At 45.4% G+C, this 288358-nt stretch overlaps 3 protein-coding genes, 3 long non-coding RNA genes and 1 pseudogene across 32 annotated transcripts; 4 read left to right on the forward strand and 3 right to left on the reverse strand.

Moving 5' to 3' along the window:
- Positions 1-7558: 7558 nt before the first annotated feature.
- On the forward strand, positions 7559-20641 carry DECR2 (2,4-dienoyl-CoA reductase 2). Of its 14 annotated transcripts, XM_088657030.1 has the most exons (11): positions 9156-9225; positions 10946-11021; positions 11425-11538; positions 12892-12960; positions 13652-13703; positions 14932-15067; positions 15900-16024; positions 16285-16378; positions 17885-17989; positions 19183-19400; positions 20031-20641. In XM_088657030.1, exons 3-10 carry the CDS (start codon positions 11441-11443, stop codon positions 19398-19400), a joined length of 897 nt encoding a protein of 298 aa, XP_088513156.1. In that variant the 5' UTR covers positions 9156-9225; positions 10946-11021; positions 11425-11440; the 3' UTR covers positions 20031-20641. The 14 variants fall into 14 exon arrangements, with proteins under 14 accessions (XP_060138983.1, XP_060138984.1, XP_034987545.1 ...); XM_060283000.2 differs by lacking the exons at positions 9156-9225; positions 10946-11021 and adding an exon at positions 7559-7691; XM_060283001.2 differs by lacking the exons at positions 9156-9225; positions 10946-11021 and adding an exon at positions 7584-7691 and having other exon boundaries at positions 19183-19449.
- LOC148683688 (uncharacterized) lies at positions 18353-39532 on the reverse strand. The gene is made up of 2 exons (XR_015946861.1): positions 39404-39532; positions 18353-18757 (listed from the first exon to the last, which is right to left on the reverse strand). It is a non-coding gene; the product is annotated as an uncharacterized LOC148683688 (long non-coding RNA).
- Positions 39533-39558: 26 nt separating this feature from the next.
- On the forward strand, positions 39559-138179 carry RAB11FIP3 (RAB11 family interacting protein 3). 13 transcript variants are annotated; one of them, XM_035131071.3, is made up of 16 exons: positions 39559-39706; positions 40478-41454; positions 72544-72637; positions 89586-89680; positions 105610-105797; positions 113782-113958; positions 119718-119852; positions 123912-123947; positions 127066-127159; positions 127862-127965; positions 128768-128908; positions 129369-129450; positions 131822-131959; positions 132252-132407; positions 133639-133779; positions 135098-138179. In XM_035131071.3, the coding sequence occupies exons 2-16, from the start codon at positions 40687-40689 to the stop codon at positions 135209-135211; spliced, it is 2463 nt and encodes an 820-aa protein (XP_034986962.2). In that variant the 5' UTR covers positions 39559-39706; positions 40478-40686; the 3' UTR covers positions 135212-138179. The 13 variants fall into 13 exon arrangements, with proteins under 13 accessions (XP_034986962.2, XP_088513149.1, XP_088513151.1 ...); XM_088657023.1 differs by having other exon boundaries at positions 89589-89680; XM_088657025.1 differs by lacking the exon at positions 119718-119852 and having other exon boundaries at positions 89589-89680.
- LOC148683689 (uncharacterized) lies at positions 133181-141065 on the reverse strand. Its single transcript, XR_015946860.1, has 3 exons — positions 140985-141065; positions 139259-139353; positions 133181-133833 (listed from the first exon to the last, which is right to left on the reverse strand). It is a non-coding gene; the product is annotated as an uncharacterized LOC148683689 (long non-coding RNA).
- A 6038-nt stretch (positions 141066-147103) lies between these two features.
- On the reverse strand, positions 147104-157781 carry LOC148683690 (uncharacterized). The gene is made up of 3 exons (XR_015946859.1): positions 157339-157781; positions 149349-149568; positions 147104-147399 (listed from the first exon to the last, which is right to left on the reverse strand). It is a non-coding gene; the product is annotated as an uncharacterized LOC148683690 (long non-coding RNA).
- On the forward strand, positions 157636-249966 carry CAPN15 (calpain 15). 2 transcript variants are annotated; one of them, XM_035130613.3, is made up of 12 exons: positions 157636-157772; positions 225852-227313; positions 232327-232535; positions 235753-235936; positions 236852-237075; positions 238664-238789; positions 240370-240522; positions 241638-241799; positions 243225-243454; positions 244262-244428; positions 246235-246413; positions 247386-249966. In XM_035130613.3, the coding sequence occupies exons 2-12, from the start codon at positions 225874-225876 to the stop codon at positions 247561-247563; spliced, it is 3252 nt and encodes a 1083-aa protein (XP_034986504.2). In that variant the 5' UTR covers positions 157636-157772; positions 225852-225873; the 3' UTR covers positions 247564-249966. The 2 variants fall into 2 exon arrangements, with proteins under 2 accessions (XP_034986504.2, XP_088513147.1); XM_088657021.1 differs by lacking the exon at positions 157636-157772 and adding an exon at positions 189481-189789.
- A 37482-nt stretch (positions 249967-287448) lies between these two features.
- Positions 287449-288170, forward strand: LOC148683691 (uncharacterized; annotated as a pseudogene).
- The last annotated feature ends 188 nt before the right edge of the window (positions 288171-288358 follow it).

The following is a 288358-nucleotide window of genomic DNA, read 5'->3' on the forward strand; positions in this document are numbered from 1 at the left end:
TGTTTACCACTTGCTATAAAAGGATCAATTGACAGAAAACAAATTAACATGTGTTTTTCATGAGACGCTCCAGAAGCAGCTGTTTCCTCCTCTGAAGGTGAATGGGTTATAGATCGAGCATCAATCAATATGAAGTACCGGGGAGGGGAGCCCCAACTGACCCCGATAGAGCTGAAACGTTTGCAAATATTTCAAAACCTGGCAGCATTCCAAACTTGTACCTGCAAATTTTGTTTTTTTACAATAATTTTTTATTAATTTTTCCAAATAAACAAAACAAATTACATTCAAACAAGTATTCATCCTTCTTAATCCCATTCACTCTGCCGAGCTTGTACCTGCAAATTTTGAATGCTAAATTTAAAAACTGACTTCGCACTTTGAATGTGAAATAATTTGCCTTAATGTTTGAAATGAAAGCAGTGTGGCCATTTCTTGACTGTTTCCAATCTAACATGTATCAGAAATGAAATGCCGTTAAATAGAATATGCCTGTTTAAGATTGTAGTATAATTATAAATAACTGGGAAAACAATGTATTTATTGACACCCCACCTCTTTCTCAAAGGAGCTCAAGGGTGTACATGGTCCGCCCCATCTTTATTTAATCCCCACAGCAGCCCTGTGAGGTAGGCTAGGTGGAGAAGTAGTGACTGACCCAAGGCTATCCAGTGAGCACCATGGCTGAGTGAGGATTTGAGAAAACAATAATCTGTCATTCTTGATCTGCAAATTGCCGAGTCAGTAACTCCTTGAAATTAAGAAGATTCTGCGCTTGTTAATGGAACAAAATCAGCTTACATAAATGCAGCTATTTTTGCTTCTCTGGTTTACAGACCTTGACACACATATAAGCTCATCATTGCAGACCATAATTAAAAGGGAAGGAGATTCATTATGTCCTAGTATGACTGTACTGCTTAAAAGCCTCTTACCTGAAGAGGCTTTGCACCTAACTTGAATGTCTTTTACTTAAGTGAAATAATTGGGAACCATTTTCAGCCATAATAAAGTCACAGGTAGAATTGAGGATTGATGTACAGATGACAAAATATCAAGTACCACTTGAAAGTTACTTAATGGGCAAAAATTGAGGCTTCTGTAGCAGCTTGGAGAAGTCCAATTTAATACATTTTGATACTAGGTGATTACAGACAGATTACTTTCTTTCTTGTTGTCCTCATCCTCCTTTCTCCAATTCACTGTCAACATTTAGGTTTTAAATTCATTGGCCAGTGGTCTTTCTGCGTGCGTCACTGTGTTTTCATGTCTGTATGCTTACGTTAGGTAAAGGTAAAGGGACCCCTGACCATTAGGTCCACTTGCGGACGACACTGGGGTTGCAGCGTTAATCTTGCTTTACTGGCCGAGGGAGCCGGCGTACAGCTTCTGGGTCATGTGGCGAGCATGACTAAGCCGCTTCTAGCGAACCAGAGCAGCACACGGAAACATCGTTTATCTTCCTGCTCGAGCGGTACCTATTTATCTACTTGCACTTTGACGTGCTTTTGAACTGCTAGGTGGACAGGAGCTGGGACCGAGCAACGGGAGGTCACCCCGTCGCAGGGATTAGAACCGCCAACCTTCCGAATGGCAAGCCCTAGACTCAGTGGTTTAGAACACAGCGCCACCCGCATCCCATGCTTATGTTACTCTCTACTTTAAAAAATTGCAACACATATAAGCATCAAAACTCTTTCTACACTGTCAAGCTGGTGTTTTTCCTTTCGTATTTGTTCCTCACAATTACCAAATGTTGCCTACCACCATTGCGTTTTTTGTTGAGTCACAGACCCCATCTGCATTCTGCATTTACAGTAGTATGATACCACTTTAAACAGTGATGCCTTTCACAGAACAAAACCTCTAATTTCTCAGGCTGTGTACGCAGAATATATACTGTATAAAGCTCACCCCACAAAGAATCCTAGGAACTCTAGTTTACCCTTCACAAAGCTACAATTCCTAGCACCTTTAACAAACTACAGTTCACATGATTCTTTAAATGCATTGTGTGTTTGCAGCCTTATTTACAGCCAACCTACTCTGTATGTAGCCAGGCATGAGTGATTTTGAATTTCAAATATGTTTTGTGTACTGTATACATCTGTGCATCCTTAGGCAGACTTGTCATTTTGATTATCTTTTAAAAAGTATGCATGAGAGAGGCACTCTTCATATACTCAGAGGCACTCTTCATATACTCATATACTCTAGCCTAGAATTCATAGAATCATAGAATTGTAGAGTTCGAAGGGATCCCAAGAGTCATCTTGTCCAACCCCCTGCAATGCAGGAATCTCACCTCAAACATCCATGATAGATTGTCATTCAACATCTGCTTAAGAACCTCCAAGGAAAGAAAGTCCACAACCTGAGTCCCGAGAGAGACCGTTCCACTGTCCAACAGCTCTTACTGTCCGAAAGTTCTCACTGATGTTGAGTCAGAATCTCCTTTCTTGTAACTTGAAGCCATTGGTTCGGGTCCTACCCTCCAGAGCAGGAGAAAACAAGCTTGCTCCCTCCCTTCATATATTTGAAGATGGCTATCATATCTCCTCTCCATCTCTTCTTATCCTGGCTAAACATACTCAGCTCCTTCAATCATTCCTCATAAGGAATCCCTTTGAAATACACTTGGAGTTGAAAATGAATTTCATGCTCTTTATTCAGCTTGTGGTAGCAAGAGAAGAATAGCTCTTTCCCCAAAATGTCTGCTATATATACATTATTTACACAATGGGCCTAGTGTGATTGGCTACTTCAGGGCTGCTCCTGTAGGTTGCAGATTCACTTCTGCCAGAAGCCTGATTGGCTGCTCCTGCAGGCCAATCAGGTTGCTGACTCACTTCATCCAGGAGCCTGATTGGCTGCTCCTGCAGGCCAATCAGGTTGCTGATTCACTTCCACCTGGAGCTGGATTGGGTGCCTCCTGCGGACCAATCTAAACGGGGTAATTGTGCCCATGAAAGACCAGGTGCGCAGCCTGGAAGTAATTTTGGACTCACAGCTGTCCATGGAGGTGCAGGTCAATTCTGTGTCCAGGGCAGCTGTCTATCAGTTCCATCTGGTTCGCAGGCTGAGACCCTACCTGCCTGCAGACTGTCTAGCAAGAGTGGTGCATTCTCTAGTTATCTCCCGCTTGGACTACTGCAATGCTCTCTACGTGGGGCTACCCTTGAAGGTGACTCGGAAACTACAACTAATCCAGAATGCAGCAGCTAGACTGGTAACTGGGAGCAGCCGCCGAGACCACATAACACCGGTCTTGAAAGACCTACATTGGCTCCCAGCATGTTTCCGAGCACAATTCAAAGTGTTGGTGCTGACCTTTAAAGCCCTAAACGGCCTCGGTCCAGTATACCTGAAGGAGCGTCTCTACCCCCATCGTTCTGCCAGGACACTGAGGTCCAGCACTGAGGGCCTTCTGGCGGTTCCCTCACTGCGAGAAGCAAAGCTACAGGAAACCAGGCAGAGGGCCTTCTCAGTAGTGGCACCCACCCTGTGGAACACCCTCCCATCAGAGGTCAGAGAGATAAACTACCTGACATTTAGAAAATACCTAAAGGCAGCCCTGTTTAGGGAAGTTTTTAATCTGTGATATTTGATGTATTTTAATGTTTGTTGGAAGCCGCACAGAGTGGCAGGGGAAGCCCAGCCAGATGGGCGGGGTATAAATAATAAATTATTATTATTATTATTATTATTATTATTATTATTATTATTAATCAGACTGCTGCATTCCGGATCCTAATATTCTAGGATTCTGCTCAGTACATAATAACACCCTTTATCAATTCCTTTATTATCTTGGCCGCCCTCCTCTGCACACGTTCCAGTTTGTCAACATCCTGCTTAAATTGTAGTGCCCAGAACTGGATGCAGGACTCCAGTCGGGGTCTGACCAAGGCGGAAAACATACTTCTAGAATTGCTAGAATTTATAAAAGTAAAGGGGCCACCCTCTATCAGCCACAAGCACCCCACTGTTTCCTTCTAAAAGGACTCCTTAATTCCAGAGCACCCAATACGTTTCTGCACATGGCTGAGCCGTTGCCAATGTAGACAACATTAAACTAGTTGGGCCTATGGGTCAAGGGCGTACCCACCATGGGGCAAGTTAGGGCAGCTGCCCTACTCTAGAAGCCAGCTGGCAGCTGCCCCTCTCTAGAAGCAAAAGGACGCAGCGAGGGAGAGGAGGGGAGAGAGCGCAACACTCTCCTGCTGGAGCTCGCCCGGGCTGCCTCCCCACAGCCTTCGCTCGTTCAGCTCATTCTGCTGCTGCTCTTACTAGAGCAAACAAGGAGGGGGGAATGGAGAACCAGAATTGGAAGAGCTGGGGTGTGGATTAAAACACTGTACGTAAAACACCACACTCACTCTGATGTTCCTCCCAGAGAGAGAGAGAGAGAGAGAGAGAGAGAGAGAGAGAGAGAGAGAGAGAGAGAGAGAGAGAGAGAGAGAGAGAGAGAACTTGAAGCTGGCTGCTGAAGGATTGAAGTCTCTCTCTCGCGCGCGCAAAGAGAGGAGGCTGGACAGGGCGAGCCTTCCAAAGCTCCTGTGCCAGTATTTAAGATACAATTTGTTTCCTTGTTTCAGGTAGCAAATGGTCGGCACCACAGCTTTTACTCTTGTCCTTGGGGATAATGAGGTGTGAAAGGAGTTCCGTTTTAACTGGGTGGTTTTGCATAAGGAGGCTTGGAAGGCATGGAAATGCAATGGTGTTATATCTTTCCCAATTGTCCTCCCTCCTTTGTGTCTTTTATCATCCAAGCTGTTTGGGCAGCCACTGTGTGATGTGATCTTAAAAGATGTGTGTTAGAAAGGGTGGGCATGGATGTCTCAGTTTTCTCTTTCAGCCTTAAAGGGCCAGCACCCCTTTATTGCTATAAAGCAGGCATGTCCAACAGGTAGATCATGATCTACTAATAGATCACTGGACGTCTGTGGTAGATCACTGGCTCCCCCCAAAGAAGCTCAGCAACTTTGGCTCCCCTAAAAAAAGCTCTACATCTTTGCCCTGAAGACCCCAAAACAGGGCTTTCCTTCCTAAATAAAGCTAAACTTTGACCTGAACCCGCTAAAACATGGATGGCTTTCCTTCCTAAAAAAAAGCTCAACAACCTCAACCTGAACCCCCAAAAGGGGGTAGATCAATCACTGCCAGTTTTTAACTCTTGGAAGTTGGCCACCCCTGCTATAAAGAGTCTGCATGTAGCTTCATTGGAAGCGATGGTATGTTGGCATTGACAACAGATATTTTTTATGTTGTTATGTATTACGGTTTTTAGTTTCTTTGCTGTCTCACCAATAGAAAAACCTGGGTGGTCACTGTTAGGGAATTTTATGGGGGGGGCACCCAAACGAGGCTTCATTTGGGAATCAAGATTGGCACAAATGCCCTCAAGGGGACCCCATTTGATCCTACAACACCACTCTAGTATCGCACCAACACGAACCCCCTCAAGATCAAGCCCTGTGTAATAAAGGCTCCCTTTCCTACCCTTTCTCTGTTGCCTGAGACTCTATGTAACCATATTTCTTTATGAATGAATACAGTGTATCTTTATTTCTAAATGAAACCCCCTTTTGCTACTCTGGCCAAGGGCTCTCAGGGATGCAGGGAACAGCCATAATCCTTTAAGCAAGAGGTCAGGTAGCCAGGGTGGTGCTCCTCTGCATATCCATAATCCATTCAGGTACCATCTCCTGCCATTCCCAACCCTCCAAAGCCAGAGGCAATACTCACACCTGGACCCATTGTCCCCCCCCCCCCCGGCCAGGTACTCAAGGATCCCCTCCCAGATACTTACTGGTACTTGCTTAACAATGTTCTGGGACATCGTGCATTGTTACCTTATGTTAATCCTGTTTACCTCCTGTTTACCTGTATGCTAATGCCCCTTGCCCCTTCCCCTTTTCTGACGTTTTACCCTGTCACAAGTGATGTATGTATGATGCTTTCGATGTACATTATGGGATGGTGGTGGGAACTTTTAAAAGTTCTTGCAGCCCTGTTCATGGTGTTCAGTCTGGCATTGAACCTGCTGCGCAGTAATAAACCTTGCTGTTTGCTCCGGATCGTGGCTGGACTCCTTCCTTTTATACTCTGCAACGACCACAGGCCCTTGCCTGATGAGCTGGGTGGCTGAGCATTCTCGCACCCAGAATTTTGCCCTAACAGTCGCTTTTTATCTTTGGGCGATGCTCAGAACAAAACAGGAAGAAAGCAGGTGGTGGACTTTTGGGGGAATTGGAGTCCTTTTACTTCTTCTTCTCTCCTTTAGGAGGGATATAACTTTATATAATCCGGACGTATGAAAGGGGTCGGTCTTGCTGTGGGCAGGATTCCTGCATTACCGGGGGGGGGGGGGTTGGACTAGATGACCCTGGGGGTCCCTTTCAGGCCAGCTCTACAGGATTTCTGTGAGGGGTTCAAGTGAAAGGAGCGGCTGTAGATAGTTTCTGTGCTTCAGGCTGCTATCCTATACAGGCTTACCTAGGCATAGATTGATTTCTTAAGATGGTTGTGTGAAAATTATTATGGACAAAGTATAATTATGTAGCGCCTGTATTGTAGGCTCAGCTTATAAATATGTGTAAATAAGCAATACATCATAAAGACACCACTATCTCCACTGTGGAAATATGAACCCTGGGTAAGTGCCTGGGCCCCTGGAATCTCACTGTTGTGGATATTGGGGTGGCATGGAACAATATTAAAACTTGCCCCCCCTCCTCCATTCCCTCAATACTTTTCATATAATCATAGAATCACAGTACTCCAGGTGAGGTCTGACCAGGGCAGAATACAGTGGTACTATTACTTCCCTTGATCTAGATGCTATACTCCTATTGATGCAGCCCAGAATGGGATAAGGCAAAAGATGGGATAAGGCAAAAGCAGGCAAACTTTAATTTATTTATTTGCTAAGCTGATTCCCCTCCGTGTGCTTTGGACTACAACTCCCATCTGCCTCTGGCAGCGCAGTTGTGGTCCAAAGCACGTGGAAGGTGCCAGGCTGTCAAAGGATGCTGTTCATTCATAATATGAGTGCCCATGTGTGTAGTATGGGATATGCCTTGTCCTTGCTCTTGCGTAACCACAGCTGGTCCTCAGCAGGCTCATTGAGAATGTCCCTTTTTATAGCTGCTTGTCCTGACCTTTCTCTGATCCTCCTTATTATTTCCCTGGATTTCCCCCCTTTTGGTGTTATTAGACTGGAGTCAGTTTCACCTGGGCTCTGTAGCCCCACCCACGTCCCCACTTTGTGGCACCTCCCCTCCTGTGCCTTGGCCCCGCCCCTTGCCCCTCCCCTCCCATGCCTTGGGCCCACCCCTTGCCCCCCCCAGTTTTGATCCTGGGTACGCCCCTGCTATGGGTCACACTACAGTATACCTTTAAAGCACCATTTGCCCCCTCAAAGAATCCTGAGCACTGCAGTTTCTTAAGAGTTGCTCAGAACTGTACCTCTGAGAAGGATAAACTACATTGGCCAGAATTCTTTTAGGGGAAGGCGGGGAATGTGATTATCCATTTACAGCGGGCTTTATGGGTTGGGTTTTTTAAAAAAAAACAAAGGGGGAAAACGTCCAAGGCCTAGAAGTCCTGCCACAGCCCCGTGGAAGGACCACGCCAAGGCAGGAAAGTTTTACCAGAATGGGGACGACGAGCGGCTTTGCTGCTGCAGGGTAAGGGAACTACGCATCCCACAATGCCCCTGGGTGGCCGAGCGCTTCCTGGCCGGGAACTACAATTCCCAGCATGCTTTGCGGGTGAGCCGTGCGCGCAGGTATACTGTTGTTCGTGCGAAGTCCGCGGCTAGACAGGTAAGTGAGAGCCGAGCCGCCTGAGGGGATTCGGCAGCGGCGGCGTTAGGAAAGCCTGAGCCCCCGAAAATAGAGAGAGAAAGAAGAAGATAAGTAAAGGAGGGCGAAGAGGCCGCCCCTGAAGCGTTTCGTTTCGAAGATTGCGGGGGGCGCATTCCCAAATTTGAGAAAGCCATTCAGCTCCCTCCCCCCACAACATGTGGGGCTCCAGCTTCAATGCTCTGTAATCCTGGAGCATTAATCCTAAAGCAGTAACACTTACAAGGCATTGTCACTGTTTGTTTTATAGACTTCTTCCCCCCCCTTAGAAAGGCTTCTCAAAATTAGCATTGTTTAATATGTACAGAACAACAGCAGCATACTAAAAGCAGCACAGTAAAGAAAACAAAAAAAGATTTCTTATAAAAGCCAAAGTCTATTAATATTTTTATTTTATGGACCTAGATACCCCAGCCTTTTAGAAAGCCTTCTCAGAAAGTGATTCACAAATTATTTACCCAGGGATCTAGATAAAATAACAATAAAATGTGCACGGTATAAAAGGGTTTATTACAGAAGCCAGCAAGCGTGCATATTTTTAACAATTTGAAAATTAAAGTAATCATAAATAGCCTTACTGAAAGGAAATGTTTTTAAAGCACTCTTAAAAGAAGAAAGGGTGTGATGTGTTTGCGTAGGCAGCGTTGCTGCACATGGGTGCCTTACGAAATTTATAAAGCGGGCGGGAATACTTAGAGCCCTGACCTCAAAGAGCATATAGACTGACATAGAAGGGAAAAGACTGATAGGGGAGTGACCCATTCTTAAAACCTGGTTAAATCTGCTGGAGTAGCATAGAAGCTGAGAGGCTGAGCAATGAATCTATGAGTTTGAATTTTTTCTGTGCTATGAATTGGCTACAAGGCAGCCCATTTGCAGTATGTGGGGGAAGAATACTGACTTGCCCTTACTGGATTGTTGTGTAAGGATTGCACAACTAGGTGAAGCCTGCGAAGTGCTTCAGATGTGATATAAAGGTTAAGCAAGATAATTCATTAACTAGCAACTATTAGTTAAGCAACACCATCCTTAAGGGTTGGACCCATGAGGATTGTCTGAGTCCTTCTAACCCAGCTGGATTGCTTAAATCAACCCTTTCAGACCCAAGATCCACTTTTAACCCAAACATGCATTTGGGAACTCCTTTCTTAATATCTTACCATATATTTGCATGATGGTAGTGCTCCTGCTGTGACCCACCTTGGATCAGGCCATGACCCAGTAGAAGACCAGTGGCTTGGATTACCTGGAGTAAAACTATGGGTTTACCCTTGTGTTACAGAGCTAACTGGCCTCTGCTAGAAGTTCGGCTGCTGGTCCCATGCTGTAGTACATTCTTCCAGTAAATATTTGGCGGGTATCCTCACTTTTCTTTTTTAATCTATAGTTTATTAGATATTTTCACATTATTGAGGTAAAACAGTACAGTCTCATATTCTCCCCCCAGCTTCCTCCTGGTTATAGCATTTTCCTTTCTAATGTTCCGTTGTTTGGCGAGTAGTACAGGGTTCAGGCTCACATGCTCAGATAATAATTAGGATAAATGAGTTCCAATGCTCTGCTTTAGTCCCAGATTAAAAATCGCTGTATTGGAGAAGTTTCCACCTCTGTTATGCCTTCAACTTCTAGATGTGATTATTGCTTGGTGGAGAATTCCAGAAATGCACTGGAAGTTAGTCTTATGTAATTTGTAGAGCAGGATTTTTTCATGGGCTGGTAGGTGTAGTTTTTACTTCCAAAAATCTTGGAAGAATTTTTTTTACACCAAGGGGCCTATGCAATTGTTTATTTTTTTGCAAATTTTCAACCATTTTCTCTGATAAGCTTGGCAGGGATTGGGAAAGCTTGTTAAAGTTGAGGGAGCTGAAATTGTTTAGCCAGGGGAAGAGATAATTAAGAGTGGATACATTAGCTGCCTTCAAATATTTGAATGGCTGTCACATATCTGATAAAGCAAATTCATCCTCTGTTTATTAATTTAAACTCTTCAGCCAAAATAGTTCCCAGAGCAGCTTATGCTTGGTGAAGGAAACCAAGACAGTCACTCCCTTTCAGACCTGCAGTCTAGAAGGCATGACACAAAAAGCACTCCTAAATTTTAAAAACGTATGTGTGGGGTTGGTGCAAGAGTTAATTGGGGGTGGGGTGGGGAGAGAATGTGTATAGCAGCAGTTGCCACAAGTGTAAATTGTGTAAATTGTGTAAACCATGGCATGAGACTAGGGGGCCACAGAGGGAAATGAAAAGTTAAGAGAACAGAGAAGTAACCGAGAAAAGAAAGCAGAAAAGAAAAAAGACATTGATATTTCTTTGCAAGAAGTGCTCATAGAGCGACATAGCAGCCAAAGTAACTTTCAGTCAAGAAAAACATCATTATTGGATAAAGAGTACAATAACTAAAAAGTTTCCACTGCTTTGGGATAAAGCAAAATTGTTTTTCATGGCATTTCCTACTTTGTATTTGGTAGAATAAGGGTTCAGTTGTGTGAATTATTTACTCAGCCTAATGCAGAATTGCCTTAACATAACGGACCAAGGTGATATTTGGTTATCCCTCCCGACAATAGGGACCCAGGTGGCGCTGTGGTTAAACCACTGAGCCTAGGGCTTGCTGATCAGAAGGTTGGCGGTTCGAATCCCTGTGACGGGGTGAGCTCCCGTTGCTTGGTCCCAGCTCCTGCCAACCTAGCAGTTTGAAAGCATGTCAAAATGCAAGTAGATAAATAGGAACTGCTACAGCGGGAAGGTAAACGGCGTTTCCATATGCTGCTCTGGTTCTCCAGAAGCAGCTTTGTCATGCTGGCCACATGACCTGGAAGCTATACGCTGGCTCCCTCGGCCAATAATGCGAGATGAGTGCGCAACCCCAGAGTCGGTCACGACTGGACCTAATGGTCAGGGGTCCCTTTACCTTTACCTTTACCCGACAATAGAACTGGATATAAAAAAGCTCTCTTTTTTGGTCATCAAGCACAAGGGTCACATTGATATAGAAAATCTTAAATTATAAATTTTTATGTGATTATATTTGTATAAATTATAAAAAAATCATAAATAAAACATGCTCTTTCTACCAGTAGGATGGGGTGTGTGTGCCAGGACGGAAACAAGGTCGGAAGGGGGGCACAGTTGGAAAAAGATTGATAAACACTGGTATATAGTATTGAGTGTTTTATCCATGCACATGGTTTTTATTACAGTTTATTCACAGCACTTTTCCTATAAGAAACTAAGTGCATAACATTAAGTTCCAATCTTTTTATTAATGAACTCACATTTTCCCCTAATTATTTGGAGGGTATGTGTACGTGTTAGACTAGAAATGATAATTTGAAGTTGCCTTCAATTCTATCAGTCAAGAATGAAGCTGCTTGGCCATGGCTAATCTTGGATATGAAGTAAGCCTCTTTGCCTCCCAGCTGTTTCTTCGTGGATCAGGTCAGCTGGCAGCATGTGCTGGGCATAGTGATCATTGCGTAATTGGGGGCTGTATGGAAATATTGCTGGTTCTTTCTCCCTCTCAGGACTTGTGATGGCTGTGTCTTGTTTTCTGCAGAACTGTCTTGGAAGTCATGTCCCAGCTAGGCTTTGCTTGCCAGCCTCCTCCTGATGTTGACACTGATGACTGTCTTCAGGAATACTCCTACCTCTTCAGTCCAGACATTCTCAAGTGAGTACTACCAAGTACTAAAACACTGATTTGAAACCTTTTTCTAGATTAATTTTCCCTGTGTGGTTTTCAGTCCTCTCCTCTGCTATGTCTACCGTACCTCCTCACCTGCTCCTCTTGATCTTTGGTGTTAGTCAATTTATACTTTGGTGTTAGTCAATTTATACTTGGTGAGGGTATATTAATAATGATGTGTTGCTTATTTTAACTTGTGTTCTTTTAAAAAAATGTGTTGGGAGTAGCCACAAAACAGTGTTTTTTGTGGGGGGGAAATATTAGAATAAAGGAAATAGGAAGATGTGATATGCATCTTCAGAGCTCAGGGAATCATCTTTACTGATCCCTCCTTTCAGATTTTGTACCAACAGTTTACATGTTGTCGAAGATAGGGAAATGTAACATTTTAAAAATACTGTGAGAGACACATTTAAACTATAAGAGAATTAGGTACATGTGGCATAAGAGATGAAGGGCTCGAATCTCTCTCCCAAAGGCAAAACTGATGCATCATAAGATGGATTTCGTGCAGTTTCAATTTATCTTTTTATACTATCCTCTTAATTCCCTGCTAGTATAAGCCTCCTTCAAGCTTGGAATGACTGTTTGCTTTGTAGAAATATGTCCATGTTTTAGGCCTGCTTGGAAGTACATTGCTCTCATCTCTTAAAGATTTCTAAAGGTGCAATTTCTAGTCACAGCCTCTTTACCAGCAACAGATCCAGTGTCCTTTTTATTTACTTCTGAGAGTTCGTATTTTTCCACTCAAACAGAATTTCTTATTAGGTATGTGTTTATGCCACTACTTGTATCAAAACAGTTACCGGTATTCTGTAGCAGCTGATAATGTTGGATGGCTTTGCCCTTTTTTTATTAAAGATTTTCTTGATTTAGAGAAATATGTGCAATGTCTCTCGTAACATTTTTACAAATCAGTTTCATTTGTTGAGACATTGGGAAGAAAAGGGGAAAAGAGGTAGATGTGGTTTTGCCTTTTGAGGGCTCGTGCAGTTGAATTGGGAAAGTGGTTATCTTTTTGCCTAATCTGCTTCACGAGACTCCTGTGAAGGCCTAAATTACTTTCAGTGCAAGGGTGACAAATAAAGATTGACTTCTAGCATATTAGTAAACTGTCTTCCTATCAGACATGCATTTCATAGTACAAGTGGCATCTGCTAAGTGGAGTATTCAGGAAACCTCTGGTCTGCCTGGGATTGATGTGATCTGACCTGACTGAATTTCCCTCATCCCTCCTTTTTGTATGTGTCTTTACTGATGCTGCTCTTTCTGAAAGTGCATTGTGAAAAGTATGTGAATCCCACTTGCCATGGTTTCAGACGTCCTTTTTCTTTCTAGGGGAAAAGTTGCATTCATCACTGGTGGCGGCTCCGGCATTGGATTCCGCACAGCTGAGATTCTGATGAGGTATGGACACTCTGGTGCAGGAGCAGCTTGGCCTTACTTAGCTTGCGATGCTTTTGGTCTCTGCTGTATTCTCCTGCAGCTGCAGCCAGCCTGTTCCTAGGAAGCAAATCCTTCCTTCCCTTTGCAGCTGTATCGTGCTTCATGCCATTTGTGTTTTCTGCAGCTTTTTTGCAGATGTGTGTCCTACAACATGGGGTGAGATGTGCTATGGAACTGCAGCCATTTGGGATTCTCCATATATCGGGATGTCTTTCTGCACTTTACATGATCACTGCCATGTAGCAGCCTGGTTGGAAGGAAAGGTGGCAGGATGTTATCAAGGAGAGTTGCCCCCTCCCCCCAAAAATAGCACACACACTTGTAAAAAATCTGAATGCCACAGCTCCACAACCTGGGAGAAGAACACAAGCCCCCCCTAAGCACAACCAAATTAAATATACAAATGACTATATCTAAAACCTATCCAAACTGCACAGTATTGGCCAGTGTTAATACCTGAGCTTTATGGTTTCTGGGTTCTCCAATCTGATGGCAGATTGCGGACATACATGGAGATCACTCGATTAGCTTAGTCAGCACACAGGCATACTGAACCCCCATGGCTGGTAGCAGAGGTGTGTCTGAGTAGACAAGCGAGTGATGAGCACAAGGTGTTCTGTGTCACCCTCACCATCTAAGGTTTTGCTTGCAGGCATGGCTGTCATACTATCATTGCCAGCAGGAACCTCCAGAGGCTAACAGAGGTGAGTGGACGGGAGATTGTCATGCCTTTCAGATGCAAAGCAAGGCCTCGGCAGAGGCAGCTCTGCTGGAGTCACCTGTCTCAAGCAACAGATTGGGGAGGTGTTAAGGGTGGTATAGACCAGTGGTTCTAATACTTTTTTCCTCTGGGCCACACTTTCAGAATAAAAATTTGCTCGCTCCACGCCAAATTTCTTATTGATGAGAAATACATTGGAAAACAACACTGGCATGTTTAAACACACCTCATGAAATGTTTAAATGTTTCTTTGATTGCCCTTGAATCTTCCTGCCACACTTGCCACCCTCTCCTGCCACTCCAGTGTGGCCTCACCCTTGACAACCACTGGCATTCGCAGAAGACAGATGGATCTGATCTGTGGGCACTCTTGTGCAAGATCTGTTCAAAGGAAGAAAAGTTTCACAACACAATGGCTTCCTTCTTCTTTAAGTTAAGAAAAAGGTGGTGGATAGGACAACTCGTGAGTGAGGCCTGAAGAAAACTTGGAAGCTGGGGATGAAGGGAAGAGCATTCTAAGCTGTGTTTCTCTCTTAGGACAAACTGCCCCACTAACCTCAGCCAGCCACCAGCCAGCCCCTACTTACCTGCCTTCTTACATTCAGTCTAGGGATGGAACAGCCAATCAGCTTCCTTCTCCTTAGTCTCAGGGTTTGCCTGGTAGAACTGAGCAAGGGGAAGAAGGACAAAACTAAAACTAGTTGGCTCTGTCACTGACTGTGACTCCACCTACTGTTGGTCTCCCCATCTTCCACCCAAATGGTTGCAGAAAAGCAGAGAACTGAGATTGGGGGAAATGAGAAATGTAGGGAACCAAAACTGAAAGATCCCTTCTTGTCTACCTACAACTGAGATGTGGTCCCTCCCATGAATATTGGTTTTCATCTTCAATTCTCCTGGTGCACAGCCCTTAACATACCACATCATAGATTCTCAGAGGTGAGCCTCTGTTTCCAAGTAAGAGGTATCTGAAATGTTTCACAGAAGCCTTTTGAAAACCTTACTAAACTATGCAATATGTTGCTGAAACCAGGAAGGGTTTCCCCATCCAACAGCACAGCAGGTGCTTAACATGGAAATGTTGCCCTGATTCTTGACACAAATCCCTTTTCCCAGTCTCTTGACACAAATCCCCTTTTCCCATGCTGCAACAGGAAGACAGAAGAAGGGGGTCATTTATTACCGAATATTCTTTTCCTTTTTTTAAATAGGCTGCCAAGAAACTATCAGTGGCCACTGGCCAGCGATGCCTGCCCCTCACGCTGGATGTCAGGCAGCCACAGATGATCATGGCAGCCGTGGATGAGGCCCTCAAGGAATTTGAGAGGATTGATATCCTTGTCAACAGTAAGTTATTTGCTTTGGCAGAGGACATTCATGGGGCGTACTGCTGGCCGGCCACCTGTCTGCAAGCTGGGGGGAAATGCTCACTGTTGCATGCTCTGGGAGGGTGATCTTTGAGGGTGCTGGCAGGGCTGTTTTAGTAATAGGCCAGGGATAGGGAACATTTTTGAGGCCAAGGGCCACATGCTCTTCTGAGAAACCTTCTGAGGGCCATATTCCAGGGGTGTTTGGCAGGGGGGCAGGGACAAAAGTGGGCAGAGCAATGAATGTAAACTAGTTGCTCTGCAAACATACTCTCTCCCCAGCTGCCCCCACCCCCTGTAAATCAAGTAAATAAATAAAAAATACTTAACTAAAAGTAGAAGAAAACCAGAACGTTAGAAATTGAAAGGCTCGCTGAGGTCACTTGTGGTGCATTCTAGGAATGCAACTGGAAACCAGAGTGAGCAATAGGCGTGGCTTCCGCAAACTGGCCAATCGCGTCACAGACAGGACAGGTCATTGTCCTTCCCCTTCACTGCCCCCCCCAAAAAACTGGCTACACCGATGCACATACCCCTCTCTTGCTTGTCCAGGCAAGCAAGAGGCATCCTCAAAGTTCAAGGAAACATCCCAGCCAGGCAAAAGCAGGGCCATGGAGGGGTGTGGCTTGGAGCCAGATAAAGAGGCCTGGAGGGAGCCTAGGCTGGATGTTCCCCACCCCTGTAGTAAGCAGTGAAATGGAGTGGTTTCTGATGCCACAGCATGCCCTTGTACCAGCCCCGCCTGCCTTGCCAGCCTGCCTTGCCATGCTGATTCAGTCTCCAACTTCTCTCTCTCACTCCCTTGTCCCCAGATGCTGCTGGAAACTTCCTGTGCCCAGCCAGCGCTCTGTCCTTTAATGCCTACAAAACCGTGATTGAGATCGACACCTTAGGAACATTCAACGTCTCCAAAGTTCTGTATGAGAAGTGTCTCCGTGTAAGTTTCTCTCCTCCATAAGAGGCTTCTCTCCCTGCGGACAGAGATGTTCCTCAGCTCCTGCACTCTGGGGTCAATTGCCCTGGGCAGGGGTAGGGAAGCTTTTTTTAAACACCTGAGGGACATGTTCCCTTCAAGAAAAGAAAGGGGGGGAGGTTTCTATTTATGCCAGCAATGTTCATTTTGGGTTGTGTCTCCTGCCCTTGCTGTTAATCCTTTCTGCCATTGTTCCCAGAGCTGACTTTATTTTGTTGATCTAGGACCATGGCGGAGTCATTGTCAATATCTCGGCAACCCTAAGCTACAAAGGTCAGGCTCTCCAGATGCATGCAGGGACAGCTAAGGCAGCCATAGGTACCGTAAGCAATTTGGCTCCCCTTCTCATCTACACCCTTAATCAAGTTTTATTCCTCTCCCCGTCCCTCCCACCCAAGTGCAAGTTATGGTGCTCTGGTGCCACCTACAGTCTAGAAGAGATGTTGCAGCTTCCATATTGAGCAACAGAGAAGCCTTCTGGCCCACAATGATACTGTCCTGGGAAGACCACTTCTAGGACCTGGGTGCCCTCCCTGTCTGAATTTTTAAAAGAAGAGTTGCTATCTGCAAATGCATATAGTATGGTATTATATTGACTGTGTTTGGATGTAATGCTAAGCCATGGTTTGCTGTGTTTTTACTATGTTGGAAGCCACTTGGGAGTGGCTGGGGCAATCCAGTCAGATGGGCGGGGTATAAATAATGAAAGTGTTGTTGTTGTTGAATGAAAGTGTTGTTGTTGTTACGGTGAGCCTACAGCAGTGATTCCCCTCCCTGGCATGGCAACAATGAAGTTATGGGAAGCTTCTGCTCTAGATTAATTGTACTTCAGCATGTTGTCTGAACTCCAAACAGTGGTTCACTTAACGTCAGTTAGTGAAAACAAGCCAGTTCATCAATTATGGTTTGACATTAGCTCATTTCAACAGTTTGTCCAGGTTCAAGCAAAATGGTTAATCAAAAACAGACGCAAATGCTTCCAAAGTAAAACTTGTAGCTGTGCTGGAGGAGGAAGGGGGAAGTGTATGAGTGCTTGGCTCATTCTCCTAGCACAGGCATATCCAACTCCCAAGAGACTGCGATCTACTCCCACTAAAAAAAAAAAACTGGCAGTGATCTACCCATTGGATTGACCAAAGTTGTTGAGCTTTTTGCGGGGAGGAAGACCAGTTGGACCTGTTAGGTTTCTATTCCTCTCACTGTCCAGGTCACATGCCTGTGTTATGCATTCCGGCAAAGATTGTTGGAATCACGGAACGGATGTTTGCTGTATTCTGTTTCCGTTTATTTTTGTTTTCTTCAGACTTCTCTCAGAGAGAGGAGACATGTTTCCTGTTGTTGTTGCTACAGCTGCCTTTTGTAGTGGTGCTGGGAATTCAGCCCCTGGTTAGGATCACCTGTCCTAGCACTAAACCATTAACATCTGAATCAGCCCAATGTCTTGTCAAGAGTTTTGCAAATTCAGCTGGCTTTCATTCATCCTATTGCTTTCTGTGTGGTGGGTTTCACTATTTCTTTTCTTTTTGTGAAGTGCTGAATGGCTTGAGAAATTCTGTTTGTTTTGCTTCTGTTTATTGTCCTAATGATATATATATACATTTAACACACATACATGCAATGTAATTCTTCCATGTGCAAAAGGAGAATTCCATTCCAGCTTGTTATGGATAGGGCCCCTTTCAATCACCAAGAGACAGTGCTTTTGCAGGGGCAGAGTTGATGCGGGTGCCTTGTGAATGGGCAAGAACCAGATTTAGATTTGCTGTAATTCTTTGCTTTTCAAGATTTGTTCTTGAACCTCTCTGTTTGTCTTCTCCCTTACAGATTCAATGACAAAACATCTGGCTGTGGAATGGGGTCCTAATGGAATCAGAGTGAATAGCCTGGCGCCAGGTCCTATTTCGGGTACAGAGGGTCACCGCCGCTTAGGTAAACCATTAAATATAATTTGAAGTGCTGTCTGTGTGATTTACCTGGAAAAGAAACAACTGGGGAGACCACCCGGCCATGAAGGTCACTGGGCAACCTTGGACCAGTCACCTCTCTCACAAGGTTGTTGTAGGAGTAAAGTGGGGAAGAATGCATGCCTTCTTTACCTCTTTGGGGGGGAGAGCACAGCATACATAAATTAAAGTAAATAGGCATGCCTATACTATCCATTAGACTTTCCAGGGTGGATGGTTCATAAGAATTAATAAAATTCAGTAGATGACTTGAATCAAGACTTGTTAGATTGAGACTCAATGAACTTGCAGTGAAACACTTCCAACAATCTTCTGTGCCAAGCAGGGAATCAGACAATATGTTATTTATACTCAAACATCACGAAGCATTCGGAGTTGCTTTTACAACAGGGGCGGCTAACAGGGGTGCAGACCACATGCATACATTCGGACTGCCCCCTCTATGCTTGTAAGCCAATCAGCTGAGGAGAATGGGGGTTCTCCCCCTTTGCAGCTAAGCAATGGGGTACAAAAGGGAGGGAGAGAAAAGAAAGGCAATTTTTTTAAAGGGGGGGTGCCTCTCCTCCCTCTGAGGCACCACCATTGGAATAAGGTCTTAGCGCTTAGGAAACGTGAAGGAGTTCTTCAGGAGATGTTGGGCTTTGTTCTTTTTTTTGTGGGCTTCCCAGAGTAATCTGCTTTGCCACTGTGAAAACAGAATCCTGGTTTTGATGGCACATCTGTGCTGAGGGACCTGCAACAACAAGGCCTTGTGGTTAACGTTTAAAGCTCTCAACAACTTGGGACCAGGTTTCAATTTGTATTCTTCTCTGCTGGTTTTCGTGTTGCATTTTTCTGTTTTAGCGATACTGTTTATGATGTACACCACTTAGAGCCAGTGTGGCGCAGTGGTTGGAGTGTTCAACTAGGACTTGGCAGTCCGGGGATCAAATCCCCACTCTGCCATGAAGCTCCCTGGGTGATCTTGGGCCATTTGCTCACTCTCAGCCTAACCTGCCTCACAGGATAAAACGGGGAGGGGGGAGGAGAACTTCATAGGCCACTTTGAGCTCCTTGGAGGAGAGGTGCACTACAAATGCAATACATAAAAATTGTGTGTGTGTGTGCGCGCGTGCCATTTTGAAGCAAAGACATTGCTTTCCTCCTTCTTGTTTTTAGTTCAGCCTCATCCAGAAGCACAAAACCTTTTTCGGAATATCCCCCTCCAGCGGGTGGGGAACAAGACGGAGATTGCTCACAGCGTCCTGTATCTGGCCAGCCCCCTTGCCTCGTATGTGAGCGGCACAACCCTGGTGGTGGACGGCGGGGCCTGGATGACCTCCGAGAACAACTTCCCCTCACTGTTGGGTATTGCCTCACACTCTGCTAAGCTATAGGTGACGTTTCTTTCCCCCTCTGCGGGACTGGAAGCAGGGGCGTTGCTAGGTACTCAAATAAAACAAATAATAATAATAAAAAGGCTGCAGGGCCGGGGTGGGGTGGGGGTGTGCATGTGCTGCAGTACACACATTTGCACTGAATTAGTATATGCTCATGTGTATGCATGGAGGCAAACACACTTTGCAGCGTGCTCAACAGCCCATTAAGAATTGGAGAGAAAAGAAAAGAAATAGTCCATTAATAAAAGGGGAGGGAGGAGCAGGGTTATCCAGAGAGCCCAGCACAGAAAACCTGGGGCCTGGCTACCCCCTAGCAACGTCCCTGATTAGATAGTTATAAAGTAGATTTGGGGAACCTTTGGCCGATGGGAGTTGTAGTTCAGCAACATCTGGAGAGCCAGAGGTCCCCCACACCTGCTGTAAAGGTCCTTGTGTCAAGAAAGCCACAGTCCTCGGGTGAGACTTTTTGTCGTGCCCCTCCAGTGCAGGGGGAAGCAGAAGATAAATTGGAGGAATGACAGTTGATCCGCAAGGTATTCTGATTCTCATGTTATTTAACATTTGCAACAATTTCAGCTGCTTGCTTTGGATTCCATCTCAGTTTTCCCCCAACCTCCTCTCTTACAGGCGTCTGGGCTACAGAATTAAAGAAAGAGAAATGAAACATGACCCTGGGAACCTGACGGATGGGACACTGCAACTTTGACGCTACTCTCCGCAGAGCCAAAGGAGTCAGCCACTCACCTCCTCTAGCAGCAAGATAACTTTTAGACAACAGTGGTAATGGTGCTGTTTGAGATGGATGCTGGGCGCAGAGGCTAGGAGGTTGCAGCCTATTATATTCTCACCTAAAAGCTTTCTCTTGAATGCCCATGATTGCCTTGTGTGGCACTAAACCGTTGTCTGGAGTGGCAGCCTGGAAGAACAGAGATTTGGCTTGATTCACATTTAAACCTTGACATCCTTTGCTTTGCCTGTGCTGTTTGCCGTCTGAGCCTTTTTGTCAAGGAAAGGGGTGAGTGTGCCCGTCTGTCTGTGTTGTGTATCTGCCCCTCCAGCCTGAATCCTCTCCCCCTCTAATCTTCATGATTCTGGACCAAACAGGGTGATTCTGCACTTTTTTGCCAATGCTCTTTATTTGTCTGTTAGGGGAAATACGTCACTCCCCGCCAAAAAAAAACCCAACACTCTTCTTTTTTATCTAATAAATTCCATATGGAATCTTTGCTTCTTGCTAAGCTTGTAGTTTCACTATTGGTCCAGTTCCTAAAGCAGCATGCTTTTCCTATGAGAGTCTCTGCTCCTTGAAGGAAGAATTCATTATTCCCCTTGATGATACTGCACTGCATTATGCTGCGCTCCCTAAAATGGCACTCATATGAGTTGCAGTCAGCACTCAAACATGAGCTGCATTTAGGTGATCACATCTTGGCTTAATAAGCTGAGACATGCACAAGCTTCATGAACCCACATGCTCCCACTCCACTGTGCCCTTCTCATGAGAGGGGAGAAGGCTTCAGCTAACCATGGTTTCCTGTTACATCCAAACCAGGTTAGTGACTCTCAAACCAGCTGGAATACAAAACCATGGTATATAGTTGCCTTCTAGATCCTGGCTTTTTGGGAAGCCATCAAGCACAGTCTCCTAGTTTGGGTGTAATAACAGGAAGTTGTGGTTACCTTCAGCTTATTGTCTTGTTCACTCATAAAAAGGAATAAAATGGGATCAAAGGGGCTGTATATGGGTGGCATGAAGTTCATTTGTATCTCATCGTATCAAGCTGAGATTTGAGCTTTGGAATGTGGCCTGTGTTGGATAAATGGAGCTTTGGAATGTGGCCTGTGTTGGATAAATGTGCTACAGGAACTTATTAGCATTTATTAATCACCTTCCACACATGTCTCAAGACATATGAACAGCGAATTAAGTCCATTTTACATACTTAGAAAGTAATACTACAGGTATTTGTGTTTTAAACTTAGCACATTTCTTATAAAAACAATACACACACACACACACACACACACACACACACACACACACACAAAGGAACTGCAGATCATAAAAAAAAATAAGCAGAGCAGGCTCTGTTCCTGGTATAGCCCATATATTGCCTCTAAAAATTCCATGACGGCAGCTTTGCTTCCTTTGGAGTCAGCCCGAAATCCCCCATCCCTGGAGTAAAAGTTATCTGAGCTCAGGGGCCACATTATCTCATGCGCAGCCTTCCAAGGAGCTGTCACATGTGAATGGTGGCTGGGAGCAGAAAGTTGCTTATCACACGGGGGGTCTCCCTTGCTTGCCACTGAATGAACTCAAAAAACCCCGATCCTTTTTCTCCTGCATGCCCTCCTACAATGGAGAGGGACAGGATGCTTGCACTGTTTGTTTCTTTGCTGTGATGCTGATTCTCACCAGCATTTCTGCTCCTGGCCACCACCCGCAGGCAAGTGAGGAAATTATGCAATTGCTATTGATTTCGGAGATTGCTGAGCAAAGTGGTAGAGAGAGGGACAAGGAGCTTAGCAGTTTCTTCAATGAGCCCCGGCGGGGACCGGGGGACCTGCTAGTTAAAAACTGATTCCTACTAACACTACACCACACACACCAAGAAAGCACTACTTAATAGCTTAAAAGGCACCAGCTACCTTGTCAGGCAGTCATATTGTTATTGCTTGTAGCCCAATAGTCATTACAATATGGGCTGTCATGTGGAAGATGGAGCAAGCACATAGTTGAACTAGGGAAAACACAGAAAGCAGTAACGGCCACCGACTTGGATGGCTTCAAAAGAGGATTGGGCAAATCCATGGAGAGGGCAATTGATGGCTACTAACCATGATGGCTATGCCCTGCCTCCACGGTCGGAGGCAGCAGCGCTTCTGAATGCAGGTGCTAGAAACCCCAGGAAGGGGGAAGGCTCTGGCTTGCTGGTTTGAGAACAGGATGCTGGACTAGATGAGCCACTGGCCTGATCCAGCAGGCTCTTCCTTTGTTCCTAAGTTGGTTTTCTGCTGCTCCAGAAGGTAGGACCCAAACCAATGGGTTCAAATTACAAGAAAGATGCCAACTAGACATTTGAAAGAACTTTCTGATGGTAAGAGATGTTTTGACAGTGGAACGGACTACGTGGGAAAGTAGTGAACTCCTTCACTGGAGGTTTTTATGCAGAGGTTGGATGGCTATCTGTAAAGGGTTCTTCAGCTGTGATTCCTGCATTGCTGGAGGTGGGCTGCATGACCCTTGGGTGTCCCTTTCAAATTCTACAGCTCTAGGATTCTATTAATATTAATAAGAATAAAAACCCAATTGAAAAGTAAGTTAAAACATATCAATTTTTGGAACTGCAAAATATTGTAGCTTAATTATTGCCATGGGGCAATGGAACTGCGATGGCTCAGCTGGCAGACCATTAATCTCAGGGTCATGGGTTCAAGCCCCATGTTGGGCAAAGCGTTCCTGCTCTACAATGCTATGAGTCACAGGCATACCATGAAAATAGTTCTAAAAACAGTACCAAAAGAGCAACTAATAAAAGGATTAAAAACAATACAAAATGAACCCGAATCGTTTAGCTTAAAAAGAGATTTCCTTGACGCTTGACTTGATTTGAATCAAAACGGCAGCAATAGCTTTTGCCACTGCTACTGTGTTCAAACCTGTTGTATAGGTCAGAGGTTTTCAACCTTCTTGAGCCCACGGCTCCCTTGGCCAACTACACTCTTTCTACGGCACCCCTGTAGGGCTCAGGAGCCCAGTTATGTCACCCCTTGCCGGCAGACTCTCACCCTTTTTTGAGCATCCTCCCTTGTGGAGTGTTCGCTCAGCCTCCTCTCCCCTCCTTGGAGTCCTCTGGGCAGCCACTGCTGTTGCCCGTTGTCTCCTGGTCTGAGCTGCCTCCCCCCCTCCCCAAAGAGAGGGGCCTGTAGCCAGGGCTGCTGCAACAAACAGCTGTGCAAGCCATTGGAAGGCAGAGACACAAGAGGGCATCAGAAGAGAGAGAGAATGAAAGAAGGATACAGTAGAGGCCAGTGTTGCCCATGGCGCCCCTGACCATCATTCAAGGGACCCCAGGGTGCCATAGCGCTCCGGTTGAAAACCACTGGTATAGGTCATAAACTTGTCTACGATGGTTCAGCAACCATCTAATTTTGAAATCATCAGATTGACCGGGAAAATTATGAAATGAGTCAAGAAATTCTATCCCTGGGTAAGTTGTGTAAAAGGCCAAACAAGATATAGTGCACAATGTATTTGATCTGGCCTGGTCTGTGTACACAAAGGCCTATTAAATAATTTACTCCTCAGGTATTGTATGGACATAGTTTGGAATCTAAGCAAAGTAAATGCATCTCTAACAGGGAAAAAAACAAGTTAAACCCCACAGATAAGCAGCCCTTTTATAGCTTTGTTAATACACCTGTTTGCTAGGCACTCGCTTCATTTCCAGGGCTGGGTTTTTAATCTCTGTTTACATTACATTTATCCCAAATGCACATTTATCCTCTACTTCATTTTTAAAATACTGGTGTTCACTGCATTGTTTCTCACACCTGGATAGCTCAGTCAGTAGAGCATGAGACTCTTAATCTCAGGGTCATGTTTCGAACCCCACATTGGGCAAAAGATTCCCACATTGCAGGGGGTTGGACTAGATGGCCCTCAGGGTCCCTTCCAACCCTACAATTCTCTGATTCTATTATTCTAAATCTGTTCCACAGCAACTGGAGTCCTTAAGCCATCCCTAATCCATACCTAGCCAAGGTACATAGGGTAAAGACACCCCCATCCCCTCTGGTATGTACACAAACAGAAACAAATCTGACACTAACGAATGTTTTGCTTGTTGGCATAATGACCAGAAGCTATGTGTGGTCCTGCAGTCCTGCCCACAACCAGTGGGAATGTTGGTTAACCTTCAGCACTTGTTGCCCACACCCTTTCACACATACTTTTACCTCCTTGAGGACCAGGAACTTAATGTGTTCCTTCCTTCTTAAATTATAGTTGAATTATTATTTTTTAATCTGAATTCTCTCTCCAGCGCTGCTCCTGAAGAATTAGGCCATGCAGATAGTTGTGTTAATGAGGCGAGAGCTCATTTACATGAAGAGCCATACTTGAGCCTGCCCCTCCGCCCCAAGCTCTCTTCGTCATCCTCATGTAACTCCTGAGAGAAGGAGAATGAGGCTTAAAAATAGTTTTTGTCCTGTAACCTCCTGTATGTTATATCTTTGTTGAATTCCTGCCTCCTCTTTTCTTGCGGCTTTCACACATCCATCAGCGAATGTTTAATCTTGCCCTCGGTAAAGGGACCTGCTCTCTTCCTTGTTCTCTGTGCTGCCGTCTATTTACTTTTAATGTTCACATTTATTCCTAGGACTAAATGACGTCAACAAACAGGACTTGCCTGGTGCCAATGTCATTGGCCTTTAATCATTCCTGTTCATCCAGGCATTTTTTGGGTCTTCATTTAACCATAATGCAGAATGATTCTGGCCTGACTTGGGGCTCATCTTTTTTAGGAAATTTCCCTTTTTGTTCTTGCTGATGGATGGAAACTTGATGACGATGGAGGCGTTTTATTCTGTGTTGTGGATTTTAAATGGTAAACCCTTGTCTTTTAATATTTTGTTCATCACCTTGAGACATTTTTTAGAAAGCGATGAACAAATGATAACACTGCGGTGCAAGAGAGCTGCTCTTGCGTGTCTCATGCTGCTGGCATGGCTTTCTGGGTTTTGCTCAGGGAGCTTTCTTCTCCCCTGACACTGCTGGAAGGATGGGGAGATATGAGCCCATCAGTTATGCCAAATGTGTCCCTCCAGGTCTCTCTCTCTCTCTGGTGTCATGGACTGGCTGGATGCAGAGGAATGGTGGGAGGAACCAGCTGGGGAACCTCCAAGGGAAGAAGGCTCAGAGCCAGGGGACCAGGGAGGTGGGACACTGACAAGTGGCCAGAGGGAGAAGAGGAGCAGAACTGGGGGCAGTAGGTGTCAGAAGGCAACAGGGTTTAGTGAGCAGGAAGAGGCTGGGGCAGAGGGCAGTCCAGAGGCAGGAGAGGAGTGGGGCCAGGAGGCAGAGATAAGCTAAGCTGCTGAAGAACCCAGGGAGTCCCCACCCCCTCCTGCTTCAACCAGCTCCCGTCCCCCTGGTCTCCAGAATATGCAAAGAAATGAAGAGGGCGGAGCAACGAACGACAAGGTGACATAGCTTAGACTATCGGGGAAGGAACCAGGGGTAGAGCCTTAGGGAGCAGTGGGAAAGTGGAGAGACCTCAGTCCTCACAACTGCCTCATTGGGGCAAGACATGCTGGAAAGAGTTGCTGGGATCACGAAGCCTGAGCTGTTTTGTTTTCTTTGAATAAAGAGTTAATTTCACTGACACCAGGTGCTTTTTTTGCTGACCTATGCCTGACTCCAGCTCCTGACAGGTGGACCTTGGAACACCCCTTCTGCAGCCCCCTTCCCCTCACCTGCTCTGCTTTGCCCCCCCTTTGAGTGTTTTTACCTGGCCAGAAAGTGCCCTTGAACTGAGATAATCCCTCTCACTTGCCCAGATGGATGAGTGGGCAAGTGGGTGCAGAAAACGGCCTACTGTACAAAGGTAAAATTCACATTGGTTGCTCTGCCCACTTTTGCCTCTAGGCCCGCCCACCACTGGCCTGCGGCCCCCCAGCAGGGAATAAGGCCCTCAGACTGAAAAATGCTTCCTCCCTCCCCACCCCTGACTTAAGCCATGCTTGTTGTAGGCAAGCAATGTAGTTGCTGCTTAGGACTGCGTAGTGAGTGGGCAGGTTTCTGCCTGTCATTCTTCCTTCCTTCACATGAAAGGTTGTCAAGTGAACCGTTGCTAGGCAACTAATCCATCCTCCCCTCTGTGGCCAATGGGATTGCTCAAGCTGGCACCCTGCAGCACTTCCTACTACTGTACAGAGGCCATTGTAGCTATAGCAACCAGCAGGTGATATGATAGCATCATCCCCATCAGTGCTTTCAGGCTGACTAGGCTTGGGTGGCAGATTTTCAAAGCATGTCTTTGGGTGGCACCTAAAGTCTCTGGCAAGGCAGGTGCAGGAGCCCGCATGGCCACAATCAATCCTCAGAACATGCAATATGAGTTCAGGTGGTTTCTGCACCATCCTGGAAACCTTTGCTTGTCAATGGGTTTCATTAAAAGTAATAATTTAAACAGCCACGACACATGTAGTAGGGCAAATGTTTTGCACACAGATTTGGCCTTCAGCATCTCCAGTGATAGCATGGCAGGAAATCTCTGCTGGAAAGATGCTCCCAGGAGAGAGTGTTTAAAAACAAGCTAATGAGGACTTAGCATGACAGATAGATCTGTCAATTTTGATTATCTCATTTTATCATTTTTCCAGTCACAAATTCAGTTCTGCAGCAATTTGCAATCCTCATGGAGATGCACCAGCATTTTAGTGTGACTTTCTCCTAATAAACACATTTCGGCCAGACAATTTCCTCCCATAGCACATTTTATGTCATTTTCACTAATATGTGCATTTTTATATAGTGAAAATGCATTTTTTAATTTTGCATACTTGGAGAACAGCATTGCAAAATCCAAAGGTGTGTGAACTTTGAAGGGGAGCTTTGTTTCTGTTTGCATATTGTTTCAGCTAGCAGGTTCTCCTTTAAATGCGAACTGAACCAAATTTGTCCTTCATCCCTACTCACAGAATACTGAGTGTCTGTTGGGGGGGGGAGTGGAATGGAGAGTTCAGGAAAAGAGGCTGGCTGGCAGACTGCCTGGGACCTTAAAGAGGCACATTCCATGTGAACCGCCCTGAGACCTCTGGTTATAGGACAGTATATTCTAATAATAATAATAATAATAATAATAATAATAATAATAATACTGCAACAACTTGCTACGGGTCCCACTTGTGCAAATCGAAGGCAAACTTTGCCTGGAGAACTCTCTTGAGGTGTCATCTGATGGAGCTGACTCAGCGCAGCAGCTGTCCCTCAACAGAACAACTCATCCGCTCCACCCCCACCCCCACATACTGTATCCCATCCCCAAGGGGAAGGTGGGCTTTCAAGGCAAAGCCAAGTGTGCTGCCATTCCTCTGCAGTTTGAGTGCTTCTTCAGGGGAGGAGAGAGGAATGACCCATGTATTTGACTTAGAAGTTCTTCTTATAAATGACAATGAACTTGTTCATCGCTGTTTGCTGTGCCACTTTGCTGGTTAAAGAGGGACCCTAGTTGAACTTTAAGCAGGATGCATTCCTGAAGAACAGCTATATTGCTATGCTCATCCCATTTCTCTGTTCAGTGAGGAGCTCAAGAGGTGAAAAACTTATCTGGGTTTCACTTCCCTTGGTGGTGTCACCGGGAGTTTGTATTATTTTTCAATGTTTTCTTTTCTTTTCAGGTGTGCTGCTTAAACACAGGTTGGGAGCACAGCTAAAACCCAACAACAGATAGCCAAATCCACTGCTGTACATCAGATTTTCAGAGAGGGCATCCCTGCATCTCCAGTGCCGTTAGCTTCCCAAAATTGAGCTTGCTGTGTAGTCTATGGTTCTTTGCAATCTCAGTTACCTAGGTTATAACATCCTCAGTCATGGGAGTGGAGAGAGAAAGAGAGAGGGGCACACCCTCTTTCAGGTACTCCCTAGCTATGCAGATACTTCGTTTCAGCAACCAACCAACTTATTTACTAACCAACTTGATAAATTGTCCATTGCATTAGTAGTCACAGGGTGGCTTCCAACTAATGTAGAAAACATAGCATAATTGTTGTAACAATTAGTGCCCATGGAAACGCAATGCCTATAGTTTCCCTAACAAAATAGGCACTTGATCATTTTCCAGGGTCATTGAGGAAGTCACCAGAAATAATATTGGGTCCATTAACTCCCTCCTGTCACAAACTCCCAGTCCTTAAAAATGGGAGAGGAGGGGAGATGGGAACGGAATTGTATATTCTGAAGCAGGGTGTGTCTGACCATTTGCAACCCTGAACCAGAATACTCCACAATGCAACGTTTTGTTCCCAGGTCTGTTGGCGGGCAGAAAGACAGGATATAGACCAGAGATGGGGAACTGGATCTGGCCCACACTTCACGGGTCACTTTTGACAGGTGGACAGGGCTGTCCACCTGTCAATCACCATACATCATACAAGGTCCAGTGTCAAACTTCAAGGGAAGAATCAGCAGCATTTGCTAGGTGTGCACCCAGCATTGCTGTCAACTTTCGGATTAGAAAATAAGGGATCAGCAGCCTCACCTATCCCTGGGACAGTCTACGGTATATCTAACAATCCAGGATAGCAGCGGGAAACGGTGCTGGAATAAGGGAATTTCCAGCAAAAAAATGGGAAGGTTGACAGCTATGGCACCCAGCCCTCCCAACATTGTTTCTGCACACTCTCATGCACCCCTCTCTGCCCTCCATCCAGGCCAGCAAGACATTATCAAAGTTCAAGGGGGTATTCAGACCAGGCAAAAACACTCGGGGTGGGGTGGGGGTGGGAATTGGAGCTTGTAAGGGGTGCAGCCCTGGAGGGTGAGCGGAACCTGGGAAGAATTCCAACCAGCAGCCAGTGAGCTCTGGAGGCCTGTGTTTGGCTCCCAGACCTCAGGCTCACCTGTCCTATGTTGGGCACTCAGGGGTGTTATGGGAGATTTGAAACTGCATTGTGCTCTACTGGAGAGCTGACACCAGGCCTGCTCTGAGATGGCAAATTTCACAAAGCAGCAGCAGCTGGGGAGAGGTGGCTCAACCCTTTCTCTTCCAGCTCTGTTTCTATTCAAAACAGCCTACCCAGCTGCTTTTTGCCTCATGGGGGCAAATCCAGAGACCTGGATCATTTCCTCTCCATGGGTTGGCAAAGCGTCTGGGGATTATTTTAAAGGGAATATGGTAACAAAAGTGTAGAGGAGCCCTTTCCACCAGCATTCCTCCACCCAAAATCAGATCAAAGCATCAGAAACTGCTGTGTTTGTTTTGTTTTGTTTTTTTAAAGAACCTTTGGAGAAAACCATGCCTGCCTATAATGCATAGTTTGACCCTCTTCTCGCTAGCTGTAAGATCTCATCAGCAACTGACACAAGCTTGCATATGCTCTCCTCCCGATCCTCAGTGTTATGTAATTAAATTCATCCCTTTCTATTTACTTCAAGTGACAGATTTCGCTTCCCATATTTGGATCTGAGTTTCTGCTGCAGGCTAAATAAAGGTATGATAAATAGCCCCATTGTGTAATAATGACACCTTCTGTGGTGGTGTATTACAGCCCAGAAATGCTGTGTGATTCAGTGACAGGAACAGCTTTCTTCATTTGGCATGGCGAGCTCATTTTAACAATGCTGAATTTCTAAAATAAACGGGGGGGGGGGAATAGCTGACTTCTCAGGAGAAAACAGTAGTATGCCCTCAGCAATTGGGGAGCCTGTCTTCTTTTGGAAAACACAAAAGCATTTTTCTCTGAAATAGTGGTGCAGATAGGTAATTTAAGAGCCCAGGGTTTTATTAATGCACATTTTCCAGCAGTACTAACTATCTGTCAGATACCCCACACTAAAAAAGAAGAAAAGTTGAATACATGCCAAGTGTCCTCTGCTGCTTGCAAACACCCTGCATCAGTCATGGTTTCTGCATAGGAGCCAACCGTTCTCATCCATGATACAGTGGGTTTATTTAAAGGAATCTGCCTCGGTTCAGTAACAAACAGTTGCAAAAACAGGAGTACTTTAAGAGTATTTACAAGGCTGCGATGAAGCGTTACCTGCCTGAACACGAAGAAGAGATGGTTCTGACCAAAAAGAAGGTATTTAATGACTCAGCTCAGTTGGTTAGAGCATGGTGCTGACACCACCAGGGTTGCGGGTTTGAGACCCATATGGGCATATTCCTGCGTTACAGGGGGTTGGACTAGATGATCCTTGCGGTCGATTCCAACTTTACAATTCTATGATACTATGATTCTAGTTCAGCATGGCCCACACTCTCCATGCGTCTAGACAGGGTCTTCCCTCAGCCCTACCTAGAAATGCCAGGGATTGAACCTGGAACCTTCTGCATGCCCGTCATGTCAGCCACTGAGCTCTGTTTGTTCTGAAGTTTTGGGCTGAGCCCACAGGACTCTTAGGCTCTGTTCTGAATAAGAGTGAGACCCTGCACTCAACATTAAGGACTAGGGAGCTGGCATGGCTGCACAAAGCGGAGGAAGGCAGTGCAGCAGGGGCGTACCCAGGATCAAAACTGGGGGGGGCAAGGGGTGGGCCCAAGGCATGGGAGGGGAGGGGCAAGGGGCGGGGCCAAGGCACAGGAGGGGAGGTGCCACAAAGTGGGGACGTGGGTGGGGCTACAGAGCCCAGGTGAAACTGACTCCAGTCTAATAACACCAAAAGGGGGGAAATCCAGGGAAATAATAAGGAGGATCAGAGAAAGGTCAGGACAAGCAGCTATAAAAAGGGACATTCTCAATGAGCCTGCTGAGGACCAGCTGTGGTTACGCAAGAGCAAGGACAAGGCATATCCCATACTACACACATGGGCACTCATACCGTATTATGAATGAACAGCATCCTTTGACAGCCTGGCACCTTCCACGTGCTTTGGACCACAACTGCGCTGCCAGAGGCAGATGGGAGTTGTAGTCCAAAGCACACGGAGGGGAATCAGCTTAGCAAATAAATAAATTAAAGTTTGCCTGCTTTTGCCTTATCCCATCTTTTGCCTTATCCCATTCTGGGCTGCATCAATAGGAGTATAGCATCTAGATCAAGGGAAGTAATAGTACCACTGTATTCTGCCCTGGTCAGACCTCACCTGGAGTACTGTGATTCTATGATTATATGAAAAGTATTGAGGGAATGGAGGAGGGGGGGCAAGTTTTAATATTGTTCCATGCCACCCCAATATCCACAACAGTGAGATTCCAGGGGCCCAGGCACTTACCCAGGGTTCATATTTCCACAGTGGAGATAGTGGTGTCTTTATGATGTATTGCTTATTTACACATATTTATAAGCTGAGCCTACAATACAGGCGCTACATAATTATACTTTGTCCATAATAATTTTCACACAACCATCTTAAGAAATCAATCTATGCCTAGGTAAGCCTGTATAGGATAGCAGCCTGAAGCACAGAAACTATCTACAGCCGCTCCTTTCACTTGAACCCCTCACAGAAATCCTGTAGAGCTGGCCTGAAAGGGACCCCCAGGGTCATCTAGTCCAACCCCCCCCCCCGGTAATGCAGGAATCCTGCCCACAGCAAGACCGACCCCTTTCATACGTCCGGATTATATAAAGTTATATCCCTCCTAAAGGAGAGAAGAAGAAGTAAAAGGACTCCAATTCCCCCAAAAGTCCACCACCTGCTTTCTTCCTGTTTTGTTCTGAGCATCGCCCAAAGATAAAAAGCGACTGTTAGGGCAAAATTCTGGGTGCGAGAATGCTCAGCCACCCAGCTCATCAGGCAAGGGCCTGTGGTCGTTGCAGAGTATAAAAGGAAGGAGTCCAGCCACGATCCGGAGCAAACAGCAAGGTTTATTACTGCGCAGCAGGTTCAATGCCAGACTGAACACCATGAACAGGGCTGCAAGAACTTTTAAAAGTTCCCACCACCATCCCATAATGTACATCGAAAGCATCATACATACATCACTTGTGACAGGGTAAAACGTCAGAAAAGGGGAAGGGGCAAGGGGCATTAGCATACAGGTAAACAGGAGGTAAACAGGATTAACATAAGGTAACAATGCACGATGTCCCAGAACATTGTTAAGCAAGTACCAGTAAGTATCTGGGAGGGGATCCTTGAGTACCTGGCCGGGGGGGGGGGGGGACAATGGGTCCAGGTGTGAGTATTGCCTCTGGCTTTGGAGGGTTGGGAATGGCAGGAGATGGTACCTGAATGGATTATGGATATGCAGAGGAGCACCACCCTGGCTACCTGACCTCTTGCTTAAAGGATTATGGCTGTTCCCTGCATCCCTGAGAGCCCTTGGCCAGAGTAGCAAAAGGGGGTTTCATTTAGAAATAAAGATACACTGTATTCATTCATAAAGAAATATGGTTACATAGAGTCTCAGGCAACAGAGAAAGGGTAGGAAAGGGAGCCTTTATTACACAGGGCTTGATCTTGAGGGGGTTCGTGTTGGTGCGATACTAGAGTGGTGTTGTAGGATCAAATGGGGTCCCCTTGAGGGCATTTGTGCCAATCTTGATTCCCAAATGAAGCCTCGTTTGGGTGCCCCCCCCATAAAATTCCCTAACAGTGACCACCCAGGTTTTTCTATTGGTGAGACAGCAAAGAAACTAAAAACCGTAATACATAACAACATAAAAAATATCTGTTGTCAATGCCAACATACCATCGCTTCCAATGAAGCTACATGCAGACTCTTTATAGCAGGGGTGGCCAACTTCCAAGAGTTAAAAACTGGCAGTGATTGATCTACCCCCTTTTGGGGGTTCAGGTTGAGGTTGTTGAGCTTTTTTTTAGGAAGGAAAGCCATCCATGTTTTAGCGGGTTCAGGTCAAAGTTTAGCTTTATTTAGGAAGGAAAGCCCTGTTTTGGGGTCTTCAGGGCAAAGATGTAGAGCTTTTTTTAGGGGAGCCAAAGTTGCTGAGCTTCTTTGGGGGGAGCCAGTGATCTACCACAGACGTCCAGTGATCTATTAGTAGATCATGATCTACCTGTTGGACATGCCTGCTTTATAGCAATAAAGGGGTGCTGGCCCTTTAAGGCTGAAAGAGAAAACTGAGACATCCATGCCCACCCTTTCTAACACACATCTTTTAAGATCACATCACACAGTGGCTGCCCAAACAGCTTGGATGATAAAAGACACAAAGGAGGGAGGACAATTGGGAAAGATATAACACCATTGCATTCCCATGCCTTCCAAGCCTCCTTATGCAAAACCACCCAGTTAAAACGGAACTCCTTTCACACCTCATTATCGCTGGAGGTTTCATTAAACTGATAAAGATCCCCCCTCCCCAAGGACAAGAGTAAAAGCTGTGGTGCCGACCATTTGCTACCTGAAACAAGGAAACAAATTGTATCTTAAATACTGGCACAGGAGCTTTGGAAGGCTCGCCCTGTCCAGCCTCCTCTCTTTGCGCGCGCGAGAGAGAGACTTCAATCCTTCAGCAGCCAGCTTCAAGTTCTCTCTCTCTCTCTCTCTCTCTCTCTCTCTCTCTCTCTCTTCCCCCCTCCCTCCCACCGCGATCCCTGGGAGGAACATCAGAGTGAGTGTGGTGTTTTACGTACAGTGTTTTAATCCACACCCCAGCTCTTCCAATTCTGGTTCTCCATTCCCCCCTCCTTGTTTGCTCTAGTAAGAGCAGCAGCAGAATGAGCTGAACGAGCGAAGGCTGTGGGGAGGCAGCCCGGGCGAGCTCCAGCAGGAGAGTGTTGCGCTCTCTCCCCTCCTCTCCCTCGCTGCGTCCTTTTGCTTCTAGAGAGGGGCAGCTGCCAGCTGGCTTCTAGAGTAGGGCAGCTGCCCTAACTTGCCCCATGGTGGGTACGCCCTTGCAGTGCAGGCTGAAAAGAGAATGGGCAAAATGGTAAGATTCTTGCTTTCTTTGCTGTGTGTTCTTTGATTTCTTTCCTTTGAAGCTGGTGAAGTGGGGGGGGGGGGACGGACGGACGTGTTGAGCTGTGCAATGAATAGTTGTGACGGTGGGAAAATAAACAAAGCAGTGACATTTACAGGCTGCGGAGCAGAACTTCCAATGGAGCGCAGCCTCCGCTATTAATGCACGAGGCAGCACAGTTCACTGGGCAAATCTCCTATGCAGACGCCTTTGCCCCCAAGGCCTGAGGTTCTCCACGCCTGCCATAAAGCATTTGAAGTAATCTTAGGGTGAAGATGCGGGTTCATCTTGCAGCCAGTTCAGCACCTGCAATTTCCACAGAAAAAAAAGGTCGCCCTTCGCATCGTCTTCAAACTCGGGTCGAAAAGGCTGAGCAATTGCTGTCTAGGATTGCAGGAGTTAACTTTTACCCTGAGCTGCGTGCAAAACCAGTTTTCCACGATGGTGACACCGGGATGCAAACTTCATGGGTTTAAAATGAGCTGCTGGCCCTTTAAATCAACCTTCTCCGTGCGCATGCGCGAGAAGCGGCATTGGCGTGGGTTGGGAAAGTGACTTAAGCCGCCTCCCCGCTTGCGGGTGTGACATCATCGTCGAAAGTGCTGCAGCAGCGGCGGCCGGAGCCAGAAAGGCAATAAATGTTGTGGTTCATAGATAGCATTTCCAGACAAATAGCGGCGCGGCGGGCACTTGTTTTAGACACCTCGCTTTAGGAGTTTTTCATTTGTGCCTGTCTGCCGAATGAATGGAATGGCATGTGATGTGAATATAGAGAAACCCGGTGCCTAATCTGAGCTTGCCGTTGACAGCAGAGGTCAGCCAACATCTACAATTTAAAATCTTAGCCTAAACAAATGGTACAAAATATTCTCTCAGGTCTACTTCAGGACCTGATGGAACCAGCTTCCCCAGGTTGTGAAATAAAGACAGAAGAGCATATCTAAGCATGTACAGAGTGCTGCCCCTCAACACTGGCTAACCACAAAGAGTTACATAGGTAGCAGTGGCAGTTGGGGCTTAATATTGCAAATGGGCTATTGGCAACAAGAGCTGTTGTTTTTAAATCAGATTTTCCTGGTAAATGGGGCAGAAATAGGGGCTGGTATTGATGCTGGTGTTTTGCGGACTCTGCAAAAAAGCCTGCATGGGTGTGAACAGGCCCCATTCGATGATAAACACCTGTCTGGAAGCAGCCTTAGCTACACTAACCATCTGATATATTTCAGGAAAAGGCTGCTATTTTTGTAAAGCATGTGGGCCAGCCACCACCCTCAATCCAACTCATTGGTAACCCTCAATGGTACCTTGTACTACAATTCCCCTCGGTCCAAGCTAGCATAGCCAGTGCTCAGGGATAACAGGAGTCGGAGCTCAATGCATCTCAAGGGCACCAAACTGGCTATCCCTGTTCTAACCTACCTCCCAGGGCTGTTGTGAACATAAAATGGGAACATTCCCCATACAGGCTTTTCTGAGCTCTTTGGAGAAATGGGAAGGACTCTCATTTAAGGATCGCTTGAGGAGTGTGCTTCAGACTGTGGTGCAATTAGGAGTCATTTTAGACTCTACATTTGTGGGGGACCCAGTGGGCCATGTCTTTATATCACCCTACCCTGTGGGCCAACTTTGACAATAATTACACCAGGTGATTGACAACTGCCCGCTGTCAAAAGTTGGCCCATGGGGTTGGGGAGAGTGACCAAGGAGGATCAAACCTGCTTTCTGTAGGAATCAGCTGCACAATTTTACCTGCCCAATGCCTGATTACACTTATGACATCAGATGTGGGGCAAATAGGTGTGGGGTTGTTGTTGTTGTTGTTGTTGTTGTTGTTGTTGTTGTTTTTGGTAAAAAGGTCTTGCAGGCCAAATGGGGAGGACTCATGGGCCAAATCTGGCCTGTGAGTCGAAGGTTCCCTATCCCAGCTCTGGACAGGGAAGAACAATGTGTATTGACACCACTTCCTTCAACATGTGTTAAGCCACTCTGGCTGCTGCATTAGAGGCCACCTCCTGAACAGTGTTGCATATTAAAGAGTGTCAATGCAGAGAAGAGGAGAGAAGCATCAGTGCCTGGCATCCTTGGGCAGTTGCCAGATCCCCAACTGGCTGCTGAAGTCCATTGCTGACACCTGCCTTTGAACCACCCTTAAAAATTCTGGTCCACCCTTTTCTCCAAGGAGCTCTAGGCGGTGTACATTGGTTTTCCCCTCCCCATTTTATCCTCATTACAACCCTATTCACAACACTATTTTTGAGTGGGATTCAATCACATGCCAGCAAATTCAGGTTGCACATTTAGCTGATTGAGAGGTTTTCTGCAACAAAGGTTTCCCAAACCTTTTTGGGACTTTTTCTGATAAAGTTAAGTGGTGAGGAAAGGCACTGGAAAATGTGGGATAAACACTTGCTTGCAGCAACATCATCTAACTTCCCCACAAACAAGTCCAAATGAACATTCAATGAACAGGTTGTCTGAAAGCTGCCTAAGTAAAATTTCCCATAATGCCCTAGAGCATCACTATGTCACAGGCATTGTGGGAAATTAAAAGGATGGCTAGATTCAGCTGTCTGCTGCTGCCTTGAGTGCTGTTGCTTCCACCATTAGGTAAACCCACCAGGACCTACGAATGGACACAATGCTTTGCACCTGGAGGAGACCCCACACATGGGCCATTTGTGGCTTACTTTGTGCAATAAAAGATAACTACATTAAATAATATTGCATAATCAAAGCAAATAAATGACAGGTTGCAGATAATGGGAAACACAAAGCATTTCTTCTGAGTAACAAAACACACTAATTAAAACTGGCAGATACAACAAAACAGATTCAAACAAGCATCTATTAAGTAACAAACAACAACAACTGCAGATTCACATACACAGATTCAGATCTAAAATGCTTATCTTCCCCCAAGGCTGAATGTATGAATGAAAATAAAATTACATACTAAAACAATTAAAAATAAGTACAGAAGGTGCAGGTCACAAATAAAATATCTCGCAGGGGGTTTGGGTTTTCATTTGGGGGCTCTTGGGGGCTATTCAAGTTTGTATAACTATCCAGCTATGATACATCAGAAAAAAAGTGATTAGAGCCAGTGTGGCTTAGGGGTTAAGGCATGGAAAAGGCAACCTTGGCTCTCCAGATGTTTTGGAACTACAACTCCCATGATCCCTGACCACTGGCTCTGTTAGCTAGGGATCATGGGAGTTGTAGTTCCAAAACATCTGGAGAGCCAAGGTTGCTTATGCCTGGGTTAGAGTGATGGACTAGGATGTGTGATAACAGGGTTTAAGTGCTCACTCAGCTAGGAAGCTTAGGGTTGTAATGAGGATAAAATGGGGAGGGGGGAAACCATGTACACCACTTAGAGCTCCTTAGAGAAAAGGGTGGGATACAAGTGCAAAAAATATAATAAAAATTGGTGCTCCACAAAAATATTTTTTGGTCTATATGTGTTGAATTCAGCTTCCACCTGTTATGGTGTCTGTGATGTGTCTGAAGAACAGCAGGAGCAGTGGTTGTTAATGGCAGGCACAGCACATCAAATATATTTGTAACTGGATTTTATTACTACTTTTTATTTCTTTTTTATTTTCTATTGTGATTTCTATTGTATTTTATGGAACTCAAATCGTAATACAATAAAATGCAACCTTACAATGAAAAACCATACAGCATCTGACACAGTGCAGTACAATGGCTACAACAGGTAGAAAAATCATTAAGTGATCTGCCAAGACCCTCAGCCATTTCCCCCAGTGGTGAGAAGAGTTTGGAAACCAGTGCCCCAAACATTCTGGTTATGCTATTTCTGTAATCCATGTATGCTCGCTGTTTGGCCATAATAAACATTCATTCATTCATTCATGAAGAAGTGTGCATGCACACGAAAGCTCATACCAAAATATAAACTTAGTTGGTCTTTAAGGTGCTACTGAAGGAATTTTTTTATTTTGCTTCGACTCAGACCAACACGGCTACCTACCTGTAACTATTCATTCAATTTCTGTGGTCCATATTGGTGTCACCTCTGACCTCTGCAGCTGGCCAAGGTGACAGGTGACAGTCTGAATCAGGCAACACTTGGATGGTGAAGACAAAGGACTTATCTGGGTATGACTTTTTTGGGGAGGCGGTCCCTGGGAAATAACTTTTTTTTGGACTTCTGCCATGAGCTAACCTAACTGCAAGGTGGGAGTAGCAGTCAAAATGTGTGCTTCAAGCAAGGCTTGTTGCCACCATTTTAAATTTCCCACAGTGCCCTGGAGCACCTCTACGGTGAGAGCAGTGTGGGAAATTAAAATGGGGGTTTGTTTGTTTTTAGAAATGTGGTGGGTTAACACCCCAACCCCACATGGCTGGAGGGCAGTGCTGTCCACACACTTGAGTAACCCCCAGATGGAGCCATTTTAGATAGATTGATCAATAGGGCACTGGGGCCATGGGCATAGCCCAGGATTTTTGCTGGGGGGTGGTGGTGGCAGAACTTCAGCTTGCTATGGATTTTTATTGATTGGGGGCAGCTGCTCCTCCCCAACCCCTCTTGGCTATGCCCTTGACTGGGGCCAAGGCAGTTGCCCCAGACTACCAAGTGATGGTGCCAGTTTTGTCTCCTCCCCGGTAATCACATGCCAACACACTCTGGCCCACTTGTTGGTAGTGAGGTGCACCATCCCCTGGGACTAGCAGACCAGCCCTCCTTTTGACACTTACCTGCTGGGAGTAAACCTAACTGACTTCAATGAGGCTTACTTATGAGCAGACGTGGCTAAGATTCCCCTAAGATTCCCCTAGGCAGAGGCAGAGGGCCTTCTCGGTGGTGGCGCCTGTCCTGTGGAATGCCCTCCCATCAGATGTCAAAGAGAAAAACAGCTACCAGATTTTTAGAAGACATCTGAAGGCAGCCCTGTTTAGGGAGGCTTTTAATGTTTAATTGTTTTATTTCGTTTTTCTGTTGTAAGCCGCCCAGAGTGGCTGGGGAAACCCAGCCAGATGGGCGGGGTATAAATAAATTATTATTATTATGAGTCCTGACAACCTTCTGCCTGGGGGAAAAAGGGGGAGGGGTCTTAAGAAGTTGGCAGAAAGTTAGGAAGGTGGGCTCCTGTGTATACCGTGCCATCTTTAGCCCGTTTCGCTTTAGAGGTTTCCTACACTTGTTCTAAGGAGGCTTACAAAACAGAATTAAACAAACAATTCAAGCAGAAGGTTAAAAGCTGTTTTAAGTGGCGAATGCGAACGCCGAAGGCTGTTAGGGAGGGTATTGTAAATGCAGTCAATAAACACAATAGTTTCATTCAGTGGGATCTCCCGCACGCACAACTGGAAGGCTAGTGCCCCCCACTCTCTTGAGTAACCCCCAGATCGGGCCATTAAAAAACAAACAAACAAAAAACACCTTGTCTCCTTGCTCTCCACACACAAGTCTCCGTTCCCTCTTCCCATCTCCCCTCCGGCCAGGCAAGCAACGGGTGGAGCCTGATCCGGAGAGAGACGCACACAAAGCCGGCCTCCCCCCCCCCCCGGCCGGGAGGAGCCTGATTCAGAGGCGCCGGGGCAGACGAAAAGACAAGCCGCCCTCCCGCCCTCCTTCGCCACCAGCCGGCTTTGCTTGCAGAGAGGAGGAGCGAGACGGTCGCCGCCTGCCATGCACCTCTTGCCGCAAGGGGAGAGCTGCGCTGCCAGGATACAGACCCGTCGGGTAGGCGACTGAGGAGGAGGCGACAGAGAAAGGGGGTAAAGAGGGGGACACCTGATTTCTCCTCCTGTACCCCCGGAGTGAGTCGCGCTTTCTCTGCGTCCTTCTGGATGCCGGCTTGAACCGGGGCCTCCTTTTGCAAAACGCTGCCTGGCTTGTTTTTCTCTCCCCTCCTTCTTGTGGGGGCGCTGCTGGTTTTCCTCCCTCTCCCTTTGCTTGCTCCTTCCATTGAATCTTTTTTTTGGGGGGGGGGGTTCTGCGAGTGCGCGCGCTGCCGTTGCCTGGATTGCAACCACCTCATCTTACTCTTCCTTGAAATCGATTTTTTTTCACGTGATCTAATAGATCAACTCTTCTTTTTTCCTCCGGAGCAGAGGTGGTGTGTGCGTGTGCTTGCGGACCGCTTTTTTCCTTCTGGAAGGGGAGAGATGCGAAGGGTGTGGAGGTGATGGACGCGAGGCGGTGGCATAGGAGCGCGGCTCCGGTTTGCAGGAGAGGAGGCGGCGGCGGCGGCAGTAGCGATTCCTCCGAGGCGTCCAAAACGACACCATAACCGGAGATCGGGTTTTTTTTTCCAGTAGGGGGGCGGCGGTTGCTAAGGAGAAGCGGAGCGGCCTTTATTGCATTTCTCTCCCCACCCCTCCTCCTCGCATTCCCTTTTTCTTATTTAAAAGGAAACGAGAAAAAACAACCCGCTCTCCTCTCCCCTCCCCCCCTTCAGTTTCTCTCTGATGAAAATGGATCCGGATTTGCTAATGACTCTTTCCGATCCAGGGACCAAACCGGATCGAGAGCCGCTGCTGACGCTGGGGCCCCTCCAGAATGGGAAATACCTCCTCCTGGAGCAAAAGAGAGGACCGGCTTTGCCCAGCCCCGAACTCGTGCTGCTTTCCCGGGAAACAACCGCGGGAAACACCGCCTTGATCTTGCCCGGAACAGGGGACATAAAAAAGCCTTTGGCCCTGGAGCGGGTCCTGAACGGGATGAAGCTCGGTGAGATGGAGCGCCGCCAAGCCTTGTTCCCCGACGGCCCCCTTGAATTTTTGTACCGCGTGGAGAAGGAGCCGGAGGAGGTGGACCGGGAGGCCCAGGGGCCAATCAGCGACGGGGAAACCGGTTCAGGTGTGGGCGATAACAGTAATCCGGATAGCCCTGGGGAGGGTTTGGATTTGAGGCTTGCCCCTGTCCGGGATGGGTTGGCCTTGGAGGAAAGCACAGCGTTGAGGGAAGAGGAGCAGTTGGTTTCCTGCTCCTTCAGCCAGGCTGAGTCTCCAGTTCCTCAGGATTTACAACCGGTTGTAGAGGAGTGGAGTGAAGGAGAACCCTTTCCACAACCCCAGGAGCCTGTGGAAGGTGAGGAACTCTTGATCTTGGCTGGTGAGCCTTCTCAAGAGGAAGAGGAGGAGGAAGGTCCCTTAGACAGAGGTCTTCCAAGCTCCCCTTGGACTAAAGATATGGATAGCTGTGACTCTCAAAAGTGTCCGCAGAGCCCTTTACTGCGGCCTTTGGATTTGGCTCTTGCTCCCCAAATTGGCACGGGAGTGGACCTCTTTCCTGCTTTCCATTCTCCCAATGATCTCAGCCCGCACCTTGAATTTGGGCACACCGAACACATAGAGGATGAGTCTCCAAGTTCTCCAGATGATGCTCCCCGGCTCCGAGCTGTCTTCGATGCCCTGGACCGTGATGGTGATGGATTTGTCCGGATAGAGGAGTTTGTCCAGTTTGCTACGGTTTATGGAGCAGAGCAGGTAATAGGGTTTCGTTTTTTAAGGCTAATTTTGCTGAGGGTTGAATTACCCTGTGCTTTTTAATATGTGTATCTGATATAAATCTTATTCTATTCTGTAGCCAAGCCAACACATAACTTTGGTTCTGTGAGGGAGGTATTCGTGGATGCGGCCAGTGTTGAACTGAGGAAAAGCAGTTCCATTCAGCAGTTCCAGCCAATGCTTATGCTCTTAATGGCACTCTCATTTCACAGCCCAGGCCTATTCATGTTTACTCAGAAGTAAGCCCCAGAGAGGCCAGTGAGGCTTACATTCAAGTCAAGTCTGGTAAGATATTCTACTGCACAGCCACCTTACGTCAAGTGGAACTTAGTACTCAAGTGTAGCCAAGTTACATTGACACCTGAGACAGAAAGTCTCACAAGTGCCTCTCCCTGGGAGTAAATATACAGTGATAATTGACTTATAACGAAAACAAATAACTAATGGCTTAGCTTTTCATGATGTACTAAATTGGTTGCCTGGGGAGGCTGTCTTATGATGCCCGTACTAAGAGTGCAGCCTTAGGCCCAGTTTATACCAGTAACAAGGCTTTATTCTGAGCTTGTCTGTTTTAGGCCACTGAGAAGGTGAGGCCTAGCCAGCTCTCTACCGCAGGCATAGGCAAACTCAGCCCTCCAGATGTTTTGGGACTACAATTCCCATCATCCCTGACCACTGGTCCTGTTAGCCAGGGATAATGGGAGTTGTAGTCCCCAAACATCTGGAGGGCCAAGTTTGCCTATGCCTGCTCTACCATATATACAATGCATTTTCCACTGTGTGTTTGGATGGGGAAAGCATTCACACATGGCTGTTTTGACCTGTAGGAAGAAATGACATAGGCCATAAAAAACCCCAACTGTGGCTTGATTTTTATTTTTTGTATATAGAAATGGGGCCAAAGGCTCTGGAAACTTTTAATTTTTTTTAATCTGCTGTGACCATCACCTGTGTGTGTGATCCCACCTACTTTTAAGTAGTATGATGGAATCTGATCGAATTTGATACCTACTTTTGTGCTTGGTGTGTGTCTGCTTCCAGAGGCGCTCTCATCTTGAACAATAGAGAGAACCACGAAAGGAGGGGATTGGGAAATTTTTGCCTTTGTAGCCTTCTTTACATAAGTCTGCAATCCTAACCCTGTTTATGTGGGAGTAAGCCCCATTGAATTCAGTAGGAGTTACTTCAGAGTAGCTGTGGTTTGGTTTGTGCTGTCAGTCTTCCAATTGGCTGTAGAGATCTGATGAAACAGTAAAAAGACTAGAGGTGATGTGAGGGGCAAATTATGTGGCATCTAGCTAGCCTGTTTCTCACCTAGTTCAGATCTGCCACAGGTGTGCCAACTTAACTTTCTTTAATTGGCTGGGAGGGTCTGCTGTTTTTACCTACTAGGCTTAACCTGGGGTGAAATGTTGGTTGTCTGAGTGCCACCTATTCTTAAGGGACATGCTACTAGATGATGCTTATTGAAGACTTCTTGAAAGCGCACACACGTCTTTTCAAACTGGGACTTTAATTTTGCCCTTTCAAAGTGCAGTTGTGGCAAATGTGAATTCTCCGTGGCTTTTGTGCATGTTTGAGCCTGGTGCTGCCTGGTAGAGATGATAAATCTGGACGACTCGCTGGCTGCAATAAGCAACTTTGCTGGCAATGCTTGGACATGTTTTGTTGCTGTGTTAAAGACTTCTCCACTCTTCCCCCATCCTGTATGTGTTAAGGGGAGGGATTACCTTCTTACGATCTTGCAGTGAAATTGATTTGCACTTCCATTGCGGTTTTGGGATGATTGTTCGTAGGAGATAGGATGGTGTTGTACCAAATGTCTTTTTGTTGCTCCCAACTGCCCATCATTTTCGAATGCTTCTGAGGACACCTGCAGAAGACCAGGTTTTTGAGCATTCCTCCTTATTGGTTTGCAGGGAGATTAGCCAACATTGGCTATTCCAGTGTTTCCCAACCTTGTGCCTCCAGATGTTTTGTGACTACAACTCCCATCATCCCTAGCTAGCAAGACCAGTGGTCAGGAATGATGGGAATTGTAGTCACAAAACATCTGGAGGCACAAGGTTGGGAAACACTGGGCTATTCAATGAGCATTCATTCCGGACTGTTTTCCAGGAGGTTAGGTAGCGTTGCATGAAAGCGAGTGTTATCTGACACTTCCCAGTGCATTTTGTTGTTGTTGTTGTTGCTTTGCTTATTGCGAAAAAGTCCAGTCCTTTGTGGAAGCAGGTTTGTTGTGCAAAACCTGCTTCCACAAAGATCAACTGTAAATTGGCTACCTGAATTTGTCAGTATGCTATTGAGTGCCCCCCAAAAACTGTGATGGTCTGGAAGTGCCTTGTTGCTGCTTGGAAAATAGTGATTGTCTGGGAGTGCCTCGAGTTTCTTTCCAAGTTCTGTTGGCTACTGAACATGCTTGATTACTGTACCCTGCTACATGCCATTGAAGTGTGGCCCGGCTCTTTCACATGAGCACCTAGTCTATATATTTGCTCTGCAATCTGTTCTCCTGTGGCCTGGCTTGCATGACACCCTAAATCAGGCTTCCTCAAACTCCAGCCCTCCAGATGTTTTTGGCCTACAACTCCCATGATCCCTAGCTAGCAGGACCAGTGGTCAAGGATGATGGGAATTGTAGTCTCAAAACATCCGGAGGGCCGAGTTTGAGGAAGCCTGCCCTAAATCATGGCTTGCAGGCTTTGGGCTTGCTCCCAGTCCATTCTGCCTGTTGCAACAAGCTGAGCTGTCACCAAAGGTTGGCTTAGTATGTCATGAGAACCAGGCCTGTGCACACCTGCAGTGCACCTGGTTTCTAACCCAAGCCTGATGTGATAAAAGCAACACTGGGCATCTCACCTAATTTTTTACCTCAACAGTATGGACATAAGGGGATCAGGCCAATGGCCCATCTAATCCAGCATCTTGTTCTCATAGCGGCCAACAGGATGCCTTCATGAAGCCTGCAAGCTGGACGTGAGTGCGAGATCACTCTGCCCTCCTGAGATTCCTGGCAACTGGTATCCAGAGGCAAAATGCCTCTAACAGTGGAGGTAGAACGAATCCCGCCATTAAGAGGGAGACACTTGTAAGGAGACTTCACAGGTTGGAAGGTGTGCTTCCTGTTTTCCCAACCTACCCAGCTGTCCCTTGCAACCCCCTCCCTCAGTTTTCCTCCCATACTCATAACACAGGGCTAGCCTACATGGTACCCTCCAACTGATGGACTACAACTGCCATCATCCCTGACCCTTGTCAGGGAGTTGAAGTCCAAAACATGGAAGATACCATCCTGGCCTTCTCTAACAAACTGGAAGGGAGCCCAGCTGCTGGAAAAGCAACATTGGGGGATGTAGTCCAGATGTTGTTGGACTACAATTCCCATCGCTGCTGAATCTTTGGCCATGCTGGCTGGAGCTGATGATAGGAGTTGTAGTCCAGCAATATCTGGAAATTTCCCCCCACTCCTGGTCTAGGGCCTCTCTCTACCTTTCATTTTAAAATGCCTGCATCGGAAATAGGACTGGTTTGTGTGTCCCAAAGCCTTTCCTTTGAATTTTCAGCTGTCTTCTGGAGGTTTCTCACCCTTGAGGAAATGTAAGGAATAAATGTGCAAGCAATTTCTCAAATCTGTGGTTTTTAAAAAATGAGGGGGGGAGGAATGAGAAAAGAAATAAGCTGCTTGCGTCTACATGAATTTGTGGCTGCTTCTAGTTCAGTTTCTGCTGCTCCACTGACCAAGGATTCCACCTCATAGCCATAGTGGGGCAGTGTTGTGCAGTGGTGAGGGTCAAGCTGAGGAGAGATCTAGTTTCAGATGCCTCCTTACCAAAGAATCTCGCTTGAGTGTCCTCAGGCTAGCCTCTTTGCCTGTCCTACCTCACAGGGTTATTTTGAAGATAAAATACATTTTTGTAGGGTGAGTCCGGAACTGCCTATGCCACCTTGACCTCTTTGTAGGAAAGGTGGGAGTAAAAAGTCATGCCGTGATAACATTTCTAACTGTATGCCTGACTTTTTGGTTCGTTCCTCAGGGACAAACCGTGCCTGCATAAATTGGGCAATGGCAACTGCTGCCCCCTGGGGCTGGTAGGGCAGGAGGCAGGGAGACCAACAGCAGGTGGCGCCAGAGCCAATGACAGGCAGGAACAACCCCCTGACTGGCTGTAAGTAAGAAGGCAGGCAGGTGGGGCTGCCTGAAATTGGTAGGGGGGCAATACCCCAATCGCCCTAGTGAACCAGCCTCCACTGCAGATGGGAGCAAAAATGTTAAGCAGAGCATCAACTTTGCGACGCCAAATTGTGCACACCTGGAGGACAGCTGGGGCGCATGAATTGCATGCCTGGTCTCTCCCACCCCACCCCCCGGCTCCCCATCTCCCCACTAGATGCCCATTAAAACAAATGTTACTAGGTTTGGGAAATTTGCTATCTTTTTGCATTGATACTGTCTTGACTTTAGCTTTCAGAATATCACTTCGCTGCAGGTGAAACCTGCTGCTATTTTCTATGTGATGCAATCAAAATTTGGGTTTTGGGGGGGGGGTTGACTAGTGAAGGGTAAACAGTGATTCCAAAAGAGCAGGAGGAGTTCTTGCACATGTTTGCATAATGCTGGCCTAAAACTGTGCTACAAATCATTGTCCTGTAGGGCAGTGTTTCTCAACCTTTTTTGGGCCACGGCACACTTGTTCCGTGAAAAAAATCACGAGGCACACCACCATTAAAAAAGTTAACTCTGTGCCGCCCTATATTATAATTATGACTGTAAGAAACACTTGCCAAATATTGCTTTCCGGCGGGTCAGCGTTGTGTATTGGTGGCCGCCAGGCTCGTTTGCACTGAGCTTTGGGAAAGAGGAGGAGAAATATTGCTTTCCGGCGGGTTAGTGTTGTATATTGGCGGCCGCCAGGCACGTGACAATGCAAATCGCCCTCCTCGTCACCGCACGTCGTGGCACACCAGCCAGCGTCTCGCGGCACACTAGTGTGCCGCGGAACAGCGGTTGAGAAACGCTGCTGTAGGGTGTGTGCCTGGGTGTAGCTCTGAGTGTAGCCTACTTTATTCTTGGTGAAGATGCTGCACAGTAATTGGTCTCTTTTTTAAAAAAATAAAAAAATAAAATCCAAATTAGACATCTTACCTATCCGTTTGTTTAGAAGATGTTGGAAATGGGAGTTCTAAGAGAGGATGTCTGAGTGGAGTAATGTGGCATACTAAAAATGAGACTAATCCAGGAGTGTCTTGAAGGCAAGATGTCAAAGGCGTTCTACATCAAGGCTTGTGTGGGTGTATATATAGCTCTATTACACACACCATATGGGAGCTATTCAGCCTAAACAGTTGGCTGAGATGGCATTCCTTCACGTGGATTTAATTCTCATTACAGGTTGTTGTGCATAACTCACAGGTTTGCATTTTTTTTTAAAAAAACCTGTTCTTCAGAGTTACCTTAATTGCAATTAATCACCCTTGGGGCTCCCATGGTGTGCATTTGAGGCTCTTCAAAGAGGTGTGCCAGCATGATCTTGGATGTCATTGCAACAATTGTGTAATTCTGATGCTTGGGCTGTGACTGCCATTGCTTTCTGTAGCCAAAACAGCCGCACCTACACACTGGAGGGAGCCATCGGCAGACTTGGAGGAATCCTGACAAGAAAGGCATTGTCTAGGTAGTGTTAACACCTGAAGCGGTTACTTTTTTTGTTTTGCTTTGGAAATGTTAGACCCCCTAGTTGAGTCTTCAAAATGATATTGGGCATGAACTACTGGGTTGACCAGTAGTATTGTAAAACTCCAGTCAATGGAAAGGTCTCCTCCATCATCTTTAGAAGGTTGCTTCTGCTGTTGGTCTGGTTTGGGATGGGACATAGCTTAGTGGCAGAGCATATACTACGCATGCAGAAGGCTGCAAGTTCAATCCTTGGCATCTCCTGGTAGGGCTAAAAACCTGGAGAGTTTCTGCCAGTTAGTGTAGAGAAGAAGAAGAAGAAGAAGAAGAAGAAGAAGAAGAAGAAGAAGAAGAAGAAGAAGAAGAAGAAGAAGAAGAAGAAGAAGAAGAGTTTGGATTTGATACCCCACTTTATCACTACCCAAAGGAGTCTCAAAGTGGCTAACATTCTCCTTTCCCTTCCTCTCCCACAACAAACACTCTGTGAGGTGAGTGAGGCTGAGAGACTTCAGAGAAGTGTGACTAGCCCAGGCATCCCCAAACTGCAGCCCTCCAGATGTTTTGGCCTACAACTCCCATGATCCCTGGCTAACAGGACCAGTGGTCAGGGAATAATAATAATTAATAATAATAATTTTTATTTATACCCCGCCCTTCCCAGTCAAGACCGGGCTCAGGGCGGCTAACAACAAGAATATCAAAACAAGCGTAAAAGAAGCAATTCAATTAAAATGCAGATTAAATACAATGTTAAAATTCAATTTAAAAATTAGGAATCTGCAAGTGAAACCTCATTTAAATATCTGTAGAATAAAGCCTTAGGGGAGGGTAGCACCAGGGTCAGACCAAAGTCAATCCAAAGGCCAAGCGGACCAGCTCCGTCTTGCAGGCTCTACGAAAAGATGACAACTCCCGCTGGGCCCTCGTCTCCCTGAGACAGAGCGTTCCACCAGGTCGGGGCTAGTACTGAGAAGGCCCTGGTCCTGGTCAAGGCCAGTCTAACCACCTTGTGACTCTGGATCTCCAGTATGTTATTATTTCTGGACCTTAACGTCCTCTGTTGGGCATACTGGGAGAGGCGGTCCCATAGGTACGAGGGTCCTAAGCCACATAAGGCTTTAAAGTTCAAAACCAGCACCTTAAACCTGACCCTGTACTCCACCGGGAGCCAGTGCAGCTGGTAAAGCACTGGATGAATGTGATCTCGCGGCGAGGACCCCGTAAGGAGTCTCGCCGCTGCATTCTGCACCCGCTGGAGTTTCTGGGTCAGTTTCAAGGGCAGCCCCGCATAGAGCGAGTTACAATAATCGAGCCTAGAGGTGACCATCGCATGGATCACTGTGGCAATATGGGAATTGTAGTCCAAAACATCTGGAGGGCCAAAGTTTGGGGATGCCTGGACTAGCCCAAGGTCACCCAGCAGCTGCATGTGGAGGAGCGGAGACGCGAACCCGGTTCACCAGATTACGAGTCTACCACTCTTAACCACTACACCACACTGGCTCTAGAGTGTCCAACTTCCAAGAGACTGCAATCTACTCCCACTATAAATAAACTGGCAGTGATCTACCCATTGGATTGACCAGAGTTGTTGAGCTTTCAGGGGGGGGGATCAGCCAAAGTTTTTGATCTACTGGTAGATCGCAATCGACCTGTTGGACACCCCTGGTCTAGAGTCTGTAGGCCCCTCCAATCTCCTTATCTGACCCTTGGAAATCTTCCCCAAGCCACGCCCCTCACCGGTGCTATTTTGAACCCTCCTTGAATGTTCCTGCCTGACTGCCGTGTGTCCTTAAACTCCCATAATGCCTCTTGCTTGCCTGGCTGGAGGACAGAAGGAGCATGCGTAGAAAGTAGTCTATTGTATTAATATATGTTGCTCTGCCCACTTTTTCTGCAGGCCCCGCCACCTTTGCCATGTAGCCTCTAAAAGGTTCCCAGAGGGAATGTGGCCCTTGATCTGAAAAAAAGGCTTTCTGCTCTTGTACAAGGGCCATAGCTCAGTGGTACAGCATCTACTTTGCACTCAGGTTCAATCCCCGTCATCTGCAGGTAGGAGTTGGAGAAATTATTGTCCTGACTCCCTGGAGAGCCGTTTCTGGTCAGTGAAGCCAATCTTGAGCTACTGTAGATCTGACTTAGTAGAAGGCAGCTCCTTCTGCTCATAACATGGGCTCCTCCTTCAGCGGCTGGCGAAAAAGGAAGGCCCAGGAGTTCCTTGTCTTGTGCTAAGTGAGCTGTTTGACCAAAGCCCTTTTGGCTTCCGAGCAACTCTGAGCTCTCTCTGCTCCAGGTAGCTTCTGCCAAGAACTCTGCCGTAGTGATAATAATGTAGGGGAAAAGAAGTTGGCAGGCATAACAAGGATGTAGATTCCACACACACCCCTCCCTTTTCTTCTGAATATTGCGGTTTTTCTTCTGTGGTGCAAGAGAGAAGAGCAGGATCCTCCCAGACTCTAGTTTGGCTGAAAGGATTTATGGGGCTGAGAGCCAGCAACAGACCTGGCCACGGAAGCTGCCATTAAAGAAGTCTGTACTCTCTGATCTGAGGCTGGCATGGTGTGGTCCAGCCACTTGGAGTGCCAATTATCTCACTCCTACTGTCGCAGGAGCTGTGGGTTAGTTACCTTTATGCCTTTCTTCTCTGGAGTGCGGGAAGTCATTTTTCCGGCAGATTTTCAGCATGCTGCTGCCATGCAGTTAAAGGCACACGCCATGGCTTGCGCTCTGGAACGAACACATGACTTTCATCCTTGGGGTTTGATCGTTTTAAATGACAATGAAAAGCCTTGCTGTGATGGGGAGATTGGTGCCTTGAGATGGGTCACTCTTCCCCATGAGGGTGAATGAATGAGCCCAGGCAATTCCCACTGCTGGCTCCAATGCTCATTGGCATGTGGCCGCTGGTCACCACCAATTGGCACATGTGGTCATGGGCAGTCAGAAAGATTGCCCTGCCTCATCCTGCAACACCTCTTTCCCTATCCCTTCTGCTTCCAAGGAGCTCCTGGTGGCTATATAGAGTTCTGCACCTTCTGCTTTTACCCACACAACAACCCTGTAATTTAGTGAGAAGCCCAAGGCACACAGTGAACTGAATGAGGTTTCGCGCCTAGGTCTCCCTGGTCCTAATCACCTAGTCCACATAGACAGCACCCCATCCTTTCATCCTTTGCCAAGGGGTAGCAGGATAAATCAAAGCAGCCCTCTGAAAATGTATACCCATTTTGCAGAAACCTGAGTTTTCTTAGCTTTTGACTATTAGGTTATTTTGGGGGGAGAGGGGAAAAGGAGTAGAGCTCACAGCTTCCTGCTTATTTGGCAGCAAACGGAAAAGGAATCAGACCTTTGCAATGCCCATCAATCTCTTCCTGACCCTTAACCATCCGAGGAAAGACGTTTCACTTGTGATACACGCCTATCTCAAGGTACAAGTGAGAACTCGGAGGAGTGTCTCATTTTGGAACAAAGTAGGTGGTGGAGGAAAGATCTCGTTGAAAACAGAGCTCGCTGCATAGTTCAAGGAAGAGGGAAAATTGATTTGAGGCTGTTCATATTTGTGGTTGTCGTTTCAGCCAGAACAGTAGTCTGTCCAGACTTTTGGTCCACAGCATGTGTATAGAAGCACGAAATGATTTCCTGCTCTTCCCCCATTGTGTCCTGCCCGTCCCCCTCTGGTAAAGTCAACAGCAGCATTGTATTATCCCAGCAATTGGTTCCAGGCAATGAAAGCCTTTGCTTGAAAGGGCAGCAAATAACTAAAAACTTGCCAGTTCAGTTTTGTGCTCTATTCTTTAACAAAGATGACCTGTCTCCATGGCCAGCTTCAACAGGGCAGCCACGGTGTTTGTTGTTGTTTTTGGAGGAACACCAATCACCAATGAGGTGCCTTGCAGAACACACATGGTGGGGCAACTTTGCAAAGGATGTTGGGTTGAGGGGAAGTTAAACTCTACAACCCATTCTTTAAGAAGAAAAATATACTAGCTCATGGTGACCCTCTCTCATCAGTGCACAATGTTATGCTGCTACGGTACTCTGTGGTCATGTTTGCACCATACATTTGAAGCACTAGGCCAGTGTTTCTCAACCTTTTTTGGGCCAAGGCACACTTGTTCCATGAAAAAAATCACGAGGCACACCACCATTAAAAAAGTTAAAAAAATTAACTCTGTGCCGCCCTATATTGACTATATAATTATGACTGTAAGAAACACTTGCCAATTGCTGTGTTGGTTGCAATCTCCTGTAATAAGGCTTCACAAGCCGCTGATTTCTCTGCCAGCACAATCCTTTGCTCAGCAAGTTTCAGGTTGAGCTCATCCAGCCAGCTTCTTTAAGTTTGTCTAAAACCACCCTCCCGTGGTGGTGGCTGTTGAGAGCTGCGCTCGCCCCGCGTCGTGACCCGGCCGGCTTCCTTTCTGGCGGGTTAGTGTTGTTCATTGGCGGCCGCCAGGCACGTGACAATGCAAATCGCCCTTCTCGTCACCGCACGTCGCGGCACACCAGCCAGCGTCTCGCGGCACACTAGTGTGCCGCGGAACAGTGGTTGAGAAACGCTGCACTAGGCTACCACTTCCAACAAAGAATTCTGGGAGCTGTAGTTTGTTAAGGGCGCTGACCTCTATTTCCCTTCCAGAGCTACAATTCCCAGAGTTCCCTTCAAAGAGGAATGACACCACTCTGGAAATTGTAGATCTGAGAGGGGAATGGGAAGTCTCCTAAAAACTATAGCTCCCAGAATTCTTTGGGGGAAGCCATGACTGTTCAAAGTGATAATATCTTGGTGCTTTGAATGTATGCTGTGAATGTGGTCATTGCCTGCCTGTGCCATCGCTGAGGTTTGCCAGTGGCACAGACCAGGCTTTCCCCAGAAGCCAAGGGTGGGGAACTCATGGTCCTCCAGCTCTTGCTGGACTCAGAGGTTTCCCATCACCCCTGACCATTGGCTGTTAGCTGTGCTGGTTGGGACTGATGGGAGTTGGAGTCCAGGAGCATCTCCAGAGCCACCAATACCTCATCCCTGCCGTAAGCATAGTGCAGCAGCTGACAATATATAGGTTCACAAGGGGTGCACGGCTTATTTATGTTTAAACAGCGTTGAGAAATGCTGTGTATTGAGGTGACGAGGATGACTTTTGAAACGGTTGCAGTGCTGAAAAATTGCAGGTTTGCCCCTCTGAAATCCAGGCTGCTTTGTTTTGTTAATGTCAAACCACATTCCGCATATGTTGACTCCGCTCTTATCTCTGATTTTTATGTTCAGGTCTGCTTGTTTGGCTTTGCTGGTGTGTGTCTGTGTGTGTTTGTGTGTCTGTGTGTTCAGCAGTTTCGGAGGGGAGGGAAAAGGTGCTCTCTGGCCCATAAGAAGCTCAGCAATCAAAGGTGGTTGGTTTTTCTGGCGAGGCCCTGAGACTTACATAACCAGACCTATTGGCTGCCTTTGCACAGTGATTCTTGCAGACTTTGCTGTGCTCCTAGCACATTTGGTGGTGGAGCCCCACATCCCCCCCCCCGGCATTCTGTTTTTGGCCTCTTCCTTGAAAATTTAAATTCTGCAACCAGTGTTTACTAAAGCTCAGCCCAATTATGTTTGGAGATGTTTCTTCCCTACCCCCCCCCCCTGAAAAAAGAGCAATTGATGTGCAAAAGGCAGGAAGCGGAGGGGCTGGGTAAATGTATCTGGGGTTGTGGGAGGGAGAATTTTGTTCCTTCTTTTCTTTATATAAAAATTGGGCTGCTTTTGAGCTCAGTGTGCTCAATTATTATCTTTGAAGAATTTCTCTTTCTGTCCCCCAATGGCAGAAATGCCTCTCCTTTTCCAGAGCCTAAGAAAGGAAGCACAAAGGTAGACTAGTATGTTTGGGTCTTTAGCTTGTGGCACCTACCCTCTGGAATTTCCTTCTGTTAAATATTAGGCAGGCACTGTCTCTGTTGTCTTTTGGGCGTCTGCTGCAAATGTTCCTCTTCCAACAAGTCTTTTAAGTGGAGATCTTTATCTCGGTCTCATCTGTATTGGAATGATTTTTTTTTAAAAAAAAATGTGTTAAAACATTTGTATTGTTTTTATAAATGGAATGTCCCCCCCCCTTTTATTATGGAGGAAGGGTCTGCTTTTGTTGTTGTTGTTATTACACTTCTATGTTTGCAACTGTTTTGTTTATTATACGATCTTATATCTTGTTGCTGTGAACACCCACACATACCCCGGGACCTTGCGATGAAGGGTGGGTAAGAAATCTGACAAATTAAAATAGAGAATCTGTTCCAGGGGCAGTCGTCTTGTAGCACCATCTTCAAACATTGTTTAAAAGTCTTGTAAGCGGAATTTCCTGGGTCAGGATCAGTCAAGTGTGTTGGCAGAAGGGGAAGGGGAAGTGTTTGGCAGTCTTGCCTTCAACGTCCTCTCCCAAAGGGATGCCTCAAAGATCAGGTGCTGCAAGAGGGTGCTGCAAATTCCATTTGTTTTGGCAGTGCATGTGAAATGCAGATAACTAATGAGGTCCTTCCACCACAGGAGAGACCAAGTCTTGACTGGGGCCAATTGGGATACACCATAGATTTAAAGCACTCAGTCGCCTTTAAACAGTCCACTTTCCCCTGAAGAATTCTGGGAGCTGTTATAAAATCATATTGGGGGGGGGGTTTGCAGGACACCATTATTAATGAACAGAGAGGGGTGACAGAATTTGACAGCTGCAATACCCAGAATCCTGTTCAATGCCATCTTCCCTGTCTCCCCACCCCTCCAGCTAGGACTCGACCCTGCCTGAAGGAAGGCTTAAGGATCTGCATATGCACAACAGTTAGCATAAACTCACACATTTCCCCTCTCCACCTCCCCTCCGCCCAGAACAAAACAATGTTTCCAGAAGAAGGGGGGGGGGAAACCGCCCAAATCCAAAGTTAAACTTTTCTACTCAAGTTAATAATACAGCCTATTATATGTTCTCTTACCATGAAATCTCTATCCGCTGCCTCTGTATTAGAATTGCTGTTTTATATCTTAGAACTGTATATGTCAGGACTGCTACCTTTTAATTAGAAATCCCTGCATTAGGTATGTTTTCCAGGTATATTTTCTGTATGAACCCTGTATGATCCCAACCCACCTGAACCTTGCCCTACTACCACCCTATACCCATTCAAGGACACACGGACAATAGAGGGATTAGCTGGAACAACTTTATTCAAATAAATTGCCATCCTCAACGTAGCCCACCCTTCCATGGCCTGGAGGAAAACACTGCCGGGCGGACTTCCACCCCATGGAAATCGCCAGGAACTGCCCCACCTCTGCACCCATCTCGACTGATTGCCCTTCCTGCCAAACAACAGGGAGCACCATCAACGACAGGAGAAGAGAGATTGACATCTCTCCATCTGAAAGGAAAAGTCATCTCCGCACCCAGCTAATCCGATCTCCCACCCGTCGCCCTTGTCTCCCCCTCCCTCCTAGTCCAGAGATTTCCATGCATGAACAGGAGGGTATATAGGGGGACTTCACCATTTCCCGGGGTTCCTTCCTTCTTTCCAGAGGCAGGGACCCTACAGCTGTAGCTTTGCATTCTGCAATAAAGGGATCAGTTTGTTTTTCCTGACAGCATCGTGTGGTCTCTGTCATTTTCCCGGCGGAGCTGAACTTAGCGCAAATTTTGGAGCTTCCGACCTGCGTCTGTCCTTCTTAAAAGGCAACGCATTTTGGGGTACATTTCTCATAACAGAGCTGTAGTTTGAGGGTGCTGAGAAGCATTAGGACAGCCCTGATCCCTCCCAGAGCTACCATTCCCAGAGCAATGTTATCAGTCCACAGGGAACCCCATAAAAGGTAGCTCTTAAAGGGGAATTCTTGGCACCCTTAACAAACTACAGCTCCCAGAATTCTTTTGGGGGGAGTACCATGACCTCTGGGGACCCAGGTGGCGCTGTGGGCTAAACCACTGAGCCTAGGGCTTGCTGATCAGAAGGTTGGCGGATCGAATCCCTGTGACGGGGTGAGCTCCCGTTGCTCGGTCCCAGCTCCTGCCAACCTAGCAGTACGAAAGCACGTCAAAATGCAAGTAGATAAATAGGAACCGCTATAGCGGGAAGGTAAACGGCGTTTCCATGTGCTGCTCTGGTTTGCCAGAAGCGGCTTTGTCATGCTGGCCACATGACCTGGAAGCTATACGCCGGCTCCCTCGGCCAATAATGCGAGATGAGCGCGCAACCCCAGAGTCGGTCACGACTGGACCTAATGGTCAGGGGTCCCTTTACCTTTACCTTTTACCATGACCTCTAAAAATGGTATCATGGTGCTTTAATTAAATGCATGGTGTGAATATGCTGACTACATAGAGAAGGTGCTGCCTTGCTGCTCCTGGTATGAGTTGCTTCTTAACCTGGCGACAGCTTACATGCTCAAGTTGGTGACTCATAAAATAATAAAAAGAATAATCTGGCAAAAGTTTCAGACAGCAGGTGAGGGCATGTCCAGCCTTGTTGGTGAATGGAACATTCCCACCCTGACTCCCATTAGGGCCATGCATGCTGAGCATTTCCCACTGTGAGGGTGAGTTTGGACAAAGATCTCAGTTGGGAATCTTTGGGGCACAAGCAGGCATTGCTGCCAGGATCTGAAATAGGAGCTGGTTTGGCCAGTTCTCTTGTGTATTTTCTGCCCCTGTAATTCCTTTCTCTTCACAGTTTTTGTGACAGGTGCAGCAGTTTGGGTAGCTGCGGTTTGGGGAGGGCAGGGGGGGGGGATATTGCCTGGGGTGAAGAAGAGAACTTGTTGACCTGGTTTCCATTGCTTTGGAGCTTTTTTTTTTTTTAAATGCCCTTTTCTTGATGATAATTTAAGTTTGGTCAACTTCTGTAATGCTGTAGTAACAAGGCAAAGATTGATCATGAGAGGAGGGCAAATGTGCTGTGACCAGCTTCTGACTAATTGGAGATCTCTTGCCAAGTGTGTTGTAATACCGCATAGTCATAATACAGGATGTAAAAGGGGTGCATACCATCCTCTCCCCCCCCCCCCCCCGGCAGCCCTTTGTGGGCCTGGAACAATTTGGTAGCTTGCTAGTGTACTGTATATGTTACACTAGAAAGACTTGTTTGCACAGCTTCAAAATACAGTCCTGGAGAATGGCGTATTTTAAAATATAAATATATACTACCGTCAACTATGCCAAAGTGTGTGTGTGTGCCTGCTGTTCTTTATTTGCAGATCAGTGCTACGCAGAACAAAATAAATAAATTTTCTTAATGGTGTTGGTGGCCTTGAAACAGTTTGCTTGAAAGAAAGCCTCAAGCCTTTCCAGTTTGTTTTCTGAATAGCTGGGTCCCCCGTGAAATGTCTTCCTTGGGGAATGGCTTTGGAGTCTCTTGAGTCTTTGAATGAGGCTGGATCCCATCATCGGTGGCCATTGACCATCCTGGCTGAGGATTAAGGGAGTTGTAGTCCGACAGCATTAAGGGAAAGGCTGTGCCATGGGGAGATCTTATGACCCACAGGAGATTTGTCTGCACAAGCCCCATGGATGTTAACTGGAACTGTGTTGAGGGAGCAGCAGTGGGAAATTTTACCCTATGTGAATCTGTCTGTGTTGATGGTATGAGCAACTTGGATTTTCTGTTGGGGCCAGACTCCATATGATGGAGCAGACATGTTTGCTAGACCGCTGCCTGTCCTAAACCAGGAAGTAGCCGATGTGTTGTCCTTCAGGTGTTGTGAATTTCAGCTCCCACCATGCCTGACCATTGGGCTATGCTGGTTGGGTGGGACTGATGGGAGTTATAGTCTATGGCATTTGGAGGGCACCATGTTGGTATCCCCTGGCTTAAACTACCTCATAGGGTGGCTGTCAGGCTCTACCCTTGGAGGACAAGGTGGGACAGAATGTAAGAAACACTGAAGTCTGTGTGTGTGTGTGTGTGTGAGAGAGAGAGAGAGAGAGAGAGAGAGAGAGAGAGAGAGAGAGAGAGAGAGAGAGAGTGAGTGAGTGCTGGTAAGGTTTACTTTTTACCACAAAAGGAGCAAATGGCTGAAGAGAATAGACCACCTGTCCCTTCCTATTTGCTGCCCACACCAGACATTTAAAGCAGTAACATAGCACTTCAAACAGCCATGACTTCCCCCAAAGAATCATGGGAACTGTAGTTTGCTAAGGGACGCTGAGGGCTATTAGGAGACCCCTGATTCCCCTCAGAGAGCTACTGTTCCCAGAGTTCTCTGGGAAGAGGGATTGATAGTTAAAACCAGGCATCCCCAAACTGCGGCCCTCCAGATGTTTTGGCCTACAACTCCCATGATCCCTAGCTAACAGGACCAGTGGTCAGGGATGATGGGAATTGTAGTCTGGAGGGCCGAAGTTTGGGGATGCCTGGTTAAAACACTCAAACTGTAGGTCTGGGAGAGGAGGAGGGGTCTGAGAAGAAATCTCAGTACCCTTCAAACAACACTTCCCATGATTCTTTGGGTGCATCCATGACAGTGAAATGTATGGTGAACTTGTGACTTCTGCCTCTTCACGCACTTTCTCCCAATGAGTCAGACTGTAACAAAAGATTCATGAAGGGCTGCCCATCAAGGGCAACTCACTCCCCTGTTGATCTTCAATTGGCAGGTCAGGAACCATAGATGATACTATATATCTCACTTTTTCATTTCAAGGGGCTTGCGGTGCCGTACATGGTTCTATCCCCCTTGCCATTTTATCCTCTCAACAACCCTGTGAGGTAGGCAAGAGATCTCTCCCATTGCTCCACAGACCACACATAGGGGTAGCCAACATGGCACTTTCCAGATGTTGCTGGACTTCAGCTCCCATTCTCCCTGACTATGGACCACTCTAGCTTGGGGCTGTTACGAGTTGAAGTCTGCAACATCTGGCAAACACTCCTGTGGCATCACATGGCGATTTCTTGGGCAGGCGAGCCCTCAGATAAAGCACAGGCAGAGCTTGTCTTCCATCTCCTCAAACACAGTTCCTTTTAAAGGCGCCAGTTCATATATTCATGCATGAGTAATAGCGGGTGGAAGACAAATTGGATTCAGTTCGCACTGAAAGGTGGATCTACCTTATCCTCACTTTCCAAAACAATATGTGAACGGAACCTCAGCCGTCCTTTGAGATTCGCATTTCCCTGAATTTTGCAATGTGGCTCTCCAGCCATGTATTCTGTACAAAACTTCACAAACTGCAGAAAAGTGTGCATTAAAATGCACAACAATTATACTGGGGGAAATTGCAGACCAAAAAAGTGTATGTTGGAGAAATTAGCACTAAAATTCTTATTTATTTTCGTGAGGCTTGCGGTGGGGGGGGGGAGAGAATCGTACAGGTGAAACTCGGAAAATTAGAATATCATTGAAAAGTGCATTTATTTCAGTAATGCAACTTAAAAGGTGAAACCAATATATGAGATAGATGCATGACCTGCAAAACAAGATATGTCAAGCCTTTATTTGTTGTAATTGTAATTATTTGTTGTTAGGCGGGTCAATTAGGAGACCCAGGTGGCACTATGGGTTAAACTACAGACTAGGGCCTGCTGATCAGAAGATCGGCGGTTCGAATCCCTGCAACGGGGTGAGCTGCCGTTGCTTGGTCCCAGCTCCTGCCCACCTAGCATTTCGAAAGCATGTCAAAGTGCAAGTAGATAAATAGGGGCCGCTCCTGCGGGAAGGTAAACGGCATTTCCGTGCTCTGCTCTGGTTCGCCAGAAGCAACTTTGTCATGCTGGCCACATGACCCGGAAGCTGTCTGCGGACAAACGCCGGCTCCCTCGGCCTATAGAGCGAGATGAGCGCCGCAACCCCAGAGTCGGACGCTACTGGACCTGATGGTCAGGGGCCCCTTTACCTTTACCTCAGGCGGGTCAATTATAAATGGAATGTAATTAATGAAATGTAATAGAGATGTTTATTTTTGTATTATTGTAACTATTTGTTTTATTATTGTGGAATTTCCAAAAGAAAGCATTTGTAAAAATTAAAAGAAAAATAAAAAATAAGTTGCATTATTGAAATAAATGCACTTTTCGACAATATTCTAATTTTCCGAGTTTCACCTGTAGACTGATATGGAAATGTGGCAAACTGATATTAAGTTCAGAAAAAATCTGCAACTTGAAGAAACTGAATTGACAGACACCCATCTCTAGTGAGTATTCAAGTGCCTAAAGAGCTAAGGGGTACATATCTTCCTGCCTGAAAGTGCTGTTGAGAACGTCCCATTGTAGGTGGTTTGTTTGTTTGTCTAATTTATCTCCTTTATATAAACTTAGTATATACATAGTATATACATAAAAAGAAAGAGAGTGCTGTGATTCAAGGTTGAACCATGTTCAACTTTCTGAACACAGGAAGATTAATGCATTTACTGTTTGGACACACCCATTCATTCGGAGCTCCTTGTTTTGGCGTTGCAGCTTTGCGGTTAAGGAGTCGGGAATATTTTCTTTTCTTTTTTTACTTCGTAGGCTTACTATTTCCTCTCTTGGTGTAATTTTTAAGACCCGAACTTCAATAAATCTTTTGATGGGCTTCCCCCGCCCTTCCTCTCCATCTGCCTGGCCAGGGTGAAATATTTTGGTGGTTTCTGTAAAGGAAGCTTGATAAAGGAATTCTCAGTGAGAATAAGATCCTTTCTGGACTGCCCCTGTAACAGGAGCCACAGTGCAGGAATTGTTCTCTGTAGATTGTATCAGACTTCAGCTCCGTTGGTTTTGCCAGGAGTAAATATTCCCGTGGAGGGCAAACACTTGGTGTGCCTGAAAGCCAATCCTTGTCAAGAAGAAAGAACTGGTTTCCTCTTCCGCGGTCCTGTTACAAATTATTCAGAGGAGATCTCCCTTGTCCTGAGTTCTTCTGCAAGCAATTATAAATAGAGTAAACATTTGAACAATAACTTGTACATCAAAGGTTGCTTATTTTGGTATGATGCACCTTTGAAGATGAAACATTTTAACCATGGTTGTCCATCCCGTCTCCCATTGAGCAAGAGCAAGTCTCCCATTTTTTGAATGCTTAAACCATGGTTAGGATGGCCAACCAGCATGTGAAATCACACTTTGTGAACAAGTCTGTTTAAACATGGGTAAGCATTACGTGAGCGCTGAACATACCATGGTTAAGACAGGATGGTAACAAAAATAATTTAAAGGTATAGGTTTTTCACTTTTGAATGTAGCATTTTGCAGATACAAGAGTAGTAGCATTAAGAGCATCGTAAATTAGTTCACATTTAATTATAAAGGCATCACATATGTTAGATAAAGAAGTAGAAATTTGCTTCAAATGGCTTTGTCTTGTCTCTCCTTATGTGCTGTAGCTTCAACCAGTACTGAATCAAAACAGTGGCCCGCTTGGCACATATAGCACTTTGTGTCTTCTCTGGTTCTGAAAAAAAGAAACATAGAAAAAGCCAATGGGTTTGGTGTTGCCAACAGGATCCTGATGATCTTTCAGAATATTGTAATTGAAAGCCAAGCTTCTACTCCTTATGATTGCAAGCACAAGCTTTAGAGAACTTTTCTCAACTGTGACAGGAGGTGTGTTCATCCCAGCAAGTGATCTCAAAAGACCTACGGTATCTGGAATACAGGAAAAGGAACCAAATCCATGCTGCTTTGGGGGTCTCGCTAAGTCTTTCACCTTTCATTGTTGAGGACCCTGACAAGAATGGGGAGATAGCTCTGTATGCTTTTTGCTGGCCTGGCCTTTCACCCCACCTTGCTTGAAGCTCTTTGAGGATGGAGGGGCTGTGGTCCAGCATGATGGCTAAAAGACGGGAGACACCAGCCTTGGCCCAATGTGCAGGCTTGGGCTGATGGGATATGGAGGGCGTCAGGTTGGCGAAGGCTTGTATACAGTAGGTCTACTGTCTTGCTGGACGGTGTCGGCACCGTTCTATACAGCCTTGTGTGTGTGTTTTGGCTCAGATTCCACCCATTCCTTCCTGTTTGAAAAGCTTGGGCTCTTGACAGAAACAGTATCCTTGCTCTCCCCCCCCCCCCACCTTGTGCCCAGCCAAATCCATATGGTGAAACCCTTGATTTAGGAGTGGCAATACGTGCTATTACATACAGGGCTCCTGTTCTCAATTGCTCCTCTTGTTTTTCTTTCTGGTTTGGGTTTCTTCTGCCAACTTCCTCTCTGCGATGCACACTTTTCTCAGTTCATTTTAACTGGCGCCTGTGCGGGGATCTGGAATCCCTTCTTCGTTGCTTCAGTACAGAACAATATCAATAATGGAAACATTTCACCTAGAGGCAAGGAATGTGCTTCCTGGCACCGTATGCATAACCTTCTGCCTAAGGAATGCTTGTGTATGTGTGTCCCAGGCTGCCTAACAAAGAGAGAGTGTCTCTGTATTAAAGGTAAAGCGACCCCTGACCATTAGGTCCAGTCATGAACGACTCTGGGGTTGCGGCGCTCATCTCACATTATTGGCCAAGGGAGCCGGCGTACAGCTTCTGGGTCATGTGGCCAGCATGACTAAGCCACTTCTGGCAAAACCAGAGCAGCGCATGGAAACGCCGTTTACCTTCCCGCCAGAGCGGTACCTATTTATCTACTTGCACTTTGACGTGCTTTCGAACTGCTAGGTTGGCAGGAGCTGGGATCGAGCAACAGGAGCTCACCCCGTCGCAGGGATTCGAACCGCCGACCTTCTGATCGGCAAGCCCTAGGCTCTGTGGTTTAACCCACAGCGCCACCCGCGTCCCGTCTCTGTATTGCACAGTCTATAAATGCTAAGCTCATGAACTCGCTCCAGATACTGCTGGACTCCATTTTCAGCAGTCATGACCAATGGTCAGGGATGATGGAGGTCATAGTCCAACCACATCTGGAGGGCCACAGGTTCTCCAACTCCATGCTAAGCTTATAGCTCTGTGTGCTTAGGCGCACTCTTGTGTGGCTTGCATCTCCCGGAGCTGACCCATGGCTTTGCAAACTGGTTCCCATCCTAGCCCTTAGGAAGCCATGCTTACACTATGAAGAGCTTAAGGCGATGTCAGCTGATGATTTTATTCCAGAAGGGATACCTTGTTGCCCCCTCCAAAGTGGGATGGCTCGGAGGTATGTGTGGCTGGGTTTAGGAGACTTAACTCCATCATAAGCATACATGGGATTGTAGCGTTAATGTTATAGCTCACTCCCAAGTTTGATAGAAGTTAAAATAACCCTTTTGAATGACACTATAAACCAGGCATCCCCAAAATCGGCCCTCCAGATGTTTTCGGACTACAACTCCCACGATCCCTATCTAACAGGACCAGTGGTCAGGGATGATGGGAATTGTAGTCCCAAAATATCTGAAGGGCCGAGTTTGGGGGTGCCTGCTATAAACTTTACCTGCACAGCCACTTCCCTGGAAGAAACTTCCTTTTTTGGTGTTATCCCACCTTTCCTCCAAGGACTTGCAGAGTGGAATCCATGCTTCTCCCCTTCCACATTTTATCCTCTTAAATAGCCTTGGGAAGGAGGTTGGCCTGAGAGACAGCCTGGACTAACCTAACGTCACCCAGTTAGCTTCCTGACTGAGTGGGGGATTGAATCCTGGCTTCCCAGGCCCTAGTCTAGCACTCAAACCACTACACCACACTGGATGAAACATCAAGACAAAGCTTCAATGTAACAAACAGATTGATTGCTATCTAAAAGATCTTTTTTTATTTTAAAAAAGAATCATTATCAGTATACTCAGTCTGACCCAACAGATAATTGGCTAAGTTTTGTTTTAACTTGGATAGAGAACCTGCCTTTGCTCCCTTTATAATTCGCCATTGCTGTGATTGGGTAGGGTCTCTGGAGGGGATTTTTAAATGATTGATTGATTGGCTATAATTGCAATAGAACGGAAACGTGCTCCTGGCGAAATGCAGGGTTGCATATTGACAGACGTTTAATCCCCCAGTTAGCCTGGTTAACAGCGATAAAGCAAATCGGGCTTCTGAGCTGGGTTAGCAAACCTGACAACTTGAGCTGTTGGTGATTTGGCACCTTACCAGTGGGCTGTGGCTCCTTCCAGGGAACACCTCCGGGAACTGTAGTGTTTCGCAATTGTGAGGGACAGGGGATATCGCGAAGTCCCTCCCCTCCTGAGTTCAAGCCCGTCCCCGAGCAAAGGGGAAAGCAGGGAGAGTTCCGATTCCAGTGGGGAAGCAGGAAGTCGTGTCCGAGGCTCAGGCAAGGTAGTGGAGCCAGGGTCCCAGGTGGGACAGGAAGGGGCAAGCAAGGGGGGAAGACCCATCCCCCCAACTCCAGAATTACGCAGGAAGAGGAGGGGCAAGAGGATGGGTCTGCCAAAGCTTTTGTGTTGGAGAAAGACGCGCCAAAAGCCATTAGGAGGTTCTGAAACCGACTGACCACATCACTCCGTGTAAATAGCAATGACTTGAGCACTGTAAATACGCAGCACCAATAAAAGAATAAAATGCAGAGCTGCGTGGCGTCGTTACTCTGAAGTAGTCCACTCCGGCCACCGTGACAGCAACCTCCTAATCATTTTTGGGCTACTTTGGAGTTGCCGGGATGAGCGTGTCAGAGGCGGAGAAGTGGCGGCAGATCGCTGAGCAAGCCCAGCTAGAACTGCAGCAGCTGTCGCTGCAGGCGCAGGGAGAATTGAAGGCAGCTAAAGAGGAGACTAAGAAGGTCCAGGACGACCGGCTACAACTTGCGGAACAGGTGAGAGAGCTTCAGGAAAAAGAGCAGCAATTAAGGGCGGTGGCGGTAGACCTCCAAAACAAGCTGGATGCAGAGAAAAACAAGGCGGGAGGGGCACCCCAAGTCCAAGTGCTGCCAGGAAGGAGAGCTGGGACCCTAGTTAGCAAGTTCAATGGAGACCCGAAGGAATTTCAGGGCTTTGAGACTGAGATTGTGTATGCTCTTGAGCTGCACCACGATGAGTTCCCTGATGATGAGCACAGAGTAGCGTTTATTGTGGAGCACCTTACCGGGGCAGCCAGGGAGTGGCTAAGACCGTTAATTGCAACAAGGAATCCTTGCATGAAGAATGTCAAACTATTTCTAGAAGGTTTGAAAACGATGTATTCGTCCGATAGTCATATGGACCAGACTAAGGAGGAACTTCATAATTTACGCCAAGGAAATATGACAGTTCGCGCGTATTGGGCGAAATTCACCATGCTGGTGCACAGATTGGGGTGGGAACTGGGGTCCCCCCCAATGCAAGCGGCGTTCTACTTGGGGTTGCATGAGGAGGTGAAGGATGAGCTCTCGAGAGGTCCAAAGCCCAGTAATATGGATCAGCTGAGCAAAGCGGCTCTGGCGGTGGGGGTGAGACAGGAATCCCGGTGGAGCGACAAGCAAGCAACGCGCGCAAAGCGGGCTTGGTTCCCACGGTCGCAGGAGAAGCCACTCCCCCAACAGCCCTTTCAAGCCACGCCTGGGGCCAGTCAGGACCAGGAACCCATGCAGATTGATAGCGCGCGCGCGCGGGCTTTTCAAACCCCAGCGGCGCCAAGACGCAAGGAGGGAAGGGGTGGGAATTGCTTTCTCTGCAACTCCCCCCAGCATCTCGTCAGAGACTGCCCACATCGCAGGGAGTGGCAAGGAAAGGCGGGAACGGTTGTGCCCTCCCCCACTGAAGCAGCACCACAGCAGGGAAACGGGAAAGCCTGGCTGCAGGAGACAAGGGGCGGCAGCCAGGCACAGTCAGCAGACAACAGCCCCAGCCCACCCACCCGCACAGAGAGGAGCAGAGCCAGCCCACCCCTCCCAGAGCAGGAGTGGTTCTAGAAGTGACGCTCACGCTTCCAAATGGCTATCCCCTGACAGTCCTCGCCCTAATTGACAGTGGGGCGTCAGCGAACTTCTTCTCGAGAAACTTTGCAGAAGAGCACCAGATCCAGCTTCTGCAGCTGGATTTTCCTCTGCACGTGGCAACCATTGACGGCAGAGAGCTGCTGGGAGGGGCCATCACTCATCAAACCCCCCCCATGAGAATGACGGTGGGGAGGCACTCAGAGACACTGGCATTCAACGTCACCACCATCTCAGACCCCCCCATCGTCTTGGGCATGAGCTGGCTGGCGCGCCACGACCCCTCCATCAGTTGGCACCAGAGATGCATCACTTTTGGATCGGACTTTTGCCTGGAACATTGCATGCAGCACCAACCAGGGGAGGGGCCTCCGATAGCCACGGTGGCCACCATGCACGTCAAAGGGGGTGAGGCGATACCCAAGCCGTACTGGGACCTGCAGGAGGTCTTCAGCGAAGCGGAGTCCGACCACCTACCCCCGCACAGGCCTTTTGACTGCCAGATCAACCTGGTGCCAGGGGCAACTATACCCCCAGCCAAGCTGTACGCCATGTCAGACCAGGAACTGGAGGATCTGCGCGCTTTCATCGACAAGAACCTCAAGCGGGGGTTCATCAGAGAAAGCAAGGCAGCAGGGGGCAGCCCAGTCTTCTGGGTGGACAAGAAAGACACGCAACAGCGCCGTCTTGTGGTGGATTTTAGACGGCTGAATTCGGTGACAGAGCCAGTGGCTTTCCCCATGCCCAGAGTGGATGATCTCCTGACAGCGGCACGCAGGGGTAAGATTTTCACCAAGCTAGACCTGAGGGGGGCGTACAACTTAATCAGGATCCGGGAAGGCGATGAATGGAAAACCACGATGTTCACGCCTCTGGGCTCTTTTGAATATCTGGTGATGCCCTTCGGTTTGCAAGGGGGCTCAGCATGCTTCCAGGCCTTCATGCACCACGTCCTGGGGTCCCTCCTCTTCAGGAAATGCTTGGTCTTTCTGGATGACATCCTTATTTATTCCAACGACCCAGTGCAGCACGTGAAGGACGTCAGGGAGGTGTTACAGCGCCTGAAGGAGAACCACCTGTATGTGAAGCTGGAGAAGTGCAAGTTTCACACCAAGGAGGTGGACTTCCTGGGCTACAAGCTGTCAGACAAGGGGCTAGCGATGGACAAGGACAAGGTGCAGGCCATCCTGGACTGGCACAGCCCCAGGACGCGCAAAGATGCCCAACGCCTACTAGGCTTCGCCAACTTCTACAGGAAGTTCATCAAGAACTTCTCTCGAGTTACGGCTCCCATCACTGACTGCCTGAGAGGCAAGCAGAAGTTCCGGTGGACACCAGAGGCGCAAGCAGCGTTCGAAAGCCTCAAGAGGGTGTTCGCCTCAGACCAGAACCTGTTCCACGTGGTTCAGGACGCGCCCCTACGCATTGAGACAGATGCCTCTGATAAAGCTGTGGGCGCCATTTTGTTGCAACTGGACGCCAACAGAGAGTGGAGACCCTGTGCCTTCTTCTCCAGGAAGCTGACCCAGCCAGAGCGGAACTACACAGTTTTTGATCGGGAACTTCTGGCGATCCACGCGGCGTTCCAGCACTGGAGACACTTCCTGGTGGGCGCCAAGCACCCCATCCAGGTGTGCACAGACCACAAGAACCTGGAGTTCTGGAGAACTGCCAGGGTGCTCAACCAGCGGCAGATACGGTGGGCAGAGTTCTTCTCGAACTTCAACTTCTCCATACACTACATCCCGGGAGAGCAGAACGTCAGGGCGGATGCCCTCTCCCGCAAGCCAGAGTACATGGAGGAGGAGGAGCCACCAGCCCCAAGGCACATTTTCCCCCCGTCGGCATGGTCCTGCGGAGCAGCAGTGGTGAGCGAGGCAGAACTCACAGCACTGACGGCAGCGGATGAATTTGCCAACCGCATCTTCAGAGAACTGAGAGGGGGGAGGGAGCAGGCAAAAGACTTTGCAGAACGCAGAGGGCTGCTTTTCTACAAGGGTGCACTGTACCTGCCCACCACCCAGCTCAGACGTACGGTCCTCAAACAGATGCACGACAACCCAACGGCGGGGCATTGTGGAAGGGACAAGACCACTCACCTAGTCATGAGACACTTCTGGTGGCCAGGGGTGAGGGAAGATGTTCGAGACTATGTACGGGGCTGTGACACCTGCCAGCGGGCAAAGGTGGTCAGAGCAGCGCCACCAGGGTTGCTGGAGCCCTTAGCCACGCCACACAGGCCGTGGGAAGTGGTGTCCATGGACTTCATCACAGATCTGCCTTCTTCCCGGGGTAAGACCGCAGTGTTGGTGGTGGTGGACCTCATGTCCAAAATGTGCCACTTTATACCGTGTGCCAGGGCAGTCTCTGCAGAAGAGACAGCCAAACTGTTTGTTGATCACGTTTTCAGACTGCATGGATTACCTTTAAGGGTTATTTCGGATCGTGGCCGCCAATTTGTTTCCAGGTTCTGGCGGCGGCTCATGAACCTCCTGCAGGTGGAGGTCAGCTTGTCGACGGCTAGACACCCGCAGACCAACGGACAAGCGGAGAGGGTCAACGCCATTCTGCAGCAGTACCTGAGATGCTACGTCAGCCAGAGGCAAACGGACTGGGTGGATCGCCTGCCACTAGCAGAATTTGCCTACAACAATGCAGTGCACGTCTCCACAGGGGTGTCGCCCTTTAAGGCCAATTACGGGCGCGACCTCAGATCTTTCCCAGAGAGGGAGGGGGAGGAGGAGGAGGAGGGCCCACAGGCTGAGGATTGGGCAGAGGAACTGGAGACGGTGCACCAGCAGCTCAGAGAACACTTGGAGAGGGCCAAGGAAGCGTACAAAAAGGGGGCAGATCGCCACAGGCGACTAGGGGAGGTCATCAGGGTGGGGGACAAGGTGTGGTTGTCCTCGGAGGGCCTTCCCACCAGAGGGAGGTGCAAAAAGCTGGCACCCAAAAGGCTGGGCCCCTTCACGGTCACGCAACAGGTCAACCCGGTGGCATACAGGCTGGCACTGCCAGAGGACATGAGGGTGCATCCAGTGTTTCATAGATCGCTGCTGTCGCCGTACAGGGAAAGCAGCAGGCTCCGAGACAGCGAACAAACCCCCGAGGGAGGGGGGGAGAGGGAAGGCAGGGAGCAACTCAATGAGGCCACGGCCATCCTGGATTCAAGGTGGGGGGTGGGGGGACTGGAGTACCTCATGGCATGGGAGGATGCTCCACCGTCCCAGAATGAATGGGTCCCAGCCACGCAGATACAGGAGGAATTCTTGGTGGAAGAATTTCACGCCCTCTTTCCCCACAGACCCAAGCCCTGGCACATGGAAAGGGAGGGGGAGGAGGAGGAGGCACGGGAGAGCAGCTCACCATGGCGCTGGGAAGCGGAGTTTGAGGAACCAGAGGATGAGGTATGGGTGTCACCGAGATCCACCCAGTCAGAGGAAGGAGCAGATTGGCAGAACGTTTTTACCCCCACCAGCTCTGACGCCACGGACTTGTTGGGATTCCCGTCCTCCCAGGCGGAAGGGGGGGGCTCGCAGGACTGGGGGGAGGTATTCACACCAACGGGCTCGGAGAGCACTGAGTTCTTAGGCTTCCAGTCGTCACCGACACATGGGGGGGGCCTGGGGAGGGGTGAAGGAGAGCTTGGGAGGGGGGTGGATGTGAGGGACAGGGGATATCGCGAAGTCCCTCCCCTCCTGAGTTCAAGCCCGTCCCCGAGCAAAGGGGAAAGCAGGGAGAGTTCCGATTCCAGTGGGGAAGCAGGAAGTCGTGTCCGAGGCTCAGGCAAGGTAGTGGAGCCAGGGTCCCAGGTGGGACAGGAAGGGGCAAGCAAGGGGGGAAGACCCATCCCCCCAACTCCAGAATTACGCAGGAAGAGGAGGGGCAAGAGGATGGGTCTGCCAAAGCTTTTGTGTTGGAGAAAGACGCGCCAAAAGCCATTAGGAGGTTCTGAAACCGACTGACCACATCACTCCGTGTAAATAGCAATGACTTGAGCACTGTAAATACGCAGCACCAATAAAAGAATAAAATGCAGAGCTGCGTGGCGTCGTTACTCTGAAGTAGTCCACTCCGGCCACCGTGACAGCAATTATTAGCATTGTAGAGATTAGTTTTGGGGAAGGGCCATAGCTTAGTGCTTAGACCATCTGCTCTGCGTGCAAAATAGTGAGAATCCACCTTGATGTCATGGAAAATGTTGAATGGGGCTACTGCAGAGCAACCGATAAAATGGGCTGATGTGTCGAGTCTCGGCAGCATGTTGCTGTATACACCTGCAATAAAACAGCAGTCTGGACAGGGCTCGGGGTTCCCTGCGTGCAATACTTCTGTGGCATGTACCTTCCCACACCCCGAAAGTCACGGGGGGGGGGGATCCCTCTGCATCACGGGAGGAACAAAATCGTGTTGCTTTGCCCCCCCCCCCCATGCCGTTGCTCCAGTTCAGAGAGAGCCAGTGTGGTCCTCTTTGGATGTACGCCTCTGAATACCAATATTGGAGTACGCCTGTTGCTGTTGCACTCAAGTCCGGCATTCAGGCTTCCCAAGGCCACCTGGTTGTCCATGGTGAGAATGAGTTGCAGGACTAGATGGGCCTCCTTTGGCCTGATCCGGCAGAGCTCTTTATAGGTTTATGAGAGAGGCGATACAGTACTGGCTTGGGGAGCCTGGCTGCCTTGCTTCCTGACTTGGGACAGCTGGCAGCTTGGGAAATTAAGGAAGAGGGGGCTTCAGCATCATATCTACCTAATGGTAGAGCTGTGCCCCACCTGCCTAATAAGAGGCTTATGGAGGTGCTCTTGCCTGCCTGTTGCTTATAGTGTGCCTTTTTGCCTCCCTGTGGCGCTTGCTGTCTTAGGCCATTGATGCCAGGGAAGAGAATTATCCTCCTAAGGGAAAACGGCTGTTTAGTATGAAGCCCGTATAAGCTTCACGATATCCGATTATGGGTTGCGCTGTGCCATATGGGTGCCATTTAGTGTACCTGCAAGATATTAAGCTTTTTAGTTGGCCTGCTCTTTGAGCGCCTAAGTGCATTATACCAATAAAATCTCGTTTAAAATCTGGCACAGAATGGCTTGAATCGGAAATTTTCCTTGCTTCTTCTGTGTGTTTCCTGTCTCTTGTCCTTGGCTTCTGATATTTGGGGAGAGTAAACCGGACACCTGACTAAGTTTGAGGGCCCAGTTCATAAGGCAACTTCAGAACTTCATGAGATGAAAGTTCACCAAGAGAAATGCTGAGATGGTGTCAGAGGTAAACAGCACTGTAAGCAACTTCTCCCTTTCCTAAAAGAACATTATCAATTGCAAATTAACGTGGCATTGTGTTGTTCTGTAGTGCCCTTTTCTCAAAACGTCTGATCGGCTTCCTGTTTGTTGTGCGCTGAAAGCAAAACTTTCCGCGGAGGAATGCAACAACAGCAGAAGTCTGCATGCATCTTTTTACTTTTCCATGCTGCTGATGGGCTCAAGGGTTGACGTTACCTGTAGATGCTGTAATTTCCACATGCCCTGAACGGTACAAAAAGGAAGTGGTGACTGATGGCTTTTGTGAGGGTTGAAATGAGTCACTGGTGGGAGACTTTCACCCCTAAACAACTAAATAACATTTGGGGGCGGAGGCGGCAGCAGCAGGGGGGTGGGAGCTGATGCTATTAATCTAGACTAGAGGTGGGGAACTTCAAATGTGGCCCTCCAGATCTCTGTCTGCTTCTCAGGACTCTTCCCAGGCCACAGCCCTTACTGGTCCTGCTTCACATCCTCCTTGAGTGTTTTTACCTGGCTGGAAATGGGGCAAATGGACAAACCCTAGTTGCTTGGATGGAAGATGCTCTGCCCAAGTTAGCTTCTGCTCCAGCACTGGCATGTACCCCTGGGGTGATGCCCAGAAAATATTATGTGGCCCTCTGTTTGGAATAGAGTCCCCATCCTTGACAAAGGCCACCTCCAAGATTTTTTTTAGTAAAAGACACATAATCCAACACAAGCCCTAGTCAGAGCAGACCAACTGAAGTTAATGAACCTGACTAATATAAGCCTCTTAATTTCAGTCGCTCTGTGAGTAGGATGCTTAACCTGACTTCTGCACTAGATTAGATTATTTCTAAACTCATTTATTCAAAGTATTTTTTTATACTGGCTGGGGGGGAAAAGATCCTCAGAGCAGCTTGCAGATGTATCAGAAATAAAGATAGCTCTTGACCTTAGATATACAGTCAAAGGGTTGCATCCAGATAAGTTCTACTTGGAGTAAACCCATTGAAACGAAAAGACCTAGGTTAGTCACACCCATTAATTTCATTGAGTCTACCCTAGGTATGGCTAATGTTGGACACAACCCAAGGACCACAATGCACAAGGAAAAGTGATTGGGAGGGGGAAAGGGTGGGGGGGAGCAAAGGCAAATGCTGGTGCTTGTTCCTGGTTGCAGAATTCCCAGAATGCAAACTATTGAAAGGCAGGAGTAGCTCAAAGTTGCTGGTCTCTCAGTGGAGAATCCCAGCTGCCTCATCTCTCCCTCTGATATTGCTTGATTCTGAATACCCCCTTTCTGCCTCCTAGTTAAGTTGCCAGAACCCCGGCGTCTGCTAACCTGATTTCCGCCACTTCCCACTAATTGCTACGTGGTTATAAAATTTTTCTATTACAGGCATTGTTTTGTCGAGCTTCTAAATGTAGAATCCTCTTAATTGGGACACCATGTCAGGCTGTGCATTGTCCCCCCAAAAACACAGCTGGTACCAAATATAAAAGGCCTTTTAAAGGGACATGATTATTGTAACAGCTTACTAAAAATAAGTCCCCTCGTTTCAAAATTTCTAGCAGGTGAATGTTCAAAACACCTCGCATGAATTATTTCGGGGATGCTTACAGCTTAAAGTGGTACGATGCTGCTTTAAATGCATAGTGCAGATGCGGCCTCAGTGTTCGACCGAAATGCACCTTAACCCTGTTAGATTCTGTTCTGCTCTCTCTTGACAGCCCTCCAGGAAAGTATTGTCTAAAGCAGGCACAGGCAAACTCCGGCCCTCCAGATGTTTGGGACTACATTTCCCATCATCCCTGACCACTGGTGCTGTTAGCTAGGGATGATGGGAATTGTAGTCCCAAACATCTGGAGGGCCGGAGTTTGCCTATGCCGTGTCTAAAGCCAGCGGCGTCGCAAGCCCCCCTGGTACCGGGGGCGGCACCCCACCCCTTGGCGCACAGCGCCCCTCCGTACTGACGTGATGCGTCACTACAGGCCACCCTGTAAAACTTGCTCCGCGCCGCAGCTTGCTCGGCTTGTGCTTTGATTCTTTCTGCTTTGGCGAGGCGAGGGGCGGGCTGCTGACGCCCTCTCTGGCCCGCCCCTCGCCTCACCCGAGCAGAAAGAATCAAAGCGTGAGCTGAGCAAGCCACCCTGTCTGCTCCAGCGAGGTGAGGATCGGGCGCATGCGGTGGCCGTCGGTGGAGGTGGCGAGGGGGCGGTGCGCTGCCCCCCCCGGCAGAGTGGAGCCCAGGGCGCCCCGCCCCCCTATTGCGACGCCCCTGTCTAAAGCCCAAGCTTAGGGTCTAGTCTAGCTGTGTAAACCTGGATCATTGATTTGCTTTTGGCTTTCCCCCGCTTCCGCCTGCAGGTGAAAGACCTGACCCAGTTCTTGGACCCCGCCGGGCTTGGAGTGATCAGCTTTGAAGACTTCTATCGAGGAATCTCAGCTATTAGGAACGGAGGTTGGTTTTTATTCTCACGCCCCGGGATTGGGAGGAAGGCACCCCAAGCGCTTCCTGAACCTTCCCTGCACTGAGGCATTTCCTGGCATTGTGTCAGTGTCCTCCATTGAAAGAAATGAGAGATAAGGGGGGGGATCGTGTAGGTAGTTTTCATTCTGATTGCTTACTAGGGAGTAACACAGGGAGTAGGGAGGGAAGGCACTGTGCATCACTAAATTATGGAATCCGCTCCCACAAGAAGCGGTGGTGGGTACCCATTTGGATGGCTAATCATCTCTGGTTAAAAGAAGGGTTTGAACAGCAGTACTGAGAAAGGACTATATCTGTCACTGAAGGGCTGCTGCCAGTCAGAGCAGACAGTAAAGGACTAGATGAACTGACTCTGGCCAGTGCTGTGTCACATGCACCAACTTCCAGTCTGTTTCTGAGTGTTGACTCCCCCCCCCAAATATTTTTTATTATTATTTTCTTTTACATCAACATAAACAAATGAAACATAAACCATATTCACAAATCCCCAAGTTACAAATACAAAATAAGCAATCCAATAAGTTGATGTTCTGCCGAACTAGACTTCCCCTTTACATTCGTTTTGGTTTTGTTTGTTAAAATCTGATTAATGCGCTTTTTCCCTTCCATACAATCTCTCCATATATAATCGTTTCCTCTATGCATACATTATTTTTACAGTAGTAGGTGTTACAACATTCCTGTAAGTGTTTTTGCCATTTTACAGTGCCTTTTGAGATAATCCAGAAATTTACTCCAATCCTTGTGAGTCTTTTGATCTTTTTGTTGCCTTATTCTACCAGTCAACATAGCGAGTTCTATATATTCAATCAATTTACCACGCCTGTTTCTGAGTGTTGACTTGACTCCTTTTTGTCGCGAGGTAATTCCAGGTTCATGGCTCTTGCATTAATATACAAAGCCCTCAAGCACTGTTAGCAGCTCCCCTGGTTCTCAGAAGCCTGACTGGCCTCAACGAGAAGTTGGACATTTCGTGTAAAAGGAGCCTGCTGGATCAGGCCAGTGAGCCATCTAGACCAGTGTTTCCCAACCTTTGGTCTCCTGCTGGTTTTGGACTACAGCTCCCATCATCCCTAGCTAGCAAGACCAGTGGTCAGGGATGATGGGAATTGTAGTCCAAAAACAGCTGGAGACCAGAGGTTGGGAAACACTGATCTAGACCAGCAGTGGCCAACCGGATGCCTGTGCAGGAAACCCGCAAGCAGTGCCTGAGAACAAGGGCGCTCTCCCTTCCAGCGGTTTCCAGCAACTGGGATTCAGAGGTATACTGCCTCTGACTGGGAAGGCGCAGGGCACAGCCTCCATTATGACTAGTAGCCATTCATAGCCTTATCCTGCACGAATCTGTCCAATCCTCTTTTAAAGCCATCCGAGTTGGTGGCTCTCACTGCCTCCCGTGGGAACAAGTGCCCAAGTTTTAACTATGAACTTATATGAAGAAGTACTTTTATCTGTCCTGAATTATCCAACGTTCAGCTTCGCTGAATTTCCACGAGTTCTACTGTTATGAGAGAGGGATAAAATCTTTTCTCTATCCACTCCCTTCATTCATGCCATGTATAATTTCATAAGCTGCTAGCATGTCGCCTCTTACCATACTTACTTTTTCTCCTCCAAGCTAGAAAGTCCCAAATGTTGCAACCTTCCCTCACAAGAGAATCTCTCCAACCCCTTGATCATTTTGGTAGGCCTGTTCTGGACCTTTTCCAACTCTACAATATCCTTTTTGAGGTGAATACTCTTCTCAGCAAGCATCTTTGCTGTTGACTTTCAGACATTACTTGAAGACCTTTTCTTCCTTTCTTTTTAATTAAATTTTTATTCAGTTTTCTTTTTCTATTATTACACACATCTCATATCAATAACATTTATATTACATCACCTCATCCCTCCCCTCCTGGGCTTCCCCCAACTTCCACTTCTGCTTTGTTTCCCTTTTATTACATACCGCTGTTTCTTAAAAATCCCCTATATCATTTATTTGTCGTTTTAAATGTTCTTTGTTAAGAAAGATGTGTGTGTTTATTTAAATCCTGCCATCAAGTCAATAGTCTTCCTTTGCTTCTGCAAGTATATTATAAATGGTTCCGACTCTTTTTCAAAGTCGCTGTTGTCTTTTTCTCGAGGTCTGTCTGTCATTTTTGCCAGTTCTGCATAGTTCATCCCAGTTATGGCTAAGTGTTCTCCTGTTGATTTTCAGTAGGGTTTGCAAAGATCCAGGGTCCTGCTTGAAGACCTTTTCATGCTGTGAGGCCTGTGCAGATGCTTAAACTTCTTTGATTAATCCACTTTAATGACTATTTTGTATTGTTCTCAGCGGCATTTTATGTTCTGTCAAACTTACGTGTCTTACATGGCCTTGATATTTGAGTTGGCAGTGGCGCTGTGGGTTAAACCACTGAGCCTAGGGCTTGCCGATCAGAAGGTTGGCGGTTCGAATCTCCACGACGGGGTGAGCTCCCATTGCTCGGTCCCAGCTCCTGCCAACCTAGCAGTTCGAAAGCACGTCAAAGTGCAAGTAGATAAATAGGTACCGCTCCGACGGGAAGGTAAACGGTGTTTCCGTGTGCTGCTCTGGTTTGCCAGAAGCGGCTTTGTCATGCTGGCCACATGACCTGAAAGCTGTACGCCGGCTCCCTCAGCCAATAACGTGAGATTGAGCGCCGCAACCCCACAGTTGGTCACGGCTGGACCTAATGGTCAGGGGCCCCTTTACCTTTACCTATAAAGTATTTTATAAAGTATCATCTGAAGAAGTGTGCATGCACATGAAAGCTCATACCAGTGACAAACCAACTGTCTCTAAGGTGCTACTGGAAGGAATTTATTATTTTGTTTCTATAAAGTAATAAAAGATAAATACTCCCTTGCACTGCATAGAGCATCCGAAGGTTGCCGCTTTGGAAAGTGTCACTCTGTCCTTTTTGTATCTGTGGCCAGGAGGACTGAAATTTCTGTTCTGTGCTACAGAACCATGGGCAGCTGGGCACGTCAGACGAAACACTAACTTTGGAATCTTCCAAAATTGTCATCGGAACAACATCTGCTCAGTTGCAAACACTTTAGGGGCAATTGTCCCAGGTTAAAGCTGTCACTACAAATGTATGTTTAAAAGATACAGCTTGGGAGGGGGCGATGGAAGTCTTAAGAGTGTTTGTGCTATGCTCTCTAGAACAGCTTTCTTAGAGACATGGCTTCAGGTTTCTTTCCATAATTCATTGCTTGCAGTATCATGGTGTTGTGCTAATTAGATAGAAGCTGTGGTCTAAACCACTGAGGTTCTTGGGCTTGCCGATCAGGTCGGCGGTTCAAATCCTGCGACGTGGTGAGCTCCCGTTGCTTGGTCCCTGCTCCTGCCAACCTAGCAGTTCGGAAGCACGTCAAAGTGCAAGTAGATAAATAGGGACCGCTCCGGCAGGAAGGTAAACGGTATTTCCGTGCGCTGCTCTGGTTCACCAGAAGCAGCTTAGTCATGCTGGCCACATGACCTGGAAGCTGTATGCCGGCTCCCTCGGCCAGTAAAGCGAGATGAGCGCTGCAACCCCAGAGTCGTCCGCAACTGGACCTAATGGTCAGGGGTCCCTTTACCTTTAACAACTAACAAAGCCTTTAATTCAGGGCTCTCTTAACTATAAGTCTATGGAGTTGAATAATTTTGGGCTTTCTTATAGTGACTGAATTTGAAGTATCCATCAAACCCTGTTCTTCCTTCCTTCCTTCCTTCCTGTCGACATCTAGAGACATTAAGAGATTCCAGAGCCTCTTGGTTTGAGAATAGTGGTAGTTTCTCCCAAGGTGTTGGTACTGGGACAGCAGGTGAAGATGGCATCTCATCTGGAGTAATGCACTGGACATAGGAATATGCCTTATACTGATTCTCAGAGTACTGGTCAATCTAGCTCAAAATTGTCCACACTGTGTGGCAGTGGCTCTCCAGGGTACCAGACAGGGTCTTCTCCCAGCCCTACCTGCAGATGCCAGTGATTGAACGTGGGTCCTTCTGCATGCAAGACAGATACATGCTCTAGGACTGAGGATTCAAGCGCAAGAGCACCACCCCCTTCTGTGGTTTTCAGCAATGGGTATTCAGAAGCATTTGCCTTCCACTGCGGCAGCTGAGCATAGCCATGAAACTGAAACTGGGGAGAGAAGCACAGTTCCAGGCAATTGGGCACCCTTGAGGCATGATGTGTTTCCTATGCCTACCCCACACAAAGCTGTTGTTGGCTTCCTCCCGACAGCAATTCTTAAAGCTTCCACTGATGAAGCAAGCAGGTTTTGCTGACTAATGTCACACCCGAAAGTACACGATGCAGTTGGCAACAAACAAAATATCTTTTTTTATACCTAGCCTTTCTTGCCTTGTCTGCTGACACAAATGCTAACTTTCTTCCCCCCCTTGTGATATATCTGCATTGCAGTTCACTTTTTCTCAGCTGAAGGGAAATTGGAAGTTGTTCAGTCACATGGATGGGTAGGGTGGGGGTGGGAAACTTCCTACCTGGAATTAGTTTGCTTTTTTTTACAATAGTATCAGATCCAGATTGTTTAAGGCTCTAAATTATGAGCAAAAGATAAAGGACCCCTGGATGTTAAGTCCAGTCAAAGGCGACTATGGGGTGCGGCGCTCATCTCGCTTTCAGGCCAAGGGAGCCGGCGTTTGTCCACAGACAGCTTTCTGGGTCATGTGGCCAACAGGACTAAACCGCTTCTGGTGCAATGGATCACCGTGACAGAAACCAGAGGGCACGGAAACACCATTTACCTTCCTGCCACAGCAGCACCTATTTATCGACTCACACTGGTGTGCTTTCAAACTGCTAGGTTGGCAGAAGCTGGGACAGAACAACGGGAGCTCACTCCGTTGCGGGGATTCGAACCACCGACCTTCAGATCAGCAAGCCCAAGGGGCTCAGTGGTTTTAGACCACAGTGCCACCTGTGTCCTCCGGCAAGAGATGGTTACAGCTCTCTCCTCTGATGTGTTACATGCAGGGAGGTCTTTATAGGAGGGAAGAAAGTGTGAGAACAATTTCTCAGGAAAGGTCCTTCATTAGAGTTTGGGGAAAGTGCTTGGCTATGTTACAGGATGACTGTAATACAGGTTGGCCCTGTTATTCAGAAACTTGCTGCATGCTAGAAAAAAATTAAGTTGTTATGACTTGGAGCCATTGATGAGCCATTGTAGATCATGAATTTGTCTTCTAAATTGGCAGCCATATTTGCATCTTCTGATAGTGATTTCCGTAGTTTAACACTGCACCGTGGGATTAAGTGCTTCCTTTTATCTGTCCTGCATCTTCCAACCAGTTTCACTAGATTGTTCCCACTGTCCGTTTCTGCATCTTTCCCAGCTCTACAGTATCACGTTGAGATGTGATAACTGAAGTTGTACACAGTATTCCAAGCCCTGTTATCATGCTGGCTATTTAATTTCCCTAATGAATCCTAGCATGCACTGTGCCTTTCTCGCAGCTGCCACACACTGGGTCAAGATCTTCATTGAGCTATCTGCTTTAACCCCAAGGTCTCGCTCCTGGTCCATCACCTTCAGTTGGAACCCCAGGAGTGTACATGTGAAATTAACACTTTTCGCCCTGGCATGCATCACTTTACACTACAGTAGTTTACATTGAATGGAATTTGCCATTTCACTGCCCATTCACTTAGCTTGGAGAGGTGCTTTTGGAGCACTTTGTAATTTTTTTTGTTTTTGTTTTAATGACCCTGAACAACTTATTACAGGTGTTCAACCTTTTTGGGTCCACAGTTACCTTGATCAACTACATTTTTTCTGCAGCACCCCTGTAGGGCTCAGGAGCCCAGTTGTGGCACCCTTTGCCTGCAGAGCTGGCAGCCCCTCACCCCTTTTCAAACACCCTCGCTTGTGGAGTGTTCCCTCAGCCTCCTATCCTCTTCCCTCTCCTTAGGACAGCCTCTCCGGGCAGCCACTGCTGCTGCCCCTGGTCTCTGAGCTGAACCCCCCACCCCACCCCAAGGAGAGGTGCCTCCTCACAGTGCCCCACAGAGGCCTTGGAAGCACCCCTGGCCAGCCCCAGAGGCACCATTCACCCCGGGGAGCTTGTAGCCAGGGCTGCTGCAACAAACAGTCGTGCAAGCCTTTGGGAGGCAAAGACTCAAGAGACCATTGGAGGCGAAGGGAAAGAAAGAGAGACAGAGGCCATGTTGCCCCTGGCACCCCTGACCACCATTCAAGGCACCCCAGGGTGCCATGGCACACTGGTTGAAAACCACTGATTTAGTTTAACCAGCAAACTTGACTACCTCACTGCTCATTCCTACTTCTAAAAGCGCAGATTCCAATACCATTTCTTTCTTTGGGGGGGGGGATGACTCCCATTTTCTGCTTCTCTCCATTCTGAGAACTGTCCATTTATTTCCACTCTTTGAGTCCTGCAACCCAACCAATTCCTGATCCACAAGAGGACCTCTCTTGTTATTTCTTGACCGCTAAACTTACTCAGGAGTCTCTGGTGAAGTCCATAAGGACAACCCTAAGACTAAGGAGGAGGAAGCTTGCAGGCTGTGCCACCCCTTGGGCTGATTGTAAGTAAGAAAGCGGGCAGGCTGAGACTGGGGTGACTGCCCTATTTGGACATTGCAATTTTCAAGCGACAAACGTGTGTGCGTATGTGTGAATTCTCCTTAAATTGGCTATGAAAGTAGACTCTCCTGTGCATATACCCAGATGGACTCCTCCCTCATTTTCACCAGGATCTGGCGGTCTTCATAGCCTCCACTTTCTCTACTAGCTTAGCAGCATTTGAGCAGATGATCCAATGCATTGACCTACTTTTTCCGAGAGGAGAAGCGGCAAGGAAGTTTGTAACAGTGACGTCGGTTTGCCTTTGCTGCCGCAAACCCAAAATGGGGATGGCAGAAAGCTACCCACATGTGCAGCATTGAGGTCGTTGCGTTGACATCACAGCCTTAAGGCTCCAACCGAATGAAGGATTTGCAGGGAAATCTCTGGCCTTCTCGAAGCCTCTGTCTGTCTTCTTTTTCACTCTGCTCTTCTGCTGTGTTCACTGGGCAGTTCTAGCAACAAGCCATCAGCACAGGAAGAATACTAGACTCAGTTATCCACTGTGACATAACTTGATAACGATTGATCAGAATATCTAACATGCAGTGTTAGAAACTCAAATATATAATGTAATTACCTAATGGCATCTTAAATCTAGGCCACACCAGTAGCAAAACGTCCCTGGCACCTGGCTAATGTCTAACACTGGCCACATACTGGTCAGCACAATAGCTGATGTATCCCCTCCCCCCTCGTACCATAGGCTAGATTCTGCTTCCACACCCTCAGCCCATTCTATCCTTCGTCCACACTAGCAAAAGGCATTATCAGTTCAAGGACACACTTTAAAAGGTAAAAGGGCCCCTGACCATTAGGTCCAGTCGTGACCGACTCTGGGGTTGTGGTGCTCATCTCGCGTTATTGGCCGAGGGAGCTGGCATACAGCTTCTAGGTCATGTGGCCAGCATGACCAAGCTGCTTCTGGTGAACCAGAGCAGCGCACGGAAATGGCGTTTACCTTCCCGCTGGAGCAGTACCTATTTATCTACTTACACTTTGACATGCTTTCGAACTGCTAGGTTGGCAGGAATTACTTTCGAACTGCTAGGTTAGTCGGGCACAAAAACTCAGGTGACCAAGCAGGGCCAGTGGGGGCTGTGTCCCCTGGGGAGAGTTCTGAGGGCCAGATAGAGAGGTGGGGGCAGTAAATAATGGCAGTATGGAGCATGTTGCTTTGGGTGCTTTTTATTTAATTTTCCTCCAAAAAACTAGAAGCAGCCGGGTAACATTTTATTTATATTTATTTATTTAGAGTACTTGTACCCCACTCCTCGGTGAAAGAAACTCCTAGAGCGGTTTACATACAATCAAAACGAGACAAGTACACAAGGGACAAGGAGGGGAAGAGGAAAATCAAAACAGTTGTTATAATGCCCAGCTGGCACAGCTGAGGGGGTGGAGGTGCCAGCAAAGCTGATGAAATGAGCCCTGCTTCCTGTCTCTCCCACAGAGGCAGTCTGGTGGAATGGCTGGCCCCGGGTGACCGTTGAGGGGAGAGGAGGAAGCCTGATGGAGCTGGCCTGTCATATGGAATCTCTCCCCCTTTCCCAACTCTGGTTGCTGGATCTTATGGAATGGCAGCAATTGATGCAGAGTTGGTGCAATGCTGTGACATCCCCAGGGCTTTGCTTCCCCCAGTCTGGTCCTGTCACCACAATCTGTTGGCACAATAGTCTATCTTCCTGCCTCGGCTCTCGAAACTATTCTGCTCCAGCCACCCTGGTCTCGGCGGCGTGTCTCCCAGGCGCCACGAGGCCATAATGCTCTCCCAGCTGACTTAATGCTCCTGAAAGCTTCTATTGTTGTAGGTTGGGCCTATGCGAAGCAGGGGAAAAGCAAACATGGCTCCGGTCCTGATCGGCACATTGCTTTTTTGCTGCCCTTGCTCATTTCACAAACGTCGTCATATCCCATGCGCAAGCACCTGTCTCACTCCAGCAGCTCTTATTGACTCCATTGTATTGCAATGAGCAAAGCCGGATGAGAGACTTGTGTCTGGTTAAAAGCTGAGCGATCTGATGACTGTGTGTCAGTGGTGGCTGTGGCGCCCATTGGGACTGGTAGGGTGGAAGGCAGGGAGCCCAACAGTAGGGGGAGCCGGAGGCCACAACAAGCAGAGCCAACTAGTTCTAGTTTTGTCCCCACACTCCTGCTCAGTTCTGAAAGGGCAAAACCGAGGCCAAAGAGGAGGAAACTGGCCATTAGGGCTGCGCTCAGCTGAGACTCAGGACTGGTTGTCAGCAAGAAGGCAAGCTTTTGGGGGACCTTCTTGGGACACGGCAGTCAGGATGGCAAATCCCAAGTGTTCCGTTGCTGTACCAATGCTCTCTCTCTCTTTAGCTATTGTATTTCTGGGCGCACCAGCGCTACAAAGTCCCCATTGACCATGCTCGACAGCACACGCGCTTGTAATGTGCAGATGGGGGGAGTCCTTTGTGGGTTTGTGTTGCTAATGAGCAGCGAGGGTTTGTGGGTTTTTTAACGCTCATTTGAACAAAGATTCAAGAGCTTTCATGTAGCCTATTGTGTTGGCGGGGACCGTTGGGTGAGGTCACCATAGCAACACCAACTGTATACAATGTGCCATATGCTGGGGGGGGGGGGGAGAAGGAGGAAGACCTGCACCAAGAGAGATGCAATAATGAGTTGAGTAGACGACTCCAAGCCATGTCGAGCTTGTCCTTTCTGTGCCGTTGATCCTGGACCTGTGAAGAGGTTGGCGGGCAGCCAGGCTCCCTGCTGTCTCTCTGTTGCAACTGCAGAACAACACTTTGATTGGGTGGGTGGGTGGGTGGGCGGGCTTGAGGGGTGGCCTGGCACCCTTTCTGAGACCCTAACCCTAGAGGTGCTAATGAATATACAAAGGAGGGATGTTGGATTTCAAAAAGACGCTAATGTGGGGAAAGCTGGGTAGCGTGCATTTAAAGTAAAGCATTTGTACTGCCCAGGCTTGCCCCAGAGGATTTTGGGAAGATAAGATATCTTTATTGTCATTGTCCCCTTGCGGGAACAACGAAATTACTCAGTTGCTACATCCACTCAGATAAAGCATTCCGCATAATCCAAAATTACAAAAACCTAATTAAAAACAGTAAATATAATACAAAATAACAAGTAAAATAAGATGACTTCAAAGTCCAGGCTTTTCATTTAAGGCCAAAATCGCTCTAGAGAAGAAACTGTTCCTGAGACGGCTCGTTCTTGCCTGCATAGTTCTATATCTCCGTCCCAATGGCAGGAGCTGAAAGAAATGGTGACCAGGGTGCGTTGGATCTCTTGATATGTCTAGTGCTTTTCTATGGCACCTGGTGGTGTAAATTTGTTCTAAGGTGGTGAGTGAGCAGCCAATAATGCTCTCTGCTGTATTAATAATTCTGCACAGCCCTGCTCTGTCCTGGGAAGTACAGCTTCCGTACCACACACATAAACCGTATGTGAGCACGCTCTGTATGACACAGTGATAGAAGGCAAGCAGCAGCTTTTGTGGAAGATGGTTTTTCCTTAAAATTCTCAAAAAATACAGTCTCTGCTGCGCCTTCTTCACAAGCCCCCTTGTATTAACACTCCAGGACAGATCCTCCTGTAACTCAATGCCTAGAAATCTAAGTGGAATTGTGGTGTTTGCTGAGAGCACACCCCTAGCTACAATCTGCTTCTCTCCCCCCCCCCACTCCCAAATCCCCAACATCACCCTAAGTTAAATAGGGAGAAGATAATACGTTGAAAACAGTTTAGATCTATATAGCAGTGGTTTTCAACCAGTGTGCCGTGGCACCCTGGGGTGCCTTCAATGATGGCCAGGGGTGCCACGGGCAATACTGGCTTCTTCTTCTTCTTTCCTTCCCTCCTTCATCTGATGCCCTCTCCCGTCTCTGCCTCCCAAAGGCTTGCACGGCTGTTTGCTGCACCAGTAGCCCTGGCTATGTGCTCCCCAGGCGAATGGTGCCTCTGGGGTTGGCCAGGGAGTGCTTCCTCTGCACCTGTGGGGCAGTGTGAGGGGGCAGTTCTCTTTGGGGTGGGGCAGCTCAGATACCAGGGGTGGCACCTGTTTCTGCTCAGAGGACTCCCAAGGAGAGGAGAGGAAGCTGAGGGAACACTCCACTAGGGAGGGTGTTTGAAAAAGGGTGAGAGGTGGCCAACTCTGAAGGCAAGGAAGCCTTGGAGTCAAAAAGGTTGAAAACCTCTGATCTATAGTATAAATGTAGGGTTGAGGAACTTCAGGCTCCAGCGGCCTCTCTGTCTGTTTCTTGGGACTCCCCCCAGGCCACACTCCCCTCTCTCCAGGCCACACCCTGCACTGGCCCTTCTTTTTATTTCTGGGTGTTTTTGCCTGGGTGGAATGTGTCCATAAATACTGACGGTGTCTCTTGCTCTCCTGGATGGAGGACTGTGTGAAGACGGCAGCCCATTGGACAAAGGTGTAATTTGCATGAATTGCTCCACCCACTTTTGCCTCTGGCCCCGCCTGTCATTGGCATGTGGCCCTCAGGAGGTCACCCAGAAGGGAATACGGCCCTCAGGGTGGAAATGTTTGCCCTTTGGTGTGGCAAAGGATTAATTCTCAGAGTGGTTTAACAATCAGTCCCTCTTCCCGAGGATGTCTGGGAACTATGGCTCTGTGAGGGGAACATGGGGGTCACCTACAAACTTTCAGGACCTTTAACAAACTGCAAGCTCCCAGAGCCATAGGTAGCCCACACCTGTGCTACCTGAATCTTTGAACAGGAGATACCTGACTTCTTCTCCATGCAAAGCACTGAACTGAACTAGGTGCCTTTTTGTAATAGGTGCAACATCAATTTGAGATGATCATAACATGTGTTTTTTGTTTGTTTTAAAACCTTTTGTGAGAGTGTTCACAACATCCTTTAAGAAGTTATTGTTGTTCTCCAATTCTGTACCTACCTTTTTGGAATGAGGGGAGATCAGGTGCTTTGCACAAACTCCAACCACTACGCCACACTGCCTCTCTTAACTCGGTGTACCATCTGATGCAATATAAATCTGCTGCAGTAAGTCTAGGGAGTTTTTTTACTGCAGCAAACTCAACACTGCATGGCATCATTATTTTATTGGATTTGCTGCAATAAATGAGAACTTGGCAGTTAATTTACCCCAGGACAAAAATAATAGTTTGCAAGCTATGTTGTGGTTGGTAGATTTGGTTCATTCAGTTCCTGAGCATGTATAGTTGTAAACTTTATTATGTGGTCAAGTGAGAGAAAGAGTTGTGGTAACAAGAGACCTGATTGTGTCAAAGAACCTTCTGATCTCAAAGTCTTTTTCTGCCTTTAAATGAGCAGACATCCTGATGTGTATCTCTTAGCTATGCCAGAGGAGAGTTACTAATTAGGGTCTCACACTAGAGTAATATTCCAAACTGTAGCACACTCTGGGAATATGCTGTTCCTAACAAACCAGACCAGAAGAACAAAATTATTATTTGATTTTAAAAATGTCCAACCCATTTCAAAAGGGGGTTGAGGAACTGCAACTCGCTCTATTTAAAATCACTTTTCCATCTGCAATATACAAAATGCTGCTCCACAACTCTGCAGACCTCCTTCACACAATTAAAAAACAATGGGAGCATGACATAGGTTATGAGATGAACCAGTCCAATGGACCAGATTATAGAATGTGGTCCAAACCTTCCTTTAAATCCATCTCAGCCAAAAGAAGGGCACTCACTTTGAAACTTATCTATAGATGGTATCTTACACTGAGGAAATTGTTGCTAACACATCCAGGAACCTTACCAAAATTCTGGAGAGGCTGCACCTCTACAGGCACGTACCTCCACATGTGGTGGGATTGTCCCTGAATCCGACCCTTTTGGACTGCGGTCCTACAAGAAATATGTAAAATAACTAAGCAGATACTGGAACCCACCCCAGAACTGCACCTATTGAATATTTTCCCAGACAGTAATGCTCACTCACAGTAGAAAGAGCTTATAACCTACCTACTCTCAGCAGCCAGAAACATCATAGCTGGACACTGGAGAGACATTTCAGGAGTAAGCATGGACCTTGGGTACCAAATTGTATAGGGAAACAGCTTTACTAGAAAAGCTAACCGATAGATTGAAACTGACACGGGGAGGAAAAAAGCAGGGAAGCTGAGAACCTGAGAACGGGGATGCCTTCACCCTGGTATGTCTCCCCTTTATTACACACACAGCTCAAAATGACAATAAAGATAGCAAGGATCTACAAGCAGCATACAGATCAATACGGCTAACTTGACCCAAGAATCCATTCTTCCCTTCCACACATGCAAATGAATCTTATGGTGGTCAATCAAAGGCAAACAATAATATAATATTTTAACCCGTCCATCTTGCTGGGTTTCCCCAGCCACTCTGGGTGGCTTCCAACAAAATATTAAAATACAATGGTCTGTTAAACATTAAAAGCTTCCCTAAACAGGGCTGCCTTCAGATGTCTTCTAAAGGTCTGGTAGATGTTTTTCTCTTAGACATCTGGTGGGAGGGTGTTCCCCAGGGTGGGTGCCACTACCGAGAAGGCCCTCTGCCTGGTTCCCTGTAACTTGGCTTCTCGCAGCGAGGGAACCGCCAGAAGTCCCTCGGCACTGGACCTCAGTGTCCGGGCAGAACGATGGGGTGGAGAAGCTCCTTCAGGTATACTGGACTGAAGCCGTTTAGGGCTTTAAAGGTCAGCACCAACATTTTGAATTGTGCTCGGAAACGATCACGCCCCGGGGCTCGCTCATCCTTCTCTCACTGCCCACATAAACCAACAAATGTATAGAAAGAGAACCTACCCAAATGACATAAAAACCTCACCCATATACCAATTTTGGAAAATGAAAAAAATAATGTGCAAATTTATCTCTTGCCCTCTCCCCTTTACTCTCTCCCCTTACCTCTGGATGCCATATTGACGTATACGTTGAATATAACCAAAAGACTTTATAATCTGAACAAAAAAAGGGAGAGACATTGAATGTTCTTTTGTAGTTGATGAAAATCTTTAATAAAAAGTATTTAAGATCGGTTTTCCTGGATGTAATGGCGTCCTCCTGGATGTGGTTTCGGAAGAGCAGAAATTTACAAAGCCTCGAAAGGGGAATTGTTGCAATCCAGACCGGCTGCAATGTGCAGAATCAGCAGCCGTAAAACCGCCGTTTGAGAAGCACGGCTTGTGTGTTGAAACGATGAGCCAGCTATACTCCTTGCTGCTCAGGCTGCGCTACTGGCTGAAGAGGGGACCCAAGCTCGTTTCTCAGCATGAATTACGGTATTGCCCTTGGCAGCCACAGACCCTGGTTTAAGAGATCTAATATATCAGGCTGCCATGTGCTGGACCTCAGCTGTAGATTGATCCTGATAGAATAGCCTTTTCCGCTTTCATATTATAGGGGACAGTGTTGCAGTAGAGGAAGAGCGGAAGGACACTAGCTCAGGGATGGGGGAACTCAGTTTCACTCCTTGACATCTTCAGGGTAGGGAACGTCCCCCTGCCTGAAACCCTGGAGAACAGCTGCCAATCAGTGTAGGCCAGGCTTCCTCAACCACGGCCCTCCAGATGTTTTTGGCCTACAACTCCCATGATCCCTAGCTAGCAGGACAGTGGTCAGGAATGATGGAAATTGTAGTCTCAAAACATCTGGAGGGCCGAGGTTGAGGAAGCCTGGTGTAGGCAAAACTGAGATTGGGTCTGACAAGGTGCAAGACAGCTTCCTATGTTTCTAACATGCCGAAGAGTAACCTTGTAATGTAAAAATGGTTTTTCCTCTAGGAACCTTTTCACTTGTGTTGCTTTTGCGGAGGAAAACTATTGCATGAACAAATTTGTAATCCCAGGGTAGGGAAGTGCCAAGTATAGGTAGAAAAATGTTTTCATGGGGTTGGGGTTGGGGGTGGGGAGAGATTCTCAAGCAAAATACTGCTGACAGCTTTCCGGGTCATGTAGCCAGCATGACTAAACCGCTTCTGGAGCAACAGAACACTGTGATGAGTGGCAGAGCGCATGGAAACGCCATTTACCTATGTTTTTATCTGCCAGTGAAAGTGTGGTAGCAGCAAACTGATACATTCTCTATGCCCACTCTAATGGTAGATTATTAATATTTTCTATCCACCGTTATAACTATTTTCTTACCTTTTCAAAGTTAATTATATTTAACAAATGCATTTTCAGTTTCCTTTGACCACACTGTGCAATTTTCTTATTTTTGACATAAAATTATATGGTTTTCTATAGTTGCAATTTGAATTTGCATCCCCGAGACATCACCACACCACACTTCCAACTGTGTTAGATTTCTGGGTATGGGCATCTTAGATTTGACCGGTGACTTGTTGCTTTTAACATATAGCCACAAGATTTTAAGACTTAAAGTTTGTTTCTTTGAACTTATCTGCAAATAATTTTTTTAAAAAAAGAAATTATAGAGATTTTCCTGAGCTCAGCTTTTGGAATCTGACCAAAATCTTAAATGGCCTTTTTGACCTCTGCTTGGAACATGCATTGTAAATTCTGTATTTGTGTGAGGAATGCTGTGTTAAAGCAACATTTGTTCAAGAATCAAAGCCCCCTTTTAGATTCATCTAAATCTTGTGCCAAGATTCTATATGTGTCTTTTTCTTTTAATATTTGAGTCAGTTTATATCTCTTGCTGGAATATTATTTTTGCATTAGCTCCAACAAATTTCTACTCCTGAGTATGCCCAGTGTTTAATACAACCCATTACGTATTTTCAATTAAATAAAATTTATTTTACTCCAAACGATATTTTCAAGCAATTATCTCATAATAGCGGGCATGCTGCCTCTCGGAGGGAGGCCATTCTGCTCCATCTCTGTATCAGCAAGGATTGAACATTGCACCTCACCTCACATAGAGATGCAGAAGCGGAGATGATGATGGTGATGATGATGATGGTGATGATGATGAGAAAAATAATAATAATAATTTTTTATTTATGCCCCGCCCTCCACAGTAGAAACCGGGCTCAGAGCGGCTGACACCAATAAAATTACAACAAGACATAAAGAAAGAAAAACAATTAGTTAAATTACGGGTTAAAATAAAATTTACATTTAAAATTTTAAATGCAGCCTCATTTTTAAAAAGGCCCAAGTCAAAAACCATAAGGGAGGGTAACACCGGGGTCAGACTGAGTCCAGGCCAAAGGCCAGGCGGAACAGCTCCGTCTTGCAGGCTCTGCGGAAAGATGTCAAATCCCGCAGGGCCCTGGTCTCCTGTGAGAGAGCGTTCCACCAAGTTGGGGCCAGTACTGAAAAGGCCCTGGCCTTAGTTGAGGCCAATCTAACCACCTTATGGCTTGGGATCTCCAGAATGTTATTTGTGGACCTTAAGGTCCTCCGTGGGGCATACCAGGAGAGGCGGTCCCATAGGTACGAGGGTCCTAAGCCGCATAGGGTTTTAAAGGTCAAAACCAGCACCTTAAATCTGATCCTGTACTCCACCGGGAGCCAGTGCAGCTGATAAAGGCAAGGAGAGAGGCACAGTGGGCACCAGAGGAGCCATGGGGCCAAGGTCCCTTCGTTTCCTCCTAAAATAATTGAGGGGGCCACCCCCCTGATGTCAGGGGATCACCAGGGGTCAGCAGAGAGCCCAGCGAGGTCTCTGATGCTGGGACTTCCGAGCAACGCCAGGGGAGTCCGGGAACGTCATGCAGGAGTGACAGGCAGGTACAGAGCCCTGTGATGGAGGGAGAGCCTGGGCAACATCTGAGCAGCTCGGGAACAGAGGGGGAGGTAGTGGCCCCGTCGCCTCAACAACGCAGGGGACTTAAACGTAGGGAAGAAAGGAGGAGACTAGCGGTTTCCAGACTACTGTGTTGGAGGCGTTCCCGCAGAATGCCACTTCCGGGATCTGAAAGTGGCTGAATGGACCTGTGAACTTTAGCTCTGTCTTGTACATATCTGTATAATAAAACGTTGTAAATACACAGACGTGGAGTCGGGAGTCGTTACTTGTGGAAAGTTCGACCAGCTCCCTCACACCTCAGTTGAAGGGAATTCCCATTCAAATGGTTTGTGTGTGCCACGTCATTTGATCAATTATGTAAGGTAGGGCTTACCTGGACCCCCCAATATTTAATTCAAGCTGGCACCCCTGGCGGGCACCCTCCTCTTTGGGTGGAAGCCTTGGGCTTACAGAATGTCCTTTGCATTCATCCCCTGGCGCTTCTCCTGCTGCTTGAGTCTTCACTGGAGGAGTGTTCCAACCCCTGGATGTTGTTTTTTTAAAATAAAAAACTGCCTTTCCCTCTTGTAATAATATTTTGGTGTGTGTGTGTGTTCTCACCCCCTTTCAGCAGTTCCTGACAGCCAGCTCTGCACTATGGGATATGCCCATGACGAACCGCCATCCGCCTGTCCCGATGAGTTTGATGACTTTGTCACATTTGAGGTGAGTGTCTGGACGCAAAGCCTTTTGCTTGCCCCTTGTGACTAAGGCCTGTACAGGGTTGGAGTCTTTACAGCAGCCGCCTCCAGCCTTTTCAGGCCCAGAAGACTGGCCCTAAAACCAAACACGTATTTGGGGACCCCCCGTTGCTTAATTCGTCGGTTTGTTACCTGGTGGGAGTGCTGCTGTGGCGACCCACCTTAAACCAGGCCCACACCGCTTGGTCACTCATGGGTCTCAGCTAGGGATGGGGCCGGGGGAGAAATGCCATTCAGTTTATTTTATTTTTTTATAATATATTTATTGAGATTTTTGCAAAAAATAAAGAAAAAGAGAGCAAGCGGAAAAAGAAAAACAATAGCAAAAAATAACAAAAAATGTGTGTGTGTGTGTGTATGTATATATATATATATATATATATATATATATATATATATATATATATATAAACGGTAACAAAACTAAACAATATCTTATTACAATCTTATCCCCGACTTCCCCGTCCTTCCCTTCCCGGGTCAATTACAAATCTTGTTTCACAGCTTTCGCTATATTAAACCTAATACAGTGGTACCTCGGTTTATGAACACAATTGGTTCCGGAAGTCTGTTCATAAACTGAAGCGTTCATAAACTGAAGCGAACTTTCCCATTGAAAGTAATGGAAAGTGGATTAATCTGTTCACGGAGTACTTAAACTGAAGTGTTCATAAACTGAAGCAAACTTTTCCATTGAAAGTAATGGAAAGTGGATTAATCCGTTCCAGACGGGTCCGCGGAGTACTTAAACTGAAGCGTTCATAAACTGAAGCATGGGTGTAATTGGTTCCAGAAGTCTGTTCATAAACTGAAGCGTTCATAAACTGAAGCGAACTTTCCCATTGAAAGTAATGGAAAATGAATTAATCCGTTCCAGATGGTTCCGCGCCGTTCATAAACTGAAAATTCATAAACCGAGGTATTCATAAACCGAGGTTCCACTGTAATTATATAATTCTCAAAATGTCTTAATTTTAACTATTTCTTTTAATTTCCCTTAGCCTTTTATTTCCCCCTAAAAAGAAAATCTTTTCCTAGTTTCAAATTCTAACAATCCCCATCCCCTTTCTTAATCCCAAATTCTGAATGCCATTCAGTTTAAAGGCAAACTTGCCTAATTCATACTTCTATCCTTCAAAATTGGCTCTTTTTCCAGATTTTGCAATGGAAGTCTGCAGCCAAGTTATCTGTGCAACAGTGCATATACTAAAGTGTGCATATGTTTCTGGAAAATAACATTCATTTATTTATTTTTAAATGCATTATATTACAGAAAATTTCTTTGGAAAAAATCTCTGTTAGGAGACAATTGCCCTAAAATGCTGATGGATTGTTTTGAGGACTTTAAAAAAGAATTCACCAACTGATGAGGAAATGTGGTATTCTTAATCTGCGAGGGCTTTCTTGGCAGCCTCGCAAGGTGGCAGTGCCATGCGCCACCGTTTACGGGATCTCTCACACCCACCGCCCCCCCCACTCCTGCCACATTTATTTTCTTAAGAACGCTTGCTTTTGCAAAGAAGCATCCATCTGTGTGCAGGACTGGATGGAGACCAGAATTATATACCCACTGCTTGAAATTAGTTAGCATGGCCCCTTTTGCTTTCCTTGATAAATGGGCAGGAAGGACTTGGTGGCTTTGATTTCTTGGTGTAGCAGTTGTTTAATTCTCCGTCCTCTAGTCTGCAGGTTCAGGGGTGAGTATTGCAAGCATGAAAGACGGGGGAAGTACAAATCTTTATGCAGGCTTGCCTCACCTTATCCAGTGTCAGGCCTTGTCTCCAATGTGGATTTCCCCCACCTCTTTCTTTGGTTATGCATTAAGGAAGCTTTGCAGGACGATTGAAATATATGGCTGTCGGCCTGTCTTGATGACATGAGTGCTCCGTTTCATGCTAGTCATTTGCCTGGGGCAGAGCAGGATGCAGCAGCTAAAAAAGCTAATACGATTCTGGGCTGCATCAATAGGAGTATAGCATCTAGATCAAGGGAAGTAATAGTACCATTTTATTCCGCTCTGGTCAGACCTCACCTGGAGTACTGTGTCCAGTTCTGGGCACCACAGTTCAAGAAGGATACAGACAAGCTGGAATGTGTCCAGAGGAGGGCAACCAAAACGATGCCTTACGAGGAACGGCTTAGGGAACTGGGTATGTTTAGCCTGGAGAAGAGAAGGTTTAGGAGTGATATGATAGCCATGTTCAAATATATAAAAGGATGTCATATAGAAGAGGGTGAAAGGTTGTTTTCTGCTGCTCCAGAGAAGCGGACATGGGGCAATGGATTGAAGATTCCACCTAAACATTAGGAAGAACTTCCTGACAGTAAGAGCTATTTGACGGTGGAATTTGCTGCCAAGGAGTGTGGTGGAGTCTCCTCCTTTGGAGGTCTTTAAGCGGAGGCTTGACAGCCATCTGTCAGGAATGCTTTGATGGTGTTTCCTGCTTGGCAGGGGGTTAGACTAGATGGCCCTTGTGGTTTCTTCCAACTCTATGATTCTATGATTTTTTGAATGTTGAAGCCTGTGGCCACTGGGTTGCTGCAAAGGTATAGTTGCTTGTGAGCTTTCCACTCCATTCAAAAGAACAGTGTAACCAGCAAATTTGGGGGGGGGCACAGCGTGACAACTACATTTTTTCAAGCCCAATTTATTTCCCTGAGGTCGTGCCCTTGGGCATTTAAAAACTGCATGCAGGTCATATGGCTCCACTCCTCCCCCCCCTTTCATCCCCACTCAGATCTTGCCGCCTCTGCAAATACATCCCAGGTCAGGCAGAGTGAGTGGCAGCTAAATCCATCTGGCTTTGTTTTCTCCTAATGACACTTGAGAAGGTTCAAACAGAGGTTCTCTCCTGTCCCTCAGACTCTCCAGTTACAAGATGAGAGCTTGGTTGGAAGCTGCTTTTGCCCAAAGACAACGCAGAAGTGGGGCCTAGCCGCAGTGATGCAACTTAAGTGTGGCTATTGCTCCTTGGGAGTCAGCGGTTGCCACAGGAGATGAGGCCCTTTCTTTTTATTCTCTTCCCCGCCCTTTAATTTTTTAAAAATACATTTTTATTAATAACTGTTTAATAGTACAGAACAATCCCCTTTTCGTTTTGATGACGGGACAAGGAGAGTGTAAAGTGAAATAATAATTTTTAAAAAATCAAAACCATCAATCTGATGGTGCAGTCTTTCCGAAAGTATCCAAATTCAGGTCCACAATATTCATAGCAGCCAGAATGCTTACAGGAGATGCTTTTGTATTTAATCTCCAATAAAACAGTGCCAATGTGCCACAAAAGAGTCTTTGTATTTTGTTCCTTTAGGCAGGCATAGATCGTTTGTTATTTCCACCACCACCACCAAAGCAAGTTGCCAAAACCAAAGGAGAGCATGCATTTCTCATATTAAAGAATAAATGAAAATAAACAAACAAACCTCTTCCTAGTCTCTCTCTCTCTCTCTCTCTCTCTCTCTCTCTCTCTCTCTCTCTCTCTCTCTCTCTCTCTCTCTCTCTCTCTCTGTTGGCAACGCTGCCCTCTGCTGACTGATCAATATAATACACTTGGGTGATCTTAAAATGCATTCAAAAACGGAATAGCAGCAGCAACAACAAAATCCCTTTATTTGTAGAACACAGTTGTAAGACAGGCATTCGAGGTGTGGTCAAAAACACAACTTGAACCAAGATTGGACAAAATGAGTGTTGGTGGAATTAGGAGAAGTGCTGTAATCGGGCTGGACTGACTTGGGAAGAGACTGAAAGAGGTTGTATTGTATTTTTGAGAGCTTGTATTAGATCAATTGAAAGTGAAGGATGTGTGTATAATGAGTGGAAAGCACCAGAGTCCTGTAAAGCTTGCTTTTGTTCTTTTAACTATGTTCTTTTAACTTTTAACTATGAACACCCTTCATGCAACCTGTCGTTTATGCTTGTGCACAAGTATCCTTTATACTTGTAAAGTACTTAGAAGCCTCGCTGGCTGTTAAGCAGTATATAAATTAATACTAATGATAGTGATGGTGCTGGTTACTAGACCTGTGGTCTAGTAAGACAATCTTGCTTCTGAATTAAAATGAAGATCCATAGCACAGGGTTCCAGGTTCAACCCCCAGCTACTACAGGGCAGGGAAATGCTTAGAAAGTCAGCCATTAAAAAAGAAGCAGTTAAAAGTATGTGGAACAGGATTAAAGTTTCTAGAAGAAAACAGCAAAGTCCAGCTATCCACTAGTGCAAACGCAGGCTTTCAGAGAGGAATTTCCCACACATTCAGACAGCCTACGAATCGAACGGTGTGTAAAGCAGTGGAGCATCTGATGCAGAGCTCTTCGCCATAAAAGCGGAACCATGGCCAGCTGTAGTGGATATACTTCAGGAATCTGCTATACTTTTGGAAAGTGGTCTGTCTGTCTGTCTGTCTGTCTGTCTGTCTGTCTGTCCACTGTGGGTTTGAACACCTCTTGAGATATTAGCACCTACACGGGTTCCCGAGGTGGCAGTCTTTGCCGATGTTGGGATGCTGGGCACCATATTGAATCAAGATGGCAGGCCGAAACGTGACTTTGCCTGATTTTCGACACGGTAGGTCCTAACTCTGCTGATGTGAAGATACTGTCTCCCCATTTGGCAGGACTTTGGCTCGGTTTCACCCAGTTTTTCATGGCAGTTACAAACAAGGTTTCCTGAAGTGCAGGAAGAGACTTTTGCCAATGTATGGTTCCCATCAGATGCTCTGAGTCCTGCATCATTGTGTGTCTGTGTCTGTGTGTCTAGCCCCAAAACTCATAAATCACATTATCAGTTTAAAAATCACATTATTATTTTTAGTTTCTTCAAATGCCTGGGCAGAACCAGACCCTTTCCGCCACCATAGTAGACACTACCATTGTCGACACTTTCCATCAACCATAGTGCTTTTGTGTCTCATGAACTAGTCCAGCCATTGCACTGGATATATGGAGTCTTGGCTCGTCTGCCTGTCGTCTTGATTTAGAGAAGCTCTGCTCATTCTGGGGCTGGAGGAGAGCCGCCTTCTAATCGCAACTTGTCTTTTGTTGCTTTTTGCAAATGATTACTTAAGGACTATGTTCCTGTGTGCTCAGTGATGTGAGGAATGTCAGGTGGCTGAAGTTGACTGAATCCCTTTATCTCCTTAAGCTTGGACATTGCTTCCTCTGGGGCACAGCGTACTTTCTGTGAAAACAGTGTTTTTTGTGGGGGGGGGAGGGAGAGAGAGCGCTAGCTCAACCATGCAATTACATTAGTCAGGTGCTTTTTTTTGAATCACGTGTGAAATCTGCAGTTGCACACAGCCCCATAAATCTTGGACCTACTGTAGCATCACCAATTACTTCTAGGTAAGCAAGGCCACGCCCTAGATATCTGGGTGGGGCTGTCCTCAATTAACCCCATCACATATGGCAGTAATGGCCAACCAGATACTTCTGGGAGCTCTTCTGTGTCCCCAGCATCTGTTACTCTGAGGTAGAGTGCCTCTAGATATGGTGGCTCAGCTTAGCAACCATGTCTAGCTTTGGGAGATAGACCTATAAGAGGAGTGGCAAAGCTTTTTTCAGCCAGAGGGCTGCATTTCCCTCAAAGTAATATTCGGGGGGGGGACATGGTGGGTGGGGCCAGAGGCAAAAGTGGGTGGGGGCATGGATGCTAATTTTACCTTTGTACAGTAGGCTGATCGCCGAAGAATTGAATTATGGTGCTTGAGGAGACTCTCGAGAGTCCCATGGACTGCAAGAAGATCAAACCTATCAATCCTTAAGGAAATCAGCCCTGAGTGCTCACTGGAAGGACAGATCCTGAAGCTGAGGCTCCAATACTTTGGCCACCTCATGAGAAGAGAAGATTCCCTGGAAAAGACCCTGATATTGGGAAAGGTTGAGGGCACAAGGAGAAGGGGACGACAGAGGACGAGATGGTTGGACAGTGTTCTTGAAGCCACGAACATGAGTTTGACCATACTGCCGGAGGCAGTGGAAGACAGGAGTGCCTGGCGTGCTATGGTCCATGGGGTCATGAAGAGTCAGATATGACTAAACGACTAAACAACAACAGTAGGCATGTTTCTGCACACACCCACACGGATCCCTCTATCCTCCATTCTGGGCACCACAATTTAAGGAGGATATTGACAAGCTGGAAGGTGTGCAGACGAGGGCAAGCAAGATGATCAAGAGGGTCTAGAAACCAAGCCTTATGAGGAATGGTTGAGGAAGCTGGGTATGTTTAGGCTGGAGAAGAGGAGATTGAGAAGAGATAGGATTGCCATATTCAGATATCTTAAGGACTGTTACATGGAAGGAGCAATCTTGTTTTCTCCTGCTCTGGAGGGTAGGAATCAAACCAGTGGCTTCAAGATACAAGAAAGGAGATTCCGACTAAACATCAGGAAGAACTTTCTGACAGTAAGAGCTATTGGACAGTGGAACTGACTCCCACAAGAGGTGGGGGACTCTCCTTCCTTGGAGGTTTTTAAGCAGAGGTTGGATGACCATCTGTCATGTGTGCTTGAGTTGAGATTCCTGCATTGCAGGAGGTTGGACTAGATGACTCCTGGGGTCTCGACCAACTCTACAATTCTATGATTCTACTAGCTGACCCGGCCACGCGTTGCTGTGGTTCTTTCCTGTGATTCCCCACCCCACCCTGTCCCGATCCATGACTTATCCTGTATCCTGCCCCTCCTCCCTCCACCCCGGCTCATCCCTGTGTTTCGGTAGGATACCCTTCCCTCTGTTGTCCCTGGGGAGTGTTGGCCCCAACCCCCGGTACCTTCCTACATTGGCCCCCACCCTTGGAGAAGGAAATGTCAGTTTCTGGGTTCCATTTCCCAGTATTTACTTTTGCCTGAGCCCTCTGTTGTCCCCTCCCCCCTGTATCTCCATACATTGGCCCCTGCGCACGCATCGTGAACATTTCTATATATTTAGATTAAGGATTGGGGTGACGATGCGCCCTGGGACACAGAGAACTACTTAAAAAATACTGACGGGTGTGTGTGTCAAATAGCGAAGCCCCACAGCCCCGTAGCAACAGACAGGCCCAGACAGAAGGAGGGGGGGGTCATATGGGCCACTTGACGTGGGCCTCCGAATCTAAAGGGGGCCTCGGTCAGCATATTCACAATCAGTAAAATGAAAACAGTAACAAAAGGGTTAAAAACAGGGACACATTATGTACCTGGCCCGAGCCTCTGTCTGGCCCTGCAAGGGCCTGGCAACAGAAGGCGTGTTCTGAAGCACCCGAGTTGTTCAGTTCCATAAAAAACCTAGGAAGTGGCAAGGGGAATGTAGGGGATTGTAAATGGGGTAGGGGGTGGCCATTACAAATATCTGAGGACTTAAACTGGGGAGAGAAAGTGCATGGTTGTTTTTTTGTTTTTGTTTTTAAAAAAGACAGAGGCTTGCAATCAGTTGTAGTATTTGTTGTTTCTCCTAAAATAAGACATACCCATAAAATAAGCCATAGCAGGATTTCTAAGCATTTGTGCAATATAAGCCATACCCCGAAAATAAGACATAGTGATAGGCGCAGTTCTGGAGGGCCCCAAGGAAGAGGCAAGGCTGGACACGTAATAAAAAAAAGACATCCCCTGAAAATAAGCCACTGTGGGTTGTTTTTAGGAAAAATAAATATAAGACGGTGTCTTATTTTCGGAGAAACACGGTAAAGCCTAGGTTAAAAGGGGCACGACTGCCCTTACTTAAAATGGCCGCTGGAGCCTCGCATGTGACACAACACCCACTAAATTATAAAGCGAAAACCCCTCGCTGTGCCCCCAAGTGTGTGTTAGGAGAAATAAAGCTGCCAGGCATTTATTAATGCAGCCGCCGGGAGAGGCTTTGGGGGGTGGAATGGCTGTTTTGGTGGTGGTTGGACAGTTGCTCCCCCCACCCTACGTCAGCCCATAACCTATTTGGGCTCCTCCTCCCCCCACCTCCCACCCAGGGCTCCATTCGGGATAGTATTTAAAGGGCTCTAGAGCTGAGGCCTAGTCTGTAAAATGGAGCCGGGGCCTAGTCTTTAGGCTGTAAAGTAGAGGCAAGGCCTTGGCTTGGGCTAGTATTTAAATGTGACCCAAGGCCTCCGCCCTGCATCTCCATTCCTTGGCCCTGGCCTGACTCTGTGGGTTGTCTGGTAATAGGCCCCCTTCATATCCCCCTGAGCCTCAGAGTCCCCCTGTTTTACAGGATCTCATAGCGGAGGCAGGGTTTGTGGGTGTGGCGCATTGTTGTGGCTAATCCCTGTGACTGCCCCATGTGTCCCGATCCATGATCTATTCTGTTTGTTCCCCCCCCCCGTCCGTGACCGGCGTATCTCATGACGTTTTGAAGGATGGTATTTATTTTTGTCTTGTGGTTATTTGATGGGGGATTTTTTGGGGGTAGTGGTGCTAAATTGTAAAGTAAAAACCCCTTGCCGTGCCCCCAAGTGCTTTGCTGTGGGTTACCCCCCCACGGGCCTAGTGGGGGCCTACATAAAACAAAGGCCTAGGGGTCTGATAATGGCCGCCTTGGTGGTTTCAGTTGCTTGGTTGATGATGTCATTTGGTTTGTGGGTGTGGCTTAGATTTCACAGGAAGGGAGGGGGTGGAGGAGGGTATAACGCCACTTGAGGGCGCTGTTTGACTTGGTGGAAAACCAGGTTTCTGCCTGCCCAGATGCGAAATTTGAGGGGTTCTTGTCCCCAACAACCATCGGGAAGTGGCCTGGATCGTTGTGTCAAAATTTCAGGACGATCGGTCAAGCGGTTATGGAGAAAAGTGCGGCCGACACTTTCAAGATTTTTACATTTTTATATATATATAGATGATCCAGGCAAGCAAGAAGCATTATCAGAGTTCAATGATAAAGTCTAGCAAGGCAAAAATACTCAAGGAGGGTGTGAAGCAAGAATGGAGAGAGACCTGGGGGGGGGCATATGGAGAAGCCCCCAAGCCTGAGGTTCCCTGTTCTTGACCTGTATCATCTACAAATTGGCTTCCCATTATTTAAAGCCACCAAAGTCTGTACATGGCCATCACCATCACTTCCTGCAGCAGTGAATCCCACAGTTAGACCCGATGGCATCGAAATCCTTCCATTTTCCTATCCCTAATCCCTTGGCAATCAGTTTCTCTGCATGACAGCCCCCCCTCCCTTTTTGTATAGGGAGAGAGAAATGTTCATGAGCTAGAAAGGGGGGGGGGTGTTCCTTTGACACAAGTTTAAAACATTAGCTTAGCTGTTTTTGTTCAAAGGTGGCTGAGGTCTGCGTTGCAAGAATTGAGCCTTCCCAGCCTGCCAGTGAAACACCGGCAGGGAAATGGGGGTGGGCTGGGTGGGGGGAGATTAGCCTGTAGGCTGTTATCTGGGGAGTTCAAGAACAAAAGGAACTCTGTTGAGAGAGCTGAGGCCAGTTTGTTCAAACCAGCCCAGTTTGTACTTCCTGATCGCTTCTTGCCTCCTCCCCACCCCCAGCAGAAAGCCAGGAGGTGCGTGTGTTTCTAAGTAAGCGTATCCAGAGTTGGACTTTCGCTTTTCAGAGTAGGAACTTTGCCTGCCTCCAGGTAAAAGATTATCCCCCGGCTTTAAAAGGAAAACGGTGCCAATCCGAGGTGCTAACATGGTCCGAATTCCGGTCCTCTCTGGAATGCTCTAGCGCAGCCCCTCAGGTGGGTTTCGAGGCAGTTCGGCCTGTGTTGGGAGGGGTACTCGCCTGTCCATCTGTCCGCCCATAACACTTCGGCCATACCTAGTCAGCGTTTTCCCTGAGCCTGCTAAGACGTGGTGTTCTCCACCTGTGAGTTTGTATGTGTGGGTGCATGTTTTAAAAGAAGGGTGTACTTCTGCGGGGGTTTGTGCTCTCCCAGTATCGTTGAGCTCATCCAGGAAGGAAAAGGGTTTGGATCTGTTGAGCAACAGAGAAACCGGTTTTGTGGGGAGGCTGGGGAGCAGCGAGGTCAGCACAAGCAATTGATGTAAATCATTTCTTCGAATGGTTGCAGAATTAACACACTGTGGATCCTGCGGAGTTTGGGAAATAGAGGAAGGTGCTTGCATAAAATATTCTGTTCAGCAATCAACAGGTTTTTTTGGAAGTAATTGTTATTTGATTTTACAGATGTAGAGTTGTAACAATGCAAAATACATATCCATATTTAGAGATTGCTCTAGAATCTCCCCTCCATGAGTCCTATTATAAACATTTTCAACTGTGTATTATTTCATCATCCAAATTTTATGTCTCTCCAGTTTATCCATAGAATCTTCTACATTACAAGTGTTATTGCAATCCTGCTAATGTTTTCATCTGCTTACAGTGGTCTCTGAAGTAAATCATAAATTTTCCCCATTCTTTATTGAAGTTTTGTTCAGCAGTAGTTTGCACCTTACAGCGCTACAGTCCTCAGAAGTTTGAGGTGGCAGCGGCCAGGGAGTGGGCATTTTCTGTGGCCTCCCCTAAGCTGAGGGATCCCCTCCTCGCATCTGGCACCTTCTATATGTTGTTTTCGTTGTGTACCTCTTACCTACAACATCTGATCTCTCTCTTTACCCACCGTATTCTCTTGTCTGTAGTTTTGTTTCCACTGCTTTTAATACTGTAATTTTTTAATTGGTGTACCCCACCCCAGGAACTCATGGTGAAGGTGTGCATATGAAATCTCCTCCTTCGTTTGATTACTCTGCAAGCATTAAGTGCAGACATTTCCAGTATCCATAAGAAAGTTGCTTTTTTATATATGCGTCCCCCACTCTTTCCCTTGCCACCACCAATCCTTCGGCTGTTCTTCCCAGAGACTCTGGAGTCCTTTTCCATTAGGGGAGGATGGAGATCTTATCAGAGCTAGTGGTAATGATGTTCCCTGAAGGCAATTCCACGTGCTGTTAAGGTTGGGGTGTGTATGGAAAGAATAGGCTTATAGAGAAAATAGGAAGCTGCCTTATACAGGTGAAACTCGGAAAATTAGAATATCTTCGAAAAGTGCATTTATTTCAGTAATGCAACTTATTATTTTTTCTTTTTCTTTAAATTTTTACAAATGCTTTCTTTTGGAAATTCCACAGTAATAAAACAAATAGTTACAAAAATAAACATCACTATTACATTTCATTAATTACATTCCATTTATAATTGACCTGTCTAATGACAAAGAATTACAATTGTAACAAATAAAGGCTTGACATATCATGCCTTGCATGTCATGCATCTATCTCATATATTGGTTTCACCTTTTAAGTTGCGTTACTGAAATAAATGCACTTTTTGACGATATTGTAATTTTCCGAGTTTCACCTGTACTGAGCCAAACCCCTGGTTCATCTAGCTCAGTATTGTCAACACTGGCTGGCAGTGGCTCCATGAGGTTTCAGGCGGGGGACATTCCCAGCCCTACCTGGAGATGGTGGGGATCGAACCTGGGGGCTTCTGCTCTAGCACTGAGCTACAAACACATGTTTAAGCATCCATATGTGGCTTGCAGGATAGCCATCCCTGGTCTACACACAGACCTGCAGCTATTCAAAGTTTCAGGCATGGATCTCTCTAAGCCCCACTTAGAGATGCCAGAGATTGAACCTGGGACCTTCTGCATGAAGAGCAGGTGGTCTTAGACTAAGATAGGGCTCTACAGAACTACTTCTTTTTTTAAGGATGTGTGAGTAAACATAACAGGCCAGGGTACTGGACCTGAGCTATTGCATTGAATGGAACCTGTGGTATAACTGGGGCAGGCATCCTTGACAGCTGTTCTTAAGCTTGTCCATAATGCAATTAAGTTAAGTGATTGTGAATATAACTTTTTGTAACTGCAGTGTGTTGTTGCTTGTTCCCTCGCAACCTATGGTGAAGATTCAGGTAGGTAGCCGTATTGCTCTGACGCAGTTGAAATAAATAAAAAAATAAGAAAATTGTCCAGTAGCACCTTAGAGACCAACGAAGTTTGTTCTGGGTATAAGCTTCCGTGTGCATGCACACTTCTTCAGATACCTTTTCTTATCAACCTCACAAAGAAACTTGCAAGTATCTGAAGAAGTTTGCATGCACACGAAAGCTTATATCCAGAACAAACTTAGTTGGTCTCTAAGGTGCTACTGGACAATTTTCTTATTTATTTATTTCAACCTATGGTGAAAACATTAAAGACTGGCTGACAGAAGGGGCAAAAAAACCCTCAACCTCTGCTATAATGTTAGCAGGTTGTTTTTTGCAGAGAATGCAAGTGTTACTACTGTATTTGATATTACCTTGAACGCAAAATGTAAAAGACTTGGACACTGAGCCTTTATTTTATTTTTTACTGTTTATATGTGTTGTTGTTTTCAAGACTCCGTTTGCCACTTCTTTCTCCCCCCTCCCCCCCTTTTAAATTGAGTATTTGTTCAACGTTGCCTGGGCAATTCATAGAAAAGATTTATCTGTAGAATGTGCTGAGGTCAGGCCTGCTGGTAACACGAAAAACAAACTTCCTTAGCGGAGGAATCTGCAAAGGTCTTTCAACAGCTGCCCTGGAAACCAGCTGCCCTTCCTGAGGCTGTAAAATGGGGGCGAGGTGCAGGCGGGGAGATGGATTCCCCCCCCCCCCAGGTGACAGTTTAACTTTTTTTTTTTGCTCTTGCTGCAGCAGCAGTTTTTTTTGGAGGCTTTGCTTTTTGGTAAATGGATATCTAAGTTAGGAATGTGAGCCTGTCTCCCAGGCATCTTGGCTGAGGGTTTAATATTTAATTGGAGGGAACAAAAGAGAAATGACCAGGCAAGGCTTTACCTGCTGTTGCTCCAAAGCAGTGCTGTTTGTCAAGCGGCTGAAACTTAGAACTCCTTCGGAGATGTGCTCTCTCTACTTTGCCTATTGAGGAGCAGAAGCCGCTTCTCCTGTGTGCCAATGCACACAAACACTGGTGTAGAGCTGCGACTTTAAAACCAGCTTTTGCCAACCTGGTGCCCTCCAGATATTTGGACTACAACTCCCACTTAGACCCCCCCCCTTTTCTGCCCAGTGGAGGGGACCAAGAAACAGTCACCCATGCCTTCGTCAAATGAAAGCTGAGCTACTGCGTTCCTCCCTCGTGGGGCTGCCCTTGAATGTGGGGTTGCAAACGGATGAATGTATTGATTAGAGCAGGCACCCCCAACCTCCGTCCCTCCAGATGTTTTGGACTTCAATTTCCATCATCCCCGACCACTGGTCCTGCTAGCTAGGGATCGTGGGAGTTGTAGGCCAAAAACATCTGGAGGGCCGCAGGTTGGGGGTGCCTGGATTAGAGTATTGAACTGGAACTGGAGAAACTTACCTCAGCCTTCTGACTTTGGGCCTAACCCAGGCTTCCTCAACCTTGGCCCTCCAGATGTTTCGAGACTACAATTCCCATCATCCCTGACCACTGGTCTTGCTAGCTAGGGATCATGGGAGTTGTAGGCCAAAAACATCTGGAGGGCTGAGGTTGAGGAAGCCTGGCCTAACCTGTCCTATCCCTCAGGGTGGTCATGAGGGAAAAACGGGGAGAACCTTTACCATACGTTCTGTGAAATAAAGGTATGATATAAGAGTAATAAATCTTTTAAAAAAGGAACATTGACAAGAGCTATCAGTTTTGAACTGGTTTTTTGGGGGGACAGGGGATATGGTTAAGCAAGCTGGCAGAGGGTTTCAGTTCTTAAAAAAATAGTTAAATGTTACTCTGTTAAGGGGACTTTGATCAGTTTTCACACTTCAGCTCAAGGCTTCAGGATCATGCTGAAAATCTAGAGAGAAATACAGTTTTGGAGTGATCCTCTGTTTACCTGTCTCCTGTATGCCTTTGACATTTAAGCGAGTGGCATGAAAGCTTGCAAAATCTTGCTGCTAAGCACATGGTGTCTCCTTTAATAACCTTTCTTGATACAGAACTTTGCAGTGTTTTTGAAAAAGCTCCTCTGAACTTGATATGGGCGTGCATTTATTTGTTTTCCCCTGGTGTGCAAATTTAATAGTCAAGAGTCAAGATGACCTTGGAGTAATTTGCCTGCTTTTGCATTCTCTTTGGAGTAGAAGGGAATAAGCGGTATTCTCCCAGAGATTATTCTGACGTGTGTTCAGCAGAAATAAGTGCCTTTAAAAAAGTGGGGGGAAGGTGTTAAAACACAAATGGATATGTGTAACCTGGATTTGTTGGTTGCTTGTTGAAAAGGTCTGTCCTTAATGGCTCGAAAAGCAATACACTCTGAAGGCTTTTGTTTTTATTTACTAGAGCGTTGTACCCAACGTTGCTCAGGAATTCTAAGAAACAATAAAAGCAGTGCAGTTTTGAAATGTTCCATTGGTGATCTTGATTAAAATGGGCATCTATCTAGTTGTATCCAAACATAGATGAAAACCTGCTCCTTGATCTCAGGACCCATTGTGCAAAAATTTGGAAGTATCCAGCTACGCAGTGAACAAACAACTTTCCAAAATATATAGTAGATTTAGTACATGTCTATCCACCTGTCCTTCTACTGTGGAACTCAAGGCACTGTGACATTGGGGGTTCCCAGGCTGTGTCTCCCAGGCACTGACCAGATCAGATCTACTTAGCCTGAGTAGATTAGCTGCATCACATGTTCTCTGGACCCTACCCTGGGACCATTCCTAATAGCAGGACACAGATTGCAAATATTTCAGTTACCTGCTTCATTTATCTGATTTAACGCTCTAACGTCTGAATCCAGCCTCGTGGTTTGTTTTGATCCAAACAAACCATGTGTGGTAAGCCAAGAACAAACCTTGGTCACACCTCATGGTTTGTTCATAGTAGAATGTAGACAAATGGTAGGGCTGGCTGGCTGGGCTGGCTATAGATATGTCTGTTTATGTTTGTGTTTTAAATGGGGGGGGGTATTCTGTGACTCTGAAAACCCAAGGCCTTATACTGTTAATGATGTTACAAGCCTGGTTGGCAGTGGTGTTTAGTGACCAAGTTCTGAGAGGAGAGAGAGAGAGAGATGATTGCTTTGAGAATGTTAGGTGGGACCTGGATCAGGTCAGTGCATTCTGATTGGTCTGGATGGTGGCATGCTCTGATTGGCTGGAGGTTCTTGACAGTTGGGATTTAACTGTCAGTTGGGAGAAAGACAGTTGAGGAGTTGGAGGGAAAGGAAGGGCTGATTCTCAGCTGGCCCCCACCTGCCTTAATCTTATATACAGCCAGCCCAAGGGGTGGCCCTGCTTGTCACCTTCCTCCTCAGTCCTAGGGTTGCCCTTGTAGAACTCAGCGAGGAGGAAGAGGATGAGAACAAAACTAGAACTAGTCTGGCTCCCCCTACTGTTGGGCTCCCTGCCTTCCACCCTACCAGTCCCAACAAGTGCCATCCATCAATTATGTTACGCCAAACCATGACTTCGCTCCCGGTAGTTGGGGAAGAGCACAGTGGCCAAATTTTTCTCCCTGTGCAGATGAGGCCGTTGTAATAGAGTTTATGAAGAAGTATACATCAGTAAGTGTGCATGTGTACCTTCAGTGAAGGAGGTATGTTAAGACCCTCCTTCTCAAAATGGCCTACTCCATTCAGTACTCCATCCCTCTCTTTTCATTCTAGCTCCAGGAACATAGGAAGCTGCCCAATACTGAGCCAGATCATTGGTCTGTCTAGCTCAATATTGACAACACTGACTGGCAGCGGTTCTCCAGAGCTTCAGCAGGAGCCTCTCCCAGACACCACATGGAGATGTTAGGGATTGAACCTGGAGCCTTCTGCATACAAAGCAGTTGTTCTACCACTGAGAGAGAGCCCTTCTTCCTGAAAAGGCTTTCTGCTGAAAGACAACATAGTTGTGATTTGAAGTTGTCACGATCTCTCTCTCTCTCTCTCTCTCTCTCTCTCTCTCTCTCTCTCTCTCTCTCTCTGTGTGTGTGTGTGTGTGTTCTTACATTGCTTTTTCTCCTCTTCTCTGCAACAGGCAAATGAAGTGACAGACAGTGCGTACATGGGCTCAGAGAGCACCTATAGCGAGTGTGAGACTTTCACGGACGAAGACACCAGCACGCTGGTGCATCACGAGATGCACGATGAAGTAGAAACGGATAGCGCGATCGATTCCGCTGTGCACTCGGAGTTCACGGACCCCATCGAGGAGCCTGAGAACGGGTAGGTGCTTTATGTTGGCGATGGGGTAGGACAGCAGGGACTTGAACTTAAAGCAGAGATTTGGAAGCTTAGTTTCTTGGCAGACCAGCCTTAGGAAGCACAAAACGAAGGGGTAAGTGGCCATTTCTTCCCTCCCCAAAATGTAAGGGCTGCATTCGTGCATCACAGTAAGCCATAAAACCACGGTTTACTGTGTGAGAGCCAATCACACCTGTTTCTCTTCTCTCTCTACCAATGCTACGAAGAAACAATCCGCTATCCCTGGCTTCGCGGTTGCGTCCGTTGCCCTGATTGTGGTTGGGTTTCCTCCAAACCAGCCGCAGTGCCAAACCTATGTTTGTTCTTGGCTAAATGATCGTGAAAACCTTTTAAAACTTCCAGCCACGGTGATGAGTTCCACATCTGGCATGGAGAGCCAGGACAATGTTTTACCATGGCATGTGAACTGGGCCAAGGGGAGCCTTTGCTGGATCTGATCAGCAGCCTATCAAGCTTAGCAATCTGTTTCCAGCAGTGGCTAACCAGAAGCCGGCCATTGTCTCCCGCGTTGCTTATTAGCATCTGATATTCAGGGCACACCGATTCTGGAGGCAGCACAGCCATTGTAACCTGTTGGTAGCCATTAATAGCCTTATCCTCCCCAGATGCATCTAATCCCCTTTCTAAAGCTATCTAAGCCACTTGCCATCATCACACCTTCGTGGCAACCAGTTCCCATGTGTTTATATATGCTGCGTGAAGAAGTACTTCTGTTATTCTGCCTGTTTTTGCCATTGGTCAGGGACCCACAGGTGGCTGCAGGCTGATAGGCTTCTCGTCCCTGGTTTATGGAATTTGCATTTATTTCATTTAAACATTTGTATCAGGTGTCTTTCCTAGGTCAACTCTGCCCAAGGTGGCAAATGGAAAATGAACCATAAAAATACAGTAATCTAATAAAAGCACTTTTTAAAAATAATATTTATTCATTTTATAAGAAACAAAAAGAAGAATACAACAATACAAACAAAACAAAACAAACAAACATATAAAACATACACATACATTTCTTATATATACCTAATTTTCATTAACATCTTCAGGTGACTTCCCTCAGTCCCTTCCTTCTGAATTTCATTGTAATACATCTTTAGCAATCTATTCACCATTTTCTCATAATCAATTATTAATTTAATTATTCCATTAACTATAACCAATTACTTAAATTCTACATTTATTTAATTCTACCTCCAAATCTTAAATTTAATGCTTATAGCCTATTTTTTTATCTTCGCTAAGGGAAATAATTTTCTAAATATTACAATATTTTTTCAAATATGTTTTACATTTTTTCCAATCTTCTTCCACCATCTCTTCCTCCTCCCAGTCATTTCAGCGAGTTCCATAAAGTCCAGCATCTTCATTTGCCCACTTTAAAGTAAAAATAAAAAGGCACTATGTTGAGATACAGTTCAGGCAGTATAAAAACAGTTTTGAGAGTCACAACAGAGAAATAGCATGAACAATTAAAACACTCTTAAATATGGCAACTGAGGGAGTTCTGTCTGATAGAGGCTGTCCTTGAACAGGCCTTGCCTCATGTCCCCACCAATCTAACTAGGACCTAGGAGAGCAGGGTTCAAATCTCCACTCAGCCATGGAGCTCATTTGGTGACCTTGGGCCAGTCACCATCTTTGAGACTAACTGACCACAGAGTTGCTGTGACGATGAAAAGGGGAGGAGGAGAAATATGTACACTGTCCCAAGATACTTGGCAGATAAAGGTGGTATATAAATGCAATAAGTAAGCAAGTAAGTAAATTTTAAGGGCAGGCCAACTGTGCATGGCCTCAGGCCCTGGTCTTAAAGCCCAGGCAAAAACGAGGCCTGGAAATGACAGCCTGTGGGTTTCTGGAAGGAATTGCCCTTCTTTTCTGGGGAATGAAGACAGTGGTATTAGGACTAAAGTACTAGAAAGGTGAATGGAGGATCAAAATGGCAACTAGCTGTATTGCATAGGAGCCAGCTGCAGGGGGCTGAGGGGTCTTCGGCCCCTCCCCAATAAAATATTTAAGGAAGCAGGGCCCCCCAAAGTTGATGGTGTGTGTGCACCATGTCCTGTGATTCATAGAATCATAGAGTTGGAAGAGACCACAAGGGCCATCCAGTCCAACCCCCTGCCAAGCAGGAAACACCACCAAAGCATTCTTGACATATGCCTGTCAAGCCTCTGCTTAAAGACCTCCAAAGAAGGAGACTCCACCACACTCCTTGGTAGCAAATTCCACTGCCGAACAGCTCTTACTGCAGGAAGTTCTTCCTAATGTTTAGGTGGAATCTTCTTTCTTGAAGTTTGAATCCATTGCTCCGTGTCCGCTTCTCTGGAGCAGCAGAAAACAACCTTTCTCCCTCCTCTATATGATATCCTTTTATATATTTGAACGTGGCTATCATATCACCCCTTAACCTTCTCTTCTCCAGGCTAAACATACCCAGCTCCCTAAGCCGTTCCTCATAAGGCATCGTTTCCAGGCCTTTGACCATTTTGGTTGCCCTCTTCTGGACATTGATTGATTATGAGGGGCGGGGCTTACCTCCCCCCAGTATTTTATTCCACTTGGCACCCCTGCTGTGTTGACCTGCAAGGTTTGTCTTGTGCAGAACAAAGTCAAAGTTTTGGGGAAGTGCATGCTAATTTCCACCCCCGAGGTTGGAGGTATTTTGTGTGTTTTTGAAAAGGCAATCATACAGTCATGCTGGTACCCCCCCTTTTTTAACTTGACCTGTTCAATGAAAGAAAAAAGTGTATTCATACATCCACCTGCCACCTTCTCTAAAAAGTGTCCAGAGTGTGAGCCAACCTGATCATAGCAATCATTCGTCCTGATAAGGCTTGGAGGGGGGGACCTTCTTGGTGAAGTCAGACCACTGGCCTACTTGGGCCAGGAATGTCTACACTGTCAGGAATTGTACCGATGATTTCCTACAAAGTCTCCGCTCTACCACCAAGCTACAAGTCCTGGGTGGGGCTTTGGCTGGCAGTAATGCTATGGTCCATGGGGTCACGAAGAGTCGGACACGACTAAACAACTAAACAACAACAAATTCTCCAGGTTCTCTGGCAGGAGCTGACTGAGGCTGGCTTAACTATAGCCCTGTCCGACTAGTTCCCTGTTGGGCATAAGCCACCATATGTATCCATGAGAAGGGAGGACTCCTCAGGTTTTCCATTTTGGGTATCAGGGTGTTGTTGCTTTTTAAGTTGACTTGGGACTTAAGCTGTGCCTTCGCACTAGTTTAGGGTTAGGCAAAGCTTCTCCCACCCCCCCCAAAAACCCTGTTCACTTTCTACTTGGAGAATCTGAAAGAGGACTTCTCATATGCCCACAAGGAGCTGGAGAAGGTTCTGATTGTGATCCGGGGCTGAAAGAGTGTTTTTGCTGCTGGAGGCCCTGCAGATTAAGAGGGGGGACTGGGATTAGCCTCCTGCCGCTTTCTTTGCTGAAATGAGCTGGGCTCAGTGGTTGCTAACCCTCAGTCCATAATCAGCTTCTGAGCTGCGAGGCCACCAAGGCCCTTTTTTTTCCTGGAGAGAATTAGCAAGCATGCCAGCTTGCGTTCGCCCTGCCCGGCCTCCTGGGAGTATGGCTCAGTGCATTGGACTCTCCTGCCTGTAGGTACAAATGCCTTTCTTTGGAGGCGGGTGGGTGGGATATTTGTCCTTTTAAAAGTGGTGTGTTTGACCAGGATAGTGGCAGTTCAGTGTGTGTAGCTTTCAAGTGGCTTCTTTACAAGCACTGGAGACGCAAGGTCAGGCAGCCAGCAAATTAATATCACCATTGCATTTTGGAAAGCAAGGTGGAAAATTTCATTCCTGCAAGTCTTATAAAGGGTTATGTGTGGGATTAATAGATGTGCTAGGGTGGAAAAGAAGTTGAAGTTAAAACTTGAGTGGGGAGAGAGAGAGAGAGAGAGAGAGAGAGAGAGAGAGAGAGAGAGAGAGAGAGAGAGAGAGAGAGAGAGAGATATGCTCGTTGGTAGGCATTGTATTGCCCAGCCAGGAATGGTATGTCCTAGGAGGAGGGTTTGGTTTTTTTTTTTATCCCTGACACACATACACACAGAGAATGAGCCTGGACCCCCTCCATTTACTGCAAGAAGCCAGTGGTATGAGGACTAGAAGGAAAAAGAATGGGTGGTGATTTTTCATTTATTATTATTATTATTGTTGCCATCATCATTCATTACAGAAAAAGATTCCTTTCAAGCCTTTCTCAGTTCCATAATTTTGCATTCCAGTGCTTAACAAAGCAAGTCCATCTCCCGATTAGATGGCTATTCCACAGTTTGCCTTCTCTCCCTTGGATGGAGCGGCACAGTTTATCCATTTCTGCCAGCTCTGGACATTTTAATAACCATTCAGCTGAAATTGGTTGACATTTCCATTTTCCAGCCCACACTTATTTTTGCTGCTATCCACATGATCCTAACTAATCTATGGGAATGTTGCTCTCAATGAGAATGGCAGGAATGATTATCATGATGGCTTCTCACAAGAGCCCAGGGCAGTTGTCAGTGCAGCATACAATAATAATAGACAATTTTTATAATGGTGTGTATAATTATTTAGAGCTGCCTTGGAATGTCGTCCCACCCCCACCCCCCTTTTAGTGTGGACAAACTAAATTATTTCCCCCAAAAAAACAACAACAACCCAAAACTTGATGGACACTCTGTGCCATCTATTTCTAATATGCTAGTGGTCATTCCTAGCGTATGGCTATACCTGTTGATAAAAATGCTCCCCTTTCTATGTTACAAACGATTGCTCATCCAGATGGGCATTTCCTTATTTTGTTGACAAGGATCTGAAATATGGCATTGGATATAGTAAATATATATGGGTCCAAATTTGAACTCTCCTAGAATGTGTTCCCTGAATATTTGAGCTGTTTGACTGATAGGACATATGAACAGAAGCAGAAATTGGGCCTTTTGCATAACTGGCCTTGCCTTGACCTTGACAGGGATTTGCCTCCCATAAGATTGGCTTGACCACTTCTTGCTCGCTCTTCCCCTCCCTCCCTCCCTCCCTCCCTCCCTCCCTCCCTCCCTCCCTCCCTCCCTGGGTTTTACTAGATTTTCATATCTACTTTCCTCCAATATTTCCTTCCTGCACTGGGAATTTGATCTCTTCCTTATTTCTGTTTTGCTGGTGGTCAGAAGATCTTCTCCTTGTTGATGTCCAGAGATTTGACTCCCATCTTGCTGCCTTCTGCTCATGCACTTCCCTTGTTTTTAGTGCGTCAGCGATCTTTACCAAAATGGGGACACATTCCTCTCCCTTTCCAGAAGCTTACTTCCCATGGCCGGTATTTTTGAGCCATCAAAAATGCCTGGCTAAACAGGAATGTTTTAAAAATTTCTTCTGAAAGTCAGTAATGAGGGAGGGCACTCCACAGATGGCGAACCACCACTGAAAGGGCCCTGTCACAGGTGAACACCAGCTGAGCAACAACTGGAAGTGACACCAGCAACTGAGTGGTACTACTGCTGCCAGAGGAGAGGTCACTAGTTCCTTGAGTAGTGTATTTATTTTTACTCTCTTCCTCAAATATCAAAATTAAACCCAAGTTGTGAGCCCAGTTTAGACGACCGATTTCACTGATTTTTCTTATTTCTTTTGAAGATTGCTTCCCAGAATTCTGTAATCTTTTCATAACACTAGCATGCACTTACACACACAGACCCCACAGATACACACAAACCTTAAAACACAATGGAGCAAATCCCAAAAGTAACATAATTGTATATTATACTTGGGCAATGCTTGTAGCTTTTTCATCATCTGTACTGTGTTTTGGAGTACTACAACCTGAATCTCTGTGTTGCCTTTGCTTGTTGGAAGTTTTTCATCAGCAATGAGGAACACAGCCTCACTCCTCCTCCTGTTTCCTGGATGATAGCACGACTGTTCCGTCTGTTAACACAAAACGCACACACACTTTTGCATCCCTAGAATTCCTGATAACTCTGGGTTTCCTGTTTTTGAATTAAGGAAGGATCAGTGTCACGAATTCTCATCCACATAGAGGTGCAGGGGGTTGGTGCTTTTGTTTTAAGCCACTTCTTACTCTGACTTATAAATTATATTTGAAGAGCCTTTCCAAGCTTTTAAAGTTCCTCAGTACTGAAAGACCTGTAGCTCACCTAAAGATTCAACCTCATTTACCTTGCAAAGTGGGTGGCCCTTAGGCCCATTTTCCAGTCAGGGAAGTGAGGCTGCAGGACCACGTCCCAAGACCTGTCCAGTGACAACTCAGCTAGGTTAAAATGGCAAACGAGGACTCGCATCTGTGACTCTGTACGCTAGGCTGTGCACCCATGTACAAATGGCGTGCTTTTTGTTACGGAATGCTGGTATCTGTGAAATAAGCCTGGCATCTGTGCCTTTGACAAGTTACACTGCTTAAAAGTGCGTTCCTGGGCCCTTAATAGGATTATGCAGTCCTAAATGCCGCAATACTTTAATATGTGGGTTGGCTGTGCAGCTGAAAATATTTTACTGTTGATTCAACCGCCTCTTAGATTGGTTTCCTGCCATACAGCCACTGCCTTATTGTATGCACTTTCTGCAAAGGTCATAAGTTTTGCTTGGCCCAACTATATTTGTGTTGTGCTTGGGCATTCACAGCACCTTCTGCGACGCTGGGTCTGCGCAGATTTGCAGCCTTGGGTGTGTGCATGCAAGCTCTGCCATGTTTCACATGCCTTGGCCTTGTGTGAATGCACAGCTTGAGTGGTGTTCTCCAGGACAGAGCAGTGATTGGTTTGGTCACCAGACTGAAACAAGGAAGAGGGGAGGATTGCATCCAATGTCAGAGCCCTGCTGCATCAGGCCAAAGGCCCATTGAATCCATCATCCTGTTCCCTCAATAGCCAGCCAGGTGACATTCTGCCATCTGCAGAAGAGTGCCATGCAGGCCCCTGGCTCTCCCATTTCACACCCTGCTGGCTGAGGCTGATGGGACTATGAGTCCAATGCAGCTGGAAGGCACCTAGTTGATAAAAGCTCCCTTCCCGCAATCACCGCTGCTCCTGTTAAGCAAGTCAGCCCAAAATATTTATCTACTAGCAGCCCCATACATGGCATTGCTCAGGCATTGCTAAGAAAGCATAAAATCAATGCAGTTGCTTTGATCAGTTCAGTCTGCCATCTTGATTCAAAGTGATGTGCAACCGTATCACCTGTTCTTTGATCTCGGGGATCATCATGCAAAATTTGATTACAATATCTTAAGAGGTGCCGAAATGGGTAGTGAACAAACAAAGTAACAACTTTCCAAAATATATCGTAAAGGTAAAGGTAAAAGACCCCTGACTGTTAAGTCCAGTCGCGAATGACTCTGGGGTTGCGGCACTCATCTCGCTTTACTGGCCAAGGGAGCCAACGTTTGTCCGCAGACAGTTTTTCTGGGTCATGTGGCCAGCATGACTAAGTCGCTTCTGGCAAAACCAGAGCAGTGCACGGAAACGGTGTTTACCTTCCCGCTGGAGAGGCACCTATTTACTTGCACTTTGACGTGCTTTTGAATTGCTAGGTTGGCAGGAGCTGGAACCGAGCAGCGGGAGCTCACCCCATTGCAGGGATTCGAACCACCGACCTTCTGATCGGCAAGCCCTAGGCTCAGTGGTTTAGACCACAGCGCCACCGGCATCCCTAAAATATATAGTAGATAACTGTAAATTTGGCTCCTGAATGCCATTGTGGTGAAGCCACATGGTAAATGTAATAATACATAAATAATTGCATAAAGACTGATAAATGTAATAAATAATGATATTGTGGACCTGTGGCAGCAGAAAATGCAGGCAGCAGTCTTGAGCATGACTCCATCACTGCCGCTCTCTGCAGGGGTGTGGCCAGCATTTGTTGGAAGCTGTGGGTGTGGTGGACGCCTTGGCTCTTTCTCTTGAGATACTGACTTCGCTTTTCACCCACAGATCTCACCCTCATGACCTGCCTTTGACCTCGGACATTAACAATCACTCCATCGTCACCGTACTCAGCGGGGAGGAGCACTTTGAGGACTACGGGGAAGGGAATGAGGTGGATCTCTTCTCAGACAGCTTGTGCAACGGAGAAAGTGGCTTCAGCAGTTCATCCTTCCTCTCTCCCAGGTAAATTGGCCAGACCCTGTGTCTCATGTTGCTGCATTTTGAACGTTTCTCAACTGGCTGGTGCCTGTCTCTAAGCTTCTTCCGTAGCCTGTCTTCAGCACCACCACCACTGGTTGCTGTGTCAAAAGAAACTGTTGCATATAACTCTAGCTATATGTATTTGAGCCTGCCACTAAACCAACCTTTCCCAATATGGTGTCCTCAATAAAGTTGAACTACAACTCCCATCAGCCCTAGCCAACATGCTATGCTAGTTGAAGCTGATGGGAGTTGTAATCCAGCAACATCTGGAGGGCAAGGGTTGGCAAAGGCTGCAGTAAACATTGGCCGGAAGGAAATCTATTAGAGCCATGCGGTTAGCAGTATTGGTGAACAGTCTTGAGATTGCTCCAGCACACGGCTTCCAGTTCTGTTCTGCTTTAATGGAGGCAGGCCCCACGACAGTAGGAGATTGTTGGTGAAGGAAAAACAAGGATGATTTAGGGTGATTATCCTTCCAAATTCCCCCCAGGGACGGGGGGAATGGGCTTCACTCACAGTTCGTCTCGGTACCTGGCTCTCGCTCCGGCATGGAAAGCACTTGACCTGTTGAAAACCGTCCAATGCCGCCATTAAGAAGCAGAGGTTCTGCTGTTAGAGTTTAATTGGACTAAAGTACAGGCGTGTGTTAGAAGAGATGAGATCACAAATTCCGGAGCAAACCCAACTGCAAGGACTTTAAGGTTTGAACTTGAGATAAGACTTCGGTGCAAAAGACAGGGAGGAAGGGAGCCTACGTTTTCTTTATATAAAGTTTTCTTCTCTACATTTATGATTCATCAACCCTCCTTTGAACGTTAGTTCAAATTATATTTGTACAAGCAAGGATGGAAGAAATTGGATTATAAATATGGAATATAATATCAAACGAAACTGTGTGTGTAAAAAAAGCAAAAAGGGAGGGAAGTTCTATTTTGCAAAAGGTTTATGATGGAAATTTAGAGCTGATTCTTCCCCATTCTTTATTGTTTACGAAGTGAACTGAATAATGCTAAGAGGACTTGGAATTTAATTTAATTGGAAGTATAATTGCTCATATATCTTCGGTTGGAAGGAAGGATGAAAGGAGTCTGAACTGCCAAGGAAGTGATAAGGTTTTTATTGAGTCATCTACAGCTTGCCAGATCACTCTTCTTCCCAGGCTGAGAGGAAAAATGGTGACAACAGGTTATTTATTGGGACAGAGTGAGTTTTGCGGCTGTTGTTAAAGTTGCAAAACACTGGAACAACAATGGGATATCAGCTCTGTCCAAGGCATGATGGATAACAACAACAACCGGGGGAAAGAAAGACATAACATCCTACGAGGACAGGAAGAAACACCATGGACAGAATAATTTCCACACACAGGAAGAACAAGGATATAGCTTGAGTTCCTCACTTGTAGTTTTATAAATCATTTAATGTGTCAACACGAATAGAAGTTATTAATACTGCAGTTGTTGTATAAGGGACTAGCTGGCCGGCCACACGTTGCTGTGGCTCATCCCTGTGATTCCCCCCACCCTGTCCTGATCCATTACCTATCCCGTCCCCTCCTGCCCCCAACCCACACCCAGGCAAGTCCCCACCTCCATTCGGCCTAGTGTGTAAAGGCGAGCCTCCATTCGGCCTAGTCTGTAAAGGCGAGCCTCCATTCGGCCTAGTAGCTGCAGTACCAGTGTAGCCACCGCTAGAGGGCACTGTGTTGCAACCTCTTCTGCCTTCTAATTCCCAGGTTCCCTGGCCCTTTGAGTTCAGGGTTCCAAATTAATAAGATTTTGGAACGCAGAAAGAATGCAAATAATACATCCATCAAATCTAGCATGCAGGGGGCTACTTCATCTAAATTATATAATTTGGTATTTGAACAATTGGTATTAATAATTGTATTATAAATTGGTATTGTTATAATGGGGCTATTATTGGACTGTAATTGAAGACTAATAAAAAAAATTGCTCCAGCACACACATCCTGACCACAGCTCTACAAGCACTTGGGCGTACTTTCAGCAGCGGCACACTAGCATATCAAACATGGGTCAAGTGGTGGATGGGAAGGCCTGGTTGTTCCAGCACGTTCCCAGCACTGCCTGGTCGCACTGTCTCCATATTCTCAACACTCCGCACCCAGTTGGGGTTAGCTTGGGTATTGGGTACTTCCACCAAACAGGTTTTTGCTGGTATCGAGTTGGCTTGTTTACCAGCCTGATACTCTGAAGCTGCCAGGGCACACCTTGCCACAGTTTTCTCCCCTCTGTGTGCTGAATGTGCAGGGGAATAGCTGTGAGCCAACAACACACAGGCAGCATGAAGAAAATGTCTGTGCTACATAGCAAGCTGCACCATCCCAAGTTAGACCATTGGTCCATCTGGCTCAATCTTGCCTATACTTACTGGCTCTGCAGGATTTCGGAGAGAGCTCTTTCCCCGTTCTACCTGGAGATTTAACCTGACGGCATCCACATGAAAAGCAGAGGTGCTCTGCCTTTGGAAACATAGAAAGGTGCCTTGCACTGAGTCAGACCATTGATCCATCTTGCTTGGTATTGTCTACACTGACTCTCTCTGGATTTCCAGAGTTCAGAGAAGGGTCCTTCCCAGCCTGACCTTATGCATGGAAAGCAGATGCTCTACCACTGAGCTATGACAAAAAGCCCTGTGCACCACAAATCCTGCTTCTCTCACCTCTACAGATCCATATAAATGTGTTCTAAGTAGCAGGGAGAAAATGATTTGTGTGAGAGAGCGATACTTTCTTTGGCTGTACGAAATAGCTATGGAAGATGATGGGTGTCACATACCTTCTCTGGTGCCTTCTGAGCAGAATAAAGCACCTTTCTCCTGCCTTTCCCATGCAGTCCATAGAGAGGCCTTCATTTTAGGGCATTTCTCCCATATCTGTGCAGATGTTTCTCTACCTGGATTACATGTGCCTGCGGCACACAGGTCATCATCGCCTGTGCCCTTGGCATGCAATGGGTCCAGGTTGCCAGGTGTGCTAGCAAATCACCCCAATAGCTTAGTGCAAACACATCTTTACTCCATGCAAGGAAACGAGGACTTTGATGGGATCTAAGTAAGGCCATGTGCAGATGGACCATACATTGGTGCCAAATGAACCGGCTGGGAAATGAGGCAAGCCGGAGGAGCCAGTTTGCCATAGGAACAGAGAAAGCTGCCTTATCAGACCACCGGTTGGCAGCAGCTCTCCTGGATTTCAAGCAAGCGTCTCTCCTAGTCTCTAGCTTGCAGATGCCTGGGATTGAACCTGGGGCTGTCTGGTCCTAAGGCTGTTTGCCAAAGGGGATGCCCCTGAAAGATGCTGAGCTGGGCTCTGGCTACCGGCTGCTACCGACTTATGTGGTTGTTGACAGGATGCTTGGCGCTGGCTAGTCCTGAGTGAGCAGGAGAAAATAGGAAGAGTTGCACAAACGGGTTGAAGGGCTTCCTGTTGTCAGTGGTCCAGCAGGAGCAGGGATTTCCTATGGAGATATGAACAGGAAGATGCATCTTACTCCTCTCCTAGCTCAGAAGCTGCCATCTTGTCCCAGCAAGCATACAAATATGTCCTCTACTCTCTGCCCTCCCGGTGCCCTCCTGAGATTGGTGGTGTAGCTTGAGAATGACTTGAACATCTCTCTATGCTCTCTATGATGAACTTCTTCTATCTGCAGTTTGGTTTTGCTTTCTTCTCCCAGTCTTCCCCACAGTGATGCCCTTACTTAAGCAAAAGCAACAGCTGTTGCATTTACAGAGAGAGGAACATTTTGCTTTGCAACTTGTGCAGAGGTGGTTCTCAAGTCCAGATTTTCAGAGCAGGGTGTTTCTGCATTTAACAAGTTGCAAGTGTTTCCTTCTCCCAAGGAAGGAGCATTGCGCTCCAAATTGTGTGGAGCGAAATGAAAAGTGTTGTATTAGTCAGCACCAGAGCTTGTTCTTCTCTAGGTTTGATTCTTCATTGTGCTTTTTTCCTCCTCCTTGCAAGCTTCAGCTCCTGCTAGGCCGCAGTGTTCAATTATTATTTTTTAAAGTGAATGACTTCTTTGGGGGTAAGAAGAGGATGACTTGTGGGAGTTGGTTGCACATTTTAGAACAACTTCATCTGAAATCAGTAGCTTGGTATAAAAATGCTGTTATGCATACAGTGCCAAAGCTTTTTGACTACACACCAAAAAGTGTGAAGCTCCTGTAGTTTGCAATGGCTTCAGTTCTAGGTCAGCATGTTTGGGCATCTGCCACAGACCCACATATTCCTGCAGGGGTACCTCTGACAAGAGCCCCCTGGATGCACATTCACTGAGGGGGCACAAAGAGAGGGTCTTTCCCCAGGGCCCTCCAAACCCTGGGACTGATGCTGCTTGGCTTGTTGTTTCTTTGCACCCAAACAGATGCTTGCAGCCTCCTCTTGAGATGTAAGTTGCTCAGCAAAACAGTAGGAACTGAGCCAAGTCATTTACTGTCTTTCCAGGTGTTTGTAAATTTAACCTTGTTTCTACCAACTCACACCTCTGTGTGTCTATGTCTATGTTTGTGTTTGCTTGTGTGTGTGTGTTTAAATTAAACCTCTCCTTTGTGGTTTTCACTATTAACCTTCTCTCCTATTTAAACCTTGTGGCTTCCAGAAGTTTATTTCAGTGCAGGGGAGGTATAACCACCAGCCTCTCTCAAACATATTTTAAATCCTTACTGCAATTTTTTTTAAATAGCTGTCACAGTACCAAAAATGGCTGCTACAGATCACTACATGTGTAAATGTTGGCACAGATCACGTGCAACTATGTTGGCTTGGGGAGAGTTCCAAGGGTCACACAGAAAAGCCTGGAGGGCTGTATTTGGCTCCTGGGTTTGACGTTCCCATCCAGTATCCTATAGTGCGGATGGGATCTGGCTCTCCTGATAATGACCTTTGCAAAGGCTTCTAGCAAGGCAGAGGAGCACCAGTTGGGACACTCTATTGCAAGTATTCCCAAACTGTGGTTCACAGACCACCAGTGGCCTGCAAACTGCATTTAGGTGGCTCACAGCATGTTGTCTATGGATTTGTGGTTGAAGATGAGAGAAGGCACATACACCACATGAAATATTCATATTGATTTATAATGGTATTTTTCTTGATGCTTTTTTTTAATTGGAAAAAAATACCAACCGAGCACACGCACACCCTTTCCCTAAACCCAAAGGCACAGTTCAGATGTAAAGTTCATGCACAAGCACTGAAGTGGGGAGAGACTGAAAGTTGTTAAAATCCATATGAAGGAAAATGTGGATCCAACCGTATATTAGGGAATGCTGCATTTTGTCCTGTAGGGTCTTTGTTTGTGTGCTGGGTGAGTGGCCACCAGTTCATGGAATTCAAATTATAATACAATGAATTTCAAATTAGAAGAAATAAAAGAAGCAGTAATAATACAATTAAAAATCATGCATGGCGCATTACAGTTTCTGCAACAGGCAGAAAAATCATGAAGTAGTCTTCTAAGACTCTCAGCAAATCTTCAAGTGATTCGTGGGGTGAAGTGGCAGTTTGTTGGAAAGAGGCAGCAAATCACGATCTTCTTGAAATGGCATTAACTAGCCCATGCCTTTCTTTTACAAAACACCACCTGTCTCCAAAATTGGCTGCTTGAGAGCATGCGTCATCTTTCCTTTCAATTTCTGGAAGCCACAGGTGGAATTGAGGGGCTCTTCCTGAATGTTCTCCTTTTTTTACAAGAATGACACACTTGTGATTTTTCTAGCACCAACCCACTTGCGGCGAAACTGCACAGCATTATCACTGACGAGGCGTTTGAGTTTTACTGTACCCAGTGCCACAAACAAATCAACCGCCTCGAGGACCTGTCTGCTCGCCTAAATGATCTTGAAATGAATAGGTAACTCGTTTGGGGCACGAGACACTCTTCTTTCTCTTTAAAGTTGCATGATTTATATGTTCTTGGGAAAGTAGGACTCGCATGGTTTGCTAAGCATGGGTGCTTGCTTTCCCCCTTCTTTCTTTTTTAACAAATCATGTCTGCAGTACGTACAGAGGAAGGGCCCTGAACTGCTGTTGTCTATTGGTGAAGGCTGAACCGTGAATCAGGAAGTCCCCAGTTCGAATCTAGCCTCTGCCCGTCTGCCTACCAGGCAGCTTTAAGTGATATTCACCCCGTTATTGAAACCATTTGATATTTGGGGCGCTTACGCTGCAGGGTGGGCTTATTTCATTAGAGGTTTGCCAAATTGGTTGGCTGGTTGATTTCACAAGGTTTATTTATACATTACTCGATTGTAATAAAATAAAACCCCAGAGCTTATTTACAAATATAACAAATTTAAAACGGCTAAGTGTGATGATGGCGCAGCTTGCCTGCCAAAGTGTATTATTCAGTTGTGGTTTTCCCCACCCTCACCCCCATCCTCTTAGTAATATCAAGTCGACCATTTTCTTGCATAAGATAGGAACATAGGGTTGTGACCCCCTAAGTCATACTCAAGAGTGGACCCATTGCAATAGATCCAAGTTAGTTTTGTCCATTGATTTCAGTGGATCGAATAACTTGGCATTGGAGACAAGCCATAGGAAGTTGCCTTATACTGAGTCAGGCTCTTGACCCCTTTATCTCCGTTATGGTCTGGGTCTGTCCAGGATTTCAGGCAGGGGCCCCTCCCAGCCCTATCAGGAGATGCCAGAGATTGAACCCGGGACCTTCTGCATGCAAAGCAGGTTCTCTGTCACTGAGCCACAGCCCTTCCCCATCACCCTCTTCACTGCCTGTGTGTATATGTTCAGGGAGGAAGGCTGTTCCTCAATAGCAGTCTTGATCACTGGCTGCTGATAATGCACATCAGTGTCTGTGCAACTTTCCCTCAGTTGACTGCCCTTAAAAAAATGTTGGGAGATGGAGGTGTTTGTTAGCGCTGTGAAAACACCCTATCTCTAGCCCTTCAAAACCAGGAAGAGCACTGCCGTTGGGAATCCTCCTTTTGGCATTTTCTCTGCTCTGCAATTAATCTCATTTGCATGAACTAATCTGTGTGTCTGAAGCAAATGTGGCATTTCTGGATTCCTCCTTTGGTGCCTTTGTGATCTACGCTGGCCTAAGGAGAACGGGGTGTGGGGAATGGCAGCAGCTAGCGAAAGAGGTAGGGGGCTTCAAGCAAGACGAGGCGATGGTGGTTTTAGAAAGCAGGCTGAGAATTGTAGATGAATATGTTGGGCTGGCTTGGTAAATGGAGACCATAGTGATCACTGCAAGTCATGAAGCAGCTGTCACCAATCTAGCCCCCTCCACCTGCTTTGGATAGCAACTCCCATCAGCCTCAGTCAGCACAGATGTTGGCAAATGTTGGGATAAGCCATGGCAGAAGGCATGGAGTTGGGTATGGCAGATGGGAGGAGGAGATGAGGCAAATAGAGAAGAACAGGAGAGGCCTTGCAGCAGTGCAATCCTATGCAGGTCTACTCAATAAGTAAGCTTAATTGAGTATGTGTGCAGGTTTGTAGTCTTGTCAATTGATCTACTGCATTTACACGAATCTAATGTGCTATTGAATCTAATGCACACCCTAATTTTCATGACATAATTTAGCCAAAAAAGCTGCACATTACATTTGAGTTAACGTGCTATTTAGCTCAGTATTGTCCACACAATGACTGGCAGTAGTTTTTCAGGCAGGGCTCTTCCCCAGTCCTTATTTGGAGGTGCTGGGGGTTGAACCTGTGACCTTCTGCATGCAAAGCAGGTGTCCTGCCACTCAGATACAGCCCCTTCCAGCCTGAAGGAAATGATTGCATTAGATTGGTGTGGTGAGATCAAAGGCTTGTGACAGCATTGCAAACATTGTGCATGGAGATATCATGTATTCTGAGAGCCCCCCTTTCTTGCTTCTCCATAGATTTCCAGCAATTAGATTATGCTGAATGTCCACCACCCCTAACTCCTTCTGGTAGATGTTCACAAGGGGAATTCACACAATCGGAAGGCATGGAGGTGGGGAAGAGACGGTGTGACAGTGGAGGCTGGTATATCAGGGCAAGTGGAGCACTGCCCCTCTAACCTCAGCCTACCCTCAGCCAGCCCCCACCTGCCTACTCTCTGACACATTGCCAGTCCAAGGAATGGCACAGCCAACCAGCTACCTTCTCCTTAGGCCCTGGGTTGCCCCTTGTAGCACTCAGCAGGGAGGAGGGCGACAAAAGTTGCTTTGACTCTAGTTCTGGCTGTGCCTGTCATTGGCTCTGGCTCCACCTACTGTTGGCCCCTCCCCCTGTCTTCTGCCTTACCAGTTCAAGTGGGTACCACCCACCTCTGAACATGGCGAGGACGTCTTGGTGCCATGTGCCTCTGTCAACAGGGACCTGCGGCCACTGCTGGCTGCATGTACCTGTATGACATGCCTACTGCTAAAGTGGTGTGTTCAAATCCATGTTGCCATTTTTACATGCAGTTGCCTCTCCTTTCTCTCCACTGGAACTTAGATTGTAAATGCCAAGAAGAGGCTGACCTTTGTTTGCATGTTTCTCTGTACAGCACTGCACACATTAAGGGTGCTATATATAGAATCTCAGCATTGAAAAGAACCTTTTAGTAATTCTCTGTTGATACAAGAAGCCCACTCCTACAGCTTCTCTGATAGGCGGCTACCCAGCTTCTGCTTAAAAACTGATCACAAAGGTCAATCCATTGCTCTCTGTGTGTTTGCATATATTATGTTCTGCTCCTAAAGACCAGCCCTACTCCTTCATGTGTGGTGGAGGACACAATCCCTTCCCCAGTGTTGAAGCAAGATTAAGGTCCCAGTCCAGGCCACATCTGCGCCAAATATTGAAAGCACTATGCTGCCACGTTAACAGTCATGGCTTATCCCAAAGCATTCTGGGAATTGTCATTTGTTATGGGTTCTGAGAGTTGTTAGGAGACACCCTCTTCCTCTCACAGAGCTGCAGGTCCCCAAGTGCTTTAACAATCAATTCACCTTTCCCAGTGAACTCTGAGAGAAGCCCTGGCTGTTAATGTGGCACCATAGTGCTTTAAATGTATGGTGCAGATGTGACTCCGGTCAGATCCTGATCTTGGAATTGTGGGAGATGGGGGACAGGTGCCCTCTTGTCCTTTGCCTCAGTGAGTAAAAATATTTTGGGCAAGCTGTTGCTCCTAAGTGTTATATATCTTAACAGTTAAAACGTAACCCCTGAAACAGATATACACGCCTCTAGCGGTCAGAAAAGGTGATGCCACGATTTGGGCTAGAAACCTTTTTCCTAGGGGTGACCTTTAAGAGTTCTCTCAGCCCCCCTACTTATTGGGTTTGGGTTCTTCTCCCCCCCTTCTTGTCCTGTTTCCAGTCATCCTTCCGGCCCCTTCACCTCTTTCTCTGACATAAGCTTCTGCTTAGAAAGATGGCCAAGGCACGTCCAGGCTTGGTTCGTAGTGGGGCTTTTTCAGGTGTGTGCCACAGACCTTTTCTGGGGTGTGCCTGCTTGAGGTACGTTGCTTGGCACTCCCTGCATCTTGCTATCAGGGGTTCAGATGCCCGCTTGGCTGACAGGTGGGTTTAAATCCAGCAGAAGCCAAAAGTCCCACCACGCTCAAGTTCTATTCTTAGCCTCAGGATCTGTTTTCAGGACTGGCCAGCGAACGGACACGGGGGGGGGGGAAGAGCGGTGGACGCTCCCGCAGGCACCACAGAGAGCCCGTTTTGTTCCGTTCCGATGTTGCAGTGCTGCTAAAAACGTGTGCAGAAAAGATGTTGCCTCTGGCTGGGTTTACATTTGGGGCGGGATGGGGTGGGACATGCCGTGCATGGCCTGGGTGTGCTGTGTTGTGCATTTGTGCCGTGAATTGTAAAGGATATGCCCCTGCCGCTCTGTCTTCGCTTGCTTCCTGTTTCGCTTGTTGCTCTTGGGTGTCAGTTTTCCTGACTTAGTTTTCCTGTTGTTCATTCCACAGTCCAAATAAGAGGCTCTCAAGCAAGAAGGTAGCCAGGTACGCTCTGATGTTCCTTTTACTCTCCCTGCGCTTGCTCTCAAAGCCCACTCGGCGGCTTCCTTGCATGAGTCCGTTCCCCCCCCCCCACGTGTGGTGGGGATCACTCTTTCTCCTTCCACCTTCTCTTTTCAGTGACTGCATGAGGGCAGTTTCTTGTTTTTTTCAAAAAGAACATCTCCTGAGTAGTTACATCTTTCGGTGTTGCATGCTAGAAGTGCATGTTTGTGGTCTTTGTATGTTTTCTCCTTGTCCCAGAGGGCATGGATGAAGTACTCCTGGAGGCTCTAGTTATATTTTGCTTGGATTTGAGGAGTCTTGCAGTTTGGAGGTTGTCATTTTTTTTATTAGTCTGCTGGGGGCTGGGGGAGAAGGGGGACACAGTGAACCTGCATTTGCACACTGGGTACAGAGGAGGGGGCTTCTCTCCTCCCTGCAGCCTGTTTGGTTTCTATGCTGGGTGCACAGGAGGGCCGGATTGCTTGGCCTGCCCTCCATCCACCCTACTCACCAACTGACACGCTGCTCCTTGTTACCAGACTAGCACTTAAATTTGGAAGGCTACCTTCTCTCAGGGGTAAAAGCTGTAAGGCTTCTGCCCAGTGTACCTTGGGAGACTGCTTTCTCCACGTGGGGATCTCCTGTTAAAGCATCTCAGTCATCCACCAGGACGCACTTTGTCTTAATGACTATCCTCTACACATCGGTTGCAAAAAGAACAAAGTGTGAAAAAGGGCATTTTTAGGGCTTCGTCCTGCTTTCGCTCGCTCTCTTCCCCCAGCCCGCCATTATGGACTAGCATCCTGCTGCTGATTTGCCAAAATTCAACCAGAGCATGTGGATACCCATCTGCTGGTCCGCCCTTCGGGACTCATGATTAAACTATGAAAGTTGCACAAGGGGGGTGGGTGTTCTTCACTGGATTAGGTGTTGCTTTTGTTGCCATTTTGGGTCTGGGAAAAGGGGTTAGCTTTAATCAGAGTAACCCACTGAAATTAATGGACATGATGAACTTGGTTCCTTTATTTTCAATAGGTCTAATCTGACTAAAACTTAGGGGGATACATCTAAGCAGCTGAAACACCAGCAACTCCCTCCCCCAAAGTAGGTGACACACACACACACACACACACACACCCCTCCATCTGTTTTTAAATTCTATTTATTACATTTATACCCAACCTGAGCCTCTTAAGTGAAGAGAGAGAGGGGGACCATTTAAAAACTACATGGGAGGGACTACTCACACACCCCTACCCCAAGTGACACCCATGAGAGGTGCCAATGAGATTGGAGCTTTTACTTCACTTTCCTCATTTATTGGAGGGCAGGATGCAGCTCACCAACCCTCTTGCGCTAGCTGGCCAGTGGGACCAGTTTCTTTCCGTCATGCACACTGGTTGGGACAATATTGATTGCCCAGTCACCGCTGTGTCCTCCTCCTGCCACCACAGCCAGAGGTAGCTAACATGGCATCCTCCAAATAAATGCTGCTGGGCCCCAACTTCCACCAGCTCCACCTAACCTGGACTAGTGGTTAGGGATGATGGGAGCTATAGTCCAGCAACCTCTGGGTTAGGTTGGCTATCCCTGCCATATGGCCTGGCTCAGATTTAATGGGCCAACAGGAAGGAGGCTGTGCTTGCCATCTTGCAGGGCTTTTCGGATGGCATTTCTTTACCAAACTTGGCGGTATTCCTGGCTATGCCTTGTTTGCAAGAGACAGGTTTTGGCTGTGGAGGGAGATATGGAATGAGGTCCATAGCTTCCAAGCTGGCTGTATATTTTTCATGCTTTCCTTTGGTTCATCAGCAGTGTAACTTTTATTAACCACCTGTAATCTATCATTAACCACCTGTTATTAACCACCCTTCAAACACCACAATGCATTCACAGTCTCTCAGTGCATGAATTTCTGTATTAAGGCTTTGCATGGCGAGTGGGGAAGGAAGAGGTCACCTGAAGCCTGCCTCCTCCTTGTCCTTTGGGTGGAATATTGAACACCCTTTCAGTGATAAAGTGTATTACTAGTTAACAGCTGATAAATGTCTGGCCTGGGTGTCGTGTCATAAAATGATGGCCTTTGGACCACGGGGAGAAGTGTTGAAATGTAAGCAGCCTCCATGGGTGTGGGGGCATAGAATCGTAGCATTGTAGAGTTGGAAGAGACCATGAGGGTCATCTAGTCCAATCCCCTGCAATGCAGCAGTATCAACATGATGGGAGGGCCTGTTTTACCAATTTGCTCTCTGCCTCCCAGCCTGCCTCTTGGGGAACATAGAAAGCTGCCTTATGCTGAGTCGAACCCATTGGTCCACTTGGTTCAGTATGGTTCTACACCGACTGGCAGGGGCTCCCCAGGGTTTTAGGCAGAGAGGTTTCCTGCCCCGTACCTGAAGATGTGGGGATTCAGCCTGGAAACTTCTGCATGCAAGGCAGGTGCTGGCCCCTGAGCTACAGCCCTTCGCATGAAGTAGATTAGACTGAAATACAGCCTCTTGCCCAAGGCTGTCTAATAGGCTTTAGAGTGGGTGAGGATTTGAATGTAGGATTCCCAGATGCACACAGGCCACTCCAGCAATTTATCCTGGGACACCCAGCCTGCTAAGTATATATGCTGCAGTGTTGAGCCACGGTCCTTCCTCTTTCATGTTCTTTATTGCTCTTGAGCATGTGTTTTATCTCGCTGCCATGAAGATCTGAAAGAAATTAAGTGGGAGAAAGTCAGATCTTAATCATCTCATATTCCAAAGAGCAAAGGAGAAAAGGTGTGTAAGTGTGGGTACCTGGTAATACGCTATTGTTCTCTTTGCCACCCCACAAAGGTGCCAGACACCCTTGCTCAGCTTAGAGGACTATCGAGGGATCCTGTGGGTGGGCAGGCAGTAGCCTGTGAAACAGAAGTGTTTGGTTTTTTTTTAATTGAGAAGTTCAACTCTGGTAGTCAGACAGGGCTTCTGAACTGCACTTGATGATGGAATCCCCTGCAGGAAGGGCAAGGAGCAAGGTGGAAATGTTAACCCATGCACAACTGTGCTAGTTTGGTGTTCTCCTCTGTGATGATGGTCCTTCTAATTGTCTTCTTGCTTTGGATTGGCCTGGTCTGTCTTCGTTACAGGCACCTTCACCAGACAGGAACCCTCCCTCTGGATGTCATGGAGGAACCCTTCCGGAACAACACCGAATGCCTGGAAGAGGACATCACTGATAAGGTGGGTGTGTTTTACAGCTGGAAAGCATTACTGTGTGGAAGCAAATGCTTTCTTCTCTCTCTGTCTGTCTCTCTGTTAAAGATCTGGCTATGTGTCTCCTGATCAGGAGGAGACTAACACAGACCAGTGACTCATACAGAGAGGCAGCAGACACCCTCCTCCCATAAGGGTGTAATGCTGCTGCAGTACTGCTCCAGACAATTTCGGGCTCCCAACTCCCACCAGCCCCAGCCTGCATGGCCACTGGGATGCTTTACTTTTTATGTGTTTAGAAAATTTTCTAACCCATCCTCTATTAAAGGCCACAGGTTCCCTATCCATGATTACAAGAAGGCCACCCCCCACTTTCCCAGCTGCTGCTGCTGCTGCTGTAGACCACTGGCTTAGGATATGCAAGTGTCCAGCACCTTAAGGGTTTTGAAACAGCAGCCCTGAGCATTGACTCAAAGAAGGAGCATTCTATTTTTAAATCTCTCCCAAAAGGTGAGGCTTTGGGTATTACAGACTAAGGAGCCCGAGGATGATAATATGATGTTAAGCAAAGGACCATGAAGTGCGGATGAAACAAAGTGTACAACTGGTTAGAGCTGCTTGCTCTTGAATTGGACCAAAACCTCTGGCTTCAGACTGGCTTTCATGCCCTATGGGTGAAGCAGGAAGGACAGGCCTTTTAATGCTTTACTCTCACTGCTCCTTCTGCAGGTGATCTTCCTAGAGAAAAGAGTGACAGAGCTGGAAAAGGACACGGTGGCAAATGGGGAGCAGCACAGCCGCTTAAAGCAGGAAAACCTACAGCTGGTGCACAGGTAAAAAGCGGGTGGGAGGGAGGTTGGGCTTGCATGACAGGTGTCAGCTTTGAGACGAGCCTGTCTCTGTGTTCAGAAATGGCATGTGACACAGTTGTGTGGAATGACAGGGCTTGAGACACCGTCCTATCAATTGTTAGTAGAATTTACTTTATCATGCTCTGTTATTTAGCTGGCGGAGACAATGAAAAAGAGGAGAACTGGTTCTGGTTTGGGGTGTATAAAAGCATCAAGGTCAACTCACTGTTCTATTTTCCTCTATACTCAGTATAATTTTTCTCTTTTATTTAGTTATTGTGGTTCACTATTTTGGTAAGGCCTGTTAGGGTCCATGACAGCTATAGAAGTTGATCAACTTATAAAGCAGGGGACCCCTGGTTTAAACAAAGAAATTAGGCCAATGCTCAGATCTTTGGGTGGGGGATATGATTCAGCCAATATTGTGAGGATAGGGTGTGCAGTTTGTGGATTTCATTATGGGCCTCATGCTTCCCCTCCATGCCCCAGTAATTTGGGTGTGGTGTGCATGTGTGCCATTTCAAATAGAATACTTCCTATTTATTTAAGCACAATTTCTGTGTTTCTAAGCATTTACAAAGAACTACCTGAAATAGTAAGCAAATAATATTGATAGTAAAAACAAACTTAATGTAGTATTTTGTCTGAAATGACCCCTATACCAAATGTTTTTTTCCTTCATTTGTGTGTATAATGCGTTTTCGCCTAAACAGTTGTGCTCCAGGGGGAGTTGCCCTGTGGAGTGTCAGCCACTGAACTCCACAACCTTTCTGTGTCTCCACAGAGCGAATGCCCTGGAGGAGCAGCTGAAAGAGCAGGAGCTGAAATCGGATGAGGTCCTCATGGATGAAATTCGGAAACAGCGGGAGCTGCTGAGCAAGATGGAGCGGGAGAAGAGCATTGAGATCGAGAACCTCCAAGCCCGGTATGGTTGGGAAATGCATGGAGACTCTGCTTAGGCACATCCTTACTCGGGGTCATCCAGTTACATTCACTGGCGGAAAATTCAGCACATAAAAAAGGAAGCCCTTAGTCGTACAACATATAGTTAACATGTGTTGTTGTTGGTGGTGGGGGGCTGCATTCCTCTTTGGAAAGCCTTCCAGGGGTTCACATGCCCAGGGGTGGTTGGGACAAGAGCTAAAGGTGGGCAGAGCAACAGATGTAAATTTTAGGCTTTGTACAGTTATTTACACTCTCACACACGTCTCTATTCTCCATCCAGGCAAGCGAGAAGCAAGATCAGGGTTCAAGGGCACATGAGGCCAGCCAAGGCCAGTGAGGGGTGTGGCCTGGGGAGAGTCACAAGGGCCAGGCAGAGAGGCCTCCTGCTTGCAGGGATGGCAATACATTTCCAAGCTTATGCTTGTTTCTGTGAACTGCAGGATACAACAGCTGGATGATGAGAATGGCGAACTTCGGTCCTGCGTCCCTTGCCTGAGAGCCAATATTGAGAGGCTAGAGGAGGTGAGGTGCCTCTGCCGGGCAGAGATTTCTGTAATATGCCTCTGTGTACCTGGACCAGAACTTCTCAGCGGTAAAGAAAAATGCATATGGCTCTATGTTTCAGTGACACAGCATTAATTATCCCACCGTGACTCAGCATCCTTGCCTTCACAGCAAGCTGTGCTCAGTTTGCTCTTGCCAGAGGTGCTTTGCACCAGCTTTAGGTCATGCACTTATGCAAATCTCTGATTATTTGCCTCCCCTGATGTCAAATACTAGCCTTTCTATGAATGCGAGCCTAGGCTGCCTTGTAACTTCAAACCTGTCACTTTCAGACTCCAATCCTTATGTTTACTTACCTTGTAGTAAACCCCACTGAATATAGCAGGGATTTCTTTGGAGTAAATATGCATAGAAATGTATGATGTATCTCATGTGGTTTGCTATAGCGGTTATCCTAAGACAGGCATCCCCAAACTGCGGCCCTCCAGATGTTTTGGCCTACAACTCCCATGATCCCTAGCTAACAGGACCAGTGGTCGGGGAAGATGGGGATTGTAGTCCAAAACATCTGGAGGGCCGAAGTTTGGGAATGCCTGTCCTAAGATTTCTCTTTCTCTCATATGATCAGGAGGAAGGGTAAATTGGAGGGATTGTGATTAGATTTTGGCTTAATTTTTGCAGGGGCAAGGGGTGGGTCACCTGTAATCCAAGATACAAAACATAGTCCAAGTGAGTGAGACTTTTATTTTGGGATGCAGGCTACAAGTGTTCAGCTCCTTCAGATGGAAGGGAAGGGAAGGGAAGGAGAGGAAAGGAGAGAAGGGAATTTTGTAGCTGGTAATTGGTGATTTTCAAGTAGAGTTTGTATCCAAGTACAGGGTGAGTCTTTTAAAAGAGGCCCAGTGGAACATGTGTACTCTGTATCCATGGAGCCTCTTTAAAGGACTCACCCTGTATATACTGTAACTGGGCAATTAACATTGTATATGAATTCTATAATTTTATACAAAATGGGCAATATGTGAGATTTTGCACAGATGGATTTCCCTTGGTATCAAAACCAGACGTTCTGACACCTTGTTTCAAATGTTAGCTAATAGTATATACCTTCAGTTTTTGTCCTTTTAACTTGAGAACAATGGTTTCTGGATGATATATTTTTTTAAAAGAAAGGTTCCATGTTTAGAAATCTACACTTTTATTTGTTCTGTGATTTTCAATCAAAGAGGCTATTTTTGTCCTGCTTTTTGGAAGCTTAATTTTGCTGCATTGTTGAATACTCTTAGGGTATTGAGTTGCAGTTAGGCTTCTAGTTGCTAATTGTTACTGGGAGCAAATAATTGTTTTGGTTAGATATTGAAAACTGGTAGCTATTCCATCAAGCATATCTGGTCAACATTTTAGAGAATGCTGAAAAAGACAAGCTGATAGTTGTGGTAAGAACTCATCTCAGCAAGTTCTTTGCCGCTAGCTAGAAACTTAATAGAAGAAGAAGTTGTCACTTTATTCTACCCTGTTTCTCATATTTTAAGACATACCCATAAAATAAGCCATAGCAGGATTTTTAAGCATTCAAGGAATATAAGCCATACCCCGAAAATAAGGCATAGTGATAGGCGCAGCAGCAATGCCGGCCGCGGCAGGAGGAGGAGGAAAAAAATAAGACATCCCTTGAAAATAAGCCATAGTGTGTTTTTTTAAGGAAAAAATAAATATAAGACGTGTCTTATAATATGAGAAACACGGTACTTAATAAGACATCAGTTTCTATAAATCTTTAATGAGGGTTATGAAGACCAAGAGCATACAACAATCTCGTAAAGCAGTCCAGTGTTACCTTCATATTACAGATGTGGGTGGGGTGACAAAGCTGAGAGGAAGAGATGCCTAAGGCCCTCTATTACATCCATGTTTGGCCAAGGGGTCTCCCACTTTTGCTGACCCTATGAGGAGAGTTTCAAGCAGCATCCATAATAATAAAACCCAACCCATCACATGTGTTACCTTGTGCATTTCTAACCCCTTTGCCTCGCTTAAAGCAGGTTTCTTATGTTCCTTGCTTGTTGCCATCCTGCCCTCTAGTGGCAGGCCAATGTTTTTAGTTGCCAACACAAATTCTGACATGGCTGGCTGTGGGCTCCTCCTCAAGTCTGCTCTCAGCATCATGAACTGCTTGTGGACAGTGTGTCAGCTCAAACAGCCCTGAATTGGATACCAATGTTGTGTATTTTGGGATACAGGGATATTAACTGAGCTTGGTAGCAATCAGTCCTGCAGTGTCCCTTTTCCAAGTGAATGAAGGCATTGGGTCTTGCTAGACTTCAGATGTGCTTGGAAGAGGCGAGAGTGTTGGGAGGGTCACAGTTTCATTTCCCTGGCTTTCTTTCAGGAGAAGCAGAAGTTGCTAGACGAGATAGAAGACCTCACAATGCAGCTCAATGAGGAGCAGGAGAACAAGAAGAAGTTGGGAGACAAGCTGACCCACGAGAGGCACCAGTTCCAAAAGGACAAGGAATCTACCCAGGAGGTGAGCAGAGTCTGCTGGCTTCCAGAGGGGGACTGCACCATGGGGCACTCCCTTCCATCCAGCCTCATCCCCACCCCCAGATATCTCACTCTTCTTCTGACTAGATTATTTGTATTTATTAAATTTGTATACAGTACATTGTTATCAGTACCGAGGCATTTGTGCCTTTTGCCTTGCACACCTAGTGCACCAGACCATTTACCCCCTTGCACTAAAGAGTCGCTCTGTATGGGCTAGTGCTCTTGGGCGATAGTCCTCCAAGTAAAGCTTGGAGGCCTCCCTTGCCTTGCAGTTGATCGAGGACCTCAGGAAACAGCTGGAGCACCTGCAGCTCTTCAAGCTGGAAGCAGAACAGCGAAGGGGCAGGAGCAGCAGCATAGGCCTCCAGGAATACAACAGCCGGACGCGGGAGACAGAACTGGAGCAAGAGATCAGGCGGCTCAAGCAGGTACTTGAGCTTCCCTTACAAACTTCCTTGTGATTGTGTGTTCACTGGCCCAGTGGTGGTGGTGGTGGGGTCTTCCAACTGGTAGCAAAGCCATGGCCTGCTTTTGGCCATAGCTGGATTGGGCACTGGGAGGAGAGAGCATTGTGGGTCTCAGTGTAGCTCTACTGGCCCTGCATTTGAGAGACTGGTTCAAACTAAATGCAAGAGGATGCTTTAAAAAATGTGCTGGCTGGAACAACTAAAGGTCAGGTGTTGGGCGGAGAGAAGTCAAACTAAATGGGCAAGTTTATAACTAAACTGTTGTATCTTTGGTTCTTAAACCATTATTGTGCCCTTAGGATTTGGTATGTTGGCTAAGCAGAACGATTGTGCACTCATTAATCATATACACTTCTCCTAGTGGTATGCTAAAATAATCATTCCAGGGCACATTATACTTAAACTTAGATCTTCTGCCATTTACAGATCTTTTACAGATTGTAGGTGCCAAGTAATGCCATCCACATATTTGCAGAGCATATCTAGATGGTCAGCTTCTTTATAAGGCATCCCACTGCAGGATCAAAAATGCATTTACTACATTAAAGATATAGCTTGCTATTTATTCTGCAGACTCGGGGGAATATTTTTTGTCAAGCTTTATTTTATATTACCTGGATGAAGCATGTCAGGATGTTGTGGGCACAGTTGTTATTGGAGAACCAATTTTATATTACTTATATGGTGGGCATTGTGACAGCTGCCAGGAAATTATGACCATGCATCTGAATTAATTTTATAATCATTTTTAATTCAGCTGAGGTTTATGAAGTCATATCCAATGCACTCGTGCAGCAGACTTGCATGCGCTCAGTGCAGTTTTCTCTTCCTGTCCTCTCTTCTACAGCACCCCATGTGTCATCAAAATCTGCTCTGGGGGGTTGGGGGACGCACGAGGGGAGGAGAGAAAGAGCCCCATCGCACAGGCAAATCAATGCACGGGGAGCATTAGATAGAACTCATGGCACATATGTTTTAGTTTTGAATGATATTTATGTGTGCTGTCAGTTTGTGGCATGAATGGATGTGAGGTTTGCAAAGGCTACATGAAAGTGTATCACAAAGACCGCCAGTCAGAATTCTGAACTGGGTGGTGGGCATCTGCAGTAAGACAGCTTCACACATTTGTTCATAGTGGAAGGAGCTGGTAGTGATAACAGTTGCAACATTTTGGGTTTCTTTTTGCCAACAGGATAACCGAAACTTGAAGGAACAGAATGATGAGCTGAATGGGCAGATCATAAACCTCAGTATTCAAGGCGCCAAGAACCTCTTCTCTGCTTCCTTCTCTGAATCTCTGGCTGCAGAAATCAGCTCCGTCTCCAGAGATGAGGTACTGTAGGAGGGTCTGCGGGAGACTCTGGGTACCACTTTCCTGTCAGCAGTACTGTAAAGGTGAAATTAAATTCATATGAAATGGAAATCAAAAGTATGGTGGTAAAATTTTGCAGTCAGAACTCAAACCTTTCAAAACTTTGGGTTTTTTAAGGAAGACTAAGGACTTAAATCTTTTCGGAACAAATAATCAAATGCAACAGTGTTCTTCATAATGCTGAGTTTTCGCTGTTGATGCTGCACTGAAGTGCTGTGCCTACATGGAACTTGGCAGGTATGAATCCTGATGAGACAGAAACTGTATTTCTTCCCCCCTCAAAAACAAACAAAAGTTTCTGGCCTTTAGGAAGTTGAAAAGTATTTATTCCAGTGAGAAAATGGAAGTTAGACCAGAATCTTTAAATTTTAATTTGTGGACCACCCTTCTGCAGTACTCTCCTTGTCACTTACAACCCACTGTAATGACAAAATAGGTATATGGGGGTGGGGATTGTGCCATTTTTGTGCTTTTATTATTATTTCTCACTCTGAATATGGTTTTATTGATGCATTTTAAGAGTTGTAAGGTGCCCCGAGGGGTCTTAAATCAGAAAATATAAAAGCTGTATTTTGTGAGTGAAAGCTGATCAGTAAAAAACAGTTCAGTAAATAGTCATGTAAGTTCTCTCTGGAAGAGGCAATATTAGAGTGGTACATAAAGCAGTTACCCTGGAATTCATTTCAAAATCTTTCCCTAATAACCATGTAAAATTGGGGTGCAGGTGGGCCTCACTCTGTATATTTAGTTGTAAGGGATGTCAGTTTAAGACAACACACAACTGAAGATGTCACCCAGCTTTAAAATCCACTGAAGGAAACAGTGAGAAGCATGAAGGGAGATGGAACGAGCAGCTGCTACTTTGTGCTTGGTATGTTCCATCGAAGGTGCAAGAACAAGCTCTGGATTGATTCCACTGAGATTCCATTAGGAAGGACTATTGGTAATGGTTTGCTGCTCTTGTATTTGGGAGCTTTTTTCTGCACAGAAACATAGGAAGCTCCTTTATACTCGGTCCATCTAGCCAAGTAGTGTCTACGTTGACTGGCAGCAGCTCTCCAGGGTTTCAAGTGGGATTCTCTCCCAGCCCTGTCTGGAGATGCTGGGGATTGGGACCTTCTGCATGCAAAGCAGATGCCCTACCACTGCGCTATGGCCCTCTGTGCAGCAGTTCATCACTGTACTTTGCCTTTGGACAAGCTGTTCCAGCCCAGAGTTGGCCAACTCAGAATAACAGCCTTCATGTAACAAGTTTCCCTTTTCTTCTTCCCCCCTGCAGCTAATGGAGGCGATTCAGAAGCAAGAAGAGATCAATTTCCGGCTCCAGGACTACATTGACCGGATCATTGTGGCCATCATGGAAACCAACCCATCCATCCTGGAGGTCAAGTAGGAAGCTGAGAACTGCGGTCCTGAGTGACACTTGGGTGCAGTGCATTTGCTGCTCTTGAGGAGATGCTGGCAAGTCTTGGCTCTTCTGCAAAGAAGGCGCGGGAAGCCTCACGTCATGAAATTGGTTAGGTGGTGGAACCTGGTGGACTTGTGGGAGAGAGAGGTGGCTATTGAGCCTGGCCGCGCTGACTCCAGTGGGTTTTTGAGCCCTTGTGATTCGCGAGGGTTGGATGGGGGTGGGCAAAAGGAAAGCTGGAGGGGGGGAAAGGCGCTGAACACAGCGAGAAAAGGGGGTGGGGGAATGGGAACGCACACCAGTAGCCTGCCGTGCTGGGCTGCAACTTGAAACCCTCTTCCTGTAAGCTTAAAACCCTGCCTTGCACACGCAAAGGGGAGAGAAAAAAGGTCCAAATCTCTCTTGCCCCGCAGCAGCCATCACAGGGGAGATGAAGAAGAGGAGAAGTTCTCCACTGCCTCCCTCCCTCCCTCCCTCCCTTGCCTTGCCTTGCCCACCCCATCCTTCCTGAAAACTCACTGGGAGACACATCAGTTGCACTCTGCAGCATCTCCCTTCTTGAAGCTGTGGGCGCCCTCCAAGAGGGGTCAAGGCCACAAGACACGTGGATGACTTTTATCACTGAACCAGTGGAAGGGGAGAAAAGGGCCCTTACCTGGTCTGAAAGTTTTAGTCTCTCTAGTTTGCTGAAGCATCCCCCTGTTGCACCCAGCAAAATATTTGAGGGAGGGGGTTTGCGTGTAGTTTGTGTGATCCTTTCAACCCCTTTCCTTTGGCAAGCTGCCTTAAAAAAACATGGCTGGCTTGTTTCCCATCAGAGGTTGCAGGGAGGTGAACAGGTTCTGGCAGGTGGAAAAACAGGAGAGGGGCTTTCTGGCATTATAGTTTTTAAAAATAATTGCCTACTTGACACCCTCTGCTTGAAGACCTAGTCACAGCTGATGGCTATTCTGCAGGCCAGCTGCCCACCAGGTGATGTGGTTGGTCTGCTGGAGGCACCAGGGGTGGGGATGCTCAGCTGATGATACTTCAGTAGTGGAGGCAGAGCTGTTCTTCCCCTCAGGTGCAGCAGCAGCCACATCCATTCACTTTCACTGCACACCTTTATTTTCACAGCAGTTTGGTTACTTTAAGACAGGAATGGAAACTTTTTTTGCGGGCAGGGGGAGAGGAGATTTCAGGTACTTCAGACAGAGAAGCAAGCTGTTCAGCTGCTGACATAGCCATGTCTTTGCTGCACAGAATATTCCATTAACCAAGAATGAAACTTATGCCATCATATCCATACCAAGAGTCAATTCTAAAATGGTTAAAGCTGGCAGGATTTGTTTGCTTCATTTTGCATAACTTTTGGGACAGGATGAGAGAGATGGATGTGTTGCAACTTAATCCTCCCTTCCTTCTTCTCTTCTCCTCCTCTCTAAGCCCAATTGGAAGAAAAAGCATATGTTCCCTACCTCCCCATCCCAAATTTTATAGGAAAAGGTTGGTTTTTCCCATACCTAAAAGGTATGCTGTCTCCACAGAACTAGAAGGTTAAGTTGTTCTATATATATATATATTTTAAAATCTGGCCCTGTGGGTTGGTTTTAAATCATGTTTTGCTTGGGGGTTTCTCTTTTTAATGGCACAACTAGGGAACAGGGAAGGTGGAGTGTAAATCTATTGTTGATGGATCCTGCTGCTTTGCACATAGAAAACATTCAGGACCTCCTAAGAAGGGGCACTGATTGGCCATTGCCTAGGACACCCAGCGAAGGTTTGGTTCTGGGATGGAGCTGAGAGTTCTGAGTTTTTTCTGGGTGTCTCTCTCTCCCTCTCCCTCTCCCTCTCCCTCTCCCTCTCCCTCTTAGATCTCTCCGCCCTCTCTTAAAGCACACACATTTAGGCACAAGGTATGTAGCGGTACCCCACATACTTGCCTGAGCCATCTAAGCATCTGGCTCTCATGGAGAGCAGAAGTGGGCAGTGACAGTTGACATATCTCCTTCCTCCTGGAAAACATAAAGTGCTTGAGTTCTCAACCCCTGATGTACAGGGAAAGCAACAATCCTATTCTGTTTTTTTTTTAATTAAAAAATGCACCAAAGTGAGCGTCCCAATCCAAGGTCACTGGGTTTTGCTCCTATTGAGCTCAATTGCATTTACCAGGTTCCCAGGATGAATTGCAGCACCATGGCCAGATTATGTGGAACTATTTTTTTGTATTATTATAATCAGTGGGTTCATGCTCTATAATTTCTAGCTAGATCAAGTGTGGGGGTGAGGAACACAGGGACAAAAAATGTGGAAGTGTTTGCTTTTCCACCTGGACAGTGATTCTTTGAGCTCAAACACCCACCTTCACATTTATCCCCTTGTTGTGCCCACTCAACCACCCCTGAAATCTGGAGAAAGAATCCACGTATTGTACATTTCCAATGGACTCTTGGGTGTAAATCAGTGTATACTTGGAAAAGGAAGGCTTTTCTTTTTCTTTTTCTACCTTGTAGAGTTAGGTATTTTTATAGATTGATGGCTGATCAATTTTTTAATACTTAAAAAAAAGAGAGCAACGTATCTGTGTATACATACACACACACACACACACACTCACGCACGCACACATATATATATGTATAATGTACAAATCTATAAATAAGCAGATCTGCCTTTCTTGACTTGGGCATCTACGCCCACGATAACACACACACACTCCTCTCCCAGCCCTCCCGGTTGATCACAAAGAGGTACTGTAATGTAAATAGTCACAGGAGGGGGAAAATTATAATAATAAACCAACAAAAGTGAAGCACTGGCTTGCACACTGCTTTAATTTCCTGCGGAAACCTGTTCTTCCCTGCTGGTATGTGAAGGAACTTCCAGAAAGAGGCGAACAGTATTTGTCTTAACGGGTGTACTGACTCTTGTCTGATTAAAAGCTGTTACCGTCTCTTTGCTGGAGACCAGTCTCTCTCTGTCTCAGTTTTTGTTCTCTTTTGTGTTGCAATGCACCAGGGAAATATGGAAATAATAAGAGGTGGGGGGTGGGACTCCTGTTGGGAGCATCAGGCTATGTGGGTGTGTCTTCATGTGGGCGTTGCAGGATTTGGCTGCAGGATATTAACCAGAGGTTGTTAGTCAAACATGCCCCTGGAAGTGCCACATGTGCATTTGTATGTGATTATAATAAAACACACATCACCACACAGGGTGATTCATTCTGATACATTCATCTGCATTCAAGCCAGGATGTTGAGATATATATACACACACATGAGCAAGTTCTTCATGTAGAGAATTTTGTACATTTGGTGGGGATATTTGATGGTTTCTCCGGTACTGAGCATATTCACACAACAGACACACTTCCCTAAGGTATTAACAGAGGCCTAACATAAGTTCCGAGAAGTGATTTGAAAACTCATGTTAAAAAGATAGTTAGGTAGGTATCTGACGAAGTGTGCATGCACACAAAAGCTCATACCAAAATAAAAACTTAGTTGGTCTTTAAGGTGCTACTGAAGGATTTTTTTTTATTTTGTTAAAAAAGATACTTAACCTCATAGTCAATGCTCTCCTGATCATGCAAGGCTGATGACACTTCTCTTGTTCTGGCACTAGATGGCATCAAAGAGCTGCTGGAATTTGGGTGCTAGCTCACTGCAGAATGTCTGGGAGAAGGTATGGGGGGAACTCCTCAGTTGAGTAGCTGACAGTGAGTACTGGGCCAGCTAGAGTTGGTGGTGGAGGTAAATTTTGCATGCACCTTACCAGTGTCTCCAAGTACAGCCTTTCAGTTTCCCTATGTGTGTGACATCCATTCTCTTGTATGGGAGAAAGCAAAGTGGTGCATTTAGTGGCACTACTGGGCTTCATCTGCCCCCTTCCCTTGATGGAGAGTGGCCACTTGTGCATTGCCAAACATGACATGTCCTATTTTATGTTACAGATGCACATTTAGAAATAATCACTATATTTAATTATCCAGAAGAGACTACTACTTACCATACTGGAGAAGACGAACAGCAAGTGACCTGTGTGCCTTCTTACCTGCTGTCCAGGTGCTCATGGCTGATGGGCAACTTCAATCCTCCTCCTCCCTGGTTCTCCCCCTTTTTGGTTCTTCATCTTTAACTGGACAGCCTCTGTAAAGTAGAACACATGCTCACACTGAGGCTACTCCTATTTGCATAGCCTCTCCCTGGGCCTTATTTGGTTGTGACAGTTATAAGAACTGGGCATTTTATATAGATTGACTGTGAATCTCATATTATTTGTTTGTTTGTTTATATCCCACTTTATCCAAGGAACTCAAATTGGTCAACGTGGTTCTCCCCCTTCTCATTTAATCCCCACAGCAATCCTGTAAGGTAGGGTTAGGCTGAGAGGCAGTGACTGGCTCAAGGTAACACAGTGAGCTTTATGTCTGTGTGGAGATTTGAACTCTGATTTCCCAGGTCCTAGATTTAGGTAGGTAGCCATGTTGGCCTGACACAGTAGAAATAGATATATAAATAAAACAATTGTCCAGTAGCACCTTAGAGACCAACTAAGTTTGTTCTTGGTGTGAGCTTTCATGTGCATGCACACTTCTTCAGATACACTGAAACAGAAGTCACCAGGCCCTTATATATAGTGAGAGGGTGGGGAGGGGTATTACTCAGAAGGGTGGTGGGAATGGGTGATTGGCTGATAGGTGTGGTAAACCTGTGGACAACTGTTAACGTCTGCCAGGTCCTAGTCCGACACACGAAGCACTACACCATGTTGGTTTTACAAATTCCCCAAATGGCTTATACTTCTGTGTCTTTGGACCCTGTGGAGCAAACTACTTCACTTTTAAATAAAGAAACCTCTCTTGTCATGGTTGCCCTTGAAACATTGTCCTATCCCTGTTTTAGTACTTATTTTTTAAAGCCTTTCTACTCTGCCTGTCTGCCAAGACAGACCCTCGAGGCAACTTACTATCACCCGAAATGATCTACAGTAAAATCTCACAAAGATATAAACAAAATGCTTAGTTCGAAGCAGCAACGAAACAGCAGTTCCCTCATGCTAGCTTGCAAAGGCCGATGCAGATAAATACATTTTAATCTTAATACCAGAAACCACAGGAGCGGAGAGTGGTGTGGTACTTAGGTCCTGGTTGTGGGCCTGCCATGGGCATCTGCTTAGCCAGGATGCTGGACTAGATGGACCACTGGCCTGATCCAGCAGGGCTCTGCTTATGTTCTTAAGCTCTCACAGTGAAGGGGAAAGAATTCACTTAAACATCGCTTTCAGAATGGGACAAGAGATAGATGACCAATGACCCTGGCTCCTTGCAATGTGTAGAGCAGAGGAATAAGATGAGGTTCAGGCTATTTCCTTGGGGGTACCTTATTTGGGCCCCTTCTAGCTGAGACCAAGCCTATTACCTTCCTCTGACTCAGACACACAGACAAGCTTCTCCAGGGAGCCCACCACACTTCAGGTCTGGACAGCCTGCATAAGGCTGATGTTAAAATAACTGAACTGACTTCCTGTCTGCAAGTGGGCCAGTTTCAAGGTACTAGTGTGCAAAGCCCTGCACAACTTAGGCCTAGGGTCATTTAAGGACTGTCTTACTCTGTACACCCCAGGTCGATCCCTGAGCACCATTAGTGGTTGCCTATGGGCCAGAAGCATGACTCATACCCAAGTAAAGTCACACATTCAGTGTTGTGGGCCTATGGAATTCCCTCCTACAAGACAGGCACCGGCCCTACTGAGTTTCAGATGTCTGGTCAAAACTTACATTTCAGGAGTCCTTTGCCCTCTTGAGTCCTCCTCAGATGTTTTACTTTAAAAAAGAGAGAGACTTTTTAAATTTTGCAGGTTTGTTTTAAATTCTGCATATTGTATATTGTTGTGAACTGATTTGAGACCCATGTGGTGAAAATAAACAAATGTGTTTGTTTTTTAAAAAAATAAACAAATGAGGCAACATTGCCTAGAGCTGCCTTAGCAGGACCCCTTGGAGCTGTCCAAGGTCCTGCTCTTGTCTACCCTGATCATTTGTCCAGTGAGCTTCAAGCTCCCATGGAACAGGACACCGGAGTGGGGTCTTAAAGGTAAAGGGACCCCTGACCATTAGGTCCAGTTGCGGACGACTCTGGGGTTGCGGCGAACCAGAACAGCGCACAAAAACGCTGTTTACCTTACCGCCGGAGCAGTACCAATTTACCTACTTGCCCTTTGACGTGCTTTCGAACTACTAGGTTGGCAGGGGCAGGGACCGAACAACGGGAGCTCACCCCGCCACGGGGATTTGAACCGCCGACCTTCTGATCAGCAAGCCCCACAGCGCCACCCACGTCCCTTTTGGAGTGGGGTCTTACTCTGCCTCAACTTTTGTGTTAACCATACTTGTTTACCATGCTCGGCACTGTCTGTTCACCTGTGTCTAACATACATAGCAAGACCATGACCAGGGGAGGGACGACAGCTGGGAGGAGCGCAGAAAGAAGAAATGCCATGGCACATGTGCATCAGAACAAGAAGAGGCCTTCATCTGCCCCAGCTGCCACAAAACAGGTCTCTCCCATAGCGGTCACTGTGGCCACAGCAGGCATTGTAACTCTCCAGTGGTTTGGCTTTATCCCTGAAGGCACACTCTTCTATTGCCTCCTGAGACAGATGGATGCCAGAATGCCATTCTTTTCTTGATTTTCAAAAGTTTGGGGATCAGTTTAGAAGCTTTAGCTCTTATGTCAGCAGCATGAAAACACTAACCCATCTGGCAACCCTCCTTTGTGGAACACCAGGAGTCTTTGCTGCTTGCTCACTGGAGGCAGTGGTAGGGCCTCCCGTCTCCCCTGCGGCCTTTGGCAAACTTCCATGATATTAGTCAGACGGCTGATTCTGCAAGGATCGCCTGGCTTACTTTTCTTTCCTGGCCTGGATTTTTTGGCTTCCAAGTCCTGTCTGTTTTCCAGGTTGCTCTGGTGCTGTCCACATCTCTTCATTAGGGCTTGCATTTCCCCTGTGACTTGCAAACCTGGTGTTTATGAGAAAATGAGATGTAAGAAGCTGCCTTGAGAATGAGGGTTGACAGGAGGGTGGTGAGCTGCGAGGCTGCCTTTTTAATTCTGGTCTTTGGAAGTAATCATGTCTCCCTCTTCTCCCCTCAGTAAATTATTCATATAAAATAAGAGGGATTGGAAAGGCTTAAGCTCATTTAAGTGCTCGTGCCCCCAGTGCTCCATGAAATTGTTTTCTGGGTATTTGTATCCGAAGAACACAAAACCATAAGCAGCACCTGTCCAGCAAATAAATGGTTTGTCCCAATGGTTAGAAATAAAATACTCTGTACATTTACAGGAAATGTGCCTTTTACCATAAAGTCGTATTCTGTGATATTTGGACTACAGATTCCTATACTGCAGGTAAAGCTACTCCATTTTGTACTCTTGAAACCCTTTTTTTTTTGAAAAGTTGAAATGTGTTGAAACGCTAAAAAACAATTGACATAGTTTATTGCAGAATATATGAAGTGATAGCAGTTCGGGGGAAAGCTTTACATATTGTATATCCTTCTGGAGTCATTTATGACTCAAAAATATAGCAAGTCTTGTGTTTTACGTACAAATCTAAACTTACAAAATTCACAAGTTTGAATGTATAGGTTTATTGATGTTTGGATTTGGAGATGTCTAAAGAATGTGAGCAGCATTCGAGACTATATAAAGCTGAATTTCTAATCTGATTTTTCACTCTTTACTGCAGCTTCTTCATAAGGGTACTTCCACAACCTGTTGATGTTGTTACGATACTGTAGCAAGTTTCAAATTAAATGGATAAACATTCTGGACAATTATAAGGTCCAGCAATGTGGTGTGAAAGGAGATCTATTTTCAACACCACCTGCTATTTTTTGCTTAAGCAAACTAAAGAGTGTTCTGTTATAGAATGTGTTATTAAGTGCAGAGAAGCTTAACTGACAGCAGCAGCAATGCTGGGGCAGTGGCACACACCCATGTTAAATATTTATTTTGGCACAGAACAGAAGCTCAGGCTAACCTCTACCTCAATGGGAGTTCTTCTGAGCCTGTAAACAGCATGAAATGATTGAATGTATATTGTAAATGCATGCATTTAATAAGCAGTCATGTATGTATAATAGTTATGTATAACAGGATGTATACTGTACTTAGGGGTACAGGCCTGGGTGGGAGTTAAGGCGCATGCAAACAGAGACAGATAACTCAGTTGCCAGAGTGAAATGGGATGAATGGGGTAAGGATGGCCACAAGAACCTAAAGAGAATTGACTGGTTTGGGGGGAAAGGAGAAAACTGATCACAAAGCAGTGCCTATGTGCCTGAGTACGGTAGATGGAAGAAGCCCCAAATTTCATTTTATCTCACTAAGGTGATGCATACTGGGGACACACTGAATACAAACACACACACACAGGGTCTGAGCTGGCAGTGACTAAACAGGAATGAGATATTGAGACTGCTATAGATTTATGGGGATTTTCTTTTTTTTTTAGGTTTTTGTTGTGGCAACTAAACAAAACACTCAAAATAAGGAAGATTTATGGAAATTTTGACCAAATATGCAGCTCTTGTGAAAACAGCGTGTTCCTTGTAGAGGATAGATAGAAAAGGAATCTCAGATAAAGCTGCTAATAGCATAATACCTTCATACATATCTGGGATTTGACCACACTGTGGAATACTTGGCTGCCTCGCCTCAAAAAAGGATATTGCAGTGCTGGAAAAGATGCAAAAAAGAACCACCCAAATAATTAGTGAGCTGGAGCCACTCCCCCACAAGAAAAAGCTACTACTGTACAGGTGAAACTCGGAAAATTAGAATATCGAAAAGTGCATTTTATTTCAGTAATGCAACTTAAAAGGTGAGACCAATATATGAGATACATACCGGTACATGACATGCAAAGCAAGCTATGTCAAGCCTTTATTTGTTGTAACTGTAATTATTTGTTGTTAGGTGGGTCAATTATAAATGGAATGTAATCAATGAAATGTAATAGCGATGTTTATTTTTGTATTATTGTAACTATTTGTTTTATTACTGTGGAATTTCCAAAAGAAAGCATTTGTAAAAATTAAAAGAAAAATTAAAAATAATAAGTTGCATTACTGAAATAAATGCACTTTTCGACGATATTCTTTTTTTATTTTTTTAGTTATGAACCAATATTTACAATTGGTTTCTTTTTTCCATAATACTTTTTATTCCATTTTCCAAAAAGATATACACAACAAATACAAAAATACAATAAAATCAAAAAACAAATATACACAAACAATTAGAAACAAAAAATACAAAAAAATTCACTCTTACTAATCTTTTAATTTTCCATCGTGAAGGGAGTTCCCTCGGTCCCACCTTTGAGCTTCCTTTCCTTTCACCTCTTTAGTTCTACTCATAAATGCTGATCTCTATCCTAATCTTAAATTTACTCTCTATCTTAAAATACTTATTCTAATACAGGGGTCCCCAGACTTACCGGCATTTGGGCCGGTTCCCACCGTGCCGATCGCGCGGCGGGCCGGCGGGCGGGGGAGCGCACGCCTGTGCGGGCTGGCGGGCGGGGGAGTGCGCGCCCGTGCGCATGCGCATGGGCGCTTACTGGCGCGGCAGCGCGCTTCCCGGGTGGAAAAAGCACCGAAAATCCGTTGTGCGCATGCGCGTGGGCCTCCCCCGACCCGGAAGTGCACCAGAAATGACTTCTTCCGGGTCGGGAGAGGCCCATACGCATGCGCAGAAAGGATTTTCGGCGCTTTTTCCCCAACCCGGAAGAGCGCTGCCGCGCTGCGCACCGTAAGAGCGTGCGGCGTGCGGCGTGGGTCGTCGCGGGCCGGATTGGCAGGCTAATTGGGCCGCATCCGGGCCCCGGGCCGTAGTCTGGGGACCCCTGTTCTAATACATACTGAAAACTTCCGGTTGATCGCGGAGCTGCCATCAGTCGAAGGTCTGTTCGGCAGAACGGACCTTGGCACGTCAGGGACGGGGGAACCACTCCAGCACAACGGACCCCCTCAAGAACCCCAAATTGAGCTTTTGGGGGGCATGATCATCCAGTGGGCGCAAAAAGTGGGCTCCTCCCTCTCTCGTAAGGTTCTGTTTTGAGCCCCTGAGAGCGAGGGAGTTGGAGCCCCAGTGCATCGGACAAAGACGCTTCCCCTGACAGCGCGAAGCTGCAAGACTGAGCGGAATTAGCGGTCAATTCTTCCAAAGCAATCTTTAAATTCAAGGACTACACCATGAGTAATTTATATTGGCTTAAAAATTGAAGTATTTGGCTACGGGTGGAGATTTAAATATGGGAAGTCGATCTCCCGCACTGAGAGAAGAAAGAAGCAGTTATCTTTCCCGAAGCTGGAAAGAATTTTAGGGCGTTTTAAATTTCCAAAGATTGGACTTAAATTCTTCCCCTGAGGCAGGGTAAAGGGCAGAAGGGCTGAATTTAAGTAAAATCCCTGCAAAGATTTATTTTGGACTGGGGAAAAGTCCCCCTGTACGCTGGAGTCAGTATCAGCAAGCCACCATTATGACATCACAAAGGAAAGGAATTTGTTTACTCTTTTGAGACTGTGAATTGTCAGTAGTGAAGAGAACACAAATTATATGACAGTGAACAATAATACTGCTAAATGCTTTCTCCACAAATGGCTATAACAGTACTAAGGTATGAAGAAGAATAAAGAATGTTAATTTGCAACCAGTCTGGATATAACCTTTGTTTTTGGAGTTTGGAGATTTAAACTGCGCCATTTCCTGTTTTGCAACCCTGACTGTGCCAGTGAAATTTGAGATGTGCAAAATGCCAGTAGACAAAAATAACATCTGACCTTCCTGATTTCCAAGAGGAACTCTTAAAATTGTTATGGGAAATTAGAAGTAAGGTACAACAGAATACAATACAGATTGAAAGGATGAACCAGAAGTGTGTGGAAATTGAAAAAAGAATGGAAATATCAGAGAGTCCAGAGAAAGAAAAGAAAGTTGAACATTTAGCTGTGTTGGACAATGCAAATGATCTTAAAGAAGAAATGGAAGGGAAAGAACAAGCTGTTGAAAAAAAATCATCAAGATTCAGCATGGAACATTGTTCTCTCAGTGAGTGGTGTGTGTGTGTGTGGGGGGAACAAGACCCATGCTTGGGTCAAAAGGTTTTTAAAAAAGAATTGGGAAAAGATCAAGTTGATGTAAAACAGTATTGAAAACCAGTATGGATCATTGCTCTCCCAGTGAGAGAGGGAGAACAGGATCCATACTTGGGGCAGAATCTAAGGAGAATAAAAATGGTTAAAGGTTTGAAAAATTGTAATTGGCATGGTGCAGCATTGAGAGATTTAGGGGAGAAGCGGGGGGGGGGAGAAGGAAGTGTGGCTGTTAAGTTGTGATAGAGTGGGAGTGGGGTGAGAAGGAAAAATTGATATTATTTTCTGATTGGTAAAGATGGACCGAAACTGGATTGCTCTATGGAAGTTGCTGAACTGTCTGGGAGATTCTGAGTCCAGGGGGGGGGGGGTAGAATTAGATGTAAGTGCTTAAATGTTATTAGGATAGAAGTATTGTTTGAATTTATGGGTATTTTTTGGAAAAGAGGGATTAAAAATGGACCCAGCGAGGGGGGAATTGAGGAAGTCCATATAACAATGTTAAGAAGTACAGTCGTACCTCGGTTTACGAACCCCTCGGGTTGCGAACAGTTTGGGTTACGAACTCCGCAACCCCGGAAGTGTTTTTGTCATGCACGCTTTGTGCATGCGCAGAAATGGTGCTCGGTTTGCAACCTTTTCGGGTTACGAACTGCGATCCGGAACAGATCGTGTTCGTAACCCGAGGTACTACTGTATTGTTGTTATTGTTATTCTTTTTTCTTTTTAGTTTTTTCTTTTTCATTTTTCTTTTTCATTTTTTGTATTTGTATTTTTTCATTCTTATAAAATAAATAAATATTATTTGAAAAAAGAAAAGAAATCTTATACCTACTTCCCTAAGGTAATTTATATAATATTCAATTTTTTCAAATAAATTTTACATTTCTGCCAATCGTCTCCCATCTTCTCCTCATCTTGGTTGCGGATTCTCCCAGTCATCTCAGCGAGTTCCATGTATTCCATCGTCTTCATCTCCCAGCCGTTGATCGTAGGTATCTCTTGTGTCTTCCATAATTTAGCTATCAATAACCTAGATGCCGTTTTGGCATATAAAAAGAATGTTCTATCTTTAACATTAATTTCTTCTCTGACAATTCCAAGCAAAAAGTCCTCTGTTTTTTTTATGGAATGTGTATTTCAACACCTTTTTCAATTCATTATAAATCTTTTCCCAGAAGTCCTTTAGCTTGGGACAAGTCCACCACATGTGATAAAAGTACCTTCTTTCTCCTTACATTTCCAGCATTTATTATCTGACATGTAATGCATTTTTGCAAATTTTACAGGTGTTAAATACCACCTATACATCATTTTCATCATATTTTCTTTCAATACATTACATACAGTAAATTTCATACCCTTTCCCCACAATCTTTCCCAGTCATCAAGCATAATATTATGTCCCACATCTCTTGCCCAATCAATCATCACCGATTTCACTTGTTCATCTTTAGTATGCCATTCCAACAGTAAATTATACATCTTTGATAGGTTTTTTGTCTTTGTATTCAACAATTCTGTTTCCAATCTCGATTTCTCCATTGTAAAACCAGCATTTTTACTATCTACCTTAAACACTTCATTTATCTGATGGTACTGTAACCAATCCTTTAAACAGTCTTTAAGTTGTTCATATGATTTTAACTTATATTTATTACCTTCTTCAATAAATAGATCACTATATTTTAACCATTTTGATTCCATATTTAACTTTTTCTGAGCCTTGGCCTCCATTGGTAATAGCCACCAGGGTGTTTTTGTTTCTAATAAGTCTTTATATTTATTCCACACATTGAACAGAGATTTTCTAATTTTATGATTTTTAAAACCTCTGTGGGCCTTTATCGTGTCGTACCATAAGTATGCATGCCATCCAAATACATTATCAAAACCTTCTAAATCCAATAGATAAGTATTTTCCAACATGAGCCATTCTTTAAGCCAACAAAATGTCACAGCATCATAATAATTTTTTTAATCTGGCAGGGAGAATCCACCTCTTTCCTTTATATCAGTCAGCAATTTATACTTAATTCTTGGTTTCTTCCCCTGCCATATAATTTTTGATAAAGCTTTCCTCCATTCATTGAAACATTTTACATTATCTATCACCGGGATCATCTGGAATAGAAACAACATTCTTGGCAATACATTCATCTTAACCACAGAAATTCGGCCCATCAGAGACAACTCTCTTTTAACTTCCTTCCACAATTTTTCATAATTACTGTATCTTTATACAAATTCAAGTTTTTGCTGTTAAATTCACACCCAGATATTTTACTTTTTTCACAAACCCCAGACCAGTAACTTCTTCCAATCTAATTATCTCTTCATTTGTGAAATTTTTACCTAATAATTTGGTTTTACTCTTGCTTAATTGAAAACCGGCAAAATGTCCAAACTCTTGGATAAGATCCAGTGCTTTACCTGCACTGGTATCTGGTTCTTGTAATGTCAAAACTAAATCATCGGCAAAGGCTTTTACTTTGCCTACTGTAATACCTGTTACTTCATTATTTTTCCTTATCAAATTCAGCAAGACCTCCAGGACAGATATAAATAATAGGGGGGATAGGGGGCACCCTTGTCTTGCACCTTTTTAAATTCTAAGTTCTTCAGAGATCACATTGTTAACAATAATTTTAGCCTTTTGTTCCAAATAAATTGCATTTATAACATTCATAACATTTTGGCCGACCTCCATATTCTGCAAATTTCTTTTCATAAAACTCCAAGAAACATTATTGAAGGCTTTCTCTGCATCTATGAACATTAAAATAGCTTTACAGTTATTTTTCACCTCTAACATTTCTAATCCACCACATTCCTAACATTTTCTTTCATATGTCTACCGGGCATGAAACCTGCCCGATCTTTATGTATTACCTCATTCAATACCTTCTTTAAACTTGCCAGGATATTTGCAAAAATTTTGTAATCCACATTTAATAATGAAATTGGTCGGTAATTTTTCACCTGTGTTTTATCTGTATCTGATTTAGGAATCAAGGTAATGAAGGCTTCTTTCCAAGTCTGGTGCTTTCCTTCCCTCCAAATTTTTATTGCAGACATCTTTCAATGGTTGAATCAACTAGTCCTTTAATACTTTATAATATTTTGATGTCAGTCCATCAGGTTTTCTATGATATTCTAATTTTCTGAGTTTCACCTGTATGTTTGTTGAGGCTTTTTTAAGCTTGGGGAGGGAAAAGTAAGGAGAGACATGATATTAAATTATGCATGGTGTGGAGAAAGTAGATAGAGAAAAGTCCCGTCCCCCCCCCCCAATGAAATGGAGGAGTGGTAGATGCAGCTATGAAACAGTGGTAGCCATGAACTTGTACAGCTTTAAAAGATTAGAAGAATTTGTGGAGGATGTCCTGCTTGTGAGTTTCCAATAACTGAATAGCATTTGGTTTGCTCCTATGAGAAACAAGGTGTTGGACTTGATAGGCCTTTTGCCTGATCCAGAAGAGCTGTTCTTATTCTATGTAAGGGGCCCTTGGGGATCATTTTGGATTCAAAGACGGTAGAAATCCAACTAATGCTATTCCAAAGAGTTTGAACACCGTATCCTGTTTTTCCTGAATGCATCCTACCAGAGGCAGTACTCTTTTCTAAATGGGATGGGGGAAGGGGTTGAACTCCACATTTTAATTTGTTTTTATTGGTAATAAAATGCTCAGAATTGAGGGCACACCTCTTCATCTTGTATAGACTATTTTGATTCTGTTATGTTTAACTGTAACAGATAATTGAAAAAGAAAACATAAAAGATGAATGTCATTTCTAACAATCAGTGGTAGCTTCTCTTTAATAATTGCAAGTTGTACATTTTCTTCCATATTATCAGAAAGATAATATGAACATAAGCAGAGCCTGCACACTTTCCCCTGAGGTATGGATTTTTGTAAACCTCATTTGGTTGAAGAATTGCATCACAAGATTCAGAGATGTATGAATTTCAAGGGATGGCTGTGCTTTGGAAAGTGTGAATTTGACAGATTCTGCTTTAAATGTAAAGTGAATTGAATTTCTCTCCCATCCCGAGGTAAGCTGCTGAGTCATGGATGTTCGGATACATTCCCAGCTTGAACACTGGTACCATTCATGCCAAAAGCAGCTCTGCAAACCCAGCATGAGACAAAAAAGTCTGATGGCCTTGAAATCACAATTTGATCGCAAAGCCATCTCCTCATCCTCCTGTATCCCTCCTAATCAAAACCTGTTAGCTTCACCAATAATGCCTTCTCCACTATCCTTACATCACCTCTTCTTCCCTGCTCCCCACTTTAAAGACTAGCTTTGCTTGGCTATTTTTCATAGTGCTCAACTTAGTTAAATGAACAGAAACAGTAGGATGTTCTTTAAAAATATTACAAGGTTTTGGTACTTCCTCTGAAGAAGGAAGCTGACCCAGTAAGAACTGCCCCTGACGTTTTGTTTCTTTGGGGAAATGGCCAGGTGGGAAGCATGAAACAATAAATAGAATCAATGCATGACTGAGCCAGGAATTGTGGGGAGAGAGGATGCTGGCACTGTCATGCCTTATCGCTGCACATTCCTGTTCTTCTCTAGGTTGAGAGCAGGAAGGTACAAATGAAGGAGGATTTAGATGACTAAGGAAGGGCAATGATGAATGAGTTTCTGTGACTTGATGACAGAGTTCGAGGAAAGGGATCAGGCTGACTTGTACTGTGTGTGTCAAGAAATTCCAGTGCTGTGGTCAAAATAAAATAATATTTATGCAACAGTATTTGTTGTAAAGCTGCCTAACCAATGTGCCTCCTCCTGAAGCAGATATTTTGGGCATTGCAGGATTTGGAAATTTGTGTGACCAAATTTTTCACACTGGCTGCTTCAAAAGTGTCTGTGGCTTTCTGACCATAACTACTGCTGTTTTTCCCCCAATGAGCAGCAAAATATGTTTGAGTGAGAAATTTTAGATTGCACACTCCTCCAGGCAGAGACCTATTTTCTTGCACTATGCACATGGATTGCACTATATAAATGAGGAGTATTGTATCCAAGGAGGTTCAACTCAGAGTGCACCTGTTGAAATTAATAACCTAAGTTAGCCATCACCATTATTTTTAATGGATCTACTCTGGGTAAGACTAGCAATGGCTGCAGCCCCTAAATCATATTACTGTATATGAAATTCACAGGGAAAACTCTCTTATTAAATAGAAAGGTTAGCATTAAAAAAAACACTTACTGATTAAAATTGGCTCAGGACTCCAGTTACTCTGAAGCTGAGGTGGCCATTTCCTTAGGTGGGCTTTTGATGCTGAGGCTTGATGCTAGCACCCTCCAGCTTGGAAAAAAGGATTGGGAAGAAGTGCTGCACACCTTGGGTTAAAGGTCACTAATTTTTTCCATCCTCTAACGGCACTTGTCACCTGAACCATATTCACAGAGCAAAAGTTTAATTGTCGTATTTATCTAATTACCTCTGGGTCAAAGAGCACTGAAAGATTGCCCTGGGCTAGGTGAAGAAACCATTGCTGCATTGTGAAACCACCACTGGGTGGGAAGACTAGTGACGGTGAGTGAAGGCGGCAAGGTACAGAGTGCAAGCACAAAGTTGTGCAACAGTCAGGTAGGGAAAGTACCAGCATCATAAGCTATGAAATGAATATTTCAAAAAGGCCTTGGCTGCTTTTCTCAGCATGTTGTGAGGAGAGTCTGAATTACTGCTTAATTTAAAACACACACACACACACACACAGAGAGAGAGAGAGAGAGAGAGAGAGAGAGAGAGAGAGAGAGAGAGAAATTAGGTTTGCAGGAGAGACGTGCTATCTGCCCTAGATGGAAACATTTCTCAAATGTCTGACTTTCTGAACTTAGACCCCACTTCTAACTTTACACTGCATCCTTTCCTAACCCAATTCCATCTATCTTTTCCACTTGAGGCTCAGATGGATTTACTTATTAGGAGTGTGTTTTGCTAGTTACAGCTGGTACCCCAGCTGTGGCTGCTCTTGGACAGAGATGCTCCCAGGTTGGTGAAGGCTAGTGTACATCCTCTGAGGTATGTACTTTATCATAGGTATGGGGGACCTCTGGCCCTCCAGGTGTTGAACGGCTACAACATCCACCATCCCAGATCATTGGCTATGGTGGTTAGAGCTGACGGGAAATGAACAACCTCTGGAGGGCCACAGGCCTGCCTTGCTATTTATGATGACAATGTATCTTGTTTATTTAAATGAGAGGCACAACCAGGAAATAGTGCCAAATGAGTGTGGCCAGGAGGAAGGGTGGGGCTACAAGTCAAAAGCTGACAGTACCTGCAATATTTCTTTTCTGTAATAGATGAAGAGGAAAGAAGCTAACAGCTTTTCTTTTTCTTCTTCCTGTTCCGACAGACCTGTGAACTCAGCCTCTTTGGTAACTGCTGGAGCTAGCTTAGCTGGTTGATCAATGTGATTAACAATCTAAAGCCTTAGCTGAGTGTCTTTCCAGTTCATTGTTTGAGGTTGCTAACCAGCAGAGATAATAATGTTGGGAATTGGAGGGCTAAGGATTCATCAGCAGGGTGGGAAGACTTGTAAATTAAAGCAAGCCAGTAAAAAATATTAATACAAGGCATCTAATATGTTAAAAAATAGATGTTGAATTCATTGTAATGACATTCAATAACATTTTAACATCATTTAAAAATATGCCAAGTGCCTGCCAATCATCCACATGCCCTTTCCATTTATTGATTTGGAAAATGGAAACAAGAGCACTGCTGCCAGCAATCTCTCCCCCACCCCCAGCACACACCTCCTGAAGTAAAACAATTAAAACATTTTTCTTGTAAACATTAGCTGAATATTCTAGGAAGGGGGTCAGCAATGATATTGATGAGGCAAATCCTGCTTTTTGCCAATTTAGAATGCTTGAAGACTCCCACCACTTCACAGGTTGCATCAATGCTGCATGTTAACGTGTAGCCCTAATCACACATTCAGATGTATACATGTGCCACCACTGGAAGTGTGATTCCAAAGATCTTGCAATCGAAGTTACTGTGCATTACAGGGAATGTTGCTTTAGACACAGGAAATCAACTGTAGACCACAGTTGGAGTGAAAAGAAAAGAGTAAGTTTATATTTGCAGTAGTACAAATAAGCAGCTGATACGTATACAGACAAGGTGCCATGTGCACTGATTAGTTGTAAAGAGGCAGAAGAAACACCAGAGGCAGGAGAAACTGCTGTTGCTAAATAAGAAGAGGGGAGGGTGCTAGGGATCTGGCAGGCCTAGACACAGTGGAACAAACCTAAAATGCCAGTGACCAAGTTTGGGTCACAAGGGGTAGGGCAGAAAGTCAGGCAGAATGCAGAGTGAGAGGGAGGGAGAGAGGAAGATTACAGATATTGCCTTTTCCACTACCTCCCTAACTGGAAACTGGACTAGCTTATGTCTCCAACTATTAGGTACCAGTGCCACCAGCTCCTCCTCTGACCTTGAGACAGGAGCAGATGCTCAAGGCTATGAATGATTAGGGTGCTGTTGGAGGACTCAACCTGGGCCTGTTCTTTTCTGGAATGCAGCTTCAAGGACATCATTCCAGTAGATGCCTTTGTCCTCTTTTAACCTTTTACGGTCTTTTACTTGATTGTTGGTCTGTCACTGTAAACAAGATTGAACTTTTGCCCACCTTGACAATCTTACTTTCCAGATCAAGATTGAGGCTTTCTGATACAACTCTGAGCAGCTAGAAGCTTTGTGCAAGATATTACATACAAACGTACCACAAACTGATATAAATATAGGAGAAATTTAAGTAGCAAGCAGGTTTTTTCACAGAACTCCCTGGCTGATAGAGAACATAATTGGTAAGCATCCAAGCATATCCTGATAGTTCTTCTAAGCTCTTTTTTATTCTCTGTGTATTTTGCTCTGACTGTCTCTTTAGGAAACCATCAGGTTATGTGATTATATAATTGTATACTATGCTTTCATGCAATATACCTTAAAAAAGTAGGGTTTTAAAAGGACTGTATTTCTTGAGACTTTGAATTCATATGTTTTATGCTAGTATAATCCCTAGAATTTACAGAAATCGGGGGGGGGGGGTAATGTCTCCAATGCATTGTTCTGACACATACCGGTAAACATGCGTAATCTATTATTTGCTTAAGTGTTGGGTGCGAGAACTTATGCATATGGAGGAATTGTAGCATCAGCATCAGAACAGCTTGCTTTCCTCATATTCTCCCTAGACACAAATACCAAAGAGATTTGGGAACAGTGAGGTGAGCTCAAACATACACCAAGCCCCCAGCAGCCAATTTTAAGAGAGTTTATTTAAAATTAGGCTTACGAGAGTAAAAGTACAAAGGCAGAATAACATGCTGAAAAAAGAAACATTTAAAATGCACCTACCCAGTTGCTTTACTCATGCAGGCTTATAGTCTGCTCATGAGCAACTTAGCATCTTCTTGGATGGTTGAGGAGGGACAAAGGGATGTTGGTGTTCCATTTTTAAGTGCTCTTTACCCAGGTGGCCTCCGACTGACAAGGGGCTCCAAGCAGCCAATCCCAGGAGTTGCATATAGCCCAGCTATTGGGCATATGAAGGATTAAGCAATGAAAGTGTCCATGGCAAGGAGATGGTGGCTATCAAAGTCTTTATTACTGTCATAGCAGTTCAGTTTCTTTGTGAAACCACAAGTTTTCAGCAGCTTGTCTATTACAATCTAAGGGAGGGGAGATGTGACCTCTCTGTCTACCGGTAGGCACGATGAAAGACAAGAGAAACCAGGTATCCTTAAAAGGACAGGATACCACAGGGGAAAACAGTGTGAGAAAAATATAGAAAGTCTTTCTCGAGTGCTCATGGTGATCTGGGAGCTCAGAGATCACATTGGTTACCAAGGTTCTCAGGGCCCTTATGCGTTAATTATGGTTGGGTAGCCTGACCTGCCTGTATGAAAACAAGTTGTGGGTCATTTTTGTTCCCAATCAAAGGCTGGGTAGGGTAGGTAAGTCTTTTTAGATTCCCTTGAGCCACACACACTATGGTTCCCCAAACAAGCAGTCTGTTTCAACCCTCCTAAATTGTGAAAAAGGTAAGTGTCTTGAAGGGGGAACATAAGGCTTATGTTCCCTTAAACCAGAGAAAATAAAGAACATGGAGAGGAGACAAAGATAAAGGGCAGGAGAGAAAGGGAAAGGAGGAAAACTCAAGGAGTGCATGTTAAGGTTCTGGAGGAAGGGAGAACTCCTAAATGATCTGTTTTGTAGGCGATGAAGGCATAGAAGAGCAACCAGTATACTCTTTATTTCCTGCCAAAAGGCATTTGGGACTAAATGGAAATATAGAGAATGGTTCTGTAAGCAGAGGTGAACAGAGACTCTAGAACTGCAGTGTCATAAGTTTCATGTGCAGATCCTGAATTTGAGATCTTAACGTTGACTATTGCTTTCTGGGCCCAGTGCTTTATTCTCTTTATACTCTTTTGTTGTGATTGTGTACAAAAGGGTAAGCCATTTGCACATATCTAGAGTCCTTACACATCCATAGGTAATGAGGGTAAGCCCATCTCTAATGAAGATACCTCACACATCTATGCTGACTTCCTCAGCTGTGCAGGACCATGTTCTTGCTTGGAACTGCCAAAGGCAGAGAAAAGCTTTCAAGAACCAAATTGCTAATGGGTAAACTTAAAATGGCCAGTAGATAACAGCTAGCTTCCTTACAGCATACTGTCCACTAACTAGGGTTGCCAGACTCAATAGAGGACAGGACTTCTGTGCCTTTAATTGCCCTGCTCTCTTTTGAGTCTGGAAACCTTAAAGAGAAACCAGCAGAAGCAAAGGGTCTGCTGGTTTCTCTTTAAGGTTTCCAGACTCAAAAGAGAGCAGGGCAATTAAAGGCACAGAAGTCCTGTCCTCTATTGAGTCTGGCAACCCTACCACTAACACACAAATTGAGAATATATATTTGGGATTTTTTGCATTTAAAGTTTGCAGCTAGCTAACTTCTGAAAAGGAAGCTACTATGTGTTTTCCATTTGATATTGAAAACTGCAGGTGATTGAAGCTGAGAGCACTCCTTTGATTTCAAGGTCAATGTATTTTCAAACTGTACTTTTCAATCTGGGTCCTGCATCAAAATCTTGTAGTCTGGAGTACTTGTGCTCAGGGCTGAATCCTCAAGTTCTTGGCTTCAGTATGTTAAAGTATCATTGAAACAAGGGTGACTCTGTTGAAGCCTTTTTTATATAAAAAAATAATGTTAAGTGCTTTAGAAGTACTTTTAAATAAATACATTAAAAAAACTGCACCTCTGACCGTGGGTGGGCTCTTGATTCTTTATTGCTTAGATGTGCGTAGCTTTGGATGTAAAAAGGTATTGCTGGGGTGGGGAAAAATCAGTTCCTAGTTCTCAATTCCTATTGCCATTGTTTTGCTTTTACAAGTTGCCCGTGCCTGTGCGAGTAGCGCCTTCAACTGACGTGTCGTCGTTCCGGGATTGCTTTTCCCAATGAGCTTTTTTGGTGCTTTTTATTTCCCGATGGCGGTGGGCGGCTGCAGCTACCGAAGACCGCATAAAGCGCACGTAAAAGGTACGGGAGAGCTGCCTGGGGCAGCGCATAGCTTTGCATCACGCTTAGCCCCACCCACCAGCTGAGCCCCAGGTGAGCCGCCGCTGCCGCACAGCTGCCAGGCTGGGTGGGAGGCGCAGAGGATCCTGGGAGTTGTAGTCAAAACCCTATGTTTCCTTTCCAGGCCTGGGTAACACTCGTTATAATATCGCGACCGCAAAAACAGCTCGCCCACCTTTCGCCTTTAATCAGCATCTACGCGCTCTTTCTCAACCCCTTCCTGACTGTGGTAAAAATAAAAACCTCCCTCCTTTGCAAGACCACAACTCCCGAAGCGAGCCTCCCTCACCACCGAGGGCTACCATATCCGTTTTCCCGCCTCCCGCCAGCCCCTCTGGGGCTTGTAGTCCCTCACCTTCGTATTCACGACGGCTTTCGGCGCTGTTTCCGCAGGGCGGACTCTTCGCTTCTCGGTGAGTCGCTACGCTACGGAAGCGGCGTAAGGGGCCGGCTTCTGGACTCTGGGAGGAGGAGCGTGGGGGGGGTGTTATAGCTGGCTGCCTCCGCTTTGGGGATGAGGGGGGTTTAAAAAAAAGGAAAGAGAAAAAGGAAACGGTTTCCTGAGGAGGCGGGAGTGAGCCGGGCGGGGTGGGAGGCGGGAGGGTGGGGGTCAAAGTTACTCGGCCGCCCAAGGCGGGGTGGGTGGTAGTAGTGGCGGTGAGTAGTGCGGAGACGGGGCTGAGGAGAACGGGAGAGAAAGGAAACCGGTCAGTCTGCCGCCCAGCCAGCCAACAGTCGTTGAAGCCGCCGCCGCCGCCGCCGCCGCCGCCAGGGCGTCCCTCAGCAACGGTCAGTCTTAGCGCGCGACCCTCGCGGGGGGGGGGGGGAGAGAACGCCAAAGAGCGCGCGCGCGCGAGAGTGAGTGGGGGGGGGGCAGAGAATGTGGGGGAAGGGAAGGCGCGCCCCCGGTGAGGGGGAGTTGCGCGTGCGCGCACTGGAGGGGGGGCGTGTGGTGGTGGGCTAGGTGAGGTGCCCCTTCCTTATTATTATTATTATTATTATTATTATTATTATTAATTTATTATTATAATGAGGCGAGAGGTACACACACACACAAATAAAAATAAAAGCTTCCTCATTCCTTCTCCATAATAATCTCCCTAAGAGGGATATCCGCTTTCCCCCCCTCAGCCCCACTTCAGTTCTTGGTTCATTTATTTCTTTTGTTGTAAGCTGTATCTGTTGGTTTTGTTCATTTTTATTATTCCATTGATATCCCCACCTTTTTTTCAAGGAGCTGAAGGTGGCCTGCATGGTTCTAACCCACCCACCTCCTCAATTTTATCTTCACAACAACCCTGTGAGGTAGGCTAAGGCAGAGAGGTGGTGACTGGCTCAAGGTCATGCAGCGAGCTTCATGACATAGTTGGGGGGGGGCGGTGGCGGCATTTGAACCCTGTTCTCCCATGTCATAGTCTATATAATGCTATTAACTGCTTCGCCGCACTGGCTGAACAGTATTTGTGGACCATCCCATCTTGTAACATGTTTTGTCATAATTTGCATGCAGCAATTATATATAAAAAAAAAATGTCAGGCATGCACCGTGAAATGAAAAGCAACATGGGTAACAGAAAAGATAAAGCCTGTCACACCCCTAAAGTTAAAACACCAGTTTAGAAGCCGAAGGTGCTTAAACGAGCCCTAATGTTGCAGAACACCATATGAATTTCAAATACAAAACAAAAATAATGCAACTACTGTAATGTTGTGGGTCTGTTTAGTTCCTGGATTGGAGACTGCCTGGGAAGCCACATGTATGCCGCCTTGGGTTTCATGAGAGAAGAAAGACAGGATATAAATGGAAGAAAATAAATAAATAGCTCACAGCAGAGGGCACACCACCACCACTGAGGTTGAGACTGAATGTGAGCACACACCCCTTTTGGCCCAGAGGCTGCTGCTGCTTCTCTGTTTGCTTGGCTTGTTTTAATATTTATATCCTGCCTCCTAATAATAATAATAATAATAATAATCAAATTTGGTGGAGATTAGGTATCACAAGGTTTTTTTCTTTTTCTTTTAAAATGCAATTCTAACAATAAAAAGCGAACAAATAGCAATTAAAATGTCATCATGAAAACCACAAGAACAAGTGCAGACAAATATTATTGTAAAAACTATTTCAGAATCCACAGATGAAAAACAACATTGAGAGTTACGTCTTAAAAACCGTCTGATCAAATTAAAACTTAATAAGAGGGTTGGGTCAGAAGAATTTCTCTTGGGAGGTTGTTCCATACTTAGGGACCACTTTGGAGATGACGCTTGTGTCCAGGAGTCAAGGGCCTCTCAACAGACTCCCTTAACTGGTTGAGGGTGCCTGAGGAAGCATTTTTGGGTTTGATCTGAGAGACTCTCCCAGAGTCTTGGAGGGCAAGCATAACTTCCCAAGGGTCTGTTCCCCTTCCTAGTCCCATTCTGATGTTCACCTAGTTCTCAGTTCTTCTCTGCTACAATGCAGTGCGCATCATATCTCCCACAGCTTCCAACCTTTCTGGGTATTCCTCATCAAGTGAGGCTTGTGCTTTCCCAGGTCTTCTGCACAGTATGTTGCTTGTGGAGTGCCTGGGAAGTTTTGAGATAGTGGGAGACATTCTCGCCCTCCTGCCCACCTTTCTAGACAGCCATGGGAAGTGAGGCTGATGAGGTGCATGGTGAGGGGACCCCTAACTAGCGATGGGCTTTGGCACATGACTGACCTCAGCTACTCATTGTTATTAGTGATATACAGTTGCACTTTGTATCTAGTTTTAGGAAATGTTATTGAATGTTCTTTCATTATTATTAATCTTCAAGTAAACCATTTAGAAACTTTTATATTAAGCAGTGTATTTTTTAGATAAATAAAGCCTGTTTGAACTACGGTAGTCATAACTTGGAGAGATCCTCCCCCTTTGCTGCCCTCTTTGACTCAAACACTAACCCCTGGATAACAGTTTGAAACATAGTAGGTGGGTTTTTTTTAAAAATGCTGTGTGGCATCACAATAATGAAAATGAGTTTTATTCTCTCCCCCCTACCCCCCCCCCCATTGAGCTTATCCATGTTGGAGTTCCTATACTGTTATAGGGTCACAAAACATGAGATCGGTGGACAAAAAGTCAGAGGGGGAAGTGGTTCCTGTGGAATTTCTTATGCATTATATATGTGAGTAATGCCGAGCAGAGTGTGGTTTACTAGGAAAAAAATGAATGAATGTCAATCTTTAAATTTTTAAAAAAGAAGTTGCCCTGGAACATTGGGAAATCAACATGCTTTAATCACCCAAATAAGCCTTGGAATAAAAAGGACTTGGAAGCAGTAAGATGCAAACATATCTAAATATGCACTTGGTTGTCTAGGATGTCTGTGAATGTCTTTGTGTAAAGTCTTCTCAGTGATCTGGTTTTTTTATGCCTATCCTTTTAAAGACTCTTGGAGTTGATGATTGTATATATTTGTTTTCAAAACATCTTATAAATTAGAAGGCAGGCACTTTTGAGGGTTGCACTGAATCCTTGCTCTACTCTTTAATGAATTTTATTAATTGTACCACAACAGTGTTAATCATAGTTTCTTCTGAAGAACTGTGTATTTCTCAAACAGAAGAACTCCTGCTTTGAGGCAAGGAAGTGTTGCTGGCGCCAATAAGACAGGGAAACAGATGCATTGGATTGAAGTAGTGTTTTGGTCTAAGGTCGAATTGTGACTCAGTGGCAGAGCCAGAAGTGCAATATAAGATTCTTGGTCCCCTATCCTTGTGCTGGACAGGGGACAATGTTTCTGGTTGAATGAATGAAGTTTAGGTTTCCGGTTTGGAATCTGCAGCCAGTGGAAATGCCTTGGTATTTCTGGTTACCCCTGCCCTGGTTGTCTTTTATGCCTGAATTTTAGTGGGTGGGTGATATGCTGATGTCTAATGTCAGTTTTAGTATTCTCACATGCTACCTCAGTACAACAATCAGTCTTAGATATATAATCTAATCACCAAATTGCACCTTGAACCTAGGTTACGGTTGCCACATTGGCGTGCCTAGGCGCCATTTGTTCCCTAGTGGGTTTTTCTTGTTTGTTTGTTTGTTTGTTTGTTATTTTTATTTCTATACCACTTTGTATTTTAAGCAATAAATCTCAAAGTGGTTAAAACATCTAACAAAGCAATCCAGAATAAAACAAAATCAAGCATCAAGGATAATCTTTCAGATCGTTTTTTAAGTGACATTTTGCTTTCCCTAGTAGCCAACCTGGTATCCAGAGATCTCCACGTTGTTGCAGTCGGACCCGCGCCAGTCGCAAACACGCCTGGCTGTTTTCTAACACTGACAACAATCTGTATTTAAACAAATTCTGGTTTACCTTGGTTGTTCCTACAGCTGGTATTGCAGAATATTGTTCAGATATGTGGTAATGGTGCATTATGAGAAGTTTGTTGGGTAGGCTTTTTGCAGGGAGGATCAAGGTTGTGATCAGTGTAAACCTTCAATATATTTCATTGAATATTTATGCACCCCTACATACAAAGCTGCTTTAGTGTGCTGTGTAAACTAAGGCACTGTGTTTGTGCAGTCGCGTGTTTTCTCAAAATGCTTTTTTTTTGTGCTTTCCAGTAATGAAAAGGAACAGTGAATGTCTGTGTCATGAAGAAAATATGCAGGTAGCCATAAATGGCACATGGTGGGTAGTGGGGTGGAAATCCAAAAGCACCAGTGATTACATAGTTCAAGATGAGTTCTGGTGAACTTTAGCCAAAGTTACATAGTGGACAGCATTCAACTGCTGACCGGGAACTCTTGAGTTCATATCACTGCTCTTTGTTGATGCTCAACTGTGTCTCCTAAGCATAATCACTGTTTGTGAGCTTTGCTTTCTTCACAGAATTGTTGTTAGGGCAAAAAGGGATAAAAATATGTGAATTGCCCTGAGCTCTTACAAGGAAGTGCAGGATACAAATGTGATGAATGGATGTACCTATACCATGAAACCTAGCATTTAGTCTGATGTGTCTGTTCTCTTCTAAATAAAAACAAACATTACAAGAGCCCTGCAGCAGTGAGGCGGTGCCCATGTGTTGTGGCGCCATCCTGATTTGTGGTGGTGCTCACATAGTGTCAGCATAGTTATGGGTGCAGTGAATGCTGCATCTTGGGCATAATAGTGGAATACTGTGCTTCCTCTTTGTCCTCCATTTCTCTTGCTTTGGAAATTTAAAACCTCGCCCTTTAGTGTTTATTGATTGTGCCTCTGGTTGTAGCATATACAGTACTGTATAATGGGTTTTGCTTTGTGAGAATTTTGTTTTGTTTTTTTAAAAATGACTTGAAATCTGTTGATTCTGTCTTAGTTCCTTTTCTGAGACTTCTACTCATAGTACATCTGGTTATTTTTCTATAGAATTGTAGAGTTGGAAGGGAGCATGAGGGTCTACAACTCTTTTTGTTTTGTTGTTTTCTCTTTGGACAAAGTCCACCCTGTTTCTATCCAATTCTGGGCTAGTGGTTTAATCACCAGCATAGCCTGATCTCTTGTTGAATTATATAGGGATAATGTTCTCAATGTGATTCATTCATTCTTTATTATTATTTTCCCACTCCCTGGTGTTTTCTTTTAAATATGGAGTAGGGTTTAAGCTTTAAGTGTCATTTGTACTAAGCTTAGTTAACTATGCAGCCTAATTTCAGAATAAGCCCCATTAACACGGTGGAGCTTTGATCCTAAGCTTGCTTATTTGGAAGTAAATTAAAAAACTGACTTGTTACAAAAAGGGAAACAAGCTGGGCTTGTAGTGGCCAGGGACCTTTTAGAGATGGAAAGAGCTCCAGCTTCTTCATTCAGCTTCCTTTTTAGATTGCTTACATTGAACAACAAGCAACTGTGCCATTTGGGTAGATTCAGAACTTGGGCAATGGACTTCAAAGGGCATTTTCACATCTAAGGTTAAATTAGTTCCTTATATAAATGTGATTTGTACTTTGGATGCACTGAACATTTTGTTTCTTTTTGAGTTCTCCCCCAATTTATCAGATTCTTACATAATGCAAGAAAGACTCACATGTTGGGCAAAAAGATTCCTCCATTGCAGGGGGTTGTACTAGATGACCCTTGTGGTCCCTTCCAATTCTACAATTCTATGTATGGAAATGTCATAATGTGTTTGAACTCTTGTTGAGGCACTGAAAAGAAGAATTTGTTGCAGCTCTGGGGCAGATGGAGGGTGTGCTGCTGCAGATGCACCATGACATTATTGACTGGGGTATGCTTCCTTCTGGCCAAGCTGGTGCCAAATGTATAGCTTTTATTTCTTTTAGACCACATCAGTGAGGCCAAGGAGGGGGGGTCTTGTCCTGTGTGCAGCCCAAGACCTCCATACACACTGCCCAGGCTTGCACCCTGGATAGGTGATGCTAATGCAGCAAAAACAGTGCAGGAGGCAGCAGTTAAAAGTTATAAGCTACTAGCTGGCCCTGCCACGTGTTGCTGTGGGTTATTTGTGTGATTTCCCCTACTCTGTGCCGATCCATGACGTATCCCTGTGATTCCCCCACTCCTCCCCTCCCTGTGAATCCCCCAACTGTGTCCTGATCCATGACCTATTATGCCCCCTCTTCCCCCTACCCCGGCTTATCCCTGTATTTCCCTCCTCTCCTCCGTCCAACCGCCCCCCGGGTTATCCCTGTGACCCGTACATTTTGCACACAATAATTTCCCCAATGTGTGTGTTCTGTAAATTTTTGCCCTCCCTACCCACATGTATTATGTGAAATAACATTTATTTTACCCAAAGGCACGGCCCTGTAAAAGGCCCATATTCAGTTGATTCTATGCTGCGGGCTATTCACCCCCCCATCCCCCACCCAGGCAGGCCCCTAAATCCACTCAGCCTAGTCTGCAAAGCCGAGGCGAGATACTGTGGAGAGGGCAGGTTTCATCCCTGTGTCTCCCCCCCACCCTGTTCTGACCCATTACCTATCCCTGCCTCCTATTCGCCCCCCATCACCCCCAGGCAGGCCCCTACCTCCACTTGGCAATGTTGGGCCTTGTTGCTGCAAAAGGCCAGTTTTCAGTTGGTTGCTGTGGAATTTTGTGATGTCATCTGGTGGCGCAGCTTTGGAGGCAGCAGCGGGCGATCTGCCTTTCTATTGGATGCTGATGGAGTCTTCAGAGCTTCTGGTGGTGACATCTAATTTGGGCACCACTTTTTGTGTTTAATCATTATTTTGGGTATGAAAAGGTGTGGGTTTTTTTGGGGGGAAATTATGCCGGATCCCTCCCTGATGGGCATGGAACGTTGTGGCCAAATTTGTTACATTATGGTTCAGTAGTTACGGAGAAAGGCGTGCGCAATGCCAGTGCTAAGGGTTGCCTTCGTCAAAGGGAGAGATCGCCTTGCCTCATTGAAGTGTGGAATACAAATGAATAGTAAAACCTCTCTGTGAATTGGCCTGACCTGCTTGTAGTTAGTTAGCAAGGCTGGGGTTGCCCTAAAACAGTCCTTTTAATTGAGATCCCAATAAGCTTTCCCTGTGTTGCCCTGACCTCTGACTTGCTGTTTTCAGGTTAGCTTAAAAGGATATCTAATATATCTTGGTATGCTAGCCTCACAGTGGGGCTGGTTCCTGGGTAGCTAATCCCTTCTAAGAGGAATATTTGTTTTTACCTGCATTCACTATCATTTGCTTGATGGTTAGGCTACCGTTTAGGAGACAAAAGGAGATGTAGACTTGCTTTCTCCAGTTTCCCATTCATTGAAGGTTCAATGAAGGGAAATACCAAATGCTGAAGTGCTCTTTCCTGACACAGGAAAAGAATGGAAAGGAGTAGCTGTGCATTATTATTGCTGCTCTTATTGCTATTGTTCTGTTAGACACACAGAGGCTTTTCTTCCTAAATCAGTGTGAGACTGAAGAGGCTTGTGGGGAACAGAGTAGGATCCAGATTGCAATTGGCCTAAAGAAAGGATTTCTAGATTTCAGTTCCCGCCTTTGAGTTTTTCATTGCACAAGTCTGCTGCTATTTTAGTGAAAGCCAAACTTTGACAGCAAAGATAATGCATTTATATTGATGTAATTAGAAGGGCAGGCAAGTTGATGTCTGGCTCAGGGGCAGTGTATGCTTTCTGCTTTAAATCTAGCTAACATAACTTTGGAGATTGGGAAGCTGTTCTGATTTGGCAGAAGGGAGATTGTGGCTTTCCCAGTTAACTGGTTCTTAGTGCTAGTATTTGGCTTTAAGCCTAGGAGGCTTTTCCATATCTGGGAAGCTGCTGAAGGGTACCATATGTGTGTGGAAGATGTTCATAGTTGATGGTTTTTTGAAAACAGAAACCTGAAAAATTCTACCCTCAGATTGCCCTTTTTTGTATCCAAGAGGCTATGAAGCCATTTCAAGGAAATAGTTTTGTTTATTCTTTTTGCAGCTGTTTAGCCCAGTTCTAGATGTTTGCCTACATGGACTGCTTTGTACAAAAATGGACCAGTGATCCATCTGGTCCAGCTCTACTTACAAAGCAGCAAAGCTCTTTTCTTTAACTGGAGATGTGAGAAATTGAGCCTGTAGCCTTCTGCATTCAATTCTGCATCTTAGGCCATAGCTGTTATTCAGAAATAACTGCTGACAATAAAAGCCATGTTTCTTTCATTCATATTTGGTTCAAAGTAAATTTGTATTTAAACAAAGCACTATTGTGGTCCCAGGAATATTCTGAAGACACCTGATGTTACCCATCTTTGAAACAACATCTGCCAGGACCTGAATGAATGTGCCAGGTGGTTGTATTATCTAGGTAATGGACTGGATGAGAGCCAAAAAACTGAAGCTCAATCCAGATAAGACTGAGACACTGTTAGCGGGTGGTTCCCTAGATGGGACGTTGCCTGCTCTTGATTGGGTTACACTACCTCTGAAGGAGCAGATACGTAGCTTGGGCATACTCCTTGAGGCTCAGGTAGCCTCAGCACCATGGTGTCCCATTCATCAACTTCAGCTGGTGGCACAGCTGTGCCCCTTTCTGGACAGGGTTAGCCTAACTTTCGTTATCTATGTCCTGGTAACCTCTTGGTTACATTGCTGTACCACATTACGTATACATGTACGTAGGACTACTTCTGAAGATTGTTTGGAATCTTCAGCTGGTGCAGAATTCGGTGGCCAGGTTGCTCCCTGGGACAAGTCAGTTTGAGCATATTACATCAATCCTGGCCGGACTGCACTGACTGCCAATTAGTTTCAGGGCCCAATTCAAAATGCTGGTTTTGACCTATAAAGCCTTAAATGGCTCAGGACCACAATACCTCAAGGACCACCTCTCCTGATTGGAACCAACCTGGACATTGTGAACATCATTTGAGGCCCTTCTTCATGTGCCGCCTCCATGTGAGGTCCGCAGGGTGACAACACCAGAATGGGCCTTTTCTGCAGTCACTCCCCGTTTATGGAATGCTCTCCCCAGGGAGGTTCATCTGGTACTTTCATTATATATTTTTAGGTACCAGGCAAAAACATTGCTCTTCAGCTATGCCCTTGGTGGATTAATATTCTACAGCCTTTTAAATGTGTTGGTTTTTTTTTTTTTGCTGTTTTGTTGCTTCTGTTTTGACTATTTATTAGTGCTTTTCTCTTGTGTCTTTTTTGTTGTGAACTGCCCTGAGATCTTTTGATGAAGGACAGTATATAAATCTAATATAAATAAATAAATAAATAAATGTGTTTGTTAGTCTGATATTATTTGGGAAAGGGGTGCAAATGTAATAAATTACCCAGGATACCTAACCTTATTAATGTTTTATTCAGTTCATTTATATATTTTGTTTGAATATCCATTTTATTGAATATTTGTTTGTTTGTTTGTTTGTTTGTTTGAATATCTGTATGTTGATCTCTCTCTCTCTCTCTCTCTCTCTCTCTCTCTCTCTCTCTCTCTCTCTCTCTCACACACACACACACACACACACACACACAATTTACAGCAAGAAAAACATAAAACATTTAAGTTAAAAAACATGAACTTTCCAGTCACAAACCAGACTCAGGCTTGCTTAGTTTCACCAAGTAGCTGTATCATTTGCCTTCAGACTGTTTCATGGGTTCCTTCCAATGGGCAGCCAGGCATTTTCAGGGATTTGTGTTCTTCTTTCTGCATTTTCATTTGTGTGTTTGCAGGATATTTCAAATTATTCTTAGTCTAATAAGTTTTACAACAACCCTGTGACATTATCTTTGTAGAGTATTGCAGAAGGAGAACTGAAGCTTAAAAGATTGTGGCTTACTTACCTGGGACTACTGCCTGGGGCTGATCTGATATTTGAAATGTGAATTTATAATCCAATAATTCAAACACTTATACAGTACACCATACTAGTTTTCAGACAACACATTTCCTGAAGGCTCACCTTGTCCAGAGAGCAGCATTCCAGCTAAAGCCTCAGACTTATTGTAGTCTCCCATCTAATTACCAGGGTAGCCTAGGCCTTATCTCTCCAAAAGATAACAGGCTTCTCCACCCTATTCTCTTGCTGCTGAAAAATCTGTCCGCCCCCATTAAATAAGGTTTACAAGGAAGGTAAATCTTTATAAATACTCTGCCAAGTGACACATTAACTAGCTGATCTGTAAGTACAGCACTTTTAAGATATCAGTACCTACATAAGTGTGCTAAGAAAGAAGACAAGAGAGGGCATGGGGAAGGGAGAGTAACATGTTCCCTTGCACTCTTCTATTTCTCTGCACTTGCATCTTTAAAACAATAGTTGAAAACAAACATTGATAGGAATCTGGCTTTTGAGTTCTTGTGCATTTGTGTGTTTTGTAACTTGTAAATACAGGTTGGAAAAAAAACTTTACTACTAGCAGATAGCAAGTACAGACCTGTAGCTAGATGCAGCTTGCTGAGTCAAGAGAGGGAAGTTTGCTGTTTGCAGTGGAGATGGGGTAGCAGTCTTTCCATAAAGGAAATGCTTGTTTAGGAAACACTTGTTTCTGGCAAGCAGAGGCAAGCTAATTCTACTATTTTGGAGGGGTGTAGCTTCGTTACAGCTGCATGTGACTGGACTTTAAAATGCTTACTTCTTTCCTCTGGGAAGTACTTTAAAACAGATTAGAAGTACAAAATGAAGTTCTGTATCCTAACAGCAGTACGCACCAGAAGAACAAGGTAGCATTGGGTACCTTGTAGACAGAATGTTTGGGAAATTAAAATTAAACTCTTGTATCTAGTCTAAATTGTCGCTCCCCTTCTTATTTATTGATTTATAACTCAGTGCATCAGAAACTGAGGAATAAATGTGACACGATTGCTTAATTTCAGGGTCATGGGTTCGAGCCCCATGTTGGGCAGAAGATTTCTGCATTGCAAGGAATTTGACTAAATAACCCTTCTGACTCTACAGTTCTGTTATTCTTCAAAAAGCCACAAATTCACCACTCACTCACGATATCAAGCCTTCAACTACTGAGAGTTGCTGGATTCTAGGACTGTACAGTAGTTCTGTTCTTTTGCAATCTTTGAGAAGACATTTCTGAAAAATGAACAATGTGGAGGTGACAAGGAAAACCTACACCTGCTATATATTGTCCTCATGAACTCTTGGGAAGGGACAGAAGGCATGCCCCAGATGAAATGAGGCATTCTGCAATAGTGGCTTTTCTAGGAACTAGCAGCCCTGTGGTTCATTGATAAAGGAGCCAGCTGTTCTTCCTGCTGGCCTTGGCACTTTCTCTCACAAATGCACCCACACCCACACATCGTTGTCATTCTGTAGGAAGCTGCCAGGGATGTGGGTTTTCTGGGGGGGGAAATCCTACGCAAATTTGGGTGATTTGCATTTAAAAAAATTACATTGAACATTTTTGTGACACCCTGCAGAGTGGTCTAGTTTTAGCACAGAGTCATAGAATTGTAGAGTTGGAAGGGAACCCTGAGGGTCATCTAGTTCAACCCCCTGCAATACAGGTATCTCAACTAGATACTGCATACGTTAGGTGAGAGGGTATGTAAGAGTGCACACATTCATGAAAATATTATATAAACATGTATATGTTAGGCCAAATTGCTTGCAAATGTTTTATTTAGTAAACAAAACTAAACATTTTGAAATGGTCAAACTTTCCATTTTGCAGTTGACATCCGTTCATTGTTACTAAACATCAGCAGTTGCTTGTAGGGAAACATATGTTTGGCTATGTGGATGATTGTGTTGTTTTGTGTTGTGTTATTTTGGGGCTACTTTGAGACCATGATCCTTGTAAAATGGCTGTACCTACTAAGAACTTCTAGGTAAGGGTTGGTTACAATTTTTTAAAAAATGAATCTGAATTTGGGATGAGAGGAAGGCCTGTTTTATATCACCTTGAATTTCTACTACTTGTTTTCTCTTTGGACTCCATGAATAATATCTAGATCAAGGTTTAGACATAACTGTGTGTTTTGCATGAACCTTCCTGAGTCTCTGGCATATAATCTGATGTTTGCCATTAATTGCATTGGTTACACAACTCTGCACCCATATTTTATATAGATGATGACTTTTGAAAAAGAGATCCAAGAAGACAAAAAGTTCATATTTAGAGTATTTCAAGCAGCAGATATCTAATTTGGTTGTGGTTGTTAGTGTACCTAGAGTGAGACATGCAAAAAAAGATAAGGTAAAGGTAAAGGGACCCCTGACCATTAGGTCCAGTCGTGAACGATTCTGGAGTTGTGGCGCTCATCTTGCTTTACTGGCCAAGGGAGCCACTGTACAGCTTCTGGGTCATGTGGCCAGCATGACTAAGCCACTTTCTGGCAAACCAGAGCAGTGCACAGAAACACTGTTTACCTTCCCGCTGGAGTGGTACTATTTATCTATTTGCACTTTGACATGCTTTCACAAACTCATCCCTGTCGGTCGCGTGGATTCGAACCGCCGACCTTCTGATCGGCAAGCCTTATGCTCTGTGGTTTAGACCACAGCGCCACCCGGGTCCCAAAAAAGATAAGAGGATGCTTTTTATTGAACCATTTTAAAATGATGGCATAATAAAACAAGCTTGGGTTAATTGAAAATATGTAGATGATGTAGTGGGAGGAACCGCATAGTAGATACAGAAGTTTGGATAAGGCTGATGACTAAAGACAAGCCTGATGTAAGCAGCATTAGCCAAAACTTTTCAGAGTGGCTGGGGAAATCCAGCCAGATGGGCGGGGTATAAATAATATATTATTATTATTATAAAATATAACTGGGATGTCCTTTACTACTTTCTTGTTAAGACCAGACTTCATAGCCCACAGCATACATTCATACAGTGGAGTTAAGGCTAAAATTTGCCCCAAAGAAGATCAAAGTCAGCCAGAATTCAAAGCCCATGCATATTAACTTAGACGTTCATAGAACAGTCCAAAGAATGGGTGGTTTTGTGGAATTATTTCTCACTTTCTCCAATATCCAATATCTACCTCCTGTGCTGTGTTCTGCTTGCCTTTCACCACAATTTGCTGTTAGGTGACCTTAGCTGTGCTGTCTGTGCTGCTGTCTGAACCAGAGTGTTGCTATGGGAGCATATAAGAGCCTTGGGTCAACCAGTTCAGGAAAGCATCATTGAGTTGGATAAGTTTTAAGTGGCTGGCCATAAAAGGGAGGAATCTGAGGTTCCATTTGCTTGCTTTACCTGCCAGCTTGTGGGAGGAATACTTAGGGGTGGTCTGATACAAAGAAGAGTAGCAAAGGGACTAATTGGATATAGACTGATGTGGTTTATGCCACTCAGAGTCAAATTTGGTTCTTCCACAGCATAATGGGTTGACCCCTTTGCCCTACCCCACCCCCCAACAAAACCCAGTGGCTTGAGTTATAGAGATGAAGTTGACCTCATTCACTTTGATCTTGTACTGTTCTGGATATTTGGATTTTCTGCTTCCTTTGCTTCTCCCAGAGTAGCAAGTGTTGTTTTGCTAGGATGAACTTTTTCTTCCATTGCAGTGAGTCAGGCATCCCCATACTCGGCCCTCCAGATGTTTTGGTACTACAACTCCCATCATCCCTAGCTAACAGGACCAGTGGTCGGGGATGATGTAGTCCCAAATTGTAGTCCCAAAGCATCTGGAGGGCCGAGTTTGGGGATGCCTGCAGTGAGTTTTCATGCCACCAGTCATTAGTTGGAAGCTAGGGCTCTTTGTCCTTCATCCTGCAACCACCCAACTCTAATCTGCTCATCTTGGCTGTCACAGAAGCAAGCAGAGTCTTCCAGAGCTTTCTGAATCCGATTCACAAGTGAACCAGGAACTAATCAAGTATGATGGGCACTAACTGGTTTTATTTGTTTGATCCCTGTGGGGAAGTGGTTTTCTGTAGGAACTTGGCATCCAGTCTTGGATGGAGATGTGTGAAAATATAGTATAGAAAGGGAGAAGTTGGTTGCTGGGCCCATGGTTGCAAAGCCTGCTTACATTTTATGTTACTGCCAGGGCCGTCTCAAGCATGTCGGGCGCCCTGGCGCCGTGGTGTGGAGATCGTTCTGGCGCCCCTGCCCCGGTGGGTGGGCGCAGCACGGCTTCCACACGGCGACCCCCTGCCGGCCCCGCGCCACCCAGCCTACCCCTAGAGCCAGCTCTGGTTACTGCTAAATGAATTCTCATGGAACTGACTGGTTCCCCTCCTGGTGGTGATCTTCCCTCTCACAGGAGGATTTGTGGTCATTGTTCTGCTCACACCTAGCACTGCTACTCGTTGGTGGTGGTCAGGGTGGATTTGATTTAAATCAAACTGATTTAAATCACGATTTAAATCACGATTTAAATCACTAGTCAGTAAGGCTTGATTTAAATCATAGTTTTCTACATAAAGACTAATTCTTGCTGGTATAACTTTAATATGCAAGTAGATGAAGATTTTTAGAATAACAACTTTTCATATTAGTTTTTTATCCCCAGTTTAATAGGTTAATCATTCATATTTGGACAACTTTACTGTTGTACTTAGGAAGGAGAAAAATAATCATTACCTTAATAATAACAATTTAAATAGATTTATTCAACTGAAACAATAACATTACAGCATATGTTATTTGCTTAAACAAACATCCATGTTTGTTAACTAATTTGGCTAAACAAAAACAATATATATATATTTTAAGAAACTTAGACTGTCAGCCCAGCCTACACATGAAAAACTTAAATACTGTCCACTCCAAACAATCAGAAACATATTGTTTCTATTCTATTCACTGAACTTCTTGAAACTTAGCACTGAAGGGGTTGTTTCTGTATTCATAGGTTTGTAGAACAATAGGATTAAGGTCTTTTTCTCAACTCTGTTCATGTTATAACATTTTTGCTGGGAAGAAGAGGCATGTGATCTCTGTTGAGTCAAATTCAGTTTTGAGAACTGCAAAAGTAAACCAAGCACCTGTGATAATATCTTGTAGGCAGAGAAACTGCCCAATAATCTTACAAAAACCTCTGAAAGAGCATGACATTGTGGATGGATTAATGGAATTTATTTACCCCAAAAATTAAACATATACAACCTTATTCTAATAATTAAAAAAACTTAATCTTTATTTCATGATGGAATAACCTTTGGGTGGTAATATATTTTCCTCAAAAAGCATTTTATTTAAAAAAATCCAATTTAAATAAAAAAAATCGATTTAAATCAAAAAAATCCGATTTAAATAAAAAAAATCCGATTTTTTTGATTTTTTTAAAAAAATCATTGATTTTTATCCACCCTGGTGGTGGTAACAGTTTGCTCACTAACCAGTTTCTGTTGTTGTTATCACTGATTGTTGTTGTTGTTATCACAAGGATTGGAGAGAGCTGGGTTCTAATTCCCAGTCAATGATGACGCTCACCATAAGAAAGTCACTTTTGCTCTCTCGACCTAATCTATGTCACTGTGTTGTTGTGAGAATAAAGTTGGGGGGGGGGACATGCATGCTGCTCTGAGCTCCATGCAAGAATGGCATAAACATGTAATAAAAGGAATACCAGCGGAATTTCAGCCAATTGCACTTGGTTGTTTTTGGAGATGTATTTGGGATTTTTTGCCCTATTTTCTTTATTTTTGTAATACACTGTTTGAGTCTTAATGAAGTAACACTCCTCTATGTTGTATTCAGCCCATAGTACTTAGGATTTCTCTCTCTCTGTGTGAGAGAAATTACCAATATGAAAATCCTTCTCTTGCTTTTGTGAGAGATGGTGTCCTTGTGGTAGGTGGAGCCTTCTGTTCCATTTTGTATGCATATGGTAGTTCTTAATTAAATTGTCACCTTCCTCTGTCTAAAGTTAACCTTACCTCTGTGCCAGCTTGAGACCGGCCCTCTCAGAGATATCAACTGTCTGAAATCTAGGACAGCAAGTAGGAAATTATAACATAGTGAACGATTTGAGTTGGGAGATGACAGCAATATTGAAACACTGGGATCAGAAACGAGGTTTCTTTATATTAACTACCTCATAAAGTATATTTTAAAACAAGTTGTTGTTGGCGGCATCCGTCTGTCTCGTACAGAGTATAGCTTTGTACACAATATATGGACATAAACAGAACTGTGAACCAGTGTGGTCCAGTAAGTAGTCCAGAAAGAAGTAGGTTCAATTCCTGATCAGTTATTCTCAGTCTCACTACTATTTATGTAAATTTGGGATATTCATTACCTACTTCATACATATGTTGAGGCAAAAGTAAAGCATTTGTGCCTTTTTAAGGATGTAGAGCAGTTTTACAATAATTACGATGGGCAGCATGACTTATATGAATCTTGGCATCTTCCTTGCAAATAGACAAGACAAACTACTGTCATATTTGTAGTTTTGAGTTTTCCAAAGACCATTTGATAACAAATTCTGAGGAAGAATAATGCCTGATCTTATGAGATCACCTGCTGTGTGAGGGTGTTAATGGAGACTGGGGATTTTGGCTCTGCGAGGCTGGGTGATCTTATGTGTGTATGTGTAGCCTAACACTAGGAATGTGAAGGATTCCTTTGGGGAAAAAACTATATTTGCCTCCCATGTATTTCATTTATTTACATTTCCCCCAAAATATATCTTGAGCAGGTTTTGAAAGCTAATTGGGCTCAATGAATTTCTAAAGAGTGTTCCATGATTGTGGGATACGAAATACCTTTTTATGTGCCACGTCTGTCCTCAAAGGAGAGCAGCACATATGTGTAATAAATATCCACATGTGATATTTAAATGGCAGTCGGTGTGTGTGTGTGTGTGTGTGTGTGTGTGAGAGAGAGAGAGAGAGAGAGAGAGAGAGAGAAAGAAAGAAAGAAAGAAAGAGAGAGAGAGATTGTTGAAAATGTAAAGAGATGATGACAAATTCCCATGTAGACATGCAGCAGGATAAAGTGGAAGGATGGGCTGTGCCACTTAAGACTGCAATTACGGGAATGACATGTCCGAATGTTTTCCTACATTGCAAATACCCTGTGCCTAGAAAACAAGTAAAGTGTGCAAAGGGGTGGTTAGAATCTTTCTCCCTGATGCGTTAGCTTCTTACTTGCAAAGATTTTTAACAAAACGAACACAGGCCAGCATTAAAGAAACTTTCAGTCAGAATTGGTGCTGCCCATTCTGCTGCCTCAGTCTCACCTCATTCTGCTGCATGTGTTGATGCAGCCACTGCTGCTTTTCATCTAGACTAGTATCTGTTCCTTGTCGTCGTCATCATCCCCCCACAAGAGAATTTGGTGTATTACTCTTCCAAAAACTGGCTTGCGTTGCGAATGAGAAGCCTGTTTATTTCTTCTCAGGCTGCCTGTTTGTATAGCTGGTGCCCCAAGCTATTTTCTCATACATAACTTCATAAACAGACTTATTGGCAACACTGTGCTGCTTTAGAACAAGACACACCTTTTACTGCTGTGTTGGCTTTCCTTATCTTCCTTATTGATGTATGTTCATCATGTTGCCCTCTAAACTTTAGCACTATGAATGCTGATGACGAGTGCACCTGAGATGAACCAGGAACACACATATATTGACTTAGAATTTTATTTTATTCTATTTGCATTTCTGATTATAGATCATACTGGATTCTGGAGATTTGGAAAAGGTATAGCGTTAATGATTTTAGCAAGTTAGATTTAATTTACCTTTACTCTTGTTGGTGAATTAAAGTGAGAAAGGGGAAAAACAACATATTTGAATTTCTGCAAGTCTGTTTTCATCTGTAGCTTCTCAGCTATGAAATATTTCCCTCAGTTTTGTACAAGACTTTGTCCTAGGAAATAACACCTTTCTGTCCCTGGCTTGGGGTCATAGTCCAAAGTGTCACTTTTATGATTGATCACATTTTGGTCCACTCTTTCTTCAAGCAGCAGAAGTTTCATTTTAACATCACAAACAACTGCTTGAGATAGGCTATCTTGAGGAACAGATGCCAGCCCAAGGCTACTTAGTTTCATGGTCTAGTTGGAATTTAGACCCTGGTCTGTCTCTCTATTCTAGTCTGTATTTGAGGCATAGTTCTTACTGAGATAGTAACCTTGTGTCTGGGCTGGATCACTTTAGACTGGACGGGGTGTGTGTTGTTGCATGACTGATTGCTCCAGCATTCATAAATACTCCTGCAAATAGAAAGCCAACATGCCACGGGGAAGGATTCTGCCAAATCTTTCTCCATAGCATATTAGTTTTCTATGTACAGAGGATGTGCAGTCTGAAACGGTGTAGCCCAGAGACAGTGTTACTACCTCAGTGAAAAGTGGAAACTCTAACTTGCCTCCTTTAGAGAGAAGCTGTATTTGCTGCAAGTGAAGGTTTGCCTTTCATTCGTACTGCCTTTTTATTTTATTTTATTTTTTTAAAAATATACTACAGTCCAGAATAAAATAATGTGCTAAAAAAGTAATAAAATACACAAAAGAAGTAAAATATATACTTCTTTTAAATATAAAATATATGAGGAAATATATGAGGAAGAATATAAAATATATGAGGAAGAATATAAAATATATGAGGAAAACTGGTTTCCTACTGCAGTATCTTGTGTAAAAGAAAGAAAGAAAGAAAGAAAGAAAGGGTGTAGTAGTCATAGATATCCCTTAACATTGCAAGGCCAAATCTGGAGTCAGATTCACTGATACTTGGCTTCATTGTTTGTTGGCTTGTTAGTTGTGTTTTTGCCCTGGCTGCTCTTGGCAGTGTACTGTACAGAGTTCCTGAATGCTGGATCATGGGCAACCCAGTGCAGCAGATATTGTAGGGAGACTGTGCCTGGCTCTTAGTCATGTTTATCTCTTGGCTGCAAATGTGCAATAGCAACAATGCTGCTCTGAACAGACTGGCACAGCCTCAGATGGGGAGGTCTGTAGCTTACCCAATCAGCACCCAGTTGTAGCAGATGAGAGCTGTGCTGTTATTGCAGGAGAAGTGCACCAAGACTGAACTGTATCAAGGAACCGACTAAGCTTGCCTGTCTTCAGGGTTATTGACAACAATGTTGTCATTGTTTGACAACAATATGAAGAAATGAACAAAGTGGAGTAGCTGCCATAACTTTGTTTTCTCAGTCCAGATATTATATAAAACTATACATTCAACCATACCTCATCTAAATACTGGCTTGCTGTTGTTGTTGTTGTTTAGTCGTTTAGTCGTGTCCGACTCTTCGTGACCCCATGGACCATAGCACGCCAGGCACTCCTGTCTTGCACTGCCTCCCGCAGTTTGGTCAAACTCATGTTCGTAGCTTCGAGAACACTGTCCAACCATCTTGTCCTCTGACGTCCCCTTCTCCTAGTGCCCTCCATCTTTCCCAACATCAGGGTCTTTTCCAAGGATTCTTCTCTTCTCATGAGGTGGCCAAAGTATTGGAGCCTCAGCTTCACGATCTGTCCTTCCAGGGAGCACTCAGGGCTGATTTCCTTAAGAATGGATAGGTTTGATCTTCTTGCAGTCCATGGGACTCTCAAGAGTCTCCTCCAGCACCATAATTCAAAAGCATCAATTCTTCGGCGATCAGCCTTCTTTATGGTCCAGCTCTCACTTCCATACATCACTACTGGGAAAACCATAGCTTTAACTATACGGACCTTTGTCGGCAAGGTGATGTCTCTGCTTTTTAAGATGCTGTCTAGGTTTGTCATTGCTTTTCTCCCAAGAAGCAGGCGTCTTTTAATTTCGTGACTGCTGTCACCATCTGCAGTGATCAAGGAGCCCAAGAAGGTAAAATCTCTCACTGCCTCCATTTCTTCCCCTTCTATTTGCCAGGAGGTGATGGGACCAGTGGCCATGATCTTGGTTTTTTTGATGTTGAGCTTCAGACCATATTTTGCGCTCTCCTCTTTCACCCTCATTAAAAGGTTCTTTAATTCCTCCTCGCTTTCTGCCATCAAGGTTGTGTCATCTGCATATCTGAGGTTGTTGATATTTCTTCCGGCAATCTTAATTCCGGCTTGGGATTCATCTAGTCCAGCCTTTCGCATGATGAATTCTGCATATAAGTTAAATAAGCAGGGAGACAATATACAACCTTGTCGTACTCCTTTCCCAATTTTGAACCAATCAGTTGTTCCATATCCAGTTCTAACTGTAGCTTCTTGTCCCACATAGAGATTTCTCAGGAGACAGATGAGGTGATCAGGCACTCCCATTTCTTTAAGAACTTGCCATAGTTTGCTGTGGTCGACACAGTCAAAGGCTTTTGCATAGTCAATGAAGCAGAAGTAGATGTTTTTCTGGAACTCTCTAGCTTTCTCCATAATCCAGCGCATGTTTGCTATTTGGTCTCTGGTTCCTCTGCCCTTTCGAAATCCAGCTTGCACTTCTGGGAGTTCTCGGTCCACATACTGCCTAAGCCTGCCTTGTAGAATTTTAAGCATAACCTTGCTAGCGTGTGAAATGAGCGCAATTGTGCGGTAGTTGGAGCATTCTTTGGCACTGCCCTTCTTTGGAATTGGGATGTAGACTGATCTTCTCCAATCCTCTGGCCATTGCTGAGTTTTCCATACTTGCTGGCATATTGGGTGTAGCACCTTAACAGCACCATCTTTTAAAATTTTAAATAGTTCAGCTGGAATATCATCACTTCCACTGGCCTTGTTATTAGCAGTGCTTTCTAAGGCCCATTTGACTTCACTCTCCAAGATGTCTGGCTCAAGGTCAGCAACCACACTACCTGGGGTGTACGAGACATCCATATCTTTCTGGTATAATTCCTCTGTGTATTCTTGCCACCTCTTCTTGATGTCTTCTGCTTCTGTTAGGTCCTTACCACTTTTGTCCTTGATTATGGTAATCTTTGTACGAAATGTTCCTTTCATATCTCCAATTTTCTTGAACAGATCTCTGGTTTTCCCCATTCTATTGTTTTCCTCTATTTCTTTGCATTGCTCATTTAAGAAGACCCTCTTGTCTCTCCTTGCTGTTTTTTGGAAATCTGCATTCAGTTTCCTGTATCTTTCCCTATCTCCCTTGCATTTTGCTTGCCTCCTCTCCTCCGCTATTTGTAAGGCCTCGTTGGACAGCCATTTTGCTTTCTTGCATTTCCTTTTCCTTGGGATGGTTTTCGTTGCTGCCTCCTGTATAATGTTACGAGCCTCCATCCATAGTTCTTCAGGCACTCTGTCCACCAAATCTAAATCCTTAAACCTGTTCCTCACTTCCACTGTGTATTCATAAGGGATTTGATTCAGATTGTATCTTACTGGCCCAGTGGTTTTTCCTACTTTCTTCAGTTTAAGCTGGAATTTTGCTATAAGAAGCTGATGATCTGAGTTACAGTCAGCTCCAGGTCTTGTTTTTGCTGATTGTATAGAGCTTCTCCATCTTTGGCTGCAGAGAATATAATCAATCTGATTTCGATGCTGCCCATTTGGTGATATCCATGTGTAGAGTCGTCTCTTGTGTTGTTGGAAGAGAGTGTTTGTGATGACCAGCTTGTTCTCTTGACAGAACTCTATTAGCCTTTGCCCTGCTTCATTTTGAACTCCAAGGCCAAACTTGCCAGTTGTTCCTTTTATCTCTTGATTCCCTACTTTAGCATTCCAATCCCCTGTAATGAGAAGAACATCCTTCTTTGGTGTCATTTCTAGAAGGTGTTGTAGGTCTTCATAGAATTGGTCAATTTCACTTTCTTCAGCACCGGTAGTTGGTGCATAAACTTGGATTACTGTGATGTTAAAAGGTCTGCCTTGGATTCGTATCGAGATCATTCTGTCATTTTTGAGATTGCATCCCATTACAGCTTTTGCCACTCTTTTGTTGACTATGAGGGCCACTCCATTTCTGCTACAGGATTCTTGCCCACAGTAGTAGATATGATAGTCATCCGAACTGAATTCGCCCATTCCCTTCCATTTTAGTTCACTGATGCCCAGGATGTCGATATTTATTCTTGTCATCTCATTTTTGACCACATCCAGCTTACCTCCACTCATGGTTCTTACATTCCAGGTTCCTATGCAATATTTTTCTTTACAGCATCGGACTTTCCTTTCGCTTCCAGGCATATCCGCAACTGAGCGTCCTTTCGGCTTTGGCCCAGCCGCTTCATCAGCTCTGAATCTACTTGTACTTGTCCTCCGCTCTTCCTCAGTAGCATGTTGGACGCCTTCCGACCTGAGGGGCTCATCTTCCAGCGTCATAACTTTTATATGCCTGTTGTCTTTGTCCATGGAGTTTTCTTGGCAGGGATACTGGAGTGGCTTGCCAGTTCCTTCTCCAGGTGGATCACGTTTAGTCAAAACTCTCCACTATGACCTGTCCATCTTGGGTGGCCCTGCATGGCATAGCTCATAGCTTCTCTGAGTTATTCAAGCCCCTTCGCCACGACAAGGCATTGATCCATGAAGGGGCTTGCTAGCCTATTTCAAATATGGTTTGTGGTTCAGAGTTGCTGCCTTATTCACAGATCATTGCTGCATTTGAATGCAAGGTTCGATCGTGGTTCAGTGGAAGTGGAAGCCACCTGGGCATTAGGTGTCATGTAATTTAATTCATGGTTTTGATGAACTCATGAACCTATATGAGTTATATGGTCAAAGTAGGACTCACATGGTGCCATTTTGTATATGTCTGCTCATTTCAGTGGGACCAACTTCTTTGCAGGTATGTATAGGCTTGCAGCCTGAGATGGATCTTAAAGTTTGTAATAGCATAGTACGCAGGGCCAAGTTGCTTTCTTTTGTGCGAAGATTTCTCCTAACAAGACTTCTCCTGTCAAGCCTTGGTAGCATTTAATAGCATACCCCTACTGCATAGATTAAAGCTTTCAATCATATAATGCATCTGGTTTCAACAACTTAAGAAACATTTATGGCTATGGAGCTGATTTTATGGCTATTTCTTCTGCAGATCAGGTGAAACAGTGAAGGTGTGTCATAAGGGACAGGAGCAAAAAACTCTAGAAGTTGAGATTTTTAGATTATGAAATGCTTGTAGAGGCTGTGTAGAGTGGGGAACCAATTTTCTAATGCAGGCTGCATTCTGGCAGGTAGTCACACCAGAGCTAAAAGTGTGCAAGCTGTCACTTTTTCTTTCCAACACCTTCTTTTCTCTCTCTCTCCTTTTAAGGCACAGTTCACTCTTGTCAAAGTTCTGAACTGAACACTTGCTGAGAGCTTCTTCCCCACCATCAGCCCAACTGTTTTGACTCTTCCCTCTATTTTCCTCCCTTGCTCCTCTCCTCTAGGCTTCCTCCACCTGCATGAAATTAGGCCAAGGGCTGAATGTAACCCTTGAGCTGCAGGTGGGGAACCCCTGCTAAATAGCATGGCCATGGATGGTTTTATTTCCTCTTCTTTGTGTGTGCATGTGTGGGAGCTGCTTAAATTGTTGCTGGGTAGCTAATGAGCCAAACCATGCCAGCCCACACACACTTTTTGTTAACAGCACACTAAAATAAGAAAATCCCTGCACAGTTGGCTAATAAACTAGAAAATATGAGGTGCCCTGATGCCCCTCATTGGAATAATGTTAATTGGCTTAGTAGAGCACAGGCTTCTACAGTATTTATTTATTTTGTTGTTGTTAAAATTATGTATTGGGTTCTGTTTAATCACTGGCAGCTTGCTTAGCTCTCAGAATGAACTTCCAGCTTCTAAATTGGTAGCAAAAGTGTTTTTCTATAGGTGTTAATAAGAATTTCCTTTTTTGTTTTATTGCATGTTGGTTTAGATAGGAATAGAAATATAAGAAGCCGCTGTATACCGAGACAGACCATTGGTTCGCCAAGCTCAGTATTACCTACTCTGACTGGCAGCAGGGTTTTTTGGCGGGAGTTTCTCCCAACCCTCTCCTTAGTCATCACAGACTGAATATGGGATTTCCTGCACTCAAGGCAAATTTTCTGCTATTGAGCTATGGTCCTTCCTCAGAAACCCAACATAAGCAGGAACAGTCCTGCTTAGTATCAGATGCAATCCTCAGGCTCTTAGCTTGAGGAAATCTGAAAGCTTTATTCAAGAAATCAGAACAAGGTCTCAGCATTAGCTCAAAGTACAGGATACAGTATTCATAAGGCTTCAACAGACCTCTAGGTTGAATGACAAGGCGATAGCTAAGACCTCCTGCTCTACTTTCTAAAGAGAAGGCAGGATCAAGTCATTCATGTGGTTCTCATTCCAAGCAAGAAAACTAAGAGTGTTTTTTATTTTCATACGTGCTGTACGCCCATGATCCAATCTGATTTGGACACTGCCCTGGAATTATTTTTGCAGTGTCTCTTTCTAGTCACTTTTAACAGTTCTAGTTAACTTGTGGGTGGTGAGTTGGTGCTTGCAGAAGTTTCAGGAGCCTTTTATTTACCTCCTCTGTGCTTGAGAGCTTGCTGTTTTTTATGTTTGAAACAAAAGTTCTAACTCAACTGACCTTGGTGCTGATCAGCTTTTGAATACAAAACACTTCACTTTTGTGATTCTGTCTGTGTTGAAGATGATTGCCACTCCTCCAGAATGTTTGTGAAATGTAAGTGTTGTTAACGCAGTACTGTATTGACAATCCCGCCCCCCCTTGAGAATATAGTATCTAGTTCCTCAAAGAATCCTTAAATGCTACTAGCAATTGGCAGGGCATCTAAGGGTGTGTGTGCTTTGAAGTTCTCCAGTTCAGCTTCCTCTGGTCTTTCAGGTTATCACCTAAAAATTCTTATTGCAATTGTGGTTAAATTTATCTTCTAAAAAATATGCTCCCTACCATTCACCACGGATCACTGTGTGGATTACAACATTATTATATTGCTTTAATAATGTTGGAATTGGCAATATATTACAAATAAAACTATCATGTAAAAACTGAACATTATTAACAGTAAATACAAACAGACTTAAAAGCAGCAGTGCTGCTAAAATAGTCAGTAAAACAGGTTAGAAGCCATTAGGTGTCTGGGCAAACACAAATGTTTTCACCTAGCTCATAAAAGATACTAAGTCAGCAGTAGTTGAATGGATGTCAGGCGGGAGTTCCTTTGATGAGGTGACACCACCAAAAAGGCCCTATCCCTGGTAAGCACCCACCTAATCTCAGAAGGTGGGGCATTCCACAAAGGTTTCAACAACAGACTTATCCAGGAGCAGGTAGGCCTTCAGTTTTGGGATTTTTAAACTGGAACCAGCATTTATGAATTATGTCCTCATAAAGGACATTGCAGTAACCTAATCTGGATGTTATCAGAGCATGAATGACTTGTGCCCATTTGAGTTCAGGGTACTTCTGTCCCTTGGTAAATGTTGCAAACTTTTCTTGCGTGCTTGAACAGAGCAACCATCACCTCTTCTTGAAAGCTGAGTATTGCAGTGGGCCTTTTTCTGGGCTGCCTTAGTGAAAATGTTTGTTGGTGTGTTCTGGAAATTAAACCCAAGGAACTAGGCCATTTGCTCTGGGAATCATGTTCCTTGGGAATATTGGGAACTGTCAGTTTAATTCTGCATTTGACTGGACATGACTCTCCACTGAAAGCATCTGCTACCTGATTTTTCCAACTAGGGATGCCTGGGAGATTGAACTTGGGACCTTCTGCGTGTAAAGCAGGTGCTCTACCACTGAGATTTGGTCCTTCTCTGTATTCTCTGAAATATGTGGAGACAGACTGCTGTTGCACAATCAGTAGTGAAGGAAAGGCATTCTGTACATGCAAACAGAAAGTTAACGTTCGTTCCTTGGAACACTGTGGAGTATATATTGTAAAGCAGTGGTCCTCAATCCCCGGGCCACAGACCGGTACTGGTCCGTGGATCAATTGGTACCGGGCCACCCAAGGAACATTAAATACAATTAAATTAAAATTATTAAATCAAAACAATCTAAATAAAATATAAACAATCAACGTTCCCCCCCTCAGCGGGCCACCAAACAATCAACGTCCCCCCCTCAGCGGGCCGCAGTAAAATGATCAAACGTTGACTGGTCCGCGGCGATAAAAAGGTTGGGGAGCACTGTTGTAAAGGATATTGTAGAGTTGGAAAAATTCAGAAAAGGGGAGCCAAAATGATCACGAGGGTTGAGCATCTCCCCCTGTGAGGAAAGGTTACAGCATTTGGGGCTTTTTATTTTAGAGATAAGGTGGGTAAAATATGACATTATAAAGCTGTATAGAATTGTGTATGACATGGAGGACTTGGATAGAGGGAATTTTTCCTCCCTCTCTCATGACTGTAGTATTTGTGGACATCCAATGAAAAATAATGTTGGAAGATTCAGGATGGACAAAAGAAAGTACTTCTTAATTAAATGGTTAAATTTGCTCCCACAAGATGCATTCATGGCCAGTAACTCTCCAATGTTGAGGAACTTCCGGGTACCAGATGCTGGAAATTGCAGGAGGGGAGAGTGCTGTTTTACTCAGATCCAACTGGCAGGCTTCCCATAGGCTTTGTGGTGGCCACTGGTCTGATCCAGTAAAGTTTTTCTTATTCTCTTATGTTCTTGATTGGCTTTGGTACCGAACGTGTGCACTCAGGGCAAGTCCTTGTGGTGCCTGGTCCCTAAGGTAGAAAAGATGGGTACCCTTGGACAGTTAGGGATTGGGCAAAGTATTTACTTGGCTCATCCTACTGGTTTTGCCTCTGCAAATACAGACTCCCAGCTTTGGCTAACAACTGCCCCAGGGTTGTACGCAGCTGCTTTAGACCAGTGGGATGCCCCACCCCCTTGGCACGCATTGTGAAAGGCACACTCGTCTCTCTTTACTTGGGAACATCTCGTCTTGGAGGCTACAGGATAAGCAAACTCTGTGATCTACGTATTTACCTCACAGGTGCTCTTAATCAGTACCGGTGTAGAGAAGAGCAGAATAAGACCTGCCGTACTGCCTGCTTGTTACCGCTTTGATTTGTAATCAGTGATGAGTGTGTGGTAACGGAGACCAAAGGGCTGGCTGCTGCTTCCGCCTTGGTCTGAAGAGGGGACTTCAGTGGCAGCAATCAAGTGTGTTCCTCTTGTGGATGCTCTTTTGGGTCTAGGAAATAAGAAGAGCCCCTTGCATGGATGGGACTGGAGAGCTTCCCTGTCTGTCTCCTTTCTCCTAATCTGTTGTAAGTGCTTGTGGGGGGGAAGGAAGGGAGGGAGGAAATGGTTCAGAGAATAGGAAGGAGTAAATTGCTTCATAATAGATCAGTTTATTTGTTCTAGAAACGCTCTTGCAGGCATAATTAACTTTAACACTTGAAACGTAGTAATTATGCATTAAAACCACAAAAGGAAGCAAAATAGGTGCTTAACTATTTGTTTCTATTAGTTAAATCCCCTATTTGTCTTTTTCCATTGTTGCTGCAGCATTGGGTCTCCCAAATTAGATTAACTCAAGCAGTGATTTATTTAGTTATATTGGTTCCCCACACCCTAATGCAGAGATATTCTTTAGATGTGTGTTTTCTGCAGTTCCCATTATTGCTTGTTAAATATTTAGCAAATCTTATTTTTGCCACTTCATGTCTTTGTGTGGCCTCCCCTCTGGTCCCCATGAATTTTGCAGGCCACTGAACCCAATACTTTGAATAATGCTCAGCACTGTTCTAGGTGTTTTTCATCTTCACAGCCCTGTGCAAACAATAAATCAACACACAAACTGCAGTGAGACAGGCATATAATTACTTAGAACCTATATTACTTTACCTGTTGGTTTTATTTTGGCAGAGGATAGATTGCGATTAAAACATCACCAGGATGCACACACAGCCCTAGGCTTTTGTTCTCAAGCAGGTACAGATTCTTTATACTTCAGAAACGATGGGAAGTTTACTTCCCTGGTAAATTATATGAGTCTTTGTGTGTCTACACACATCCCTAAAAGTGTAAAGTGTGAATATGGCAAACATGTCCTATACTACACTTCTTAGGGAAATGAGGTTAGCTGTGACTTCACGTTCCATGGCAAATCTTGGTTTTCTCCAGCGTAATGTGTGAAATGACCTTGGGTATATGTTTTGATTGATCAAACAGTGGGTTAATTGTTGGTTTTGAACTGGTTTTGAACTTGTTCAGTTTTAAACTTGCTGTGTAATCTTAGCCCTGTCTCTCATCCTAGCCAACCTTGCAGTGTGGTTGTAAGGATCAATGGGGCCAATCCGTGGTTTTGCTGCCCTGAGCTCCTTGGGGAAAGGTCAGGATATAAATGTGGGAAGAAATCAATGATCCAGAAAAGCATAGTGTTTCAGTATCAGTGCTGCAGGCAAGTGGTTTCTCCCACCACCACCACTTTTTCTTTTCTAGTCTCTCTCTGGGGCCTGTAAAACCATGTTGTGAGTCAATGTAGACCTTACAATTTCTCGCAACTCAGTTCTTTTGACCTCTGTTTCTTGCCCTTGGAGGCAAGAGTTGAGATTCCTCCAGTGAGACTGTATTTTTTATTTAATCATCTCCAACACTTTTTCAGACTTTGTGGCCTGTTATAACAAAGTTTGGGAAACCTCTAGACAGTGTAACTCTCAAACCTGGAGTGCATTATGCTTTTGACTAGATGAAGCAGATTTCCTGGAGCACATGGCCTGAAAAGTAGTCCTGTATTACTGAACGGTATTTGAGACTTGCAGCTTAGCTGGGTTATCCTGTACTGTACCTACTATTTATAGATTGCTCTTCCTGCACCCAGCTCTCATCTCTTTGCAGAGCTTTTCTCAGCAATGTTAAAGCAGGTTGTTCCCCTTCTGTCCTGCAGTACACTCGCATGCTCAGCAATGGATTCTTACTTTCTTTTTAAGGGAGAGAAATAAGCAGCAATGCATTTTGTTGCTTGCATACTTGCTGGTCTGTCAGGCAGTGTATGTCTCAGTTAGCCAAATCTGCAGAGCTTATCTTTTATGTACAGCAAGATGGGTGCATTTCTTGGTCTTTCTAGCTCAGGCAAGAGTGCTGAGAGATTTGTGAAAGTGTTGGTTTTGAACTATTTTTGAATGGTATAGCACTATTCTAGAAAGGCTTTAACCATTGTTTGAGCCACTACCTCTTGCTTGTTGTTGGTGCAAGTTGGGTTTCCACACACTATATCCTTTTTATTATTTTGAGCGTCAGGAGGAAAAACTCATTTTGGTCCCTGGTATATCTTTGTCCATGGTTGCCCTGCTATCCAGTAGGGTACATAAAATTTCTTAATGGGGTTCCATGGTGGCGGTGGGGTAGAATATGTGAAGGCTAACTGGTGCATCAGGACTTCTTAAAGTGTTGACACTCTAAGCTCCTCAAGCAGTTGCAAACTGCATCTGCACACAACCAGTCCCTGCTCTTTTCAATTTTCTTGCTTGTTCTAGGAGACCGGGGGGGGGGGGGAGTTGGTTGCAGCAGGAAGGAGAGACTACCTGGACTCTTCAGCAGCCCATCTCAACTGCCTCTTCCCCCCCCCCCTTCTCTCCAGCTTCCTCTTCAGCCTCAGAGTCTGAACTGCTCTCTGCCACAGCCTCTTCCTGCTCACTAAACCACTTCTCCCTCTGACCACTCATCATCATCAGATGATGCCTCCCACCTCTCCTCTGCATTCAGCAGTCCTTGTCTAGAGAGGTGCCATTTGGACATCCCTTCAGGAAGCAAATGTCTTGGGTTGGCACTGTCTTCATCTTTTAGTGCAATGGGACAAAAAGAAATAATTTTGAAACATCAATTCATTATCAGTAGCGCCTTTGTGGGAGAACTCTTTTCCTCCATGTGGTAACAGGAGTCTAAGGGACTGCTGTAGATTCTAGGTGCTCATTCACACAAAAAATAATTTTTATCAACCCCTTTCATTGCAAAGAGACGCTATTGCTTGAACATTTCTCTTATTTATAGCTCATTTCTTACCACAGCTCATTTGTGCCTCTCTCTCTAAATCCTGGTGGGAAACTGAATAAGCTCAACAGTGGCATTTTTTCTTCTCTTCCTCATTTCTTTATTTATACTGTACTAATTGTTGGCTTGCTCTTTTCCCTTCCAACACAAATCTTGACACTAAAGGTTTTCTCCCCCGCCCCCACATAAGAAAAGGCACCTGCCTATTCTCACATACCTATTTAATCCCTGATGCTGTCCTTATTTTCAGAAAGTTTGACTCACTAAGGTGTGAGTCAGGAAAATGGAAGCAATGTGGGCCTGCTTGAAATGCTTACTTATGTGGCTAAGCTAGATGGTTGGTGGCAGTGTTAGACATTAGCCAGGCACCAGGCATGTTTTGCTACTGGTGCAGGTCCAATTGTGAACATGTGGAGATCTCTGGATGCCTGGTTGGCGACTGACATCACCATCTGGCAGGCCTCTCCAGCTTTCTTAAGCAGATAATCAGGAGGGCTTATTTATTGCATTAATCTCCGACCTTTTTCCTCCAAGGAGTACATGGTTCACCCCATTCCTTCATCACTCAGTAGGTGTTTGAACCCTGATCTCCCAGGCCCTAGTCTGACACACTAACCACTACACCACGCTGGCTTCATAGAGTACTTCTGCTATGGGGCAGCTCTATAAATTAAGTAGGTAAATAAATATGAGAAAAGCAAAATGTCACTTAGAGAAGGGTCAGAAGTATTTTCCTTGAAGCTTGAATTTGTTTTCTACTGGATTATTTTATTTGGTAATTTAATGTGTTGTAAACCGCTTTGATATTTTCCCTTTAAAATATAAAGCAGTATAGAAATTAACAACAACAACAACAACAAATTTCACTGGAGAAAAGTGCCCGCACATTCTGTTGCAGCAACCATAACCTCAGTTTAAGGTGCCATTTGGCGATTAGCTTATATATCTTGAGTTTCTAACACTGGTTGGTGGCAAACCTGGATACAGGAATTTGGGCTGCTGCTGCAAAGCAAGTCGTGTGTATGTTGATGCCACCAAATTTCCAAGCGGCCATGGAGAAGTAGTAACACTGAACTTCAGTGGTGGCTGCTAGAGGTTTGAGAAGCCACTGAATCTGCTGAAGGTTTTCTGCACTTTTCCAACTCCTTTCAGCTTCCTGCCTGACTCTTAAATACATGTGCAAATCTGAGATTGTTAAAGTGAATCCAGATGTTCTGCCTGTTAGCCATGAGCCAGCCAAGCTGGTCCATACAACTCTCGGAAGGGAAGGAAGGAAGCAGCAGATGGAGTGCACTCTCTTCCATGATGCTGTTGTGCTTCCTTCCATCCATCCATGGTGGTGAAAGGACAGGTCAAACCATTATTTTTTTCAGCATGGTCAAGCTTCATCTTCCATTTGGGTCGGCTCATGAGCAACAAGCTCATCCTGCCTATGGGGAATATGTGCTGCATAGGATGAGTGGTGTAGCAGGCATGAATTATTGAGATTGAGTCTTGCTATATGCATGTGCATTTTACAGTGGTACCTCGGTTTGTCTGTACTTAAACTGAAGTGTACTTAACCTGAAGCGAACTTTCCCATTGAAAGTAATGGAAAGTGGATTAATCCGTTCCAGATGGGTTTGCCAGACCTCCTTATATTTATACTAGAGTACCAGACCTCCTTATATTTGTATTGGCTACCCCAGTGGTTTTCAAACTTTATTCTTTCAGGAAACATTTTCCAAATTGTCTTGGTCTGCTGAGGAACCACAGTACATCTACCCCTGAGTGTTTCAGAGGATTCTGGGAGTGGGGGTGGGGTTTCTTTTGGGGGTGTGTTTGTCTCTTCCATTCACACTGAGTAGGCTTGCTAAGCGCCATGTGAGTTTGCCCACCATTTGCTTGCTACTGTGCTCTTTTTCAGGGAGGTTTGTCTGCTATTACTGACCTTCCCACTGAGTTTCCCCTGTATACATCTAAGAAATCTCAGGTTTCCCCAGAACACAGTTTGAAAACCACTGGGCTACCCTGTTCCCACATGCATACGGAAGGAAGAATGGTTAAACTGGCCAACAGAACTTGGGAATAGGCCCTTTATATTATGTAGCCAAAGTAGCACCGTCCATTCTCTTCCTCCGACCCATCACACATTTAAGTTTGTATAGACTGGCTTCCTTTGAATGAAGTGTGCCATGTTAGTAGGCTAGCTAGGGCACCACGTCTGTTATTAACAGGCTTTTAGAAATGTCACTTCATTGGTTTAAATCATACCTTATTTCTTTCTTTCTCTCTCTCTCCTCTCCCTTTCCTCTTGTTTTGTGTTCTTTTTCTTTTTTCAATCAGCACCAGCTTTCCTTTCTCCAGTGTTGGGAACTTTTACGCCAGTCCATGCTGCAACTCCTCACCCTTGCGGGCCGACTGCTCATGCCTCTGGCTTGGACCTAACCTATAAATCTTGGCCCAGCCAGGGTTGAGGGGAGCTATGGGCAGCTCAGCTTCATTGCTGGCCGCCGAGACGGAGTCGGACCATGGTTTCACTGGCTCAACCTACCCAGGGCATCTGGCTGCAAGTTGGTATAGGAGTAGCCACAGTGGCCCTGTATGGGAAAGTGCCCTTATAACACGGCAGCATCAGCACGTGAATCACCGGGCACGAAGGTAAGAAAGCAAGGGAAAGAGCTTGATCTCATACCTCTCAGCTCGGTTTGAAACCTAGGATTGTATACCTTGGAGTCTTGTAAGCTCTAGCCATGGTCCAGTTGAAGCCACACCAAAATTTCCACTAACTTCATCTTAGCTAGCTTTGAATAATTGTATCACCAAGAAGCAAAACCTATCTTTTGTTCATTGACCCATATCCATGACGTCATTTCCCCCCAAAGCAAAAAATAAATAATTCCTTTTAACATTGAGACGGTGGGGCAACTGAATTAATAACGTCACATCCTCAACTTGCTGCTTTCACAGACACAAAAACTGCAAGTTGTGTGGAGCGTTTTGACACCTACCCTCCTGTACTGAAGTAGTCATTAGCTGAAATCTTAGTAAAGCCTACCCTGAAGGGGAATTTATCCACATCAATTAAGTCAATTTTTCAGTTCATGGGCAGGGAACTAATTCTTGCCTCTTAGGTTTCAGATCCCCATTTTCTCTAGCATACAACCCAGACTCCAGCCACTGACCTGAAGGACCCTGTGTTAGAGAACACCTTCTCCAGGTCTAGATTTGGATAATGCCACCTGTCGTAGCCAAGGCTAACAGATTTTATCTTCAAATTGGAAAGGATATACTTAAAAGGTCCCCATAAACTACTAATATCTAGAGGTGTTGTTTTCATGACAAATGTCCCTGACAAGGCAGAATTGTGGAGAGTTACTGGTAACTCTTAAGATTTAACCCTTTGTGAAACCTACTAATCAAACCGCTGACGAATAATAATTAAAAAATGCTTGTTCACCTCATCACTCCCTCCAATGAAGGTTTGCCTTCATGGTTAGGGACTTTTTTTAGGTTGAAAGGTATGTCGAAAGCATCTAACAGTGTGCTGCCCGGGGAGCCTTGGCTGTTAAAAGCTGCCGTGTTGTGTATGCTAAGAATATTGGAGCCTCTGATTAATGCTTGCTTTTTATAGCTTTTCTTCCTGCTTGTTGAATGACTGTGTGCCTTCCTTAGCTTGTATGGAGACTGCCATCTGTTTAAAAACAGCAGCTTGCTTCTGTCCCTGAGTTGCTTGGGTTGAAAAACATTTGTTTTATGCTGTGTGTGTATGCCTCATGCCTGTTGCTTGTGGCCTCTTGCCTGTTGATACCAACTCCAAGGATTTTGCTGCTTGCATCTTCTCTAGAACAGGCTTGGAGGAGTGTATGTGGCAAATTAATCCCACAGTTTTGCACTTTACAGCTTGGTCTTGAATTTCCTGCCAGTGTTTCAGTGGTTGCAACTCTGGCATGTTTTGTATCATGTAACCAGCATGTTGGTAATATTAAGAGGAAGTTTTGTATAACTGCTGATAGTTCCCTAATACGTGCCTTTTGTATTGCTTTCCTTTTTGACTGAGCTTTTAAAACTTCCTGTGATGAAGAGGAAGAAGAAGGACACAGATGAAGTGACAAGTCCTACAGAAATACACTTTTGAATACTGAGAACTGAGATGGGAAAAGCATAGAGTATAGCCAACAGGATAGCAAATAGCAATAAGTTTTAGCAAGAATCCAGGAGTTTTGTCCTCTGTTTGTACAACCACTTCGGATTCTATGGGTAGCTTCTGCTAGCAATTTCAAATATCGAGTTTTGTGTGCTTAAAAACTTGTATGCTGACGTAGGGCATTGTGGGACACTGCAATTTTTATTTAATACTGCTACCTGCTTGGCTTTGACAGTGGCAACAGTGTGATTGCTGCCTATAAATGCAAGACTAGTTTACTTGTGGGTGAGGTGTTTTGCACAACTGCTGGGGAGAGAAAAAGCTGCTTTGTCTAACTAGTGTATCAAAGCAGAACTATTGATGTAACATGAATTTTGCATGCATCCTACATGCACAAGTTACGGCCAACTATCACAGGGAGGTTTAATTGATTCTTAGCCTTCATGATGGCTTGCTTGTTCATTTATTATGATTTGATCTTGCCCTTCTTTGGAGTTCAGGATCATGGTGGACACAGTGTGCCGTATTGTTTTCATAGAGAGCCAGTGTGATGGTGTGGCTTGAGTGTCAAGCTAGGAGCATGGAGACCCAGGTTTAGTTCCCAACTCTGCCATAAAGCTCACTGGGTGAATTTGGAACAGTCCATGTCTTCATAGTGTAGCTGAGAAAATAAATAAGTCAGGGGGGAAATGGTTTCTCTCCTCATTGTTTGAAAATATGGCATCTATTTGTTCCTTCTCTTCAGTACTAGTTGGAATACACAAATTCCTTGTGAGGCTGGAGATCAGTTTTAGGGGGCAATAGGTGCGGAGTCATTAGAAGTCAGTTTGGGCAATATTAGCTTGTAGTTGGAAGTTAAGTACTCATTTTCCAAAGTTAAGTTCCATATTCAGGTGGTAGAATATCATTTTTCAATTGATGGTGTATATATTTATGTTTTAAATTAAAATCACAAATAATTGGGTGAGTTCAGTTTGCATTGCAAGGCAGCTGAGATGGTGGTATGGAGTACTTCTTTATGACTTGATCGAGATCTATAAGCAATCACTCAAGCATTAAAAAACCAAGCAGAAGCAGTTTTCCTTTCAACTTTTTTTAACCTGGCTTTTGAATTTTGTGCAGTCAGTCTGAGGCCAGAGATATACTTGGCTATTCCTGTGAATCTCTTATGATTCAGGCCACCCCCAGGAGTTATTCTGCAAGTCTAGAAAGTACATTTCTAATCATTGTTTTTCCAAGGATTCATTAGAACAGTGTTGTGCAGTGATTTCCAGGCAGAGCTTGATAAGGGAGAAGATATTCTCCATTTTGTGTTAGACTAGGATAATGCAGACGGCCTTTAAACAGTTGGGAGGCATCTTGCTTGAGCACAGAGACTGCACTGGAAGCCAATCATGAGCCAGGGGGCAATAGCTAATTTGCATACTTATTGCTACATCATTTGCATGGATGTGGCATTATCCTTGGCCCCTCTGTTGGGGCACTGTGTTGCTCAGCTGATACGGCTCATCCAAAACATGGACTGAGACTAGAAGTGCTTGCTAAAAGATGTTTTCCTGTAGACAGAACACTGTCTATTTAACTTAGTCTACAGTAGAAGATGCCTCTTATTCATTGCGGTGTTTTCCTGTCACTAGTCTGAGGCACTCTGAGCAGCATATGTGGTGTTATATCTCTCCCCTTTTAGACTTTGGTGGAAATGCCCAAGCTCCACCTTTAAATGGTTTTGTTTGAAATTCTGCATGCAGGCAAAAAGAGGTCTCTTTCAGAAAATAATGTTTTGGAATATGTGGGTATATATTTAATCCCCTATCTCAAGAACAGACACTCTCAGTAGGCTGTGGACTCTCCTTCATTGGAGGTTTTAAAGCAGAGGTTGGCCGGCCATCTGTCATGGATGCTTTAGTTGAGATTCCTGCATTGCAGGGCATTGGACTAGATGACCCTCGGGGAATCCTTTCCAACTCTACAATTCTATGATTCTATGAAAATGAGGGGATGCCCATACTGAGGGGTTGTGGTGGTCTTAAGTGATGATTTTCCACTGGTTCCTGTGAGCTGTAATACTCCTTCTATGACACCAGGTTGCTTTTGGCTGTCTCTGTTGGCTAGTGGAGTCTTCATGTCAAAGAGAAGTGCAAGACTCTTCAAATATTTTCTTGGCTGTTTGCTTTGATACCATTATGAATGTTAAATGTAAACATTGGAGAAGTGGAGTCTCTTTAGCGTTCTGACATCTCTTGGTTTGGGGCAGTGATTCCTACATTGGTATGCCAAAGTTCATTGGTATGCCATGGGAAGACTAAAGAGTACATGGAACAAAATAAGACATCATGTTGGATGCAGCCACCACTGGGCCCCTCAAGGTGAGGAGCCTCTGTGCAGCACTGGTTTCCCTGATGCAGCCTGTGCTGCAGCTCATGGGCATGTGAACATCCTCCAGTTTTAATTCAGAAAGAACCAAGCACCTGTGCTCCAGGTATAAAATTAAGTAGAATGTTGAGTCAGAAGTAGTCCCTTTCTTGTACTCCCATTCTGAAACTGATATGTTCACACATGAAATACACATGAAATACTTGAATTGCCTACTGAAAAATCTCATTAAATAGATGTAAAATAAATCATCACCAGAGTCAAACAGTGCAATGAACTTGGTCACCTATTGTGTTCTCCCAGTTTTTAACCTTTAGTAGCCTTAGTCTTAAAACCTCTGGAACCATAAGAGCCATAAACTGTTTTTAAAAAATTGTCGTTCTCATTCTGCTCTGCTCTATTTTAAAAAGCTCTCCTGTTGGTGAGAGGCACTATTTCCATGTTTTTCATTTCAGCCACCTTGGCTCTGGTACTCTTCATGCATGGCTAAATATCCGGCTTCTATAAAGGTGCTTTATTCTTTATTCTCTCTGAGCAAATTGTTTTGCACCTTCGTCTGACTTTTAATCTGTTTATTTTAAATAGCATGAAGCCAGGTACGTGCTCCAAGTCAGGTAGGGCCCTTGTGGAACCCATCAGGAATATGTGTTTCCCTCCCTTCCCCTAAAAACTTTGGAGTACTCAAGTGAATCTGTCTGCATATGGGCAATGCCAGCCAAGATATAAGCATGCGCAGGGGATTTTGCAAATCCCTTGGGATATGCTGTAATTGGCAAATGGCTTCTGCATCTCCCTGCAAAGAACTGGATGAACCCGGGGGACAGATAGTGATTTGAATCAAGTTTGGCATAGTATGTTCCCAGGCTGTGCTGAGTAATCCTGCAATTTTTGATGCTCCAAATGAAAAAAAACAAAACAAGTCTTATGATCTAGCACTAAGATCACACGGAGCACAGGACAGGTCTAGAAGGTCTCACTTTAGCCCACCATGAGCATGTAGTGTAACCTGTCACGCCCTAACAGTGTAACATTTATCTGTATATTGTAGGAGAAGATAGGCAAACTATTTGTTAGGAAAGTGTTTCTGCTGTTATTGTCCTCCTCAATAAGGAGTCTTGGAAAGCTTCTAAGAAATTCCAGCATGCACTGCAATGTAGAATAATACAGTCGTACCTTGGAAGCCGAACGGAATCCATTCCAGAAGTCCATTCAACAAACAGCTTCTGATTGGCCGCAGGAAGCCGCAGAAGCCCCATGTGACGTTCAGCTTCCAAAAATAGTTCGCAAGCCAGAACACTCGCTTCCAGCTTTGCGGCGTTCAGGAGCCAAAACGTTCGAGAACTAAGCTGTTCGAAAACCAAAGTATGACTGTAATAATAATAATAATAATAATAATAATAAACAAACCATTGCTTTCATCTATGAATCAAAGCAGTGTCAATTACATGGTTGGTTGGCCTCTTGATCAGCAAACCTTTACTCTTTAAAGCTGCCAAGTTTCTTTGGGGTGGCCCTCAATACTTGAATAAACCTGAGACTTTGAAGCTGCACAGAGTTCCTACACAGTAAACTGTTCTTATCTCTCAGTAATATTCAGAAATAGGTATCTAAAAGTGTGGAAAATGAGATTAAGAGTGGGAACCAGTGTGGTGTAGTGTAAAGTCTGGAATGCCACACACTATGACCAAGAAAGTTCCAGCTACAAATCCTGGCTGAGCTATGAAGGTCAGTAAATACCTCTTGGTCTCAAGCCAGTCTTCTACACCTTGGTGCTCTCCTGGTGATTTTAGACTACAGCTCCCATCAACCTCACCCAGAATAGCAAATGGGCAGGGTGTTGTATTCTATCAGCATCTGGAGGGTACCGGGTTGGAGAAATCTAGTCTCGGCTACCTCACAGGGTTACTATGTTGATAATGTAGAGGAGATGGGATGATGAGAACTATTTACGCTGTCTTGAGCTCCTTAGGAGAAGGTCAAAAATACAATTATCTTCATCTTTCCTGAGGCTTCGTTGGGGCAGCAGTCTGAGGTGGCCTAGGAACCTGGGGCCATGAGGCAGCTCAGTACAAGTCCATGAGGAATCAGGACCAGAAAGAGCAATCCAGGAAGTAGCACCATAAAACAAGCTGGGAGTCAGGGCCAGAGAGAGATACCAGAACTAAGCAGGACCCTCCAGAAAGGTCTGGTAGGACTGGAATCTCTTGTAAGTGTATTGCATAACTATGTTTGACATTTGAGCATATCACATTGTTCCTTGCTGTCAACTTTGGTAACTGCGGCTAATTTTCAGCTTAAATGGACATTTGACAACATTTTTCTTGTTGCCATGGGTACTCTGTTGCTCAGAGAGCTGGAAAGTGAACCAGGCACATGTGGAAACCCAGCATTTGAGAGATAGCAGTTTGGCCATCCAGTATGCAAGATGTGGGTGTCTGAAGCCAATGAGTGATGTGCTTCTGCTTAATTTTAATCATTGGCTTTAAAAGTTTCCCAGTTCTGGAGAATGTGGCTATTTTTCACACAAAGCTGGGGAAGTTTCCTGAAGAGAAAGTGCTAATGATATTGCTCACAGGGATAGTTAGAGGTAACATGTGCTAGTGACTGATGTTGGCTTGATAGTCTTGGAAAGCAGAAAGTTGCAGTTCTGTCCACTGATAGGAGAATATTGTAGGAATTGTTACCTTCTGAATTGGCACTGAGCATGTTTACACAGCTTTTATTTAGAGGTACTGCTCCAGTGCATTTGAATTTTCCACCTGCTTTGCATATCTAATATAATTCAGGCCTTTCTGTGTGTTTCCTTGATTGCTTCTCTGATGTACATATGTTTACAAACTGCTGAGTAAGAGAAAAGGATAGTACTTTGCACTCTGGTTATTAGAGGGAAGAGCTAGAGCATCTGCATGCAATGTTCCTGGGTTGAAGCAAAATCATAGTGCTTGCCTAGGGGTTGGGGTGAGCTTTTAGTTGTCAGAGCTATCTCAGATCAAGTTGTCTTGAGGGAAATAAGACTAGTCTGAACTGAGACAGAGCAAGACACCCTTTTTGCTCAGGCCAGTGATCCAGACTGACCTTGAACTTTGATAAGTGACTAATCCGACTGGCTTCCCTATAGTTCCTTCATTTTGTCACTGCTGAGTAGGTGGGTGGCTTGTAGGCTGACTCCCTACCTGACTTCTATCAGTCTTCAGATTCATTATAAGCTTTGAACCCTGAAATTGATCTCCCCAAGCTTCTTCTTTTTCTTGGTCCATCCCCTTTGAAGCACAGAGGATGACCTGGACCAGGAGACTCCATTTCCCTACCTGGTTCTCCCATATCAGAAGTCATGGCTATTTCTGGCTCCTCAAATACAGAAGATTCACTCTGGGGTAGTTCTCTTCATCCCCAACAGGTGCAGAGCAAGGCAACAGCACTTAAAGGCAGGGATGGGGAACCTGTGGCCCCTGATATTTTGGGCTCCAGCTCCCATCAAACCCAGTTAGCATGGCCAAGGATGATGCAAGTTGTAGTCTAGCAATGTCTGGAGGGCTCAGATTCCCCATCTCTGCTTTAAGGACACCGACAGCTCTTCAGATGAAATGGGGTGAACTACTCAGGGACGCGGGTGGTGCTGTGGGTTAAGCCTAGGGCTTGCTGATCAGATGGTTGGCGGTTCAAATTCCTGCGACAGCCCCAGCTCCTGCCAACCTAGCAGTTCGAAAGCACGTCAAAGTGCAAGTAGATAAATAGGTACCGCTGCAAGCAGGAAGGTAAACGGCGTTTCTGTGTGCTGCTCTGGTTCGCCACATGACCTGGAAGCTGTACGCCGGCTCCCTCGGCCAAAAACGCGAGATGAGCGCTGCAACCCCAGAGTTGGTCACGACTGGACCTAATGGTCAGGGGTCCCTTTACCTTTATTCTGGGACTATACTACCCCATATAGCCCATAATGCAGCCATAGCCTACTTTCTTGGTAAGTATACAACAAAAAAGACCTCTTTCTAGGACATTTTCTATGTTCCTTGTTATGTATTCCACAGCACTGTGCCAGGATTATGAGAAGCTGCCATATCTGCATACTATATGGCTTCCAATTTAAGTGCTTTAGCCGCAGTAGACTTCACAATCTCAGCAGCAGTACTTTTATTAGAATATGATTTAGGTAGTGTTAGAAGGAGGCAGCAGTTGTTTTGAGCATCCTTGGAGACAGTGCAGGTTGTCCTGTATTTGAAGAAGCACCTTAGCTTTCTTTGCCTTTTCTTTCTCTTTGCGAGTAGTGATATGTGTTTCATTGTTGCTCTGTGTGTCTTTTTACAGGCCTAAGAGCTTGTGCATCTTTAATGCTGAAGGCCAAAAGGGACTAAGATATACATGAAGGTCAAGGATTCTGTGCCAAATTCTCATTATAGCTTTTTCTACAGGCTCTTTTTGTCGTTTTTTTTTTAAACAGCACCAGCAGCCTCAGCTATATAGTGCATTGCATCTACTAAATTCTGCATGGTATGCAAGATACATAACTGACTTAGTCAGTAATGAAAGCCTAAGTAAAAGGGGCATCTGTTACAGAACCGGTTCTGCCTGTTCAAACTGTTTCTGCAAGCATTCAGACCACACAAAGTTCTTTGGGCATGACCATTTACCACAGGATTAAAGTACAGTAAAATTAATTTTCTATTCTTAAGTCATACAGGCTTGGGTGGCCTGATTGCTCTGAGACTCAAGGAGGTCTCTGACCAAGGTAGTTAATTGGATTGCAAGCACCCTAATTTGGCCCAGTGAAAGATTCCATCTTTTATCTCTTTTGCACCTCTTGTGCTAAAGCAGAAGCAATGTCCCAGTTGGTTTACATAATTATTTCTGTACCCTAATCCAAAAGCTTCACTTGTATAATTTTATTCTTGCAACAACCCTGTTGGTTAGGTTGCAGGCTCATATATACAAATGAGATTCAGAGAGTGTTTTCACAGGTTCCAGAATGCTTCAGCTTGCTGTGCTTGCTATGCTTGCTGACTTATCTCAAATTGTCTGCAGGTAGCTGTAATTTCTCTGTGGAGTTTTGAATCCCATCCAGTAGAGATGATCCTGCTGCTGTTTTCATGACCCCTTATCCCAAGAGTAGGGAACTCCCACCCACCCCAGATGTTGCTAAACTGCAACTCCCGTCGGCCCCAGCAAGCATGGCCAGGGATGATGAGAGTTGTGTTTCAGCCAAAGGTTCCTTGCACCTGCCTTGTCCAGGTAGGATGAGGAGGGCTCCAGGTTTTTATTCTTGCTAAAGATGTCTGTTTCTCCCCAACTCCAACTTCAGGAAGCAGTTACTCCAGAATAACTGGTCCTGTATGTAGCATCTGGGGGCTGGTTCATAGACTTAACACACATGGAGGAATGGGGGAGCTGGACTTGTGTGCATAGTCAAATGGAAGTAGTTTTTCACAGAATGCATACCCTTTGCTACCAAAAGAGGCAGCGATGGCCCCCAACTTGGGAGGGCTTTAAAAGAGGATTACATAAATTCATGTAGGATAAGGGTAACAATGGCTACTAAATCTAATAGCTTTGTTCTGCCTCCACTGTTTGACACAGTATGCTTCTGAATACCAGTTGTTATGGCAAAAGTTCCTTCCCTTCTAGTAAGCATGATTGATCACTACATGTGCATGCACACATGGACACTTGTAGGATCCGTTCCCACCCTACCCATATGCGCCAAGAAGTGCTCTCAGCATCTGAGCTGCACTCTGTCAGCATCCTCCCATCCCTTCCTGCTTGGACTAATCAGAGCGGGGTGGTAGGCAGCAGTGGCTAGTACGCTGGGCATGGCCTAGCAATCAAAGGCTCTGGGAAGCAGGGAGGTAGTGACAGGCTCAGGTGCTTAGCATCTCTGCTGAGACTATAGAGTGAGAAGGTAAGGAAGAAAGTGGCTGATGGGGGATTGTTGCTGCAAAATGATGAGGGAAGGGGATCTTCCATGTGACGCTTTAGAAATGTTTCGTGATTATTTGACTGGCCAGATTACAGAAATGTTTTGAACCCCTGGTGTCCATCCCCAAGTACTTTCTTAGTGTGTGTCTGCTATCTGCTTTGAGGACACGTCTCTCCTTGTGTAAGCAAACTCTTCTTTGGAATAAGGTATAGTAGCCGTCCCTTCTTATATTGGATGCTTGGCACCATCTGAATTCTGATTAACTTCAGTTAGATTTTAATGGGCAAATAGCCTCATGCCCCCTTCCCTGGTGCTAATTCATATACTCCTGATGAACAGAGAAAGCAAGTTGTTGTCAAGCCAAACCCACAGGCAGCGATGCTCTTCCTGCCTTCTTTTAGTGAGAGGTTGATGGGCTCCATGGAGATCTTCTTCAGTCTTGCCTGAGGGCATGCTTTCCATACAATGTGGCCTGGGGGTTAGTGGAGACAAATTAGAGAGCTCCTCATTCGCAAAAGCTTTCTGAATCCTCATGCTCTCTGAAGGGAATAAGAGAAGGAAGTGAAAAATGCAGGCAATGATGACACTATAATGCTGCTTACTGTTAGCCTCTTTAGATTTTTATATTCAATTTCCATCAGTTTCCTGTGGGCTAGAAAATGTATTTTGCATTCGTAGGCTCCAACAGCCCATTTGGCTGGGTGAGTGGGGGGGGGGAGCATCAAGTTTCTTGGCCATGGGTGTCTGGGATTTCCCCATCTTTGCGTTGTTGTTGTTGTTTAGTCGTTTAGTTGTGTCCGACTCTTCGTGACCCCATGGACCATAGCACGCCAGGCACTCCTGTCTTCCACTGCCTCCCGCAGTTTGGTCAAACTCATGTTCGTAGCTTCGAGAACACTGTCCAACCATCTCGTCCTCTGTTGTCCCCTTCTCCTTGTGCCCTCCATCTTTCCCAACATCAGGGTCTTTTCCAGGGAGTCTTCTCTTCTCATGAGGTGGCCAAAGTATTGGAGCCTCAGCTTCACGATCTGTCCTTCCAGTGAGCGCTCAGGGCTGATTTCCTTCAGAATGGATAGGTTTGATCTTCTTGCAGTCCATGGGACTCTCAAGAGTCTCCTCCAGCACCATAATTCAAAAGCATCAATTCTTTGGCGATCAGCCATCTTTATGGTCCAGCTCTCACTTCCATACTGGGAAAACCATAGCTTTAACTATACGGACCTTTGTTGGCAAGGTCTTGCGTAGACCCTACAATTGCGTAGACCCTACAATTCCAGCTCCCTGGCTTTCAGGTATAAAATCGCCTTATGGAGAAGTGCCCCAGAGGAGTTAACCTCCCTTTTTAAAATATTGGCAATATCCCATCTGTGTTTTCTGTACACAACCATATGCAATTTATGTAGCTGGTAGAACTAGGCCAGCTTCAGTGCCTGACTTGTATGCTGCAGTCCCTCTGCCAGCAAAATAAATGTTTCTCATTCAGCTGGCACTGGATCAAGCAACTAAAGAGAAGTCCTTATTAACTACTCTGGAAATATAAGCCTCTTTCATTTGCATCACAGGCCTTTAGTGTTCCAAGTGAACGTAGCACACATCCAGATAGCCTCTGCATCCACGCTTAGGGCCCTATTGAAGTCTTTGCTCTTTGTAGAGCAGAGAACAAGCTGACAGTTTACCTGGATCCCAAACACCTGCCTGATCTCAAGCAGAGACGCAGCTGCTCTTCTATATTGATGTATGTTACAGCTTCTCAGCTGCAGCACTGTGGCTGTCTGGCCATGCTGATACCTCTGTAGCTCCCCACTAGCTAAACCTCCTTATTAGTTGCCACCAGGTTGTGCAAGGTGCAATAATCCCATACAAACAAACATACCATCTGCTGGCTAAACAGTCATAACCTGTGGCTAACAAAATAGGCAGTGCAACTTGTCACTGTGCATTGATTGGGAATTTCTGTTGGACTTGTGGGGCTCCCCCCACCCCCAGTTAATAGCTCTCTGCAAGATGCAAAACTGCACTAATCACTGGTTTTTGCATTCGTCTGTAGAGATAGTCAAGACTGTAAGTACATTGATTTGAAGCAAATAATGTTTTTGATATGAAGGGGTATAAGGCAGCCCTGGGACATATAACACTTGATTGTTATAAGGCTTAAGGGAGCTGCCTTGGCACTCAGTGGAACTATGGTCGAAGAAGATAGTTTTTCATGTTTCACTTGGCAATAATGTTGGCAAAGTCCATGAATATCTGGTCCAGAATGGTCATGTAAACTTGTAATGTTTAGAGGCACTACAGATCAAAGTCTTTCCCCCAAGAAGCTTTACTCTAGCTCTGAATGTCAAAATGTGATGTTTCAAATGCCCAGTCAGCTTTTGGTCTGACCAGGCTGCTGTGTAGGAGGTGCATGTGCAAAAATGTGCTCAGTGTGAGAGAATCTTTCATTCAACAGCTAAGCAAATTGTGCAGAAATTGAAAGTGGGTTGTTTGCACAGGTCTGTCTGAGCTGCGATTAGTGCCCAAGACGTTGACAAAAAGAATTGATGACATTTTGACGGGTGGTTGAAAATGATAAGACAATACAATAATGTGCAGCAAACGTTATGAGCTGCGAGAGAACTCTCAGAGAAAAGTGGCCTTTTTCAAAAGAGTCATCTGAAAAAGCTCATAAATAATTCTGAGCTGGTTCCAAATTGAGTGAAAGGGATGGTGGTTTAGCCATTACTGGTCTCCCTGTATGCAAAACTAGGCATAATCTGACTGCTGACAAAGAACCCAGACACACTCAGCCTTTTCTAATAAAAATAACCAATATTAAAAGCAAATATATGAACACATGCTTAGTGGTTATGGTGATATGTGTGAAACATACAGGATTTACTTGTCAAAGGCCCCATGTTCATAGTGAGGAACTTTTCGGTTGCAACCCACAATTCATTTCCTGAGCTGAACCACTTCCACTTGCTCAACATAACTCCCCCCTCCTTTATTTGTGCCCCCCAAAAAACCCATAACCTCTGAGGGTTATGCAAACTTCTGGAACATATTGGGGGGCTGGGTGTGGGAAGAGAGGAAGTTTTGTGTGGATGGAAGTTGTTCCACCCTCCCACATGGCTCCTTTTGCTATTTTCCTCTCCCGGAGGAAGGGCTATAAATCATTGGTAGAGCAAATGCAGAAGATCCCAGGTTCAGTCCCTGGCATCTTCATGTAGAGCTGGGAAAGACTCTTGTCTGAGACACTAAAGAGCCACTGTCAGTTGGTATAGAGACTGTAGTAAGCTAGGGGGACCAGTGATCTGACTTGCTTATGAGGCAGCTTCCTATGCTGCTGTTCCTGCCACTTCACCATACCTTGTAACGATAAAAAAAAATCAACACCAATCATGAGTTTAGAATAAACACATCTGTATGCTGGTGAAGTACATGTGAAACATACAGGCCTGTATATAGAGCTTCTTGGAACAGTGAATCAAATCTGTCTTTTATAATCTTCATTTTACTGCTCTTCATACCCAAGGGCCCAATTTTACTTTAATAATAAGCTCTCCATAATTTATATACTCTCTTCGGCTTTATAAAAATGTGGGCAAAAGAACTAGCACAGAATTTGCATAGTTTAGCCTTAATTTTCATTGTGTAGCCATAATTTTGATACTGAAGTCATGGTTTATTTCTCATGGGAGTGGGTGAATTTCTTGTGTAGCCAAATGTCTGCCTTGCCTTGAAATCTGTTTGCCTTGGGACTGTCAAGAGGCAAGGACTCCTTTGCATGGGGGAAACAAAATGATTCCCTTGACCCTGAAACTTGAGTTTCTGGGAATGCATTTGGGAGTCCCTGCACAAGCAAAGCATTTTCTTTCTCAAGACACATATACTAAGGACCCCCTCTGTTTAGCTCTGGCAGCTAGATGTAGTGTAGTACACATTACAGTACTTAAACAGATTATCAAAAGCTGCAGAAACCTGCTCCGCTGCTATTGATTTATTGGATAGTAACTAAATAAATATGAGTGCAAATGTAAAATTTTGTATTGCTGACATTCTTAGTTCTGTTCAGATGGACTTTAGGGCTGTAGTGGAGAGAAGAGCAGGTTTGAAAGACTGTAAATCAATGACATACAGTACTTTCTTTGCCCAGAGGTAACACCTGTATTTTAAAAAATTGCATTAATAATGTTTCTGGGACTGCAGTGGCAATAGTACTGTTCCTCAGGTGCTGGTAAGATCTCATTTGGAGTAAAGCTCCCACCACCTTCACATTTGCGGACACCAGCATTGAAGAGGATATTGGAAGCTTTGAAGCAAAGGAGAGGTACAAAGATAGTAGCACAGTCTAGAAATCGCACATACCAAGCAAAGTACACTACTTTTAGCACACACACAAATACAGAAGGGAAACATGTTGATTTTCACATTTTGTTTTTGAAAGGTAAGACATGAGAGAGCCATTATTTACCCATATCTACTAGAATAGCAACACTGGATTTAAACTGTAGACATGTAGATTTTAAGTTAAACGTTAGGGAAGCCTTTCCAAATATAAAAAGAACCGCCTGTTTATTCATTCTGTTATTGAAGGGATTTCTTTCCCACTCTTCAGCTTTAACAAGCCCTCAAGGTGGCTTATAAGAGCAATAAAAACAAATAAAATAGAATTAATTAAAACAGGCAATAAAAATGCAAATGAGAAGCACCAGCAACCAGGAATTGCAAATGCTATTAAAAACGTGGGCAAACTGGATGGACCTGTCTTGGTGTCTGAATGATGGCAATGTCAGTGCTAGGAGAAAATTTCCTAGGGAGGGAATTCCACAACTTGGGTGACATAGCAGAAAAGGCTCTCTCTGCTGCTCCTGCAACTCGTTCCACCTCTTAAGGGAGGTACGTGGAGAAGACCTTCAAATTAAGGTTTTAATTGATAGACAGGTTCATGTAGGAGAAGGCTGTTCTTAAGGATTTATGGATTTTGTGTATGCTGAAGTTTTGAAAGTGTGGCTGGGCAAATAAGTCAAGAATGGCTTAGATATAAGATAGCCTATTTTAAAGTAGCAGCATAGACGAAGGTATCTTGGGGGGGGGGCTTTTAAGTTCCTATATATTGTTATGCTTGTCCTTCCTGCTTCCTTATATTCTGTGTTCACCCATAGGCTGGCACCAGTGCCCATCGTTTGCAGACACTTTCCGTGGTAGGATAGCAAGGTCACAGTGGATGACAGCACCCATCTGTCTAGCAAAGCTTTAAGTCTTTTGTTGGCTCTCCATCTGTGACCTGTAGGCCTACAGCATCTCATCACTTGGTTCCCCCCCCCCCCCCCGGTTCCAAGCACATGTACTGGCTTGTGCCAAGATTACAAAAGATTTGTTTGCAAGAGGCTGTGCCTGCAACCAGAGTTGTGGCCTGCATTTAATCCTTGCCACTACTGTATTGCTGACCTTGTCTGTGTTCTGCACATGGGGAAAGGTTAATTATGTGCTTAATGGCTGGTGTGGGGAAAGAATTAGAGAAAGTTGTAGTGGTCTAGGCATTCTCCAAAGTACATTTGTTGGAGAATTCATAAACAGCTGCAGAACAGTTCTCCCAGCTGATGGCTGGAAATGCAGCTGTCTGAGGAAGGGCATATAAACTGTGAAGGGAGTTGATAAGAAAGGGAGTCTACTTGGCTGTTATCAAGGGGTTCACCTATTGCCAGAATCATCATACTTCTCAGTGTAGAATGCCAGCTGTCTGGATAATGGGCAGCAGGTGGGTGGTTGGTGTCTATAACGCTGTATTATTTTTCGGGGAGAACCTTTTGGAGATTTGTGAGCAGTGGGGAGAATTGACTCACCTGCCCATCATTTGGGCACCTCAAGCTGCCCACACAGCTTGGTCAGAGCAACATTTGCAACTCTGAGCTGAATTTCCATTTCTTCTTGCTTAGCTCGCAGTTTGAGCATCCCTTAACCTAGGCAGTGTTTTTTTACATTCTTGTGCTGGCTCTTAAAGTATCTGATAACGGTGCTATTCCTGGAGCTGCTGTGAAGGGACATTTTGCTGGCACTGGGGAGGGCATAAGCTGCTACTCAGAGATGTACATAAGCCTCTCTAAGAAATGAAGGTAGGCAGGAGGAAGGTAAACAAAATAATTTTGTCTTACATAGTGTTCAAACTGGAGAGAAGAAAACCCCATGAAGAGAGCAATAAAGAGTGCCACTTTGGATAAAATTGACCTAACCTCATAGAGCACGGGTCGCCATCCAGGTGCCCTAGACTGAGCATTTTCTTTCTTTTCTTTTCTTTTCTTTTCTTTTCTTTTCTTTTCTTTATTTTTAAAAGTAATTATTTAGCCCTCTTCAAAAGAATGCTATGGGACAAAATGTGCAGATGCCTCCTAAGCAATTTCTTTGAAATCAGTGGGGTTTTCCTAGTACTGAGGAATGCTCTGTTATTAGACGGCCACAGCCTCTCTGTGTTTGTGTGTGCATAGGAGAGGGATATGGTGTCTTATCCCCACCACCAGTACCAACAGGACCTAGGTGACTTCCCATGGTAAGATTATTTTTGTGTTCTCCTACACTTCCCAGGACAATCATTTTGTCTTATGCTATGCCCCTTCCATGGCAGCCATCTTGTGACTGGTGCCCCCAGCGCACTCTCAAAATTCAAAATGTGCCCACTTGTCTAAAAAGGCCCCTCTTGCAAGACTTTCCTAGCACATCCTGGCTGTTGATTTGCTCCAGAGTCAATCAAAGTGTTAGCACAACAGTTCATGATGGGTGTTCACATTTCTGAACAGAAGTAGCATGGTGGGTAGAAATGGTGTTACAACTTTCTCTTCACGTGTTGTGTATTTGAGAATATTTTAAACAGATTACTCCCTCAATCCAATATGCACACCTCTTCCTCAGTCAGGATGGTCAACAAGAGGTAAATGACAGCCAATGCAATGTAGTGGTTAGAGTTTCAGACTAGAGTGGGGAGACCTTGGTTCAAATCCCCAGTCAGTTATGGAACTTAGGGGGCAACCGGGGGTCGGGTGGGGGAATGGGAGACTACCTTAAGCTCTTTAGAAGAAAGGCAGGATATAAATGTAATAAATAATAAAATGATATATTCCTTTAACTCGTCCCCCTTCATTACACAACCATTTGTAATGTGGATTTGAATGGACATTTCTCATTATAGGTGGGAAAATCAGAGGGTTGTGATGGTTGTAGTTACTCTGCATTTTAAAAGCCACTGGCAAAATTGTGTAATCTTGTGTGGGTGGGCCTATCTGCCACACATAGCTTTCACTCTGTCATGATATTGATGCCTGTAGGTCATAAATTGATGATCCTAGTGCTGGCTTGGAATGGGCTGGGAGGTGGGGGAGAGTGATCTTAGTTCAGGGGCCTCTGGTTCAAGTAGCTCCTGGCTGACAGACACTGGGTTTCACACCACCGTGGCTTCTGCTGCTGGCCTGCTGATTCCTCCTCCTCTGTGTGCCCTGGTCATGATACTACCCAAACATGTATATGCCCAGCCTCTTTGCCATGGCAGAGGCAAGGCAGCTTCCAAAGTGAGAGACAAGGGCGTGCTGAGCTTTGGAGGCTGAAGTGCAGTGGTTGGCTGTACTCTTGAGATGTATGGCTCTGCTGACCCATTTCCCCCTCTGCTCTTCCTCTTGACTTTATTTACTAGTGCTACAGATTGCAGTGTAGACCCCAGCTGAATAACAATCTAGGCAGCCAGTCGCTGGCAAAAAAAACCCCTTCATCCTTTACAAGCCAGGGTTTACCCCTCTAGGTTTGGCAAATAGATAACTAGATTCTTCAGGGAACCAGACATCTGTACTGTCTGCCTGTTTTGTGGGTGCTTCAACTTGGGGAAGATCTTGCCTGAACTAGCTCAATTTCACCCCGAATTCTAGACTCTTCCCAGATGCCTTCTTCATATGCACATTTGAGCCTGGTATATATGTTGGAAAGTAGCCACATGTGGAAAGTAGCCACGTGTAAGCCAGGCTCTGAAAGCTGAGGATTCTGTGTTATCCCAGATGCAAGCAAAGGGGAGCATAGAGGCATTGATTGCTTTTCTCCATCTGCTGTTTATCTCAGGCTATCCTATCTCTTCCTTGGTGACTAATTGCTCCTAGGTGTTGAAGTGGGGCAGAGCAAAGATAATTAGCTACTTTTTGCCATATTAATAGGAGTTCCTGAAGTGTAATTGCATTTGGTCTGAAACTGGAAAACCTAGAGTGACACATTGCTCAAGTCCTTATTTGTACTTCCTGTCTTAAATTGAACTGGTTTTCCACACTAGCTTTTGCTGCAAAACAGGTTGGATTTTCACTACACAGATGCTGAGATTTGGAATGGCTCCACTTTGTGCCTGTATAGAAGCTCCAATAGCTTTCAAGCTGCCACTCTTAACTGTTTCTATGTGTAGGAAAGACCCTGGTCCCAAACAGCTTGTCAGTCAGTGTGGACAGTACTGAGCTAAATGGATCAATGATCTGATTCTGTGCAGGGGAAGGGCTTGGGAGAAGTTACAGCTTGCTCTCTGCTTTATTTGGTTGGAATAAAAATATTGTGCTACTATTGCTTTCAAACTTTGGGTGCTGCAAGAAGCGGGATAGCTTATTGTGGCTTGAGTTTTCGTAGAGAGGGTTGGAATATATCCAAAGTTTCCAGTGGGACATTTGCGAATCAAAGCCCCTTGGCTCAAAGCCACTGTCTGCAGTGCTAAAATATGCTTGGAGGTTGATTCTAGCCCATTGAACACATGGAGGCACTGAAGCAGTTCAATGTTCTGCTCTTTGAGAACTCTCTTCCTTAATTGCACTAATAAACCATATGTCAGGGTTGCTTAAAAAAATAAATAAATAAGGGTTAGAGAGGCTGCTTAGGAGGCTAGGAAACTTCACTGCCTGTGGAAAAATGAGCTATCAGAGGAGTTTGGGGGGAAGTGGGGGAACAAATTTAAAGCATTCCTTGTGAATTAAGGATTTCAGACTTCTGCTCTTCCACCTGGAGCTGCTCTGAAGTGTGTGAAGGTCTCTGGTGCCTCTGTGTTCATGCTAGGTGCACAGGATATGAACCTAGGAAGCTACCATATGAGTCAGAGCACTGGTCCATCTAGCTCTGTGTTGTCTACACAAAATGGCAGCAGCTCTCCAGAGTTTCTGACCCAGGGGTTTCTCTCAGCCCTGCCTGGAGATGCGGGAGATTGAATTTGCGACCTTCTGCAAATATGGCAGATGCTGTACCACTGAGCTATGACTCTTTCCCAAGAGACTCCCCCCCCCCCCCCCCCGTATTAGAAGAGTTGGCCCTGGAGAAGCTCAGTCATTCACTGAAAATGTGCAAATTTCATTGGACAGCCAATGAAATTTTGGCATCAGCACTGAAATCTGTTTTGGGCAACATTGTCCTCTTATCTCATCAAGGAGAGTCAATGAGATGCTGCTGGACCCATGAGATATTACCCTTTCCCATTGCTGCTGCCCCTGAGCATTGTCTCATACCGTAAAAAGGCAGAGAGAAAAGAACCACAGAAGCTTGGCAAGGGGATAGGGAAGAGGTGTTCTTTACCAATATGTATTGCATAGCTTAATAAAAAAAGAAAACACTTTGGAGAAATAGAAACTGTTCGGTTGAATACTTTCTGTTGGGATGAGCATCTAAAATTAGCACGAGAAATTAAAATGGTCTTATGATTGGCCTTCAGCCTTTTTTCAGAATTTTCCAAAAATATTTAGAGGCAAGTATGTGTGTGTATTTACAGTGGGCAGTATTAGAAGCCTGGTTCACATTCATATTAGCCAGCAGCATATAAATTGTCTTGTCTTGATTCAAGGTGTGGAAATTGTGATAACCCCAATTATAATTTACAGAATCTGGACTTCATTTGGGTCTGAAATTCCCCAGAGGATAGCAAAGCCAGGTCCAAAGAGGGACAAAAACAGCACACCAGACTCAGTCTAACAAATCACATTTTAAAAGGCATAGAAAAGGCAATAGTTTGCATGGTGGCTACAGGAACTCATACTTTTAATGACAAATGGTACAGATCTGCAACTAGTATGGTATTAATTGCTTTGCATTACTTCTTTGGATGATTTGGTAGCAGTGAGATGAAATGTAAAAGAAGCTTGAGCTAAAACAAAAGACAAGCAGTTAAGAAAGCTTGCACTACAGAAGCAGTGAGCAAAGTGCTTCTGACATAGCTGGTGGTTAAATGACCCGGCTTCCCCTCAGCACCTTTCTGTATGCCTCTTGATTCTAAATGCCGAAGACTCAACATGCTAAATCCACTTGACTCTTCTCTGCACATTGCTTGTTGTTGTTGTTTTTTAAACCTGGGTTAGAGCATCGTGAAGCTTCTCTTGGAAGTTAAATCTGGCAGTTAAATTATTAAATATGTATATGAGGTAAACAAGCGTAGTAATATGTCCTTTAAGAAAAAGTCCTTGGCATCACAAACTAAAAGCCTGAACTTAACACTTAAACCCTTACAACACTTAAAGGGTTAATTGAATTGGAGTTCTCTAAACATAATACTCTGGTGGGTGAGACCAACCATTCACTAAACAGTGGTGAGATTTCCATATGCCTGGTTTACTTTCATGTTCTGTTTTGGGGATGTTTAACATTGTTTCTTTGAGGCTGCTCTGACATGTCTAGCATCTGGATCCATTATTTAGTTGGTAGGTTCTTTATGGGTTCATCTTTTTGGACTTCTGGTCACCTGTGCCACCTTCTTGTCATTCTTAGAACATGAAGTGAGTTGCATCAGGCTCGTAGCATTGTTGTTGGTTCTTCAGATGTGGCACTGTCAAATTAGGACCTTCCCTCCCCTATTATTAATGCAGGTGCCATTCATGGGACTCTTTGTCAAGGCCATCCTTCTCATTAGTATCCAAGTCCTGTACTTCAGTTGTCTTATCAGCAGGTGCCAGAGTCCTTAACCCAAACAACCTTTGCTGTTGCACTGAAGCTTCTCAGTGTGCAAGGTCAAGCCATATCAAGCCATACTTTGTTCTTGTTTAGCATTCACAGCTTTTTAGTTCTAAGGCTCAGGAATATAACCTGAGTCTGAGGTCTGTAATATGAATCTGACGGCATCTGAAATATGAATCCAGGGCAGGAATGGGGAGCCTGTAGTCTCCCAGATATTGCAGACTACAGCTGCCACCAGCCCCAGCCAGCATGGCCAGTGGTCACAGATATTGGGAGTTGTTATTTGAAGGGCCACATATTTCTTATCTTGGCCTAATGTCTTTAATGCATGTTAGTCTGAAATCTTAAATATGAGCTTTTGACAATCTTAGGACCAAAGTGATCATATAATTTAACCTTTTCAGGACTGGATTGACAAACATGCAGTGTACTGTTTTTTTAATTAAAAAAGTATCCAAGTTCAGTTAGGTAAGGAATACATGAGCCCTCTTCCCTGCCTTTATATTCAGAATTATTCACATCCTATCTCATGGTCAGTGTAAGTATACAATGCAGTAACTGGAGAAGAGGATACTGTACTGCATTTTGCAGGGCATTGCACGTTGTTCCCTTTCACCTCTTTGAAGGCTACACATGCTATGTGGATCTCCCATAAGGACTTGCCGTCCGCTCAAATCTGCCTGTCTGCCTTATGAAGTTAGGTGGTTAACATCAGAGGACCTAGTGTGCTAGAAAAATGGGGTATTCAGTTTTAAAATATCCATATACACAGTTATACACTGTGGGCCTGAAACCTTTGAATGGCAAAATCTGGTTTCCTACGTGTTGATCCTTGGGCAGTAAATGCTTCCTAGGAACAGCCCCATTCGTGACAGATCCCAGTGCCAACTGTGGCTTGTTCTTCCAAATTGTCCCTTTGGAGCTCAGACATTTACTAAATAGCTCTATGAAGTACTGTAACTGAAAGGAGAGAATCATTAAAATAGGTTTGGTTTCCTTCCTTGAAACATGCCCTCCCAGGTGAGAAATAGTGGCCCACTCCTTTGCAAGTTGCCTGTTACAGCTAGCGCTAAACTAGCCTTAGCCATTTTCCCCCCTAGAGAGGGATGCAATTGTCGTCAGATTTAGCCATTTGCCGTAGAGAATAACTTTCCCACTGCCTGGTGGGTGGAGGAATGATCTTTCATTTCTGCAGTGTCTGTAACAGCTGCATGTCCCTTCACCCCACCTCCCTCCCACAGGCAAGGCAGAGGCTGTCAGATGGTTTTAAGCATGGCAACAGGCTGCACTCTGCACTCCTGTTGTTGAGGCAGCTAATTTTGCATGTGCTTGCATTTGCCCTAAGATACTTTCAGGAGCAGGAGGAGGAAAGGGAGGAGGTGGGGAAGGGGAGACTGTGAGGTTAATGGAGAACACTCCAAATAGTCAACTCCCCTCTGAGCTTTTCCAGAGTCTAGAAAACCAGACAGCTGTTTCAGTTATTCTCTCCCCTGACACACAATTCATGCTTGTCCTTGGAAGACTGATGGTGCTCTGGTTTTGGTGGTGTCCTCTGACAAATGGTGTAGGATATAACAAGGGACCAAATCTTATTGTGTACAGTGGCATTAGATTGGGCATTTTTGTTTACTATAGCAAAGAGAAGAAGCCAGGATGCTATCTAAGGCCAGGATCTAAGCGGCTCTGGTGGAATATGAACTTTCACTTTCTTTGAACAGCAGACTTGGGCGCCATATCACAAAAATCACTCTTGAATCTCTCTTCTGTTTCAAGAAGAGATTTGCTGTGCTGCATCAAAGGACAGCTGTTTGAGAAATGCAATGCCAGAGCCTCCCTAGGCAGTGCGAATAATGCACTCAAAAAGTTTTGATTACAGGTAGGTAGCCGTGTTGGTCTGAGTCGAAACAAAATAAAAAAATTCCTTCAGTAGCACCTTAAAGACCAACTAAGTTTTTATTTTGGTATGAGCTTTCGTGTGCATGCACACTTCATCAGATACATGCATACTTCATCAGATACACACTTCATCAGATAAAAAGTTTTGAGATACTGTACATTCAGTTGATGGCATTTTTAAAGGTTTGCAATTATTTGTATTTTTTTGGACTCTACTACCGATAAAATAACCCTTGCAGGTAGCCATAATGAAAACTGAACTATAAAATAAGATTTTGCAAGTAGTCCTACTGTCCCATTAAAAAAAAATATATATCCAAAAGTGACTCTAGATTAATATCTGCACTGAGCAAAAGTGAGAAAACTTTCAAGTTCCACAGAATTAATCAGGCTGGATGTTATGCTTGAAACAAAAAGCATGGGGGAGAAAGTAAAATATATTGTGGGCTATCTGAAAAGGTAGTTTTTAATAATCTTTAAACTGAATGATGGTGGTATTGCATTAGCTAGGTTAGGCAATGCTTGAGGTTTTAACTTGTTTTTGCTTACTATCCACTATAGTTTTGCTGGAGTCCCGTGGTCTCTGAATATTATTTTCTGTTGAATAAGTCTTAGCCTTAGATCCATAGAGGCTATTTCTGTTGATTTTATACTTGACTCCCATATATCATTTGTTATCTGTACCCCTAACTCTTTACTCCATTTTTGTCTATCATATTCTACATCGTATTTCTTCTTGTTGAGTAGGGTTTTATATAGTGCAAGTGTAGAGTTTTTTGTTTTTGTTGCAGAGATTAAATATTGTAGCAGCATGGGTGTTTCCGATGCTGCTATAGCCTATTCTTCTCCTCTGCCCAGAAGTGGAGGACTTCTCCAAACTTGTTTGGAAATACATTTCTCAGCTTAGACAAAATAGGCATGAGCCTTGTGTCCACATGCTGTGTCCTCACACCGCCCCTTCCCCCTCCTTTTCAGAGCAATGCAATTCAACACTTCCTGGATTAATTGACCACAGTTTCCCATGGCATTAACAAAAACTGGTTACCAGGGCTGGAAAAAACCAGGTTCTTAAACCACTGTTTAAAAACCTTGCTTGTTCTGAACCCGTGAGCTTGTGAGAGCTTATGCTTGTCTAGAGTTGGCGTGCCAGACAGAGATAGAAAATCGGCAAATGGAAGCAGGTGGGTGGCCCTCCTTTTAAAGTTAAGCCCATACGGAATCTTGTAAAAAGTGAGAAGTTAATTAGTATTTCCTCTGCCTTGGGTGTGATAAAGCTTTGTGATGGCCTGTAGGGTAGCTGCACCCAGCAGGATTCTGTTATTGAAGATCATCTGATGCTGTTCTATTCCCTCAGTTACTGTATGTGCCTTTCTTTTTTAATGTGCCTCAAAGGCAGACAGGGGCTGTGAATTTCTGTCTCCAGAATTGAGCAGATTAATAAAAATGCTCTTAAGTTATGGACAGTATTTTGATTTTCATTGAAGCAAGGAATGAGGCTAATGCTAGGGAATCCCCTAGGTTTGCTTTCTTCATGTTCTATGTGTGTATTATGTGTGAATTCTTCCCCATCCTATCTTTTTCTATGCCTTGCTCACCTTATGCACCCAGAAAATTTAAATTCTTTTACTTTGATATGTTACGCTAATTTACCAAATAAGCACAATTTCTTATTTGGCATAATTCGGCATTAATGCTATTTTACAATGGTACCTCGGTTTACAACCACAATTGGTTCCGGAAGTCTGTACTTAACCTGAAGCATACTTAACCTGAAGTGAACTTTTCCATTGAAAGTAATGGAAAGTGGATTAATCCGTTCCAGGCGGTCCGTGGAGTACTCAACCTGAAGTGTACTTAACCCGAAGTATGAGTGTAATTGGTTCTGTAAGTGTGTACTTAAACTGAAGCGTACTTAACCTGAAGCGAACTTTCCCATTGAAAGTAAAGGAAAGTGAATTAATCCGTTCCAGATGGGTCCGCGGTGTTTGTAAACCAAGGTGGTTGTAAACCGAGGCGGTTGTAAACCAAGGTATGACTGTATTCTGCTTCTGCTGGTGTCAGAAGCTGCCAGGAATGTGTAGATTTGTCAACTTTAGGGCCAGCAGAGGCAGAAGCTCTCCATATAGCTGTAGTGAGGGAACTGAGAACAGAAGCAAAATTTCCTCCTAAAATGAGAGCTGAGTTGAACTTGGAACCTTGTTACTATGAAACTTATGAGACTCTTCTGGGTGGCAGCTCTCCGCCAGGTCTTAGGCCTTTCCCAGCTCAGATACACAAGATCCTTTTCATTGGATATGTCGGGGATTGAACCAGGGACCTTCTGAATGCAAAGCAGGAGCTTTACTTCTGAGCAATAGCTTTCCCCACTGATGCAGGATGCACCTGTGACTTGGAATCGCATTTCCAGCAGTGCTTCTCCCCATCTCATTCTCTGCCCACCCCCACCCCGGGCTGCAGCCAGGGTGACTCACTTTGTGCAGCAATTTGGCAGCAAATCAGCCAAGGTGGGCACTTGCTGAAATGCTGCAAGGACTTCAATGGCAACTCTGCAAAGCTGTCATTCTTGGCTCTGAATCGCTTTGTCTTTGCTTAAAAGTAGGCATTTTGTGAACTATTTTGTAAATCTGCTCAATTGTTTGGTCTTTTGCCAGTTTTTATTTTGCACTGGGGCAACAGTAATCGAGCTCCTCTTCAGAACTCACCTTTCATGCTGTGATCTCTAAAATGACAGCGTTTGTTAATGGCATAGGCTACCACTTGCCCACTCTGTTCAACATAGCACACCGATTTTCTGTCATCACTAAAGCCCTGGGGTGCTGTGATCCAGAAACCTTGTCATGTTACGTGAATGCGGTGGGAGACAAATCCTTGCATTTCAGGTCCCTGTTTGTAAACTGTTTACTTCCTGCACTTTTGGACTGGGATTTGTTCCCTCCTAAACTTGATCTAAAGATGAACAGGTACCAGTAGGCAGTCCACTAATTTTGATGGTATAAACAACAGCAGATGTTCTGGTTAGGATGGCCCAGCAAGCTGCTGACAGCATGATGCTGGGCAGTCTCCCAGCAAAGATCACAGCCGTGTAATGCGCATGTGCCGAAGACCACTTTGGACCCTGCCAGATGCCAGTGAGGGTTGCGGAGAAGCAGAAGCTTCACTGCTCATGCATAGCAGACCCTGCACCATTGCAGATTTCTTTATATACTTATTCATTCACTTTGTTGCTGAGAACTCCTTGAGCATGGTGGATGCAGGTATGAGCAGTGAACCTGGAAGGCCATGATTCAGATCTAGCCTCTGTCATCAGCCCCTCCATATGGTCAGGGGGTTGTGCAGAGCTTAGTGATCACAGACTCACTAGGAGGCCTTAGGCAAGGTGCTATTTTATTGCACACTGCCATCGGCAATATGAGGATGTTGATACATAGGAAGCTGTCTTATACCAAGTCAGACTGTTGGGATACCTAGCAAAGCCTCCTCCTCCCCAGCTGAGGGATCCTTCTCCTGCTCGCGTGCAGTGGCAAGCAGGAGAGTTGGAGGCTCTGTAAAACTGCTTGGCTGGGGCAAGGGCAGCCACGTGCTCCTCAGCCAAGCAGTTGAAAGAAATTGAGGGAGGAACAAACGGCATCTGCCCTGACCGATGCAGCTTGATTCTCACTCTATGATGGCATGAGAGGCACTCTGCAATGGTGGTTACACTCAGAGGTATATTGCTGATGAAACCGCTGTGGTTCTGAGTCCGTCTGCATCCAGCGGCTGGCTGCAACTTGCTTCTCCGTTGCTGTGCTGGGTGCTGGAGGGACTCAGGAGTGGTGGCAGTTTCAGTAGCAATATACCACTGAGTGAAACCACCATTGTGGTTTGCCCCTCATACCAGTCCTGGGCAATATATTGATATATCACCCAGGCCTACTGGCTGGCAGCAGTTTACCATGGCCTCACAGAGGGATCTTTCCCAGTGTTATCTGGAGATGTCAGGGACTGAATCAGTGGCCCCTTTGCATGCCAAGCATGTTCTCTACAGTTTGTTGTAAGGATGAGTGAAGCACTTTGAACACTTTAAATGCACTGTGAGAATGATAAACACTCTTTTTATCAATCCCTGCCATCCCAAAAGCTTGGGGCAGGTAAGAAAAGATCAAGCATCTTACTCAAATATATCATTTTGTGGGGAGGTGGGGACTCAAAAGTTAAGGGCATGATGAGCACCCCAGAAATTTCTAGGAGACCCTTCTGGGCAGGAAAGCATGGGTGAAAATGAGGGTGAGGCAATGGTAACAAGAGACAGCTTTAAAGTATGGACTTGGATAAAAGATAATCAGTTGGTTAGAGTGTCATGCTGATAAAGCCAGGGTTGCAGGTTTGATCCCCATATGGGTCAACTGCATATTCCTACATTGCAGGGGTTGGACTAGATGATCCTCAGGGTTCTTTCCAACTCTGATTCTATGCTTGAGAGACCAAGCTGGTGGGCTCTTGCTGCAGCATTAGGCTTTAAAGAAATTAGCTCCGGAAAGCTGTGAAAGAACAATCTGAATGTTGGTTGTCAACTGAAAATTGCATGAAAAATACAGCTTTTAATTTACCGGTAAAAAGTTATTGCATCCTTGGCAAAACGCTGATACCACCATGTGGAACTCTGTTTTTGATACCACCTTCATGTTCCATCTCATTCACAAACAGTTGCCATTTAGAGGGGCAATTTTGAACATAAACATGCTTTCCCCCTGTGCCTGTGATCACTCCATAACTCAGCCTCTACTGTTATAAAAGTCAGGAAGGCACTTAAGCAAGGGTTCAGGATGTAAAGGGCACCCTTGTGATTTCATTCCCTATTTGAGCTCATTTGAAAGGATTTTTCTTTCCTGGAGTTGCACTGTTGAATTTGTCTTTTATACTTCATGACTCTATAAATTCTTCTGTTGAACTTTGCCACATTTCCTCTCCACTCTGGCCAGATAAGCAGGCATATATTGGCAATATTTCACCCTTCACTGTAGCATGTGGCTTTTGCTCCTTGATCTGTCTTGCCAAGTGTTTTTCTTGTCTTACAAGCATGGCCTACATTGGGCTCCCTTTTCTGCTTGTTATCTGTTCTTTGATATTGGATAATTGATGGGAAATGTTTCTGGATGTGGGAGAGTGAGAGATTAAACCACAGCTTGGGACTGAGGGATCTCCTAGGTTCTTCTCCTGCACAGTAGTTCAGTGACAGGGTTTGGGATGATGCCAAAGAGAAAAAGGACTTTGGAAGAAGCATATAAATGCATGTCAGAGATGTGAGTCTCCTGAACTTGTTTACTCAGTTCAGGCAGCATGTTAGAAATTCTCCAAAGCATGGTATGGAGGATTGAAAGTGTGTGGTGTGTTGACATTCAGCCTCTTCCCTCTCATAGACCACAACAGCTTAGTCTGGGAACTTATGTAGAAGTGAAGGCTCCACTCCTTCCTGGCTCTCAATCAGGCCCTGATCCATGTTTCCATGCACTTTCCCCTAAGTAGCCTCATCAGCCAGGCACTCCAATGGTGTCACTAAAGTTATTGCCTGGCTTGCTGTCCCTTCTGCTCCTGTGACCCTGCGGGAGGCTAAAACTCTTGAAACTTGGCAACCCTGGTATGACACATGAGGACAAGGAGAGAACTTTAGTTTTGAGAGATTTCACTTTTTACCTCTTTCATGAGATTTGGTGCCTCCAAGTGTGAGATCTTGGTGTCCTCCCGAGTTAAACTGAAAACTAGGAAGAAGAGCAGGTAGCCTGTGTTGACTTAAATGCAGTGCAGGGAGACTGGTGACATCACAATGTAGCCTCCTCCTGGTAGCCTAGCTGAGCTACTGTGCAAAATGACAAGTCCACAAAAGAAACTCAGCTGCTAGGCCCTGTAACTTCTGCCTAAGAGACACACCATGAAGGGCTATGGTCAAGGGGCTGTGCAGAGCTTAGTGATCAATCGCAGGCTGACCAGAGCTAGCGAGCTGAGAGGTAATGTGGGCACAGCGGGAGAGAAGGCAAAATGGGCTTAGCAACAAATATCAAAAGTCTGCAGCAGGAGAAACTGGATTGTGCAATCTGTGAATTATGTAGATCAAGGAATTGGCATATATATTTTTTTTTACATAATTCTGCTCCTAGTAGCCATTGTAACTATGAAGAAGCTTTGTCCCCTAAGCTACTTGCAATCCTTTTGTGCTCCTCTCTTCAGTGCATTTTTGTTTCTCCCCATTAGCATAAACTATAGTTTGCTGCAATGTCTGAATGTGTAGCGCCAAACTACAATCAGAAACCCACCTCATTCTGCTAACAATAGTTTGCTAATTTGGGTAGGAGTGCTTCTTACCAAAGGGAACTTGCCACTGGCGAGTTAAATTGTGGTTGACTGATTACATGGAAAGCAAAAAGGCAGTCCAGACAAAAGAACTAACAGCATGGTTGTAGGACAGGCAACAGCCTTGGTCAAGGACTCTAAATATAGCCAGGTAATATGGATCCCGATTACAGTTGTGAAGTGGGGAGAAGCCTGAGGAATACAAATTCTGCAGGACTTAGTTGTTTGTTGAAGGCAAAGCAAGGCCGAAATTTCCATTTGAAGGCTTTGCCAAGCCAAGAGGATTTGCCTGGGATGTGTTGTCTATCAGAGAATTCCTGCTTTATACTTTGTTAACAAGAACAATTGATTTTTTTGCACTAGAGCAAAGCGAGACAATGAGGTTTAAGGGCTTTATGTGTTTCAAACTCTGGGGGATTTTGTTGTTGTTGAGAGAGAGAAGATCTGATCTGGGAAGCAGCGATTTGTAAATCAGCCCAGGTGACTTTGTGTGGGAGATGAATGCATCTCACACCCTTAAGCCTAAATGTCTCTACCCTCATCCCAAGCCAATGTTTTTAATACTCCCTACATCTGCACCTGAAGTGAGCATGTGCCCAAATAGATCTGAAAAAGACAGCTGAAATTCTTTTGTGAGGAAGCACCTTCATTCTTCACTGTTCTTTAATAGGTAAAGGTAAAGGTAAAGGCCATCAGGTCCAGTCGTGTCCGACTCTGGGGTTGCGGCGCTCATCTCGCTCTATAGTCCGAGGGAGCCGGCGTTTGTCCGCAGACAGCTTCCGGGTCATGTGGCCAGCATGACAAAGCTGCTTCTGGCAAACCAGAGCAGCGCATGGAAACGCCGTTTACCTTCCCGCCGAAGCGGTCCCTATTTATCTACTTGCACTTTGATGTGCTTTCGAACTGCTAGGTGGGCAGGAGCTGGGACCAAACAATGGGAGCTCACCCCGTTGCAGGGATTCGAACCGCTGACCTTCTGATCAGCAAGCCCTAGACTCTGTGGTTTAACCCACAGCGCCACCTTTAATATCATCCACGAAACTGAAAAAGAGGAACTGGCCCTTTGAAAACATTGGATCTGAAGAACTATGGCCAGAGGGAAGTAGCCACTAGTACTCTTCCTGCAGCCCTGTAACAGGCTGAGTTTTTATTTTAAGTACATAAACGTATTTATATATGCCCTCTTGTAAAAGAATCAGGGTGGCATACAGGAACATAAAAAACCCCTTAAAAGCAATATAGACCAGTCATTAAAATTATTCAAGAAAATTTTAAACAACTGCAAAGGCCTCTTGGCATAAAAAAAAGTCTTTGAGAGATTCCTGAAAGAAGGGTTGCACAAGCACAAAATTCATTTTGGAATTTAAGTTTTGTTTGTCTCTCACAGTGCTCTCTAGCACAAGGTGTAAAGCAATTCTGCGCATACAAGGGCACCTTTGGATCCAGCCCATTAAGTCACAGTCCATGTGATCATAAAGTAAATGAATTAATATGTGCTGCCCCCCTGGTTTTTTCTTCCCTATTCTAAATTTTCAAAGTCAATTCTGTACTTCTGAGGTACGTGAGCTCTTAGTTCCTAAGTTGTTTCTGTTGTTCGTTGCTCATTCCTCCAGGAACAAGGAGGATTTTACTGGGGATTGGTCTTTATTTGAGGATCCATAAATATGACAGTTGTGATCCATGTGTATTATATTTTATATGTCTGACACTTGTAATTATTTTGTCAGTATAATTTGGTTTGTTCATTTCATTTAATAAAAAATGTTGAAGCTCAAGGGAAAAATGTGAATGCTACCGTAGCATTCTAAACAAATTGGCGAGCTGCCCAGAAATACCTCAGCAACTATAAGTACACTTCCCCGACCACACACTCAAAATATATTAGGCCCTCCCATTCTCTAGGGCAGCTCCTATGACAGCTTTTTCTTTTTAGTAAGAGTGGTGCACTCTGTCATTTTAGTGCATCCTTCTGTTTGTATTCAGGTCCTTGCCCTCAGCGCTCAGAAGTTGTTACTAATACTGTGAGCCAGAGATCAGACAGGGATATCTTCTAGAGAGGAATATTTCTCTCTTCTTTCTCTCTTCTTGAATTCCTACTGATTCAAGCACTTGGGGAATTTTCAAATCTTCCTTTTGAGAAAGCAAACACAAATGTTCTCCCCCACCTTCCCCTGAATAAATTGTGTGGGTGGAAGTGGGGGCTTGGTGGAAGACACACACACACACACACACACACACACACACACACACACACACACGTACGTTTTAATCAACCCAATAACTCTGTCCTGCCTCTCTTGCAATCCTAAAATTATCTTCATCCTCCTGGCAGCATGTTATCACTGTATTTTCAGACAATTCTCTTGCTTCTTCCAGTTTTCAGGCTTTGTCATCAGCTTGCCAGATTTTGTATCTGCTTTTGCTTTATCACCAAATTGTCTGAGCCAGCTCCGCAAGACCCTTGGACACACAAATTTTGAAGAGGTTCCCCCCAAGGTGGCTTGTTGGTACATGCGACCTTGGCGCCATCTAATAGGTTTTATTTTTAAAATTAGAAAATTAACAATATAATTAACACAATAATTTAGAAAATAAACAATAATATATACAATACAATACTAATATTATAATAATTTAGAAAACTGCTGGAAATCAGCAAGAAACAAAAGAACAAAATCTATCAGAATGTATTTAATTTTGAAGGACTTATGCTTTTGTAGACATTATCAGCTTTTTTGCCCCAGCTATGTATTTCATTCCTCACTCCCTATCACCTGCATGTTGGAGCAGTGTTTTCACCCCTCCCACATCTGATAACACTGGGATTCTTTGCTTACACAGAGCTCCTATGCACAACCCCATTCACATCATGGGAAAGAAGAGCTCTATGCCTAGAATTGGCTAGAATGGGAGGACTATGAGAGTTTTGAAACCCCCACATCTGCAGCAAACAGTGGAATTGGCTTCCAGTTTGTTTCTGGGCTCAGTTAAAATTTCTGGTTTTGATCTGTAAATCCTTAAATGCTCTGGGTCCAGGATATCTCGAAAAGTAGCTTCTTCTATCAGAACCTACCTGAATAATTAAACAATCGTTAGAGAGCCTACTCTGTCTCCCCCTGCTTTCAGAGGTGTGGCTGGTGAGCATGATGGACAGGGTCTTCTCAGTTGTGGCACCAAAGCTATGGAATGTCCCCCTGAGGGAGGTTCACTTGCCCTTTCAGCAGGATATGAAAGCCTTTTTATAGTTATTTCAAACTTTTTATTTTAATGTGCTGAATTGCCTTCAGAGTTTTAAACTATTTATTATTTCATTTCTATCACATCTTTCCTATACATGATCTTCCCCCATTTGATCCTTGCAACAACCCAGTTTTCTTTTTAATTTTAGTTGTCTTTATTTGTGTCTTTATAATTTCATGTTAGCTGCTTTGATTACGGTACCTCTTAGATAGCAAGATAGAAATAATTGGAGATAAAAACCAAATAAACTGTGTACCCTAATTCAAATAGACTAGGGTGAGTAACAATCTCTGTATGGTGCCCTGCTCTGAATCATTTCTTTTCTGGCTTACAGTCAGATTAAAACACAAGTCTCTAGCTCTCATGCTTGCGGAAACAAGTTTTTAAAATATGGTGACAACACAAGGAAACAATTACAAATAAGCTGAAATTCACAGTAGGTCTCCATTTGTCAATGACTGACTCATATTTTTCACATTAGTGGCAGATGAGCCTTCTTGAATATAAATGTTGTAGAATAAATGTAATGCCCACCAATTGTTTACGATGCCTGCCATGGCATTGAAGATAGTATGCAAATTATGTTAATTACATGCATCTGAAATATGCAGATTAGTTCTGGTTGCTGGCTGGTGACATGTTTTCTGACATAGCTGACAGTGCCAAATTAACACCAATCTACTAAATTTCTAGGAATCACCTCAGCAATTAATTTGCTGTCCTCTTATGGTACATTACTGCAAAAAGCAAGACTCATCTTGACATTCTGCATCTTGACATTGCCTTTTTCTGTTCCTGTACATTTCCTAGCCTTCTTGTCTTCTAAGGTTGGCTTTCAATTTCACAGAATAATCGCTAGAAAGATCAAAAGACCAAAGTTTGGAAGAGCCACCCTTCCTCCAAGAAATAGTACCACCTTCAGAAGTTCTCAGCTGAACCTCTGGATCCCTTTGGTGTTGAATATTTTTAGGCTTTGGTTTTCTGAGTTCCTGTGCAAGGAAGTGTAACAGGGTGGTCACAGGAAGTCAATGTTTTACTTCTAAAACAAGTTGCTGGAGGCAGGGAGTGGAGCATCTGATCTCATCTGAAAGACCTGCTTTAATCCCAGCTGCATGTGAGCTGATTGTGAAGGGTGAGGCCAGAGCTTTTTGCACATACTCAGAGATGCTCTCCCCCTTTCCACATTCTTCTGGCACAAAGAGGAAGACTTGTGCCATAGTAACTGGACAGTACTCAGTATCTCAGTATTCATGATGACCACCTGTGGAATTTGGCTTCCTGAGAATCTTAGCAAATGTCTGGAAGTATAAAGGGTTTGTAAGTAGCTGGCTCTTCCTAACTTGAGTTGGTTTGTTTTGACTGTTGCTTCCTCTGTGGGGCCAGTTCTATCATCAGCCAACTTGAGCTACACATAAACTGCTACCGTGTTTCCCCGAAAATAAGACACTGTCTTATATTTATTTTTCCTCAAGACGACACACTATGACTTATTTTCAGGGGATGTCTTATTTTTTATTACACGTCCAGCCTCGCCTCTTCCTTGGTGCCCTCCAGAACTGCGCCTATCACTATGTCTTATTTTCGGAGTATGGCTTATATTGCGCAAATGCTTAGAAATCCTGCTACGGCTTATTTTATGGGCATGTCTTATTTTCGGGGAAACAGGGTAGTAGCAGTGGTGTAATATGAGAGTGAGATCATGACACCTCTTCCCTTCACTGGGAAATTGCAAATTCCAATTTGCTTTTAAGTCCGCTACCAAGCTAACACGGCTGATTTGGGAAGTATGTAAAGTAGTAGTGGTGTTAACTTTGAATGCTCACCTTTGTTATTCCTTTGGTAGGACAGTTGCAGGATGAATCCAGAATAACAGAATACTGTTTTAAAACAAAAGTTAGGTAATCTGGATTATATAGGCACCTGCGATTGCTATGTGCCTGTAAACTGCAAGCTATAATTTTTGGTTCTTGAGAGGGTTGCCTAACAGGCCTATACCGGTAGCAGTGGGGTGGGGGATAGAGGGAAGGAATTAAAACTGAAAGTGGACACTTCATCTGAAATCCAGTTCCTTTTTGTTTGTATGAAGAAAGAGGATAACACATTTTATTGTTCCTGTTTTTGTTCTGTGAATATACCTGTTTCCCTGTTACGTTCCTGTAGGTTGGCTTGTTTATAGATCAGAAATGTTTTGCATGGCTGTGATTTCTAGTACTGTATTGTCCTTTGCTGGGGAGCTTGAGGGGAGTATTTATTTAATGTTTTAAAATATATGTCCTGCCCTACTAGGCCTATGCCTTACTCAGGGTGGCTTTCAACAATTTAAACTTTAGAAGCTACAGCAGGAGGAAAATGTGGTCTGCACCATACTTTATTGTATTGCTTTGTAATGCTTAATGTTTCCATACTATGTTTAAGTGTATGAGGTGCTTCACGGGTGCTATCTAGTTGTAATTATTCCAGCGATCATGTGTGGCAGGGGTTCTTAACTTTAGGTCCACATTCACTTAGAAGATTTTTTTTTCAGAGTTCACAAATACTATTTTCTTCTTGTTACTTTGATATTTGGCTTTGTGGATGGGGTGGGATGGGGAATTCCATAGCTTTAATCAGATTCTTGAAGGGGTCTTTGACACAAAAAGCTTTAGAACCACTGCTGTAAGGTACTGTAAGTCCATGTTATTATTCCCTGCATTGCAGATGGAAGGAGAGGCTTGAGAATGGCTTGCCTCAGGCCACCCAGTGAGTCGTAAGACATAGGCAGGATTCAAACCAGGGACTTCCTGATTTATAGCTCAGTCCTTTAGCCGCAATGTTGCTACCACTAGCACTTCTCACTCTAATATTTTAGCTAACTGTTAATGAGTTTAATACGGGAAAGACAGGGACACAAGTTAGGCATGTCCATTAATTTCAATGGCTTTACTCTGAGTATGACTAATCTTGGATGCAAGCCAGAATTAGAATCTGGACTTTGGCAAGACCAAGGAAGGGCAGCTTCTTTGGGTCATAACTCCTGGGCCATGTCCAAAGCACTGACCCTTGGAGGACACACACACCCCAAGCTGCCACCAATACTTCTGTTTGTAATGGTGTAAAACAGACTTCCTCAGCCTTACTGGTTGAGACTGGTGGAAGGGCCCCAGATTGGGGAAGGTTGATGTAAAATGTTAGGTTTGAATCACAGGAGCATTTGATGCCTGCTGTACCCTGCCAGCTATGATTGACATCAAGCAGAAATAACTCTGGAGAAGCAGGGGGATCCTGTTTTGCTGCTGTCCATGTGAACCCGGCCAAAGCAATGGATCAAGTTGGGGGAGGCTGATTCAGTGGGCTCACCTGATGGCCCCTGAGTCTTTTGCAGTTAGCTGGATATTTTAGCCACACTTTGGCTTAGGCCCTGATGTAGGAAAGCAAACTGAGACTGTGTCCTAGCATAACCAAGGCAGAGTGGAGTGTGCATCTCTGGACTCCCCCTTGCCATTCCTTCCTTGCTACTAGTCAGACATCAGGCAGGGTGCGCATGGCAGGCAGCGGTGTCCTTGTAACTAGGACAGCAACAACCCAGGGCTTGAAAAATAATTGGCCAGCTGGAGACAAGAGGGGAGGGAGAGGAGTTCTGTGGAAGCAGCAGAGTGAGGAGAAGGGCAATGACAACAAGAAGGATGAAATGAATGGAAGAGTGGGAGACGGCATAACCTGATGCCAAGCGCACAACTGGTTTACCCCTTCACCACCGCCCCCGCCAAACAGGTCACTGACTGGTGTTCTGGGAACACAATTAATTTCCACTGCTGAGGCTGTTAGTTTGACAAAGTACTGAAGTTTTAAGTTCAAGTCTGCAATGGTTGGCATGGGAGACTCCAGGCTCCCGGTCTTACGATGTCAAGTAATGGTTGCCTTTCTTGTCTGTTGCAGCCACACCCACTCTTCTGGTTCTATGGCCGCTGTGCGGGAATGGTCTTGCACCCGCTGCACGTTCCTGAACCCCGTAGGACAGCGCCAATGCTCCATCTGCGAGGCCCCGCGCCAGAAGCCCGACCTCAACCAAATCCTGCGCCTCAGTGTAGAAGAACAGAAATGGGCCTGCGCCCGCTGCACCTTCCGGAACTTCTTGGGCAAAGAGGCCTGTGAGGTGTGTGGCTTCACCCCTGAGCCTGGGCCTGGGGGCTCCCCACTCCCCATCATCAATGGAGTCCTGCCAAAGCCCACTGCCTTGGTGGAGCCCAAGGGCACCTGCAAGGAGGAACCTCCCAAGGCCGAGAGCCCTGGTGAGGACTCTGGGGGGAAGAGCCCAGAGGAAGTGGGGCTGGAGGATGGCTGGGCCTGCCAGCGCTGCACCCTTCACAACACCCCAATGGCCAACTCATGCTCGGCCTGTGGGGGCCCCCGCAAGCTCTCGCTGCCCAAGATCCCCCCAGAGGCGCTGGTCGTCCCTGAAGTCATTGCTCCTGCCGGCTTCCACATAGCACCCACCACCCCTCAGCCCAGCATTGCTACGGACAACCCCGAGAGCCATCCCATTGCCAACCCAGGTGCAGCCACGATTGAGCAAGAGAGCCAGAAGATGCCAAGCTTTAGCCTTTTCTCCCCCGGCCTCCAAAACAACCCCGTTCCCCGCAGCCGACGAGAGGTGCCCCCCCAGCTGCAGCCACCGGTGCCTGAGGCCTCGCAGCCGGCCTCCCCACCAGCACCTGTGCAGAAGGCCATTCGCTTCCAGGAGCTGCTGGCAACAAAGCGGCTGAGCATGCTGGAAGAAGAAATGGAGGTGAGCCCATCGCCCTGGAAGTGCAGCACCTGCTCCCTCCTCAACACCTCGGGAGCTGGCACCTGCGAGGCCTGCAGCACCCAGAAGGGAAGTGACACCATTGACTTGACTGGCGATTCTGTGCGCTTCACTCCCTGCGGTCCATCCAGCCCTGACTTTACCACCTGGTCCTGTTCCAAGTGCACATTGAAGAACCCCACAGCCTCTCAGAAGTGCAAGGCCTGTGGCTCCTCCAAACTGCATGGCTTCCAGGAACACAGCGCGCAGGGAGAGTTGGCTCTCAAATGCCCTGAGTGTGGCTCAGACAAAGGCAGCTGCCCAGCCTGCAGCTCTAAGGCCCCCTCGGCCCGCAAAGTGGCCCGCCTCTTCCCCTTGCAGCCACCTGTGACCCCAGAAAGGCCCAGCCAGTGGCCTTGCCCGGCTTGCACGCTGCTCAATGAGTTCAAGGCCAAGCACTGTGTCGCCTGCCACACTCCCCAGGGGTACCTGTTGCAGCGCAAGGGCGCCAAGCCACTCAGGCGCCGGGAGAGTATGCACGTGGAGAAGCGGCGGCAGACAGATGAGGGGGAGGCCAAAGCCCTCTGGGAAAACATTGTCTCCTTCTGTCAAGAGGTGAGTTTCTCTGAGTGTCCTCTTGCCTGTCATTACACCATGCAAAAGATTGTATCCAAAAGAGAAGTCCTTTTTATTTATACAAAGTAAGTTTCCAGACCTGGTTACTCAGTAGACAGGCAGGAAAAGATATAGGCAGTGCTCTTTAAAAATCTTAGAAGTTGGTGCAGAGGAGGACTGGGCAAAACTCTTGAGTTTTCAGTGTGTCATCTCCATGTGTTCCATATTTTCGTGTTCTCCAGTAGACCAAGGAGAGTGTTGGAAGATCCTTTGAGAGTTGGTGTAGCAGCCCTATCTGGTCTTGCTTACTACCTACTGTATTTGCAATTTTTTAAATACTTGAGCGCCATCAACTAACATCCATTGTTTTGTATTCGTATCTGTTATTGTTATTTAGTTTTCAGTTGCACATTTCATATTTACAGACTCCTTGCTCCTACTTATGAGCTATTTATTTATTGCGTTGATATTCTGCATTTTCCTCCAAGGAACTCAAAGTGGCATCAAGGTCATCCCATGGGCTCCATTCTGAGTGGGGATTTGAACCTGGGCCCCTAGTGAGACACTCTCATTTCAACAGCATGCAGGCTTTCAATGATCAATCATCTTTGTGATGTTCTGGCCCTGAAATAAGCAGCAATACCAAAGCACTTTAGGAGGATTGGGTTTAAGTTCTATCTAGCAACTGATCCATGTTCATACCAGGAATATTCCTCCTTCTGCCCTGAGTCTGTCCACCCAAAGATCCAACCCCTGAGGTGCTCTTTTAAAGAATTCAGTGAAAGGGTGCTCAGCCCAGGGAAGAACTTCGGGATTTCACCCTGTATAATGAGCAAGAACAGGTGTCCTCTGGGCCCGCTTGGCAGCCTCAGGAAAAGGCCACTTGCCACGCTCATTAATAACTAATTGTGCAGTGGCTTTAATGATCAAGTGCTGTTTTATTTCTGAGCGGCCTGTGGTGATTAAAGCCACATCAAGCGGGTGCCTGAAATGAAATTTAATCGTGTTAGACTTCTGAGGGAGCAATGCACAGGCACAGCAGGTGGCCTTCATGCAGGGCATCCAGATTTCCAGCCAAGGAATAGTGGAGGCCGCCTCTCTCTCTCTCTCTCTCTCTCTCTCTCTCTCTCTCTCTCTCTCTCTCTCTCTGAGTGTCATGTTCCCTCATTGCATTCCCTCAAACACACACACACACACACACACACACACACACACCAGTTCCCAGTTCTTGCTGAAGCACAAAATCTATTATCTCTCTTCCCCCAGATTTTATTAATTTATTTAATAAAATTTCTATCACACCCTTCCTCCCAAAGGAGCTCAGGGCAGCAAACATAAAACCAATACAGTAATTAAAACATCTAAAAACAATTCCAGTGCAGGTGCAGGCTGCGAAAGATACCTACTTCAAAGACTTGATGGAAAAGGAAGGTCTTTGGTAGGTGCTGAGAAGAACAGATCTTCACGTGCTGAAGTGACTTGAGGGATTCGTTCCAATTTTGTGTATTATTGGGGTGAGAGTGGTTGTGGCACAGCTCCTGTGCACTTGCTTGCTTGCAGCAGTGCTAAAATACAGTATATATATATATATATATATATATATATATATATATATATATATATATATATAATTTTATTTTATTTTATTTAAAATGTTATTAGGTTACCCTTAGGTAAAACTGTGAAAGCAGCAATGAAGAAAATAATTTTTAAAAATGTGCCAATATAAATTCGCAATAAGTAAACACAAAAGGAAAAACAGTGTAGAGAATATCAGCATGATTTTTTTTAAAAAAAAATTAAGCATAGCAGATAAAGCTATTTCACGTAGGCCTGGGAAAATAAAAATGTCTTGGGGTGGTACCAGATAGACAAAACAATGGAAGCCAGATAAGCTTCTTTTGGAAGGGTGTTTTCATACACAAGCTACTGCAACTGAAAACTCTGTCTAGAAAATTTCAAAGCAATTTACTCCAAGCTCTTGTCCTTACACCAGCTCTATCAGGTAAGTCTGTGGTGCTATCCTTATATTGCAGATTGGGGCACTGTGTGTGTGACAGGTTTGAGACTGAAAGAGAATGTTTTGCCAAAGGCCATGAGTTTATGGCAGAGGTGAGGTTCAAACAGGAGGCTTCTGATTCTCAGCTCAGTCTTAGCCACCTGCCCTCAAAATAATAATAATAATAATAATAATAATAATAATAATAATAATTTATTTGTACCCCGCCCATCTGGCTGGGTTTCCCCAGCCACTCTGGGCAGCTTCCAACAAAAATTTAAAATATATTAAATGTCACACATTAAAAACTTCCCTGAACAGGACTGCCTTCAGATGTCTTCTAAATGTCAGGTTGTTATTTATCTCTTTGACATCTGATGGGAGGGCGTTCCACAGGGTGGGTGCCACTACCGAAAAGGCCTTCTGCCTGGTTCCCTGTAGCTTTGCTTCTCGCAGTGAGGGAACCACCAGAAGGCCCTTGGCGCTGGACCTCAGTGTCCAGGCAGAACGATGGGGGTGGAGACGCTCCTTCAGGTACACTGGGCTGAAGCCATTCAGGGCTTTAAAGGTCAACACCAACACTTTGAATTGTGCTCAGAAACGTACTGGGAGCCAATGTAAGTACACTAGTGCTTTGTTGGTTCTGGCCTAATATGAGTATGAGCCCTTCAGCAGCACATCTTGTGCTTGCAGCTTACCACTGTAGCATGCACCCAGGAGTTCAAGAAACATGTGCCTTGAGAAGCATGTACATGAGAAAGCCCACTCTGAGGCAGTAGACAAGTCCATACTTTGTCCTGAGTTTGCCCGTCTTCTGCTGTGGAGGACGGATTTGTATTGAAGCATCAGTATCCAGCCTGGAGCTAGAAGACCCAAAGGCTGGTCCCCTAAAGGAGAGGTAGTTTGTTTGTTGGCTGCCAGGGATTTGCATGCCACACACACACACACACACACACACACACACACACACACACACTACATACACACTTCTCCCCGACTTAGTCTCAGTTCTCCTCTAGCTTGCTAATGTTTTTTTCCATGTTTCTTTGGGAAATGCCATCCCTTCATCTCTGCTTCTTTCTTGGGAGAGCCTTCAGCATTAATCACATGTAATTCAGGGACCTCAAGGGAGCATCTGACCCCGGCGCATGCCTTGGCAATGGTAGCACAGCGAGCGCTGAGAACAGGCTGTTGGGGCAGAAATTTGCTGGGAGGTTTGAAGCTTGAGGGAGCTTCAGTGGCTGCTGCCTGGACACAGCAGCACAGAGGGGAAGGGAGAGAAGCCAGCTGTGCAGTACAGTCCTCCTTTGCACATTTATTTCAAGGCAAGCCTCACTGGATTCAAAATGACGTCCTTCCAAATTAGTGTGTGTAGGATGACAACCTTTCCTTTAACTGGAAGAAATGTATTGCAGGAAACCTGCAAAGCGAGGAATCATGGGTGTTGATCTCCAGTTCTCTTCATAGCAGCTGAAGTGGGTCAGATCAGGTTGTCCAACTCTGAGACATTCTTTTTAATCACTATTTCTGAATAGGGATACGATCAGGGACTTTTTCATTCTGTGACCCAAACAAGCAATGCAGAACTCAGCATCCCAAGAATCCCATTCTCCACCCCCCATCTTCTAATAAATAAATCAAGTTTCTAGCCCTTATTGTTGGAGACAAGTGCATGAACCATGCTTAGTAAAACCAAAGAAGCCAGGCAGGCTGCTAATTTGGCTTTGCAAGTAACCAAGAGCCATATTTCATAGCTCTGTAGGACACCACCTCCATCCTTGTGCAAAGCAGAATATTTTGTATAGCAGCAAATGTACACAAGTCACATACCAGCATTGCTTGGTAAAAAACTGGGTTATATTGAGCTAAAATGTCTTGCCTGCATTCACTGCAGAGCTAAGCTTGAAAATATGAAAACGGGGCTATACTGGAGGATTCAAGTATTCATTCACCCACCTGGAACTGTCCCAGGTCTAAGTCTCACTGTTTAACATAGGGAGAACCCTGCAGTTGAATCGGATCAATGTCCTCTCTAGTCCAGATTCCTCTTTCCCACAATGGCCAACCAGATTCCAGTGGGAAGTTCACAAGTCAGGCATGAGGGTGATAGCTCTCTCCCTCTGTAATTACCCCAGTAATTGATATTCAGGGCATTCTGCCTTCATAGCAGTTGTTCCTTGGTTTTGCTTACATGTAAAGTGGTAGCTATGACAGATTTAAGGGGGAGAAGGGGTTGACTGTTCTGACCCTGTTACTGAACATGCCCAGGTGCTTAACTCACTTGTCTGTTTACCTTTGTATTTCATCAGCTGAGGCCCCCATAGGTGCTGATCAAGGAAAGGATGTTGGCAGTTTCATCCCCTTTAGTGGGCAGAGGTATGACTCACTGTATGCCTGCCTCAATGTGCAGGCTAGTCCTTAGATAGCATGAACTGAGAAATACATTGACCTGTAACCCTAGAGGGAGCCAGACTTCAACAGTACTGGTTTGTTGGATAAGGAGCAGCTTTAGTTATTGTTAGCCACCTTTTGTTCTAGCATATGCACAGGAAAGAAAGTTGGAATGAACTGAATTCCCATCTTCACTTTACATTTAAGGCAGTATCATACCACTTTAAACAGTCATGGCTCCCCCCCCCAAAGAATCCTGGGAACTGTGGTTTTAGTGTGCTAAGAGTTGTTAGGAGACCCCTTTTCCTCTCAAAGACCTTCATTTCTGAAAGTGATTTGACAGTCAGTCCTTCTTCTCAGGAAACTGGGCATTGTAGCTGTGAGGGGAATGGGGATCTCCTAACAACCCTCTGCTACAGTTCCCATAATTCTTTGGGGGAAGCTGTGACTGTTTAAAGTGATGTAATACTGCTCTGAGTCTATGGTGCAGATGGGACCTGCGTGTCCCTAAAGCAAGACTGCCAGCATGTGTCCAACAGTTGCTGCTGGAGCCCCTGCTTTCATGTGGAACTGAGTATCAGTAACAAGGATGCCCTTGGGCTTCTTGAATTTTGTATCTGCAGAACAAGGTCAACTTTGTGGATGACAGTTTCCCTCCAGGGCCCAAGTCAGTTGGCTTCCCCGAAGGGGACAGTGTCCAGCAGCGAGTGAAGCAGTGGCTGAGGCCTCATGAAATCAACTGCAGCATCTTCAAGGACCGTTCAGTCAAGTGGTCTGTTTTCCGGACACCTCGGCCCTCTGACATCCTGCAAGGGCTCCTGGGAAATTGCTGGTAAGAATTAAGGGCAATTGGATTCAACTGTGGCTTTTAAAGGGAATTAGATATGTGGGAACCCCGTTGCTAATGGCCATTGTACACGAGCAGAGAGTGTGGTCTGAATTTGGTAGATCCTGACACAAGATTCTGGCAGGTGCACTTGCAGCCAGCTCAGCCGGCTTCCCAGCACTGAATGGGAGGACACCCCAAGGCCTTTACATTTCTACTTTCAGAAAGCTTTCGTTCTTTCTGCTGACTACAGATATTGGCTGCCCCCTGGTGGTATGCAAGAGAGATCTGAAAAACCAACCACTTTCCCCCAGCAAGAATAAAGGAGCTTTCCCCCTCAGCAGGGACAACATGCAGATCACTTTAAGGCTAAAAGATGAGCTACAAAGCCAGGACCTCAATGGAATAGTTTATCATGAGCGGGACTGTACTTAGCATGTGCACATGTACACCACATTTAAATCTTCCGAGCCCTGTGATTTTCACGTATTCTAATTCAAGCAGCATTTTTCACAGTGATCAATCTGCTGAGGCGCTCCAAAAGATTATGGGGTCATATTCTAGGACTGTGTTCCCCAGATCACGTTGGACTACAACTCCCATCATCCCTGACCATTGACCATGCTGGTTGTTGGGAGCTGGAGTTCAACATAACCTGGGGGTGCAAGGTTGAATAACACTGTTGCTGGTCAGGCTTGTTGGGCCTTGCAGTACTTTCCTGCATCTGTGCATTACTAGGGAAGACAGGAGTGAAAAGGAAGCCTCTGGAGTCATTCTTACAGGCCGATAGCATCGCCTGCCTCACAGTTCCACTTTCCTCTGTGTAAAATATGAACCATAATAATCTCTGTTGGAGGCTGTCAAGCTTTCAAGCCTTGAGAGAACACTTTCCACATCAGTGTGTCTGCTAAGGAACTCTGCATGCCTGCCACAAACCCTGACATAGATTCTAGACCATATATTAAGGCACACGCTCAATTTGCGCAGAATGCTGGCCAAGTCAAGTGAAAATAGGTGCTCCAGAATTGTACCCATCACTCACCTGAGGCTACACGATGACTGAGCAAGGTTGGTCATAGCAGGCAAGCTGTCTTTTGATTAACCATGTCTGGGTTTGCTGATCATCTTGTGGTAATGTTCTTGTTTTTATTTGTTCTGTTGTAATTTGTTGTAAGATGATTTGGGAACCTGAAGATGAATCAGTCAAATAGATTTTCATTGAACTCTGATAAGTTTCTCAGGATTCCCCAGAGGTCTGAAAGCCATTGCTGTAGCCCATTAACAAATTGTCATATTGCCATTTCCTGGTGGAATGATGCTAACCAGATACCAGAAGCAATGAGCTCTGGTTGGAGCGGTACATACTGATTCCTGGGGATGGGCTGCAGTCCATAGATATGGATTAATAAATTGCTTACTAAGTTCAAAGGGTGGTATAAGTGAAAGTGGGTAACCTGGTGGACTCCAGCTCCCACCATCCCTCACTTTTGCCCATACTGGAGGACCACAGCTGTGTATCAGTGAAAGCTGTGGATGCCAGTAGATGAAACCTCAGAATCAAGTAGAGCAAGCTGTTAGGGGAAATATGACTCCAATAAGGATGTTATGATGAATTTTTTTTTAAATAATCAATTCATCGTGGTCTTTTAGAGTGATTATTGGCCTTTTAGAGTGATTATTCACTGTAGCCTATTACTTTTTAAATTTTGTAATCATGCATCTATTTTTATTTTAAAATACCACTTGTTCAATTAAATGCTATTATGGGAACAAACATAAACCTGTGAAGCCCTGTTTCTCACACAAACATAAACCTGTGAAGCCCTGCTTCTCGGCACAGATCAACATTTTGAGGTGCTGGGGTTCCACGTATAGCTCTGGTGACAGTGACCTAGTAGTACTTTATTCAGCTCAGCAGAATCAACAACATTTTTAGGTGCTCAAAAACTTTGTTGGACTACAATTCCCATCATTCCTGGCCACTGCCCATGCTGGCTGGGGTTGATGGGAACTGGAGTCCAACATTTGCAAGACACATTAGCTACTCCTACCTGTAGAACAAAGAAGACCAGCCACCAGTGTAACTGGTCTTTCCAATATGAACTCCATGGATCAGTTCAGCAGACCATGTACACACACACACACACACACACACACACACACACACACACACACAGAGAGAGAGAGAGAGAGAGAGAGAGAGAGAGAGAGAGAGAGAGAGAGTCATGCATCTGATTTTTCCATTTTACTATATTTCTTACTGATTTTCTTTCCAAATACTCTAACAATACCTTATCATAGTTTGGGGGACATTTAAGTTGATTTCATTCATTCTTAAATTAATAACAATAATTTGCTGTCTCAGCTTGTCTGCAGTTTCTTTATTTTGTAAGATCAAATTATGTAACTTCCAATCTGAGTATTTTTTAAATAGATCTACTCAAATTTCACTGGTGCATGTTCTGCATACAAAATTGAAACATTCTTTATTTCTCTAGAGTCTTTAATAATACCTGGAGAAGTAAGAATATAATCCGCCACTGAATATATTTGATTTTTCTTGGAAAAGAAAGTATAATTCTTATCTTGTATGATGAAAATACCTCCAAAAATCATTGAGTGAATGATAGTGCAAGTCAGCTTCTCAGCTTGAAGCATAATTAATTGCCCCTCCTGTGCCTTGTAGATTGTTATTATCTGTTGTTAATAATACAAATGTTAAGTACAGTTCTTGCTTCAGATGACACAGGAAGCTACAGTTAATTGAAAGCAGGAGTGGGTGCCATACAGAAGGAGAGGAGGAGAGTGTGTGAGTTCAGGAGAAGACTAGGCACATCACATGAAACCATAGTCTAGAACAGTGTTTCCCAACCTTGTGCCTCCAGATGTTTTGGGACTACAACTCCCATCATCCCTAGCTAGCAAGACCAGTGGTCAGGAATGATGGGAATTGTAGTCCAAAAACAGCTGGAGGCACAAGGTTGGGAAACACTGGTCTAGAACAGGCACGGGCAAACTCAGCCCTCCAGATGTTTTGCGACTACAATTCCCATCATCCCTGACCATTGGTCCTGTTAGCTAGAGATGATGGGAATTGTAGTCCCAAAATATCTGGAGGGCCGAGTTTGCCTACGCCTGGTCTAGAATGATATCCGAATGTAGTCATTGACTTGCTGGTGAGCAGCCTGGTATTAACTGGCTTCATCTGGCACCTCCTTTTTAGGTTCCTCAGTGCTCTGGCTGTGCTGGCAGAAAGGCCTGAGTTGGTGGAACGGGTCATGATTACACGGAGCATGTGCCTGGAGGGAGCCTATCAGGTGCGGCTTTGCAAAGATGGCACCTGGACCACTGTGCTGGTGGATGACATGCTGCCCTGTGATGAGTGTGGCTACCTCCTCTTCTCTCAGGTAGGTGCTGGGATTTGATATGGCCAGCACTAGCCATTACAGCAGGGGAAACCACAGAGGGGGATATGCCAGAGGTTGGGAACAGTGTTGTGTCAAAGTGTCTCTTTTATAGCAAACTGAGAGATGCTGTGCTATGTGTCCTGTAAAAGACTCTACATGGGGTCTCCAGCTTAGAAGTTCATTTAGATGGGAAACCTGCAGTCCCCCAGATGTTGTTGAACTGGGGATGGCTGGGGTTGATGGAAGTTGTAGTCCAACAACATCTGGAGGGCCACAGATTGACCATCTGGTCTAGAACAAGGAGAGGGCTGAATTCATAATGCGGCTTTACAAAAATGAATATGTGCTGGTGGGTGCAGAATTTAGCTTCCTGGGAATTTCAGCTTTGATTTTGTTTTGCTTTTTAAAAAGGTTTCTAGTTCTTATCCTGTACAAGAATGCTCAAAAAATATTCGGACAATACACACTGAAATTTCAGGAGCCACAGAGAGGACTGAATAAGATTTTAAGGCTTTGAGCGACATGGCTGAAGTTTCCTTGCTCTTCCTATGACTTAACAAAGTCAGACTATATTATGATTATAACATTGAAAAAGCAGAATAATGCATTTGCACTCAGTTTGCATAATTGATATAGTTTCAAAAACCACTCTTCCTTAGCATAGATCTTGGATTGCCTGGGCTCAGAGATTTCATTTCATTACATGCAGAGTACACACAACTCTAGCCAAGGGTTTCCACCCTTTGTTAACGCTTGTGCTGTAGGCAGATAAGGTCACCCTTAGCCCATCTGTAGCATGCAAATGTATTTAAATGCAATTAACACACTCTATTAAAAGAGAAATAATCAATTGTGAACTCTGAAGTTGGTCGACAGCCTTGTTTGCAGCCATTGATTTGTGTTCTTCTCCCCCAGGCCCAGAGGAAGCAGCTATGGGTGGCCCTTATTGAGAAAGCCCTGGCCAAACTCCATGGTTCGTACTTTGCCCTCCAGGCAGGGCGCGCTATTGAAGGCCTAGCTACGCTAACCGGCGCCCCCTGCGAGAGCCTGATGCTGCAGGTCAGCTCCACTAACCCTCGCGAGGAGCCCATTGACACTGACCTCATCTGGGCCAAAATGCTGAGTTCTAAGGAGGCTGGGTAAGACGAGGCAGGAGGGAGGGCTTTCCCCTTCAGCTGTGAGGAGCGTAAAGACTGATTTGGTATCTGCGGCCGGCCGGGCCGCATCTAGACTAAGGGAAAAGTGGAATTTCATTGAGCTTACTGCTGTGGCTTTAGCAAAGATAGAGAGCTAAGGCCTGTTGCTGTAAAATGCATCCCTTGGCCACTCTCATCCTTAGTAAGCTGGAATGGCAGATAGACTGCAAATCTCAGAATGCACTGCTCTGGTGAGCTGCTTTGGAGAGGCTAGTGTCATGGGATGCTTTCTGTATTGGTCCAAAATGCCCATGAACACTCAGAGCTAGGTACAGCCTGTGCCGTCAGCCCAAGAGAAAAGAGAAGCCCCAAGCTGTTCTGTTCTGTGCTTCTGCTGCATGGACTATTCAATTCTCAGCTGGAGCAGTTGAGTTCCCATGATTTTTTTTGGAGGGGGGGAGCCATGTGCTTTAAATGTATGGTGTGGATGTGACCTAATTCAGAGCCCCTGTTAAAAGATCATACCGTTAAAGCCCCAACCCAATAGTGTACGAATGTTAGAACTCCTGCCATTCAAAGCTTTGTCTGCCTGTGTGCAATACTCTTCTGCATGCAACAGCTGCTGAATATAGGCCACCTCCCCGCTTTGCTCCACCTGCCAAGAGTGCAAGGCTGAGCAATTACTGCAGAGGCAGAAGAGGAGCGTGGCAGGAAGGTGGGTGAGGGTTACGTTGCATGTAGTCATTGCATGGGGAGCAGGGGGCTGGACAACTGAGTGTAAGCGGCTCAAAAGTGGTATCACGTGCACAGTTGGGAACTGGGCATTCCTGCAACGAGGCTTTTGGTACCAGTTTTAGCATTACTGTAAGGCATCAGCTGCAAGGCATGTTTGCCAAAGTCCCTCCTTACTACTGATATGAAACAAACCATGAATTAACCTAGAAACTCAGACCCAATCTCATATTTATATTATTATATTATATTATAATCAGAAACTTAGGCCTAGTCTACACAAGCAACAAAATCAAGTGGTAAAATAGATTGCCCTACATCAGGCTATAGGTACAGGATCATATTTCTGATTGTATCTGTGTGTAAAGAAAACCTTCTACAAGTAGAAAAATAGCACAGCAAGGAGTGAATTAGAATATTTTAGCCCAGCATGCTGTTTCCTGCCCGCCCCCCAAAATAAAGTATTTGCAGGGATTGTTAAGAGATGGCACCCTCTTCCCTTCTCCCCTTGCAGTCTGGTACAGTCCACTCTGCCATGCCAGGATTGTGCCATCTCATTTTGCAGTACATATAGACCAGTCCTAAGAAGCGCAAGCAATTCCTGCATTTGCAGTCCCTGCATCTTGCAGTGGTGGCGGCCGTATCTCCCTTAGCCTGAGGGCTAACTAGCTTTGTATTTCTGCATGCCATTAACAACCTTTCCAGCTTATGCAAAATGTGGGGTGATACATACCTTATAAGATAACTTTAGCTCCCCAGTTATCCTCCCATTGACTCCTGATGCTAAGCCTGGTAGTGTAAATCTTGTGTTATGTTTCTTTTATCCCCTCCCCACTCCCTTTTCTTTCCCATCCTTCAGCTTTCTGATGGGTGCATCCTGTGGAGGGGGCAACATGAAGGTGGATGATGCAGCCTACGAAAGCATGGGCCTTCGTCCACGGCATGCGTATTCCATATTAGATGTCCGAGATGTGCAAGGGTGCAGGTAAAAATGGCCAAGAAAAGATAGTTGGCTCTTGGCTAATTAGGCAGGCTGCTTGTTTGGTTTAAAGCAGGTGTGCAGGAACTTTTGTTCTTCCAGATGTTGCTTAACTAAAATGCTTATCAGCCCCAGAGAGCATGGCCAGTGTCCAGGAATGATGGGAGTTGTAGTTCAGCAACATCTGGAGGACCAAAGGTTCACCACATCTGATTTAAAATGTTGACTCGTGGATTGTTGTTCACTTCAACTATCTGCCCATAACATCACTGTAAGGCCGTATGGAGATATACTAAGGAAAGATGCAGGTATGAGAACTAAAGAATATTGCAGATATATTTCCTGGAGAAGAGCCGGGAGTTTAATGTAGGGTAAGATTGGTACTTTGGTGCTCCTATTTAGCTCTTTGCCTGCCTCCCCAGGGTGAAATCATTTTGAGAGGTAGGCAAAAAGGTGAAAGGGCATCAGAATTTCCAGATTGCAAAGTGTGTTTTCTTGCTCAGTCTTGGCAACTGTAATGAGACATAACAGGCTCTGCTGGACCTTTGTGTGTGGCCACCTGAGAGCAAGAGAGATGAGCATGGGCAGGAGATGATTTAAGGAAGCATTGCAGATTGGGGTTAAAATTGGTTCTGGGTTTATAAAGTTCAAAACAGACCACTTCCCTGGGCCCATCAACCCTTGGGGAATGAGCACCTCTCATCCCACCTTCTGTCTCAAAGGGGAAGCTGTGCTCCAGGAACCACCATCCATCTATGCCTGACATACCAGTACTCACTAGACATCAAAGCACAGACAAAGGTTCTTTTTTTACTCCTCTGCTGACCTGTGTGTGTTTGTGTGTTGGTTAAAAGGTTGGGTTTTTTTTTTTTACATCCCTTCTTAATCAAACAGAAGCCCAAAGCTGTGTTGGGTGATCTCTCTTCTTCCCAAAAGGATGGTATCAAAGCCCATCCTTCGTTATCTTCAGGAAATGTAATCTAACTAGGTCTGCAAACTTAGTTGATTGATTTGTTAGATTAATCCATTTAAAAATTCCGGTATGGTTGAACAGGTTCTCAGTTAATTGGGCAGGCAAAAAAACAAATTAGAAGTTCTTATTAAAAATGCAGGTGACATTTGTATTTGTTTTAAAGAGGCATTCTTCCTCTTTTAAGGCGATAATGGCTTTTCTAGGATGATGCCTCCTATAGCACATATATGCATACAGTAATCTGAAAATGAAGTCCACTACTATAATGTACTATGAAGCCCACTAGATATAATGTTTTGACACACATTCAGATTTGATTGATTGATCATTGATTCATCAACTGAAACTAAAATAATTAACTCATTCTAAAATCTTTTAGTCTGGTTTCACCCTTCATAAAAACCGTTTATATCCCTGCATACTTTAAGCAATTTAACTTCCTGATTCATCTGACCCTGTTGTTCTGGAAGAAATGTCTCTATTGTGGCTATTGACGAATGTTGCTCTGTTGTAAGCCCTCTTTGGGGTTTCTTTTTTTAAGAGCGGGCAGAATAGAACTTTATAACTTAAATAAAGAAGCTTAAGTTCAGTTCTGTCTTGCTGCTTCTTTCAGGCTCCTACGACTCCGTAACCCCTGGGGCCGCTTCTCCTGGAATGGTAGCTGGTCTGACGAATGGCCCCACTGGCCGGCACACTTGCGGCATGAGCTGATGCCCCACGGGAGCAGTGAAGGGGTCTTCTGGATGGAGTACAATGACTTCATCAGGTACTGGCAAAATTGCACAGACTGTCCTGTGTTTCTGGGTCCTTGCTCTGCTGCCTTTAGAAGCTTGGATTGGGCTGGAGTGTGACCTCCTGGTTCTGATGCAGATCTAAGGCACAGACACATGTACTGCTGACTTATCATGCTTCAATGTGTACAAGCAGAGTGCTCATATGCACTGCTCATTCACTCCCGCTTTGCTCCTTCCCTGGTGCGAATGGGACAAACCAACCTGTTCCTTCTGAACCAGGGTTTGTGGTTTGCTTCTCCCTAATAAGTCAGAATGACTAGCCAGTTTTAAGCCATGGTTTATTGTTAGCTTGCTGAATTGCTGCTCTGAATCCCCTGTCCTTCTCATGAGTTGTTAGTTTGAATTTGCTTCCAGTTCTTTGGGAGCTGTGCATTCTCCCTCTACTGTGATGGAGCTCACAGAAAACTAGAATATTTTAAAAGTGTGAGACCAGAATCAGACACACCAAGCTATTTAATGTGGGCCTTAAGCTCCCAGCAAAATTTGCAACTATGGCGCTGAATGTGGGAACCCCTGAGTGCTTCATTGCAAGCAGGTGGGAGTACTCTGGGAACAGGAAGAATCACTCCTTCCAGTTTTCCAGAGCGCTCTGACCTGTTAGCAGGGGTGGCATGCAAGAGAACAAAGAGGCACTTTTGCAGTGTCAAGAAGGCCATTGCAAAGTATGTTACTGCACATTCCTGGAAGGAGAGGAGAATCTTTCAGTTCATGCTAGTTCATGCTATGATGAGAGAAAAATCCTCCCTCCAGCTGATTGGCACTCAATGGTTGAGGAGCAGATTGGAACTTTCTCTGTGCTGGGTTATGAAAGTAGCACTACCCCCTTTTGCATTTTGCCCTTGGAAGCTTGGGTGTGGTCCTCAGGTCAGAAAAGGTTTGCCACGCTAGTGTAGAGGGAAGAGAAAGATGGACAGCAACACAGCTGTCTCTTCCACAAAAAGGTGGTCCTCCTTCCACCACCCCCAGGAAACTGTGCCATTACCAATGAAGATTTTACAGGGGTGCCTTGATTGCTGTCTAAAAGAGACTCATCTGATCTTGGCTACAGCTGCTTCCGGGGTTGACAACTGCCTTTCCCCTTGCCCAGGTATTTCGACTCAGTGGACATCTGCAAGCTCCATTCAGACTGGCATGAAGTTCGTGTGCAGGGCACCTTTCCCAACAAAGCCAGTGGACCCATTACCGTCACCTCACTGACTGTGCTGGAGCGTGCAACTTTGGAGTTCGCCCTCTTCCAGGAAGGCAGCAGGTGAGGTCGCAGATCACACACATCAGCCACTGAACAAAGATTCAAGGCTCTTGCACACTGTTTACATCACCCTAGTTACTCTAGAACTAGCATTGCATCTTGGCAATCGTCACTTGTGCATTGACCCCTCTTTTGTTTAGTCCCATCTCCAGTTCCAGCTCAACTGCTATTGAGCCGACACATAGCATGATGGTGGTGGCACTGCTATCCTCTCACAACATAAAAGCCATTTCCTGCCATTTGTCCTGCTCTTCTAACATGACTAAGGAACAGAATGAAGATTGCAGCTGTCTAGATTGGGAGAACTGTGGCTACACAGATAGGGGCATTATTGTTTCTCAGTGGAACAGGTTTAGCCCCGTGCTGTAATGATCGGCCCTGTGAACATCCCTTTCCTTCTATATCAGTGAAAGGCTGCCACTTTACCAGGAAGGTAAAGCACTGCCGGGAAAATCTGGTCCTCAAGCCATGACAGTGGCCTTCATTGAAAGGTGTGGTATTTATATATTTATAGACATGTGCTGCCTCTCTCCCCTGTGAGTCCTTACAATAGACAAGTCCTCTTCTCTCATCTCCCCATCCCTCATAGTGACAGGCATTTTTTAGTCATTAGTTTCTGTGATCTTCAGACTCAGAACCCACTTTTAACTGCTACAAACTTCACCACAGGACCCAGTAATGGGATGATGTTGTTTTTTTAACATGCTCATCTGCCTGCTTTTTTTCTCTAGGGTGGCCAGATGTGTAGCAGAAAGCAGGACCCTTGTACCTAGGGAGCATAGGAAGCTGCCTCTTACAAAGTTTACACCATCGATCCATCTAGCTTAGTGCTGTCTACACTGATTGGCAGCAGCCCTCCAGGGTTTCAGGCCGGGCTCTCTCTGTACCTCTGAATAGCTTGTTGCCCATGGTGTCATTGGAGAAGCTAGGCTTCCATCAGCTATTAGAGGAGCAGAAAGGCTACCCTCCTTATGCCTCGAATCCTTCTCTCTCTGCCACTAGATGACCCTTCGGGTCCCTTCCAAATCTACAAGTCTATGTTTCTCTGAAGACAGAAACTCTAAACAAAGAAACGATGGAAATGGTGGTGAGGCCACTGCTGCAAGCTGCTATTACCAAGACAGCAGTCTGGCAAGATCCATATTTTTGCCCCCCACCTCATATTGTTTGTGTTATCCTGTTTGGTGAAAGAGAGTGGGTACAGCGGCTTGTGCAGTGACTTCTGACTCCACTGCACTTCACAGGAATGTTGGGAACTCCTTTACACCAGGAGTCTAGCAATTGGCCCATCCAATTCAGTGTGGTCTGCAGCAACTGGCTGCAGGTTCCCACAGACTGATTCCCAGCCCCGCCAAAGATTGGACCTGGCACTTCCTGCATGCTTTCACACTGAGCCATGGCCCCTTCCCTCCTTTCCCTTGGCAGGCGCTCGGACACAGTGGACAGCCACTTGCTGGACCTTTGCATCATGGTCTTCCGAGCCACCTTCATCAATGGCAGCAAGCTCAGCCTGGGCCGCCTGATGGCGCACAGCAAGCGGGCAGTCAAGAAGTTTGTCAACTGTGATGTCATGCTGGAGCCGGGAGAGTATGCGGTGGTGTGCTGTGCCTTCAATCACTGGACTACCCTAGTGACAGGCACCTCCTCAAGCCAAGGTAAGGGTTGCATGGCAGGGTCTACTTCTGACTCTCCTAGGGCAGTGGGCCTGCCAGTTCCAGCAGTAGGGTTGCCTGCTGAGAGCTTGGGGGTGTTAAAAAGGGGGGGGTCACTGTTAGAAGAAAAAGGCACATGTGTTTTCAGAACAGCTTTAAGCAATGAAGGAGCCTGTGATCCTCCAGAAGTTGCTGGGGCCGAAACTAACTTCATCCTTGACCATTGGCCATCCTGGTGGGGACTGATGAGAATTGGGAGTTCCATCTGGAACCCCACAGGTTCCCCTTCCTCAGTCTTAATTCTCGGTTGAAAGTTGCCTTCATTGCTTAAACATTGGCTTCTTGCAGATTGCAGTCCTAACACCAATCACCTTGGAGAGAGCCCCATTGAACTCAGTAGGACTTCCTTCTGAGTAGACAATACCAACAATGTATGTAGTAATTTGAAGCTTGTCGTCTGAGTTCTCCGAATACCCCTGTGTGTAGGGGGCGGGGACTGGTTTATTTTACACTTGGGAAGGTGGGAGCTTCTCTGGGTGGCCTTTTAGGTGCTTTTCTGCTTTTTACTATTGCACAAGAATGCAATAGAAATTTTACTATTTCAAGAATGCAGGTCTTGGCTTGTGTTGGAGTCTAAATACCAGGCCTGTATTGTAATCAGGAAGGCACTTCATGTTCCTAAGCTGGCCTGAGTGAGGGAAAGGCCACATGGCAGGATGGGTAGGGATTCTTGGGGGTGTGGACTCCCTTGTGGACCTGAGGCCCTGCAGCCTGATGCTGCCTCACTTGCTTATTTCGATCTCTTACCAGTTTCCAGCCCTACTACTGGCAATGCATGCCCAGCTGCTGACATCTCCAGCTACATCCTGGCCATCTACAGCTCCCGCTTGGTGATGGTGGAACAGATCGAGGCTCAGTCCACCACACTGGCAGATGCCATCATTCTTCTCACTGAGAACAAGGGCGAACGGCATGAGGTACATGCAGGCATCAGCCCCACCCCACCCGGCTGCTTCAGAGAGTCTGTTCTTTCCTGCTTCTCGCTATCAGCATATTGGCTACCATGTGAGGGATTGGGGGGGGGCTGGACAACAACTCCAAGCAACATCAAGAAGGCTGGGAGAACACCAGGTTGGAGATGGCTGGTATCTGTTCTGACAGGCAGCAGCTCTCCAGGGTTTGCAGCAGATATTTTGCCCACCCCAGCTGCCTAAGAGCCTTGCTACTGGGAAAACGGTGGCCGCGACGCTTAAACATTTATGGAGCGTTTTAAAATGTTCAAACTTGCTTCACACGCACTATCTCAGTACTGCACATGTAAGGGCTGGGGAACCTTTTTTCAACCTGTGGGCCACATTCCTTTCTAAGCAATCTCCCAAGGGCCGCATGCCACTGGTAGGTGGGGTCACAGTAAATAGTGGGTGGAGCAGCAAATGCAAACTTGTCTGCAATGCTCCCACACCCCTCTCTATCCTCCATCCAGAAAAGCAAGAGGTGTTATCAGAGTCCAAGGCAAAACACTTGGGGTGCAAAGCAGGCTCAGGGGGTGGTGGCTTGTTTAAGACCACCTACAGAGTCCATAGCAGACGTGAGGCCAGAGTTCCTTAATTCCTAGCTTACTAAGCTACATAAAACCCTACAGCTTTCTGCAGGCGGGTGTCCTGCTGTTAGTTGGATGGGTGAGTTTTGTATGTGGATGTTCTCTCTGGAAAGCAGCCAAGCACCTGCAGCTGTGCATGTGCTCCTGGGAACGCGCATCTTCCCAAAGAGTTGGAGTGAGCCTGGCCCTGAGTGTTGGAGGTTGGGACTCTGTATTGCCATGTGGGGGCGAGGTGGAAGCAGGCAGGATACGCCGGTCTGGGGCTGAGACTAATAATAATAATAATAATAATAATAATAATAATAATAATAATAATTTATTATTTATACCCCGCCCATCTGGCCGGGTTCCCCCAGCCACTCTGGGCGGCTTCCAAAAAAACAGAAATTCTAAAATACAGAAATCCATCAAACATTAAAAGCTTCCCTAAACAGGGCTGCCTTGAGATGCCTTCTAAAGGTCTGGTAATTGTTCTCTTTGACCTCTAGTGGGAGGGCATTCCACAGGGTGGGTGCCACTACCGAGAAGGCCCTCTGCCTGGTTCCCTGTAACTTGGTTTCTCGTAATGAGGGAACCGCCAGAAGGCCCTCGGAGCTGGACCTCAGTGTCCGGGCAGAACGATGGGGGTGGAGACCCTCCTTCAGGTATAGCGGACCGAGGCCGTTTAGGGCTTTAAAGGTCAACACCAACACTTTGAATTGTGCTCGGAAACGTACTGGGAGCCAATGTAGGTCTTTTAGGACCGGTGTTATGTGATCTTGGCGGCCGCTCCCAGTCACCAGTCTAGCTGCCGCATTCTGGATTAGTTGTAGTTTCCGGGTCACCTTCAAAGGTAGCCCCACGTAGAGCGCATTGCAGTAGTCCAAGCGAGAGATAACTAGAGCATGCACCACTCTGGAGAGACAGTCAGTGGGCAGGTAGGGACTCAGCCTGCGTACCAGATGGAGCTGATAAACAGCTGCCCTGGACACGGAGTTGACCTGTGCCTCCATGGACAGCTGTGAGTCTAAAATGACTCCCAGGCTGCGCACCTGGTCTTTCAGGGGCACAGTTACCCCATTCAGGACCAGGGAGTCCTCCACACCCGCCCGCCTCCTGTCCCCCACAAACAGTACTTCTGTCTTGTCAGGATTCAATCTCAATCTGTTAGCCGCCAGACTAACTGCCTGGTTTGCTTCCACAGGGGCGCGAGGGGATGACTTGCTACTACCTGACACATGGCTGGGCAGGTCTCATTGTGGTGGTGGAGAACCGGCACCCTAAATCCTACCTACACGTCCAGTGCGACTGCACAGACAGCTTCAACGTTGTGTCGACACGAGGCAGCCTCAAAACGCAGGACAGTGTGCCCCCGCTGCACAGGTGAGAGGGAGGCAGCGGAGGGCTGAGAGAACTAGATTTTATTTCCTGTTGGTGTGCTTAAGTTGTGGAATTGCCCACGTGGAGGGAATGAAGCAGTTTGCCACCTTGTAGAATGTGAGGAGGGGGGCCACCCTCTCTCCTCAACTGACAAGTCCAGGTGCCTTCGCTGTTTTTCAACCTCCAGTTTTGAGAAGTTCAAGGAGCAGCACTGGGAGGGAGAAGTAGATCCCACTGAAACCACTGCTAAAATGGAGATTCCGCCCCATCCTGATTTGGACAGTAATTTCAATAGAAGCAAGGCACACCCACACCACCCACCATCTAATGCATAGCTGCCAAGTTTTCACTTTTCTCGCGAGGAAGCCTATTCAGCATAAGGGAGAATCCCTGTAAAAAAGGGATAACTTGGCAGCTATGCTAATGGGCAATAGGAGCATGCCTTCGTCCATCTCGCCTTAAGCTCCCGATTGGTCCTTCGATGATTTATTAAATTTGTATACTGCCCTTCATCCATAGATACAAAAAACACAAATTACACAATTAAAAAAATAAGAACAAAAACAATGAATGGATGATATCACTTGTAGGCTGGATGGGCATCGGTTGTCCCAAATGACTTTGTAGGCCAGGTGGTGAGGCCTGGTGGAAGTTCCACCTGTGTGCTGGAGGTTTCGCACCTCTGCTCTTCACCTGGTTAAGAGATCTGGAATGTTAAGTCTGCACCAGGCCAGAACATTGATCCCAGAGAGTGTTGGTGCATTGGAAGGCCTTTGGGAAATCTGAGACCTTCCTGCATGATGAAAGGACTACTTGCAAAGCCAGAGAGGGCTGTTGCCCAGTTAGAATTGTATTCCTACCATTGTTCTTGGGCCTTCCTTTGTAGATGTAGACTTGGGTGTGTGTGTGCAAGGGTTAGCACTATTTTCCTCTCTCTTTCACTGACCTGTCTATCTCCTTTTTGTTTTCTTCCAGGCAGGTTCTAGTGATTCTCTCCCAGCTGGAAGGCAACGCCGGTTTCTCCATCACCCACCGCCTGGCACATCGCAAAGCCACCCAGGCCTTTCTGAATGACTGGATGTCGACCAAGGGCACGCACAATCCGCTGCTGACGCCGGAGGTAGCGGGGCTACATGGACCCCGGCCGCTATGACAAATGGCCCCACCCTCCCTGCCGCTCTTCTGCTTCTGCCTTTTTTCTGGCCCCACTTGTCTCAGGCGTTGCCCGAGCCGCCATTACTGAGCCATCGGGATTGAGAAGGATGGACAGACAGACTGGGTGTCTCAAGCCAAGCGCCTTTCCTCCCACCCCCTGGGGTCAGGCAGGGAGCTGCTCAGGTCCCCCCTCCCTTGAAATCCTCTCTCCCTCCCCTCCCCACCTGCCTCCCCACAGATGATGCACTTTATCCAGAGCTGCTGTCAAGATAGGAGAGCGAGGGAATGTCACAGCCCTGGAGAGGGACGTATCCCAGCCCCAGGTGCAGGCGATGCTCAGATGCTCCCAGGCGCCAGGTCCTGGGACTCGACCCTTCCCACAGCCGCCAAAAATCCTAAGGCTGCTGCAACAATAATATACCTCTGGCCAATGTGTCTGTCTGTGTGTTGCCTCGCCCCACTGTTAAAAATGTCAGCTGGCTGCTGCAATGGGGTCGGGTGGGGTCTGGGATGAGGGGTATGTAGGCCCATCCTGTCTCTGTCTCTCTCACGTCTGGAATTTTCATTGGCAGGTGGAGGGGTGATGACTTGTAAGATGGACTTCATCTCCCTTCCAGCACTGGGTTGGCTAGGTGATGAAGTTTTGTTTTTGTTTTGCGGATTGGGTTGCCGGAGGGGTACCAAAAAATGGCAGAGCCATTGTGTTGTTAACTGCAAACTAGCTGAATCTGTGTTAAACTACTCACCCAGCGTGAGCACCGTTTTTCTGCAGGACGAGTGGTGGGCTAGACTCAATGTGCAACTCAACGTGCTAGACTCAACACATATGGTGGGAGTGCTGGCTATGAAAATGTTATTCTTACTGTTTTGTATTTTTCTGCAAGATTGATTTAAGCACGAGCTGTGGAACCTGCTGCCAAATTTATGTGGTGTTTGGGATAAGAGTCTCTGCCTGCCTTCTCTGCTTCTCTTCCTGCCTCCGTGCCCCTCAGAAAGACTTGTGTGGAGGAACAAGTGTTGTAACAAAGCCCAGAGAAGCACATTTTTTCTAAGCAGGCTTCAAGCCATTTTGCCCACCCACATGGGTATTGCAGGAGACGTTGCCCCTGGGGCTTAAGTTTAGCACCATGGCATTTTTGATCTTTCCAGGGGCTTGTCTGTGTATATATATATATTGCTGGGGACACTTGCTGTGGGGAGGAGTGGGGCTTGGGGACATGGGTGTAGGCTGCAAGGAAGTGATTGGGAGTCTGCAAGGGAGGCACACAGCTGCCTGGGTGTTTGAGAAGGGCTTGGAAGTTCATTCACACTTGTGGTCCCTGCAGCTCAGATGATACAGAGGAGCAGGGTTGCTCCCAGTTTCCCTTCCTGGCAATCTGCAGGCCAAAGGAAGAATAGCCAGGGGTCAGCAGCTGTGGTGGAGGAAAACGAGGAACCCTTTACCGACTGACCTCCCCTTGTGCCTTCTGGCGCTTCCAATTTGGCGCTGATTTGAAAGCTACCCAAAAACCTTTCCTGGTCAATTTTAGCACTTTTGGTCTCCACCAGTTCTGCTTTGCAGTCAGATGCTTAGCCTCCAGAAAAAAGTGAGTTTAGATATGCACCAGTGGAAATTTCTGCACTCCTTCCCCACCCAAGGAGAATAGCCTTATGCTGGAATCTGGAGTATGTTGTGCCTCTGGAGCTCATTTGGACCCACCGTAAGGGAGAGGTTGGTCTCCATCATCACCCTTAAAGAAGATTCTGGATGGATCGCCAGTGGTACACATGCTCACCATCACTCACTTGGGACAGATGCATAGTTGAGGTTGACAGGACATGGCTTTTGCCCTTCAGGGGACCCAGAGTGGGGCTGAGCTTGATGGAGATCTGTGGAGTTGGGTCTCGGTAACAGGGTATCAGGGACAGGGTTTCTAGTCCACCTTGTGGGCTCAGGCACAGGGTAGCAGGGATGGTGTCTTCCTGCCAACTTCATTGGTTCGGGCACAGGGTTGGAGAAGGGCGTCCTGGAAAGCTGTGGGGGCTCATCACCAGCAGTGTCTTCCCCATTATGTTGCTCTATAAAATGAGTCCAAGCCCTGAGTTAGGAAAGGGCCTTGCTGCCGGTACAAGCAATCAGTCAAGAGCCTAGTTCATTTGTACTCCCGCCCACCCCTGTCTACACATGTTGACGTGTGGAGCACTGTGAGGGTGAGTGGGAGTCTGGGACAGGATTTGGGACATAAAAAATGCCCACCTTGGGGACATTGTGGATAGTGCACTCTGGACTGAGCCTGCTCCCAGTCATTCCTTTCACTTCCACATTCAGGGAGAAATACGACAACATGCCAGTTGTTGTCAGCCCCAACACCACTGGCTTCTCCTGCTGCAGGGAGCTCTTGGGCTCGTTGCAGCTTCAAGCAAAAAAATAGGAAACATGAATGCTCCACTACCATTGACTGCTCAAAGGTAGAACATTGCCATGTATGGGCACAACCAATGCCAGGCAAGTAAGATAGAGCACGGTGATAATAATGCGGGGAACCATAAAAATGTCCCTCTGCACCGTGCCCTTGCTCTGCAAATGGCAGCTTTCAGCTGGGAAATAGAAATTAAGTACAGTGGTACCTCTACTTACGAATTTAATGTGTTCCGAAGGCACATTGGTAAGTCAAAAAAAATTTGTAAGTCGAATCTCATAGGAATGCATTGTGAGAAAAAATTCGTAAGTCGAAGCAACCCTATCTAAAAATTCGTAAGTAGAAAAAATCCTATCTAAACCGCATCCAAGATGGCGGATGGAGCTCCATTCGTAAGTAGAAACATTCGTAAGTAGAGTTATTCGTAAGTAGAGGTACCACTGTAGTGTGTTGTCCTGGATGCATCTGTGGCTCTGGTTTAGAGCAGCTCCCAACCCTTGCTTGTTTGCAGGGCCCAATCTTCCCTGCTTCCCTCAAAGATGAAGGGGTGCAGTGGTGACGGAACCAGTGAGAGGAAGCGTGTGTGTTTCCCCACCACCACCCAAGCCATGCTTTATTTTGCCTTCCAAGAAGGGTTGCCATCTCCTCCTCCCCTTCTTGTGGCAGATCTCCAGCAGGCAGAAATCACAGCAGTTGTGAGCCTTTATACAGGTGAAACTCGGAAAATTAGAATATCGTTGAAAAGTGCATTTATTTCAGTAATGCAACTTATTATTTTTTATTTTTCTTTTAGTTTTTACAAATGCTTTCTTTTGGAAATTCCACAGTAATAAAACAAATAGTTACAATAATACAAAAGTAAACAAAAATAAACATCGCTATTACATTTAATTAATTACATTCCATTTATAATTGACCCGCCTAACGACAAATAATTACAATTACAGTGGTACCTTGAGTTAAGAATTTAATTCGTTCCAGAGGTCCGTTCTTAACCTGGAACTGTTCTTAACCTGAGGTACCATTTCAGCTAATGGGGCCTCCTGCTGCCGCCCCACGATTTCTCTTCTCATCCTGAAGCAAAGTTCTTAACTCGAGGTACTATTTCTGGGTTAGTGGAGTCTGTAACCTAAGGTACCACTGTATAACAAATAAAGGCTTGACATATCTTGCTTTGCATGTCATGCATCTATCTCATATATTGGTTTCACCTTTTAAGTTGCGTTACTGAAATAAATGCACTTTTTGACAATATTCTAATTTCCAAGTTTCACCTGTAGAAGCACACAGATGCAGTGACCAGGAAACAGTTCACCAATTTCGGCCTGCTTTGTGACTGCAGAAGATGTGGGAGCCTTGCCATAAGAAGATGGAAGCCCGACTTTCAAGGAGGTTGTAAGATTTGCACTAATTCCTCCTACAGTGACTTCTGAGGAACATCGTTTGCTGGAGTATAGGAAGCACAATGGCATGGCTGCAGAATGGATCAGTAATGTCACGTGAACCCTTTCTGGAAGCCTGTTCCTGCAGAGGGTTGAATTCCTAAGCTCCAGGGCTCAGGCACTCTCCGCAATCGGAATATATGGATTTCTACAGCTCATTGCAGTGTGCTGTGAGAAGAGAACAATGAATGCAAGCTATTGTGTTGCAGCCCCACCCTTTTGAAGTAGCTCTCGTAGGGCGTATCTTCACTATGGAGTTAAACTGGTTTAATACCCCTTTCCTCTTTCCAGGGAGCACTGGGGAGGGATTGCTTAACAGTTGTTGGCATCAGTCTATCTCGAGAGACAATGGAGTGCAATTTTCTTGGGATTCCTTGAAAGAAGCCATTAGGGTTTAAGCGAGTATAAAGCCAATGTGTTGGTGACGCAGATGCACCCTTGCTGTCTCAGGAGGCAGGTGTAGCTGGGCTTTTTGTACTCAGGAGCATGGCCAAGCTGGTGTTGGGGAGCTCAGAAAGGCAGGGTGTGGCCACGTTGAGGGCTAAGGTGGCATTGCAAGGACCTTTGGGGGACAGGGTTGCGGTGCCATCATTTTATCATGCCAGTACATTACCTTTCCATCCCTACTCCTCCATGTCCCATTCCATTTTCTCTCCACCTAATCAAGTAGTAATGAGCAGAAAGTTGATTTTTCTCCTCCTTTCCTTTGACCAGTCAGTCTCCCCCACCATCTCCACTATCAATCAGTGTTCACTCTGCGTCACCTTCCTCCTTTCCCAGCTCAGTCATCTCAGGCCAGGAAGTGGCTGAGCATGTGAGTTCCTCTCTATTTTGCTTTTACCCCTGTCCAAAATGTCTCCTTTCCTTTTTTCTCTCTCTCTTTTTCAATGTTCTTTTGTGTGTGTATGTGTATGTGTGTGAGTGTCCTTCTGTTCACTCTCTTCGAGCTGTGAATAGTTTTTAACCATGTAAATATTGTCCAGCTCTTAAGAAAACATAGGATATTTTATCAATTGTAAATCAAATCTGTAATCAGTCCCTGTATAATACGAATTATCCCATGGGTGGTTTTCAAACTCAGGTTCCAAAGGACCAAATAAAAAGATTTTGTTTTTTAATTGTCCGCCTTGCTTGGTATGATAGCAGCACCATAGACTGGAGGGGAGGGTGTGGTGTCCTTCATATCTGCCCCTGGACATAATTCATGAATTGATGAAAACTTGGCATTGGGTGCTGTCCTTATTCTGTTCCTCAGACTCTTTCTGAGCAGGGAAGGGAGAAAGAAGGTTGTTGCAGTCCACCAGGTCATGGAAACATAGGAATACAGGAAGCTCTTTTAGAGCACACCAAACCATAGGTCCTGTTGTTGCAGGGACGCGGGTGGCGCTATGGTCTAAACCACTGAGCCCTTGGGCTTACAAATTGGAAGGTTGGCAGTTTGAATCCCCGCAACAGAGCTCCCATTGCTCTGTCCCAGCTCCTGCTAACCTAGCAGTTCAAAAGCATACCAGTGCAAGTAGATAAATAGGTACCGCCGTGGTGGGAAGGTAAACGGTGTGCTCTGGTTTCCATCACGGAGTCCCGTTGCGTCAGAAGCAGTTTAGTCATGCTGACCACATGACCCGGAAAGCTGTCTGTGGACAAACACCGGTTCCCCTCAGTCTGAAAGCGAGATCAGCGCCACAACCTCATAGTCACCTTTGACTGGGCTTCACCATCCAGGGGTCTCCAGAGTTTCAGAAAAGGGTCTCCTAGCCTTACAAGTAGTTATGAGAGATTAAATCTTGGATTTCCTGCATTAATGTTGTCCATGTAGATCTCAACAAATAGAAGGATGAGGACAAAAGCAGAATGCCTGTTGTTGATTAGATCTGGCTCCATCTACTCCTGGCCTTCTGGTCTCCCGCCCTACCCATCTCACTGGGCACCTGTCACCACTGGCTGTGGCCCTCCCCCAAGGACTTTTGACATGACCAAGAAATGGAAACATCCCACTGCCTCTTGATTTGCTTGACTTTTAGGTACATGTTCGCTCCATTTCAACCCTAATCTTTACTAAGGCAAGTAGCAGTTAAAATGAGGCTCAAAATGAGAGTCTTGTGGCAACTTAAAGACTAACATATCCATTATGGTGTAAGCCAGGCATCCCCAAACTTCGGCCCTCCAGATGTTTTGGACTACAATTCCCATCCCTGACCACTGGTCCTCTTAGCTAGGGATCATGGGAGTTGTAGGCCAAAACATCTGGAGGGCCGCAGTTTGGGGATGCCTGGTGTAAGCTTTTCTGGATTTACTTCCACTTCATCAGATGTTCGAAGTGTAATCAGTCCATAGCTGGCAAACAAACACGCATACACACACAGGTGTCAAGGGGGAGAATGTAAAGAATGAAATAGAATGCAAAAAGATCAAATAATGTGTAACAATTACTTTAGATAGCAGCATAGTCCAAAGAAATACATATTTTATGGGAAAGGGTGCGCATGTAAACAGCTTAGAGGTTCTATTTACAATCAAGAAGTATATGGATTTTGTTAAATAACTGCTTGAACAATATAAGCACAGTGACAATCAACAACAGCATACATTAATAGCATCAATGTTGGTAGGTTGGTTAATTAAATGGGAAAGAAAACTAATGCTGTATTACAATTCAAGTCACAGATTATGGGATTAATCTGCTTTGTTGAAGATTTTCCCCAATTCTAGTCAACAGGACTGGAGGCCAAAATGTTATCCCACTTCTAGATATTTCCTTGTCTGATACCCGGTTGGTGTCCCTTAATTTGCTTTGAGACTGACGTGTCCTATCAGCAGCCGGCATGAAACAGTTATCCATAGCACTTGAATGAATTATACAGAAACTGGAATTCAACAACTTTGGGGTGGCCAGGAAGAGTGCTTTTGTGCCTGTCTTGCTCTTTCCAACTTGGCTGAGTATTCTGTTGATCTTAAAGGTTGTGACAGAAAGACAGGCCTTGAAAGTTTGTAGAGGTCCAACTATTGTGAAGAAAGATGAATAAAGTGGGACACGAGGTTGAAGATTTTTGCAAAATTGAAGAGGCCAGGAGTTACAACTGCACCTGCCCACAGTAACACATTATGTATTTATTTATTTTGAGATGTGGGCATGCAAATAGAGAGATCAACAGAAGGTGGCAGCATTAGCCAAAAGAAAGGTATCTGTGATTCATTCCCAAACCTAGTCAGAAGAGGGAGCTGTTAGCTTTGAGATTAGAAGAACACATTGTGGTGGTAGCGGAGGAGGCGGTGCCGGCAGTGAGGGTTAGGGGAACTACAAGCTATTTTAGCCATCTGAGTTCTATCTGGCTTAGATGGTAAACTATATTATAATTCCCATCTTCTGCCTCCATGAATGTTAGAAGAGTTTTGTTGGGATCAGACTGAAGGTCCATCTAGTCCAGAGATTCCTGATTACTTCATGTCCTAGTGAGCACTAAGGCTAATAATTCTGAGGATTCACTTCCGTAGCTGTGTGTCCCTTTGAAAGTTGAGTGCAACTGCATTTGATTAAAGTTGACTCTCTTGCACCCAACGTGCTACTCTTGATCTGAGTCAACTTTTTATGTTTTTAAACTAGGTTTTCTTTTAGTCATTTGAAGTCTGCCTTTTAAAATATATCTTTCCCATGCTTTTACATGCTTAGCAAATTCTAGTTTGATTTAATATGCCAGGAGCTGTGTGTGCACCAAAATTTCCACAGAAGTGCAGAATTTCTTCCACTTAGAAGAAAGGAAGTCCTTACTGCTGCAATGATAAGCTTAAATACATCTGGGTTGTTCTTGCAGAACCATGATAATTATGCAACCAAGCTAAAATTGCAGACTGTATTATGCAAATGCATTTAATTTGTGCAATTTACATGGTTGCAAACTCTACTTCCATTTCATGCAGAATCTGGATTAACTAGATGGCCAATTTCATTACTTTTAAATGCTTTTTTGGTTTTAACAGTTTACACACATTACACACTACTGGTCTACAGCTGGTGGGTGAAGAAGACTAACTGCCAGGTCATGATGACCTGATCTAAGGTGGGTCACAAAAGCAGCACTACCACAGTATGCAAATACTGTAAATGGTAAAAATTAAGAAATGCAATGTTGGGTTTTGCCACTTCAAGGAGTCAAGTTCAAAGCAGCTTGGCATTGACACATTTAGTTATCCTGCCCTTCACAAAGGGCTCAGGGGGTGGTTATTTTATGTTACAGTTACATTATACTAACAATTCAACAAAAGGGGGCACTTTTAACTCTAAAAATGGGGAGGGGTGAATGAGGTACAAAAAGGTCAACCTAAGAAGATCTGAAGGCTTAAAACACCTTCCATGTGTAGAAATGCAATGTCATTTTGGATATTTCAGCCTAGGAAAAAAGCAATTAAGGGTGGGATTCTTAAATTACGCCTGTATAAGGTAGAGAAGGAACTGACAAGCCACACCAGTATCCCTGCCAAGAAAAATCCATGGACAAAGACAACAGGCATATAAACTGATTATGGTGCTGGGGGAGACTCTTGAGCAGGGGTCCCCAAACTAAGGCCCGGGGGCCAGATGCGGCCCGCGGATGGTCCGAGAATCAGCATGTTTTACATGAGTAGAAAGTGTTCTTTTATTTTAAATGCATCTCTTGGTTATTTTTAGGGTCTGCCTGGTGTTTTTAAATGAGTAGAAGGTGTCCTTTTATTTAAAATGCATCTCTGAGTTATTTGTGGGGCATAGGAATTTGTTCATTTTTTTTATAAAAAAAAACAGTCCGCCCCCCCACAAGGTCTGAGGGGCAGTGGACCGGCTCCCTGCTGAAAAAGTTTGCTGGCCCCTGCTCTTGAGAGTCTCATGGACTGCAAGAAGATCAAACCTATCCATTCTTAAGGATATCATCCCTGAGTGCTCACTGGAAGGACATATCCTGAAGCTGAGGCTCCAATACTTTGGCCACCTCATGAGAAGAGAAAACTCCCTGGAAAAGACCCTGATGTTGGGAACGATTGAGGGCACAAGGAGAAGGGGACGACAGAGGACAAGATGGCTGGACAGTGTTCTCGAAGCCACCAACATGAATCTGACCAAACTGTGGGAGGCAGTGGAAGGCAGGAGTGCCTGGCGTGCTCTGGTCCATAGGGTCACGAAGAGTCTGACACGACCATAGCTGCCAAGTTATCCCTTTTTTTAAGGGAAATTCCATTATGCTGAATAGGCTTCCTCGCGAGAAAAGGGAAAACTTGGCAGCTATGGACACGACTAAACGACTAAACAACAAGGTGGAGAAAACGTTAGAACTCCGATGAAACATGGTCCTGGGCATACAAAATGTGGTTTCCAGTGAAATAATTGAAACTGTTAGTACAAACTTCAATGGACCTACTTTGGGCAGGATGAGCACAGGATACTACCCTAAGAACGTATTTGCCCAGCATGTGCTAACAAATGGAAAAGAAGCCCATTGCCCCTGTGCCTGGCTTGTGGGCTTCCCAGAGGCATCAGATTAACCACTGCAAAAAAGATGGACCCCAGCTCCTTATCCAGCAGAGATCAGAGCTTTCACAAGCGACAGCCCATTTTCCCAGAATCGGATATCAGCTAGGTGAATTTTCTCTGCAGGGAGGCGCTGCGATGCTGGTAAAGGGAGCTGGTTGAATCGGCTGCTTCGCGTTCTGCCTCTTGATTCCCCTTGCATGGTACACACAGCCCAAGATGGCCCAGGGTGTCCTTGGTTTGGAGGCAACAGCAGGCCAGTGAAAAACAGCTCTGTGACTCAGTGCTACAGCATGTTTGTCAGCCTGTCAATCAAATCCCAGTTGCACCTTTGCAAGCCATCTGGTGCTAAGTGTTGTGTGGATGGAAGAGACGAAGCTCAGCTGCCCTTGCCTATCTCCACCAAGCCTCCAAAGCTACTGGAAGGGTTACCTTACAGAGCACATTCCTTTGTCTGAAGGGCTATCCAGTCCGAGTCTGGTTTAAAGCCAAAGAACGTGAATAAGAGACCTCCAAGGGCCTTGAAGTTGTCCACCTGCCATTAGCAGCACGTGGACCGCAGACTGAGCAGGAACACCCACATCACCTGGTCACAGTCTTTGCCACTAGGGTGAGAGGTATTCCTATTTAAATTACAGTTCTTATTTCTAAATGTGTCTGTTTGTCTGTATGCCTCATGCCCGGCATTGCTCGGGAATTCTGCAAACCAAAAGTAACCAGTGCCGTTCTGGAATCAGTGGTTAGAATCAGTGCAATTTTGAAAGGTTCAGTGTGCCATCTTGATTCAGAATGGTATCAAAATGTAGTGCAGATGCCCCCCTCCCGAAATCAAGTAAATCAATAAAAATAACTAACTGAGGTTTTGCCCTCTGCAACATAAATCCTGGCTACGCCCATGCCTCTTGTGTCTTTGATTTTTTTTAATAAAAAAAATGCTTTACATTTGTTTTCATGTTTTCATGCATGTGTTAATTTTGTAATCCACCCTGGGAATTGAAATGTTTTTCTTTTTTTAAAAAAATCCAACTAAGGGGGAGATTAAAGAAACACCAGGCCACCACCCTCCCCAAATCAAGCACCTTTTGCAATCTTGTCGCAGTTCAGTAGGGGAAGGATTTGAGCATATGTGTTGAGCTCGCCCAGAGAATCTCTTGAGAGATTTGAAAAGGGCTGAACTTTGGTTAGATTGCACCCCTTACCATGTCCTATTGATGGCTGGGAGCATTGAGCCACAGGGTTGGGGGTGGGTGGGTGTTCCATTTGCTAAGGAGTTACCAAAGCTCCAGCTCCCTCCCAGCTGAGTTTTCCGGCTGAGCAGAGGCAGCAGCCCGCTCGCCCATGCTGGGCCTAGTCTCCCTGCTTTGCCTGGGGTGGACACCTAGAGAGACCAGCTCGGCGAGACAGAAGGAGAGGATTTCTGCCTGTCTTAGAGCAACTTGTAATAGATTTTCTGGGCAAAACAGCTTTGCGTTCAGGAGGCCTTGTCAGAAGCCATCAGCCTCAGCCGCAGAGGAACAGATGGAGAGTTAATTTGGGGGGGGGGGTACGGACGGACTTGGGAAATGGGAGGGGGAAGCCCTCTTCAATTGAGTCTTTATCTGCAAAAGGAGTGACTCTCCTTTTCCTCCTTGTTTCATGTGTTCTTCTGTTACAGAAGTGAAATATCCCAAACTAAGAAATGAGCCCAGGAATTTGATAGCTTCCATGCTCTCGTGGTCTTTGCTTACTGTCTTATAGGTGGGGGGGGGGGATAAATTCAATAAAGTTTGCCTTCGAAGGCAAATAAACCAAAAGCACACTTTCGGGGGGGGGGGGGAATATGTGAACTGAAACACAGCTATCATTTGAAATTTTGCACTTCTCTCAATTTTGCAGTGCAGTTCGCCAGCCACGTAATGTGTACAAAAATGCATGTATTCAGGTAAAGTGTGTCTATAAATGCAAGTTTGTGATAATAACATAAGAATGCATTGTTTGGCAAAATCGCATTCCAAAAATGACCATGTTAGGAGAGATTCAAATGCTGATGAATTTTCATGAGACTTTTAAAAAAAATGTTGTGGCTAAAGAGGAGAATTGAACTTACAAATAGAAAAAATGAAAGCATTAATTAATTAATCCATTCCTACCAGAAACCTTAAGAGCTGTAAAAGCCCATAAAAGACTTCTTAAACCAGGTGCCATAAATCATATGGAATGGGCACCAGGCTGGCCTCTCTCGGGAGAGCATTCTATGACCGGAGCCACCACTGAAAAGACCCTCACCTTGGTAACCACTTGTTGCACCTCTTCTGGTAAAGGACCTACATAAAAGCTTCAAAAGATGCTCTCCAACCCCCGAGCTGTTTGAGGCTTTAAATAGGGATAGGGAACATTTTTTCACTCCAAGGGCCACATTCCCTTCTGGGCAACCTTCTAAGGGCCACATGCCAGTGGTGGGTGGGACCAGAGGCAAAAGTGGGAGGAGCAATTAATGTAAATGTTGCCTTTGTACAGTTCACTAGTTTATGCACACAATCACCCCCGCCCTCTCCATCTATGCAAGAAAGGAGCATTATCTGAGTTCAAGGATTCATTCCAGCCAGGCAAAACCACTCAAGGAAGGTGCAAAGCGGGGACAGTGAGGGGTGTGGCCTGGAGAGAATTCAAAGGGCCAGATAGAGGGACCTGTTGGCCCCTCAACCTGAAGTTCCCCATCCCTGAGCAGTGGTACCCAAAGCAGCTGAGAGCTCTAAAAGAATCAGCTTCTTCATCTTAAGTTCTTAAGTTTCAGGAGCCAGAGTCAGCAATAAAACAATAAAGTACCTGGTGCCAGTGATGTTATCTCTTTGATCAATGAAATGAAACCGCTCAGACCTAGTGGTCGCAGCAACCCTTCCCAGTAGGTCTTACGCCAATGAGGCAGTTTTGAGGACCCAGTGTTAGGGTGCCAGCAAGTAGGCACACTGAAGAGCAGCAGACAGGGTTGGATAAGCCAAGGTCAACAGTCTGGTCAGAGCCAGTTGAAGTCAGACAGTTATGTGGGAGTCAAGAGTAGCCAAGGTCAGTTAAAGCCAGAAGTCCAAAAGCCGGGGTCAGGGAAGCCAGAAGTCTTACATGGAGTCAAGAGTAGCCAAAGTCAGTTCAAGCCAGAAGTCCAAAAGCCGGGGTCAGGAAAGCCAGATCAAGATGAGCGAGGCAACTAGGCACTTCAGTACGACGTTGCAGACGCTGAGGAGTGGCCAGCCGACCTCTCTCTTAAGTAGCAGGTTCCCTCCCCCGCTTTTTATGAGCTGCAGCTGTTTCTAATTGCAGCCGGCGTTTTTCAGCTCTGCGTCCCTTTGCAGAGAAGGGAGGGGGTGAAGGGGCCATCTGATAACCTGCCTGACTGGGGCCTGGTTCTGGATCGACTTGTTGCTGCAGTTCTGATCTTCCCTCCTCCCTGTCAGATTGCTCTTCTTCTGAGGAGTGCCTCCACCAGTTTTCCCCAGGTGTGAATTCCTCAGATTCCTCTGTGGGGGCTTGTCAGGAGGAGCTAGCCACCACTCCTCCTCGTCTGTCTCAACCCTGACACCCAAGGCCCTCACCTTTTATTTTTATTTGTTTATTATTATTCTTTGTTGGTCACTGTAGCTTGCCCAAGGCAACCCAAAGACTTACAACCAAAGAAACAAACCTGCCCCTCCCATAGATACATCAAAACCAAGGGGGGAAGAGAAATACATTAGAAACATCCCTTCCCTAGCAGTCTCCATTGCCCTGTCTCCCATTGCTCCACCCTCTTCATTTTTATTTATCCTTTAAAGTTTTGGGTTTTTTTTGTTTTTTTGTTTTGCAGCAGAGACTCTTAATTCACTTGATTTGTGCAAACCTAAAGTTCCAAGAAAATGGGACCCAGGTGGCGCTGTGGTTAAACCACTGAGCTTAGGGCTTGCTGATCAGAAGGTCGGCGGTTCGAATCCCTGTGACGGGGTGAGCTCCCGTTGCTTGGTCCCAGCTCCTGCCAACCTAGCAGTTCGAAAGCACGTCAAATGCAAGTAGATAAATAGGAACTGCTACAGCGGGAAGGTAAACGGCGTTTCCATGTGCTGCTCTGGTTTGCCAGAAGCGGCTTTGTCATGCTGGCCACACGACCTGGAAGCTATACGCCGGCTCCCTCGGCCAATAAAGCGAGATGAGCGCGCAACCCCAGAGTCGGTCACGACTGGACCTAATGGTCAGGGGTCCCTTTACCTTTACCTTTTAAAGTTCCAAGAAACGCTTGAATCCCTCCTGTAAAATCCCGACACTCTGGGGGCACTATTAGAGAGGTGCTGACTTAAGAACGTAACAAGAGTCCTGCTGGATCAGGCCAATGGCCCATCTGGTCCATCATCCTGTTCTCACAGTGGCCAACCAGGTGCCTAAGAGAAGCCCACAAGCAGGACCCACACATAAGCACATTCTTCCCTATTGTGATTCCCAGCCGCTGGTATCCTGAGGCATATGGCCACTGACAGTGGAAGCAGAGCATAGTATTCGTGGCTAGTAGCCACTGTTAGCCTCATGAATTAGTCCAATTCTCCTTTAAAGCCTACACACACACACACACACACACACACACACACACACACACACACACACACAAGTACCATTTTGAGGCTTGTCTCTCCCCTTTCTGTCTTCCTCCCGAATGTTTATCGCTCCTCCTAAGAACTTTCAAATGTGTGTCCTCTTTTTCTTCTTTTTTGCACATTCATGAGCTAATGGCTTTCTACTCCCTCCCTCTTCCCGACCCCCCCCTTGGCAAGCAACCACTGGTCAGCCATTGGAGGCTGCTGGTTGCAGGATGGGTCATCTGAGAACACGCCATCTCCCCGCCCGCCCCCCCTCTTCCCACTTTGCTATGTTGTTGAATGGTAGCCATGGCTGGGGAGCTTGTACCGTTTACCACCGCATTAACGAAAAGCACCAGGGGTGGAGGGTGTTGGAGAGCTTGGCGGGCATCGCAGGCCCTCTCTGCTTCCTCGCTCGGCCTGCCTAATCCGCTTTGACTAAAATGGGAGCTGCTGGTGAATATTTGATGGCTCCCAACGGGCAGATAGAACATATTGTGCATTTTACAGCACAAATCTCCGCCTAGAGACAAGGCGCTGAGGCTGCGAGAGAACCAGGCAGACATTTTCTCTGAGGGAGGTGGGCAGGGAAGGAGTTGTTGGAGAGGGGGGAGGGAGGGAAGGAAGGAAGGAAGGGTTTTGCAATGAGACCTATTTGTCCCTCACAGACGGCATGAAACCTAGTCCCTTTCCATTCTTCATGAAGCTGAATGTTCAGAGAGTCAGGACAGATAAAAGGAAGTTCTTAATGCAGTGCATAGTTAAGCTATGGAATTCCCTCCCACAAGAGACACTGATGGCCACCAACTTAAAAGAGGGCCGGCCAAATTCATGGAGGAGAAGCCTGGCAATGGCTACTAGCCAGGGGTGAATAAAACATTGGAGAGGCCCAAGTAAGCTTGCCCTGCGCAAGACGCAGTGTGTGCACACCATTTGAATGGCCATGCTCATCAACTTGGGGCTGGGCAGCCCCACAAATATTTTATTGGGTCTGCTGAAGGGACCTTGGCCCCTAGGAGTTAGCTCCTATGCTACTAGCCAGGAAGGCTTTGCTCTGCATTCATGAGTGGAGGCAGTAACATCTGGATGCCCATGGCTGGAAACTGCAAAAGGGGAGAGTGCTGTTGTGCGGGGCTCCTGTTTGCAGAGATCTGTCCCATGGGCCTGACGTTCTCCCCAGTCCAGATGGAATCCTTTAGAAAGGGCACTTAGGGCCCCAGCAGTTCATCCCCATAAGTTAAGCAATGACGCACTACAAGAAGTGGAATAATAAGAGCCTGCTGGATCCAGCATCTTGTTCTCACAGTGGCCAACCAGATGGGAAACTGGCAAGCAGGTTTTGTGGACCGGAGCCCTCTGCCCTCCTGAGGTTTCCATTAAATGGTATTCAGAAGCACCTGCCTCCAGCTATGGAGCAATAGCCATCATGACTAGTAGTCCAATCTTCTTTTCATTTTCATTTTACTTTTCTTTTTGCTTTTAATTCCCATACCACTTTCCTATATTACTATACACAAGGCAGTTTGCAGGAACAAAATGTACAGCGAAGAGCACGCATCTTACAATAATCTGATCCAATACAAAAAGTCACAATAAAGCATAACTTTAAAATGAAATGCTTTATATCAAATAAAGTAATAGTCAACATTCTATTAGAATATAATGGCACACAGTAAAATTAACTCTCAAAACATCAGCAAATAATAATTAAACAAAAATTCATTCTTAACGATTACAATAAATAATTACTAAACTAGGATCAATAAAAATAATGGCAAGTCACACTGGATAAAATACCACAATACATACAAAACAACATAAAAGGATCAAATTGGGAAACAAAGACACACAATTTATAAAACTTGTTTTTAATCCCTAAACTCCTCTTCTCCCTTCCCAGCTGCTTCTGCTTCTCTTTTAAAGTTGGTGGCCATCACTGCCTCTTGTGGGGGTGAGTTCCATAGATTAACTATGCACTATCTTTTGTCTGTCCTGAATCATCCAACATTCAGCTTCATTGGTCCATGAGTTCTAGCGCTACGAGAGAGGGAGAAAAGCTTTTCACACTGCTTGGACTTGTTGGACCCCAACCATCAGCCCTAGCTATCACGGCCCACAGCCACGGATGATGGGAGCTGTAGTCTGGCAACAGCTGGAGGCCCACAGGTTCCCTGTTCCTGAAGCTGAAAAGGCAGCCTCTCCGCAAAGAGGACTTTCCTCTTCAAAGTAGGGCGCTGACCTGCACCCGATTACAAGGCCTGGCAAGTTTTGCAAGCCTCCCCAGCCCACCTTTCCCCGGGTGTTGTCATGTGGCTTTGTGGAGTAAGCAGAGTGCTTTGCCTGGGGCCCGCCCGGTGTTCGGTGGTTGCAGCACCATGCCCTTGTCAATAATGCAGATGGCGGCTAATGGGCCTTCAGGGTATGTGCTTCTGAGAGCAACACTGCCAAGCTGCTCCTGTTAAGTTTGGAAATCCTCCTAACATTTTTCTCTGAAGTCTGCCTTTCTGAAGCTTTAAAGCCAACACTTCTCACCATGTTCTCTAGGGACTGGCTGCACTGTGGGTCTTTTCCTCTTCTTTCTGACATCTCATTAGATGTTTCCCAATGGTCCACATCCCCCTATTTTTAATTTTGTTGGTTGGTTGGTTGGTTGTATTGCATGCACCCCAATTGCTGAGTGGGGTTCAGTTTCTTTGAAATGAAGGTCACTGGAGACAGTGGTGTCTTTAGGATATGTGGATTTATTTACACTTATATACAACCTGAGCATAGAAGGGCTCACAGCATTCATGCTCCAACAGATCTTACTTCTAAATTACGTTTCTATGGGGTTACCCACGCCATAGTTTTGGGTTCATCGCAGAGCAAGACAAGCCTCTGTGTCTCCAGCTTCTAGCATCCACACAAAACTCAAACACACACCCAGGCCTGCTCACCCTATTGCTCTCCATCCTAGAATGATATGGCATTCAGCCAGGGAAGGTGGGAAAAGGCCCACCTATTTGTCTCTATGCCAACGGGGCAGCCTCTTTGGACATGTAAATGGTGGTACTTAATTGGCCAGCTAATTCTTTTTTTCCTTAAAAAAGAAACTGCTTTGGTTGGTTCAACAGATTTCTTCTAATAGATTCTAGCCTTGCAGATACACATCACAAGTTTGGAAGGGACAGACTGACCACCTCCAAAACCTGTAACACTATTTTCCAAAGAAGCAAACAAAACAAAACAAGAGGATGCACAATCCCTCTCTTCCTCTCCTTTCACAATGTGAGCTACTGGTCTTAATGAAAACAAGAGGGCATTGGCACATTGCTATTACCGGTATCATAGAAATACAAGCATTTCTTTCCAAACTGAACTCTTCCCTATTGGAGCCCCAATACTCCACACAGCTGTGTTTACAAAATATGTGGCTGGGAACCAAATAGAGTAAAATGCATTGGGATCAACTAATTTCCTTCAAAGTCTATTATTCTATGTCAGTGGTAAAATAGAGTGTCTAGAATCCTGAGTAAGAAGCACTCGCCCGCTGCAACATTTTATTGCAGCTCCCTGACTTGCCTGGCCTACGGTATGCCAGGTTGGACATGTAGGAAATCTTGGCAGGTGTTGCCCAGGAAAGGATGCAAATGGTAGCCTCTTCCTGTCTTGCTAACATGCTCTCCTTCCAAAGCCAGCTCCGTATCCACAGCCCTCTAATGGAGTTTCCAGCCTGCAAGGGCTGCTGCCGGCTGTGTGTCTAATGGATCCCCGTCTGCAAAGATGCTTGAGGGGCAATCTGTCCCTCCTGACTGGGATCTGGAGTGCTGGGTTCAACCAGGTACAAAACTTTGCTGTCAGTGCTGGGAGTTCTTTAGATATTTCCCAGATGCAAGAACACAAAGGAACAGATGGAACAACCACCGGATATGAAAAAAGGACACAGTGTACCTTACCTGTAAGGTAAAGGTAAAGGGACCCCTGACCACTAGGTCCAGTCGTGACCAACTCTGGGGTTGCAGCGCTAATCTTGTGTTATTGGCCGAGGGAGCCGGCGTACAGCTTCCAGGTCATGTGGCCAGCATGACAAAGCCGCTTCTGGCGAACCAGCGCAGCACACGGAAACGCCATTTACATTCCCGCTATTTATCTACTTGTACTTTGACATGCTTTCGAACTGCTAGGTTGGCAGGAGCAGGGACTGAGCAATGGGAGCTCACCCCGTCACAGGGATTCGAACCGCCGACCTTCTGATCAGCAAGCCCTAGGCTCTGTGGTTTAACCCACAGTGCCACTCGCGTCCCTATTTCCTGTTATATACATATTATTAATTAAAATAATAAGCCAATTTAAAACCATAGTTTAATATACTGGCTTACTCCGAAGTGATTGACCATGGTTTCCTGGTTTGGGCAAGCTGGGACATTGGGGCCAATGCAAGACTTCCTGGTTTGCTGTAGGTTTTCACGAAAGGAACAAATTGGCTTATTAAGTCCAGATATTTATTGTCCAACATTAGGGTTGCCATGCCATATGTCAAAAAGTGAAAATCTGCACACAAAAGTTGTCAAGGTTTTTTTATTTTTTGGCAAAGTTGTATGCTTTGCCTTCTGGAGTTAGAATGACAAAACCATAGAATCACATACAGACTTGTAGAGTTGGAAGGGATCAACTCTACAAGTGTCATCCAGTCCAACCCCCTGCAGTGCAAGAATGTGGGGCTCGAACCCTGGGATCCAGACTTCAAACCTGGATCATAGAATTGTAGATCTGGAAGGTATTGCAATGGTCATCTAGGAACCACAGCTGAAGAATACCTGACAGATGGCCATCCAACCTCTGAATTTTTAGTGAAGGAGAGTCCAAGGCAATCCATCCCACTGCAGAACTTCATGCAGACATCACTTCTTGACGAGGGTGGGAGGGTAAATTTTTCATTTTCATTTTCTGCAGTTATATTGTCTTCTAATATATTAACCATGTACAAATTAATTTTTAAATGTATTGTATGAATGTGGCCCAGGTCAAAGCTGAGTGGAGGAATGGATTTTAGCCACGGGGGGGGGGGGGGGGGGACGACCCTACTTTGATGTGGAGGTAGGGTGCTGTTAAGGCAGGCTTCCTCAAACTTGGCCCTTCAGATATTTTTGGCCTACAGCTCCCATCATCCTTAGCTAGCAGGACCAGTGGTCAGGGATGATGGGAATTGTAGTCTCAAAAACATCTGGAGGGCCGAGTTTAAGGAAGCCCGTGTTAAGGGCAGAAGGGTGGGAGACAGGCATTGCTGGCCACTCTGGGGCGCTTGACAGAGAAGGGAGTTCTGTACCACAGAGACAAAACGGCAAAGGTCCTGCTAATCCAGGGAACTCACCGAATGACCTTGGGCCCAGTCCCTGTTTCTCAGCCCTAACCTACCTCACAGGGTTGTTGTGAAGATAAAACAGTGCAGGCGGGGGAAGAGCCCGGTTCGCCACTCTGAGCACCTTGGAGGAAAGGAGAAATATCAATGCAATAAACAAATAGAATCCTCTGTAATGGGAACATGTATCAACTGACAGCATAAAGGCGAAGAGGCTCTGTAGCGCCGGTTCCTTTGCGGCTCTCCTGAACAGCTGCGGGTGGACAAGAGTCCCTCTGAAGGCCAGAAGCCTCTGAAACTCTCTGAGCTACTCTGCTTGCAAAGGGAGCTGGGCAGCTCATCCTGTTTGATCCCTCCTTTTTTTCAAAGGCCGTCAGGAGAGGAGATGAATGTGGGGCTCCGTCCCTAGCTAAGTGGGGACAGTTGGCAGCGCTGCAGCTGCGCAGCCGAGGCTGTCAAGAGCCGGGCTATCGAATCTGAAAGCAATTAAAGACATCAGCAGCGCTCGCTCCAGGCAGGCTCCAGGCTGCAGGGAAACTGCCACAACGCATCACGCGCTGGTGGATGCTGTCCCCAGGACCCGGAGGCAGCCGGTGTGCTCTCTGCCTCCCACCTGCCTGGCAGGGACGGCTGGGCCTTCCCCAGCAAATCCCCCTTCGCGGCTGGATAAGCGGTCTCCAAAACGGTCTGTCAGAACAATGTTCTGCGGCCTGGCAAAGGCTGGGCTTAGGAGCTTACCAGACAGGGAGAGAGGCCTTCTGGCTGTCCACTGTCTGGGGTCCAGGCCAACAGAGAAGCAGGCTCTGGATGCTTGTGGGTTTGGCCCCTCTCTGTCTGTCCGTAGCCTTCTAGGAAATGCTCCATTTGTGCCCCGAGTTGGAAGCTGATGGTATTTAAAGCCTAGGAAGTTGGAGCTGATCCATATTGTTGAGTGTATTTCCCCCCCCCCCCCACAGTTGCTCAAGTGGCTGGAGGTTCCAGGGAAAATCTTTTATGGCAGGAAGAGGGAACCTATCGCCTCTTGATGTGGTTGGGCTCTTCTTCCCCAAGGGTCATTTAGTTCAACTCCCTGCGATGCAAAAATCTTTTACCCAATGTGGGGCTCAAACCCACCATCCTGGTGTTAAGAGATTAGGAGCCTCATGCTCTGCCAACTGCATTCCGACAATGTATGGAGAGCTGCAGGTTCCCCGTCCATGTTTGACAAGTCCAACTTTGTAATGTGCAGAAAGTACAGGAGATTTAGTGTGGTTCTTATTTTATATGCAGGTTGAGCAGGAGAGACCGGGCAGATTGTGCAAGTTGGTGATGCAGCAGAAAGCCACAGTCATGTCTACGGAATCTGCCCCACCCTCTTGGCTGCCTGCCAGCTGTAAAACCTCAGACTTCTGTTGCCTTTACTGCCTGTCCCAATTGTTTCCTTCCATCCTCACCCAGGCTGGTGTGATGTGTGTTTCAGCTAGAAGTCACCAGCCATCAATATCTGTCAAAGCTCATTTAGCCAAACACCCTTTAGCAACCAAATAGTCATTAAAGCAACATATTTTAGCTGTGTATAAACTGCCCTGGAAGTACAGAGTATTGAAAGGTGCAGAAGGGAGAGCGCTCAGGTTCAATCCCTAGTATCTACAGGTAGTGCTGAACCACTGGAGAGCTGCTGCCAGTCCGTGTAGATGATACTGAGCTAGATAAGCCTACGGCTGGACTCAGTATAAAGTAGCTTCCTGTCGTGTGTGTGTGTGTGTGTGTGTGTGTGTGTGTGAACTATATATATAAAGAATTCAAATTCTTACAGAAAAGCTGTAACCATGTTTTGCTGCCCACAGCTAACAGAAGGCAAACCTCTGTTGGTGTACTCTGGTGAACAGTCTAATGCATAGGGAGGAAACTCATGGAACTCTGCAGATCGGTCAGAGAATTGTAGAGTTGGAAGGACCCCCAGGGGTCATCTGGTCCAACCCCCTGCAATGTGGGAATCTCAGCTAGATCATCCCTGACAGATGGCCATCCAAGCTCTGCTTATCAAACTCCAAGGAAGGAGAGTTCGCAACCTCCTAAGGGAGTCCATTCCACTGTTGAACAGCTCTTACTGTCAGAAAGTTCTTCCTGGTGTTTAGTTAGAATCTCCTTTCTTGTAATTTGAAGCCATAGGTTTGAGTCCTACCTTCCAGAGCAGGAGAAAACAAGCTTGCTCCATCCTCCATGTCACGTGAGAGCCCTTGAGATACAGTATTTGAAGATGGCTATCGTATCGTCTCTCAATCTCCTCTTCTCCAACATAAACATATTCAATTCCCTCCACCATTTCTCATAAGGCTTGGTTTCCAGACCACTTGGTCAGCTTCCTCTGCACACGTTCCAGCTTGCCAATATCCTGATACCAGTGAACAGGGTGAACTGACCAGTTTCAGGTGGGGTGGAGGTAATAGATGAAGGTAGTAACATGTATCCTAGACCTGGTGTCCTCTTGACTAGTGTGGGGTTTTTATTTTGGCAGTATATTCTGCAATATGATTAGTGGTGGGTCCTCAGCATAGCATGACAGAGGGGGCTCAGGGCCTGACTCATAGAATACCTTCTCCAGGGCCCCATCGCCCAAACTTCAGGGGGTGGAAGAACTACCAAGAAGAACCATGTCCATCTTCCTGTTAATTCAGAGAAGAATGGAGAGAGGACCAGAATTAGGTGATTGCCTGATGTTGGTTCGGTTTCCCAGTGTCCTCTCCTACCAGCCTCAATGGCCAACAGCCACCACTGACTATTGTACAGTGGTACCTCGGTTTACAAACACAATTGGTTCCGGAAGTCTGTACTTAACCTGAAGCGAACTTTCCCATTGAAAGTAATGGAAAGTGGATTAATCCGTTCCAGACAGGTCCGCGGAGTACTTAAACTGAAAATACTCAAACCGAAGCGTACTTAAACCAAGGTATGCCTGTAACACTCTTGAGGGTATGTAGGGAAAGGGGAACTTTTTCAGATATTTTGGGGACTAAGTCGTTTGAGGTTTTAAATACTTGTGTGAGCTCCCTTGAAATGGCCCGGAAACCTAACCAAAAAGCAGGGAAATCAATACACAACAAACCAGAAGAGGAAGTTGTAGGGGGGAGGGGGGTAATGGGGTTTATGTGTATATTTGAGGTGATAAGATTGTGATGAAGATAAAAAAGTAAAAATCAATAAAAATATTTTATATATATATATATATATATATATATATATATATATATATATATGGCGTGGAAACCTTAGTCTCCGTGTTACAAAACTCCGCAAGGAGAAGAATGGAGACAAGGCGAGAATTGGGTGATTGCCTGACATTGGCTCGGGTTCCCAGCGTTCTCCCTTACCAGCCTCAATGGCCAACAGCCACCACTGAATTAACAGGAAGATGGACATGGTTTCCCTTTTGCTGTTTCTAAGAAAGAAAATTCTCTCTTCTGGCTTCCTTCTCTTTTGCTCCACATTCCCTCGGTAAGCCTTCTGAGCTCCCAGCATCCCTTGGGGCTTAGCAGTCCCAGCGTTGCCAAGCGTAGGGTGATCTTGTAATTCCTTGAATCCCCTGTAAACAGAGGCTTCTTCATAGATACTGTAACTTTCCTTGCGTGAATCATGCGTTCATGCCGAAAGCAAAGACTTTTAAACTTGGCTGCCAGCTATTTCTCTTTCTGGGCTTGCTTTTGTCTTCCTCCCTTGTTTCTCCTCCTCCACCCTCCCACTTCTGGGCCTGGCAACCTCATTGACAGAAGCAAAATACACCTCCAGATGTTTTGAACTAAGACTCCCATCAGCACAACCATGCTGGCAAGGGCTGATGGTAGTTACAGTGCATAACATCTGGAGGGCACCAGGTTGGCAATGGCTGCCCTAGGATGCCTCCCCTCATATGCTGCCCAAACAGGGAGCTGTCATTTAAACCCCAAAGATGCCAGGTGTAGGGCCAACTCACCTACATTGATTATCACCACAGTCCTAGCAGGTTCCTTGTGACATAGGGTGGCATTCAGCTAAGTTTTACTCAGAGTAAAATTAATTAGCATGCCTGTTAGGTCCATCAATTTTAATACGTCTACTCTGAACAAAAATTAGTTGAGTACCAAGCTCTCCTCCCCCTGCCCCACTCCTCCTATGTGGCAATAAAAACATGTGGGGATGAATTCAACAGCACACTAAGTTTATTCTTCCATCACTGCAATTTCCAGGGGTGCACAGGGGAGGGGAAGCCCCATATCACAGGACTTCCACTGGTGGGGTTTGTTAGGCGAACCCCACCTTTAATTTTAATCATTCGTTACATTTAAACAACAGCAACAATCCCATGCCCTTCTCCCTACCAGTTTTACCCTCACGAAAACCCTGGAAAGTGGTTTAAACTTACACACACACACACACACACACACACACACACACATTGTACACCAAAGATTTGAACCTGGGTCTCAGTCAAGCCCTCTGTCTGCTGTGGTACTCAGTGGTGAGGTTAAGGAAGTTTCGACTCTGGACTGGCTGTAGCTCGTTGGAAGAGCATCTGAAGGTCCCCGGTTCAATCCCTGGTCTCTCCAGGCTGGGCGAGACTCCCGGCCTGAATTCATGCTGAAGGTTCCAAATTCAACCCACAGCGTCTCCAGGTAGGACTCAGAACGCCCCTTCCTGAAATCTGGGACAGCAGCTGCCGGGCCGTATGGGAAATGCTGAGCCAGATGGAACAATGGCCTCAGTCCGAGTCTCTATAAAGCAGCTTCCTATGGCTGGTGGTGGGAACCCCTTACTTCACACTATCTTCTTACATTGGATGGCAACATGTATTGCTTCCCTCTGTGGTGAGCTACCCCAGCTGCATTGTCGGGTGCTCCTGCTCAACTTCCTGAGCTGGGCTCTGGCTGTCTGCCTTAAAGTCCTACCCAGTTGGTTCTGCCGATGCTACACTAGCCCAGTGAAACTTCCGGAGAGCAATTCTATTTAACTCCGCTTGTTCAGCCACTACTGGCATAAATCCAGCAGAGGAATTTAACCAAGGAGCAGGTAAGAGAGATGCCGCTGTGCCTTTCACACTCTCGTAATGGAATATCCTCCGCAGGGGGCCCTGTCCCTTCCTTCGGAAGCATATCCTGCCCGCTTCCCTAATTGTTACAGCTGTACAGTGACAAATCTCTCTCCCCCCCCCTTCCAGTCCCTCTAGGAAGATTAACCTGCGGGTCCTTCCTGGAGAAGCCTTAGCTGCCTGACCTGCTATTTGCCCGCCGTGAGTTTGCTCCATGGACAGAACCAGCCCCCCCCCCTGTCAAATTAGTGAGTCAGAAGACGTAAGAGAGACCACCGCTGCTAATTTGTACATTAACTGGTTCTGACAGAAATATTTCACAAGTGAAAAAACAGAGAAGGAGCCTCAAGAAACTGTTCAGCATCCATACCGCCGACTTCTGCTTAACTGTTTCATGCAGGCTGGGCTCAAGAGAGGCAGGAAGGAAACGTTCCCCGCTCTCCTCCACTCACCCACTTGTCACCATCCCAATTCGTAGAATTGTAGAGTTGGAAGGGACCCCCAGCGTCATCTAGTCCACCTCCCTGCGATGCAGGGATCTCAACTAAAGCACCCATGACAGATGGCCATCCACCCCTCTGCTTAGAAACCTTCAAGGAAGGAGAGACCGTCACTTTCCAAAGAAGAGCGCTCCACTGTCAAACAGCTCTTATTCTTCCTGATGGAGTTGCCTTTCTTAAAACTTGAAGCCATTGATTCGAGTCCCAGCTTCCAGAGCAGGAGAAATCAAGCTTGTTCCCTTTTCCATGTGGCAACCCTTCATATATTTGAAGATGGCTACCATATCTCCTCTTTTCCAGGATCAACAGACCCAACTCCTTCAACCATTCCTCATAAGGCTTGGTTATCCCCGGGTTTTCCTATGCTAGTTCCCCCGCCCCCCAATTTTGGAAAGATGTGGGCCACATGTAAGGCCACCCAAGAGCCCAGGTACTCAAATCCTTTTAGAGCAATGCAACTTTAGGTGGGTTTTAGTGGTGAAACAGTGTGGAGAGGGAATGCTTAACCCTCCTCTCCCACCCGCTGCTACACCTCCTCCTCACCACTTCAGTTTTCTGAGGGTTGTAGGTTTATGTTCATGTGGGTTCTAATGCTCTGGGATGCAGTATTTGGGAAGGGCCTGGAAAGCTTTATTGGCAAGGCCAGAATCTGGATCATAGGGTACCTGGCCATTGGTCCATCTAGCTCTGTATGGTCTACCTTGAATGGTGGTGGCTTTCCAGGGGTTTCAGGAAAGAGTATGGCTAACTCAGAACTAGGGTAGCCAATGTTGTTGTTGGGTTACAGGTCCCATCAGCCAGCACTGTCAGTGTTGAGGTATGATGGGAGTTGTAGTCCAGCATTATCTCGAGGGGGTGGCATCATCTACCCCTGACTCAGGATTACCACTTTTAGGACCTCACTGTATGGGGGAAATAAGTAGGGAGACCTGTGGTGTTATTTACTGGTTAAATGTCACTGCTGCAATCTGGATAAATAATGAGTCTGAATTGAATCGTTCCAGTGCCACTTTTTGTTTGATTTGTTTTTGCATAATGAATCAGTCGTTTAGTTGAATGCACCCATCAGAACCATTTTCAGGCACATGCTTGTGATATCTGAAAAGTGACAGTCCAATGGCCAGTGTCCAACCAAGTAAACTCAGCCCTGGAGTGAAAACTCTGATCAGAACCATAAGAACCCACAATGCAGACCTGAGGCACAAGTCTGGTTGGACAGATGGGCATTGCCTTGTGCCCTGAAGGTCAACAGATTTTGGCTATTAGACCATGGAAAAGGGGGAGGCGAATCTGCAGCTCAGGGACATTGACTGAAAACAACAGGATCTGGACTTGCAACCAACTGCACATCCATTGATTTGTACAGGCTCACAGGAATAGAAAGTTGAGGGACATCAAACCCAGGGACTGAATACAGCAGCGCCCCCTGCTCCCCCCGCTCAGTGGCATAGTGTGGGGAGGGCCACAGGGGCAGTTGCCCTAGGCAAATTGCTAGAGGCGCAAAATTTCAACACCTGGTGCTGCCTCAATGCAGTTGCACACTTCCATAGCTGGGCTCCATTGAAAACAGCTTCTCCATGCGAACTAGGAAATAACCTCTCCAGACAACAGAATGACTTTTCTCATCTCTGCGGCTATAGTCTCCTGGGTGATATGGATGCCTTTTGGCAGTTGAATGTGCCTGCTTAGTCCGGTCGTTTCCCTCCACGCAGCCCTGGGGACTGGCAACCCACGCTACGCCACTGCCTCACCAGCCCTGCTTGATTGTTTTTGCTTCTTTGGAATGTGCCCTTGAACTCTGGTAATGCCTCTTGTTTGCCTGGAGGACAGATAGGGGTGTGTGTAACATTTACAGTGTGGTGTAGTGGTTAAGAGCGGTGGACTTATAATCTGGTGAACCGGGTTTGCTTCCCCGCTCCTCCACATGCAGCTGCACCTTGGGCTAGTCACACTTCTCTGAAGTCTCTCAGCCTCACTCACCTCACAGAGTGTTTGTTGTGGGGGAGGAAGGAAAAGGAGATTGTTAGCTGCTTTGAGACTCCTTAAGGGGAGTGAAAGACAGGATATCAAATCCAAACTCCTCCTCCTCTGCCCACTTTTGCCTTTGACTCCGCCCATACTGGCATGTGACACCCCCCCAAGGGCAGCTCAGAGGGGAATGCAGCCCTTGGGATGAAAAATGTTCTCCACCTGGGCACACAAACCAACAGGGCCAAGAGTGACAATGGAAGGAAGAGAGGATTGGTTAAGCAAGAATTTGGGTGAGGGTCACGGGCATGCCTGCTGCTAAAATCTGAAAAAATGTAATTTGAACTGAAAATTGCTCTTGCAGCATTTGCAAAATTGTGGTTTCTCTTGGTGTACAGTCTCACAATATTTCCCTTTGTACTGAATCATCTCCTATCATCTCATCGAATCCCTCAGTATCAGGCGTAACCTAAGTTGAAACAGACATGCATATAAAAATAGTGAGTTTACTCTGCTTTGAAACTAAAACTACAGTGGGAGTTTCAACAAAATATATTTGCACACACATTGAACCCACAAGCAAAATTAAAAATGGACTGGTGGAAGTATAGGCCAAAATATCTGGAGTCTTTCAAATGAAGGAAGTAACTGACATTTTTATGAAGGAGGGTGTTTACCAAAACTAAAATAAGCAGATGAATTTCCACAGAAATCTGTTGCTCAGCATTCAGAAAGAGAAATTTGTAATGGGATTTCCTCCACAGCTTTTGCACAGCTAGTATGGAAGTACAAGCAGCCTCGTACCCAGTGTTGTTTGGCAATTCAAAGAAATAATAAACAGTGCAATTTTGAAAGCAGCATCCTGCCATCTTGATTCAAAATGGCCACCAACTGTATCCAAACAGGGATGATCTCAGCAACCATCGTGCAAAATGTAGTTAAAATATATTAAGAAGTGTCCGCACACGAAGTGAACAGACAAACCACATCCCAAAATATTTAGTAGGTAAGTGCCACAGATCAGTTTGTAGTGACAAAAGATTAGAAGCATCTGTTTCTCTATGGAACTCACTGCCACAGTGTTGGCCACCAACTTGGATGGCCATAAAAGATTAGCAAAATCTATGGAAAGGAAGGCCATTGATGGCTACTAGCCACAGTGACTACATCAGAGGCAGTGAACCTCTGAATACCAGTTGCTGGAATCACAGGTCCTGCTTACAGACTTCCCATTGAGGCATCTGGTTGTCCAAGATGCTGGCCTAGATGGGACATTGGCCTGATCAAGCAAGCTCTTCTTTTGTACATTTTACACAACAACAACAACAACAATAATTTATTATTTATACCAACAGAAAAATAAAACACAGTAATCTATTAAACATTAAAAGCCTCCCTGAACAGGGCTGCCTTCAGATGTCTTCTAAAAGTCTGGTAGTTGTTTTCCTCTTTGACATCTGTTGGGAGGGTGTTCCACAGTGCAGGCACCACCACCGAGAAGGCCCTCTGCCTAGTTCCCTGCAACTTGGCTTCTCGCAACGAGGGAACCGCCAGAAGGTCCTCGATGCTGGACCTCAGTGTCTGGGCAGAACGATGGAGGTGGAGACGCTCCTTCAGGTATACTGGACCGAGGCCAGATGCATTGTTGGTGAGACTTATTTCTCCCACACCCAAAATAACTTCATATAGGATCTGGAGATGCACCTGGCAAAAAGAAACCCTCTGAACGAGGCAGTTCTTCTTCCAAAGCCAATTCACAGCTCCTCCTACGGTAGTGTTTCCATGGGGGGGGGGGGGTCTAGCAAGCAAATCATTCTTACTTTGCTGAATGCCCACCGTTTACCTGCAACTCAGTCACAAGGCAGGCTAGGGCAAGCCAGGTTCGTGATGTTTAGCCAATACTTTTCAAAGCATCCTAAGAAGAAGGGAGTTGACGTCTTTCAAGAGCAGCCTGTATGGAGGAGGAGGAGGACTGAGCTGTTGGGATCTGGCACCCCCCATCTCTCTGCCTTGTTCGATTCCCTTTTATCCAGCACTGCAGGGTTTCCCAAGCTCCCTACAGGGGAGGCACCGGGAGACCAGTGGAGCCAAGAATGAGAAAAAAGGGAGATGTTTAGCCAGAGGTTGGCCCTTCTTCTGAGTAACAGGAAAGCATGAGCATGTAGGGTGACCTTGGCTTGGCATTTGCTCTTTGTTTAGAAGAGTCGCTATGGAGCCGGCTCACATAAACCAGATTTCAATTCTTCTTCTTCTTTTTGCTTGCCTACCTTAGAGGTACGATCCAGATGTATTGTTCTCCTCCTCCTCCTCCGACAAATGCATAGGGCTGTGTTTTGTTGGGATCGATGTCCTGTTAAGACCAGAAACCCTGGGAATGGTTCTGCAGCATTGTTGAAGTTCAGCAGAGGCTGGTCCGTTAGGCCACACGGGGAACTTCCCCACCACTGAACGCTGAGACTCTGTGATCCTTGGCTAATTCCCCTTGGTGGCTGAAACACAGGGCAACATCCGCAACAGACGTCACAACTCTGCATCCGGAATTTTGAAAATACCATGCCTTTGTGGTGAATCCAGCCTTTGTGATGATACATATACGCATGAGGGTTTGCATGTAACATGGGATCTGACACAGGTGAGGGATTGGTAAAACTGTCCCTGGTAAATTGCTGTGTCACCTTTCTCTCTCTCTGTGGCTTTTGGGATGCCCTGTTAAAATTCTGTTAGTATGGTTTGTTAGAGCTGCTACACATTCTTTGGGGTTCAGCTCTGTCCTCAGGGTCTCTAGTCAGGATGGGAGAGAAATTCAGCTTGCTTCATGTAAACCTACCTAATTTGTACTTCTGGAAACAATACGTGAACCGAAATAAAGCGATCCTTCCAAATTTGAACTTTTCTGGATTTTTGCGCTGCAGTTCTCCCACCAAACAGTGCATTCAAATGTGTATATTAGGGGAACCCGTGTACAGTATAAGAATGCAGACATTCAAGAAAATTACATGCAAAATGCAAAATATGAGCAAATAATGCTCGCATAAAAACGTGCACATTAGGGAAAATTGCACACAAAAATGTGCTAAAACGAATTTTCACAGTGCCTTCAAAAAGAAAATCACACTATCTGGAAATGTGAAGAACTGCATTTAAGATGGGAGAACTTGAGAGAAACCAAAACTGTCAGGTTTGTCTGTCCCTAGTCTTTGGAAGTTAAACTATTGGGAAAGGGAGAAATCATGGTGCCTGGTGTCTCTTGTGCATGGAGGCATAAATGCAAGCACATTGGCGGTAAGGCGCCATGCAGTGTTTCATTTCCAAGTGCTGGAGTATATCTTGCTGATAGTGTGTTGTAAGCCAGCTATGCCTTGTTTTATTCATTTGTTCATTAAAAACACACTGAAGAACAACCGCCCTTTTTTGATATTTCAAGAAGAGGAATGCCACACACACAGCAGGCAGGGTAGAATCTCGAGGACCGTGTAGTAATGTGCATATAAGGAGGGAAGCTGACTTAGGCACCGATTTGCTGTGCGAGAAACAGGAGCATGAGAGAAAACCGTGGCCTGCTTTTCAAGGCTGCCGTAAGTATCACATGGAGAGAATGCACCTGGAAGCATAGCTGCCAAGTTTTCACTTTTCTCGCGAGGAAGCCTATTCAGCATAAGGGGAAATCCTTGTAAAAAAGGGATAACTTGGCAGCTATGCCTGGAAGGCTTTCTTCAAGTCTTACAGGTGCAAAGTAAGAATATGCTAAGGATGCGGCTGCAGTGGCGCTTTCAGGACAGGTGCCGGTGCTCAGCAGCTCTCACTTGAGCTCAGCGAAAGGAAGACCCTCCGGAGAACGGCACGATTCACGGTGCCGGCAATTCTGCGGAGAAGGCGACAGCCTTGCCACTCAGGCAGTGCAAATCAACTGTGACAAGCCCCACAGAGGTTGAGCCCGGCGGGTGCAGAAAAAGACAAGTTTGTTTCCTTCCTCTCACCATATGGTCCCTTTCATCTGTGTGCTGTGATCATTATTACAAACCACTTGGCCGCTTTGGGACTGGCAGGCAGGCAGGCAGACTGGCTGGCTGGCTGCAGCAGCAGCGGCATCCCCGTTCTGCAAGGGGAGAAAGAGCAGACCCCAGGCTGCAGCAGCATTGCTGGTTCCAGGTTATTGGGGAGGCAGGGCAGCGGCCTGGGCAAGATGCCTTGTCCGGGCTCTGCTCCTCCTCTCTGCTTCCAGTCCCCTTGTCCTGTCCCTCTGTGCCTGATCAAGCTCTGGGGAAGAGCTGTGGCTCAGTAGTACAGCGCCTGCTTGGCATGCAGAAGGTCCCAGGTTCAATTTATGGCATCTCCAGGTAGGGCTGGGAAAAGAGCTCTCTGAAGCTTCAGAGAGCTGCTGCCAATCACTGTAGACAAGGTGGGAGGGGGACCTTGCAGTCCTTGGAACTCTCCCTAGGCCACACCTCCCTCTGCCCAGGCCACACCCCTCACTGGCTCTGCTTTGTACCCTGAGCATTTTTGCCTGGCTGGAATGTGTCCTTGCACTGGGATCATGCAAAATAGAGAAGGGTACATTAATGGGTGCAGAAATTAGCCTGTTGTACAAAGGTGGAATTTGCCATCAGGTGGAATTTGACCCACTTTCACCTCTGGCCTCGCCCACCACTGCCGTGTGGCCCTCAGAAGGTTGTTCAAGAGGGAATGTGGCCCTCGGGCTGAAAAAGAAGCTACTGAGCAAGATGAACCAATGGTCTGGCTCAGTATAAGGCAACTTCCTATGTCCCACCCAGAGGGATCCAGAGGAAATCATAGAAGTTGGAAAGGACCACAAGGATCATCGACTCCATCCTCCTGCAATATGTAACTGTCCCATATGGGGATCAAACCTGCCACCTTGGCATAATCAGAACCATGCTCTAACCAACTGAGCTATGATGCTATCCATACAATACACGTTCTGGACCTTTCATTATCTCACTTATGGCATGCTTGGCGTACAGGCAGTACTGTATAGCTTCCAGGCTTTAAAACAAAATTCCTTGGTGCGCAGGGATGGCTCCAAGTTTGAGGGGTCCCTCAGAAAAGCATAAACCTGAGCTGCCTTTTAAAAGTCCCCATAATTCCCTGAAACAACACAATGTTGGTTAGGTCGCAAGACATTTAAAATGGCAGCTTGCGTATCTAGGTGCTCAGAGGAGCCTGAGGCTGGCAGGTCTGATGTCAAGTTATTGATAGATTTAAGGAAACACTTGGATGAGTTAATTGGATGCTTTATTTCTCCAAATCACTGGTTGAGCTTTTTGCACAGTTATTTGTAACTGCAGTGAGCATAAGATTGGAAAAAAATTTGATTTAATGTTTTGAGTTTTGAGTTATTTGTGCCATATTGGTCTATGGCTGTTATAAATCATTAATAAATTGGATTTGAAGCAACTTTTAAGTTGCTTTTAATAAATATTTCCTGAGCATTGTAATAGATGCTGGGAGTTTGCCTGCAGTGGTTTCAACTGCTGCTTGAGTTTTGTTGTTATGTTTTGAGATAGTATTTATTTTAAAGTTGTGGGCTTTTTTTTCAGCACCTTAAGCTTTGTGAACCACAATTTTAAATTGTTTGCTTCAATACACAATAGTTAAGCATAACTAGAGTTTATCAGGGTTTGGACATAAAGCGTAACTGCAGTTAGTTGACGGTCACATCCACACGTTACATTTTAAACATGTTTAAAATACCGGTACATGGCTTCTGCATAAAATAAGAGACCTTAACTAAATTAATACAACTGAAACAACCTAGAAGAGACAAAGGAAAGTGCGTAGTCAAAAACGTAATTTAGGAACCACAATGGGGTGATTGGAAGTCATACCCGAATTAATGATGTTTGAATCCAGATTTTTTTTCTGGTGACATGTATTGATTTTCGACTATTTTTGTTAACTGTTTTGTTTTTTTTTTAAAAAAACCAATAAAGCAATATTCCAAGAAACTACAGTTTTTTGGAATTTATATGGCTTCTTGCCAAAAATTCCAAGAACTCTAGTTTATCCTTCACAGGGTGACAGTTCCCAGCACCCTTAACAAACTACAGTTCCTTGTATTCTTGGCAGGAAGCCATGTGCTTTAACTGTAAGGTGTTGATGTGACCAAAAATAGATGTGAATATTTCAAATCTCCTCCTCATACCCGTACTGGAGGAAGAGGAGGCTGCTGTTTAAACTGTGGTGTTGTGAATGAATCTTAGATCCATCACTACTCCCCCCTCCTCCAGCATGGCTACGAGGAAATTTTAAATGCCTGTGTCTCTTTTTGGTCACACCATCAGGGTTTGGATTTAGGTTTGATGAGGCCCTAAGCTACTGAAGGTAATGGAGCCCTTGATATGTCCAGCTGTCCTTTGTCAACAACAAATTGCCACTGTTTTTTTTTTTGTGTTGAATATATGCTATATGGTAATTTATGGACCTTAATAGTTATCTAAAGCCATTTTATTTGTTTTTTATCTTATATTTTGGAAATGTACATCCAGTTTTTTCCCCTTTAAATTTTTAGGGCCCCCCAAGAGAGTGGGGCCCTAAGTTATAGCTTGTTTAGCTTATAGCAGTGGGCCTTCTTGGTAGTGGCACCCGCCCCCTGTGGAACGCCCTCCCATCAGATGTCAAAGAGACAAACAGCTACCAGATTTTTAGAAGACATCTGAAGACAGCCCTGTTTAGAGAGGCTTTTAATCTTTAATCAATTATTATATTCTTCTGATGGAAGCCGCCCAGAGTGGCTGGGGAAACCCAGCCAGATGGGCGGGGTATAAACAATAAATTATTATTATTATTATTAATATTAATATTAATATACGTAAATCGGGCACTTCACACAATATAGTTTATCGTGACATCTGAATGCAGCCCAGCTAGGTTATACTGTAACCCAAGTCTTTGTTTTCCCACTCGGCCAGCCTTGGCTTCGACCCAATCCCGCTTGATGTCAGAGCAGCAGGGCGCCATAAGACTTCAACACACTGAAACATGAACAGGGATGTGGAGAGCTGGTGCGGGGGGGGGGGGAGGTTCCTTTCTGAACGATGCTGCTTCTCCCCAGATTGCAGCAGCATCCCTTGGAGACGTTGCCAGTGTCTTGTCAGTGACCTGCGCTCTGATTGGTCCCGCTTAGCCAGTGGAGTGAATCACTGACTCCTTAAACTGGTTCTGCGGCTAAGGACTTAATCGAGTCACCGCGCCGGGCCTCGGATGCTGATGTGATGTGACAGCAGCCCCACACACCTCCCCGAACGCAGCCGCTCGGGGCAATGGCCGGCTTGCTTCTCCAACATCCCGGAGAGTGATAAGGAGGCAGCTTGCTGATGCATGGAGCTCTAGCTGGCTCCGAGGCATCCTCCACCTAGGGATGCAAAGGGGGACCTGGGCGACAGCCCTCCGTCTCCTCTGCCCCACCTGTGCAAGATGCTGGGAGGGCAGGAGAGGCACGGCTGGTGGTGATGGTGGAGACGGAGTCCTCGGCTGGTGCCGAGGTGACCTTTTGATGTCACTGGGAAGCAGTTTAATGCCTGTCAATGGAATGGAAAACTGTCTGCTTGGCCCCTCAGCCTCCCCTTGTTCCCTCCTTCCCTGTCTTGGTTGAAGGTCTCACTTTAATGGCATTAATGAAAATGACAAGCTGGCAAGGGATGGTATTTGGGATTATGAGTGAGAATGCTGATGGCAGAGCCTCCTCATGAGCTCTTCGGGGGCCTGGGTGCTTGCCTGGAAATGGGAGTGTGTGGCTGAGGGAGGGAGTGGCGGTTTGGGGGGTGGCATCCAATGAATAGTGAAAGATTCAGAACAAACAAAAGGACGGACTTATTTGCATGGCATGTCATTGAACTCTGGGGTTCACTCCCACAAGAGGCAGTGGTGGCCACCAATATGGATGGCTTGAAAAGAAGATTGGGCAAATTAATGGAGGATACAGTTATAAAAGGGACCCAGGTGGCGCTGTGGGCTAAACCACTGAGCCTAGGGCTTGCTGATCAGAAGGTCGGCGGTTCGAATCCCTGTGATGGGGTGAGCTCCCATTGCTTGGTCCCAGCTCCTGCGAACCTAGCAGTTCGAAAGCACATCAAAATGCAAGTAGATAAATAGGAACCACTATAGCGGGAAGGTAAACGGCATTTCCATGTGCTGCTCTGGTTTGCCAGAAGCGGCTTTGTCATGCTGGCCACATGACCTGGAAGCTATACGCTGGCTCCCTCGGCCAATAATGCGAGATGAGCGCGCAACCCCAAAGTCGGTCACAACTGGACCTAATGGTCAGGGGTACCTTTACCTTTACCTTACAGTTATAAACAGCCATACTCTGCCTCCACTATCAGAGGCCATATTTGTGGGTTGCTGAGGATTGCCGGGTGGGGTGAGTGCTTTCGTGCTCAGCTCCTCCTTGCCGGCTTCCTATGGGTATCTGCTGTTTTGGACTACAACTCCCATCGGCCCCAGCTGGTATGGCTAGAGGGCAGCAAGTTGGGGAAGGCTGAGCTAGACCTCGAAGCTCGGCTTGTTGCTGTCGCCACCAGATAAGTGAGGAAACTTTGTGCCCTCTGGTTGTTGCTGGACTACAAATCCCATCAGCCCCAGCCCAGCATAGTCGGTGGTCAGGGATGATGGGAGGTGTAGTCCAGGAGTATCTGGAGGTTTCTCACTTTTGAGATGAGCCGTCAAGACCTTGGACTGGTGCACTTTGCCCAGGTCTCGTCCATAATATTTCTCACCCTAATATTATGGAAGTGTTTGGATTTCCACTAAAAGCACCTGGGTGCTGCCCCCGGATAGAAGTGGTGAAGGAAACAAAGTCTGTACAAGATGTCTCAGTCATTTCAGCCACACGATCAGGATGTCTTTGAAAGTGGATTAGAGAAATTCATGTAGGATAAGGCAATCAGTGACTACTAGCCTCAGCAACTGTGTTCTACCTTCATGGTAAGTGCAAGTAATGCTGCAGGAGGGCAGAGAGCTCTTGGGCTCAGGTCCTGCCTGCATGCTTCCTGAAGGTATCTGGTTGGCCACTTTGATAACAGGATCCTAAACATTAGGAAGAACTTCCTGACAGTAAGAGCTGTTCGACAGTGGAATTTGCTGCCAAGGAGTGTGGTGGAGCCTCCTTCTTTGGAGGTCTTTAAGCGGAGGCTTGACAGGCATCTGTCAGGAATGCTTTGATGGTGTTTCCTGCTTGGCAGGGGGTTGGACTGGATGGCCCTTGTGATCTCTTCCAACTCTATGATTCTATGATCCTGGACTAGGTGGATCACTGGCCTGCTCTTATGTTCTTATGCAGTGCTTTTGGGGGGGGGGGTTGTACTTTTTAAAATAAAAATAAAAATGGGGTGCCAGTACTCATATATTGATAAAAGTACTGTGGGTGCCAGCCCAAAATTGCTGCCCTGAGCTGCAGGGAAAAAAGATATGCCAGTACTTTGTACAGATGAATAGTGTCACAAAAAGGTCATGTTCTTACATATGTTCTTATATTATTAATAGTGATTGTAGTAATTTAGAGACAATTCCTTGCAAAAAAACATTGGGATGGGAGATTAGAGATGATCCCTGGAGAATGATGTGAGGGGCTGAAGGCTGGCTAGCTAGCTGGCTGGAGAAGCTCCACCATGTTAACTCTGGTCTCTAGATGCTGACTCCAAACTTACAACATGGTGCCAGAAGGAGAGGCTTCTGAAGTAGTGTGTAGCTTTCATGCACCATGGGGCAGCTGAACACAGCAGCCTAGTCTCAATTCAGCAGCGGAACCACCAGCTTCCACCTCACAAAGGTAATTATGGATTTATTTATTTATTTTTGCAATGTCTATCCAGCTTGCAAATAATCTCCCAAGGCTTCCAAAATCCTCAACTGGGAAAGGAGGAGATGAGTCTCCATTTGTTCCTCACAAGCCGTCTAGGCCTGGTCCTCATTACTGTTCTGTCCTTCTCTCCATCATTTTATTTCCTCCATCACCTCCTCCCCACACAAACACACGCACGACCCACAAACCGCTTTTCTCCATGACTGGCTAGGTGGACTCATCATTAGAAGGTTTCCCTGGCCGCTTGTCAAGGTCGTACCGGCCAGAAAGTCGCCTCAGGCTCTCAAATAACAAACAAGTCACAGAAGATTTCTTGAGCTTTCACTGCCTTAATTAGAGTGTGGCATTGTTTTTAGGGACACGGTGACTTGTCCTGTTGACTGCACAGAAGGCGGAGGCAACTTAGTTAGAAATCACTCTTCAAAGCACCCAATTAAAGCCGAAACGTGTAGGTGAGTAGCCAGGAAGAGGTGTAAAGAAAGGGTGGGGGTGGTGTGCATCTCTCTCAGACAAAGCCTAGGCTCGGTGACAAAGCCAGGCTTGGAGTTAAAATGAAAGGGAAGACTTCACTTCATTGTGAGACAGGCTTCACTAACCTGGTGTCCTCCAGGTGTTTTAGGACTACAACTCCCATCAGCCCAGGCTAAGGCTGATGGAAGTTGTAGTCCAAAACACCTGGAGGGCACCAGGTGGGCAACAGCTATTCTAAGGTGCCTCCTGGCTCCCTCTAGACTTTCCATCTCGTTGCCCACCTGTCAGTCACCTGACAACACAAGGAAATCAGGTGGAGCATTTTTCTTGGGTTGAAAGTCAAACCATGCGGGCACAGGTGAAGCATATGGGCAAAAGAACCAGACTTTGCGGGGACTGACAATAATCTGATTGCCATCTCTTGCAAAGCTCTGTGCCGGCACCAAAAACCAGCCAATTAATGGTAACTGCAACCCCCCCTTTTGGCAAGGAGTGTAATAGCATGTATGGCATTACCTGTACAGTAGTAACATAGCCATGACATTTATGTTCTACGCTGCAGAGGCAGCATGCCTTTGCATTCCAGTGGCTGGGAGAGTGCCATTGCAATCAGGTCCTGCTTGCTGGCTTCCCAGAAGCATCTTGTTGGTCACTGTGATAACAAGATAACTAGGTGATAACTAGGTTGCTCTTGGGCTGCTGATCCAGCAGGTACTTCCTATGATAGGTGGGCATGGCTTGGTTCTTGGCCAGTGGGAAAGCCAGCCAGGCTTCATTAGGCCCATGGGCCAGAGCTTCCCCAGAGCTCTCATGTAAGTCATTGTGGTGTAGTGGTTAGAGTGTAGAACCTCGGGTACAAGGGTTCAAATCCCTACTAAGCCATGAAGCATACTGGGTGGCCTTGGGGCAGTCACTGCCTCTCCACATATTCCAGTACATTTCTGAGCACAATTCAAAGTGTTGGTGCTGACCTTTAAAACCCTAAATGGCTTCAGCCCAGTATATCTGAAGGAGCGTCTCCACCCCCATCGTTCAGCCTGGACACTGAGATCCAGCCTCCAAGGGCCTTCTGGCGGTTCCTTTCCTGCAAGAAGTGAGGTTACAGGGACCAGGCAGAGGGCCTTCTCAGTAGTGTCACCCACCCTGTGGAGTGCCCTCCCATCAGATGTCAAGGAAATAAACAACTATCTGACTTTTAGAAGACATCTGAAGGCAACCCTGTTTAGGGAAGTTTTTAATGTTTGATGTTTTATTGTGTTTTAAATATTCTGTTGGAAGCCATCCAGAGTGGCTGGGGAAACCCAGCCAGATGGGCAGGGTATAAATTATTATTATTATTATTATTATTATTATTATTATTATTATTATTATTCGACCTCACAGGGTTGTTGTGAGGATAAAATGGGGAGAAGGCAAACTGTGTATGCCACCTTGAGCTGCTTGGAGGAAAGTTGGGACAGAAATTCAATAAATAAACAAATACATAAATAATTATTATTAGCATCTCAGAAACTAGCAATTTTTTATGGCATGAGCACTTGTGGATTAGCATCCACTTGATCAGTGATCACTGGGGACCAAAATTGTTTTGTTTTGAAGAAGCCATCTGTTCCTCTTCCTTCTCTCCTCCTTTCATATGCAGCTGATTTGGCCATCATGGCCGCCTCCCAAAAGTTTTGAGAAACCAACTTGCTCTTGCACTTTGCAACCTGGGCGAACTCTGCTTGCCCTCAGCATACAGTCCTAGCTGTCACTGTCATGTCCAGGTCCAATTCTGTGCTGGTCTGGGATTGTGCGCTTGGGCAAATGCTTGGTGTTTACAGCCGGTGACAGCACAAAATGCCTGCAGCAAGGTTTTAGGGAATCTCACAAATAACCAATTGTTTCGTTCATGCCGCCCACAAGGTGTCTGCATGGCTGCAGGGTTCAGAAATGGACACTTAAGATTTCTGCTTATCTGCTGTCTTCCACTCAATTGTTCATCATTGCCAACAATAACCCTGCTGTGAGTATTCTGCCAGCTGCTTGTAGTAGCTATAATGTGCAGCTAAGGAAGCAGGACATGGGCAAACTGAGGGTGCAAATAGAAGACCACAATAAGAATATGCAGAGAAGTGGTAGAGCATCTGCTATGCATGCAGAAGGCCCCAGGGCCACTCCCAGCATAGCTGCCAAGTTATCCCTTTTTTTAAGGGATTTTCCCTTATGCTGAATAGGCTTCCTCGCGAGAAAAGGGAAAACTTGGCAGCTATGACTCCCAGTCATGGGAACATAGAAAGCTGCCTTAGATCAAGTCAGACTATTGGTCCATCTAGCTCGGTGTTGTCTACACTGACTGCTAGTGACTCAGACAGGAGTCTCTCCTAGTCCCTGTGGGAAATTGCAGTCAAATATAACTATGCAAGACTGCTAGTTAGTGCATGAAGGGGTTAAGACAACAGAGTTAGATTCCTAGACTCAGCTAGGTCACACCCCCTCTTCTCCAATGAGAAAGAAAGTAAAGCCTTCAAGGATTCACATAAAGTTATGGCCCCAGAGGGAATTGATCCCAGAATGTGAGTGTCTTTTATAGAATTTTTCAAGTTTTTTGAAGGCATTTTGAAACATGATTCAAATCACAAGGCTTCTCCAGAAGAGATTTTGTTTCTACTGTTTCCTTTGTTCTTTTATGAGAACTTTCCCTCCTTCCTCTGCCACTCCAGCGCAAGGCAAAAGGTTTTTCATTTTCCTTTTGAGAATTATTATTTTTTTGGTGTTTTTTCCATTTTTGTTTTTGGCATTTTTGCCAGCATTTTTGTTCTTTTTGGGAACCCCCCCCCCAATTTCCCATTTTTAAATGAATTGCCAGAATTCCATTGCTAATGAAAGCCCCAGATTGCTTAGCCTCATCCAGAGCAATTTCATTCAGTGGAAAATGAGATTGGAAGCCAGATTAAGGGTCGGAGGAATTTTTGACTGTGTCCAGGAAGCAAAACCCACAGAGGATGCAGGGTTAAGAAGGAGATTACGCCAGCAGAATGATCTAGAAGTGTCCATTATTCCGGACAGTATTTCAGATAATCAAATGGTTCACACTAACAGACGTCATACAGCTGCTGAGATGCTTGAGAATTTACAAAAGGCTTATGGATGCAGAAGCAAACATTTTCATTGAGCTTAGATGATAGAGCTGTTCAATTTAAAGCTAGTCCAAGAAAGACTGTAACAGTCATGTGACAGTTCCTGGCCATTACTGAGAAGCTAGAACTTGCATATTTCAAATTGGATGATGAATTGAAGTTACTTCTTGGGGTCACTAGGATCTAAATTTGAGATTTTTGCCACCTTCATGGATGACAAGCAAAGGTTAATGCTAATTGATGCAATTGGTCACTTGAGAAAGGAGTGTGTAGAGAGAACAGCAATCTATCTAGTCAGGAATGCAAAACTCAGTGACTCAAACTATGTGTCCCAGTCTCAAAGGAGAGCCAAGGCTCCACCCAAAAGAATTTCAGATGCAACAAAAAGGGACACAGATCCAAATTTTGTGAAGTCCCACCACCAGCAAAATCCACTTAATTTGAGCAACCATCAAAATAAGGGGAGCAGAGATAGAGAAAGCAATTTTCTTTTGGAAGAGAAGAATCTAACTGTAAACAGTTGTGATTCATAATCAAACAAATAGTTGATTGATTCTGCATGTTCATCCTGTGAGCAATGATGAAGATTTCTTTGGAGGCATTGACAATATTGACCCATCCGTGGAT

Source organism: Zootoca vivipara, chromosome 13 (genome assembly GCF_965207765.1).
Source record: "Zootoca vivipara chromosome 13, rZooViv2.hap1.1, whole genome shotgun sequence".
Taxonomy (NCBI): Eukaryota; Metazoa; Chordata; class Lepidosauria; order Squamata; family Lacertidae; genus Zootoca; species Zootoca vivipara.

Bases quoted from the DNA above. Each gene is read 5' to 3' on its own strand.
- RAB11FIP3 (XM_035131065.3), top strand. From the start codon at position 40,435: ATGAAAATGGATCCGGATTTGCTAATGACTCTTTCCGATCCAGGGACC. The intron at 89,681-105,609 runs GTGAGTGTCTGG...TCTCTGCAACAG, and splicing joins ATGACTTTGTCACATTTGAG to GCAAATGAAGTGACAGACAG. The intron at 131,960-132,251 runs GTGAGCAGAGTC...CTTGCCTTGCAG, and splicing joins ACAAGGAATCTACCCAGGAG to TTGATCGAGGACCTCAGGAA.
- CAPN15 (XM_088657021.1), top strand. From the start codon at position 189,614: ATGGGCAGCTCAGCTTCATTGCTGGCCGCCGAGACGGAGTCGGACCAT. The intron at 227,314-232,326 runs GTGAGTTTCTCT...TTGTATCTGCAG, and splicing joins TTGTCTCCTTCTGTCAAGAG to AACAAGGTCAACTTTGTGGA. The intron at 238,790-240,369 runs GTAAAAATGGCC...TGCTTCTTTCAG, and splicing joins CGAGATGTGCAAGGGTGCAG to GCTCCTACGACTCCGTAACC.
- DECR2 (XM_088657027.1), top strand. From the start codon at position 9,128: ATGGGTTTACCCTTGTGTTACAGAGCTAACTGGCCTCTGCTAGAAGTT. The intron at 13,704-14,931 runs GTGAGTGGACGG...TTTTTTAAATAG, and splicing joins ACCTCCAGAGGCTAACAGAG to GCTGCCAAGAAACTATCAGT. The intron at 17,990-19,182 runs GTAAACCATTAA...TCTTGTTTTTAG, and splicing joins AGAGGGTCACCGCCGCTTAG to TTCAGCCTCATCCAGAAGCA.